Consider the following 273,272-nt stretch of genomic DNA (forward strand, 5'->3'; position numbering starts at 1 on the left):
CCCTGGATCCCTGCTTGCCCCCGGGGCTCCCCCAGCTCTGAGCTCAGACGGGGCCGGCGCACAGGGCAGCACTTGGAGGTGAAGGCACCTCGTGGAAGGGCTGGGCTGGACTGTGGTGAAATTTGGGATTCCCTGGGATTGCACCCCAGAGGGAACTGAGAGACCATGTCCTCAATCACCAAACCAAGGGGAGAAGGAAGGGTCAGGAACTGACCGGGATCAATCTCAGGGGTCTTTTCCAATCCAAATGGTTTTATTTTGGGATTGTAACCTGCCCAAAGGCAGTACCACTCACCTGGTGGCAGGGAGAGCCACCTCCTTGCCACTCAGCTCCTTGTTGGTCAGCTCTGGTGCCTCTGGAAGCTTTGGAGCAAGTACTGGGCAGAGTGGGCAGCTCCCTGGGTACCGGGTACGTAGATGAGCCCAGCGGTAGGACAGGTCTCACCTATTTGAAGAAGCAGGCAATGGGCATGGGCAAAATGCAGCAGCTGGACACCGAGGAGAGGAAGGTCCCGGTCGCTCACGGCCATCCAGCCCCGCTGGTTCCACAGGGGCACGCGCGACGGGCGAGAGCCCCACGGGGCTGCGGCCCCGGGGAAGGGAGGGAGAGCCGGGCGACGCTCTGCCCCGGCGGCGCGGTGCTCTCGGGGGTGGGGGGCGGCGGGCGGAGCGGGAAGCCACAGGGCTGCCCTATCGGGGGCTTACCGAGGGGACCGCACCGTGCACGGGCTGCTGCGGCGGGGCCGCCACGGCAGAGCACTGCTGGGGTCTGCCGGGGGGTCCCGGGCGATGCCGCCTCTCCCCCGTCGCCGGATCCAAGCGGCACCGGGCCAGGGATCGGTTTCGGGCCCGGGATGGCCGCGGGCACGGGGCGCTGCCGGGTGCGGGATCGCGGCCGTTCCCCGGTGCGGGCGCGGAGCCGCCGTGTGGTGCCGGGACCCCGCAGGGCGCCCTCTGGCGGACACGGAGCGCGGTGCGAGCGCGGCGCCCCCGCGTGGCCGCGGGACAGCGGTGCGGGAGGCGGGGCCGGCACAGGTGTGAGGGGAAGAGGGGGCGGGGCCGGGTGGTGCAGGGGACGGGGCCTGGCAATACCGGGGCGGGCCCAGCACAGGTGTGCAGGGCGGGCCCAGCTCAGGTGCGCGGGGCCCCAGGGCGGCTGCGCGGGGCGGGCCCAGGCGATTTACACCCCGGAAAGCACCTCAACCGGCATTTGCTCGCTCTGCGACAGCAAGGAACCGGTGCTGTGCCAGTGCCATGCCCGCCAGGAGGACGACGCTTCCCCGGAGCAGCCTCTGGATCGCGGCCGGAAGCGGGAAGGACACGGACACCGCCCGTGCCGGCCCCGGGACCCCATCGGTATCGCCGCCCGCCCCGCGGGGCGCCCCCTGGCGGACACGGCGCCGCCCCGCAGCGCCCCCGGCCCGATAACCCCGGGGGACACCGAGCCCCCCCCGGCCCGGTAACCCCACGAGCACCGCGCTCCCCTACGAGCCACAGCGCCCGCAGCCCCTTCTCCGTGCCCGCACCCCCGGGGCTGCTCCGGCCAGGAGCAGTCGCTCTGGGACGGCCGCTGGGGCCGGGGCGTTGCTGCTCCCGCTCCCATTGTGCCTGGTGTGGGACTGGAGCCACGGGGAAACGCTAGGAAAAAAACCCCAGTGTTAAAAAACCAGTGACAACTGTTTGTTCTTTATTTCCAGAGCCGTGAGGATCATCGAGTCAAATGCTGAGAAGTGACCGGCCCAGCTGCACATCGAACACAGAATTTTGGTCTTCTCAGTACCCTGCTCCAAACACCTGAGCCAATCCCAGGTTGTTCCAAAGTCCTGCGTGGGATGGGAATGACTGCTGCCAGTAAGAGACCTCCTCTACAAATGCAGCTCCTTCCCTTCTGTGAATGCTGCTTTACACACCAGCCCCTGCAATGGCTGTAGGGCAGAACTGGCTGGCACTCATGTCAGCACCAAACTCTTCCCCATAACCCTGATTGTTCTGCCCTTTCCAGGATTTACCCAGCAGCTGTAAATGTGCTCACACCATGTCCCTTTGTTTCCCCAGGAAGAAGTGAACCAGACAGCTCCTGAGGGTTCCTCTGGAGAGTGGCAGGGGGTGTTTCCTGCAGGTGAGCATTGCCAGCTCAAAGTGACGGTGGCTGCTGGGGCCGGGGCTGTTTCTGGGCCCAGAGGCCTCGGTGTCTCCTGCTCGCTGCCAGCCGTGCTCCTGGGTGTTCCCTCAGGGTGTCCCAGCTGGCTGGGAGCGCAGGCTAGGAGGAGCCAGAAGCTCCTGAAGGCGGCAGCCCCTCGTGTCCGTGGGATCTGCAGGAGGAGCTGTGCCTGCACCGTGGCTCCTGGGCCAGGGGCTGCTCTGAGCAGGCACGTGGAAATGCTCCAGCCCACACAGAGCACCAGGAGCCCAGAAGAAACCCAAGGAGCAGCTGGCATTACCTGGGAATGGAGGCACGGCCCGTTTGCACAGGGGCTCACGCAGCAATTCCCGGTTCAGAGCTCCCACACAGCTGCCAGCTATGTCCCAGCCACCCCAAATCCCTTCCCTCCTGCCCAGCCTGAGGCCATCATCCATCAGCAGCATTGAAGCCAAGGCAATCTTTCCCCACAGACATTAAATCCCAGACAGGAGCCCTCAGAGATAGCTGAAAATCAGTGGGATGGAGTTTGGAGTTTTTCAGGATCCAGCTGCAAGTGCACAAGTGATGGAAATCTTTCACAGGTAGGTCCCACTGGAGGTGTGCTGAAGACAGGGATGTGCATCCCTTTCCTGAGGGAAAAGAATCTGTAGAGGCCACTGCTGAGGCTCTGAGAGGAGCTAAGCTTCTGCAGGGAGAGATGTTCCCCCCTGGGCACAGGGGCTGCCCCAGCACAGGCTGGGAGCACATCTGGCCACTGCCTTCTCCTGCTTTAAACACCAACTGGATGTTCTCCATCCTGGAGCTCAGGGGGTGGAACCAGCTCAGTTCCAGGCAGCTCTGTCCAGTGCCCCCAGGGACATCACTGGGGGGAGGGTTATAAATGCCAGTTCTGTGCCACATAACCCTGTCCTTGTCCCTGTGCTGCTGCTGAGCTTCCTTGGAAGCTCTGCTGGCTCCTGGCACAGCTGCTGTCCAAGGCAGCAGCTCTGCATGGGAATGCCCACACTCCATGGGGCACTGGGAGGTTACTGCAGTGGGAATGGAGCAGGGAATTTGGGGCTCTGGGTATAATTCATCAGAACTAGCACAGCTGACAGGGAACCCCAAATCTGGGCACCACACAGAGAACAATCTTTGTCCTGCTCTGTCAGCTCAACCCCCTGGGCTGGGAAGTTTTGGGAATTAAATGTATGGAATTACACAAATCACAGCAAGTGGCATCACCCAGAGGGACAATCCAGATCTCAGACAATTCCTCCACCATCCACTATGGGGGAAAACACCCTGTGCCTGCCAGGAGCTCTGGCTCTGCTTTTCCTACCAGCTCCTGAGCAGTGTCAGGGCCACCATGAGAGCTTTAAAATCCAAATAAATCCCATATCCCACACAGTGATAATCCAAATAAAGAAATGCATTCTTGTCATCAAAGCTCAAAACTGTGTTAGGAGTTCTGACAACAAGTTAATGGGATTCCCAGCAATCTCATCAATGCTCTTGGTTTCATTTTTATGTAGTTTTAATCCCTCAGTGGGCAGCCTGTACAACTTATCCTGGGATTTAGAGGCTGAGCAGGGCTGGCTTTGGATTGACCTTCACCTCTGGCCCCAGGCTGTGCAAACACACCTTGTGCCAGGGTGGGTGAGCTCATCACCTCAGCTTTTCCCTCCTAAATATCCCCTACTTATTTCCCTGTAGATTAACTCACACTTTGCCCCAAACCATCCACTCCTCACCTCCACGTGGCCTCCAGGTGTCCATTCTGCTCCTCACAGGTGCCCTGGTGACACCATGTTGGTCCCTTTGCCCTTCTCCAGCCCGAGGCTGCTCCTCTGCTCGCTCTCTCCAGCCTCATCCCACAGGCCGAACAATAATCACTAAAAAGTCACTAACTCCAGCACTGAAAAACAGGGATTAAAGCTTTCTCAAGTGGCACAAGCCTTCTGCCTGCAAGTATTCAAATCCAGCCCCATGTCATGGACATGGTTTTGTGTGCAGCTGGGTGATTTAATTCCCTGCTCCCTGTTAGTCAAGCTACCTAACTCCAAGGCTGCAATCAAGAAGGACCACATTGTGTCTGAAACATGCTGAGCTACAAGAGAGCTGGGTTCATTTCCAAGCAGCAAACTTGACTTGGAGGCAGCATTCCAAACTCTTTTCCACATATATTTTGTCTCCCAGATGAGGATGCCTAAAGAAGCAGGGGGCAAAATGAATTGGTGGTAGCAGGAATGAAATTAAAGTGTGAGCACAGGTGCTTTCAAGATGCTCCAAATTTCTTAATAGAAATGGGATTTAAATTTAGGCACAAGTTATCTGAATCCTGATGAGCTTGTATGAAAGCTCAGCAAAGCCTCTGCAAGTGCTTTACTCTCAAGAATCAAGTGCAGTAAAAAAAAAGTATTTATTCTGCTGTGCCTCAGGTTTGGAACAAGCAGAGCAGTGAAAACCCATCATGTTCTGCTCTCTTATGCCTGTTCAGAAATCAGCAGCAGTGCAGTGTCTTAATGGGTCTGTATTTTACAAACTTATTAAATGCCTGCACAGCCAGGCAGGGAGACAAAAATCTGGAGTCCCTCACCAAAAACCAGCTGGTTGTTGGTTTGAACAAGGGTAGGGATAGTTGTACATTCTGTGGGGCTGTCCTTACAGACCAAGGCTTATTTATCTTGATTAGTTTTTACTCAACATGCTTTCAAAATCATTGGAGGTGATTTTATTGAGATGTCTGATGTGCCAAATGCTTTCCCCAGACAGAGCTCAGAGTCAGCCTTGTGAGAAGAGCTTTAATGCCCATTTTCCTGATCCCTCAAGGAAGCAGCTCTGGTGCTCTTGCACCCCAACCTGGGTTCAAGGTGGGGAACTCTGACAGAATGCCAACACAGATGTTTGACAACATGAGTTTACACTGCTCCTTTAATCCCAGACCTGGAGCTGGGCTTTATAAATCCCAGGAGATGGTCTCTCCATTAAAAAGCAGCATTCCTGTTGCTCCCTTTGCTGCTCTTCACCACATTACTATTATTATTACTATTACCCACTAATTTTCTGCCATAATCTTTTGCTTCCCAGAGGAGCTGCTTTAGGGAGACACTGTGGCCAGGAGAAGGTGGCTTTAGGCTCCCACCACATTCCCAGTCCCCATGCCCAGCTGTCCCTGGGCTGTCCCCAGAGGTGCCTTTCCTCCCTTACCTGCAGGAGTTTGGCTTTTCCAGGGGTCTCTGATGATCCGAGGCAGAAGTTCTTGGTCACGCCATGACAGGGCTGTCCCTTATCACACTAAAAGCAGGAGGAATAATGGTTATTTTGGATACATATTTTGTGTTTTCTCTCGGTTTCTGACACTGTGCTGTGAGGCAGCAGCTTCTAATCACTTCAGTAATGATCTCTGGAATAGTTTCTGTCCATAGCTGGTAAACAAGAAGTTGTAAACAGCCTCGAGGCAAAACTGGAGCTGAGTCTCATCCCAGTTGCACTAATGAAATTTTGGCTGTGCAGGCATAGGGAAGTGGCTGTGCAAACACTGCAGATGACAGGAAATGGAAAAGCTCCATGGATTTCTATTATCCTGAAGCTGAGGGGCAGAAGGATTGGCTGAAAGGAGAAATTAAGCCAGTGCCTTGTGTTTTCACAGGGGCCTTGCCTGCTAAAACAAGCAGTGATAAATAATTGAGAGAGGCACAGAGGACATTTCATCTAAGAAAAGAAAAAAAATTATGCAATACCTAATTGGTATAAGATGATGAATAACAGCAATCTGCTTCCACATGGTAACTTGATAAGAGCAAGGCCTCCCTCCTTCATTTAATACACCAGAGAAAATCTGCAAAGGAATAAAGTGGGAGGGAGGCTCCCAGAGTGAAAACTGCCCCAACCCACAGTGGGTTCCCAAGCACAGGAGGCTCATTCCCTGCTGGAATCTCAGACACAGCCTCCATGGACAAATACACAATGTAACATCTCACAGCCTGACCAGGACAATTGTGTACCTCTGGGTAGAGACATTCAGCTTTCCCTCGTTAGAGCAGCAGTTCCAAGCCATTATGAAGTGATGCCATTATTTTCATGTTGGGCACGTGGAAGAAATCCCCTGGAGCAGCCACCACTGCCTCATCCCTGTGCACAACCTGCTGGGTTTGTCATCCTGATGTCTTCATTTTTATGTGTGAAATACCCTCACAGGATCCTCTGAGGCTGAAACAAAAATAAGGAGACTTCAGAGATGGGAGGAACAGCAGGAGCATGTAGCTGTCCATGAAGAACATTCAGTGTGGTAAGTGCTAAAAAATTTGTTCTTCCCTTGTCCTGAGCTTAGTAATGGCACAAGAACAGAGGCTTCCCAGGGCTCCCAGTTCCCAAGGTTTCCCACTTTGGAAAATGATCCCTGGTCTGCTGAAAAGTGAGAAATTCCCAGGGGCAAAACACAGCCCCTGAAGGATGGCAAAAAGAACAGGACATTGGTCTGTGAGTGTCTGAGAAATTCATGGATCATCCTCTGCCATAGGGAACCAGGAAGGGAGCCACTGATTAAAAACCTGAAATACTGTTCCACAGGGACCCTGTGCACAGCCCATGGGATTCTGGGCTCCTCTTGGCTTCTCTTCCAGAGTAAGGGGGAGCTGCAGCCACCCCAAACCCCCCATTCCCAGTTCCACAGGGACTGGTGCAGGAGGTGTTGGGTCTGGGCCATGCAGGGCTTGAGCTGGGGACTCTGGGGATATTTGTGAATTAAGGTAATAGAACTTACTCTTTAAGTATTTAATGTTTTCATCCATCAATATTTCCATCCTATTTTATATGACATACCTCAGAGTGGTTCATCTCCAAATAAGCCCGAATATCCTAGTAAGTTTTCAGCTGGGAGAAAGGAGCTGTGGAAGAAAATACACCCTTAAAAATAGCCAGTTGCAATCAAATAATTCTTTCTTACTGACATTTATTTTCATAAAGAAAAACAAGTGCACCTTGAGAAGCAAATTTCTCATTTTGAAATGGACAATCCCAGGCAGATGTGCCAATCTCAGAGCTGCACACACATCTCCTCTCAATGAACTTCAACTGCTTATCCTTCCCTCGGAGTCATTTATCTGCATAGGCTGAGCTGGGGCCAAAGGAAATAGTTTGTAGGTATTGCTTTTTGAAATAGGTGTTTCTTTTTAAAAGATCTCAAACTTCAAATGATGGAGAACAAGGCTATCAGCAGTATGACTGGAATAAACAGCAGACTTAGCTGTGGATTACTCATCCACTCGAGCTGGGAATAGAAAACCTTTCACTCCAAAGCCAAATTGTAACTGTAAATCAGAAGATGCAAATGGCAGGTGAGGCATTCACAGCAAGTTGGCAATGGCTCTGTATTTTTATACATATATATATATATATGTGTATATATATATATTTATATATCATTTCCACCCTGCTTCATTAGAACCAAGGCTGCTTACCTATTTCTTGTCATTATAATCCTTTTTTCCCCCTTTACTTCATGCTTAGTCAACCTTTAAGCTTCTAAATATATTTTTTATTTGATGCATCACAGGCTGTTTTAAATCTTAACTAAAATCTCAGCCAACTGCTCCCTGAAATCAGGTTAAAGTAAGATTTCCACACCCAGGCACACTTATGCCACCACTTTATTGAGAAGCCTGGCAAGCAATAGGATTTTAGCTGCCTTACCTTGGAAGCAAGTCCCTGTTTTAAAAGCTTTCAGTAGGAAATTACTCAAGTTCTCCTGGGATGCAGTAGCAGTTTCCCATCCATCACTGGAAACCGGGCAGGGACCCCACAGAATATCTGGACTGGCCACAGCTTTTTCCCTGGAGAGATGCTCCAGCAGTTCAGCAGTGAGTGCTGGGGTTTGATCTATAGGAAGAGCTAAATCAATGATCCCTGCTGGGCTCCTGGCAGCACTAAATTCCCCACAAATGGGACATGAGCCTCCTAAATTGCACCTTTCAGCTCAGCCTGCGCTCACGAGTCACTCCCTGACAGCCCTGTCATTGGGCACTGAAGCTGAGGGGAGTAATTGGGGAGCAGGTAGATAGAGGTAAAAAACACCCCTGAAAAGTGGGACAATCATGAGAGAGTCTCAGTGGAGGACAGGATTGGCAAACAACAGAAGTGTTTGAGGGCCCCATCAGCCAGTGAGGGCTAATGCAGCAGGTACAGGAGACAGCTCTGCCAGTGGGCAGTTTGTGTCCCCCCAAAATGGGGGGCACAGAGGATCCTGTAATCATTGCCAAGTGAAAGACCAGAAAATCCAAACCTATCCCAAGGCACAGAGCACACCACGGGGGTTCTTTGCACCAGCCAGAGCCACAGAATTGTTTCATTTCCATCTCTTTTGGCACAGAAGTGCCATTGCCCTCTGTGAGACAGGCATGAGAGCAGACAGCCCACGACCTGGTCACACAGTGAGGGCGCCGTGACTTACAGCCTGTCACAATAAATACCCTCTCACCCCCCACCCAAGCTCCTGGGCTGCAGAACATTGGACTATGTCTCACTAGAAACTGGGCAGAGCAGCCTGCCTGGCCCAAGGGCAGGACAGGTGAGCTCCCTGCGCAGCACCCTGGGGTTGGACCCTGAACACTCCACCTCAGCCCATGCTGGATTTGCCCAGAGACAATGCCTTTAGTCTTAAATAAGTGCACAGGAGAAGAGCTGGCTGTGAGGGTGACAGCAGAGGTTTAAATGCACTGTCACCTCTGCAGAAAGATGATGGTTGTGGAAGGGCTGAACTCTCCCCGCACCTTCCTACCTTCTGACTGCTCCCTTTACATCACCATCCACATGCACACAGGCATTTTAGGTAATCATTGATTTTTTTTTTCCCATGACCTGCTCTGAGGATTTGAATCCTTTTAGTGCTCTTGAATTTCCATTTGCTGCTGCCTCGGTGACTCAATTTTAATTAACACCAAATTCTAAGCCTTACCTGGATAACACGGATAGGTACCTCTGATTGACGTCAGGAATTTGACACGCTGAGAGATTACCTGGGAAACCTCCTGGTTTGACTCCAGTTGAAGCCAATTCTGCTCAGCAAATGACAGCTGCAACCCACAGCAGTCCAAACAGCAAGGACTGCAAGGAAGTTTTCCTTGCTAGGATTTTCTTTTGGAAAAAAACCCAGCAGCACAGATCTGTTCTTTTGGGATGAGGTGCCATCTTACCTACCAGCCTCAGGAAATGCTCAGAGTTACACTTGTTTACACCCCTTTCCCCAGCAAAACACCCCAAACTGATCTCACTGCATTTCAGACTTTGCAGCCCCTGGAAAGGTTCAGATTTAAATGATAACATGAATTACTTCAAGCTCCAGACACTTTCCTCCTACTGGAGGTACCTGCTACTGATAGAAGAGCAAAATAAAATTATGTCTTCTCATAAAATGAGCAAAATAAAACTTGTCTTAATCACTGAGAAAAAAAAACAAAACAAAACAAACAGCCCCAGGATCTTCTTTCTCCAATTCTGGAATTCTGCAGAGCACTCCAGCTCCCAGCCCAGGCCCTCCTGCAACACGGGGGCTGGAACCCCAAAGGCACCTGCTCAAGGGCACCTGCTCAAGGGCACCTGCTCAAGGGCACCTGCTGCCATCTCCATCCCAAACCGCTCCTTATCCCAGCCCTGCCCACCCCGGGCAGCCCAAGGGGGGCTGTTCCCAGCCGGCAGGTCCCTGGCATCACCGGGATCCCAGGGCAGGCAGTGTTGTGCCCCCTGCCAACCAGGGCACCTCCAGGAGTGGCAGCAGCAGCATTCCAGCTCTCTCTCTCACACACAGACCTGTTGCTCGCCGAGCTCCCGCGGTTTTCCCCAGCTCCCAGCTGCAGCAGGGAGGCAGGAGCAGCCCTGCCCGTGGGAAGGCAGCCCCACCCTGATCCCCCCAGGTACCTACACCGCTTTCCGCTCCCCCGCCGGCTCCGCAGGCAGCAGCGAGGCGAGGCTGCAGCCCCCGCTCCCGCAGCCCTGCGGCTCCTGCCTCAGGCAGGGAGGAGGGACAGGAGGAAGGAGGGAGCCCAGCCCAAAGCCAGGTGCCAAGCCCCGGGGCTTTGGGGGTGCCCGGCTGGAAGAGTTTCTGGGCTATGTTCCATTGCAGAGCCTCCCTGCTCTGCTTGAGGCATCCCTCGGCCTTGGGAAGCTCATTCCAAGGGTCAGGAAGTCACAGCTACCTCTGCAGGTGCCACCCCTGCCACCCCCCATCCATCAGAACCCAGATTCCCCCAGAGCTCCGAGTGCTCCCAGCACAGTGGCATCTCCCAGACTCCGCTCCTACCTGCTGAGCTCCAGCATTCAGGCCCAGGCTCTCCAGAGATTCCAGCTTTTACATCAGGAACTCAGGGGGAAAAAAACCCAAAACAACAGTCTGTGTGGCCCAGGTGAAACCAGGTGGCCCCTGTAGTTGAAATGGTGAAATGACAGGTCCTGCCTTACCTGCCTCTGCATCAGGTTTTTCTGGAAAGAAAAGCAGCATCCCAAGGACAGATTCTAAGAGAACAGGCTTCCAACTAATGATTTCATAGACGTAGGAATAATTCCTTAATAAGAATAAATTCTCTATTTTTACACTCCCCTTTTGATTCCTGGCATAGTTTAAAAATTAATCCTTCAACAAATCATTTAAATTTGAGAGAACAAGCAAATATCCCAATATCAATTGAAACCAACAAATTCTTTTCCAGCATAACTCAGCTGGAATTATAACAACTCTGTGTGGCATCATCACATGCTGTAAATGGAGGCTGAGAAGCTCCAGCCACACACAGACACTGCAGTGAGGGCAGTTTTGCCCTGTGTGATGCAGCAGATGGAATCCCAGAATCCAGGATGTTGGACTGGGAGCCTGGAGCTGGATGCACTAAAAAGCCACAGAGAAACCTCAGACCAAGAGAGGATCCTGCATACAGGTAAGAAGATTTTGTCTAGAATTCCTACCCCAGCTCTCCCTGCACACACACACACTGCTGCAGTTCTGTCTCCCCATCACTTCCCTATATTCACATTCCCTCTGCCTGGAAGCCCAAAAGGCGGCGAGTTCCCTTTGTAATCCAACCAGCTTCAGATGAACAAGTGTTACTCATGGAAGCAACAAAATATCCACATCGCAGGGAAGTGAGACTTGCAGGGAACTGAGGCTTGCAGGGAATCGCTTTTTGCTTCCCCCATTCCCCGTGGAACATCAGCATGGAATCCTCATCACGGATTCATTGCAGAATATTGTCCTTTTAGTTTTAAAAACGGTTCCGTGAGCGGCAGGGCCGATCCGTGTCCCAGGACGCTTCCATCTGTTTGGAAGGCCGGCGGCTCCATCTGCTGGGAGCAGAAGGAAGGACAGGATGCGAAATAAACTCGAGGAGAGCTCATGGAACTGTCCATGGAACTCCAAAACGGTTTGGTTTGGACCTCAAGGATCATCCAGTCCCACCTCAGAGCCTGTTCAGGGCACGCTGCTGTCCATTGGCCCCTGATTGCAGATGGATATGGAAGTGATGGAGGTATTCAGGGAATGCTGGTTGTTTTCCCCTGTGCTGGCTAATCTGGTCATTAAAAAGACTAACTGATCTCTTCCAACAGGGAAACATGTAAGCAAGAGGTGCCAAAAAAATTTGAGTTCCTGTGAAATGAAACCTGCAAGTATCTGATTTAAAATCCCTCTGTGTGGTCACTGGTTTGACTTCCACAGACTGCTCACACTGCCCAGGTATATCCAGTTCTGCTGTCAATGCTTTTGTCCGTGGCATAATTTCTATTTTTTACTTGCAAACAGCATCTGGGTGATAGAGGGGCATGGAGAGAAAAGGAAGGGGAGCAACTCCCGGGGTGCAAATGCTCCCAGTTCCACTCTGCACACTTGAGCCCACTCCGCAGCCCGGGGCTGCCCCGCTCCACCCCGGCTCCTGCCATGTCTCACCAGTCTGGGGTGTGCCCTGAGCCCCCAAACGCAGGGTTTGGGCTCTCTGATTTTAAATACAGGATTTGGGCTCTCTGGTCAAAGCCTTAAAGTGCCTGGATGAGCCCCCACTCACACTCCCCAAATAGGGCTGGAGTCTGTTTCACAGCCCTGAGACTGCCCGCACGGCCTTGGCTCCAAGTGCCAGCAACGTGGGACTTGCCTCATTTCTGAGCCAAAGAAAATGCCTGATTTATTTATTACAGGACCATAAAACTGGCCAAATGAGCCTGTTGCCCCCCAAACCCAGGCCTCAGTCCCTGTTTCCAGGACATGAAGGTGCCTGGCCCAGGCTCACCACAGGGAGCCCCATTCTGATCCCCAAAACCCCACTCAGGCCTCTTCTTTCCCAGCTGGGTCTGGAGCTTCCAGCTGCTGGAAATGGGGCTGGAAACAGGGAATTTGGTCCCTGAACCCCCAGCCTGAACTCCCCCTGAGATGTCAGGACAGGCTGGAGAGCCAGTGGTGTTGGGACATGAGATAAAGAGGAGGATGGAGCCCATCCAGGATACCCCAGCACCCATGAACACCCCAAGGACCCCCGAGTCCTACTCTTCCTGCTGCTCCCTGCCCAGCCCCAGGGCCAGGGATTGCAGAAGAGGAATCTGACCACTGCCAGCCTTCTCCCAAACCACATCCATGGGCCATGCCAGCGCCCTGCACGGCTGGGCACGGCGGGAGACGGGCACCAGAGAGCAAAGGGCAGAGACCGGCCAGCATCAGCGTGTTTACTTCCCGCTGCACAGCAAGCCACACCCACCCTACAGACACACCCTCCAGGCACCCGCCCATCAGTAAGGCACTTTTGCAAACACGTGAAACATTTTTGCCACCATCCCCGGGGTGTCGGTGCCCGCAGGCTCAGCGCAGCGTCACCAGCTCCTCAGCAGAAGTGGGGTGAATGGCTACGGTGTTGTCCAGGTCGGCCTTGGTGGCCCCCATTTTGATGGCCACGGCAAAGCCCTGCAGCATTTCGTCACAGCCCAGCCCTTGCATGTGCAATCCCACCACCTTTGGAGGAGAAACGAGAGGCCAGGTGGGACCCAGGCTTGGGGAGCTGGATGCCAGCCCAAGAGCTGACCACAAGGGAACAAGAGGACAGCCAGCCATGGTTCCCAGCTGCCCCCACTCACCTTCTCCTCCTTGCCAGTGCACACCAGCTTCATGACACACTTCACCTTCCTCTGGGTGACAGCGTGGTACAAGGGAGTGAAGGATGTGTTGTAGATCTTCACCTTGTCCTTCCCATGTATGGCCATGGCCTCCTCTGCAGCAGAAGCCACGGAATAGGGGTCAGAGGGATGCACATGGGACATGCCAAAAGAACAGTCAAAGCCCTTTGGTCAAGGCTCACTTGCTAGAGATCAAAGCATCTCCAGTATGCAAGCAGCAGCTCTGAGGCAGTGTCCCCAGCCCCTGTGTCCCTGTGTCCCCACCTTCAGTGAGCCCCACAGTGCCGATGGGCGGGTGGCTGAAGACGACCGTGGGGATGTTCTCGTAGTCCAGCCGGGAATCCTGCCTGCCCTCGAAGAGCCTGTGGGCCAGCTTCCTACCAGCTGCAATGGCCACTGCAGGGACAGAGAGAGACAGGGACTCTGAGCCACGTGGCACCACGGGGCTGAGCAGGGGAGGGGGCAGGGCTGCAGTACCTGGGGTGAGGAGGGCTCTCCCACACACATCCCCGACGGCGTAGATCCCTCTCCTGGTGGTGTTCTGGTATTCATCCACCACCACGTGGCCCTTGGTGTCCATCCGCACGCCCTGCCATAGCAAACAGCAGACACATACGCTCCAGCAGGGATGGGAGGACTTGTGGGGCCCCTGTGACAGGCTCTGGAGACCAAAGGCAACCCCAAATCTCACCACTTGCTCCAGGCCCAGCCCGTCAGAGTTGGGCTCCCGCCCCACGGCCCACAGTAGGCAGTCCACGTCCCGGATCACTGCCTCTGTCGGCTTGTGGCCGGGTGCCACCGAGGCCACCGTCACATCCAGCAGCCCACACGGAGACTTGGTGACCCTCTTAACCTAAGGGCAGCAGGAGAAGGTGCAGATGGCTTTTGCCTTGCAACAACAGACAGCAGCCATGCTGCAGAAGCAGGGATGTTGCCAAAACCATGGCTCAGCAAGCAGCACCCAAAAGGGCAGCTTTCCCCCAGCACTGCCTCTGCAGGAGGGATGGGACAAGGCACGGGGCTGCTCTGTGCTCTCCCACCTGTGTGTGCTTCCAGACATCCACCCCGGTGTTCTCCAGCTCCTGGGTGCAGTTGGAGCTGATCAGAGAGTCAAAGGTTCGCAGCACCTGGGCAAGGACCCCCCCAACCCTGTCAGGTGAGGGTCTGCAGGCAAAGGCACCACCTGGCAGCCCCTCCACCGGCATTTCCCTGCCCCAGGAACCCAAGCGGTTTAGGATGCTTGTGGTTAACAAACTTCTGTTTGTTTCTCCATTATTTTCTTTTCGTTTCTTCCTCTTTTCAAGTTGTGACTTGAAATAAAGCTCAAGGGGATGGATGTGGTGACACGCATGGCTGCAGAAACACCGGGCTTGTGGGTGGGTGCTGCTAAAACACGTCCCCTCCATCCTCTGCATAGCTCCCACGCCACCATCCCCTGCATCACTACTCCCGTGCCAACTGAGACCCTCCTTCACCAGGAACTGACAGCCAGATATCACTCTGGCCACCAGGGCTGGGGTATGGCAGTGGGGCGGGAAGCACAGCTGGGGACAGGGGGTGGCACTACCTTGTCGTGGCGGATGAGCAGCGAGGACTTGGAGCCCAGCGTGGAGAGGATCCCCACCATCTCCACCGCGATGTAGCCGGCCCCGACGACAACGCTGCGCCTGCAGAGAAGTGACAACGCCGTCACGCCGTGTGCAGCCACCTGGAGATGGCGCCGGTGGCTGCGGGAGATGGATCCCGCTTTACCTGGGCAGCTCCTCCAGGTCGAAGAAGCCGTCACTGGTCATCCCCAGGCTGGCACCTGCAAAGCAGAGATGCTTTGGCACCCTTCAGCTGTCCCCCTTCCCTCCCAAAGCCTGCTTTGCTTGGGCAGACCTCTCCCCAGCCTGGGAGCCCGGGGGATTTCATCAGGCTCACCAGGAATTTCGCTGTCGGAAGGGACAGCCGGGCGCCCTCCCGTGGCTATAAGGATGTGAGGAGCCGTGTACTTTTTCCCGTTCACTTCGATGGTTGGCTCGGGATCAGCGGTAAACTTGCCGTAGCCCCGGATGATGTCAATGTGAGCCTTAGGGGTTACAGTTACGGGGTTAACAGCGGCATAGAGGCAGGGCTTCCACAGTCGGAGGACACCCATTAGGACTGAAAAAGTGGCCAAAAATCCATCACTTCTGCCACTGGGATTGCAAGATAAACACATCCCATGCTCACCTTCTTCACATTGTTCTCATAGACGTCATTGAGGCGCCGCACGTAGGCATCTCGCTTCTCCTTTATGGTCCTGGAACAGAGCAGGGAATGCCATCACTGCCAGCAGGTGAAGCTCAGAGCTCAGGAAGAACCTTGCACTCCGTGCCATGCTCCAGTTCACAGGGTGGTGATCAGTCAAAGGTTAGACTCGATGACCTCAGAGGTCTTTTCCAACCGTGATTCTGTGAACGCGATCCCTCTGGCATGTGGACAGCCATGCCATAAAATAAAGAGGCTCCCTATGACCCTTTCCCCACCAAAGCAAGATTTCTGTGCCTGCCTTCCCTGTGTTTGTCCTTCCCAGAGCCAGGTTGGCTCCCTGTTCTCTGAAACACAGCTGGCCCTGTAAGCAGCTCTGCACAGCCCAGGGAGCCTGGAAGCAGGCAGGAACCCCTGGGCAGTAGACAGTGCGATGCTCCCTGCGGGACACTCACTGCAAGGTGCTGATTCCCAACTGGTTCCTGTTCTTACCTCCAGTTGAACTTGACACCCGCAGTTTCAAAGCCATAGTCAGCATGGTCGTGGACAAACTCTGCGTGCACTGCCGTGTTCCACATCACCTGCCCACACAAACCCCAGGCTGGCTCAGGAGCACTGCTGGCATTCTGGGAAAACCCCTGCCAGGCTGCCTGATTCCTCACCTCTGCCCGGAGTGCCCACAGCAGCCCGATGGCTCAACAGCCTCTGAGGCCCTGCTTCCTCCCCACACCCTGTGCCAGCACCTCCCTAAAATTTGGCAGGCACCTACAGCAGACCCAGCCCACGCCACTGGAGCCGGTGGCAGAACAGCCTCACCTTTTTGGGCACACATCCAACATTGACCTGGAGGGAATAAGAACAAGTCTCAGTGTCAAGGCCCAGTTTTCCCAAGGCTGTACTCCAGAGAGCATTCCACATCCCAGCTCTCTGCTCCGGAAAACAAAGGCAGGATTAGGGGTTCCTGGAAAAAGAGGGGTGTAACCGCCCTGGGAGGCTCAAGGTCTTGCGGTTTGCTCGTTTTCTTTCACTTCCTTGAAAGATGATATGGAAGGTGGGGCCTTCAAACACAAGGGGATTTTTTCCATTCAGACTGTAAAAATTATTTACTAGCAGAAAGGTGTTTGCCATCCTTTTCCTGCACTTCTAATATGCTAATTTTCCCAGCAGAATGCATTTAGGGCATAAAATTAGAGCCTGTCCCTCACTTGCTTGAGGAACCAGTTTGTTTTTTGGCTCGTTACCAGCTCACCATGCTCTGGAGTTCTGCTTTACCGCCTTGCAGTTGCGCTACACAGGATCCAGGAGCCATCGGCATCCTGCAAACGGCTTGGAAACTGCCGGGAAGAAGCTGGTGGAGATGGGGGATTGGGATCCGTCCTGCTTCAGCCTGACAAGGCAGGTCCTTGCACAACGCCCGGACACCGGGAGGGCGATTCCTCCTCTCCCACTTCCCGCACCGCGACCCCCCGGGGGTTCCGCCACCATCCCTGAGTCACCGGGGTCAGCGAGAGGGCACCGGCCCCGCGTCGCTCGTCCCCTTCCACGTCCCTCCCCGCCCCGGGTGCGGGTGCACCGCGAGACTCACGCAGGTGCCGCCGAGGCGCTGCGGCTCCACCAGCGCGACCCGGGCGCCGAGCTCGGCCGCCCGGCGGGCCCCCGCCAGCCCCCCGGAGCCGCCGCCCAGCACCAGCAGCTCGTAGGCGGCCGCCGCCATCGCTCCAGGCTCGGCCTGGCCCCGCCGCCCCGCCCCGGAACCGCCCCCGGTGCCGCCCCGGTCCCGCCCGGCCCTGCACGACACCACATGTTGGGGCTGACAACGGCGAGTTTATTGGTTCAGGTACAGCGAGGAGGATTGCAAGCACTTCCAGGACAAATATACAGAGGGGAAGGGTGGGGGTGGGAAATAACAAAAGAGAAAACAAAATAAAGAAAATACCCCAAAACAATTAAAAAAAAAAAGGGGGCAGGATCAGCACAGAACGGGAATAGAGCTAAAAAGGGAACGCTTTTATCTGGGTTATGACAACGTACTCCCAAGCAGGAATCACTTCCTTTCTCCAGTTAAGTTGAGCGGTCTTTCCAATAAAACAAAGAGTGGTGGGGGATGAAGTTAGTGTGCACTTCCCTGGAAAACAAACTCTAATTCATGCCAGTTAAACACTAGAACTAAAAATGTACAAAGAAGCGTCAGAGGAGATGAGTGTTGTTAGAGTGTTACCTTTTCCTCTCTGAACAGTCCAGAAGGAAAACAATGACTACAAATACAGCAGGCAAACTGACTTTCAGGCTGATGGGCATGGGACAGAGAGAGTGTCGTAAGGAATTCAGTCTCAAGTTGTGCTAAATGCTCTTCGTCCTCTGTATGGCACATTTTGGTCCATGATGGGGATTTGAGTTGAGACGAACCCTGATTTCTTACAGAAACATGTAAATATTGTTGCTTTTTTAAAATGCCAGGTGTACTTCCTTCTACAAAGGTTGGGAGAGGTTTATAGGAAGTAGTCTGGGGTACGACGGGTAACATGAGGCTCTCCACGACGAGGTGCTGGGTCAAACTGGAGGCTGCAGGAAACAAAAAGGGATCACTTACCCTCCTCCACAAGTCACTTTCCACTGCCATGATAAACACCAGGCTTGTTCTCCTGCTGCACGTAACATTCCAAGCCCCAAACAAGAGTTAAAACTCATCAGCAACCCAGCAGCCTGTCACCACTTTCTCAGGTGAGCAGCTGAAAGCACAATTCAGACCCTCTCCTTCATCTTACCAAAGATGAAAACAAATAGATAAAGCCATGTGTTTTTACTCTCTCCATCAAGCTTAGGCAATAAAGAGATTGAAGGGCAAAAGCTCCAATTCTCCAGACCGCCAGGAAGAGAAGCTTTTAGGAGCTTAACTCACTGCTTACTTTAAGGCAGAGCACACATTAATTCCAGAGTGGTCTGAGCTGGCTTTTCATGGAAGAACCCCTTTGGGAATGAACAGCCATTCCTCACAGAGTGGCTAGAAGGAGAGCCCAGCCCAAGGCAGCATACTCACAAGGAATATTTTAAAGTGTCATCTAGTTCCATGATAGCAGCCTGGTTCCCACAGCGGTAGCAGTAATTGGGGGCACTGAAGATGGTCACCACATTCCGGTCGTGGCACCAGTTATAACCCTGCCAGGGAAATATACAAAAGGTCTCTGTTAAACCTCAGCCCCTCCAAAGTTCCTCTTCAGGCCTGAAACTCTCTGAGGCACTTGCGAAAATACAGATTTCTTGAAGTATTTCCAACTGACTTAGTTTCATTTCAAAATAGATGCTTTACCACAAGAAGCAGCAGCAGGAACCTCACAAAACCAGCTTCAAGCAGCCTACAGGAGATCATCCCCTCCTCACTTGTAAATTATGGACTGCACCACTGAAAAGCCTTGGGATTTTTAGGGATGCCTTCAGCTTTCCTCCATCACAAGTGACAATTTGCCTGCTGAATGCCACTGACTTCTGACACACAGTTCTGCTTAAGGGATCTACCTGCACTAGATTTTAAAAAGGCATCTGCTCCATTGACCCACCTGGAATTCTTCCAGCAAGACATCCAAGAATAGCCTGTAGAGAGCCAAAAATGGCATAATCCCTGTCACATCTGACTGCTGAGCACTATGGGACAGGCTGTTGGATGTAGCAGCAGTCTGAGCAAGAACAAACCAGCATGGAAAAAGATTATTCCTGCCACAAACAGGGTGTGACACAGCCCCTCTGGCAATTTACTTGGAGGGGGCAATTTGCTTGGAAAGGCCAGAACATCCCCTTATTTAGGCTGCAGGTCAAAGCACGTCACTTTATTTTGTTGTTTCCATGTGACTAAAGCCTCTCTTTGGTATTGACCTATGTAAAAGGTGCCAACAAACCTGTGAGCGGAAGGTGTCCCAGAGCAGACCCCATGGGCCCCGGTGTTGGAAGCCCTGGCTAGCAGTGCTTGCCCTACCTCCATGACCAGCTGGTGAGCGCGGGAGACCAGTGTGAGACCATTGGCGTGGTTGAAGGTTTCTGAAATGTCCTGCCCGAAGGTGTAGCCAGCACCACGTGGGGAAATGCCCCAGCCGCCGCGGTCATCCGGGTCCGACCACAACAGATCACACATCGGACCCTGGGAACATTAGGAGCTCTCTGTCAGACCACTGGAAAGGTGCTTAAACACTTTTTATTTACAGCAGCAAGACTGCCAGCACGTCCTGCTCAGTGCAAGGCACGTGAAGAGTTTACTGAGCACACATCTGTGAGCCCCAGCCACTCCCAACAAAACTTCCAGCTGCCCCCGGAGCTCCAAGGTGGATTTCAGTTCAGATTTCATGCCCCAGGAAGCTGCAACACGGTGCAAGACCACAGGAGGGAGGCTGGGCTAGCTGGGGAGGAAGGATGGTGATACAATGTGGCTTCACATGGTGGCTGTCAGTTCACAACCACCTCTGCGAGGAGGCTGAAGATAGTAAACACCCTCCCCTGCCAAATCCTGCTCTTTGAGTCAGATTGAAAGCCCAAAAATCCCACGATTCAAGGGAAAACAGCTGTGAAACCCCCACAGCTCTCCTTATGCAGGCTGCTGTAATCAAAGCACACTGACTTATGTGTGTTTTGCCCAAATGTTCATCTGCTCTAGCTCCTGGAAAGGCCATAATCCATGTGTAATCACATGTCTAAATGGACTGCAACGTGAGAAAACATTTGCATTTTCCACCAGCAGATATTTAAGTTTCTGAATTCTGTTACCTCGTGTGGAACTTCCTGCAGGCGGTCCAGAGCCCTGATATGATCCAGTGTATCTATGGATGGAGAGAGGCCACCATGGAGGCAGAATATCTGTTCCAGAAAGAAAAGAGCAATCCATTAAGTGGGAGCAAGGACCTCCAAACCAGCTGGGTCTAACTCTGTTAACACTCATTCCCAACCCCAGCCATCTTATCCTGGGATCACAAGTTACAGGAGCTTGTCTGGGACTGCTCCTCTGGATGTCACACAACACAGCCTGCTGAAAGGGAGGGAAGGGAGGCTTTTCCTCACACCACACTCACCTGGCCATCTACTAGAGCTGTGAGAGGCAGGTAATCAAACAGGTCTGTGAAGTACTTCCAGACGTTGGCATTGCCGTACTTGCGCAGGCACTCGTCGTAGAAGCCGTACACCTGGGTGATTTGCCTGCTCTCGTGGTTGCCCCTCAGGATCGTGATGCGCTCTGGGTACCGCACCTGGGGGCGGACAGAACCTCCCTTAGCAGAGGCATGGAAACAAGGAGTGATGGAATATCACCCACAGCAGCCCAGCACTCTGCTCCCAGCACGGATCCATTTACACCTGTCATGCCCGAGCAAACGGCAGCGTCACCGGGAGGAGAAAATGGCTCCCAGGTCCTATCCCCAGTCTCCCAAGCCGTACCTTCAGCGCCACCAGCAGAGTCACTGTCTCCACTGAGTAATAGCCTCTGTCCACGTAGTCTCCCATGAACAAGTAGTTTGTGTCTGGAGACTTGCCACCGATCCTGAAGAGCTCCATGAGGTCGTGGAACTGCCCGTGGACATCCCCGCAGACGGTGACGGGGCAGCGTACCTCTTGCACATTGGATTCCTTGGTAAGAATTTCCTTAGCCTGGCAAGGAAAGCACATTTAGGACACAAAAGGAGGAAGCTCCTCCAGAGGCAGGTGATGTTATTCTGCTGCATTCCCACAGGAAACTGGTGACATCCCCACAGCCCAAGATGACCACTGGAAAAGAGTCTGGTGGGTGAGCACAGACAAGGGATGCTTCCCAAATCCCAGTGCAGGGGGATGAGCAGGTTTACTACAGCAAGGCTAGATTTCCTTGCCCAGGGCACATTTTGCCCACCAAAATTCCAATCCTCTTCCAAGCACAACAGTTCAGCAACTTCTACAGGCGAGTCACATACAACTGGAAAGCAAAGACAGAGGCAATTGGAACATATGGAGCCACAACCAGCTTCCCTGGCTGTACCCAGCTGGCAACAAAACCACCACAGATGGAGGGATGGCATCCCTGGATTTAGTCATCTCTTCTTCCACACCCAGCAGTTCCTCTGCTAATTACAACCATGCCATGTAGCCTATCTGCACCACCTCATTATCCTTATCAAATACCAAGTTTGTTGTGCTGCCTGCAGCTCACTGACTGATGCTGATCAGCGCTCCTGGCACATCTGAGGCACAGGGAACACCCACAGGATGGCTCCATCTGATCCAAACAAAAGGGCTGGAAGATCACCAGCACTGAGCAGTCACAGGCAGGTGATGATCTGGGTATTCCTTGCCATATCCCTTAGCTCAGGATGAGCAAAGGCTCACCCTGTGCTGCCAGAAGGGAGCTGCTTCCCAAGGATACCCTCTGAGGACATCTGCATTCCCATTCCAATGTTTTCTGCCTTGCCTCTCTTCAGAAAAACATGTATCTGGAAGGAATAACTACACCCCAAGCAGTTTGGACAGTCTGGACTGCATCCAGCATGCTCTCTGCACAGAACCTAACCTGACGGGTCCTTAAAGTGACCTCCTGCCCATGGACTTGCTGAGATGGGCTGTGCCTGGGAACTGCTGAACATGTTGTACGTGAGTGCAGTAGTAGCACTCAGATTCTGCTCACATGTCTTTAAAAGCATTTACAGCACCTTCGGAGAGCTTCCACCCTCTGGGAGAGACAAATATAAACCCACAAAACAGCTGCTCCCTGTGCTCTGGCTGCTGCACAAAGCAACAGGCAGGGGTTCGTTCCAAGCTGGAGCTCAGCAGGGCTCCTTTTCCACAGGAACAGGGCAAACAGGCTCCCTTCAAACCTATCCCAGGAAGGGGGGCCAGCCCACAAACTGAAATGTCAGTGCCAGGAGAACCCAGAAGTTTCCCCTGATGAGGAAGGAGGAGCTAGCAGGTGACAGGAGCGACTCCTTGTGCTGCCAAGCAGCTGTTCCCCTGCACCCATTTTAGCTCACCCTGTGGGCAGGACACTCATAGGTACACGTGGACACATCCAGGCTGTCATCAGAACTCTGCAGAGCTCGTTTACATCAGGCTGGGGAGCCCCAGTTTGCCCTTACGTGATCATTTTCTAATGCAGAACAAGACTCTCAAAATGCTCAGCATCAATAAAAACACCCCAGAAAAGCAGTGACTAACTGCCTGCAGTGTGAACACTGCCATCAAATGACTTAAAATAAAGAGCACTATTACAAAGTAAAAATGAAAACCTCTGATGCAAGCAGGCTGCCTGGCATCATCAGCACTCACTTAATCCAGGAGGCTAATAAATAACTATGACTTAGAAGTCAAAATTTAGCTACCTTTGTTGCAGAAAACAGTGACTAATGGTATCAGCTTCCTGTGCATCTGTCCCACTTGCGCTGGATGAAAACCATATCCAGGTCAGGATAAAAAGCAGCAGCTTTTAGGTGTTTTTATTAAATAAACCTCCCTTGTATTAAATAAACCAAACCAATGGCTGCCTGTCTGTGCTCAGAGAGCCTCTGAGGAGCAGCCCATTTGCTGGCTGTGAGCTTGCCCATCACCTCAACTTCTTGGGTGCTTCTCAAGAGCCTTGGAGAAAAGAAAAACTCCTTTCCTTCTGGAGGATTCATTCCCTCAGCTTGGTCTGACCGATAGAGGCTTGTTCTCTGGGAATCCAAAGCCAGGCATGGAGTTTGGGATCAAAATTCACCTGAACCTCAAACCCACCAATGTCCACAGTCCAAACTACTGTACCACCAAGTGGGCTGAGGATATTGAACCTCAGGGAGCTTGGCTGGAAGGAGAACCAGCCAAGTGGGATGGGAGCCAGAGGGATGGGAGGGATGGACCTGTGTCACCCTTCAGGAATGAGGCAGTAGGGGACACCCAGAGCCTCTGCCAAGGCGCCCAGGTGCTCCCAGAGGCTCCTGAACCAGCAGCACCAACAGAGAGACAAAACACTGCCAGCCACAACACAGCACAAGGAATTGCCTGCAACGGGACCGTGTCCCCTCTTACACATCCCAAGAACCAGGAGAGGAGAGAAAAGCTGCAAGGAGAGGGATGGCCATGGATGGCTGTTTGTTTAACTCAGGAGACAGCCTTTTCCCTGCCTTCCTCCATAGCCCATTTCACCATCTTGGTGAAAAACCTGGATTAAGCAGGGTGGCTCTCAACTCCCCCACCTGTGTGCTCCAGCAGTGACTGGAATTAATCTTTCTATCAGCCTCTGAATTTCTGTGGGGTTTGAGCTAATTTCCATAGTGAACACCAACAGAATAGGAACAACATTATCACAGTGAGGAACAGCACCTCCCTCGCCTCACCCCTGTATGAGCCACAGGGGCAGATCAGCTCCCTAACGAGGTTACCACTGGGCAGGTGAGGACAGAACGCCACTTCCACAGCTGCAAATTTCAACAACTTTTAAGCGTACACAGTCACTAGGCACACCTCCACTGCATCCAATTCCTCCCTCATCACTGCCCACTATGCCAGTACGTAAACCAAGAACGACCCACACAAATAACTCTCGGATTTTTCTAGATTTTTTCCCCCCACTTCATTTTGATTTTTTGTTTTAGTACTCAGTTCACCCACACACTGAAACCTGAGGCAAAAGGCACTACTGCACTGGGCCCCTCTGAAATCAGTTCCAAACACAAGAGTGCTACAAAGTGTTCGGGAGAAGAGGATTTCTCCGAATATAATTTCAAGGAAACCAACTAAACCAGCTTTGTGGCAGGGCTGCACACCCAGAGGTTTTTGTAAGCTCCTCTCCTGGGTGACACAACCACTCCCCAAAACTTAAGCCAAATCAGTGCAGGGCACAGTGTTTCCTTCATGCCCCAGTCGTTTCCATCAGTTTCCAGCAGCCTGGAAGAACGAGGTGCTGTGACAGATGACACACTTCCCTGTCATCTGCCTCCTGAAGGACAAACACCCTCCCCACCTCCAGCTGAGCTCTCCCACCCAGCTTCTCCCTATTTCCTGTGTGTCCAGCCATAATCTGCTTCCCAAAACACAGCAGCCACTACTCCAGCTTCCCGAACAGCCACAGCTCCCTCACAACTGAGGGAGCTCTGGAGAAAGAGTCACAAAACAAACAGACAGCCCTAGCATGGGACTGAAAAAATGAAAAAGAAGGGAAGGAAACAGAAGCTGTCTGGGCGTTAAGGAGTGCTAGGATCACTGCTGGAAGAATATGGCAAGGAAAATATTCCCTTGGTCACAGACTGCAGCGTTGAGAGACTACTCAGACAACACCCAGCACAGGTCTGAGGACCTTTCTCCTGATGGGAAAAAAAGGCTTTTCCCATTCCCCACTAAACAAACCCGAGCACGGTTTGCCAAGGCCTGTCCAGAACAGCCAACAGTGTCCTTTACCCAACCATTCCTCTTTCTATTTTGGTCCTCTCAGCGGGCGGGGAGCCTCTCTGGGTCTCATCTCTGCTTCCCGAGGTCCCACCTCGAAGCCAGTGGGTTTCGTCACTGAGTGGGGGTCGATTTTTCAGCGCGGGGCTCCTCCATGTTGTGCGGTACGCCGGGTACCCCTCTGGCACCACGCCGGTGTCCCAGCGCTGGATACTCCAGAGACACCGACCTGGCCACGCCAATCTCACAGAAACCGCTCCAGGCATCCAGTGGCGGATACTTCACAGGCACCATCCCGCTCACCCCAAAACCACCGGCACCAGCCGCTTTCCCAGTGCCGATATCCCGCCAGGCGCATCCCCGCCTCCCAAAGCCCGATATCCCGCGGGCACCACCCGCCCTCGCCAGGCCCGGTGCTCCACAGGCAGCACGCCGCCCCCCAGAGCCCGATACGCCCCGGCCGCAAGCCCGTCTGCCAACGCCGGACACACCGCGGGCCCCGTCCCGCCCTGCCAACGTCCGGGCCCCGCACTCACCTTCTCGCACAGGCTGCGGACCTGGCTCTCGCTCAGCTGCCGGCACTCGTTCAGCTGCTCGATCCACTGGTCCAGCTCCTTGGCGAAGCCCTTCTCCTCCATGGCGAGGGGGGCCGGGCGGGCCCCCCGAGGCCCGGGCCCGCCTGTGGGTGCCGGCGGCGGCCGGGGACGCGCGGCCCGCTCGGGTCTGCTCCGCTCCGCGTAATGGCGGCGCCCCCCGCCTGCCGCGGCTGCTGCGCAATTCCGGCCACGCCCACGGCCGCGCGCGCCGCGCGCCGACGCTTCCGGCGCGCTGAGTCGGCCTCAGAGCCACGCCCCTCCCGCTGGTCACGCCCCTCCGCTCGGCCCCGCCCCCCTTCACGGCTGCGTGAGGCTATGGCGGCTGCGCTCGGCGGAGGAAAAAGGAATTAACTGCTCCCTTCTCTCTAAGGAAAAAGGATAACCTCACACGCGTTTGCGCTCGCTGTGCGTGTCGAGTCGCAAGCATTGACAGCAGGGCTTGGGAATGTAACAGTCCCTGTCTGCCCCTCAGTGAATGTGCGGTGTTCATTCCTTTCGCCATATTCCCGTGAAATACTGTGGGACAATAATCACAACTGGAGGGGTTTTTTTGTTTCATCACGTGTACGATGATGTGCCAAATATGATACACGATCAGTGAATATAAACAGTAAAATTAATATATTTACTTACAATCTGGCACTCTAGTCACCTTGCCCTCAGCTTTAAAGTGTGACAGACCTGCACGAATTCCTACCTAGTACTGTTTATTTCTCTCCTTTGAACTCGTTCTGCTGTCTCCCCTGTAGCCAAATGGAGCAGCAATATCATGACAGAGATGCAACAACTGAGGGTGTGACACTGCCACAATCTGGAGTGTCCACAGAGCAAGAACTGGGATTTTGGGAGACCTCTGAGGGGAAATTTCCCTGGGATTTTTAGCAGGACAAGGTAGATCAAGTCCATGAGGTGTGTTTGTTCATGCCAGATGGGAAGGCTGAGCTTTGCTGAGGAGCTGCTCAGGCTGTCCAACCAGAAGCACTCATGCTAGTCACAGTTCCCTTCATCTCCGCTGGGTAAAGCAGACAGATTTAAGGAATTCACCCTGAACTGAGGGGAAAAAAATGAAAGTATTCACAACATCACATCCCTGAAGTAAATTTTCTAACTAAAACCACCTAGCAAAATAAAAGAGAGCAGTTTACATAAAACACAACCTTGTGGCTACTGTTATAGATGACAATTGCTCGCCAGTCCAGTTCCCAGTAAAGATAGCTGCCAGGAAGGGTTCACACTCCTCTGGATGTTTGATTTGTTTTCCAGAAGATCATTTCTGACCATATTGCCCATGTTTGTGACACTGCAGCACAGAACAGCCATGGAATAAGGCAAACCCAGCCTTGTGGCAGGGAACAATAAATCTTCCCAGTCCGAAGCATACAGGAGAGCAGCACCCTCAATAAAAGTCACCCCTGACTTGTCCAAAATGACCCAAAAAAGGGCATCCAGCACCCCCAATAAAAAACACCCCTGCCTTGTCCAAAATGACCCAAAAAAGGGCATCCAGCACCCCCAATAAAAAACACCCCTGCCTTGTCCAAAATGACCCAAAAAAGGGCATCCTGAGCCTCAGGAGGTCAGCCTTTAACCAAAAGCAACTTTTATCCCATCTTTCAGTTTCTGGGGGTTTCCTCGTGATTTAACTTGAGCAAACAAAGCCCACATGGACATGCATGCTGTGGTGCTAAGTTTCTATTTACTGATTCCTTGCCACCATTAAAATGTTTAATAGGGGAAGCTTAAATGGAAAGGTATTTTCTGAGATATTTCTCTTGGCTCCCTGTCAGGAATAAAGAGGTTTTGAGGTATCGATCCAATGGCAGATCCTTAGCAAAGCTCTGGCAAAACCCCACAGCCTGAGCCAGGAGCATCCCCAGAGCAACAGGACGTGGTTTGCTGGAAAGAGGCAGCTCGTGGCATCAGCTGGGGATTTTCCTGCAAAGGAGTGGCAGGGATGGAGCCTGCAGAGTCTCCCAGCAGCAGTGGGGACATTCATCAGGCTCCCTGGCAGGGAAAACTGACAAGCCTCACCCAGAGGGAATTAATGAAGGCAGGATTTTCCACCACCTTCTCTAAAAATCTCTTCATTTCTCTGCTAGAACCTTCTAAAAAGGCAATGCTGGTAAAGTGGCATAAAAGGCCATTTTATTAAAAAATACATTACTGTTGGCTGTGTAACATTAAACTCCCCCATGGGATAACTTGCTTTCTTATTCTTGTGATTTTTCCACTGAAACTTGTTTTTTTAGAGTGCGATACAGAACACAGGAGAAACAGCAATGCCTATGGAAGGCATTGCCTGGGCTTATCCACTGCTTCCCAAAGGGTGCTGGACTCCTGTGTTTTAGAGAGGATAAAAAACCCACCCCACAGTGAATAAATGAAATAAATCAGTAAAGTTCTTCCTTCTGCCAGCAGATGAGGGTGCACAAACCCAGTGGGAGCTGCACCAAGGGCCCCTGACCCTCCTGTGAGGGTGCAGGGGAGCACTGGACCTCCCAGTGGCACGAGGATACAGATCCCTAAAACACATTTTGGGGTGCAGACACAGCATTTTTGTAGTGCATGGGAGGCAAACCTACCTGGCAGCAGCCTCTGTGGAAGCCTGGATTCTTTCTCCCAGGGTTTCCCCACAGAATTTGTCTCCCTCCTTCCCGTGATGGCATCTATCCCCGTGGGCAGCACTGTGAGGAGCAGCAGGGAACATTACAACATCTTGGTAAACTGGGAACAAAAGCCAGGAAGAAGTCAGAGGGGAGGAAAGAGGCAAAGAGAGGGAGAATGCTGCCAGGAGAAGGGGGATGAATCTCTGAAAATGGACTCTGTTGCTGTGATGTATGCACAGGGATGGATTCCGAAAGAAAGGAGAGTATCCAAACCCTCACAAGGATCCTCCCAAAATGTTCCTCTCGGACACAGCTGCATCTTTCAGGGAATAAAAAAATGTCCTCCTGCAGCAGCCTGGAACAATTTTAATCCCCAAACAGCTATTTTGGGGAGGGGGAGGAACCTCAAAACCTGCAAGCCTTGCAACAGGTTCTGTTTGCAAACGCAGGCGAATCTGGAACATTAGCCTATTCCCTGTATCGAGCCTGCCGGCTGATTTGATTACTTCCCTGGAAACGCATGTGCAAATCGGGTTTGCAGCCTTCGGAGGGCACTGCCTTCCGCCGCGCCGGCTCCGGTGACTGATGCCAGCGTCTCGCTAATGCGATGTGCAGGAAGAGCCGGCGGTGCCCGCAGCTCGCGGCCGTAAATCCCTCCGTTCCCAAATGCAAAACACTGCCGTCGGAAATGCCTCACCCTGAAAAAATGTGTTAGCAACAATTCTATCGCTCAGATGAAGCGGGCTGAGGCACAGCCGCTCCTCTGCCGCGCACTTACCCGGATAGAAGGAACCGATGATGGAAGATTGCGGGGGGAAAGGGCATCAAATTGAAAAGCCCCGGGGAGATGAATGGGAGATAAGGGAGAGAAAAACATTTACAGCCTGAAATGATTCCCCCTCCCGGAAAAACTTCCTTCTCTTCTCCCTGGGAAGCGCTCAAAGGAGAGCTGTGGTGCAGGCACCTTGGAGCAGGGGTAAATCTGATGGCAAGAATCCGAGCAGACAGTTAAGACTACACAAGTAAGCAAATTTATTTGAGGACAGAACAAATATCGTGGCAAACAACAATATGCAAATTCAGTTGAGAACAGGGGTAAATATCAGACTTTGTTTTCAAATCGATATAAAATATAGTCAGATTTCATTTTGTCCAAAAAGCAGCTCGCATGAGGGTGGGGGGTTGGAGGGGGTGGCCCTGTTCACGCCATCCGAGGTGGGTGTCACCTGGAAAACCTCAGGCCCGGGAATGATGCTGGGAGGAGACGGAGGCACCTTTGGGACTCAATTTCCACCTCCATTCTCCTTAAAAGCCAATTTTTGCTACAAAGCAAGGGGCAGGCTCATCCCCTCCAAGACCCTCAGTGCCCGCCCACCTATGTTTGGACCGAGCAGCCACAAGAATCCCAGCTGCTTTTTAGGGTTGGGCAGCTTTGAAGGCACCTGCACCTCCTCTTCCTCACTGGCTCCAGTGGCTGAGCCTGAAAAGCCAGCGAGGGAGCAGCTCACTGCAGATGCCAGAGGAGTGAACAGGGCAAAATCCCCTCCTAGGGTGAAGGTGCTGGCGAGCTGCTTTCTAGAAAAACCATCCCAAAAGAAAAGCAGACATAGAAAACATTAGATTGTCAATGAGGCTTTGAAACAAATTCAAGTTTATCCTTAATTTTTCTCATATGTGTGTGTGTGTGTGTGTGTGATACAAACAGACGAGAAAGACGTGGTGGACTTCAAGCTGGGGACGGGCATGTGGTCAGTTGGTGCCCGCAGGAGCACCATCAGATAGGGAGGAGTTAGCACCAGAGAGTTTGGAGGAGCCAACTGAGCACATGCAAAGTCCTTTGGGAACAACGGGGCAGTGGGGACACATGGAACAGTCCATTAGAAACAATACAAGGCAATTCATGAGTTTTCATACAGTACAATACAGTCACTGATCAATTAACCCTTTCAGTACAGTACATGACAAGTAACACTTTGCACCCTGTTAGCACTAGGAAAGGAGGGTTTGGGCTGCAGAGGGGTGGCTGCTGAGCTGGCCCTTCTGCCCTTGGATTTCAGGGACTGTGGATTGCTTTGGCCGCTTTCCCACCCCAGCTCAGACAGCCCGAGCCCAGCCTGGCTCCCGGGGGATGCACTGGTGGAGCACAGTGCCACCAGCCCATCCTCCCAAATCAGGGAATCCCAGAATCCCACAGTGGAAGGGACCTTACAAATCATCTAACTCCACCCTCCTTTTCACCAGACCAAGCTGCACAATGGCCCTGGTTTGGCCACGGGGATGGAAGAGCCACCCCACTCTGGCCTGTGGCAGCCACCAAAGTGATGAGAAACCTCAAATTGACACTCCACCTGGCCACTTCTGGTGCCAAAACACGCAGAAAAGGGTTCAGGAGCTGCCCTCAGTCGGCCTCGAGCCAAAGCTGCTTCTTCCCTCAGGCATAGTGAGAACAGGGTCCATTGGAAAAGTGCTAAATTACAGTACATTGGCATTTCCATATGTCAACTATTGAACAGCAAAACAGATTGTTTGAAAACAGAATCGGTATCGTACAGTAAGTTCACACTTAATTCTTCACCGTTTCTACACTTGTAACACATGCATTTTATTTCCATTAGTTTAATGCCAGTAGGACCAACATCCTCCAGAACAATGATCTAACATTAAACAAAACCTCCTAAGGAAAATATTAAGCATCACATAAAGTTTCAGGAGAAAACCTGTTAATTAGCATCACAAGGTACTCAGATTTACATTTAGGAGTTTTCATGCCATGACTTTAAAACACCTTTTGGTTAATATCCTGGGGGTGGGGAAAAACAAACCCAAAAAAACCAAACCAACCCAAAAAAAAAAATTAAAAAAGAATGTTTTGGGAAGTAATCTATTTCTCTGAGTGTATACACACCCAGGAAGACAAGCACGAACACATGGGCCAGTGCATGGGTGTGTGCACAATTTTGTTTTGATAAACTTGACTCATTTCAAGGGCATTTTCATGGGTCCAAAAAGACTTTCAAGGAAACAAACTCTAAACAACTGAAGCAAATTAAAAAGTCTCTCTTGGAGGAACAGAAAAGGTTGGTAAAGCATTGCCTGTGTGCTGTTACAATGCACTTCCCACAAGCTATCTGAAAACCCAAACAACTAAAAATCCTTTTTTTCCACCTAAAAGGCCCTTCCAGAGCAAAAGGTGCTGTGCTAGGATTTGCATTCAGGCCTCAAATGTGACAGGCAGGAGAAAACACTTAATTCCACCTTCCCAAAGGATGAGATGCCATCTCCAAAGGACAAAAAACTACACCCAAGGGGGAAAAAAAGACAAAAAAATACCTGTTCCACATCCCCCTTTCTCCCAAGCTTATTTCCAAGGACTCAGTGAGAATGGTGGGCTTGCTGCGGGGGGGGGGGGGGGGGATTTTCCAAATGGTTTGCCTTTATCCTGGTGACAGTGAGCAGGATGTGGGCTCTGAGTCACCAGGGTACTTTCTGAAAGGGCTGTTCCCTCAGCCACAATAATTCTGGGGGCTCAGACAGAGCAGCAGCATGGCCTGGTGCTATTTCTTTAAAGCTAAATTTGCAGGGATAATTTGGCTGGGGATGGGGGGGGGGGTGAAGAAGAAAAAGAACCAACCCCACCCAAAATGCTGATTTTATTTCTGTTTCTACATCCATGACAGAGGATGCAAGAGCATAATACTTGGGGTTGCTCAAGATTTGGGGTTTTTAACCGCCTCGGGTTCCCAATGAATATCCAAGCCCCTGAAGAAGGAAGCCAACAAAACCAGCCACTAAAACTGGAGCTGTTTAGGAAAACTCCTCCATCTGCTGCAACAGGGAAACCCAACACACCCATTTCTTTTTGCTGCTGAAGGTTATTTCCATGCTGGCCCCTTGCTAGCAGCAGTGAAGGAGAAGCCCTAATTCCCTTCTCTGCATTCTCACTGATCACGCTGCACTGGCAGGGTTTATCCATCAAGTGTCACCGGGGAGAAACTCCCATCACGGAGGATTGCCAGAGAAGGGTTTGGATTGACTGTGGGCTCATCAAGGATGATAAGCAGCAGTCCCAATTGTGGGTACCCTGGCATGAAGGGAACATGGGGCTCTCATACCCACCATGATTCATTTGCTGCTGTGGAAAACCCACAGGGGCTTTTATAGGAGCAAAACCTCACCAGGTGGTTGGGAGTGGGTGGTTTGGGGCAGCAAAACCCAGATTATTCAGCATCCCAGGGATCACCATTCCAAATCCTAGAGATTTCTGACTATGTTTCCTACTAACTCTACCCTGCTGCTTTCTTGCTGGCAAGGGAGCTCTGATCCCTGGCCTTCCATATGGAAATACCACAGGAATTTAACAGGAATAGCACATCTGAACTGCCTCTGAACATGAGAGCTGATCAACTCCTAACAACACTTTTCAAATCCAACAGCAAACCCCAGGGTTATTGTGCTCCATCTTTCAAATGGTCTGTAAATCTTTTTTACTTCAAAATGCCTTTTGCAGTTGAAGCCCACGACCAATCCCAACAGCACTTTCAGTGCAGGCACAATGATGGCTTTTATTGCAGTGGCTTGAGCACAGCCTTTATTGGCACCAGGCTCTCAGACTGGTTTGGCCTGCGCTGTCCCATGGACTCACCGGGGTCCCATACCAGACACAAGAGCTCCCGCTCCACTCAGTTCCAGGTGCCAAGAAGATGATCTTGCACCATCCCAATCCCTTTTGAGACTTCTCCTGCATCTTTGGTGTTTTTAAAAGCCATGCCCTTGGGTCTGCATGTGACCTCGAAGTTTACAACAACCACCACGTCTGCCTGTAGGTGTTGGTGCTGTCGTGTAAAACAAACTTGGATGGGTAAATTCCCTACTCTCAGGTGGCTAATGGATATGTAATGAAAATCAGGCACTGGACAGTGGTCCAACACACCTCAAAATTTTCTTCTGATGGCCCCTACATAATTAACACTGCGCCTAGGAGGGGAAATAGCTGGGGAAAAGAAGAGAGTTGAAAACTCAGTGCTAACAGTAGGTACAAAAGTGCAGTGCTCAGTTTAGTCTGAAGCAAAGTGACTGCTAGTACTTAAAGTGCTAGTCCCAGCATCGGTTTGGTTCAGTGTCCGAAACACGGGGGAAGGCGGGGACGCTACCCTGGGGGAAATTAAAAACAGACAGCACTGCAACTGCACATGCCACACCAAAAGTGCTTCAAATCACACCACGGCTCAGCTTGTGAACACACACGAGCAAACGACTGACACCTTTTAGGCTACTATAAAGAACAGCTCCATGAACTCCATCACTACGAACCCGCTCAGGAAGCAAGCGGTCACGGCGCACAGAAAACAAAGGACGAGCCCACTCCAAAACCAAGAGCCTTTAGGAACACTGATGAGCCTTTGCAACTAGGATACTCAAAGTCTAGCGAAAGCAGCCTTGCCCAGTGTCTGCAACAAGCTTGGCCGATGCTTATCATGCACTTTGCAGAGGCAGACTGCCTCCTCTTACACGCTATCTTACAGCTTAGCCTATTTACCTATTTACTTGTGGTCTGCTTCATTAATTGCAGCTTCCTGACCATGCATTAAGCTGGCTTGTTTCTCTTAACCACCCTACCTGCCAAAGGACAACGAACACAAGGACGAGACGATGAAGGCGGTCTGGTAAACACTGGTTTTCATGAGGAACAAAGCTCCAGAGAAGGACTTTGAATCAGCACGCTCCTGGGGAGAGGCTGGGAAAGGAGGATTCATCCCAACAGATGACAGGCATTCCCTTTTCCCTCGGTAAACACACACTTCCCACCAACTGCCCCATCACCCAGCCTGATCCCTCTTCACACAAAGCAGAACCTTTAGTTCTCACTGTGTTTCAGCAAGCACCCCAAAAAACTCACCACAGGACCACCAACTCTCCCAAGTGTTGTAGAAGGCAACATCTGGCTGTGTAACATCTGGTGCGTCCAAGGTGGATGTGGATCTTTTCTATGGAGAAAGCTCTTTTTAAGTCAAAAGTACTGAGTTGCTGGAGCTGGCAGGATCTGTGGGGGATGCTGCAGGTACAGCTGCAGACATGTTTCTCCTCAGAGACCTAGCACTAGGGAGATGCTTTTCCAGCAGCAGGGAACACTAATATCCCAGGAGTGAAAACAGAGCTACCAACTCACGTCACTTGTTTCCCTTACTGCCAGAAAGAGCTGGATTTAACAAAGAGCAAGGTTGTGCATACAGGGGATATCGATGCATACAACTGGAAAGAAAGGAAAAGATGTGGGAGCTGGAGAAGTGCAGTGTGATATGAGCAGTGCCCCGCAGTGAGGAGAGCAACAAGGTGCATGGTGGGGAAACACCACCACCATCTCAGTCCACCATCCAGACAAGAAACTTCTGGAATGATATATCCAGGGGAATGTACACAAGCATGTGGATGTGGCCATGACCCTGCCACCCAGCAAGGAACAAGTCCATCATGGGGGAAAAAGGGAAAAGCATGCCAGCCTTCCCTAAGTGATGCTGGAGCCTTGTGGAATTAAAAGCAATCACTGAGCAATAGACTGGGCAAAGAAGCACCTTCCAGGACTGTATTCCAGGAGTGATCCTGCAAGACTGGCACATCTCAGCATGTGCCATATGTAGGCACTGGGATCACATTTGGTTTAAGTAGCATTGACCTCAATGTTGAGACCAAACCCAAACACTGAAGGCATGGACAATTACCAGCCTGAAAACTCCCGTGCCAAAAGGACTCCTTTTCCAGGTCTTTTTATAACATGTTCTTTCCTGTCTTCCGATGGAAAGGATTTTTGGCAGATGATTTGGAAGTGGATAATAAATCTAATGCTAGGACACCGTGTCCAATTGCTCAGTAATTTCCTGCACGGCTCTCACCAGGAAGTTTACGCGTGGTGCTGCATTTCTGCGGCTTTAGTTTCTCCTACAGATACATTGTCATTGTGTGTGACACTCCTTATAATTCTGCCTCCACCTGGAGTGGCAACCCTGTTAAATTTTTAAAAAGAAAAGCTATTACAGGTTTTTAGGAGAAAAAGCTGTCTGCTTGCCCATGACCTCACCTTTAACCCAAGCTCCAGATTTTAAAGGCATTTATAAATGCCTTTAAAACTGCTCCAGCCGCTGATCTAGATTTTCACCTAAACATCCTCAGCAACTTTCCCAGTCTCCAAAAAACAACTGATTTGAAAGTTTATTAGGAGCAGTAATTTCTTTTTGGAGGCGGAGGCTTTTGCTGCATTGAAGGCTGCAGATATCTGTGCACTGGTTTTCAGTGGTGAATCAAGCGATTCCCAGACACAGCCTATTTCCAAGGAAAACACGAGCCCAGGCTGCTGGGTACCAGAGACACTACAGTGCAAACTGAAGATGTGGGGCCATTTTTAATTCTATGCTAATTATCGCAATAAAAACCAGATCCTGCAGCGGAAGACCCATTCTGGGAAGAAATAATCATCCATCTTTCCTAGCTGTAGCTGTGCTGCTGGAGAAGAAGCTTATTTACAAAATGGCAATCTCCAGGAAAAAAGCTGTTATCGTTGCCTGACAAAGCCATATATTCTGATACCTTCTGGGGGGCCCTGTCTGGAAAATTCCTCTTTGAAACCCAATGCCACAAACCTCAAATATGGAAGAACCCCGTCCTGTTCAACAAAAGGCAGCTGTAGGGCTAATGCAACCCACCATGACACAGAAATGATGCTTGGAGATCCCTGCTTTGAAATCCCTGCTTTCGTTTTAGAGCAGGAAAATCATATGACCTCTAAATTATTTATATGTGAAAAGATGCTTTTAATAAAAGCATCAATGGTGTGTAAACAAAACCCAAATTCCTAAAGCAGACTTTCCACTTTTTGTATGGTTACTTAAATGTGGATGAGAAACATCCTTTTTCCCCCCTGGACAAAAACATCCATCGTGCAGGATGGCATGAAAATGCCCTTTTTTAGTATGCAGGAAACACAAGAAGCCAAATAAAGCCATGAACCTGCAGAGTGGTTGTGAAAGGGATGAAGAAAACCCAACCAAGCAGCAGGACTGCAATCTGTTCCTCTGCTCCCTGAAGAGCCTCTCACAGCAGATTGCAGTGCCAGACAATCTTAGGGAGATGGGAACCTGCACTTGGGTCCCAGCCAAGACACAATCTTCCTCCAAAAGCTGCTTGGTGCCACTACCTATGGAAAAGACTCTGCTCCACCTTCTCCATCCCTCCTAGCTGGGTATCCATGAGGCCTACATCCAGTATTCCCAGGCACGTTCCCAGGGAGCAGCAGAACAGCTCCGGTACGCCGCCCCGCCGCAATGATGGAGCCTGAAGACGGGAACATTGGACCACAGGGACAGCATGTTGAAAGCAAAACATTTTATTACCATCGGTTAAGCTTCATAATGCACGCTTATGAGTAACAGAGAGGTTATATGGAGATCACTTTGCTCCCTACCAACTGCAGCTTCTGGGATTAAATGTAGCAGCTGTTGAGCGGAGCGGAACGGGACCAGTGCAAAGAAAAGGAGAATAAAATACATTTGAAACGGTGGGGGGTAGCTTGGCAGAAAACAGGCCCCTGACTTGAAATTCAAAGAGAAAGGTGTGGTTTTTTGCTGCTGTACCAAAAGGCACAGTGACCTGGACAACAGCTGGTGACCAAGCACTGCTCTGGAAAGGTACCCCTGTAACTCAATACCCACCTCAGCAACCACCACCTGATATGGGCACTGCAGCTCCCACACAACGCAGGAATGTCAGAGTGGAACGCTTCTCCTTGGGGCCACAACTCCTCTGCAGTCCAGGATGCTGCAAAACCAGGAGCTCCTGACTAATCACACCCTCACAGGAAATTCTGGTGGCCATGGACCACCAGGAGGATGGATGACAACAGGACCTATCCTGAATACTGGATGGTTGATCTCATTCTGATATAGCTCAGCCACAGCATCCTGCAAGGCTCTCCTGGGGTTGACTCAGATGTGTGATTTTTCGCTTGTTTTCTGTCCACTCCCATGAAATGTTTTTGACAGTAAATGCCAGCCTGGGATGGTTTCTAAAGAACACAAGTTTCTTCCAGCAGAAATTGCCCCTTCAATCTAAGATCAAAAATCCGGTTATCTTTCCTAGAGGTCAGAGACCATAAAAAAGCTATTTTGGACCATTTGCTGAAGAGTCACTAACACACTTTACCAGCACCATCTTTTTTAAGCCCAAATTAGTTTACCTTCCAGCCAATCTTCCACAAGCAGCTTCAAATTGTATCAAACCCTATCCAGAGAAGCACTCTGCTTTCCCCTTTCCTGATATTACTGCTCTCATTTCACAATAGTTTCTGCATTCAGACAAAATTCAAAGGAGAAAATGCCTGCACTAGTGAAAGAGGACTCCGGTTATTGCTAGCACAAAGCTACCAATTTTTCTTCTTGCAAACAAACCACTTGGCTAGAAAGGTGGGAAGCTCTTGGAAGACTGAGAGCCTGGAGGAGGCTGGTTTTTAGGCTGAGGCAAGTGAAAAATCGCCATATTGTGCCCTCTTGCTTGTTTTGCACAACATCTTCAGCCTCGCTGAGAGGAAGAGGCTGGCGTGGGTTTTGAACAAGGAGAGAGAGCACCTCAAGGGCTATTGCAACAGCTCGAGGGCTGCAGAAGGGAGCAGGAGAGTGAACTTCCCTCTGTGAAGAGCCTGAGGAGCGAGGTTTAGGGAGGTTATCCCAGCTTTAGAAGGTGTCTCCTAAGAGCAGGAAAGAGGTGTGAAAAGCAACAGGTTAAAGTGCAGCTTGATGCTGCAGGCAGGAGTTAAGTGGGCACCACCTCTGCTTCCTGGTCTGGATTGGGGGTTTTCTCGGGGTTTCACATCTATCAGCATAAAACACACACTGCCAAGCAGACAGTTTTAAGCTCTCTTTAAAAGAAAAGTCTCTGTAATATGCCTTCACCAAGGTAACCTACAGTAAAAAGCTGGCAGCATCCATGAAAATGTTCATCAGGCGACTGCAGCACCTTCCTCCTCTTTTTTAATTTCTTTTTTTAAAATAAGACAGCTAGAAGGAACTTATCAGTGGTTAGCTCAAAGGGTTACCCCTGGCAGCACTGAGGGATGACTGTGCTGACATCAGCAGTAAATGCTGCTCTGGAGAGGGGGCCGGGATGCAGCAGGATTACGTGCACACTGCATGCTGGCACACACTGATCCCAGGACAGACATGCCTCTGGGCTCTCCAGAGAGGATGCACCAGAGGCAGAAGAGGAAGGATGAAAGAGCTGGGCTCCTGTGGTATCCAGGAAAAAGCTGTTGGCAGCTTCCCTCTGAGCTGTAATAGGACACACAGTACCTGTGGGTGGTGGTCCCTTGCCTAGCTCAGGTGTCTGCTGCCACTTTGACCCAGGTGCTATGGGCAGGCTCTGGTGGTCCCTGGTCCTGGTGGCTCCCACTGCAGCAAGCGGAGTCAGTACAGGACTGTAAGAGAGAGACAGGAGCTTGGCAGAGGCACAGCTCTTATCTCCACATCTTCATGCTTTGCTGTGGGCACTCTCCTCCCACGTGCCTGAATTTACAAACCCACATCAAACCCCTGGGTCGATTCCCAAACTGATTTGGAAGCATTTGCTATTACACATGCAGAGAAAAGCGACTCTAATTACTCTGCACCCCATTTAAATGTCCCGGGGAGAATGAAATCCTGGCACTGCTCAAAGAAACCAAATTGAGGTTACACATAACAAAGGATCCAGGCATGCCATTGAGCCGTGGTGGGAAGGAAGAGCCTGAGCTCAGAGCAGCACTTGCAGCAGATGCAGCAAAGCTCATCCCTGGGGAAGCTGTCAGACATTGCCTACAAGCGAGATGGTGTGCGCCGGCTGCTCGGAGTCTGCCACCAGCACAGCTCCAGATCTGCCCCAGGGAACTGCTCCATGGAGCCCTCTCCACATGGGAGCCATCCCTGAGGGAATGGCTGGCTGCAGGGTTAAATAACTCCTGCTTTGCTGCAGCTTCACCCCAGGAATCTGCCCCAGTCCAGAGGTAACGTCTGCCAGAGCCCCACCAGCCATGCAGCAGCTGCAGAAGCACGTGAGAGCTGTGGAACAGGATCCCTGGAATAGCTGAGGCCAAAACACACCAAAACAGACAGGGAGCAAAACGACTGTCTGGGAAAAATATAGCCAGCTCCACATCTTTTTGTCCTACATTGGCTGCAGCAGCCAGCAAACGCACAGTGAAGGAGGGAACCAAGGCACATTCGGGCTTTGCACAACATTTCCAGAGGGATTCATAATGAAAGCTTAAGGAAAAGATGCTGAACTTGTAAGAAAAAAAGAGGTTTAGGGCCCTCAAGCCAGGTCATGAACAAGACACGAACTCTGTGATCGAGCAGGAAAAAGGGACAACACTAGCAGGATCAGGCACTGCCAGCAAAGTGAGAGGAGAATGTCCCTATGCACTCAGCCATATAAACACCTACAGGGGTTTCTGCCTGTGCTGCTTTAGTGACCTTGATGTTTGGCAACCAGATGGAGCAAGGAATGTAATGCCAGCTTAAAGGATATGCTCTGAGGTAAGAGGCACAGAAGTTTGGCTCACCTTGTGAAACAGTGCCTATTCTCAGCTTACTGGTAAACATTTCAGCCAGAAAATTCTTTCCCTAATTTTACCACGATGGGGGAGATTATTAAAAAGGCTTAAATTAAAAAACTTCATCACTTACTACAGGGATGTGCTCATAAACTGAGTTGTTGAATCTAGGATAAATGCTACTGCCAAGAACTAGATGATACCCTTGCCCTCTGTTCTTGGCTGTCAGTAGCCTCTGCTCACCCCTGATAGGATATCTACCTGGGAAAAACTCTTTTCAAAGTGCCACCAGCACAATGCTCCACTTTTCAAACACTCTGCCATGCTTATTGGAGGCTCGGGAGAAAGACTGTCCTTGGAGGCCACTCAGTTCCCTCACAGATTCCTGTTCTAGGCAGCCCTATAGAGATCTCAGAAGTGTTCCAACATCTAGGAGGAAAGAACAAGCAGCGTGGTGAAGACAACCCAAACAGAAAACCCATCTACCTGCTGACTGCACACTGAGCTGCACTTACTCCAGAGCAGTGCTCCATCACCTCCCTCTCAGAGCCTAAGGTCTCTGGCCTTAGATTCCCCCTGCCAGCTTCCTTTTCCATCAGGTACCTCCCAACCAGGCAGCAGCACAGCAGCCTCCTCCGTGCCCAAAGCAAAAGTGACAATTTGCAAAACAGCCACAGGTCCAGGGGGAACGTGCAGAGACAGAGCAGCTCCTGCTCAGCACCAGTTGCCAAGGGAAGCAGTGGGAGCACTGCCAAGGCCAGGCTGGGCTCACTCCCTGGGAGCCCTGAGCTTTGCTCTTGTGCTCAAAGCCGGCGGGGTCACTGCTGCCAGCACACAATGTGCTCCAGATCCCCCCTGGACATGGAACAGCAGGGATAATTGATTTATGTTCAAAATACCAGGGCTGCATCGGCACACCCAGCCTTTTCCCTAGGAAGAGGAGGGAAGAAATAGCTGCCTGACACATGTGCCCCTCTGGAAGCTGCTAGGATGAATATACATCATACATTCATGTGCAGTGGTGGCACTGTGGGACAGCAGGAGCTTGTCTCTCCTTGGACCTACACAGAACTCCCAGATCTCCTCACACTAAAAATGTTACTGAGGGAAAGTTCATGCCAGTATTTCTGTGATTCTTGACACACTATCCTAGGAGATTTAGGAATCTAAGGGAAAACCTGTATTTCCAAACATGCTGGCACAGGGAGCTTATATTGTCATTTATTGTGCTTTCCCTACATTTGTGTTTGAACAGACTCATCAGAAAGCAACAAGAACATGACCAGGGCTAAAAATTACCCCATGTGGAAGGTTCTGTATTTCCTTTGGAAAGGATGCAGAAGAGACCTGACAACAGCCTTTAATTATATGTAAGAGCTACAGCAGAGAAGAAACCAAACTGTTTTTATAACTCCTCTGGAGAGCATGACCTGTAAGGCAGAGAGCAATAGAATAAGTTGAAAGCAAGGGACATGGACTGGACAGCAGGAAAAGTATCTGACAGGAAATAGGGTGAAATAGCTTAGGGAGGGAGTGTCGAGCTGGGAGTATCCAGCATGAGAGATTTAAAAGAACAGATTTTTTCCAGGTTGTTCAACTTGGGAAAAATATGAATGCTGTTTGCTCTGTACCCGGCCCTGAAATGCACATTAGAGGCATCCTTGCACTTGGCAAATTCAAGTTTAGAGTCAGGTAGGTTCCAAACCTTCCAAACACTACATTTCACCCCAAATTTCTCCCTGTCTTGCTTCCGGATACCATCAGTATTGATCAGCATCAGACCATCACAAGAACTCTTGCACTGCTTTGAGGTAGGAAGGTGTCATCCACCCCCTTTTAGTGGTGGAGAACAGGCACAGGCAGGATAAAGCCAAAACAATCCCATCTCCATTATCAGGAGGCCCAGCTCCACACACTGACAGCTTTCCCATAGTCCAGACAATTACTCCAGCACTTCACTGGTTCAAAGCACAGCTTTCAACAGCTGTTGACACCGACCCCTGATGCACCTCAGCCCTCAGAGTGGCAGGCCCAGGAAAGCAAAGGCGGTACAAGTGGTGATCATCCTCAGAGTCTTGTTAGAAACCACACAAAACCCTTTGCAAAGGCATGAGATTGTTCTTGAAAGCCACTTTTGTTCTACTCTGATCCACTCCAGCCTTCACCAACTCCTTTCCTTGGAAATGGAAAAGAGCAGCTGCCCCACGGATACACACAACACTCCATCACTCATTTCTGGAGCGGGAGGCAGCCGATGTGGAGCAAGGCTCTGGTGAAAAGCACACACAAGCATCCAGGCACCAGCAAACCTTACAGGCCACCAACAACTGAGTTCTCCTCTGAGCTTCTGTCTGTATTCCTGGGCAAGCCCAGCAAGAGCCCAGCCACGTGAGCCTCCGAGAGCGAGCTGTAAAAGCAGTAACTCCACCCATTGGACACACTTGGCCCCGGTGGGATGGTTGGCAAGGTTAGACACTTGCAGAGCGTGTTACTGATCCCAAAGAGGAAGGAGAACCAGCCCAAGAGAACCACCCTGGTCCCCAGGGAGTACAGCATTAGGATCCAGGCTCTGTGTCTCCTTCCCCAGCTCTGTGGGACTCCAGTGCTGAAGGTGCTGCCTATTCCTCCTACTAGGGATACAACCATCACCATGCTCTATGATTCCCTGGAGCACGCATCCTGTCCTCGCTTCCCTCCGCCCCCTCCTGCCTTTTTGTTCCTCTGCCTTGGTGAGAAGCACTTATCTCTGCTCTTACTCCCCCTCTCCCTCTGCATTGTGCCAACAACATGTGCTCCCAACAAGCCAACAAGAACCAGATGGGAATACTTGTAAGAGCCTGGGGTTAACCCGTGTCTTTTATCCCACATACTCTCTGCTGTTTTGAAATGCAGATTCTATTGCAGTGTAAAGATTTAAGGTTAGTAGTAGAGTATGTTGATATTGCTTGTGAAACCCATCTCGTTCCTATGGCACGCTGATCATCTCCAATACGGGAAACAGAACAGACAGATAGTCTGTTTAATGTCTCCAAGGGAAGGACCTATTGGAAACAGGGGGGAAATGAGTATTTGCAATATGCCCGTGCATATCTATCTCTAATACTCTTCTCTCCCTCGCCCCTGCGTTCATTTGTGCCCACATATGAATTGACAGATGTTGTGCCAGTGGGGCTGGGCACGAAGCCTCGGCTCTCTCCGGCTGCCAGCAGCCGCCACCGAGGGCCATCTCTGCCTCCAATTAATCTCTGCATGGCAAACGATCAGGACCAAGAGCAAATGCAAACTCCTGCCTGCCGGATGGATTTCCTCCACTGTGGTAAGAAATCCATCCGATTGTCTGTGTGTCCAACCAACACCTCCAGGGCAGGAGCAGTTACCCCTCACAGTTTAATACTGGTGTGTTGGATGGCTCTAAAACCCCCAAAAAGACAGAATATGCCTCTTCAAGTTTCGGCTCTGTGCAGAGCTAGCAATTTCCATGTGGCACTCCAAGCGTTTCTGTGCAGCCTAGCAATTAAGAAGATGAATTAGCAAGTCGTTAATGACGGTTTTACTGGGGGGGGCAGCCAGGCCCCTGGAGGCCAGGCTAGTAGGAACACCACCACATTCCCCACACATGAGAAAGCCAGCAGGCACCTGCACCTTTCCAGAAGTTGGTGCACACGAGAGAGCCCCGAGGCTGCGGGTCCGGGTTCCGCGTGATGCCTCCCTCCGCACGGGGAGGGAGCGATCCAATTACATCCATCACAGAAATGCCAAAACGACATCCGCCTTATAAAACCTCAATTTACGCTCTGACATTTCTGGAAAACCAATTTTTAATCCATGTCATCTATCAGGAGTCCTTGATATTTTACTTCACCTCAATGCTTTATATATACTGTTGCCTTTATTGAGGTGCAGGTGGGGAACTGAACACAGGCTGACAAAATATTAGGAAGAAAAATTGATGTCAGCCCATGAAGGCTTCCGCAGGTTTTGGAGGAACAGAACAGCAAAAGATCTGGCTTTAGCTTTTTCCAAATCCCCCAAATCCAGAAGCACCTTCTCCCCTAGCTGGGGCTCTTTTCCTGTGGCCATGACAGCCTCGCTTGGGTGTAGCTTATGGTGCAGCCTTTATATGCACTCCTTCTTGAATAAACTCTTAATTTCAAACACAACCTTTACATGAAAGCAAAGGAAGGGAAAGGTGAATTTTAGACATCACATCATGTTAAATCATTAAAAATAAAGGGCAACTTAATTTTGGAGTAAGCAGCATAGAAAATTAAACAGAAGGTCTAATTTTCTTCAGGAATTCTTTAATAAATTGCATATATCTAGTGTATGTACAGCAAAAGTGGGAATGCCATGAAACTGAAAAAGCTTATTAGATAATTTTTGACCTGGTGCAAAATCTGCCCAGTGAAAATACACAATAATAAACTCCTTTCTACTATAAAAATTACTAGAATTGGAAAACAAGACTGCAAGTCACGCAAGCAGAAGGCTTCCTAACCACCAGCAGCTCACTTCCCTGGGAGTTTAGGTCACTTCAATAGGCCATAGGGGAAAAAAAATGATGCAATTATCAGACTAGGACATTTGTAGCTGAAAAAAAAAAGTGCTGACATTGATTTTGATAATTGCTCGGGGGTTCTTTTTTGTACAAAGGACGTGATTATAATACTTCTGCTTGGGATTTTATGAACATGGCAGTACAGATTTGCAGAGCCAGGGGTTGTAAAATGGCACACAGACATGACGTGGCTGGCAGCTGCCTCTTTACAGCTCTCACCTCTCCTCAATGACGCCTCCAAGGAAGAGCTTTGCCTTCTTTTAACTACGCTTCCCCTTGCTGCCCTGCTGAAAACCTACAGGATTCTTCCGAGGGCTGCGGCCAGGAGCTCACACTCAGCCCGATTGGAATAACGTGTTTATCCAGACCGGTGGTGGGAGCAGACGTCCCCCCCTCAGACTGCACTTCAGATAAATAAGGTTATTTCGCTACGAGCTACTACAGGCTACAATATACTCACATAAATATAGTAATGCCTATACGTGGATATGAATCGGTATATATCGGATACAGATAAGAAACACTAACGACGACGAGTAGATACCAATAACCACTGCAGCTTCTCGCTGGGTAAAGTCCACCGTCCATCCAGGCTGCACGCAGGGAGCCCACGAGGAAGGGTTCTGCCCTCTCCACACCAGTGCAAAATGCTTCCCAACCCTTCCATAGCTCTGTACTTTACCAGGAAAGCCGGCTCCGTGGGCCGCACCCAACACAACGTTCCCCCATCTGCAAGGCAGGGGAAGCCCCCCAGCCCCTTCCATCTGGGATAAGCTTTGCAGGGACCACCCCGCCTTTGGCGCCAGCAGCAGGGAAAGCCAGGTACGGGGCAGCTGCTGGACTTGGTTTTGTCAAGACTACAAGAGCAAAGCTCGGCTTTAAGCCTTGATAGCAACATGGGGGGCCCAGTTTGCGGAAGGGGTGAGGTGCCGCTGCGACGGCGGAGCTGAAGGCGCTCAGCAGCTCTGCAACATTGCAATGTAAAAAACCAAATCATCATCCCACTCTTGGTGGTTTGAGAGGATCCTCAATACAGTGCCTGTCCTCCTCTAACACACGAGCAGAGCTGGACTGAGCAGGATCAACAGGTCTCTAACAGATAGGTGTGCATGCAGGAGACGGCTTCTCTCGGCATTAGACTACGTTACCAAAGCATCCCCTTACCGGAGCGGGAGCAGAAATGTGCTCCTAGCATTATTTACACAATATAAAGTGCATTAGGATTTAATAATTCAACTGACAGACTTTCTGCCGGGACCATAGAATTTTGAAACAGAGGTGAGGGCTTGAATAGGAAATTCTCTCATGAGAAAAAGAGGTTCAGACCGGTGCTCTTCACCCTGTCCTCCTAAGGATTGTTTTTGGCCGTTCTTTCTAGTGCAAATAAGCTTGTGTTTTCTCAAGTTTAAGGGACATGGCAGTTTCAGGGCGTCAGGAACAAACACTTAAAACACATCAGGGATTCACCGTTCCAGAGCTTTCTCGCTGGGCCCTCCTGGGCACCAGCAGCCCGAGCGGTCACTGCTCTGGGAAGCTGAGGACGCACTGCCAAAAATACAAAGGAACCCGTTTCCGAATCTCACCATTCAAGTCTTGCATTGCTACACTCCGAGTGCATCCCTACTGCTCTCCAGCCCAACATCCGCTTCCCATCGCCTGGAGAGCCGTCCTCCCCCAACCCAACACCGGTGCTTCCCGTGGCAATGGAAACCCAGAGCTGCTGCTCTACCCATGAGAGATCGGCAATGAACGTGAAGATCCCGAGCCAGGTTTGGATACTAAGGTGCAGCCTGTGCCAGGGGAGTAAATACATGAGCGGATCCTATGGGATACCTGCATGCCAGAACCAAGGCTGGCCGTCGCTGGATTCCTGGGTGACATTTACAAGAAACTAACGGCATTGGAAGGCCAATTCACTAACAAAAGAAAAAGAGTTTTTTTTAAAAACGGGCAGCAAGAAGGAAAGCAATTTTGCATCCTTTTTTGCATCTTATAAAATGGTGAAGAAAACATCTCTTTCCAATCATGAGTAATTTCCTCACCAATGCTACAGGAACACAGGGAAGGCAGTAGCACTTACAACACACTCAGCCACTTAGGCTAATTCCAACCCAGGAGCTTTTACGATCCCTTGAGGCAGAGGTGGGCAGGGATGGGAGATGCCGAGCACACACAGGGAAGGAGAGCATAAAAAGTTCGTACATTCATAGCTCCGGTTTGTTGGACTAGAAGTGAATTTTTTTACCTCAGGCACTGTGACGGGCAGCAGCAGTCAGCGATGCGCTAATGTACGCATCAACGACTCATTCACTAAATTCTGGTTTCACACCATAACAGGATGTGGAGTTCTTTTAACGTGGGGTTTGGTGGGGTTTTTTTTTTAATTGACCTGTTAAAACCATTGGGACGAAAGCCGCGAGAGCGCTGATGAACCAGGACCCCGCACAACGCCCGCTGATTCATCATGGTCCACTGGCTGTTCGAGTGATGGAGTGAGGAACCTCTTCCAGGTTTGAAAAGGGACCTGAAAGAGCAACCTATGGAGAAAGGGATGGGAGTTTTTGACACTAAGCCAAAGGCTTGGTTGCTGTAACTGCTATATATGGTTTTAAAGGGGGAATCACCTAAAACAGTGAAATTAACTTTCTTACTTCTTGTCACAACTGTAACATTTTCCTAAAGGTTCTTTGGTGACTTTGGTGCAAGCTGTTATTTTTTTTCTTTTTTTTTTCTTTTTTTAAAATTAAAACAGATTAACTAGTTTTAGTTCCCAAACTAAAATCCAGATTATCCTCTTGGTTCCCAACCCTGTCTCCCCAACCTTTCTCATTATGACATTAACAGGCAACAGCATTTGGATTGAGCGTGGCCATGCAGTGTGCAGGTGGCTCCAGACTCAGAGTGGTGAACAGTCTTGGTTGGAGATAAAGATGTTTCTCAAAAGGTTAAAAAGTAAAAAAGGTCATGGCTGCATGGAAAAACAGCTGGTCCACATGCACACTAGGCCACTCTGTAATGAAACAATTTGAGTGATTACAAATATCTGATCAGACATGGTAAAGCCTGCTTAAAACAATCTTAAAGGTGAGCAACGCACTACTAGAAGTACCTGGAGCTCAGTCAAACTCCCGCTGGTTCAGGGGGAAGAAGCTGGTTGCCCAAAGGCTGGGCAAGCCTCTTATCCTATAAATATTCATGTTTTAAGAAACACAGAACCTTTCATCAACCTCCCAACCAGGTAATTGCACACATTCTCCCTCCAGGCAGAGAGTTAATATCACAAGATTTAAAATTACATCACAAAGACTCCAGGATGACAGCAAAACCTTGGGGCAGGCAGGCGAGATCGGGACTGGAGCAGCTCAAGGACAGCTCCAGCTCCGAGCTGGGGGGGAAGGTGGTGATGGGAGGGCACGGATGTTGTCTCCCCAGCACCACCCACAACCAGCACAACAGAAAAACCAACGGGGCATCCACCACAGCTTCCAAAATGCGCCACGAGCGAGTGTGACAGAGATGCCTTTCTACACGAATCCAGTGGCGCACCCAACACCCCAAAGGTCTTCCCATGGCAGGAGGAGGAAAACACCCAAAGGCTTTCCTCGCCCAGGTCACATCCCGAACCACGTCAATCTGGGAGAGGAGCCGGGAGCCTCGGCCACGGCATTCCTTCCACCTCCCAACACCCGCTCCACACCTAATACAAAAATACCTTCTGAAATTTTGGACAAAATGCGTTAAAAATAAAATAAAAAAAAAAGATCACCAGCCTCTAAGGGGCAGAACATGGAGATGAGGAGTGGTTATCATTCACTGCCAATAATTCAGGAGGCTGAGCACTCTGCTGTCCTGGGGTACTCAGGTGATCTGGTCAGCACAAAACTACGGGATGAACGACAGCTCTTCTGCCCTTCACTGGCATGTGACTGAGGTCTGATGGGTTATCAGGACTTTACCCATAAACAGACTATCATTTCCAACTCAACAACCAGGAGATGTCAACTTTTAAACCTCTCTCCCTCCTCACACACAGACCAGAGATTCACGTGGAGCCGATTTTTGCCATAAATGCTCTACAACAGTGCTGCTTGGCCTTCAGACCGGGCACGGGCAGAAGCCAGTCCTGAAAAACTGGTGATAAGCAGAAACTGATACATTTCATGGTAAGGTTCAGGGCAGGGGTACTTTTGTATCGTGTTTAAGTGCAACACAAGCCTTTTCTAGACTATTTAAAGGTCAGGGTGCCGGATTTTGTTTGTGCTGATACTCATACTTCCACAGTCTCCAACACTCGAAGCAGCTGACTCATATGGACTTGGGAGGTTGGTCCTTTTCTAAGACACACGGAGATGTTTTGGGCATAGTTTAACGTGATAACCAGACTCCTATAACATTATATACTGGAGTTACCAAGAACTACCAGAAAAGGACTTTACAAAAAACTGGGGCAACTTGGAATTACTATAGGTCAGTCCCTCTCACCAATTTCTGCTTGCTTTGTTTGGTTAATCGTCCAATGCACTCTATTCCAGACCCTCTTGCTCTTCACCACTGTCCCCTCTGGCATCCATTCTTTTCTCTTTATGGCTGTTGTAAATTCTCCTCATCTCTTCTTCGTACTTGATAAAATTTTCCCCGAACCGTGTCCACGCTTTGTAGGGAACTGTGATGGTGTTACGGTAGGGCGGCCTCACCTCACTTACCTTCAGGAAGATGCCGTACCTGTTGGATCCCACGTCAAAGTAGAAGCGCTTGTTGTCCACTCGGAAGGAGGTGCCCTCGGGCAGCTCCGGGGGCTCCTCACCTCCCCCCCGGCGATCTTCTATGTCCCCCTCACCATACTCTTCAATCAGCTGCACCAAAGCATCCCTGAACTCGATCATGCCTTGCGCCGGCAGGACGATCGTCTGCTCCTGTCCCAAGCCATGGCCGAAGTAGCCCATCATGCCAGGTCCCCTGCTCATGGTCTGCCTAATCCGCAGGAAGCGCCCGCGCTGGTTCTCCTTCAGGTCCAGGTAGTACTTCCTGTTGTCCCTCTCGATGTACTCCGTTTTGAGGACGCTGTGAGGGGGCTCTTCGGAGCCCACGGAGGCCGGGGGTGAGGGCGGTGGGTGCTGCGGCCGCCTCCGGGGATGCTGATCCTTGTCATTGCTGTGCTCGTGCCGGTGCCCATGGCCGCCCTTCAGGCCCAGGTGGGCGTAGTGCTCGATGAAGTCCCCCAGGCAGTCCTTCAGCTCGGCAGCCACCGACAGGGAGAGGGTCAGCTTGCTCTTCCTGATGTTGTCCTGCCTGCCCCTTCCTATCCAGACCTCGGCGATCTTCAGGAAGCGGCCACGGGAGCTCTGCTTCACATCCAGATAAAACCGCTTCTTTTGGATGTCCACCCTCTTGGAGGCCAGCTCCTGGATCTCCATGCAGCTCCCCTGGGAGGAGGCCGGGTAGTGGTACTGCTGCTGGGACTGGGAATAAATGTTCCTGTGCAGGCCAGAGCCTCCCAGGTTCCTTCCTCCTCCTCCTCCTCTCCCTCTTTCCATCTTTACCGATCAGCTGGAAACAATACACAACAGAGACACAGATAACAACATCAGCACCAGGGGCCTGCTCAGCTCCTCGGCGGCGGCTCCGCTCGGCGCCGCTCTCCCTACAAAGGCTCCTGCATCCCTCTCCGCTGCCACTGGCACGCAGCATCGCAGCCCGAGGATCCCGGGCGCTCTTCCCCTCCCGTGCTCCGGCTGCCGGACAAGGGAGCCCCGATTCCAGTGGCACTCCCCGGCAACACTCCCTGCCCTGCAGCCCACCTGTCCTGCCTTGTGGTGCCACAGACCCTCCAGCTACCCCACGGGGGTGGGTTATGGTGCCCTGTTTCGGGGAGCACTCACCCCTCTCCCCGGGCTGCGGCTCCCCTCTGCAGGGTCTATCCCCGAGCCGCTGCCTTCCCCCTCCATCACCCCCTCTGCTCTTCCTCCCAGGGCACGGGGGCTGCACTGGGGTTTCCTCCAGCACTGCCCTCCTGTCCCCCGCTACCCACGGAGCCCCCCCGCCACTGCATATCCTGCCCCAGTGCCCTCCAGCCTCCAGTTCCTTCCCCCGGTAGTGCCCCAGTGCCCCTCTGGCCCCTCACGGCCCCAGTACCGGCCCTTGGTGCCCTAAGAGCCCTCTAGCACTGCCCCCGGTAGTGCTCCCCTAGCCCCCAGCGCCCCACTACTGCGCCCCAGTGCTCCCCATCACTGCACCTCCAGCCCCAGCGCTCCCATAACTTCACCCCTTGCCCCCCAGCGCCCCAAAAGTGCCGCCCGGCGCTCCCAGTACTGCCCCCAACGCCCCAAAAGTGCCCCCAGCGCTGCCAGCGCCGCCCCCGAGCGCCCCCAGTGTCCCCCGGCACAGCATCTCCGGCCCCATCACTGCCCCCCGCAGCCCCGCGGCCCCTCCGTGGCCCCCGGAGCCGCGCTCCCCACGCCCGGTCACTCACCCCGCAGCGCCCATCGCCGCCGCTGCCCTTCAGCCGCCGCCGCCGCCACCGCCCGCAGCCGGCGGCCCCGCCGCCCCCCCCCCTGCCGCGCAGAGCCACGGGCTGGCGCTCCCCCGCCGCCCGCTCCGCCCCGGCCCTCCCCGGCCCGCCCCGGCCCCGCCCGGCCGAGATCGGCGGCGGCGGCGGCAGCGCGGGGGGCGCCGGGGGGTGCGCGGCCCTTACGACGGCGAGACTACAACACCCACAGTGCTCCGCGGCCGCCGCGGTACCGTGCGTGCGCGTCACCTCGGGTAACCCGAACCGAGGCGGGGCGCCATCAGTGGCGTATTTAGGGCGCGACGCGGGGTGACGCGTAATGTGCGCTCGGGCTCCGTGAGGGCGGGCGCCGCTCCCAAGGACCGGAGCGCGGGGAGGCCGCGGCGGCCGAACGGGCTCGGGGCCCCCGCGCCGCGCTCGGAGCTGCTGCCGGCCTGCGGCGGGCTGCGAGGGGACACCGGCTGAAGCGGTGAGTGCGCTGCTGGGGGGCCCGGGAGCACTGGGGCACAGCAGGGCAGCCGCTCCCTGGGGGCCCTGGCGGCCTGCCCAGCGCTGAGGGCGTTCAGTGTTCGTGTAGCAAGTCAGGCGTGTTAGCCGTGGCTATTGTCGTGCTTTAGTGTAAAAATGCTTGTTTGGTGTTGAAATGCAGGGGGGTGTTGGTTGTGCTGCTGTACACCAAGGGAAAAGTCTGCTTAGCCTTGAAAATAAATTAAAAATGAAGATATTTTCATAACCTTGATTAGACCTGATGATAGTGACAGCTGACTTCCCCATGAGCTGCTGATTGTTCTAATTTTTTCTTGTCTTTATTAGTCCCAGAAATGGATGTAGTAGCTGACTGTTCTGTTTTCTTTTTGTTCTCTTTATCAATTCTAGAAATGTGCCAGAAATGGATGGGATAGCTGCTGGCCTGCGGGATAAGTATCCCCAGTGGATGCTCACAGAGAGCCAGGACGAAGCTTCCTTGGGGCACACAAAGGTGGGTCCTGGCTCACTGCAGAGCAACCCAGCTCTGGAGAATGTGTGAATGTTCAGTGTAAAAATGCCCATGAGGAGGGACCATCCCTGAAACAGCTTCAATAGTTAGGTAATCAATTAATTAATGAGAGAGGGGGAGAACAGAGGGTGCAGTTCAGCAGCTTTTATTACACCAAGTGGTATAAAATATATAATTATTTAGTTAGATAATTAGTTCGTAAATATATAATATTTATATATGATATAAATATTAAAATAGATATCATTTGTGCATATAAAATATATAAAATTTTATATTATATTTATATATAATATAAAATGTAAGTATAAAATAGAATAGATAATATTTGTATTGTATTAGTAAATATGTAATATTAGTAAATATATAATTATTTAGTTAGATAATTATCTAACTGTTGATAATTAATATATAATTATCAGTGGTTAGATAATTAATTCATTAATGAGGGAGGGGGAGAGCAGAAGGTGCAGTTCAGCAGTTTTTATTCCACCAAGTGGGAGTAAATGATTAGCTGATTAGTAGGTGTTTATTAAAAGTTATCAGGTGAAACAACAGTAATTTTGACTTTTTGTTCACTAGGGAAGATGGGATAGGAACCCAAATGTTTTGATGATGGGGCTGTGTGAGCCTGGCTGGGATGGGTGTCCCTGGTGAGGAGGGGAGTGGCAGATAACCAGTCTCCCAAATTTGCTTTCTCAGAAGCCTGGTGCCCAGAGGAGTGTTCTGGAGGATGGGCTGCCTTTCTTGGAGTTCTCTGGCTCTGTTGTTTATAGCTATGAAGCCAGTGACTGTTCCCTCCTCTCAGAAGATATCAGGTAACAGCTCACGCTCAGTTTTTTCCATCTTTCCCTTGAGTGCTCCTGTGTTTTTGGAAGGGGCTCAGCTGTTGGGAATAGTTTCCCATTTGGCCTTGTTGGTGGGAGATGCCATTGCTGAGCCTTTCTGTTCCTCAGAGCAGAGGCTGTGAGGGCTCCAGTGCAGACTGAGTGCCTTTCACAGGATGGGTCATTCCATGTGCTTCCTTGGCTTCATGGATGAGTGTTAGTTCCTAATTAATCCATTAATTGGGAGTGTATGTGTAAAGAAATTACAGTAAATTTGTAGTGCAAGTACATTATTATTTCCCCCTTTTTTTTTTTGTGTAGCACAGCTCATGATGCTGGGGGAAAAAAGTTGTGTGCAACACTTCCAGTGCTGTGGGATAAATAAAGGACTGTCTTTCAAGGGATCCTAGGGTGAACCCTTTACAGGAATAAAAATTACTCCTTTTTTCCTCTGCCTGTCCTTGAGGCCTGTGTGGCAAAGTTGTAGTAGTGGGGATTAAAGGTTCTGTCCCTGTTGTGGTGCTGAGGGAGAAGAGGTGGGAAATTTGGGAGTCCAGGGAAGAAGGGAGTGGTGTGGGAAAGGTGTTTTGAGCTTGTTTCATTTCCCATTGCCCTGCGCTGATTTGACTGGAAAGGAAATCAGGTAGGAAATCAGTTTAATTTTGATGTGCTGGTAATTGCTGAGTGTCCTTCTCTGCACCCACCACCTGCAGCTGTTTTTAACAATGTGTATTTGTGTTTGCAGGCAGGTCTGCAGGGTTTTGCAGCATTTCAGGGGCTCTGTGGGTCAGCACCAAGTGCTCAGAGCTGTGGGATGCTTTCTGTGCCCTGCAGGTGTGACATAGGGGTGTCACACAACCTCTGCTGTCAGTGGCAGGTGTTGGAGCAGCAGGTAAATGTGGGAATTTCTGCTCCTTTCCAGGCAGAGCCTGTCAGAGGGGGCTGCTGTGGGCTTTGACATCGAGTGGCCCCCATCCTACACCAAGGGCAAGATGGCCAGAACAGCTGTAATCCAGATGTGTGTGGCTGAGGACAGGTGCTACTTGTTCCATGTCTCCTCCATGGCAGGTACTGTGCTTCCTCTCTTATTTGGGGCATGAACTGCTCTCTGTTTCTCCTGGTTATCTCTGAACTGAAGCCTTGAGCAATGGCTGACATATCCTACCACATGGGACAGTAAAACCCCACCCTTTTCCTCCCCTTTCCCACCTAAAATAAAGGGATTTATTCATTGAGTGATGACTGTATATTAAGACAATCTTAGATGTGCTTGAAAACAGGGTGTGGGTTCTGATTATTTTTCTACGTGGGAATGTTTTATTCCAGTTTTAAAAATTTAATTCTCTGCTCCTTTAATGAGTTTCCTGTTTAGTGCCAAAATAAACAGTGAACCTAAATAGAGCAGGCTGTGGGTTTTATTGTGTTTTGGTATTTTTGGTTTTTTTTTTTTTTTTTTTTGTTACATTTGGCCTCAACAAGGAGCCTCAAAAATGATGGCTGTTGTGCTTTGTTCCCAATTCCTGCGTTGTGTGACATCAGCTTTGGGAAAGAGGCCTGGGTACCTGGTGTGATGCAGCTGTGGGGAGAGAAGGGGGTGTGCTTAGCAGAGGCTGAATTCATTATGGATGTGAATAAAAGCTTCCAAATAGGGAAAATAGGGATAAGGGAGGGAGATGGCAATTTTATAACCTTTGGTTTAAAATGTTAGATTAAAAATATGCCTGGGAGAGGTTTCTGATTTCCCTGGGGGACTCATGCTGAGGTATAATAGTGATAATTTTAATGTTTGTGTTCAATCCTTTGTCATTTAGAGCAAATGGGGTGGAAAATTTAATTGCTGGAGGCTCTTCCATCGGGGAGGCTGGAGAGCACAAAGGAAAATGATGTGAGGAGAGGAAGCTGAGGGAACAATAGCCATAAAGAACTGCAATGCTTCCGCTTCTGGCAGGGGAGATGTTTGTGCGGCTGCTGTGGTACAGCAAAAGGGGAGGTTTCCCTCTGGATGGCTTTCCAAAGTGCTTCCTTTTGCCAGTGGAGGATGCACTTTGAACTGAGTGACTTGGGCAGGGACCAGAGCCAATTTCTGCTTCTTATGGCAGTATATGTGATCTGCGGAAATCTGGCCAAACCAGAAGAAAAAAACAGCAAGTCCTAGCAGAAAAGCTTTCTCCTGCAGGAGGAATTGGGCCTTATTGGACTGTGCATAAATGGCAAAACCATGTTTATTTATTTATTAGGAAGACTGTTCACCATTTTCCATTTTTTAGTGTTTTTTAAAAAATTTCCTTACAGATTTCTCAAACTGTGGTCTGTTTTCTCAGATTGTGGCCTTTGCACAGTCTTCAACTTTGACTAACAAAAAACCAGAAAATTCTCTTTTCTAGGAAATGGGGCAGGACTCATTGACTGGGGAGTGCCCATCCTGGAAGGTTGTAGTGATGATTCCCTTAGGTGAAAACCCCTTGCACATATGCAGGCTTGTATTTGGTTGAATTATCTTTATTTGTGGAGGGTTTTCCATATTTTCCCATGGCTCACATGCTTTGGGAATGCTGTAATTCGTCTGCCTCTCACAGCACCAGCTTGCTGCTGTCTGGGGGGGGTTTACCAGTTATTTTTTTAAAGCTTTGGGGTGGATCTGCAGTTTTTGCAGTGCACAGGAAATTGGCTGTGACTGCAAATGTAGAATGGCAGCCAGCAAAGGGCAGAGACAATTGTGCACAAATAAAATCAGTGGTGCCAAGTGTTTGTTGAAGTACATAAATGCATATTGCAGGGCTGGGAAAAGGTGGTGTTTGCAATGAGAGCCAAGGCAGGTGAGCAGTGTGCCTGTGCAGCTCTGTGTTTGCAGGTACTAGATTTGCACTTTTGAGACTAATTCAGGGTATCCAGCTGTGGGGTCCTGAAGGTATGGATTTAAATAAGATGTTCTGAATTTTAAATGGGAGCAAATACACAGGGGAGTAAAAGGCTGTTATTGTTCAAGGATGAAGTGTCTGGGGCTGTTCTTTCTGCAGAAAGAGATGAGAAAGCTGCCTGCTTTAATTCAGCTCTGTAAGCTTGAAAATACCCTTTGATCCAGGTTTGCTGTGCCATCAGTTTGGGAGAAATCAAAATATAAAACTGAGTATCTGTGTGCATCTTTGAACACTGTGGGTTTTTGCTTGCTGACAGGTCTGGCATGTTTGGGCTTGGCACAGCAGCTGGTTGGTGGGTTCTGTTTTCCAAATGCTGTTGTTGGAGCAGCCCAGCCTTAGCTGTGAGTTTGTATTCAGAAAATCTGTGCTGCTGGGGATTTCCCATGCTTATGGTTTCAACTCTTGCCCAGAAATGTGAAATAGCAAAAACTGTGAGGACATCATGGGGAAAATAGTAAAATAATGTTTGATTTTATGTAATGAACACTGAGTTTTGAGAGATAAAGTGTCTTTTCCAGTGCGGGGTTGGTTTTTGTTGCGCGATTTAACAATCAGAAAGACCAATTTTGTTTTGTGTTTTTTTACTTGGTTTGTTTCCACATAGGTGCAGGATGATTTGTGTATTTCAGGTATTTCCTTCTTGCTTGTCTGCAGATGACCCATCACAACCAGCTGAAGTTTAAGTCATTCCAGGGAGAAATCAAATAAACAGAGAAACTTTGGTGGCTTTTCCTTTAGAAGCGCAGGGTTTTGCAGATGGTGTTTTTGCTTGGATTTTGTAATTTCCATTAGACTTTCTAGCATCTTCCACTATTTAGTTTCTCATGTTTGGGCTTAATCTATTTTAGGTTTTCCCAAGGGACTCAAAAGACTGCTCGAAGATGAAACAATTAAAAAGGTTGGCGTAGGAATTGAGGGAGATCAATGGAAGCTGATGAGTGACTTTGAGATCAAACTGAAGAGCTTTGTGGAGCTGGCTGACATTGCTAATGACAAAGTAAAACTCTAAAACCTTTTTGTTGTGGGAGGGAATCTTCTTATGGTGTTGCTATGCAAAGGAAGGCTTCCTTGTCTTGGTTGGAGTTCAATTCCAACAGCAAACCTGTTCTGTGGAGTAAAGCAGAGATCTATTGTAACTTATTTAGAAACTGCTTAAAAACACCTCTCAAAGCTTGCAGAACTAACTACTGTCTTCCAGTGAGCCAGTTTTTAATCCACATCTGTGTCCTCTCAGGTTTGTTCAAGTGTTTACAAGAGGTACTTTTTAAATTCAGCTGCAGGTGCTTTTCCTTTAATTTTTGGTGATGGAAATGGCCAGCTTGTCCTGCTGGCAGTGGTGGCATTGTCCCAGCAGTGGCTGAGCCTCATCAACAGGCTACAAGGAGGCAGCCCTGCTTCTTGGAGGGAGGCTCAAGGTCTTCCTTGAAGCCCTCCCTGCAGAGGCGTTTCTGCAACACAGTCTGGAAATGGATTTCCTATAGGAATATCTGCATTCCTGTGATTCTCAGGCTGGTGTCCCCTCAGCTCTGGCGTGGGTGCTGCTTCCAGTACCTGCTGAGCTGCTGCTTACAAGTTGCCTTTGGCATGCCCTGAATTTCAGTTCTGTGTCAGAGATGGTTTGATGCAGGGCCACCTGTGCTGTCTTTTAAAGAAGGGAGCCCAAGCTTCATTGCTTTCCAAATCTTTCTGATTTCTAGCACATCCCTTAAAGCTTTTCTTTCTGTGTGCACCTTACCTGTGCTTGGTCTCTCCACATATTTCTCATTCCTTCTGTGGTGCAGCTCAGTGCTTTCCCTAGGAGCCCCTGTGGAGTTGGGATTGGAAATGATACAAATTAACTGTTTTGCTCAAGCAACAAGAGGAGCTGTTACTTCTCCAACTTGAAGTTTCCTCAGTCACCCGGTTTGGTTTTGGTTTTTTTTTTAATTCTGTCTTTTGACTCGGGATAATTTGTTATGAGGATGAGCAATGTGATCTCTGATAGTAGCTTCTGCTGAAGAGAAAACAAACCAAAAATAAACTTGAAAGAGAACAGGAGAACAGGATTATATATAATGGCACAATGGGAGGGGAAGGGGTGGGGGAGCCTAAAAAGAACAGTTGGGAGGGTTTTTTTAATACCAGACTCAAGGCAGTGAGCTGCTAATGCTGCACTGCTGCTGTTCAGCTCCACAGTTGCGCACATTTTCCAGGCTGGAATAGCAGCAGACTGTGCCCATGAGGCCTGGATCCTTGGGCACCACAGCAAAATTTCCCAGGCTGGCTCTGGGGACAGCAGGGTGCAGCCACTGTGGCTGACAAAGGATTGCAAAGGCAATTGGAGGCAGCACATGCTGGGATGGCTTTTGGAGGCCTGGGAGTCCTGGGCTAGAGCTTTTCTCCTTTGTGCTTGGCTTCAGCCTGACACAAGATGTCCACCACACACAGGCAGGCTTTAATATTCCTGTGGTTTTATTAGGTAAATCCCTGTTGCTGGATGCTGGGTTTTTCTAATTAGAAAGGCAAATAGCAGAAAAATCCTGGAGGAGAGAGAGAGTGCTGTTTAAGTCCCGGGCTTTTATTTTATCAACCCAGAGGTTGTTTTGTACGGATGCCTCATATTTTTGTTGTGACAGCACTGCTTTGAAAAACTAAGTATGCTTTGACTAACCCAGGGCTCTTTGCTGCTAACAAGAGATTGAGTATGCTTTGCTCTTCTTGGGGAGGTGCAGATGCTTTCCTTTATAAACATATCCTCTGCTTTTGTTGTTTTGTTTGGGTTCTTTTCCCCAGCTGAAGTGTAAGGAGACATGGAGCCTGAATGGCCTGGTGAAGCACCTTTTTGGCAGGCAGCTGCTGAAGGATCCGTCTGTCCGCTGCAGCAACTGGGAGGAGTTTCCACTCAAGGAGGAGCAGAAGCTCTATGCAGCCACAGATGCCTATGTATGTACCACAGCATTCCAGCCTCCTCAGAAGGGAGTGAATCCCTTCTCCACTGTGCTCCTAGCTGCTGGCTATTTCTTTAGTCCCTTGTTAGCACTTTTGGATGTGTTTCCTTCTGGTTTTGTTGTCTTTGTTAGCTGCTACTTAACCTAAACCTTGTTAAATACAGTATGGGAGGTGAAATTCAAAATTTGCAAGAAACGCAGCCTTCACTGGTGGGTAATAAAGGAGAACCACAATATGGATTGTCAGGGAGAGTTGCAGCAACTGGGAGAAGTTTGCACTCAACAAGGAGCAGAAGCTCCATGCAGCCACAGATGCCTATGTATGTACCACAGGGGATCAGCATTCCAGCCTCTGGAACTGAATTCCTTCTCCTGTGTGCTCCTAGCTGCTGGGTATTTTTTAGTCCCTTGTTACCACTTCTGGATCCATTTCCTTCTGGTTTTGTCATATTTCTTAGCTGCTAATTAACCCAAACCTTGTGAAATATAGTATGGGAGGTGAAATTCAAAACTTGGAAAAAGCACAGCCTTCACTGGTGGCTAATACAAGAGAACCACAATCTGGATTGTCAGGGAGAGTTTAGTTGCATATGAGTTTTGTGCTTCTCCAGAAGTCCCTGTTTTTTCAGTCATTTGGATGAATTTTGGTTTATCTGCAGTTCTGTGAAGGGTTTTGCCAATATGCTACCAGGTGCCACCTGCTTCCTGTGAGAAAATCAAGGGAAAAAATCCTTTTAGTCTCATATTTCTAGGCTTGGAGGAAGGGAAGTGGGACAGTGGTTTCTTTTCTGATTTCTAGTTCAGTTAAAAGTTCTGCCATGTGGGGTTTAGCCTCTGTCAAGATCCTTAACAGTCTGGAAAAGATTTCAAATTTTTTTTGTGCCTGGTTCATCGTTTGTAGCCATTTTTTTCCAGGCAGTGTATCTTTCCCACTTTGCTTTGTTAACCTGGCCTGCCTTTTGGAGCCTCCCATGAAAACATTAGGGAGTAACTTGTTTCTTTTTCAACACATGTAGCCTAATTAGCACATTGCTGGCTCTAGGCTGTGTTTTTCTGTTAGAACTCATTATTCATACCTGGGGAAATACTAAACACACTGAATCCATCTTGGTGTGTTTGTAGCTCTTCTCCTGGAGCAGGGCATGAAATCTGAATGAGGTGAGCAGATGGTGGCCCTGGGAGCTGAGCACTAGGAGCTTTCTATGTGCAGCCAGCAGCTGAGATGACCCACTCTGGGATCTGTGTAAGAGGATCCATTTCAGAGGGAGTCCCAAGTCAGCACTTGGCCCTTAGTGCAGCATTCTGTAGCATGTAACCTGGTCCTGATGGACAGTGGAGTCAGGGTGGTAATTAGTATGATGAGAGCCATATTCCAGTTTGGATTTCTGCTGGTCACACTGCATTGCTGCCATGATTTGCCTGATTAACTCTTGATGAATTTTTTTTATTATTTTTTCTCTCAGGAGTACAGAGTACCAATAGTTTCTTTTCCCTCCTAGGCTGGCTACATTGTTTATGAAAAACTGAAAAACATGAATAAGAGTGACCTGAAATTGTGTAGCATGAACAAAGGTAAGTTGTCCATCCAGGCATAAGGAATTTATCCCATTTACAATTGCATATTGCATTTCCCAGCAGGGAAATCAATATATATATTAAAATAGTGCCAGGTTTGTTTGGCTTCTTGGTGATTCCACATGACTTGCAGAGGGAGCAAGAGGCCTTGGATGCCCGGGGTACCCATACTCAGTGCCTGTTTTCCATAGGATGTGGGAAGGTGCTCTCGGGGTGATTGTGTTTGTCTCTGCTGTACACAGGGATGGGAAGAATTCCCGCTGTCATTCCAGTTTGTTTATGGAAACACTTGAGTGAGTTAATTTCAGTGCTGCTGATGCAGGGACAAATACCTAATTTAAGATGAAATAGGGCCACAAAACAAACCATGTTGGGAAGTAATGTTTTTATTGAGGCACATCAATAGGACTTAAATGTTTCAGGGCAGCTTATCATTATTTACTTGGCCAGAGACGATTTTAAAATCTTAGTGTTTTGTTCAGTTCTGTGTTTCATAAAAAATTACAGTTAGCTTAAGGCTGAAAAAGAGGTGGTGAGGGGATAGTTTCCTTTTTGTTTTGGCTCAGTTTTAATTTCTTGCCAAAAGGAGCAGTGGCAGTGCTGTCCCCTTGATCTGAGGTGCAGGATTTGGCCTTGTTTTACCTCTGTGTTAGCAGCTCTTTTCCAGGAGCTGGAGGGATTGCTTTGTTCCCGTTGTGTACCTGTTTTCCCTGAGCTTGTGTGATGGAAGAGATGCAATGCTGGAATACTTAGAAGCTTGGCCTGATTCTCTGTGCTTGATTTTTTTAAGCCTGGGGAAATGCTGTTTTAGCGGCTGTAAATGCTGTAGGGATGCAGTCGCTGGAGTTCTTAAAATAGGGATGTTATTATTACAAATTAATTGTTATAAAATAACCACTTGTTGTGCTTGTTACAGATGCCACATCTGAGGGTGTGAAGAAGCACTTGGCTTCCCTGGCTGCAGAGATAACAGACCTGGCTTCTCACATCCCTGACTCTTCTGGACAACTGGAGAACTTGCAGAGGTCAGTTTTGTGCTGACTTGTCTCTACCTCCACAATCAGTGTTTTGTTTTTGATCCCCCAGGTCCCATACAACAAAGTTACATGTCTTTGAACAGGTATCTGTTACCCTTTTGTTGTTTTCCAGGAAAATGCATTTTTTTTATATGTAGGAATACGTGTTTTCACTGGTCTGACTGCAAGGGATTTGACCCTGAATTTGGCTGAATTTTGTTCTGAAGTGTAATAGCTGCTGGTGTAATTTTGCTTTACTTTTTTGATTTTACCTCCTAGGGCTACAGAAATACTAGCAGAGATATCAGGGAACATCAGTGCCTTGAAAGCCACCCTGCTTTGCTCAGGTTCCCCTTCTGGGCTGGAGAGGAGCTGTGGTGCAAACAGAACACATTGGGAAGCCAAGTCAGCAAGTGTCAAAGCACAGAAAGCAGAATGTGCTGAGCAGCCTGAAAGTGACCTCAACATCTGCTCTGATGCTACCCTGGCTGTCCTCTGGGAGGAAGAAATGAGTGGGGAGGAGGCACAGAGAGGTAACACTGCTCTGGAAAGTGGGGCTCCAGCAGCCAGGGTCACAGACAGAGAGGACAGGGATGACTTCATGTCCCTGGACATTACTGAGCAAGAGCTGCAGGTCTTGGAGTGTCAGGCTGCCAAGGAATTGGGAAGTGAAGCTGCACCCGAGGTAATGAACACTCCTTAACTCCAAATATTTCTATCAGATGTTTTGTTTTTAATGGACAGTCCTCAGAGCTGAATGTTGAGCTTAATTATCTTGAATTTTCAGAAATTACTCTGCTCCTAAGAGAACTGTTGATTTTGTAGGAGGTGTGTTCCACAGACAATGAACAAAATGTGTCCTGTGTCATTGAGAGTGATGAAGAACTGGAAATGGAGATGCTCAAGGTGAGTGCCAGAGGGTTTATTTTAAAATTTTATTTATAATTATGCTGCTCTGGGAGCACAGTTAATGGGAGGGAATATGAAGCAGAAAGGTGCTGCTTGCAGAAGAGGGACAGAATAAACACAGGAATACCTAAAGAATTCAATTTGCTGGGGTTAGACTGGAATACCATTGGCCTCCTTTGTCATCTTTACTCCACCAGCTTGGACTTGATCTGCCTGCTAGATTAAAGTTGTTATAACTGGATTAAAAATTGGTTCCCATATCTTATTACTTGAGAGAGGTGTTTTATCTACCCTTCCCTGCTCCAAAATAACTTTTCTTCTTAAATGCTCAGTCTCTAAAAGATGTAGATGATTGTGAAGGAGTTCTACCTGAAGGAGAGTCCAGTAAAGCCAGGAAAAGTCCTGAAGTGGCTGTAGCACCAGATGGTGATGAAGATGAAGGTGTTGAGGAAGAGGAGGAGGAATATTTGGGTATGGTTTTTTGAAAGTATTAGTGCATGGTGAAATCATTGTTTTAAAAACCACTGTCTGTAGAAGCAGCCTTGTAAGCACAGTGACTTTTAGGGATGGGTTTCTCAAAATGGGAAGGTCAAGCTTGCCTGGATTTCTAAGGGGAGCTTGGACTGTATGAAGATTCAAATACAAAGGTGTGCTTGGCAGAAGAGAGTGAAGTTCTGCCTTGGTCAGCTGATGTCTGCTTCATGGAGTAAAACTGACCTGGGGGTGTGGAGGACCTGCTCAGAACACAGCACAGGGGAGGTGCCACCTCCCATCTGCCTGTGCTCTTCTGTTGCTGCTGAATGACAGAATTGTGAAGAAATTCTGCCTTGGGGGTGGTTTTGACTTGCTTTGGGGTTGTCCCTGTGGAGACAAATGAAATGGGGAAAAGCAGCTGAAATGTGAGGAGGAGCTGTCTTGTAAGGGTGATGCTGTTCCAGATGATGCAGTTATGCATTGCAGTCCTATTGCTTTATCTCATTAATCAAGCCATATGTTCTCCTCATGCAGGGTCTCTGAGGAGCCTCCTTGCTTTTTTTAATCCTTCATTCCAGCCTGAAAATATCTGGAGTTTGAGATCTCTCTTTTCACTGGAATTGCCCAAATTCTAACCCCTGGGCATGACAAAGCATGAGCAGACTGTTGCTTGTGGAGACAGTGCTTTATCTTTTTAAAATTCAATCCTAAAAGAGTGTTTTCTCCTCTCTCCCACTAAAGATCCACTGCTGCCAGAGCCTGCAGAGAGCCACATCATGTGTCTCAAGACTTATTTTGGGCATTCTTCTTTTAAACCGTGAGTGTGTTTTCTGTTGAAATGGACACTCTGGGGTAGGTGTTCCGGCCCTTCCTCCAACCTGGATGATGTTTTTATTACCATTCACTTGAAAAAAAGTGGCAACAAACAAATCCAGGTCTTTTTCACACTCTCTTGAATTGGAGATAAGTGATCCACAAATGCTGTGAAAACTGCAGGTGTTATTTGAGATCAGTGATCTCCTGCTTCAAGTGCTGCCTGCCTGAGTCCTGTTAGAGATCCCCACTTGAGCCCTGCCTGCAGTACTTGGGGTGTCTGAGTGGCTGCAGCGTGCAAGGACACCACTCTGAGGGAGCCCCAAGGGTCCCTTTAACCCACAATCCAGCAAAATATGCAGTTCCATACAATTCACTTGTTATCTGTGGTGGCCAAAATCAAGTATTCCCCTTTGTTTAATTTCAAGGGTCCAGTGGAAAGTGATCAATTCTCTTTTGGAAGACAGAAGAGATAATCTTGTTGTCATGGCAACTGGTGAGTTACCATTACCACTGCATCCTAAGAAACAATAGAAAGTCATTCCCTTTTTGGGGGACAGCAGTACAACAAACATGGCTGGGTTTTTTGGAGTGTCAGAATTGTCTGTTGTAGGTGCATAGAAAGCATGGTGTCTCACTTCTGCTCCTTTTTTTTTTCCCTCTCAGGCTATGGAAAAAGCTTGTGCTTCCAGTTTCCTCCTGTTTACACTGGACAAACAGGAATTGTCATCTGCCCTCTTATCTCCCTGATGGAGGACCAGGTGCTGCAGCTGACGTGAGTGACATGGTGGCAGGGCCAGGCTGCTGCTGGCTGCCCCCTGGGCACACAGGGATGCTGCCTGTGCCCCTGCTGGGTGTTTCATTTGCAGCAGGCTCTTGGGGTGTCAGCTGCAGGGCTTGTGTGTCTCAGGGAGCACACACAGCCCTTGTGTGACTGTCAGCAGTCTCACGTCCCTGGGTTTGCCACATGGGTGAACCAGAGGCTGAGCTTGCAAAGGATAGATGCTGCTGAGAGGTTTCTGAAGGCACTTATTTCTGGATTCACAGGCTTTTTATGTCAGACCAGAGTGGTGGGGGAGCTGTTTGAGGCTGTCAGACTCGTTTCAGGGTTTGCTTTGGGTCAGAGGGGTGACATCTGAACCCAGTATAGCTGGGAGCTGTTGGCGCTCCAGATCAAAGCTGCAGCACAGGCTTTCAAGAGGGACAGTGTAGTAGGTCTCCCAACACCTGACCTCTTCACTTCTTCAGAGATCTGAGGGGGGAACTTGTGGGTGACACCAAATCACTTTGACATGAGTGGTTCTAGGTGTGTTGTCAAGATAAATCTCTTTGATTTTTAATACCTGATAATGCTTTCTCCACATGTATTCACTTCCTATTGTAAGAGCCATTCACTTCTGACACTTTTGCACCGAGCTGTGGGACTCATGCTGAGTTGTGTGGTTCATTCCTGCTTTTTCCACCTTGGGAAAAGGAGTTTTTTGTGTTAGAGGGGATATGAAGGTGCTTTGAAGTGAAGAACACCAGTGACATGTGGCATTTTCTGCTGCATGTTGTGGCTGTGTGCAGATGAATGGCTGGACAGCCTAAGCTCTTTGACTATTGCTTAGCAGGGTGTCTCTGTGACTTTTCCACTGTTTTCCTCTGTGGAAAGGGTTTATTCACTGCCTTAATTCATTTTGAAGGCTGAGGAGACTGAATTTGTACAAACTGCAGCAGTTTGTCTGTCAGTCTGGCTGCAGTTTGGACTGAGCAGCTGTGGAAACCAAGGGCTATGAGACAATGCAGCAAATCACCAAGCTAAGAGGTAAAATATCAATAAGTTGGGCTGGTATTTATTATGTCATTAAAAAGCAGCCACTTGATTTAAAACAAGCAGATGCAGCATCAGTAGCTCACAAAAGATGGAACATGGTAAAAAACTGTGGGCTAGCTAGGCTTATATCCAAATGTGAGGAGCTGCTGCAGTGAAGAGTTGAAGAAAATAGATTTAGCATATTCTTTTGCGTGTTTTAATTGTGAACTTGTGCAAGGAAAATGGCTTTCCTTTCTCTGATTCCTATTAATCCAGTGTGTGTCTTGTGGAGGGGAAGTGCAAGAGCATTTGGGTGGCAGGAAGAGCCATGCACCACTCCTGCTTTTTCAAAAGGTGTTTCACACAAAGATCCTTGAAGAAAGCAGTGTCTGACCTCACAGCTTGAACTTCCTTTAGAAATGCTGGCACAGGCTGGAAGCTAAAGCTTGGAGAGGGAGTCTGTTCATGACTGTGCTTTTTTATTTCTGCAGAATGACAGGGATTCCAGCTTGTTTCCTTGGTTCAGCTCAGTCAAAACAGGTCAAGGATTCTATCAGAGGGTGAGTTTGAGCCAAGCTTTCTGGTACTCTGGGCTGTGACAAAGGGCTGCTGGGGGGGTGGGATGTCACCCTGCTCCATCACCACTGAAACTCCTGCTTCTGGCCCAGCCCTGGGACCTGGCACTCAGGATATTCTTTGCATTCACCCAGGCTGAGAGTGTGGGAGGCTACAGCCACCCTCCAGTGCCTTTTGGCTGGGGAAATGGAATTTAATGACTCTGCTGTATTCTGATTTATACCTGATTTTAGTCAGGTTTTAGGCCTGTATCTGTCAGCACCACAACAGTCCCTTGTTATTCCAATGGCTGGCAAATTACTTCTCCTGCAATGCCTTGCTTTCCTGTGGTTCTGGAATGTTTTCTGTGGACTTCACGCAATTCCTCTTGTTTGCCATCAGAAATCTGTTGTTCTCATTGTTTTTCAGTGCCATCATGATTTTATTGAGTTGAATTGTCTGGATTCTTCTGTGTCAGTGTATTTTTTCTGATCTTTCAGGGGTCAGTACAGAGTCATATACATGACTCCAGAGTTTTGCTCAGGGAACTTAGAGTTACTTCAGGACCTTGACCGAACTGTTGGTAAGTTGAAGGTAAGATTGTGGGTGAGTTGCCAGGCAGCTTAAATTGATCATTATGTTTAAGCCTTTCTGGTAATTGGAGACTTTTTACCCATTTCTTGGTGAGAGTAGTGACACCATTCATTCCCATTCATCACACAAGATGAAAAAAAAATCATATGAGTTTGTCTGAGACCATCAGGCTTTGTGTTACAATCCAGGAAATACAACAAATGACATCTGGAATTCTTACTGGTGACTGATTGAGAAGCAGTGAGTGAGTGGGAAAAGCTCCTGTTGGAGCTAACTTGAGATTTTGAGCCGTATGAGGGATGTTGGATGAATGGAGCTTAGATTGTGGTGGGGGGGAGACTGTAAAAGCTCCTGGGCCTTTTTTATGAGAAAGACCCTAAAGATGGTGCAACAGAAAGCATTCTAGGAATAAAACCCAGGCCCTGCTGGTGGTTTCAGGAAAGCTGGAGCTTGCTGTGGTTTTGTGTCCTCCAGGTATCACCCTCATAGCTGTGGATGAAGCTCACTGCATCTCTGAGTGGGGCCACGACTTCAGGAGCTCCTTCAGAAGTTTAAGCTTGTTAAAGAAGACTCTGCCCTGGGTGAGGTTTGGCTGAGTTGGGTTTCTGATGCAAGAAGAGAGTTTTGGGTAGTAGTTTGGAAATACCACCCTTTTCATGTTGTGCTCTGGGTGTACTGACCATGCTGGTTGAGAATTGGAGCATCCCTTTCAGTGACTGGGCTTTGTAGGTTCTCCCAGTGTTTAAACAAAGGGTGTTCTAAACTTGGACTACCAAAACTTAAGAAATTAAAATTGCTTTGAATTCCTATGCTGAGGAAGATGATGTCCCTAAGCCCCTGGTTTCATATTGGAGGATTTTATTTTACCTGACCAAGTGGCTGGTAGGAGCATGCCACTGATTTCTGGACACTCCTCAAGCACTTACTGCATAAGCTCAGAAATTTAGACCTGAATTTAACATGCTTTTATTGTCAGTGTCATCCTATATTCCCTAAATTTAGCTAATCACAGCAGTGAAATACTGGGGTCTTGTGGAAGATGCATTCAGAATAAAACTTGGCATTTCAACTGTTGTGTTCCTGTCTGCTCTCTCAAAAGCTTCAGTCGAAAATGTTCAAGAAGCTCAGTATTAACTATATTTTTTCAAATGACTGAATCTATCCAATGATAAACACATTAAAGTGCCTGTTTAGGTTCTGAATTAGTAGACTCTTGAGGTTTTTGTTGTAGAAAATGCTCAGTGAGAGGTCATGAATGTTATTGTACATCTCTTTGCAGATCCCCATTATTGCATTGACTGCAACTGCGAGTCCCTCGATCAGAGAGGACATAGTGAAATGCCTGGACCTGAGGAATCCCCAGGTCACCTGCACCAGCTTTGACAGACCTAACCTGTACCTGGAGGTTGGAGAGCAAAGTGGAGACATCTGTAGGGATTTGAAGCAGTTTCTGACTAGGAAAGGAAGGTAAGAATTTAAGCCTGGTTTTGATCCCTCAGGTACGGTTTTTTTTTTACAGGCAGGTGGCATTTTTTTGTTGTGTCTTTACATGATGTTGTTGTTTATACTTTCAGCAGTTCTGTGTATGAGTTTGAAGGCCCCACTATTATCTACTGCCCTACAAGAAAGGCCACTGAGCAGGTGGTGTGTGCACTGAAAAAACTCAATGTGACCTGTGGTACCTACCATGCTGGGATGGGGAACAAGCAGAGAAGGGACACTCACCACCAGTTCATGAGGGATGAAATTCAGGTATGGAGGAAATAAGTCTCTTGAGTCCTGTTTAGAACTGCAGAGTTTTTGGTGGAAGAAAATTTTGGAATATCAACCTGTGTTAGCCATGTCCTCTCTCTTCAGTTCTGGGTGAAGAAATTGCTGGTCTGTGCTGTCAGGAACAAGATTCCAGGCTTATCTTTTGGATTTCTGTAGTAATTCCCTTAAAGATATGTGGTATTGAGGGAAAATGGTGATAGCTGGAACAGGAGCACAGCTTCTATGAGCTGCTTTTTTCCTGGGCAGCAGAGATATCCTGGGACTCCTTGTGTTCCTTTTCATGACCTGTTTTGTGCCTGTTGAGAACAGCTTCTTGAAAACACTCCTGCATTTGCCAAAGGACATCATCCCTCTCATGGTTACAATCCTATGTCTGTGCCCTGGCCAGAGGGTGTGGGCATGAAGCTGGTGTAGTTCAGGCTGGATTTTGATTAAGATTCCCAAGCGTGTGTGAAGTAAGCCAGGCCTGTTTTTTTGGCACGTGGCTGCTGTTTTGCAGTGCGTTGTGGCTACGGTGGCCTTTGGGATGGGCATCAACAAGGCCGACATCCGGCTGGTGATCCACTACGGCGCCCCCAAGGAGATGGAGTCCTACTACCAGGAGATGGGCAGGGCAGGGCGTGACGGCCTCCCTGCTGCCTGCCACGTCCTCTGGGCTGCCACTGACCTGGCCTCCAACAGGTACAGCCCTGCCCTCCCTCCTCAGGCCCTTTGGCCACGGCTCACTACACTTCAGTAGCCTGTTGTGTTTGTGGGGTGCCCCGACAAAGAAAGGAATGATGGATCTGACTGTGTTCTCAGAAGGCTAATTCATTATTTTATGGTACTCATATTGAAGAATGCTATGCTAAAGTATACTAAAGAATACAGAGAAGATACAGACAGAAGGCAGCTTGACCCTGATTGGCCAATAAGTCAAATCATATGAAACCAGTGAAATAATCTCCAGACACATTCCACATGTGAGTACAACACAGGAGAAGCAAATGAGATAAGAACTTGTTTTCCTTTTTCTCTGAGACTTCTCAGCTTCCCAGGAGAAAATCCTGGGCAAAGGCATTTTTCAGAAAATATGGCTGTGACAGTAGCCCATGGGCTTGGAAGAATCTCTGTGTCTCTCTGCTGTTCTGTCCTCTTTGGGATTATGTTGGGAAGAATATGAATGAAGTGCTCTCCTGAGTATCCCCCATGGTGCAGAAGCAGGCAGGCAGCTTGGGTCTGGTTTTAGCAGGATACTTTTTCTAGGCCATCCTGGTGAATTGGAGGGTTTTGTCCGGCATGTTTCATTTTTGATGTGTTAATAGTGGTCAGCATTTAGGGCTGTACATTTTTTGCTCCTGTCTCAGGCGCCTCCTGGGTGAGATCCGTGATGAGGGGTTCCGGCTGTACAAGCTGAAGATGTTGGCCAAGATGGAGAAGTATCTGGTGTCCAATGGCTGCAGGAGGAAGTGAGTGCTGGCAGCTATTTAGTGCTGTGTCACTGCAGGCAGCTTTGCTAAGAGCTGCTGGGGCTCAGGCACAGCTGGGGGCTGTAGCCAGAAGGCAGCTCAGGCTCACAATGTGTTCCACAAGCACAGAACATTCTATTCTGTATTAATAAGCAGTATCAAAAGTACATCCTTCAGCACATTTATGCATTTCCTTGTTTGCTTTTTTTAAAAAAATACTTTCTTTAGAGGAATCAGGGCTAAATAATTGGTTCCCCAGTGAATTAATTAATGATGCTGATTTTGACTCCATTTTCTGCAATAAATTTTATGTGTAAATTCTTGGTCTTTTATTGAATTCTTTTTGTTCCCTTGGGTAGAATCATCCTGTCTCATTTTGAAGACAGAAGACTCCGGAAGGTTTCCTCTGGCATCATGGGCACAGAAGAATGCTGTGATAATTGCAGGTCCAGGTAAGCTTTCTTCCCTCAAGGCTGATCCTAGAGGTTATGTTCTCTCAGCCTGACTTAAAGGCAAATTATCTAAAAGAATTGACTCTCACACATCTGATCTGGCAGCTGCTCAGCCTCAGGTTTATTTTTGGGCATCTCCCTAACCTTTTCCAGTGAGTCAAGCAAACTATGATAAGCTCCAAGTGAGGCTGTGGGAAAGCCTGGAAGCAGACCAGGATCGCAGTTCCTAAAAGGGGATTAGACCACCACTCAGTGAAAAACACTTCTATTCATCAGTTTAAGGCCTGTTAGGTGATTAATCCCAAAGGACAACACTTGCAAATGGTGTGTGGTACCAGGTGTCTAAGGCTAAATTGCCCCAGTGTCCGGGGAGCTGTTCTCCTGTGCTGACATGTGCTCTTTTAACCTTGCTAATAATCTCATGGATGTGCTGAGGGGGACTCAGGAGGCTGATAGTCAGGGAGGCGTGAGCAGAAACACATTTGTCACCTCCTTCTGTAGTTACAATAAAGCTTTCCCTGAAGTTACAGTGAAGCATTCCTTGCTCTGGCTCTTAGCTTGATGCTTTCTGATCCCAGGTGAGGTGTTAGGCTGTGCTGCTTTCTGGAGAAGTGTTACCAGTTTAGCTACTGAATTTCTGTATGTCAAGGAGTAGGACAGCTTTGCCTGGCCTCTACTACAGCTAAGTTAAAGAATTTAAAAGATCATAATTGCCCTCTTTGCAGTCACCTTGCAGTGCTACTAAAGAGCCAGATTGTGAATTTGTATTGCAGAACTGAAATCACTTGTAGTAGGTAATGCTTGTTTTTTCTCCTTAGAAGTGGTTTGTGCCAATAATGTTTCAGTGTGTTCTTTCAGGCAGTAAGAAAGAGCAACCCCACTAAAGGGCTATGTCTTTCTTTACTCCTGGTTTTGTTTTTCCTATTTACAAACCTTACCTAGCTTTTAGTGGGGTTGCTCTTTACTCCTGGTTTTGTTTTTCCTTTATGTTCTTAAAGAAACAGGAAAAAGCTTTAAAGTGTAGTTAAAGAAATGTTGGCCATGCCTAAACCAATGCAAATATTTTGATATTGAATTCCAAAAATTCAATATCAACTTCCTGTTGGGTTGGGCAGGTGTCTGAGAAGTTACATGAATAGAAATAGAAATGTGTCTTGAAGTTACACTGATGCAAATCATTAAATGTGTTTAGATGTATAGAACATGGACTGACATTAGAGACTAGGTACAAGTAATCACTTGTTATTTCATTTAATTATTTCTTTAATCACTGGGTTGACAGCATTTGGAGCAAGGGAGAGGGGACTTGGTTTGTTTGTGTTAAGCCTGGCTTTTTTTGTGCCTTGCAGTGGCTCCTGCCTTGCAGTCCCCAGTGACTTTGAGGGTGGATTGCAGGACTTTGGGAAGCAAGCACACCAGCTGCTGTCTGCAGTGTGCGCCTTGGATGAGAAGTTTGGGACCAGAATGCCAATTCTGCTTCTTCGAGGGTCTGTAAGTGATGGGGCAACTCCTTGTGTGTGTTCTGAGGGGAGGGGCTGTGACAACCTCATTTAATTTATCCTCTTAATTGATCTGTTTATCAGTACATGGATATCCATGCATGTCCATGTGTGTGTACCATTTTTCTTGGAGAGATGGAGGTTTGTGTAGAGAGGTAGTCTTGACTTTGGGAAGCTGCTCAGTTCCACTCCCCATGCAGCAAGCAAGGGGATTGTCCTCTAATTTTTTGTGAAAATGCATAATTTTGATTATCTTGAAAGGAACAGCCTTTTCAGAATTCAGGATAAACATTTGGCTCAATTAGTTGGCTTATGTTTAAATAAAACAAAGAATGGCTACCATTGTATCTTAGTGTTGCTGTCTGACTTTGAGTACTGAAGTAGTGTACCAGAATAAGTATAAACTAACTTCCATACACCTTTAATTTTAATTGTTTTGAAATGCTAAGCAAGAAAGTCACTGGAAATAAATTAGAAAAAGAACAAAATATTTTTTATGCTTACAAACTGAGGAGGTTAGGGTGAGTTATGTTCCTTGTTTAACCTTTTATTGCAGTTAAGCTGCTGGTTGTCACACAAGTGCATCTAGGGAAAAATGAACTTGCCACAGCCTTGGCAGGAAGTAGACTAGGAGTGGAATAGCTCAGAGGAGGCTCCTCACATGCTGGGCTTTTGGTTTACTGGTTGTGTTTGAAGTTTCCCTGTGCAAGGAGTGCCCAAATGTGACAGGATCTTTCCAACCTTGCAGTGCTCGCAGCGCTTGCCGGAGCGGTACCGCAGGCACCCTCTCTTTGGCTGTGGGAAAGAGTGGCCAGAGAACTGGTGGAAACTGCTCTGCCAGCAGCTCATCATGGAAGGCTTCCTCAAAGAGGTTTCAGCCCAGAACAACAAGTTTGCAACCATTTGTGTGCTCACCCAGAAGGTACTTGTGGTAGTGAAAGGACCCACTGAGAGCTCCTCCTGAGTAACCCACAGCTAAGCAGTGTGGTTTGTTTCCTACAGGGTAGGAATTGGCTGTCCAAGGATGGATCTGCCCCAAATCCAAGTCTTTTGTTACAGTCCAGTGAAGACCTGAATCTGCAGAGACCTTCTGCCAGGTAATTGCAGCACATGTGTTCTCTTGAATCAGATCTGTCTCTGAACCCTGCTTTTGGAGAGGGCAGGGTTGAACAGGAGGAGGTTTTGAGATCCTCAGTGTTCTGGTTTTTTTGCACTGAATAACAATTCTAATAATTAATCAATAACTTGATTTGCCAAATGCATCCTTGTACTGACTGGAAATCAGTTTATTTAGCAGAATGTTGTTTTTTGTTCACTGTACAATGGAGTTAAGATGTAATTAATTGCATTACAGCAGCAGGCGTTCGCCTCTGCTCGCCAAGCAGCGCTCCCCTGGCACAAAAGGAACAGCACAGTCACCAGGCAAGCAGGTCTGTACCAGTACAACCCTCCTGCTGTGTCATCCATCCCTGCCCATGTTATAAAAAATCCAACCCAGCTTAGTCCACGTTAATTTTTATCAACAGCAAACTCAGTGAAAAGATGGTAAATCAGCATTTGTCTTGTTCTCATTTTTTTATAGGTATCTCTATATGAGATGTTCTCCTGTTACAGAAAAGGTCAAACTCCTCCAAGAAACGCTAACATGGTTAACAGGTACAGTATTTGGAATTAAACCAGCTTTACCTAGTTTTGACAGTGTGAGTGGGGATACTGCTTGTTGGGGGATCATTAAAATGAGCACTTTCCTGTGTGAGGGGCGTGGAAATGTTTAATGCATTAAAAAAAGACAAGTGCCTAAAACTTGCTGCACACTGCATTATTACATTTCAAAATATATTGTATTTACAAGATTTCACAGTTAACATCAGGGAGCATGGAGGGCTCTGCCTTTCCACACTGGTCTGGAGCACAGTTAACATCAGGGAGCATGGAGGGCTCTGCCTTTCCACACTGGTCTGGAGAAGACTGAGACCAACTTGAGGCTCCCTCAGGTCAAAAGAAATCAAATAACCTCTTGCAAATGCAGACCAAGTAATTTGTTTTCCTGGCTCATGTGCTGCTTCGGATTAAATGCACCTTGTGTTTCTAAGTGGATCCCCCCTTCAGGCTGTATGAGTTAGGTGAATAGTTGCCACTGCAGCCATGTGAAGACAGATTATTTTAGGGACAGTTAAAATCTGTAAAACCAAGCTATTTTGCACTGTGCTTAGGGAAGGAATCTCTTAGTCCAACTTGTGTGCTGGCAGATGTTGCGGTGTAGTCCTGGCAGTCCAGTCAAGGGTTCATGTCCCTGAGCTCATGGACTCAGTGGGAGTCTGGATACTGCTGGTTGTACCCCAGCCAGCCCTGAGTGCAGAGCTGGCAACATAAATTGGGCCTTGATTCAAGTGATCTAAAGCAAGGCTTGCTTCATGCTTGATTTATTTTTTTTTGGTAGTGTTTCAGGGTGCTCACCACTGAAATCTCCTTTGAAGCCCCAACAACCAAGTGCTTCATCCAGAGAAAAAGAGCTTGAGGTAAGCTCTGCTGGGACTGGGAGGATATCTCTGAATTGCAGTCAGCCTGCAAACCACAGTTGTTCTGTGTTTGGGCAGAACAAAATTACTTAAAATTAACTTAAAGCCACAAAATTACTTCAAATTACTGGGTTGTTTTAAACAGAACTACCAGAATAGGACTGAAATACACAAAGAGGGGTTAATGGATGGTGGGGTTTTTGTGTATTATTGAGAAGATCAGGGAGGGGATAACTTCTGTTCTTGTAACAATTGTACTTGCAAGTGATGTAGAGCTGCTTCCTGAGAATTTGGCTCCTTCCTTCCCAGACTGCTCTATATGGCAAGCTGCTGACTGCTAGACAGAAGGCAGCTAATGAGAAGGAAATTCCTCCAGCTGTCTTGGCAACCAATAAGATCCTGGTGGAGATGGCCCGGATAAGGTAAAACCAGCACGCAGACGTGTTGTACAAACTGGGGAGCTTGCAAGCCAAGCCACAAATCCCTTTGCTGCTTCTCTTGGGGGAATGGAGGCATCTGAAGTGCCTCCTCCAGCTACCAAAAGGCAGCAATATTTTGGGATTGCCTTATGTTGTTGCATTCTTCATCCTAAATCAGGCCTATGAGCATCGAGAACCTGAAGAAAATTGATGGTGTGTCTGAAGCCAAGTCCACCATGTTGATGCCTCTCCTGGCTGAGATTAAGGACTTCTGCCAAGCAAATGGTTTGCAGGTATGATGAAATCAAGTGTCTTCTCCTTGGCAGGAACCTTAAGGATGGAGTTTGCTCTGCAGCTATTGGACAACTCCATGGAGGTGTCTTTCTGTTTCACAAAAAAAAAAGCTTCATCTAGCAATAGGAATCAAAAGCATGTCTAGTTTTGTAGTTCTTTTCAGGAGGTCTGTTTTGAGAAAATTGAGCTCAAATTGAGAAGTGTCCCAGGCAGACTGAATGCCACAGTTTGTTCTGGTGAAATAGTTTCATATGGAATGAGGAATACCTATGATGTGTTGGCCTGGGCACTTTATTCTGGCTGGTTTTCTTTTCCAAGTTCCTTGGATGATGCTGTGCTGGTTTTAGTAAGATGGGAACATGCGGATGTCCATCTGGATTCCCTCCTTGCTTTAGTGTTCCCTCCCTTTACTTTTAAGAACATGGAGTTGGAGTCAAAATCAACCTCCAGAGAGATGAATGGTTCTGTTAGGTTTACTTTGTCAGATAACTTCAGATAATGGGAGGGTGATCAGTGGGTTGCCAGTGGGATAAAATTAATTTAATTCTGCTTTATCTCACTCAGACCGACACATTCCACGCCGCTGAATCCAAGGTTCAGAAAGAAGCATCTCCCTGGAAACGTGCTAGAGCCCTTTCTCCCTCAGAGGAGGTCACATATATCTTGTTCCAGGAGAAAAATTACTCTCTGGTAAGCTCTGGGCTGTGGAGGCTTTTGCTTTGCTGAAAACTGGTAGCAGAGAGGCTTTGTCTAGAAGAGGGGGATGTGCAACTTTTCTTAAATCCTCTGCATGGTGCTGGATAGGTTGCTTTAAACCTCTGAGGCAGTGTTTTTCCTGGGAAGTGGCAGATGCTCTTACTTATCTCTGAAGTGGTGGTATGGAAAACTGAGGTGCTATACAGTGAAGTTTTAATTCCAGAGGAAGCAACTTGAGTTGCTTTGGCTTTTACTTTGCCTGTCCCAAGAGTATGGGGCAGATGGTCCCAGAGTTAAAAATGTACCTAAAGATGAATTAACAAGAAATAGTTGTACAGTTATTAATGGGCAGCTTGATGTGCTGTATCCACCAATCCTGCTGAAATGCACAGTGTGTGTATTCTTTGTGGAGAAATGAGTAGAAAGTTGAAGTGTGCTTTTTTGAAGAGTACCAGATTCCAGTTGGAGACCTGTCCTTAAGAAAATAAAGTTTGGGTCAATCAAGTTCAAGATGCTTTGCTTCAAGGCAAATGCTTTAGGAGGAGAATTCATCCAATGTGTGAAAATGAGGGGGGAATTTGTTGTGGTGTTTGTGGGCCCCTGAGAAGTCAGGTGCACCACAGCTCCCTCATCTCAGCTAAGTTCAAGGTGAAGTGTTGCACTTAAGCTGTGAGGTTTTGAGGGAGAAATGCACTTGACAAGCTGGGTAAGAAATGAGATAGGTATTAGGAATAAAGCAGTGTTTTGGGGAGCTTTGTTGCGCTACCATGTGCTGGTGACTCTGGATTGTTTTTTGGGACTGACACCTGAGCCCTGTGCATGCCCTGTGCCTTTGTTTCACCAGAGGGCCATAAGTGAGAGCAGATCTCTGCCCCTGGCAGTGGTTGGCACCCACCTGTCCCAGGCGCTGGCTGCAGGCCGCACGGTGAGTGTAGAGCGTGCGGGTCTGACCCCCGACGTGCAGAGCCTCATCAGGGACATCATCTGCAGCCCTCCCATCCTCTCAGGTGAGCATCACTGACCTAACCTGCAGCTGCTGCTCCCAGCTACACCCCCCAGCAGTCCTGGAAGGCTGGGGCAGACTGCTTTCCTTTCAGGTTCAGTTGTAAAGTAACTTCATCATGATCCATAACAATGGGGCTGACTTTTACAAGTCATTTGACTCAGTTGTGTGTAGGTTCTTGAGACATCCCTCTTAAATCTGTGTTTACTGAAATGTTTTTGGGGAAAAAACTGACAAAGTATTGCTGTAAGTACTGGCATCCTCAGAAAACACAGTGGGAATTTATCACATGATCTCACAAGTCAAACCCATGCATTTTCACCTTCTTACGTTTTCTATGCCTTAATCCATTACGTGCTTTAATGAGGTGCAACAAACGTATTGTACAATATAAGAAAACTGAGCTTAAAGAATTAACGTTATATTTCTATTTTTTCCAAGACACTACCAAACTTCAAGAAATTAGAAAACGTACTCCTGCCAATATTGAGCTGTATCTGATCAAGATGATGATTGTACTACTGGAGAAAGAGAATAGAAATAAATCTCAGGATGGTGTGGGCTTCAAAAGAAGGTTGGTGTGGCCTGAAGGGCAGCAGGAAAAAACAGGAGCAGATCAAGCAAGAAGGCAAGGTGCATTGTGGAATAAAACACAGGTTAGTAAAAGAAGGTTGTAAAAGTGTTTTTCTGTAAAATCATGTTTTCTGTGTAGGAACAGACTAACAGAATGGTTTTGGTGTTTCCAGCATCTTCCCAATCCATCTCTCCATCAGTTTTGAACAGAACTGCCTCTTCCTCAGAGGAATGCTCAGAGCAGAAACTGAGGATTCTCTTGGGATAAGTGTTGACCTAGGAAGAAGTCAGAGCTGTGCAGCTTAGCTGTGATTTATTACACAAATTGCAAGTTCTTCCCAGTATGAAAATTGGGATGCGCATGTTCCTTCATAGCAGCCAAATCCAGCTTGTGCCCTGGCTTTTTTTCTGTGCACTGGGATGTGGGCAAAGAAGTTCTCCTACTAGGCAGGAAGGTTAAGAGGATGAAAAAGCCAGAGGCAATTCCAGCCAGGAATTGGGTCCTTAGATTACTTGAAACTGCTGGGCACAGCCTGATAACAAGTGTCACCTGGAGGACCAATGTTGGAAAACAAGGAGCTCTTTGTTGCTGTTTGAGAAAATCCAGAGTAGTCTCAGCCCTTTGACCCCATGTCCGAGTTCAGCACCTGGTACAAAGGACACCCTGCACTGTGTGGCATCTGGTGGCAATAGCAAAAAGAAACAGCATATTCCAAATCCTGCTACCTGTGCTGGGATTTTGTGTCTGCTCCTTACAGGGCTTGGGGCTGATTTCTTAAACACTGGCTCAAACAATTTTTCAAGCCACTGCCATTTTGCCAAATTGATTTTTCTTGCTTCCCTGAGTGTTGTTTTGTTTCTACAATATCTGTGTCACAGCCTTTTTTCCCTGCAGTTGACCTCCTGACAGTGCAACTGCCTGAGCTCTTGTCACACTTTTCTGTGCTCCTGGAGCTAATAGTGGAATGACATGCTATTAGTAATCAAATTAATGTAATCCAAAGGAACAGACTGCAAATCCAAAAGCTAATCCAGTCTTTATTTACTTCTCCTTCAGAAAATATGCTGAATATCTAATTCTTCTCTGTATTAAGCAATTCTAAATCTCTTTATGGGTGTTCTTGGGTTTGAATGGCCTGACACTGCTGCTGCTTTTACAGGGGAGTGGATCAATCCAGCAGCCAGGGAAGGAGCAGGGAAAACCCATCTGCATGTGGTGCCTTCAGCTTGGGTAAACAGCTGTTGTCACCCTAATAAAGCATGTGGTAAAACTGCCATTAGTGAGGGTTTTGGTAACACAGGGATGTGTGGCTGATGCAAAAATGTCAGTGTGACTGCTGCTTCCTATGGCCAGCAGGATGGTGTAAAAAACATGAGCTTATATCTCTGTGCCCACTGTGCTGTTTGTAACTGACACTTTAGCTGTGAAAACACATTTCAAAATACAACACTTGGGAGGCATAAGTAAATATTTCAAGTTTTCAGAGCCATAGGGATGGAGCAAGTGGTTTTTTCCACTTAAAAAAAAAAAGCCAAGTACAATTTTGCTGTGTTTGAAATGCACTAACTTCACTTGCTCAGATTTTGTTATGGTGAAATGAATAAGCAATAGGTGGTGCCCTCACTAAGCAGAGGTGCCGGCACGCTGTTGATGAGGGACTGTGACCCAGGTAACCCTGTGCTTCCTTTTGTTCCCTGGAAGGCTGCAGGGAGTGTGGATGGCAGCCAGGCAGTGAGCAGGGGAGCAGCAGACCCCTCAAAGCCCACCACCGTGGCATCCTCCCACCAGCCTGCCCTCCATCCTGAGCAAAAGGAGCAGCTCTTGGCAGACTCTCAGCCCAAGGTGAGAAGGCAGGAGCACAGCCCAGACCTGTTGATGGGGGTGGGAACCTTCAACAACCCAATTCTCAGCTTCTGTTTGGCTCCCAGACTGTCTAAAACCCTGGCCTGGCTTGCCAGCCCTTTCCTCTCATTGACACCCCTGAGGCAGTGGTGCCATGTTGTTTTTGTTGTCCTTGCTGTGTCCAGATATCCCCCATGGACAGCAATAGACTGCTACAAGAAACTTTTCCTCCAGTACATTTTGTCAGCTCTCTCGTGGCAGATGCTTCCAACATTTTAAGAGGACAATTGTTTCCTTTATTTCCCTTTGAAGTACAGGGTACTGTGAGGCTGTGCCCATCACATTAAGGGTTTTTCCCCTGGTGTCTATAGGAACACAAGCTGTATGAGCAGATATTAAGAGTTCTTATTTAAAAGGGAGCTCCTGTCCCTGACCAGCACCACTTGTTGAACCTTCGTTTCGGTTTGAAGCTGGATATTGCTGTGAGTGCATATCTTTGTCAGCCTTGATTCTCGGAGTTTAGCTCTTGAATAAGGTGTTGGGTTTAACTGCTGCATGTTCATGAACAGTTTGGTCAGTTTGTGGCTCCAGCTGAGCATGAATTAGAGCAGTAGAGCTGTGCCAGTGGGGCAGGCTGTGGCTGTGTGTGTCCTTCTACATTTGTGCCTTTGTTTCCTTCCAGAGCTTGCATCCCCCTGCTAAGAGGAGGGTGCCAGAATGGTTTGGAACCTCGGCAGCACCACCTGGAGCTGTAACCCAGACCAAGAAATGCAAAACGGAAACCAAGAAAGGGATTTTCAGTTGAATGTGGAAATCAAGATGATCTGTTTTTAACTTGTTTTTCCCATGACTGCAAGCATTATCTGCACAGACTGTTGCTTCACAGGGGCTTTAATTGCCCCTGCTCTGCATTATTCCTGCTGCTGCCTCCTCTCTAGCTCAAGCAGCACTTTTGAGACTTTTTTCACTGTGTGAAACGGGATGGTAATAAAAGGATTTGAATAAATAACCGAGTTTTTTCATGTGTATGTTACTGTGTGTGGGGGAGCTGAGGGCGGGCAGGCCGGGCCGCGTTGCCATGGCGACGGGCGGGCCGCTTCCGGGGCGTGGCGTGCGGGGCGCGCGAGGGCTGCCGGGAGCGGCATGGCTCGCTAGGCGGCGGCGGCGCGCGGGTGAGCGGGCGGGGGTCGCCCTGAGGGGACGGACCAGCCCCAGCGGGACCGGCACCGGGACGGGAGCGGAGAGGGGGACGGGGGAGCGGCCGCCCCGCTCTGTGCGCGGGGGCAGGGGCGGCGAGGCGCCGGCATCTCCCGGCCGGGGGTTTCCGCCCGCCGCGCTGCCACTTTGTTCCGTCCTGCCGTGAGGTGCCTCGTTAAGCCGGTGCGGGGCTCTCCTGTCCCTGTTCGGCATTGCTGTTCACATTCCTTAAGGTTCCGATAGTGCTCTGACACCTCGAATGTGTTGTTGACGTCCGTGTTGGGGAAAAGGAGGAGCACACAAGGAGTAAATTGCTCCCCAGGGCTGTGGTCACGGCCCCGATCCTGCCGCAGCTCACGGGGCCTTCGGACAGCCCCGCCAGGCCCGGGAGGGGCTCTTGGCCTGTCCTGTGTGGGGCTGGGAGTCGGACTCAGTGCTGGGACCCCATCGCGCTCAGCACATTCCGTGGTAAACAGCAGCTTCTGCTCCTAAACACCTCGGTGAGGCTGACACCCTTCTCTCGCCTTTTCCCCGTGGCAGAATCATGGACCCCAGCTTGCTGCGGGAGCGGGAGCTGTTCAAAAAGCGAGCCCTCTCCACGCCCGCCGTAGAGAAACGCCCAGCGCTCTCCTCCGACTCCTCTGCTTCCAAGAAGAAGAAGGCCAAGGTAGAGCAAGGGGGCTCCTCCAGCTCAAAACAAACCACAGGTGGGTGGAAGTCTCCTGTCCAGCAGCTGCTTGGTGTTTCCTGCTGTTTACCTTTAATCCGTGGTTTATTAATGTGAATAATGCTGTATCTGTGAGTTTTGCTGGTGGCTGTTGTCAATTTCTCTTCAATTACCACTTTTGCGAAGAAAATCACTTGCACAGTGTGAAAAACCCATTCCCTACTGTGCATGTGTGTTAAGCCTCATCCCGTGGCTCGTTTGCTGTTGCTCTGTTGGAGGAATCTGTGCTGCCAAAATGATTGATGTGAGACCGTGCTTTGGATGTGCTTTTGGAAACGGTGAGTTTCAGTGCTTTCTGGACAGGCAGTGCCATTCATTTTCTCTGTTTGCCATGTTGGGTAGGACCTGGATCAACCTGGTCTAAGGGAAAGTGTCCCCATGACAGGAGGCTGGAACAGGATGATCTCTAGGCTCCCTTCCTTCCCAACCTGTTCCGTGATTATTTCTGGCAAAAGAGTACCTAAAACATTTAGATAACTCTAAGCTGGAGGGTGTTCATACCCAAGATGCATTTTTCCAGGTGTATCTTGTTTGGGGATTTTGTTTTAGGGGATTTGCCAGGTGTTTCTTGTTTGGCTTGCATGTTGTAATTAGCAGTTGTCTCATTTCACCTGGGAGCTAAGCTTTGCTCGTGAGCACCAGGCATTCCAGGGTTTTCTGCCTGTTTTTCTGGGGAGTTGTGGCATTTCCCTGAGGTGGTGGCATTGATAATGAGTCTCCTAGTATCAAATAAACAGTTAATAAAGCAGCACCAAAAATAGTGGGAGTGTGTGGAAAGTGCAGCACCGGGGAGAGGATTTGCTCCCAAAGCCATGGCAGTACTCAAGTGCACTTTAAAGGTCAGATCAAATGCCAGGAGTTACTACATCACAAAACACTCTGTTGTGCAAACTCAGTCCATGCTCATATTTTGAATAATACCCACGTGGCTCTCTCCTAAACTCCAGGAGAAACAATAGAGCTAAAAACAGCAGAGAAAAATGTCAGGGAGTTTGGGAGGAGGGGAAGCATCTTCTCTCCCAGGGGAAGAGTTGGGAATTTGGGTATGTGTCTGCAGCTTCTCAGGCACCAAATAAAGTATCAGCCAGACATTCTAAAATAAATCAAGGGAGGCCAGGTTTCCATTCATTCCTTTTTCACACTCTCCAAATAAAACAAAATTCTGCGTGGAATATCCTAGGCTGCATCACTGGGGTGAGCAAGGTTTGCTGGGAAGAAGGGATGGGGAGTCAGGAAGAGGGCAGAGGGTACAAATGTGAGCCTGATCTGGAGGATTTGAGCAGATAAAGAAGGTTTCATTTTGTTTCTGTGGTTTCTGTGGGCTGAGGGTTTCTTTAAGTGCTGTTGTGGCTGTCAGACAATTCACTTACACAAACAGGGACCCGAGGTGGCTCTGAGGAGATAAAGTTCATCTTTTATGCTGCTGGCTGCGTTCCAGGCAGTAGCAGAGAGGTTCCAGGGTTTCTACAATATTTTTATGCTGCGGAGTCAAAATCCTCTGCCTCAAAACCCACTTTTTATTTCACTTGCCAGATTGGCAGATGCCTGTCAGGATATGTGGGTGTCAGAGACAGGAGGTGGAGTAACAACCTGGTGTTGGGAAATCCCTGTCCCACCTCCCTGAAGAGACAAAAATAGGGTGGTCAGTTCTAGTTTTGTAGTGCAGTGGCCACAGAGGTGATGAAGGGAGTCACCTTTATCACCTTATTATTTATGTGCTGGCGCTGATAGTCCCTGGGTGTGTAGTGCCTCCCTGGCTCTGTGGTTCTGTGGCTCAGAGAGCCTGCCCTGGATACTTTTTGGGGGAGAAGAGGTTTGGAGACCATGCTAATCTTCAAGAGACTGTCCAGCTAAGTCTGGCCTGTCTGTGAAGTCTGGCTCTAAGCTTCCTACTGCTCCTACAGTGATTGTTATGCAGACATTACTGTCATTGTTTCAACAAGTTGTTTGAAAAAATTCAAAGCTAGTTTGCTCAGTTTAGAACAGGAACTGGAAAATAAATGAAATGGATCAAATCTGTTTGTTTCATTTTATTAATCAATAGTAAATTGTGGCTGTGGTCTTTGTCTTAAGACCTTTGTCTCAGTGGTCTCTGCTGACAGTTGTCAAGAGCCAGAATCTTCAGGGGCTGTTTTGTGGAAAAGAATCATCCTGAGTCTTCTCTGGTACTGTGCAAGGGGCCACCTTTGCCTTCTGCTCCTGGTGCCCACCCCCATTCCCCTTTGCAGACCTGTGAAATAAAAAGCTGGGATGAGTCCCAACATATGTCACTCCATGTGCTTCTCAGGAAGGCATTGCCAGAGCAGCAGAGGCTGGCGTGCTGCACACACTGCCCTCTTGTGTGCAGCTTGATGGGCACTGTGGGAATGCTGCAAGTGTCCAGAGCCTTTCCTTTTAGGAGAGAGCCAGGATTTAATTCAGTGCATCCTGATGGCTACTCTGGCCTCTTGAGCAGGGCTTCCCAGTCTGACGCTGTCACACAGCAGAAGGTGGCATGTCATCCTTATCACCACTGGCATTATCTCCGTCATCCATCTCAGTGTGAGTCCTAAATGATCTTGTGCTCAGGGCAGTGGCTTCCATCAGTTGTGCTTTTGATTTTGGGCTTGAAGAAGTGTGTCTGTGGGGATTTGTGACTGCAGGAGGGAGTTTGCTTCTCCAGGTGAATCACTGGACTAGCTGTACTCTAGTTCATCCTGCCCTGGGTGTTTTGTGACTCCATCTCCCCAATGGAGAGTGTCAATTAGCAAGTCTTTCACTGTGTTCAGATCTTCTGGAGCTTAGTCATGCTCAGCCTGAGAGGGGGATTTGATATATATATTAAAAAAAAGATCATTATAGGTACTGGTCAAGGTTTTTCAGACGTGGATGGACTGTGAGGTCTCTTGTGGTTGTGGCCATTTAGGTGGCTTTTGTTTCCTCCCTGCCAGGAATGTTTTCTGGAGTTAAATAACTTGTCCCACATGTAGCTTTGCTCTGGGACATTTCTGTGGGGGTTCAGGAGGGTGGAGGACTTGCCAGGAGTTACTGTTGGCTACACTGTTGGACATTTTTATTACAGTTGTCATTTGTAACTGCAAAACTTGAATGGTTTTAAAAACCCCTGACACAGCACAGCTACAGGGGGCGGTGAGCCAGAGGTGTGAGAGTCCTGTGGCCAGGACATGAACAAGGGGTGAGTGTGAACTCTGGGATGTGTCAGCAGGCAGATGGAGTCAAGTGAGATTCTCTTGTGCAAGTGCTGAAAGCTGCACCTGGGCTGGGTGCCATCCCCCTCTTCAGTGTGGGAGGTCTGTGGCCCATCTCCCTCTGCTCTTGGCAAGAACTCCACCAGTTCCAGTTTGACTTTGAAAGTTTGGGATAGGGGTGATAGATCCGGTGTCTCCCGTTCCCTGTAGTGTTGTGGTTGCCACAGAAGCAGCAGCCTTGAGGCAGAGAATTGTCCCTATTCATTTCCAGCAGTATTTTTGGGTAGGGTCAGATATTCTGAAGGTAGTGGGTTATGCAGGTGTAAACACCCAGAAATTGTTGGCCAGACTGGGGAGAACAGCTCCCTGGAACTGGAGAAGAAACTACCTACCCTTAGGAGATCTAGAAGAGACCATTTTAGGGATACATTTCTTGTTGGCTTAGCCTTCCTCCCACCACCCTCTCTTCTAAAAGCAAAAAACCCTTAATAAAAAGCACTGCCAAAGGCTAGAATGCACCCAGTCCTTTCCTGCCTGAAGGGTCTCTTGCCCTCCAACCCTCCTCTCCCAACTTTTGTCCTACCCCTTGTCTGTCTGTCCTGTCCCTGTGTGGTTGACTCGGTGGGACAACACTGCTGTCTTTGCACAGGATGTGATCAGACTGTTGGACATTTTATAAATGTTTTCTTCAGTTAAGCAACAGTTTTATGCATGTTAGGCAGCATTTGTTCGGTCAGGTAGACAAAATTCTATGCTAGTCACTCAATATAAACAGCAACATTTCATCTAAAAACAACAATCTTTTTCCCTCCCATAACACTGCAGTAGATTGTCTTTCTGCTGAGCACTTGGAAAACCTTTGCCAATTATTCCAGCTCACATCCAGAGATAAAATTGCCACTGTGGATATTTAAATCCAAAAGAAAAAAGCACACAACTTGCTTGTTTGTAAGCTAAGGAGGCTTCATTCCAGGTGTCAAATGTCAAACCAAGTTCTCCAAGTGCAGTTGCTCAGTTCTTCCTACACCACCTCTGTGTCTCGCTTCCTGAAGCTGTTCAGCATTGCTCTGACAGGATTGGGCTCGTTCTCTAAGTCCTTCACAGTTTTGTTTTTCACACAGCAGCAGCAGTCCAGCAGTTCATACAGGAAAGCCAGCACCACCAGAGAAACTACAGTGAAGATGAATATGATCAGGATGACAAAGCAGGCAGTGTTCCAGTTGTCATGGAAAGGGTAAATTTTTTGCACTTGGAAGCCCAGATACTGGGAGATGGATGTAGTAGTTTCATTCCAATGGGTGCTGTTGAGGGTTGCCATCCTTGAGGACCTGCCTGGCTTGGGTATGCTCACTGGCACAGATTTGGGAGCTGAAACACAAAAACAAAGCTGTTGAGAACTGTCAATCAAGGAAACACTGTGATATTTATCACAAATTGGAGCTACTTAGACTAAGTGCTCAAAGTTTCTACTAACATGGATTGTTACATACTTGTATTTGCTCACCAAAATGTCAAACTCCACGTGTGTAAGTTTGTGATAGACCTGGAACATTTATTTTGGCAGTGTCTGGTTTGTGCAGGCATGATGTGGTGTAAGCGATTCAGGAATGAAAGAGCTTTGCTTCTTTATTTCAATTACATGCACAAACAGCTTACAAACTAGATTTTCAAGGTGTGCAGTGGTTTCAATCATCTGTGCATCGTCAGTCTTGTGGTGTGAAAGGCCTTATTATTTTGGAATTGCCTGTCAGCACAGACTTGTTCACCTGCAAAACTCTCTGGACTTCAGGAGGGCAGATTTCCTGACCTCTTCATTCCCCTGCTCTTCCCCTACCGAGTAGTTTGTGCTGGAGAAATTTGGCTGCCCAGATGGCACTGGGAAGCATTTGGAAATCTTGTTTGTGGTGCTGTAGTCACTGGGGTGGATAACAAGGAAAACCCAACCCTTCCTGAGGAGTTCTTCCTCCTTATTTTCAACTCTGCCTAAGCCTGGGTTGGCACCCAGCAGAGGAAGAGGCTGCTCTGTGGTGTGGGGGAGATGAAGCAAGAAGCTGACTCCAGCAAATCTGCCTTTGCTCAATAGTCTAATGCAATAAAAATTGTCCAAGGAGCTACAGTAACTTCTGGTTATCTGCTGTGGCTGTAGGATGTCATAATAACCTTTGAATCCCTCAGGCAGTTAAAAACTGGGTGTGGGAGGAGGAGATCAAGTCAGGTCTCCATATTTCTTTGAGGAAACAGCAAGGAGTTTTTAGGTGGAACATGGTGGTGATGGTGTCTACTAAAGCAGTCTGAGTACCTGTCCTTATTTCTGTGAAATTATTAAAGAAAAGGACATGGTGGAAACCAGGATCATGCTGCCAAACCAGCCTGTGATCTATGTCTTATTTATTTGTTCTAATATTCTACATTTTGTTCTTTATCCTTTTATCTTCAGTGGATTTAAATTGAAACAAAAGAGCTTTGTTGTTGGGAAGGTCCCTGGCATTAGTGTTTCACACAGACATTTACTGGAGCAGTTGCAGTAACTTAAATCTGTAGCTGGGTACACAAATTAGTAATTGAATATACAGTATATAACTGAGATGGATGGGATTAATTTAATTGTTAGTGGGTTTGTTTGTTTGTTTGTTTGTTTGTTTGTTTGTTTTTCTTAAACAAAAGTTTACAGAGCAAATCCTAGCTAAAAATAGTCCTGGCTTGAGTCATGTCCTGGCTTGGTTTGGTCACCGTGTGAGAAGGAAACTCAGCCAACCTGTTATGGGGCTAAAACTCATGAGGGTTTTTGAAGGGGTGGCTTGAAGACTTATTTCAAAATAATCCATGAGACAAAGAGAGATGGGGGAGCTGAATAAAAAGATTTGGAGTCCCCTTTGAGGAGTAATTAAAATAAGCAGGATTTAATTGTGTGTAATTAAAATAAGCAGGATTTAATTGTGTGTTTTAAATGGCAAAAGGATACCTTTGGGAAAGAAAAGTTTTGTTTTGAACTTTGTAAACAGATTCCTAGGATTGAGGGTTTTGTTGGAATCTGTTACACGTAAGTTTGCTTGCTCTGTAAACACCAAGCACAAAACCAGACTGTTTCTGTGAAGCAAAATTTAATAAGTTTTGGTGGGATTTTTTCATTTATATTGCTCTGAGTGATCAAGATCTGTGGCCCCTGGAGGGATTGGTCAGATTTGCACTGTTCAGCTAGGACAGCTCTCTGCCACGGGAGTAGCTCTGTTCCCACGAGGAGAGGAGCATCTTGAGCATGGCATGGCCAGAAAACAGTGCAGCAGCCATTCCCTCCCCACTCCACAGTCATTCCCTTCCCACTCCACAGCCAACCCCTTTCTGCTCCACAAGCTCCATCAGGGCAGCCATTCCCTCCCCACTCCACATCCACCATAGGGCAGCAGTTTGCACAGTGGAGACATGTTTGTCTTTATGCCAGGAGATGGAATTTAATGCTCCTTGAGGAGGATGATGATCTCTCCACGGGGCGAGGCAGATAAAGATCAGCTACTCTTTGCTGTAATTATTGAAATACTAGGCTGAAGTAGCTGTTGCTGACTGTTCAGAATTGAAACAGCACTAATGAGGTTAGTGTCCTTGAAAGCTGTCAAAAATGGGCTGGTTTCCTGCATTTGTACTTATTTTGTAATGGCAGAGGTCAGATTCGTATCATCAGCCAGTCTGATTTACAATCAAGTCAGCAGTTGTACATATCCAAAATGCAACGAGTTAAATATTTAATGCACTAGGTTTTCGTTTAAAAGCATTAGCATCTTTGGGCACTGCAGAGGACCAGCTTTATTTGAAATCATGGAGCAGAGGGAAATGACTGGCAGAAAATCCTTTTAATGCAGCTCTGAGGAAGCCCTGTTTAAGAAGGCACTGAGCATTTACAAATCTCAGGTGCATTCTAACCCGGCTCTTTGCCCTGTGTCCATGGCTGCTCCAGTGTTTCCAAAGGTAACAGCAGGCACAGGGATTTTCTCCCTGCCTGTTTCTAGAACAGGTTTCTCCTCCACACACACACAGATCTCTTTTAGGCAGCCTAATTTACGGAATACCCCCTGGGAGGTAACACTGCTCACATTTCAGCTGGAGCTGCCTTTGTTTTAAGGAAAACCCTTTCGCTGTCATTTCTGTGCAAACACATAGAATCAATCACCAGGAATATGAGGCTGCAGGAAACCACCCACCTCCCCTGCAAGCACGAAATCCATTTTGTTTACTGAATCTTGGCTGGTTGTGTTAGCTCTGCTGTAAGATGGAGTGGTCATCAATTTTCCATTAGTGCACAGATGGTGAAAGTGCTCGTCTGATTGTGCAAGACAAGCTCCTCCACATTCAGCAGGATAAACCATGCTCAGCCTAGAGAAAAATCATTCTGATTCCAAGAAGCTTTTACAGGTTCTCAGCTTACAGACATATTTTCTTTCAGTAATCAAGATAAACCTGAGAGAATGTTATAAAATGATACACACCTACCTCTTGTGTGAAAGGATGCTGAGAGAGCGCCGTTCTGGTCCCTTTTTTTAGTGCAGCCTATGGCACAGCTAAGATGGAGCTTTCCTTCCATTGGCCAGAGCACGATGCTGCTGACAACTTCCTTTGTGCTCATTTGCATCGAGCCCTCAACCCCAGGAGTAAATCATTCAGAAATGTGACTTTTACTGTCTGGAATGAGAAGCAAATTCCTCCCTGATCTTGCTTTTTGGGGTGGAATGAGCTCGTTAGCAGAGGTTGGCCACGACCCCGCTCTGCTTTGTGCTCGGATCAGCCATCAAACCGTGACGTTTGAAGTGTTAATATCTGCAGATTTCCAGCCGCACCGTGGGGTTAGATTCTCTTGTCATCGACTGCAAGCAGGCAGATTAAACAGGATTATCTTCCTGATTCAATTCAAATCTGACAGAACAAAAACATGATAAATTGTCTTAACTGTTTGTTGTACCTCTGAATTTATTTTGGTCACTTCAGACCTCTCATTGCATCTATGATTTTTCTATTTATTTCTAAAATGTCCTACATAACATTAATTTTTAATCTTTAAAGGGAACCTTGTAGGGAAAAATCTCTATGGGCTACATCTTCAGGGAGAGCTGGCTTTTGATTTTCCTTCTTTTAATTTAGTAACCAGAATAAAATATTCCTCTGTAGCTACAGTGATATTTCTATGTTAATTTTAGAATTGTTGTGCTGTATGAAGCCTTTAAGACTTTGATGTCATGTAACAGTTTGACGATTCTGTTCTTTTCTCTTGCTACACTGATTTTTCCACAGAAACAATAGGAGCTCCATATTTCTGAGATATCTGTTGTCTTGTCAGATGTGCTTAGAAATCACCAGAGGATTAAACAATCCCCGTGGTGACAAAGAGATGGTGTTCTTTTTCTGGAGTAGCTGAAATTCCAGAAAACTGTTGCCATTAGTTTTGAGCAATGTTGTGCTGGTAATGAGCCTGTGGCTTGTGATAGTGGTTTGTGGATATTTGTGTTTAATGTGCTGTGCTAAGAGCTGACGGTTATTAAATGGTCATTAACAACCTTGCAAGAACTTTTGAAACAAAGTGATAGCAAACCTCATGATAAAGACAGCCAGAGTTGACAACAGAGGGGGTTCTGAGTTGTGTTCCAGTGGTTGAATTGGTTTGCATTTGTATGGCTCTGTTTAATAAATTCTCCACTAGAACCACTTGAAACAGTTTTTTTTTTTTTAAGTCACAGCCTTCCTTCACCTGCTGTGTAACCACTGAGTACCTTTGGGGAAGAAGGGAAGCTTTGTGCCCCCATCTCAGCAGCAGGAAGGTATTGGTGGAGCAAAAGCAGTGCGTTATTTCAGCATGGATTCATGTAGTGTAAATGATTATGGGATGTTAAGCCACCAAATTAAACATGTTCTCTTGTGCCAGGAACTCTGCAGTCACTTGCTGCTTTCTTAACTTTTTATTTGTGGAGTTCTGCGCAGAAATGCTCCAGAGCTGTGTCCTCTGAGTCCCTGGGTCTGGATCAAGATGTGTGCAAGGACTCACCTGGGGGTGGCTGCTTCTGCCACTCCTGTTTGTGATGGACCTCAGAGCCAACAGGAAGCTATCAAAGCACCCTCTAATTGTTTGTTTTCTTTCTTTGTAGATCACAGCAATGGATCATTTAACTTGAAAGCCCTTTCGGGAGGCTCTGGCTACAAGTTTGGAGTCCTTGCTAAAATAGTGAATTATATGAAGGTATGGTGTTTTGGTGTAAAATAATACTGGTTTTAAATAATTTAATTGTTTCTTGTCCTGTGGCTAGAAAATGCTGAATGTTTCAACCCCTGAAATTCTTTTACTGCAAGAGTGAGAATTTCAAGAAACTGCTTGTTAAATTCAAAGTGCTGTCAGTAAATGAAATTGTTAGCATATTGTTCCATAACTGAAATCCTGATTATCCCAGGTCACTCTGCAACCAAAATAATGGGGTTTATTTGCTGGAATTTCAAGATGCTGTCAGGTTTTGGGATTCATAAGCTAGCGATCAAAATAAAGTGTAATTTGGTGCCAATCTCAGCTACTTTTTGGTGATTGAGTTGCTGAATAAAGTGAGTACAGAGCTGTAAGAGATGCTCTTTGCTTTTGCAGACCCGGCACCAGCGTGGTGACACACATCCATTAACCCTGGAGGAGATACTGGATGAAACACAGCATTTAGATATTGGACTCAAGCAGAAACAATGGTTAATGAGTGAGGTAAACAAAACACATGTTCTGATTTTCATTAAAGAATTCTGATAAAGCTGAATTACACACATTTGTTAAATTATTAATATGTAATCCCTTCTTCAAGAAACTACTAAGTCAGACTGTAACATTCCTTGCTGACAATACTGATATTCTGGGGAGCAGAAACCTCTGCTCTGGCAGCATTGGTTGTGAGGGAAGCTTGATTTTGCTGCAGTCTTCCAAAAAGTAGCTCCAGGCTTCTTCCATAATGAACCAGAATATCAGAATGGAATGGAAGAGCTCCTCCCAAGATGCGTATATAAAGTTATCCCTGAGCCATTGCCAGATGAAAAAAGGTAAACAAATACCCTGCAGCACACCAAAGTTGGGTCCCTTCTTTCTTAGAGGTGCTGTGTGTCTTGGTGAATTATAGGATTCAAGGATTTAAAATCTGTTTCAACTCAAAGCTCCAGCCTGGCAGCTGTAACGTGTGGTTCATGTGCTCAAAAGCACACCAGGAAAAAAGTAGTAAGTATCTGCACTGTTTCAAGGTTTGAGATTTCTGCCCCTGTTACAGGCTCTAGTCAACAATCCAAAAATAGAAGTTGTGGATGGGAAGTATGCCTTCAAACCCAAGTACAACTTGAAAGACAAAAAGGCCTTGCTCAGGCTCTTGGACAAGCACGACCAGCGAGGCCTGGGAGGAATCCTTCTGGAAGACATCGAGGAAGGGCTGCCCAATGCACAGAAAGCCATAAAGGTGAGCAACACGTGGCTGCAGTTCAGCTTTCACTTCTCTCAGGGAAGAGAGACACTAAGACAGAGCTTTCTCATGAGCTGTTGCTGTTCTTTTGATAACTCAAGTGGCATTTCAGCAGATCTGATATTGTGGCATTTTCTGTATTTCATCCTTTACGTTCAGATTTGCCCTGATGTCTCAGCACAGCTCTCAGAGCTCTTTCTCACAAAAGACTCCTGATCTCCCATGTTCCAACTGCAGGCATTTAGTTCTGCTTTCACACCTTGACCTCAGTCCTCTGAATCTCCTTTTTGATTTATTAGTGTGCTCATGTGTTTCATGGCCAGTTACTTTGCAGCTTCTCCAGTTTGTTGTTGCTTTTATTAGCCCAACTTTGTTGGCTTTGTTGGGGTTGGAGGCCTTCAGCTTGGAAAATAAATTATTTTTAGTTGTTGTTTTGTATTTGTTTTTGAGGCTTTAGGGGACCAGATCATCTTCGTTAATCGACCTGATAAGAAGAAAATTCTTTTCTACAACGACAAGAGCTGTCACTTTGCTGTGGATGAAGGTAGGTGTTGTTTTACATGGGTCTCCATGACAGTTGATCTGAATTCGCCTTAAGGACATCTGTGTATAAGCAGCCTTCAGATAGAGCAGTCTTTTAGGGTGATAATAAAATATTAGGTGTGTCCAGATGTGAGGGAAGTGTTGATATTAACATGAGGCTAATGAGACCAGCAAGTGAGTCCAGTGGTAATATCCTCTTCTTTATGATGGCTGCATTGGAACATGGCACCAGGAATCCACCATTTGTCTTCAAGAGTAGTAGTACAGAAGAGACTAAAAACTACCTCACTGTGACTGAAATGGCATCTAAGATTTTGCTGCTTAAGGGGAAGCCAAAAAAAAACCCAAAAGAATGATTTGGGGGTGCAAGACTTTTGTTGGGTTTTTTGCCTGGTTATGAACCATGTGCCTTTTACTGGTGAATGCAGCAAGAAGCCATAAATGGAACAGAAGGAGGAAGCATGGAGGGATGAGATGTGAGCAAAATTCTTGAGAAGAGGGTGGTTACAGCTGGGAGGAGAGCACAGACAACTAAAGATGTGTGGGGGCAGTGCTGCTGCCCAGGGCTGGAGTGGATTTGGGGCTTCACAAGTTCGGTGTGTTTGCTGTGTCACAAATGGTGGTAGAATCCTCTGGTGCCATTTTATGCACAGAAATCAATTACAGAAATCAGGATGTGTTCCAGTAAGGACATAAATGTCAGCATGAGGTGTCTGTAAATGCAGAAAAGGGAAGGCAGTCTGTGTCAGAAGATCTTATTTTGAATGACTCAGTGACACTGAACGCTTTCTTTTTTTCATGTATTGTTCTTGTAACATGACACATAAAGCCATTGCGTCACACAGCGTCACATTATGTATGGTAAAAAAATGAGTTTTGATACAATTTGAACTGCTCTATTTCCAGGACCACAGTAGGATGCATAAAGATCTTTCTTTCTTTGCCTACCTCAAGGGGAATCTTTATTTCCAATAGAATTTAGCAACTAAAGATGTGTATCATTAACTATTAGTTATGTACTGAGAGTACACACTTGTAATCTCAGTAACGATAGCTTTGTTTCACAAAGGTGATTAAGCAGAGGTGGCATCTACAGCATTTAATAATACTGAAAAATATCTCAAAAGGTTGAAGTGAATTTCTTTTTTAACGATGATTTCTGTCATTTCTTGGTAGGGGCAATGCAACTATATGCAAAATGCAGAATGGATTCTCTGGGAAATTTCTGATTTCCAAATGTTTAGGAGTTTACCATGAACCCTGTCCTTCTGTTGAGACAGTGCCTCTTCAGTCCATCAGCCCACAGTTTTTGGGGGCCTGAACATGGCCAAAGCATTTAGAAATCAGTGCTCTTGCAGTAACTTTTGAGACAGACCTTTTAAGTTTTAGCCACTGGTTGTATCACAGTCGTGTTGCTAAATGAATGTTTTTTCTTGTGCAATTTTTTCCAGATAGCAGGAACCCAATCATAATAAAAGAGTGATCAGAGGGAAGTCTCTACCCTGTTGCTATTAGCTTGTAATAACTCCAGGATTAGCTGTCAAGTTTCATAACAGGGCCCATTTTGGTAAGATGTAGACAGAGGCATCAGGCAGCCAGGATAAATCCCGGGCTCCTCTTACACAAAACAGAGGGAGCTGTTGCTCCCAGAGGGAGGAAGAGGTTAAAAAAACTCCTTAAAATGCCTGGCCTCCTGCTGAAGGAAGTCATTTAAGCTGCAGTGTGTGTCCTGAAGGGATCCTTAGAGCAGTGTTTGTAGTTCAAGGTGGCTCTGCTTCCTTTTATCCGCAGGTGGCAGCAGCTCCCCATCCCAGCCAGAAGTGATGTTTTGTTGTTGCTCTGTTCCTGCTGGTTTTGGTTTTCCTTTTGATGCTTTGTTCTGAGAGGGGGCAAGAATATTTTCTCTTTTGTGAATATTGTGATCCACCTGAGTATGCCACAGTGCTGGAAACATCCCTGAGTATGTTCGCTCACTCACTGCAGCTGGAGCAGGTCCCTTTTTGAGCCCTGTTATCCTGTGATGAAGGAAAGCCACCCTCCCTGAGCAGCTTTGCTTTAGGATTCTTTCCAGAGCAGCAGAAGGGTGTCTCTTAGGGAGTCTCTGGCAGAATTGTCTGTGCACAGGACGAGTTATGACATGTCTCTGCCTTAGCAATGCTACTGCAGCTCATTATCTCTGGCAACGTTCAAATGAAGTTTTTAAAAAGGCTGCAAAATAAGCCTTGAAGTGTTGGCAGACTCTTTGATCTAGCAGCCGGTGACAGTTCAAAATATGTTTCTAGTTTAATGTTTATCCTCAGAAATAAGGGCTCTGTGCTCCTCAGTGCTGCTGTATGACATCCCAGCTCAGAACATGTTGGCTGAGGGTGATAGCCTTGAAAAGTGGGGTCCTCTCCCACTGCTGCCTGAGCCAGGGCAATTTGTGGAGCTCTCTGCCTGGAGCAGTGGGAGGACCTCCTTTCTGGCAGTGCCTGCCTCTGCCCTTGATGGCTGAACAAGCTTTTCTTTCTCCCCCTGTGAAAATAAATCCCAATGTATCGCAGCAACGGAGCGCTGCCTATATATCGAGATCTCAAGGGTACTGGAGGGGGTTTGAGCAGCAAGGAAGGGCTTTTGTTCTTCCTTTTATGTGATTAGCCGAGGAAGGTTCAGGTTGCATGTGTTCCTTCTGGACTTCCTGGCTAATTAATCTGGTGTCAGTGGTGTGGAGCTGAAAGTGTTTATAAAAGCAGGGCCAGATTTCAGGTGCTTCAGCCAAGTCGAGGCTGCCTGTTCTTTGCATGTGAACAAGGCTTTCACCCCCGTGCTGAATGCTGAAAGGCCACTTGGATTGCCTGACTGCTAGAGATGGTATCTTCCCCAGCTGAATGCACTACAGGAAGTATTTTTTTGCTGAAAAATTCAGATACTTAATTATTTTTAAATTCTTCCTACACTTTTGAAGGGCTTTTTACGGAATGTCTAAAGCTTCTTAAATTGAACACTGTAAAATCTGCATGGGATCAGTGCTGATTTACAGCTGTGGTGGTCCAGGGACAGCACAGATTTAGCACCAAGCACCTTTTCCTTCTGTTATAAATCCAGTGCTGCATTCCCTGGGACTGCTAGGACTGTTGTTTCTTCCCTTCTACACTGTTATTGTCTAGTTTTGTCCTTTGCTCAGCTTTTGGCTTGGCTCACTGAGGATTTTTAAGCTGTTTTTAATCTCTGGCAGATTTTATTAGCTGTGTGATGTATCAGTTTATCTCCACAACCATCTCAACCTTTCTGCAAGAGCAGGTGAGGCAGTCAGAAGTGCTGGATAAGCCTCTCCAAAGTCACCAGGCAGTCATTTACCCATGACTTCATTCCCCAAATGTAAGCATTTACAGAAAGGAAGTGGGTTAGAGTATAATCACTCAGGGAATGTCAGTGCAAATTATTTTCATCTATGAGGCACCTCGTGATGCTGTAAAATCAAGGTAACTGTGCATCCTTACCCCTTGGGTGTTTCAGAGAGAGAAGGTGTCTGCAAAATCTTTGTTATGCTGCCCTCAACTTAGCTCTGTGTTGTTTCCTGCTGGTCAGAGCTCATTGTTTTGAGCTTTAACTTCATGTTGCTAGAGATGTCAGCAAACATCTAAACTGGCTTTTCACCAGCTTCTGGTCTCATTTCCTCCTCTCAGTACTCAGAAGACCAGAATTTAGCTCTCTGGAGGAGCAAGGAGGCAGCCTGTGAGTAGTGTTGATTCTGTCCAGTTTCTGAGTTAACATCTTTCCGTCATCAGATTGCCAGATATTGTGTATAGGATTTGTTCATGACACTTGCCTCAGTACTGGGATCACAGCTTTGTGCCTCTTCTCAGGAAGATCTGCACTGGAATCGGAACAGAAAGCTCTGTGAAAAATGCAAATCTCAGTGAGGGTTCAAAGCACCTGCATGGCTTTGACCAGAAACTCCTGGGAGATTTCTCCCCTGGGGATTTTTTCTGGGCTCTGCCTTGTCAAAGCAGCCTAAGCCCTGCAGAGATTGTCAGCATGCCTGAGTGTGGCCTGCCCTGCTGTCTTTTTATCCTCCTGCAGCCATTTTACCTTCATTCTGGCTGATGGATGAAAGATTTTAGTAGCTCTGAGAGAAAAGTCTCATCTTTTCTGTGCTGTGATGGTGTCAGGATCACCCAGCAGTGAGCAGGGCATGGAACAGGCGAATTGAATGTGCTGTGTCATCATAATGGCTGCAGGCACCACAGGAATGCATACATCCCAACCTGTTCTCCATGGCTGGCTGCAGCAGGCCAGCATGTGGGGAGCCTCCTGCTCCAGCCATCCCCTCACACCAGCGCTGAGCTCCTTGTGCCCTGAGAAAGAAAAACCTTGTGAAAAATGGATCTGGTATATTGAAGTCTGCCCTAGGAGCTGCCTTCTGCTGCTGTTGTCTGCTCTTCAGACACACAGCAAAGGCCAGGGTGACAGCACTAGGGATTCTTGTCAAGGAAACCAGGCTGAATCTTTCCCTGTGTCAGCTCAAGGGTGTATTTTCTGAGGTGCAGAAGTACCACAGCTACAAATGCAGATGGTTGTTTCTTGAGAGCTGCAGTTATTGCCAGCTTTTCCCACAGGTTCTCATATTTCAGAGAGGATGTCACAATAATTCAGAGAGTGTATTCCCAAGGTCTAAACTTTCCCTGGCTGACAGGGGCATGGTCCTTGGAGACTTAAAAGCCTGACAGGTAATGTGTAAATGGTTCAGTGCCAGCCATCCAGCTGCTCTCTTCCTTCAGACCTTGCACTTAGCCCAGTGTCTGGTGTTACACCAAGTCAGTTTTGTGATGAGGTGATGGATGGATGGATCTCCCTTTCCTTCTAGGTGACACACCAAGTGCAGACAACTTGTATGCACTGAAGGGTGGCAGCTCCCCGTGCTTCTCCACCTTTATCCCGTGCTTTTTGTTCCAGTAGGGAGTGTTTCCATGTTGTTGTGACTCCCTCTTTCCTGGGCAGTGGACTATTTTAAAGCCCTACATGGAGCTCCAGAATGAGTAGAAGTTTCTTTTGCAATTACTGCAATCAAAGCAGTAGTGCTGAAAGCAGCCTGATTTACGGAGGAGTTTTTAAATGGAGTTGCAGAATATGATATGGTGACTCTGGTGGGGCCAATTAGTGGATTAAATTGTCTGTATGTAAAGTCCATTCTGGCTCTGCACTTTTGGATCTTGATGCCTGTTCCATTTGTATTTCTTGGCCGAGTTTAGAAGGTGGATGTGAAGCTGGAGTGATGTTATAACCGTGGCACTACAAGAAATGCAGACCACTGTAGTTAGATATTAACTGTGATCTGCACTTCTGTGCATGCTGATCCCTGAAGAGCTGACCATTTATTTTCTAGTGTTTAATTTTTCACTTCTGTTCCCCAGAAGAATGTAGACCGGTTTGACCTTAAGCACCTATCCTCGGCTTTCTTTTTTTTTTTTGCACTAGGGTGTATTTATCCATATATCCTGAACTCTAATGAGGAGACACATTTGTTTGCAGCAGGATATTATGAATAACAGGACAAACCTCCACCTGCTGCAGCTGGATGGGGTGAGGGATGATCTCTGATAGCAGGCACAGGCAGCTGTGCTGAAAGCCTGGAAAGCCCCTCAGAATGGATGAGCAGATGGAGGATGTCTTCACTGCAGTGTCAGTCCTTGCATTAAGGGATGTGCACACTGATCCCAGGGTGCTGGATAGCCTCTGTGAGAAGCAGGCTGTGAGCTATGTCCCTTGTAACCAAACGTGGTGTTTTGACAGGTTTTGGTTCTCTTCAAAACCACTGCATTACCCAAAACAAACACTGTCATTCTTCAGTGGTGAAATTCCTTTCTTTTGTTTCCTGAAAAGCTGGGGCAGTCTCTTACTGTTGGCAGCAAACACCTGAGACTCAAGGCATGTATTTGCATAGAAAAACAAGGTGCTTTAGGCAGGGAATTGTTCCAAGGGCAGGAACCGGGTTGGTTTTGTACACTCCCATTTGGTTGCAGTGTGCCCAGAGCCAGGATACCTGTGGCAAGCGGGCCCTGGAGCGTCCCATCCCCTGCTGCACAGGACACATCCTTAAGCATGCAGAGGTTGTGGTTGTTTTGACAACTGTATACTAAATTTATCTGGAAATAAAAGGAAAAATTTAGTCTTGCTATGTGTGCCTCGTGTTTTATTTATAGTTTGTTAGCCAGACCTGCTGACAGGATGTATCTTAACTCCCTGCATGGGGAATGAAGGGAGGTAGGATCGTACCAGCCGCTGCCTGGAGAAGGCATTCCAGAGGCTCTGTGAAACTTTACGTGAGGCAGAAAGTGTGCAGGCAGATGGCAGCTGCTCTAATTAAGACTTACTGTCTCTGTCTGTTTTCCTGCTGCTGTGGTTTTTAAGGTGTCTCTCTTCTTTTTAACACCAGAGGAATTTTAGTACTCTGTTGTCTGTAGAGCACGGTGTGGATCGTATTGCAGTGATAAACGGGCTCAGAGCCGCTGAAGTCGATGTCTCGAACCCTCAATAAATTAGGGGATGGGATGAGGAGTCTCCCAAGTCAGTGGCAGGTGAGGATGTGTAAATGAAGTTGCCATTTCTGGTTAGTGATTGCCCTTCATCGGGATCTGTGAAACTCATTCACAGCCTACAGAGTTCTGGAGATCTCAGGCAAAAAGAGACTCCATAGCAAATGAACACGGAAAGCACAGGTTGCCTCCGGGTGCTCCTGATGCTCGAGTGCAGTTTAGCTTGAGGGTGTTTTGTTGTTGTTTTGTTGGTTGGAGTTTCATCTTTTCGGGTTTTGGGTGTTTTTGGCTGTGCATCAGCATTTGGAGAGGGTGAAGGCTGTGCTGAGTGAGTGCCTGCTGGTGGTGACAGACTGACGTGCCAGAATGTTGGAGTGTTTGAAATCAAGTCTCTCTCCTTCCCTTCCTGTGGGGTCTTTGCCCAGGGTTTACTCACTGGGATATAAAACCGAGTTTGTAATTTCAGAATTCCAGAAGCTGTGGAGGAGCATTCCTGTGGATTCTATGGATGAGGAGAAGATAGAAGAGTATCTGAAACGACAGGGTATTTCTTCCATGCAAGAAACCGGACCAAAGAGAATAGTAAGAGATACAAATTTTAGGTCTTCTAGGAGATCCCTCCCTTTCTGATCCCTCAGTGTTAATTCCAAAATGTGTTGGTGAGCCTATGTACAACTTTATGGAGCTTGGGGGAGCGTGGCCAGTGTTAAAAACTGGAAAAACCAAGTGCTGCAGCCAGCAGTCAGTGATTTTTATGACTTGTTAGAGCTGGTGTAATTAATCCGAGCAGCATCAAAGGAGAGCAAACTCCAGGAATCCCCGTGAGCTCCACAGTGGAAGATTCTGCTTGAAGCTCTACAATGCATCAAGAGTAGTAGTGTTTTGGGAGGAAGGTGGTGGGGGGTGTGTGTTGCCTTTTCTGCTGAAGAGATTTGAAGTCCTGATGGGATTGTGGACAGAACTGTGGGACATGTACCTGCTTCTGTAGCTGCACTTAAGAGTGCCAACTTAACTACTGTGCCTGGGATACCATGGCTCTGCTCTGTCCCCAGGCTCATCTCCCTGCCTGCATTGGAATTGGATGCTGTTGCTTCTCCAGGAGCCAGCACTTCCCTTCCCTGCCCACCCCTCCTTCTGGCAGAACTCATCTTTCTCAGCAATGGTGACCAGCACGGTGTCACACGTCAGGTCAGATGTCACAGATCTTCTGAGTGCTGTTTGTTTTTTCTTGCAGGCTCCCATCCAGAGGAGGAAGAAACCTGCTTCTCAGAAGAAACGCCGGTTTAAGACTCACAATGACCACTTGGTTGGAGTATTAAAAGATTACTCTGATGTGGTTCCTGGCAAGCAGTGAGCGCTTGAATTCTGGAGCAAATGCGCGTTTCTAGATGGGCTTTCTGCTGCTGGGGCTCGGTGTCTGCTCACACAAGGACTGACTGTGTATAATAATGTGATGTGTTTCCCCCACCCCAGCAAGTGCCAGAGGTGAAACAGGTCAGTTTAAGAGCAAGTATGAGCTACTAAATTTAGAGGTTAATTTAATTAGCTAATGAGAAACGTGTCTTTGAGTAAGAGGTTCTCACTAGTTGCCTGTTGGCATAAATGGTGCTCAGCATGTAATGCAGGAATTCCTGCTCAGTGCTTAACTCTGCTTTTACATTGCTTAGTGGGTATTTACCTGGAATTACTTACAAGGGGCTTTCTAGTGGGATTGAATACAGCATTTGTTTTACCTGTTTCAGGAAAACCTTTTCCTAAAATCACTGCAGGCAAAGTTTCTTTCGCAGTCAAATACACCCACGATTTGTATGCTTCTTCCTTTCCACGGGACTGAGCTTTACTGAAAGGCGGTGATATCTGAGACTCAAACTCAGAAAACCCCGCTCCCAAAATCCCAGCAGGCTGTGGGATGGGATGCAGCCAGAGCTTCCTAATGGTAATTAGGAATTGCCCTCGGCAATGTCTCCTCACTGTTGTGGGTACAAGTGTGTTGCACCTTCTGCTCTGTGCACAGGAGGGAAATAAAACGACGATGTAATACTGAAGTGTTTTTTTCTTTTAAGTAATAAATTTACAATGGAGGTTTCCATTGTTGCTTCCTTAAAGAATGAGAACATTGGCAACTTTTGTGCTTGTTGCGTTTTCCTTTTCATGGAGGTAAAGGAATCTTTGCTATATTTTTATCCTCTCAGTGACTTAACTGTACTAGGCTAACACTGTCATCTCTTTAATGATGGCTGGGGAGAGGGGAGGAACCACCTTAAATGCAAGCTGCCTGTCAATGCCTGGTGTTGTGTGCAGCACAGCCTTACATGGACTGTGGCCAAACCGTGTCCTCTCCATAACTTATTGTTGTGTTCTAAAGCAGAGCTGGTCAATGCTGATCCTGTTTGCACGGCCCTGCAGGAGAGGAGCTGTTCCTGCGTTCTTCCAGGGTTAGGATCAGAGATAAAAGAGGTGCCTGCAGCTCCCCACCGAGGGCACATCACTGCTGCCTGAGCTCAGGCTGTGGTCTTGCTCGGAGCAGAGGCCGTCGGATGCGGCCACGTGAGCAGATGAAGAATGAGGCTTTGTTGCTGTGGCACTGAACAAGTTCTGTCAGCTTGGGGAAACGTGCTTCTGTAAGTGCAGCGTTTATCCTCCTGGTTTGAAAGGCTGCTCTTCTGAGAAACAGGCAGTGCTCCGAGCCTTGCACATGTCAGCCCTGGTTAAGGAGCTGGCAAATGCTGTTAGGAGGCTTCTTCTATTATTTTTATATATATGTTTCATGCTTTTTAAATATATATATATATATATAAAAGTGTGCTGCTCCAGATGGCTTTGAACCTCTTTTCTTTCCTATATCTTCCAGGTCAGCACAAACAATTCCTTTTGGCGCTTTTTAGTTTTGCATTACAGCTCTGCTTTGAGTACCTGCAGCACACTTGCAAAACTGTTCACCTCTCTTCTGTCATCTTCACTCAAGGTAGAAAAGATTCCCTTCCATCTGCTGCATTTTTGAGCAGTGTTTTTTTTTGGTGATGGTGTTTGGACAACAGCAGAGCTCTGAGTTGCTTTTCCTGCCTTTGGGGAGTCTCATGGAGTAACTTCCCATTTATCTTACATAACACTGCCCTTTCTCTGTGAACCAAAGCTGGCTGCAAGGTAGGCTACCTGCTTTGTTTCTCTGCTCAAGTGATTAGGATAATAGAGTCTGAGTCTAAAGAAAATGCCTCCAGCTACTTTGAAAGATTAAAAATATGTTAGGTCAAAAAAACAGGAGAGCAGGAAAGGGAAAGTGACTGTGAGCTCTGTGTGCTGCACTGGCCTTGTCAGGCTCCAGTGTTCAAAGGAACAAAAGAGTCCAGGTGGTGTCCAGTTGGAAAGACCGAATTAGATGCTTTGCCTCACTGGTGGATGCCTTCTCCTCTGCAATAGTAGCAGAAAGGGCATAAATAAGTTTTATAGCTTGTTAGGGTAAAATCTGAAAAACAGCTGAAGGAGAGCTCATGTTGGCCTGTTAGTGGTGGCATGGACTATAGAAAGCAGTGGTGGAGAAAATAAGTTCAGACAGTTAGCACAGAATTGTAGAGTCCCAACCTGGTTTGGGTTGGAAGGGACCTTAAATCCCATCCCATTCATCCCATTCCAGCCCCTGCCATGGGCAGGGACACCTTCCACTAGACCAGGTTGCTTCAAACCCACTCCAAGCCAGCCTTAGACACTTCCAGGAGTGGGGCAACCACAGCTCTGGGTAATCTGTGCCAGGGCCACAGGACCCTCACAGGGAAGTCTTTCTTCCATATATCTAAGCTAAATTTCCCCTCTTTCAGTTTGTACCCATTCTCCCTTGTCCTGTCACTACAGTCCCTGATAAAGGGTCCCTCTCTGGCTTCCTTCCCTCTGTGGCCCTCCAGATACTGGAGGGGGCTGTGAAGTCTCCATCCAACCTCCTCTTCTCCAGGGTGACCAGACCCAATTTTCTGAGCCTGTCAAAAAGAACAGAAACGTGAGCTCCTCTCTTTTCTGTAGACTTCAGGAGCTGGATTTTGTTTCCAAAGATGCTCCCAGTGTTCCTTTTTTTTCCCAAGACCTCTTAAAAATCAGATGGTGGAACTAGAAAACATCTCAGACTGTATGAGCATGAGTCTGTTTGCTGAGACCATTTTAGTACCATTGTAGTCCACTTCACAGCATTATATCCTGATCAGGCTTTTTGCTGAAGCTGAGCTGTTAAAAACTTAAACCTCCTTCATATTCCTCCATCATGTTCTCTTGTGTTCTGTGTGTGGCAGAATGACTCTCCCAGTGGCCAAAACCACCATGCCCTCAGCTTGCTTACTTTGGCAAAACCCTTCTTCCCTTAGGCTGGCATTGCAGAGGCTGCTGAGAGGCATCATGTGCTGTCCTGTCCTGGCAGCCCTGGGCCATTATCCCACTTTTCTCCTCCTTCCCTGGAAGCATCTGCTGCAAACCAGGAAGATGAGGGCACTTGGGCTGAGAACATAGAACAGAGTATTTCAGATGGAAGTGGGTTGTGGCAGGCACCTTGGTCTTGTGCATTTCAGGAAGGTTCTTTGGCAAACCCATCTCAGTGCTGTCTATACCTTTCCCAGCCTCTTCCACTCTCCTGGGGCTCCTGTCCAGCAAGGACATTGTGTTCCCTCCGCTCCAGAATTTGATGGGTTGATCCCAACAAGGTTTTTCTTTTTTTAAGAGTCAAGTTGAGTAGCCCAGGTGTGTCACATAGATCTCTACTGACTAACTTCTCTCCTAAAAGTTGCTCTGACTGCAGAGTTATTCCACCTTCTCCTCCCTTAAGAAGATCATTCTGGAAGGGGATGGAAAGCAGCAGGGTGGCATATGGTTGAATGAGAAAACTGACATGAGGCGATGTGTACGAGAGCTCATCTATAATTCATCATGATCACTCCAGGCTTTTAGGGAGTGGAGGAGAGTGAGGCCAGGGAGCCCTGGGAAGGGAAGGGAGGCCCTGCACGTGCCTGCAGCCAGTCAGGGCTGTCACTTCTGATGAGCACAGGCGGGCGGTGCCAGGCCACCAGGGAGAGCCGCGCTCCCGCTACCTGCTGATGAGGAGGGGCTGCCTTTGCAGATTACCAAAAGCAGCCGTGGTGCTGACATCTTATTATTTCCAGCTTTGTTGCTCACTTTCAGGTTGTTGCTAATGTACCAGGCCCCTTTGTGTGTTACTGCCTCGGGGGCCTCTGGCAGCTCCTGCTTCTGGGGGAAGGATGGCCAGGAGAGCCAGTGCTCAGTGCTGGCTGGTTTAGAATGGCAAGGCTAACCACTGGCAGCCATCAGGGAGAGGAGAGCTTGGATCTCAGCCTGCTGGTGCTGGCTTCCGTCTGCTGGCAAAGTCAGGGATATAGCAAAGGAGGTGCTCTGGGATTTTATCTCTTCCCAGGGGAGGGAGGGTCTGCTCTGGCACTGTGCCTCAGGTCTATCCTTTGGCTCTGTGAGTGTGTTCTGACCGTGTCAGTGTTGTCAGCTCTGCTCAGGCTCTCTGGACACATCCCTGCCATGCAGATCAGGAAGATTGGCATGTCCCCAGAAGAGAGGGCTTGCCTGGACAGAGCAGGGCTCCCTGGCATTGCATAGCTGTAGCTGCTCCCTTCCCAAATGAGGTGACCGCAGCCTTCACCGCTCCAGCAAGGGCCAGCAGAGCAAGGGAAGCAGTTGGCTTTCTGCTCAGCACCAGGGAGCTCCCATCTGGGCACTGTGTCCAGTTTAGGCCTCCCCATCTATTCAGTCACCCCTCCATCCCCAGGGATGCTGTTTGGAGCTCCCAGGCTGGTCAGGGCTGGGGGCAGAGGGTCTGGGAGGAGGGTGGGGAGCTGGGACTGCTGAATGTGTTGAGCAGGTGGCTGAGGGTGTATCTGATCACAAGGTACAGCAGTGTGAAGGGCAGTAAGGAGGATGATGTGGTCAAATGCTTTTGGCAGCTATGGCAGATAACATAATAGGGGAATGTGGGAAGTTTGGCTTGGATATTAGGAGGAAAACAGCTGGTGGGGAGATGTCTCCATCCATGGAGGGTTCAAGCATTGCCCAGACAAGACCAGGCTGCCCAGGTCTCTTGGTAGCAGCAGTCCTGTTGTGAGAGGGAGGTTGGATCAGAGACCTCCTGCAGCCCCTTGTACCCACCTGTGGCTCTGAGCCCTGGTTCCTTTGGTGCCTCCTGGCATGCTGTAAGAGCAGTTATTGTTTCCCCCAGCTTGCTTTCTGCTGCTTTGGCTTGCAGTGGCCTCTGTGTTACTCAACAGCCCAGGAAAAGCAGCCATGACTCTGAAAGCCCATCAGTGCTTCTGTGGCTGGGATTCACGTGTCGAACAGCTCCAGCCTCGTGGGTTGGACATTGTGCAGAGTACAAGCACAGCAGGGGAAAAGGATGGTTAAGGCAGGAGCTTGTCCTGCCATTAAGTTAATTTTTTGACTATATACCTGCACTTCTGGGCTTGCATCCAAGGCCTGAAGTACTTGTGCGATTTCTTCCTGCCTCCATCAGTTTGGTTGTGTTCTCTATTCCCTCCTGAGCTGGTTATTAATTATGGAGACTGCAGAGATGAAGTCCAGACTCTGCTAACGGTTGACTTCCCAGTGTTTTAGAGACAGCATTTCAGGGACCTGCTAATGGTATTTCTCAGCTTTGCTTTTTTAAGCCCCGCTGTCATCTCGGTTTGTACCCTGAGTGAGGCAGGTAGCAGTGTTCAGGTGTCGGCTGGAGCCTGGCTCTCGGGGCAGATCACATCTGCAGCACCCAGCTCATGCCCCTGGGTTGGAATGTCCTCCTTTTTGTGCTGGCAGGGAGAACAGAGCCTTGCCTGGCAGCTCTCAGACAGTGCAGTGACCCTTGCAGAGTGACACCTCTCGGTTTTCCCTTCAGGAATCAGGGAACAAATCCGTGCTGAGTGCTGTGCCAGGCCCCAGCTATCCTCACAAAGCCACTCATCTCATTGCTCTCAGCCACTGGCTTCCCTCACAGCCTGTGTCTCAGCCTTTAAAGCTGCCTGGCCAAGCCCTGGTGCTCTCACATCTCTCTTCTCCCAGTCTTGTTATTCCTTCTCCCCCTCTCCCAGGAGCGGCCCTGGGCTTGCTCCTCCTCCCTGCCCCATCCGGGCTGCGGGTGCTGCCGGCCTCGGCGCCAGCTCTGTCTGCCCTTTGCCCTCCCTGGCCTGGCTGGTGCATCTCCATTCCTGTGGCAGGACCCCTGTCCCTTCTGCTGCTGCCTGACCATCCACCCAAATCCTCTGAGATGTGGCTCTCCCTCTCCTACCTTGTTCCCATTTCTCTGCTGTTCACTTGTGTCCATCTGACGTGGGGAATTAGCGCTGTGTTTTCTCTCTAGGCCCTGCCAAGCTGTTCCCTGCCTTTGCAGCTACTTCCAGCCTGCTGCTGGTCAGCCAGCCCCTGTGCAGGGATGCACAGGAAGGAGCTGCCTGCATCCCCCCTCCCTGAGCTTAGCCTTATGCTAGGGGGATGGGAACAAACAGACTTGGGAAAACAGAAACAATGAGAGTGCAAAATCTCGCTTTGGTTTTTCCAGCTCTGCCTGTTCATATCCCCCAGGACTTTTCCCTGGTATCGGATGGCAGCTCTGGCATGGGAGTCCCTGATCCTGTTTTGCAATTCTCCAGTGTCAGCCAGCAGCTTGGGCCTTCCTGTAAGTGCCCCAGTGGTCACAGGGAAGGAATGTTCCTCCGGCCGGCCGCAGGGGGAAAGGTCACCGCGGGCAAAGGGGACGCCAGGCGAGCAGCAGCCGTACTGCTCCCACCCCTCGCTGATTAGGGCAACGCTCATCAGCACAGAGACAAAAACAGGCTGGCTTTTGGGGGAAATTAGAAAAAAAAGAAATGGTCAAGAGGTTAAATATTTTGGGCAAGGCCCCACTTCCTGTTGCAGGGCAAATCTGGGAGCAGATGCAATGCCCAGGCAAAGTCCAGGATGTGTGCATGTTTCACAGCTCTCTTAGCTGCAGGATGTTTGCTGCTTAATCCGCTCCCAAAAACATCTGTGTGTCTCTCAAAGTGGTGCCTGGGACAGAGGTTTTGACCAGTTGCTGCTGCTCAGAGCAGCTCTTGGGCTGAGCAGCAGTGTTGTGGCTCCCTTCCCTTCCCTTCCTCCCCCATGCCTGCCAACAAACTCTCTGCTGGATGCAGCTCAGAAGGAAAGCTGTGAAAGCTGTGACTCTAGGTGGCCACAGCGGGATTAACATCCAACATTAAGGGTTTAACTCATCCCTGCCAGCCAGGGGTTTCAAATAACTGTCATGCCTCTTCCTTCCACCCTGGAGCTTGTAGCTTTTTTAATCCTGTCCTTTACACCCCGTTTGCCAGGCTGCCTTTGCTAAGCTGGAGCTTGCTCCTGGCACTTTGTTTTTGAAGCCTGGTGTGTTGGCTGAAGCTCCTGGGGATGCTGGTCACATTTGTCAGGGTGGGAGCAGAGCAAAGAAAGGAGGAGGAATTTCTCGGTTGGGCTTACAAACTGGAGTTTTTCAAAATTCCCAGCATGTTAAAAAAAATACAGAGCTAATCTGGCCCTTGGTCTCTAGGTTACGTTTGCCTCAGCCGAGGCTGAGCTCATGGAAAATTGCTTCCCAGCTCCCGTGCTCTGTGCCAAGATTAGTAGGTTTAAAACTAACCGATAACATCTTTGTAAACTTGGAGTCATTTCTTTAAAGCCTGCTGGTCCTTCCAGCCTGGATTTTGGAGCTTTCCTAGAGATCCAAGAGAGCCAAACAGGACGATGGCATCTACCCTGAAAAATCACCCAGGAGCCTGACAGTGCTTTCAGCTGCTCCCGAGGGAGGAAACAGGCTGATGTTTGCCAAGGCCCTGCGGGGTGTGCTGGGATCCTTCTCCCTGTTCCCAGCCGGATACACAGCACACAGCGACGCTCTGCGCGTAACTTATAATAATCACCGGTTTTATTTTTAAAAAATTACAATAGAAAAGTACCTTTAAACATATTTCCAAAAGCAGAGTAGACAATGTGGAAGCTTCTCTCCTCTCCACGAGACAAAGTACAGGAAATAGTTTGCTAAAAGAGTTAGTCCGTCGCTTGGGAACACTGGTATCGTTCCTTTTGGAGCCGCTCTGAGGTTTGTCTTGGATTTGATTTCTTCTCACATCACTTTTATCAGGCCCATTTTTTACAGAAGACCCCAACGGGACAGTTTCTGATGGTGAAAAACCCCATTTTTTCCTCCCCCTGTCCCACCCCGATGGCCAGAATCTCAGCCATCTTATTGTGGCCCACCCACAGGACAAGAGGAAGGAGAAAGGAAAAGGTGATGATGTTTAACGAGGCCACGAACAGCTGGGAAAAACCAGCTACAGTGAGGCCTGGGTAGCAGCTGAGCTCAGTGTTCCCTGCAGCTGGAATGGAGATGGGGGAAACGCAATGGAAGGAGAAGTTCTGCACCTCCCTTTGCAAGAAACGGAAACTGATAGAGCTTTTGAGTCAGTTTGCTCTCTTCTTTTTCCAAATTCCTCCTGGAGCTAGGAGAAGGAGAACTAGTATATCAAGCAGTCTCTCTGCTGGTACTCTATCTCTGTAAAGGATGTTGGCAGCCTCCCTTCTCATCTTTGCACATGGAAACATGGGAATGCCACACAGAGAGCAGCTGGGCCAGCATAACATCGGCACTCAAACACTGGCCAGGCCAGGCCAGTGCTTCAGGATAATGGGGAGCCCCTCAGGACTCATGTCCAACCTGGAGGGAGCTGACAAACCAAGGATTTGTTGGTATGTTTTTTTATACAGCAGTTTATGTTGCCTGTAACAGCTTGGAGCAGTCATGGCAGCAGCAGGAGGAGGAGGAGGAGGCAAATTGTCACCTTGCTACGTGTGTGGGCTGCCTGCCCATCCCTGATCTGAGCTGTTGTACCCCACTGAAGCTTTGCACAGCAGCTATGAACACAGCCCCAAGGTAAAAAAACCATGGGAAGGAAGTTCCTGGTCGTCCTGCCTGCTGGTCATTTGGTGCAACTGGGAAGAGAGCAGTAATACTGTAGTGTCTGCAGACACCTTGCCAACACAGCCAGAGTGTTGGCACAGTTCCTGTGCCAGGGGAGCACACTTCCTGCAAACCTGCATCATGTGTGTCGACATCCTCACGCTTGTGAACATCGTGCCTTCCACATGCAGCTGCCAGGGCCAGGGGATAATAGGACTCTTCTTTACACACGTTGAAAGTCAAGCACAAAGCCTGTGGTCCGACCCGGTGGAAGATTGTCCTCTTGAGGAACTTTGGTACAAAAATACTTGTTCTTGTTTTGGTTTTTTTCCTTTTACTTTCTTTTTTATTTTTTCTTTCTTTTTTCTTTTTTTTTCTTTTTTTGTAGTCTGCTTTCCTATGGTTCCATTTGAAAAGGCTTTTCAAACACTACAGCAATGCCTGTCAAACCATGCTTTCAGGAGTAACACACTCTTCCTTACAAATATACAGTGTAAAAGAGGAAAATATTATTACTAGGTATGTTTTTCTTTTTTCTTCTAGGAGAGCAGATGTGTGATAGAGGCTGTGGGAAAGTCTTGGAGGAATCCAAACTTGTGTGAGGTTTTTTTTCAAGCCTGAAACAACAAAGAGAGGTGTTAAAAAAAAAAGAGCAGCTGTGATGGAGGAAAAAGGGCTGTGGTTAATCTCTCTTCCTTCGTGGAAGGAAGGAAGCAAGGTAGGGGGGAGAGGGAGGCTTGTTTTGGAAATTTTGTGTCAGGACCCTGCTCTAAGGACAGTTGTTTAGCGGGGAAAGGGCAAGGTGGGACCTGCCTGCAGGGAGAGACCATAGCATCCCTGTCACAAAGAACCCCACTGATCCCACTTTGTTCCTCCTGCTGGCTGCAGTCCCTGGGGCTGGAAGTGGGAAGCCGGGAGTTAAGTGTGAGTTTTGCAGTTAAGAGGAATTCAGTCTCTGTTGATCCAAGGCAGGAAGCAAGGAGGGAGATGAGATTAGCAGGGTAATGAGAGGCATTCCTTGGCTGTGGAAACTCTCACCCCAGATAACAGCCATCCAGGGGAATGACAGGGCCATGGCTCTGCAGGGCAGTAGCTGGAGCAACCCCAGGGCCCTGCCAACCTCAGGGCCTGTTCCTCAGGGACATCATTGTGTTGACTTCCTCACTCCTCTGCCCCTTCCCGAAGCAGCTGAGCCCGCAGGGTGGCATCCTTACCAGCACACTGAGGTCCTGTGGAGAGCACACCAACCCAGTAGCCACTTTGGAAGACTCCATTAATACCCACAAGACTGACTGTAGGCCACCATCACACACCTGAGACCTGTGGGAGGACACGGCAGAGAGTGAGGGACGCTGGCACTGGGGACTGAGGTCAGTTTGCTGAGGGCAGGGTTGATTTCACAGGGACCACAGCTGGCACTTCCCAAGGGGACAGCTTGCAGCTTATTGGGCCAAAGATAGCACTTGGTGGTCTCAGATGTCTTTTCCAACCTAACTGATTGTGGGATTAGCCCTGCCATGATGGGCTCCAGGCAGCAAATCCAGACAGATGCAGGCAGGAGAGCCGGGCCCTCAGCCAAGCCCTCTGTGCCCTTCCCAGCTGGAGGAGCCTGGAAGGAAAACAGGAGGTCCCTGACCCTCCATCCTCACCACCCACTGTGGCTCTTGGGCTGGTGGACCTGTTTCAAGGGGTTTGCTCATCTCCCCTTCCCAAAAGCATCTCTGCTCACATTTTATCTGGAAACATTGGCACGTTGCATATTTTGGAAGAACCATTGGTTCCCAAAGCCTCGCTACTCCCTATTTTTATCTGCTGGGCCTAAAATAGCCAGTGAATTCTTTATGGATCCAAGTCTGGGGCCAGCTGCAGCTGGGGCTGGGCCTCATGCCCTCCCAGCTGAGTGACCTCCAGGGCTGCAGATGCCAGGCAGATGGGCAGAGCAGTCACATGTGAGCATGGGCAGCTGATGCCAGAGCTTTGGATCCATTGGCATTTCTCTACAAGCAGATGTGGAAGCAGGAGTCTTCCCAGCAGGGATTGTTTCTGGCTAGGGTGGTCCAGGCAGGCTGGGATTGCAGGGCAAGCAGTGCTCAGTGTCCACCAAGGCTCTTTTCCCTCTTCTGTGTGAGTCCCCTTTGTTTATTTATCCACAAAGGCCGAAGTTATTTGCAGAGCGTATCTTGCAAGGCTTTTTCCATCCGAAGGGGTCCCAGATGGAATGGGATCATCCCTCCTTCCTGCCGGGCAGCTGGGTGCTTGGTAAGGCTGTGCTTCTTGTTTTGGCACCCCCACCACCCCGGGCTGCCTGGATAGCTTTCCTTAAGGTTTAATGAGGTGATGGTGTCAAGGCTGCCTTTTCCATCACAACACCCCCCTCTGGCATGCTGCCATTCCCTCCTGCCCCAGGACATGTGGGAAAGTGAATGATGGCACAGACATCCCTTTCTGGGGACAAGGAGGGCAACTGGACTTGGGGTGTCTGCTGGAAAGTGGCCGCCCACCCTGAGCTGCTGGAGAGCCTGGGAGTCCCAGTGGGGAAGCTCAGGGCAGAGGTGGAGGTGGTCCCCAGGTGGCCCAGGAGGATGGGACAGCGGCACTCACCCGGCATTCAGCAGAACTGACGGGATTTCCAGCCCTGAGAACCAGCCTCGGAGGGAGGGAGCCAGCGCATCTGCCAAGGCAAGGGGGACACAAGGTGAGAGAGGGGGGCTGGCTGCCCAGCCTGGCAACATCAGGCTGTGGCTGGGCTCCCTTTTGCTGGCTTTTCCCAGCTTTTCCCAGGAACAGGGTGGAGGGAGGTTGGAACAGCAGTACAGCCATCCCAGCTCCAATTCCAACAGTAACACTGAGGCACAGCCCCTGGCATGGCTGCTTCCAGCAGGATGGAGCTGGGACAGCAGCACCATGGTCCCACTGAGCAGGAGTGAGCTCATCCTTCTCAGCTCCTGCAAAGCCCGCTTGAAACAGGGTGGAAAACATCAGATGCCAAAATTTGGCATGCAGGCACTCAGTGCTCTGCCAGATCACTCCAAGCCAGCCCCACTGTCCATCCTGCAGTTCCTGGTCCCGCTGCTGTCTGCAGGATCCAGCAAAGCAGCTCCAGTTTGGATGGTGGCACCAGTCTCCAGCCCCCACCCAGCAAAGCCACAACCCCAGCAGCTGCACAGGAGGATGGGAAGGTACCACCAGCACCCTCCCCAGCAGGCTGATATTTCACATCAGGTAATATTGCTTCTGTCTAACATCAGGTCTCAGCCTGGGTTTTCCCAAGGGACCCTCAGAGCTTCTGTATGCCTGTTTCCTTGGCTGTGCGCTTCCCTGAGCAGGGCAGGTGCTGCCTGTTAGCAGTTATTTGACAAGGCAAGTACGTAGCTGCAATAATATTTACTAACACTCTTCCTATGAACAGCAGGGCCCAGAAAGCTGGAGTTTCATCCAAAGCCTGCACATGATTTGCACACTGAGCACTTTTCATCACCCTTCTGCTCAAACCAGCCTCTGGCTGCTCCAGCTCTCAGTGATGGTGGCTCTGGATAATCTGGCTCAATCCTGGTGGGCCAAGGCCAAAAGCCTTTTGGATGCAGTTTATCTGGCAAATCTGTTTCCATGTGCTTGTTGCCTCCTGTTCATCGCTGAGCTGGAGCTCACGGCAAGGAGCAAAAGCCAGGGTGCTGCCCAGCATGGATGCTGAGGAGGTGCCCTTTCCCCCTTGTGGCAGGGGTCCTTTGCCAGCATCCCCATGATGCTGCAAGGCTGGCACTGCAAAGAAATCCTCTTCCTCCGCCATTTCCACCTCTCCTCCTCTTTCCCCTGCTCCTCTCCCAGGCGGATGGTTAATTTTTAACAGCCCATGCTGCCACCGGGGGCCAGCAGCAGCCGGCAGAAAGCGCTTGTGACGAGGCAGCTCCTCGTCAATAAAAGATGGACCCTCCATTTGTGCTTCACTTCCCTCTCCTCCCCGTGAGAGCTGCTTGCCTTCACACCCCATGAGCAGCACATCCATGAGCAGCATCCCAGCCGTGCTGCAGGGGCAGCCAGGGGTTCTGGAGGCCCCCTCTCACACTGGCAGCCGGATGGTTCAGTGCCATGGGCTTGGGAGCATCCCCAGCTCTCCCTCCTCCCTCACCACCTGCCCCACCACAGGTACCAGCAAAAGTAGGAAGGCAGAGAGAGGAGTCTGGGGAAAGACAGGAACCCCTGCCAGCGTTCTGCTCCATTTGGGAGCTGTCCCTAACTCTCAGGGAGCGGGGAGTGAGTGCCTGTGAGCCGGGCAGAGTTAGTGGTGCAGTGAGCACCGAGGGGAAGGGGGGGGCCAGGGCAGGAGGGAGGGTGAGCAGTGGAGGTGGATGGTTGGAATTACCTGGGCGTGCAGCGAAGCGGGGTAGGTGAAAGCAGGAGGAGGTAGAGCAGGTGCTAATTCCGCTGGGTACAGAGGGTACGGCCCCCACACTTCAGGGCTACTGGGGTAAAGTGCAGGTACTGTGAGCTCATCTGCAAGAGAAGAAGAGGGAGAGTTAATGGTGACCAGAGGGCTGTGACCCTCACTGCATCCTTCCTTCTCCCCTTGATGCAGGAGCAGAGCTGCCCCTGGAAAACTGTGAGGTGCCACCACTGAGAGCTGGCTCACAAAACTAAAACAGCATTCTCCCACTGGGATAACATGAGGTGAGCAATGCTATGGGGCTGGGGATGTCACTCAGAGAGCTGGGGCTGGGTTCCTTGTCTCCACGAGGTTTAGTAAAACCAGGGATTCAGCAGAGGAGAGTGTGTAGCTCATGCCTGTGTGCAGCAGCAGGGTGAGGAGCCAGAGTCTGCACGAGAGAAGCTCTTCCAGAAGTGACAACAGGCATGGAGCACTCACAGCAGGGCATTTCCAAGGTCTCTCCTGAGACCTCACCCTGCTGGCTGTCACCTGTGCCAGGTCCTCTCCTTTGGGAGCCCCCAGCACGTGCCACCGCACAGCAAGCAGGTACCAATGCTTCCAATGGCACCTGGTATTCCCCTTGGCCAACCCCCTCATGATGTCCTCCCTCCTTCCAGTTCCAATATCCCTGGTGCCTGCCAGCCCGAGCCCTGCTGGCAGTGCAGGGGGTACTCACAGGGCTCCCGGGCGATGAACTGAGGTACAGCAGTGGGGAGAGGGGTGCTGGGATTTGGGGTGCCCACCAGCTTGTTCTTGGCCATCTTGGTGTTGGCCTTGGCAAATTCCAGCCGCAGCGTCTGGGGGATCTCGGGGTCGAAGCGGATGCCCTGCGGAAGGGAGGGAAGGAGGGAAGGAGGCGCAGCGGGTGGGCGAGCACCGCCGCGTGCCGGCCCCGCAGCAAAAATAACTCCCCGTTATTTATGGGTTTTTTTCAACTTGCAGCCCTGAAATGAGCTAATTTGCCGGGCCCCGAGGCGGCTCACATTCCTCCGGCATCTTTAGCATCGGCACCATATTTGGCAGTCGGCATCCCGCAAGGCCGAGCTCTTATCCAGAGGGATTAGTGGAGCCAAAAAAAAAAAAGTTTTACGTTGAAAATGAAAGAGAAGGAAAAAAACAACCCCGAACCAAAATGCAGGGAGAGCTGGGAAGGAATTGGAGAACCAGCTCCACACAGTTCTGCCTGTGATTATTTTCAGGTAACTTCACAAGTTGCTAAAAGAAAGTGAAATTTGTTTTTTTCTTTTGCAGACTTAGCTGGGATTTTTCCTGCTGAATAAACAGGGAATACTCTTTCTCATTTGCATCTAAGGCTCAAGTCCTGAATGTTCAAGCCCTCCTGGATGGCCCTGAGAAAGGTGAGAGTGACACAGCCCCCCAGGAGGGAGGATGCAGCTGAGAAACAAGATTGTCTGGAAAGATTGGGATGCCATGGGGCTGGCTGGCATGGGAGGTGCACATCCTAGTGATGGAGGAATTCAGAGAGCCTCTGGGGACAGGGAAACAAGGGGAAAATGGAGCAATGGAATGGCTGAGCCAGGCACACTCACGTTCAGCGCGTTCTTGGCTGCCTCCGCCTCGGAGCGGCTGTCGAAGCTGACGAAGCCCACGGGCTGTGGAGGAAGGACAAGAGCCATCAGTCAGGTTCCTGGGTAGCCCAGAGGAGAGCCCCTCACCCCAGGGAATGGTGGGATGGTTACACCATGTGGGGCAGCTCCTACCTGCTTGGAGGTGAGTTTGATGAGCGACCCTTCGTACCCCTGTAAGGAAAGGATTAAAAAAGGTTTTTGGTGGAGATCCCCACAATTAAATACTAATAACTGAATAAACTGACTGAATTAGACTTCAGTGGGTTGCCAGATGGTGGGATGATGGGTTCCCAAGTGGTCTGGGGCCATGGGGCTGGGCCAGAGGCCAAACCCATGCTTTCAGCCTCCCTTTCCCTCCCCAGAGTGATACCTTAAAGGGTCTGAAGAGCAGGTAAAGTTCCCGGGGCTTGATATCCAGAGGCAACCCGCTGACAAAGAGTGTCCTCACCTGGAAAAGAATAAAGGTTCCTGGGGACCCTCTCTTGTCCCTAACTTGGGGATACACCACGCTCCCTCTAGCCGGAGGGACGATGCCAGCCCAAGGGGAGCAGACAAAAGCCTTAAGCCAATGTGCTGGTGTTGCATCACACTTGAGTGATGCTGAGGTTTTGGGAGGGGTGGCCCTATCCTTCATGTGGCCATGGAGGAAGCTGCTAAGGCACCATGGAAAGGTAGCAGGGACCTGTCCTCACCCCAGCAGTTCTCTCCAGGTTAAAAAGCTCACAGAATCCCAGCACCTTCCTACCCTGTCTGGCCAACAGGATTTCTCCCATCATCCCAAGCAGATCCTGGAAAATGCCTGTTGTCTCAGTTTAATTGCAGCAGCTCATTAAGGACTGGGAGAAGCAAACACGAGCTCTTCCTCCTGGAGGAAAAGCCCTGGTTTAGAGAGGGCTGGATTTAAACAACTTGTGCCTGGTTTGTAAAAGTCACCTTTTTAGGGGTTTTAACCCTTTTTAGGTGGATCTAATTTTATCGTGGTGCAGCGTCCTCAAAGCTGGGATGTTTGGCAGAAATTCTGCTCCCACCACCCTGAGGGGGGATGTGGGGCTCCTCCAGGATGGGCAAACCCTGTGCTGGGATGGTTTTGCTTTACAACCAGCTTGTAACCGGGAGAGCAGTGTGGGGAACTGAATCTGTTGTTCCTCTCCTCATCCCCAAAATCTCGTCCTAACACTTTGGGCTGCTGAAGGGGAAAACCTCCATGTATTTTATTTCATTTTTTTGTCCAGGCACCCTGCCTGCCCCATTCCCTGGGAAAGAGACATGGGAAACAGCCAGAAACAGCCACCCCAGGCCTATTCTTTGCTGACATTTCTTCTTTCTCCTGCAGATAAGCTATCTCCCCCATCTCCCAGCCTGGGAGCAGCAAACATTCCTGCTTTGTGGAACAAAACCTCTGGCTGACCTATATCTATTAAATAACAAAAGGTACTCAGCTGTTTGCACACAGCCCTTGTGTCAACAGCCCCGGTGATACCCATCCTGGGTGCCAGCATTATCATCACCATCATCACCATCATCATCATCATCCCTGCGGGTACCAGCATCCAGGCTGGATGAGATCAGCAGAGAAGGGGTGTCCTCACCTCTTCCTGAGCCAGGGCTACTAGCCTGTCCCCTCTATTGGGACCATCCCCCAGAGCTCCTCAGGGGACCCCTGCCAGCTTTCTGCTTGTCTGCTGGGACCAGGGAGTGATGGAGCATCCCACAGTGTTCAGTGCTGCCCCGTCCCCCAGTGGAGACATTGCCCCAGTTTCTCCTGGCAGGGGCTAGGGAGGGATTCACCTGGAGGATCTCCCCTTGTGTCCATGAAATTCAACCTAAAGAAAACAACCTTTTCCTTTCCTAGGGTGAAAAATACTGGCTTTCACACAGGTCCTTCTGAGCACGGCTGCTGTTCAGGGAATCGGCTCTCCAGACACATGCACCCTCCCAGGTGGGTTTACATCCTGAGCATCCCTGCAGGGTGTCCTCTGTCTCCCTCATCCCTGGAGCCATCCCTGGAGCCATCCCTGGCTTCCTGCCTCTCCTCTCCCTGGGGAGCTTCAGGAAACACCAGGGACCAGTGGGAGGGAGTGGGGAACCCGCTGCCAGTTCGCATCCCTGAAATCCAAACCGTGCATGCCCAAGCCTGCCAGACCATTTGTCCCCAAAGCCACATGGGAGAGAGACAGAGATGAAAGATCCCAAGGAGCCCTCCGAAATTCAGCCCCACAGAGGAAGGGCTTCTCCTCTGTAATGACTTTGTTTTCTTTGCAAGTTCAAATGCTGGTCGGCCAAGTTTGAATCTGCAAAATTATACAGTGGCAAGAGGGAGAAGGGCTCTAAAGGATCCCCCAGCTGGATTCCAGCCCCAAAAGGGTTTTTGGGGCCCAGGACAGGGGATGGGTACGAGCTCCTGGGTGCTCCTCATCTGCGCCCCACAAATGCACCCAGCCCCAGGGATGTTGGAGTAGGTCCTACATGAACAGCATCCTTTTGCTGGGTAACAAGCAGGTGGGATGGCAGAGCAAGGGAGCATCCTTGGGGATAATCCCAGCAGGCTGCACAGATGCCCTTTTGCCAAGGGAAAGATTCTAGACAGAAATATTACTCCTGCCCTTAAATGGAAGGGGAGCTTTGGCCCACAGGGAGGTAGTCCAGGTTTTTTTGTGCTGAAATCCCAGGGATTCAGTCCCCATCCTCTAACAGAAACACTCCTAGGGCAAAATCCTTCCCTGAGAAAAAAAAAAAAAAACCTTATCAGAGAAATGGCCAGGCAGCAGGCACATATCTGTTCTTCCACAGGGAAGAATTACTCCTTCAGAGAGGTGGATCAGGCATGGCATCTGCTCCCAAGGATGTCATGGGACAGGGCCAGACTGACAGCTCTCCAGCAAGGATTAAAGGGCGCTGGAGCATGGGATTCCCCCAGCCTAAACCCCACTGTATTTTTGGACAGCCTGAGCTGTTTCAGTTCTACTGTATGAACATCTTTCAGTTTCTGTTTGGTGGAGTATTTCTCCATCTCTCCTTCTTCCTGGGGTGAAACCAAAGATTTTTTAAAAGTCAGCATGCCAATGTTTGCTCCAGGAGGAGCTCAAAATTGACCACCTTGACTTCCTTCCATGGGCATGGCAGCTATGGGACTGCTCCAAGTCCCTTTCCACACTACTCCTATTCTCCTGCTGCTGCACCCCACAGCTCCCAAATTTCTCAGGGCTGCTGGATCCTACCTATGTTTACATTGAAAATGAAAGAGAAGGAAAAAAACAACCCCGAACCAAAATGCAGGGAGACCTGGGAAGGAATTGGAGAACCAGCTCCACACAGTTCTGCCTGTGATATGTCCCCTCCTGGCTTTTTGTTTTTCCTGCAGGAAGTCTGCCCTTCGTCTGTGCTACTCTCCTCTTCCTTGGAAATCATCTCCATCCCATGCCTGGCCTGTCCCCTCTCACCTTTGCATCCCATATCCCAGTCTGTTGTCCCTGAAATCCTGTATCTCATCTTGGGTCAGTTTAAGGGACGCTGGAAAGGATCTGTGGAGGTTAGGGCCGAGGACATGCAAGGAGAGACAAAGATCTGGGCCAGGAGGTGACTGGGGTCTCCAGAGCATGGATCAAGGATGACCCCAGCATGGAGAGGTCCATGATGGAGCACCAGCAGCCCTCCTCCTCCTCCTCTTCCTCACATGAAGCCACAAGCTAGGTTTGTCTCCTGCAGGTAAGGAGGCACTAGGGGGGCATTTGCTTGGCTTGGACACCCATCACACAGCAGTGCCCAGAGGGATCCCAGAGGAATCCCAGCACCATCCTGGTCCCCTGTCCTGCCCTGCCCTGCCCTGCCCAGACCAGCCCCGGTAAACGTTAACAGGCCGTGGGGAGGCGGGAGGCGTCCGGGTGATTCATCCACGAGGCATTTAATCGCCTCCTTCAGCCCAACTCCCATCCCTCGTCCTTCCGTCCGTGCGTGCGCCCCTTCCAGCGGGGCTCGCTTTAATGCTCCACCAGCCGATGATCCGCCTGACTGCCCGCCGCCTCGCCGGGGAGGCACCGGATCCGGCGGCAGCGGGAGGGCGATGCCACGGGGCTGCGATCGAGCCGTGCAGCCGGGCCGGCAGGGCTTCCCTCCCATTCCCGGCAAAGCGGGGTGCCGCCTCCCCCGCGGCTGCGGGGTGCCCTCCCGCCCCGCCGGGATTAGTCCTGGCATAAATAGTCTCTTGGCTAATGGAGCGTCTTCCTCGGCTGGGTTTAGATTGCCGGGCTGTGTGTACGCATGCCTTGAGCCCGCAAAACTACCCGACATAAACAAGGCTGAGGCCGAGGGATGCCGGTTCCTCCGCCCGGGGGATGCGGGAGGAGCGGCACACGTCTCCGGCCTCTCCACCCGGAGCCGCTTTGCTGGAAAATCGCGGTTCTCTCACGTCCGGTGAAGGACGGGAGCAGAGAAACAGCCCTTGGGGAAAAGCGAGTCCAGAGCTGCCGGGGCTGGAACGAGGAAGCGGCAGAGGAAAAGGCAGTGAGCAGCCAAGGGAGCAGATGGGGGATTGCAACAGAGCGGAGGAGCGGCGGGATCAGGCGCGGGTCACACTCGTCCCTGTCCCGCCTGGAGCTGGCTTCCAAACCCTCCGGACCCCGCGCTTTAAGGAGGAAAGGAAGCAGGAGCACGGGGAGATGCAACACAGGGGCCACGGGGGCAGGTTTTATCCACTCGCTGGGCACATTCCCGCTGGGAAGCATCCCTGGGGTCCCCTCCCCATGGCACGGCTCCCCCGGGATGAGGGATCTGGCATGGGATGGGGACGAGAGCCTCGAGCCGGGCTCTCCGCAGCCATTCCGCTACCAAATAAGGCCTCCGCCGAGCCTTTCACATGCCGTTCTCGCCCGGCCAGAGTGACGTGACCGCCTTCCCAAATTGTTCTGGCTCCTCCGTGGGGAAGCCCCTGGCCCACAGCTCCCCTGCACGGGGGGAGGGGGGGGCACGAGAGTGACGGGGAAGCCCCCGGCGTGCCAGTGGGGAGCGGGCATGAAGTGGGGGCTTCTCCCACCTGGCAGCACCCTGAGTGACCTCTCCCTCTCCTCTTCTGAGGGAACAGGAGGCTGGAAGGCAAGCACTGGGAGGGGGGAGGTGAGGCACAGTAGCTGGACAACCCTTTCCCTGCGCTTGAGCAAATAGGACAGCACCGGCTCCTCCAGCCTGGGCTGGAACAAGTCCTGCAGGGAAAATACCTGCTTGGCACTGGAGCAGCGCGGCTGGCAGGGAGGAGCGGGCATCGCCCACCTCGTGTGTCCCCGGCACCTCCCAGCCGTCCCCTCCGGGTGCTCTCCTTGTCCGGCATCACCGGGTCAGGGGGCCCCCAAGGATGCACCAGCCAGCCCTGGGCCCTCCGGATCCGGCGGGAGCGGAGCGAGGGCTGCCCTGGTTTTGCCCGGTGCACGGTTCCATGCTTTTGAAAAGGCAACAGGCCTCCATGGGTGTCACCCTCTGCCATGCCCAACAGAGCCGCAGCATCATCTCCCACACACCCCGCAAGGCCTCCAGGGGAAAGAACTCCCCGTTTTTGAGGAATCTTTGGGAAGTTTGAAGCCAGAGCCCCCTCTGGAATTAAGCAAATGAAGGCAGGCGGCAGCGGGCGGTGGAGCTGAGGTGATCGATCCCAGCGTTGGCCACCAAGCAGGGAGCTCAGCAGGGAGCTGCTGGAGCAGCCCAGCCGGGTGGAGGCTAAGGAAGAGGAGGAGGCGATCTCAGATCGGAATCTTCCCGCTCTCACTCTCACAAAGTCCAAATTCCCATCTCAAGGTCACGGGCAAAACCAGGAACTTTGCGGCTGGAATGAAGAAACCAGCTCTCACCGTGGTGGGGTGTGGGGTTGGTCTCCCGTGGGGATTGGAGCGTTTCGGACATTTTTGGGGTGAGACCCGTGGGAAAGAGATGCGCGGCCGCTGGATGCACGGTACCCACGGGCACCGGCAGCACCAGGCACCGGCAGCGGGACCGGGGGGAGCCTGGTTTATCCCCCACGCCCAGCGGGGCGATCCGTATCTCGCGTGGGGCTCCCCGCGCCCGCAGGTTCCCTCCGGCGAGGCGGAGGAGCGCTTGCGGCGAGCCCCAGGGGGATGCGGGCGGAGAATAGATGCGTCCCGGGGAGCGGGGATGCGGTCCCGCCACTCGTCCATGTCCCCCCTGCGGCAGCCCCAGGTACCGGGAGCCGGCGGGAGCCCCACGGCGCGGACCCCCCATCCCGCGGGGGTGCGTGGGCACCCGAGGACGGCAGCTCCCGGGAACCGCGGGTGGGGAAGGGGAAGCCGGACCCCCTCCGCCCCAAATCCCCGTGCGTGTGTCCCCCCGGTACCTCCTCCTCGGGCAGGCTGGTGTCGGCGGGGCCGCCCTCCCTGTCGGCGGGGACGCTGCTCATGGTGCGACCGGCCAGGCTCCTCGTCCCGCCGGCGGCAGCCGCGTCCGGGCGGGCGGCGCTGGGGGCTGGTCCCGGCGGCGGCGGGGGGGCCGGGGCGGGGCGGGGCGGCCGGGGAGGGACGGGGCGGGGGCGCGGCGGAGCGGCGGGGACGGACCGGGCCGGGCCGCGGGGGGATGGAGGAGTACAGGGATACGGGAGGAGGGCCATGGGAACGCGGGACGCAGGGCCGAGGACATGGGACACAGTGCCGGGAACACAAAGCTGGGGCCACAAGACACGGAGTTGGGAATACAGGACAATGCTGGAGAGATGGAAGGCAGTCTGGGACATGGGGATACAAGGCTGGGGACACGGGGAGCAAGAATGGGGAGAGGGACACAGCCTCAGGGACATGGGACACGGGCTGGGGTATAGGAGAGGGCTGGGCAGAGGGGACACAGTCCTGGGGACACTGGCACAAGGTTGAGGATACAGAACACCAGGCTGGGGATATGGGCACAGTCCCAGGGACATGAATGCATCACGGCTGTGGGGCAAGGAGGGGACAGTGCTGGGGACACCCAATGTAGGGCTGGGGGCGGTAGAAGGACTAGCAGGGGCTCATCACCTCAACCAGCCCCATCAGGGGGCTCAACCCCTCCCTGCCCAGCCCGGGGACTGCATTTAGGCTTCATGCCTAGGCTGGGCTTTTGCTGAGCCTGGCATTCGTTCTGGAGCTCGGTTTTGGGTCGTTCCAGCCCTGCTCAGTCCCCGGGCTCCCGCAGGGCTGTGTTCCCCCCGCAGCAGCAGCGTGACGGAGACCCTGGGGTGGGGACCAGCAGCTGTGTCCAGCCCAGGCGCCGCCTAGTCACAGTGCCCGGGGCTGCAGGTGCAGGTGACACCGAGGACATCCTGCCCGGGACACAGGGCTCCTTCCCAACGAGCGCTTAAGGTCACCGCGTGCCTTTCTGCGCCTCAGCAGCCGAAACAGCCCTGGGGCACCTGCCCGCCTGTCCTGCCGGCTGCCCAGGGGACACAGCCCGGCCACCCACAGGTTCGCAGCCTGCCTGCAGCAGCGATTCACAGGGCAGAAGCTCTTGAGCCGGGAGGTAGGTGGAAATGAGCTGCACCAGATGGATTTGGGGGAGTGGGAAGTGTCTGGCTACAAGGGCAGCTGACCCCAGAGGGAATCTAGAGCACAGGGATTGATGTAGTCACCCAGATCTGCTAGAGCCTCTGGCTTTTGGAGTAGGTTTTCAGCGAGGGGAGAAATAGAATAAGAATTTAGAGATGTGTTTAACTCCCTTTGTTTTCCCCCTCCACAGGCATCTGCACAAAAAGCTCTGGCTGGACAGCGGGTGGGACAATCCTCACAACCCTTATTTGGACTCAGCTTTGGGGAAGAGCTGCAGCTCCCCAGCAGCGCTGGAACCCAGGTTGGAATCACAAACCAGAAAAAGGGGAGGTTTGGATTTTTTTGTACCCATGAAAGTAGACTTGGGGAGAAAATCCAATTTGCTCCAGGAGATATTGCACTGCTTCCTTGCCTTGAAACCCCCGATCCCAAAACCCCATATCCACCAAAATTGGGGCTCCTCTGTGGTAGTTGCTCATCCTGTACCCTCTTTCTCTCTTTCCTACAGGAATTTCTGCTGCATCAATGTCCATCTGAGCTGGGACACAACGCTGGACTGTGTCACACAGGGACAGAAGGGGAAGTTGTGAACAGTTGGGGACTCTGGTGGGACAGTTGGGAATCACAGTGAGTCCCCAGACTCCAGTGGAACGAGTGGACAAGGTTCAGCTCTGCCCTGGGTCCTCCGGGAGGGAACCCGAGCAGGAGCAGCCTCCGGGGAAATGCGCGGAGGGTGGCACCGAGTGCGTAGAGCCTTTCCCACCCCAGGGCCCCCGTGGATCCGGGATGCGGGGCCGGGACCCCCGTGGAGCGCGGGGTCACACCGCCCTCTGCCGGCGCGACGGGACAGGTGGCACCGGGGCTGTCCCCGCCCCGCCAGCGCCTGTGTGACCCAGGCACAGCACCCCGCACAGTCCAAGGGCTGCGGTTCCCTCGGACACAGGAACAGGAGGTATTTTATTCCCGAAACAGAGCACGAACAGTAGAGTTAATGCATGAGAGACAACAGACTCAATGCAGGTCGGAGATTGCCGGTGGAAGATAAATAAATGACACAAAGAAGGAAGAAATGTTTTGATGGAATGAGGGATGTAGAGACCATACACTTCCCGGAGTGTGTAGTGATTCCCAGGCACTGGAACGTGAGGCGGGTGCTCAGCTCTTGACAGGGGTGGACGCGGTCTTCATGGTCTTCTTCAGGTGGTGATAGTTGGGCAGGATCTTCATGAGGAAATCCAGCTGCAGCGTCTGGGGCTGGAAAGGGAGGGCAGGGGAGGTGAGGGCACAGCCGAGGGGGACAGGAGGTGGCAGCCAGCGTGTCCCCATGGCCCCCACACCCACACACCTGAGGCCGCTCGGTCTGCACACGGCGCAGGCAGTCGGCGCCGTAGATGACGGTGTTCTCCGGGATCACCTCGTAGGTGTTCACGTTGCAGCAGGCCCCGATGATGCAGCCGCTCGTCAGGATCACGTTCCTGCCTACAAACGCTGCCAGGGAGAGCAGAGGGAGGAGTCTCTGTGAGAGCTGTCCCCACAGCATTTACAGCAGGGCCAAAGGCACCGAGCCCAGAGTTACCTTTGGATTCTATGACGTTGTTGTCTCCCACCTTCATCGCTTGGGAATCTACAGGTCTGTGTTAAGTAAAATTGTAACAGACTTTGCTTTTTTTCAACAGGTGAAAAACCCTGATGCCATTTTCAAAGCACCACCCAGCCATGGGCTATCTAAACCCTGACAGAGCCCCAGAGATGTCTCCCCCCCGTGGTGAGATCCAGAAGCACAATGTGCCAGATGGCTTGTCACTGCACAGCCAGGATACAGCACCCAACCTCAAAAACATTGTTGGTGCCAATGACCATGGGCTTGGGCTCCACATCTTCGCTCTCTGGGGTTATATTTTCTGGGTACCTGCGGGAAGGAAGAACAGATTTCCACATCTGAGATAAACAATGACAGTGCTCTGTGTGGCAGCTCAACTTTGTGACAGATTGAAGCCACAGATATCCCACCCAACTGAGCTGAACTGTCAGAATTTTGAGACTGCTTTGGATTAGGATTCTTCTACTCTGTCAGCCTGAGAAGGATTTAGAAAGGGACGTAGAAACCATCCAGTATCTGAAGGGGGCCTTCAAGGAAGCTGGAGAGGGACTCTGTCAGGAACTGGAGCGACAGAACAAGGAGTAATGGGCACGGACTTAAAGAGGAGATAAATTAGGCTACATAAAGGAAAGAAAACCTTTACTGTGATGGGAGTAACACATTGGAATAGGTTCCCCGAGGCAACAGTGGCTGCCCCAACCCTCGAAGTGTCCAAGGCCAGGCTGGACAGGCCTTGTGACTCTGTGGCTTCCCCCCATGCCATAGTGCCACACATGTACACAAAAGCACGACGTCTGGTGATTTCTTTTTTAACAAACTCTACCTCCCCAGGTTTTTTAAGCCCCCCCAGGGCGTCGCACGGACCCGTTGATGATGAGCGCCTGCTCCTCGATCAGGTTCCCCTCTCCGATGACGATAGGCCCCGCCTCGGCGATGATGCGGGCCTTGGGGTGGATCACGGTCCGGGGCCCTGCGGGAACAGCCCGGTGTCACCCCGCGCCCGCCCCGGCGGAACGGACGGGGCCGGGGCCGGAGCCGGGGCCGGGCCGGGGGACAGACCCTTACCGATGGTCACGTCCCCGCGGATCTCGCTCTCCACGCACACCACGGCGCCTGGCGCGATCTTCACGCTGCGGGGAGCGACGGGGCGGTCACCGGGGGATTCGCCCACGAACCGGGAGGGGACGCCGCGTGCCGGGGTGGCCGTGGCAGGGGGATCGGGGAGGGACCGGGAGGGATCGCGGCGGGAGCGGCACTCACTCACCTCTTCTGCGCCTTCTCCGCCATGGCCGCGGCCAGCGGCGCCTGCGCGGGGCGGGGCCCCGGGGCTGCGCGGGCCGGCCCGGCCCAGGCCGCTCCCCCGGGAACCCCGGGACCGCCCCAGGCGAGGAAAGCGGCTCGGAAAGGGGCTCGGCTGAGGCGGGCACCGGGACAGAGAGAGCGAGTCCCGTGTTCAGGGGCTCAGAGAGCGTCCTGCGTGTTCATGCTTGAGAAGCAGACACCGAGTCCCCCAAAAGAGCACCGGGCTCTTTAGGGTACTGAAATAAATAAATAAATAAATAAATAAGGCTTTTTTTTTTCGCCCCTCAGAAGTGGAGACAAAGTTGTATGTTTTTCGGGGGAGTTCCCAGTCCCGCGATGTTGGCACTTAAGTGGAGCCAGCCCCACGCGGGCAGTGTCAGGGCAGTGAAACAAACAAATCAGCAAACTGCAACCCCTGCAAGCAGCCTGTTCTTCATCGTATGCCTCTGCCTTGTTCCTTTCCTGCTCCTGCCCCCCAAAAATAACAAATAGTAAACAGTAAATGAAGCCCTTCACTGAGAGCCTCCCTCCTCTGGGGTGCTGGCAGCTGCACAGGACGCGTGGTTCTCTTCTGTCCAGGTTATCCATGCTATGAAAGTCACACTCTCAGGTCCAGGAGGGAGCAGGAGCTCGACTGTGCCACCCTGCCCCGCACCAACAGCGATGCCACGGCCGTGCGCAGGAGGACCAAGCTCCCCACCATCGCCAGGACAGAAGTAGAAACTCACAGGTTCTCTATCAATGGCCACTTCTACAACCACGAGGTAGGAAATTTTAGGCTTGGCTTTGTCACCCGCCCCCCTCCCTCCTCCCAGGCCTCGCCCCCTCCCCAGACCCCCTTCTCCGGAGGGGGATCCCCTCCTAGTGAGGGGGCCCCTGTTACTCGGACCTCCCACCCCAGGACCCCCCCAGCGTGATGTAGGGACAGCCGGAGCCCCGGCGCTGTGGGGCGCTGTGTTGAACTGCAATAGGGGGACCCGCAGAGCGGCTCCGACCCCGTGTGGGGACCCCAGCGAGGGCGGGGGCGCCGGGCTCCGGCCCTCAGGGCTTTATTATTGCCCGGCACCCCGAGCCCCGCGGCTGCGAGGGAAGAATGAGAGGGGAGGACGGGGAGACAGGAGAGATGGGGATGGTGAGTGAGGACGGGGAGGGAGAGGGGTCGGAGTGAGGAGGGGAAAGGCCGAGGGGGCAGAAGAGGGACGGTGGAGACAGGAGGAATAGAAGGGAGTAGCGGGGAAGGGATAGGACGGCAAGGACTGGGGGGGGGTCGGGTTTGGGAGGAGAGGAAAGGAGCGTTTCAGGGGGAGAGGGAAGGGGGAGAAAGAAAGGGAATACGCGGGGAAGGAAGCAGGGGTAGAGAGAGGGACAGAAGGGGAGGCCGAAGCCTCCGCGCCTTACCTGCGGAGCCCGCACAGGAAGCTCCCGTCCCCACCGTGCTCTGAGTGAGCAAATGCCGGTTGAGGTGCTTTCCCGGGTCTAAATCGCCTGGGCCCGCCCCGCGCAGCCGCCCTGGGGCCCCGCCCTGCACACCTGTGCTGGTACTGCCCCTTGTACCGCCCCTGTTACCGGCCGGCCCCGCCCCCTTCACCTCCTGGCTCCGCCCCTGGCACCGCCCCATGTTCTGTCAGGTCCCGCCCCTGGTCTCGCCCCCTGTGCCCTCAGGCTCCGCCCCCTGCGTCGTCCGGCCCCGCCCCCCGCACCGCTGTCCCGCGGCCACGCGGGGGCGCCGCGCTCGCACCGCGCTCCGTGTCCGCCAGAGGGCGCCCTGCGGGGTCCCGGCACCACACGGCGGCTCCGCGCCCGCACCGGGGAACGGCCGCGATCCCGCACCCGGCAGCGCCCCGTGCCCGCGGCCATCCCGGGCCCGAAACCGATCCCTGGCCCGGTGCCGCTTGGATCCGGCGACGGGGGAGAGGCGGCATCGCCCGGCACACCCCAGCGGCGCTCTGCTCTCCACCACTAACGCGGTGGCAGCGCCCCGTGGCCCCGCCCCTCGCACCCGTGTCGGCCCCGCCCCCCTGTCCTCCCCGGTCCCGGGGCCGTTGCTCGGCGCCGTGCGAGCCCCGCCCGACGGCTGCTCCCCCCGGGGACCGCTCGGAGCCCGGGGCGCTGAGACGGGGCCGTGACCGTGGCCCGGAGTGCGGGGGCCGAGCGCTGCCTGGGTCTGCCGGGGGTCCCGGGCGGTGCCGCCTCTCCCCCGTCGGCATCGGACCAGGATCGGTATGGGGCGGGAGGAGCCGCTCCGGGCCGGGCGTTGGGACCGAATCTGACACCGCCGCTCCCGCCCCGGAGGAGCGGCGGGGAACCGGGGCGGACAGCGGCAGCCGTTCCCCGGTACAGACGAGGAACCGCGGCCAGGATCGGGCCCGGGGCGGGGGCTCCGACCAGCACCGTGTGCTCGGGGGTCCGCCCGGCCCGTGGGCGCCGCCCCCCAGCTGCCCCGGCCGTGACATGAAAGTTTGATAAGGAAGAGTTAATCCAGGAGAGGAGGCCATTCCATGAGTCGCTAATCATTTATTTTCAGCTTTCACACATAAACCATCAAGAACAGGACGTGGTTATCTCCTGCATCGGCACGATTTGGTCCCGAGCTGCAGCTCACTGTCAGTGCAGATCCCTGGGAGAAAAACCCGGGATCTCCGTAAAAACCAGCTATGTCTTCATCCCAAGGGATGCGGTCTGAGAGGGAACATCCTACCTCAGGGGGAGTGCAGAGTATGTGTGGAGGCTGGGTGGATTTGGGGGTCAGGGGTCTGTCCTGGTTTAGGGCAAATCTGGGAGGGAATCTCCAAAAGGGGGCCTCTCCAGAAAGCAAACCCACACTGCCCCTCCCCCCGGCTGGTTTGGGAAGAATTCCTTGGAGAGAAGTGGAAAGAACCTGTTTATTTAACTGGCACAGCACCCCCCAGCACACAAAATGAACAATACTGGGTGACACCACTCTTTCACCGCTCTGACAGAGATGACAAATTCAGAAAGTCTCTCTCTGGATGGTCGCTCTGTTCTCAGTCCCTCCGGCACTGGGGCAGCTGCTGCAGCCACAGGGTGCAAACTCTCGGTGTTCCCAGGTCCCAGTCCAGAGCAGGTTCGAGTGGTTCCAAAGAAGGGAAAATCTGGACTGTTTAGCTAAACTAGCTAATGAGCAGAAGCAAGAGCAAGCAGAAGCAAGAGCGAGAGCAAAGCAAAAGGCAAAAGCAGCACCATGTACTGCCCCATCGTGGTGTCTCGCCAGCCGTGGGGGAGCAGCTGATAAGAAACCCAAACAAAACTTGCACCTTTCAGAGCCATTCTTGAAGGCACAGAACATGATATCCAGCATAAACAGAACACAGGGACGGGGATATGAGCATCATAGCGTCACCCTAGGACAGGGTCTCACTGCAGCAGTTGGATCTCCATCCTTCCCTCTTTGCTTCCCTCTCATCAATTGCCCAGGCAGGACTAGTGAGGATCACTTCAGCTGGATCTTCTCCTCTTCCTCGGCTTCTCTTAGGACCCTAGAGGATGATAAGATGCTGAATTGTCATTTTTCTAGGGACAAAGGGAAAGCTGCACTGTTGGGAGCCCCCACAGAGCTCTACAACACTCCCAGCAAAAGTGTGGGATGGGGCTGCAAAGCAGAGACCCCAACACAGCAGTGGCAGGAATGAAAACTGAGGTGCACCCTGGAGCTGAGCTTCCAAGGATAACAACCTTGGCATTGCCCAGCAGCACCAGCAGGTTTGGGGTGCTGACATCCCAAAAAAAGTGTATCTCCTTCCTGAGGATCAGATAGTATCCTAAGCACACAGGGCTTTCCACTCACGGGGTGCACGGAGTGCTTTTCCTCCTCTTGTCGCCCGTGTTCATCCCAGAATCCCTCACAGATCCCGAGGTTTCAGGGCCACCCATCCCTCTTTGTCCAAGTTAATGATTCAAACTGTCTGGATCTCTGAGGCCCGGGCAGCCAGGCCCCAGGGGGCAGGCCAAGGATGCTGCTTGCCCTCTGGGGTTAATCATTCTCCCAGCTGCTGACCCTGTGTCCATAAAAACCCTGGCATGGGACTCCCGGTGCCGCTTCCCGGCAGGAGGAGGAGAGCCAGCTCCAGCATGAGGGCAGCCCTGGCCCTACTGCCACTCTTGGCTGCTGCACAGGCCTTACACCGAGGTAAGGGAGGTGATCCCGGGGCTCTGCTGGCCCTGGGATGAGGGGCACGGGGATGGGGCCTCAATTCCAGAGGTTTGCAGTGGCCTCCCCTCTCCCAGCCTGCAGCCAAAGCACTGGGCAGGAGCAGAGAGGGAAGTGAAAGGCTGGGAGGATGGGTTGGGATCCAGGATGCCACTGTGGGGTGGTGCTGGAGGAGGTGGGATGGGGAGAGGACAGAGCCACCGGGACTGGCGTTTTCCTTTCTAAAGGAAAAGAGGATTTCCTGACCCCCCCTTGGGGAGCACCATTCCTGTGCAAAATTCACCTCTTGGTAGGATTGATGTTCTGCCATCCTTTGCTGCCTTCTCAGCTCCACAGGGAATCCCCCAGCTGCCAAAACCCACCTAGACTTTACCTCTCCCACATGGCTTTGTACAAGCGAACACAAATGCCACAAGCTGGGACTGGGAGCCGATGTTCCTGGTGGCAAAGAGACACAACTTTTCCATGGCTTCTCCTATTCTGGAAGCCCCTGCCTTCACCCTGTTCTTCCCTTGCCACCAGAGGGATGTGACCCTTAGAGTGATGGCCCAAAGTCCGGGTTTTGGGGAGGTGACCCTGCCCCAGGCTGCAATCCCAGGGAACACTGGGATCAGTGTTTACCCTGCTGCTGCCAAGGTCTGGCCCCACAGAGTCTGGAGGGAATCGATCCTGTTTTTCCAGGGAGGGCAGCACTGCTGGGAATGTTTTCACTCCTGGCTGCCCCGTGGACCTGGCCCCAGATGGTTTCCCAGCCCTTATGGTTTCCAGGCCCTGCCAGAAAATCCAACCCCACGTATTCCATACTCCAAACCTGCCATATAATTTACCTGCAGCTCTCCCAGCTCCAGAGAGGGTTTTCTCCCTGCCCCTTTCCCTGGCTGCAGAGCTGGAGCAGCAGCCTGGACACCAGGGGTGCTTCTCCCAGCCTGGCTGTGACAACATCTCCCCAGGGACCACCTGGAAAAAGTGGTGGAAAAATTGGAAAAAGAAGTAATGGAGTGAAAAAAATGAACAAACCCCAAGTGAATAAAGCAGCGTGTTCCGTGGTGACAGAGCATTCCTTGCTCCTTACTCACAATTCCTCCTTCTCCTGCACTTTCAGGGAAAGCTTATGTCCGGGAGAAGGTCTGCCAGGAGTACAAGATCCTGGGCAAGGAGAACTTCAGAACCCTGTAGGTACCTCCTGCTGCTGGTGCCCTCCAAGGAGCCCTGACACCTGAGCCAGGAACAGAAAACAGTAAATAAAAATCATGGAAATGGACAGATGGATTCAATCCATCAAAAAGGGGAGATGCAATTCAACCCCTGGGCTCTGATTGCTTTTAGCAGGAGAAAATTTGATTCCTTGTTGAATTCCTCACAAAAATCAATTATGCACCTAAGTGATTAAGAATTCTCACAGAGCTGACACACAGTCCCCTGTAAGTGGCAGCCCCCAGCCTGGAAGCTGTTCCAGTTCTTTCCTGGCTGTTTTCCAAGGAATATGCTGTGATTTCTCTCTGCACCACGGCCAGCACTGTTAAACCCATTTGGGCAGAACAGTCCTGGGAGGTGATTTCTGATTGAAGATAAAGGCTCACCTGGCTCTCCCTGTCCTTGCTGCCAGAACCATCATTGACACCAGCCGGAAATATTCCAACGGCACCTTCCAGGAGATCGGCCACCTCGTGCGGGAAATCGTCTCCCTGGCCGAGACCTGCTGCGCCGACGGGGCCGACCCCTCCTGCTACGACGCCGGGGTGAGCCTGACCCAAACCATCCAACAGACCCCAAAAATGGGCGGTGGGCGATGGCGTGGCCATAACCTGCTGTCCCCCTCCCGCAGTCCACGGCGCTGTCGGAGAAGTCCTGCGCGGCCGACTCGCCCTTCCCGGCGCACCCCGGCGCGGCGCGCTGCTGCGGCCAGCAGGGGCTGGAGCGCAAGCTGTGCCTGGCGGCGCTGCGCCACCCGCCCCAGCCCCTGCCCCGCTTCCTGCAGCCCTCCGACAGCGAGCTCTGCCACGCCTTCCGCCTGGAGCCCCGGGAATTCGCCGACAGGTGAGCCAGGCTGCGCCCGGCCGGGTGCTGGCACCGGCCTGTGGCATGGGCTGACAGCCTGAGGGGGTGCCTGGAGGGGGTTCCCATCCCTGGAGCATCTCAACGCCCCCAAACCCCTCTTACACTCCCGATTCCCTGATCCGGAGGTGCTGGATCTCCTTACCCCGTCTCTGCCGCAGGTTTCTCTATGAGTATGCCAGCAGCTACAGCCAGGCTCCCCTGCCTGTGCTCCTGGCCTCCACCACCACCTTCCTCTCCATGGTCTCCACCTGCTGCATCTCCCCCACACCCACTGCCTGCTTCCTGAAGGAGGTGAGACCCCCATCCTCACTGCCCAGGGAGCCAGGCAAGCACTGTGCCAATTCCCACTCCCATCCTCTATTTGTGGCAGAAACGGGAGAGGAAAACCCTCTCCCTACTCACCCTGACGTCAAACCGGATCTGTTCCCGCTTCTCGGCCTATGGCAAGGACAAAGCCACCCTCAGGTACGGGGGGAAATGGGCTCTCTATCCTGGGACAGGGTTCCTCTCTCCTGCTGCAGATCCTGTTGGCAGGCAGCATTTAGGAAAACAAGCTTGAATTCTGCTGTGGATCCCTGCACAGCACAGGCACAGAGCAATCCCTGCGCTCCCCATCCCCTCCCTCCCTTACCCTGCTCCGAGCTGATTCCTGGGAGGGGGATCCAAGCCCCCAGCCCCACTCACCCTGTGCTCCCCAGCTCCCTGACCTCTCTGGCCCAGAAGATTCCCACTGCCTCCTTCGAGGAGCTGCTGCCCCTGGCTGAGGACGCTGCCGAGGTGGCTTGCCAGTGCTGTGACTCCATGGCCGAGGACTGCATGCAGAAGAAGGTAGGGGGGGCTGGAGCCCAGCCCGAAGCAGCTCCAGCAGGAGCTCAGGGGGCTGAGGGCTCCTGCACAGGCCCTGCTCCCTCTCTGCAGCTCTTGGAGCACACGGCCAGAGTCTGCTCGGCGCTGTCGGTGCGGGACGAGCGCTTCGCCGCCTGCTGCCAGGGGAAAAACCTGATGGAAAACCACTTCTGCATCCTGGCCATGCCCCCAGCCCCAGCTACAAGGCTGCCAGAGCTACCAGAGCCCACCAACAAGGAGCTGTGTGCCAAGGAAGGGGCTCTCCACGCCACCAGGTGAGCGGGACCCACGGCAGACAGGGGGCAGTCACGGAATAAAACCATTTATGCTGGAAAAGATCCCTAAAATCACCGAGTCCCACCAGTTCCTGACCCTGTTCCGTGCTTAGGTTATTATGGGGATAACCAGGGGAACATCCTCAATTCCCTCAGGGGAATTGAGTGCCACCAGAGGCAGCACAGAGATGCCAAAAGCGAGCCCCATCCCAGTCCGAGCAGCAGCCACAATGAGAACTCACCTGAGCTCTCCCGTTTCCCGCTCCAGGTTCCTGTTCGAGGTGGCCCGGAGGCATCCCAGCCTCCCCGAGGCCGTCCTCGCCAAGCTCTACGACACCTCCGGGAAACTCCGCGGGGAATGCTGCTCCTCCAAGGACCCCTCTGCCTGCTGGGACAGCAAGGTGAGGGCTGTGGGGGCTCATCCTGTTCCCCCTCATCCCAGTGCCCCCAAATCCCATCCTGGTAACTCCCCACCTCTGCCCCCAGCGCCAGCGGATTGCAGCGGAGCTGTTCCCTTTCCTGACAAAGGCCGACCAGCTCTGCGGGCAGTTCCACAAGCTGCCTTTCCTTGAGTTCAAGAAGAGGTGAGCCTTTCCCTTCCCTCCACAAAAAACCCGCCTGGGTAGCTGGATGCAATCAGAATCCATCCATAATGCTGAGGATGCCAAACCGGGATGCAGCAGGAGCCGCGTGGCTCCGCTTCCCGCTGTAACCGCGCTCCCCATCGCAGGCTGAGGGACAGCCTGGCCCAGTCCGAGCCCAGCTCGGCGCCGCTGGAGCAGCTCCTGGAGCAGCGAGCATCCTTCGCCTCCTCCTGCTGCCTGCCGGACGCTCCGCTGCTCCTCTGCGCTTCCAAGGTAGGCCCGGGCCCCTCCTGCCCCCGCGGGGCCGCAGCCGCTCCGGGGCTGCCCCTCGGCTCTTCCCTCCCTCCCCAGGTCACCTCGGAGCTGGGGGAGCTGTGCCAGGGGGATTCCTGCCTGCTGGGATAGGCTGCCGGCCGCAGGGATCGCTTCTCCAGGGATCGTGCACCGATGGAGCGGCGACGCGAGGCGGAGCTCGGGAACACCGGGAACACCAAAGGGAGCATCGGGGTGCTGGGCTGGAGGACGTCCAGCAGATGGGAGGTGTCACCGAGCCCACAGCTTGTGCTCCTGCAGCCAAAATAAAATCAAAAGTGCCCTGCAGTGCGGCTGGAAAGGCTTTGTGCACCCTCGGGGCCGTGGAGAGGGTGGGAGAGGGGTCCAGATTCGCCTCCGCAGGCAGGAACAGGTCCCAGCCCTGATCCTGGGCAGTAAAGCTCTAAAACACTAAGGAAAACCCGGGAAAAGTCTCATCAAATGCCCCTAAAGACAGCAATCTCTGGGTATTGGAGTATCCAGCTACGTGGAAGCATCGGCACCCAGAGAGGGGCACCCTGGGCACCCCCACCCCCACCTGCCCAGCTGAGCCCTCCCCAGCACAGGGGGGCGGATTTTGGGGGTGCTGCAGGCAAAGAAGCCCCGGGTTGGGATGCAGGAGGATGGCAAAGCCAGCCCAGGAAAGCAGGAAAATCCCCCGAGGGCAGATGTGGCAGGTTTGTGTGCAGCAAAGGGAAGGACAAGGGGACACCTGGTGTGCAGAGATGAGCCAGAGCGATAAACCAGAGCCAAACCCAGGAAGAACTCCCTGTTCAAGGCAGCTTGTCCCTTTTCTGGGGAGCACTGGCAGTCCCTGGATCACTGCTCGGTTGCCCTGGAATGTGAGAAACAAGATGGATTTGGCAGGCACCATCCCTGTCCATCTCCTGCCAGGGCCCCTCTTATCGTGGGATACAGACCTGGGCAGAAAGGAGAAACTGGTTTTAGTTTGGTTTTGGCTTTTACTTTTTTCCCCAAGGATCCCTCTGGCCTGGGACAGTGCCTGCTGATGCCAAGGCACTGGATCCACCCACCACCCTCATGTCACAGCCCTTGGCATCTGTTTTCCAAAATATTAATTGCTAATTATTTCTAATTCTTTCCAATTAATAAGTTGGGTTTCACCTTGTTCTGAAAGTGGGTGACCCAGACCTCACTCCTGTGCTCAGGTTTGCATCCTTCACATTCCAGATGTGCAGGGTAAGGGCTGGCAATTCCAGTGACCCTGTGGGATTCCAAGGAAAACTGGGGGAATGCCATGAAGCCAGCCAAGGATATCTCTGCCAGGTGACACCATCACTGCTTATGGGGGGAAAAGCCACCCAAAAATACTCAGCTGCTGTTCAAAACAACACAAATAATAATCCTCCTACCAAAACCACCAGATTCCTTGGAAAGTTCAGGCTGCTCCTGCCTGATGCCAGCCAGCAATCCCTGGAATCCCCAGGGATTCCATCCAGTCCTTGCCAGCCTGGGCATAAACCAGTTGGCTTTCCCACTCTGTGTTCTAGCTGGGATTTATATTTGGGGTTTTTATAGCAATTTTCTTTCCCAGCTCTCATTCCTCCTGCCCTTAGCCCGGTGACACAAGGTGGATTCACCTCCTGCCTTTTCATCCCACCACCTCCCTAACCCATTCCCAAAAATGTAAAGGAAGTAGCAAAGTTCCTGACTTCTTAGTGCTCAGCACAACACTTCCTGTCCAGTCTGTCTGTTCTCCAGGAACTCATCAGGTTAAGGCAGGAATTCGGTGGCAATGCAGGAATTCCAGGGTGGCATCCAGGGAAGCATCACTTCACTACAACCAGGGAATGTGGGGCTGCCATGGGAAAAGCCCAGTGAGGATTACCTAAAGCACTGAATAAAACAGCTCCAACATTCACCTGACCAGTGCTCCATGAAGCCTTATAAACAAACCTGAAAGTGTTTTATCCACCTCTGAGACCTGCAGGGCTGCTGACTTCCCAGAGCCTGCTTTTCCCAGCCCTTTTGGGCCTGCAGCAGCCCAGCCATCAGCTCCAACCCCCCAAAAAACAGACAGGAAAAAGTCTCATACCTCCTTTTCATTTTATTGGTCTCTCAGACTGTACAGCACATTCCCAAAGCAGAAGCAAGCAGTTTTCCTCTTGGCTTGGCTCCCCCCAGGCAGGCCCAGCAAAGCCCGGGGATAAAGAGCCTTTTACAGGAGGGGGAGAGATGAGCTCACACCAGCGCCTCCGGCAGCTGCGGGGAATTGAGGATCCACCTCCCCACCCTGGACCCTGCTGAAGCAGGTGCCCAAAACGATGTCCCCTGGCGCCTCAGGGCCGTGCTCCTTGCCTGGGCACGGGGATGAGCCCTCCACAGCCCCGTGGCATCGCCTGGGCACCAACACCTCCCAGGGACTGGCGCCGCCGGGGTGGTCACCGGGCCCCGCTTGGAGCGGGAGCCGCTCCCGTGCCGGGAATTGGGAGCTGCCGGGGCCCCGCTGCTCCACTGCGTCCCCACCTCCGGCGGTACCGCCTGGGTGGCGCCAGGGACACCCGGCCCCATCCCGGGATGCCGATGGGGTCCCCCCGCAGAGGGTCGGTGCCCAAACCCACAGCCGGGGACACGGGCACCCCAGCGGGCACGCCGCGGTTGTGGCGCCCTCGCGTGGCCATTGCGGGCACTGCAGGCGGGCCACCCCCGCCCCAGCTCAGTGTCGCCGTCTGGCGGCCGCGGTGCGGCAGCGCAGTCCCCGGTGCCTGCTCGGGCGGGGTCCGGACCGCGGCTCCGGGCCCCGCAGCCCGCAGCGCGGGGCTACGGGAGCCAACGGCCCCGACTCACCCAGTTCTGCCCCGGTTCTCACCTGTTTTCCACCGGTTTTGCCCGGTTTCCCTCACCCGCTCCTTCCCCTCTCCCGCCGGCTGTCGGGAACCGGGAGGGCGCCCGGGGACGCTGAGCAATGGGAGCAGCTCCAGCACAGCCTCCAGGCCGCCCAGAACGGGACCCGAACCCGGCAGAGCCCCTTGGACCGGGAGCAGGACCGGGACCGGGATCGGGGCGGAGGCGCCGCGGTTGTGTCGCCCTCGCGTGGCCACTGTGGGCACTGCAGGCGGGCCGCCCCCGCCTCAGCTCAGTGTCGCCGTCTGGAGGCCGCGGTGCGGCAGCGCAGCCCCCGCGCCCCAAGGACTTCGGCGACACCACTGGGGACAACTTTCCGTCACCCCTTTATTCAAGCCGCCGCACGCTTTAGCCCTCGCCCATGCAGCCAGCCGCTGCTGCCGTCCGGGACCCGCCCGCAGGTACCGGGAGCTCCTGCGGAGAGAGCGGAGCCCGTCGGTCTCGGCATCCACCCCAATGAGCGGCTCCGGTCGCACCGGCTCGGTCGCCCCCCCCGCTCCCCTGCACCTTCACGCTATGCCCGTTTCCCGCACATCTTCACTTCTGGAAGGTCCATCCTTGTTTAGCGTTTCCATCTCTTCTGCCTTCCTCTTCCTACGCTGCCTCCGACAGTGGCTTGACAGGAGGAGGAAAATCATAAAAACCAACCAAACAAACAAAAAAGAGGCAGAAGGGGACATGGCAGTGATGCTCCTCCCTCTCCCTCGGCTTTTACCCTGCAGAAGATCCCCAGGGCATCACACCTGCTTTCCAGCCCCAAAGGAATGTCTCAGGCACCTCCCAGCACCTGCAGGACCATGTCCCACCAGGCTGGGACAGCTCCAGTTCAGCCTGCCCGAAGCCAGGCGAGCCGGGCAGGATTTACTCCTCCTTCCCTTTCCCTTTCCCTTCCCGCCCCGTTCCCCCACATACTGGCTGCAGAGGCAGATGCCAACAACGAGGATGATGAGGGCGGCGATGGCGACGATCAGGGAGATGATGACGATCTGGCCCTGGTCCCCTCGCAGGTAGAACAGATCCACCCTCTCGCAACGAGCCCCGGTGTAGCCTCGTTCGCACCTGCCCGTGCACAGGGGAGGCACAGGGCGGTCCCAAGAGCTGCCGCGCTGCCCATGCCCCCCTCACGCCGCTTTCCCGGGGGAACGGGCGCATCATCCCGCTCCGTGTCGCCGTGTCCCCACCGCGGGTGACTTACACACAAGCGGGGGCCTGCTCGGCCACGAGGAAGCGGCACCTGCCCTTGACACAGTAGTGCTGGTACTCCTCCGGGCACCGCGAGAAGTGGCCCTGCCGCCGCGGCTGCGTGCCGTTCCCTGCGGTGACAAGGACGGAGAGCGGCCCCAGAGGGGTGACAGCTCTGCCCAGAGGCAGCAGCGCCCCTGAGCCGCCGCATCCCCGCAGCAGCTCCGAGCCCGCCCGGCCGCAGCCAGCGGGGGTGGCACGGGTGTCCTTGGCACGGCGATGCCACACGGCCACGCTAGACACAACATCTGCTCATCCGCCATCCTGGTCCTCCCTCCCGCTCCCTTCCACGGCCTCGGGCTGCCCCCGGCACGCCCTTACCTGTGCATGCCTTGGCTGTGCCGCAGCTGAGCCCCTCCGTGCCGTGACCGGCCGTGACGTTGGTATCGGCCCCCACGCAGCTGAAGAGCGCCAAGCCTGGAGGGCAGCGGAGGCAGCTCAGAGGGGGACCCGCAGCACCCCCAGAGGCACAGGGGGGGCGCTGGCAGCGGGCTCTGCAGCTGGGCCCGCGGCCCCCCTGCGCTGGCGGCATCAGCTTTTCCCCAGGGCCGGGAGAAGGGAGGGCCGCTCCCGCCCGCTGCCTCCACCCAGCAACGCCCGGCACGGAGCTCTGCGAGCCAGCCCGGTGGGTCCTGGACCACACAGCCCGGCCAGCTGCTGCTCTGCCCGGGGAGGATGCAGGGAGGGATCCCCAGGGAGATCAGGGCTCATGGAATCACTGATGGATTTGGGCCGGAAGGGGCTGTAAAGTTCATCCAACCCTGCTGCCACGGGCAGAGACACCTTCCACTAGCCCAGGCTGCTCCAAGCCCTGTCCAACCTGCCCTTGGACACTTCCAGGGATGGAGCAGCCACAGCTTCCCTGGGCAACCTGTGCCAGGGCTCCGCACCCTCCCAGGGAAGAATTCCTTCCCAGTATCTAATCTAACCCTGCCCTTTGTCAGTGTGGAGCCCTTCCCCTTTGTCCTGTCGCTCCGTGCCCTTGTCACGAGTCCCTCTGCAGCTCCCTTGGCTCCCCTTTAGGCGCCGCGAGGTGCCCCGAGGTCTGCCCGGAGCCCCGCACAGCCTGGGAAAGCGGAACGGGGGGGAACGGGGGGGAACGGGGGCACCGCGCTCTCTCCGTGGCCCCGCGGGTGAAACCGAGCCGGGCGCGTCGGAGCGGCGGTAACCGGATCGCTGGCATACCAGCCTGACTCAGCACGGCCCCGCTCCCGCCCGGCCCTCCCCGGGGATTCACCGGCCGAGGCGGCGCCCAGGGAGCGGGGACAGGTCCTGCCTGACGGGCAGGGCCCGGGTGGCTCCCGCGGAGGTGGCTCCGAGGCGGGGCTGCGCCATCCCGCGTGGGGGCACTTGGAGGCTTCCCAGGGAGCGGAGAGTTCGCGCAGCCCGATCCTGGCAGCCTGGTGTCCCGCTCCCTGTGTCCTCATCCGGCACCTTGGCAACAGCGGCGGGAGCTGCCCCGAGGCTCCAGGTCCCCCCCGTCCCGCAGCGGGGACATTCCCGGCGCACACGTCCCTCCCGGCTATATATAGCCAGCACCGCCTGCCCCGAGAGAGCCCGGCGGGGAAAGGGAGCCCACCGCCCCACCCAGAGGGTGGGAGCTGCCTGCCCAGAGCCAGGGATGAGCCATGGGGCGGCTGCAGCCCGGGATGCAGCTGTGGGCGGCGTGGGCACAGCCGGGACAGGCAGGGAGGGAGGCTGACTTCACTCGCGGTGACCGAGTTCACAGCTCGGCATGGAAAGATCCCCACCAAGCCGAGCTCCCCACCCTTATTGCATCCAGATGCGGAGTGCCAGAACTGGCTGGCAGCCCCTCGGCAGTGCCAGCCCCGGGGAGGGGCTGTGCCCACCCACGGCCGCACACGGCACCCTCAGCTCCCCGATGCTCCGGCTGCGCTATCTCGGGCTGCAGCCTCTCCCGAGCAGGCAGAGATAACCCAGGGAAGCATCCCAAGCGCTGGATTGTTTTGCTGTTACCACCCCTACGCTCTCCCGGGAAAGCCCAGAGCGCAGGGGAGAAGCCAGCCAGGACGGGCCGTGCTCCGAGGGGACACAGCGGCCCCAAACCAGGTCGGCCACCCTCGGCTTCCTCCTGCCAGCACAGGTTCGGCAGGTTTGGCCAAGCGCTGTCACCAGCCTTGCCAAAGGGCCAAACCCAAGCTGCTCCCTGCAGAGAGAAAGGCTCCCCGAAATCCCAGTGCCAGGCAGGATTCCCTGCCAGGGAGGGTCTCAGCTCCCCAGCCTGGCTGTGGTTATTTCCTGGCAGCCATCAGCATACACCTGTCTGCAGCTGCCTGCTTCCCCAAAACTTAGGAACTAACCCGGGAATTAATGCTCACACACTTGTGGAAGAGGTACTGCCCCCCTGCCCCGCATCCCACATTCCCAGCGCTGCCAAGGACGGCCGAGGGCACTCGGGCACCCGTCAGCAGCGTCCCTTCAACAACAGGTAGCAAAAGCATCCCGCTCCTGCTCCAGGATCCAGCCAGGACATCCTGGCCCCCACGCTGGCCCCGAGGGATTCAGGGATTCAGAGGCATTAAGGGAGCACTGGATTGGAACGGTGGGGAGATCCAGGATGGGACCTGGGGGCACAGGGGTAGGCCAGGGACAGGACTGGGCATAGAGGAATGGCTGGCATGGATGGGATTGTCCAGGGGGGCACAGGGAGCCACTGGAATGGGACGGGGCCAGCGCCAGGATGGGGTGTGAGAGGCGGGAACACAAGGGTGCAGCAGCAAGGAACCCGGGGAGCAGCAGGATGGGATGGGATGGGATGGGATAGGGGAGCACCGGGACAGGCGGGGGAGCACCGGGATGGCACCGGGAGGCAGGTGCAGGATCGTCAGTGCGGGAGCGGGAAGCGGCGGCACCACAGAGAGGGACAGTGCCGGGACAGGGGGTGACACCGGGCTGGGACAGCGGAGGTGACACCGGGCAGGGACGCGGAGCGCCGTGCAGGGGCGGGAAGCACGGGGCCGGGACGGGCAGGAGCAGCCTGCCAGCCGCTGGGTATCCCGGGGCGGGCAGGTGGCGGGGCAGGGGGACGCCGGTGCTTACCAGAGGCGAGGGCCAGGCAGAGCAGCAGGGTACCGGGGCCGCCGCCCGGGGCCGGGGCCGCCGCCGCCTCCATGCGCGCCGCCGCCGCCCGCCCGGTGCCCGGTGCCCGGCAGCTGCGGCGGGGCGGGACGGGGGCGGCCGCTCGGGCACCGCCCTCCTCCTCCTCCTCCTCCTCCTCCTCCTCCAGCTGCGCGGCTCCCAGCTCCCTCTGCCGGAGCCATCCCTCGGCCGTGCCGGTGTCCCCTCCCCGGTGTCCCCTCCCGGGTGTCGCACCCACGCGTGTCCCACCTCGTCCTGCCAGGAGACGCCTCGCCGCGGGTCCCTGGGGATTTGGGCAGCCGGACGGATCCCCCATCCTGCCCGGCTTCCGGGCGGGGCTCTGGGCATCCCCTCTCCAGGCGGGCAGAGCGTCCCAGTCCAGCCCCGCCTCCCCAGAGCATTTGTCCGTGGCCAGCTTGCTGTGGCAAGGCGGATCAATTCACCCTCCCAGGGGCCCTGGGAGGCAAGGAAGGCAGCCCCAATTACTCTGCAAGGGGCTGTGCCTTCGCAAAATACACTTCGCGGGGTGATTTTTCCCTCGGGGTGTGCTGGGAGGGCATTCCCGCTCCCCGAGTGACATCCTGGGAACAGAGGAGACCCACAGGGGTGAAGGCAGGGATGCTCCGGCGCTGTCCCGGCTCCCAGCGGGGCTCGGGGGCTCTCCCGGCAGAGAGGGGCGGGGAGCGGCCGCGGAGCCCCCGGGCGCCGATGGAGGTGGAAATGAAAGGCTGGAAAGAACGGGTGACCTCAAACCGCAAGCTGGCAGCTATTAATGTGAGCGCTGGCAGCCGCCCAGCCATGCCATTTGGCCGCTGACCAGCGGGTGAGCAAGCTCCCCTAGCCCTGGCCAGCCAAAAATTCCTGCTGCAGGCTCCGGCACACCGAGAGCGCCGGGCCCTCGGCTCCCGGCCACGCCGGCTCCCTGCCAGCGCCCCCCAAAAACAGGCAAAGCGTCGGAAACCACCAGGATGGCGCAAAAGCTCTGCTGGGGGCTTGGGCAAGACCAGCAAAACTGGCAGCTGGCACAGGATGTGGCACAGGGCACCCAAGAGGAGCTGGCTTCATCCCGGTGGGGTGGGCAAAGGCAGGGAGCAGGCAAAAAAAAAAAAAAAAAAAATCCTCATGCCCACTAAAAGAAAAATTTGCCTTCGTATCTGGATAAAACCGATGGGGGAAAGGCATTTTAAAGAGATTTTAAAGGGCTGCAGCCTCGGGGAAGATGGTACCAGCAGCAATGGGAAAGAGATGGCCAAAGTTATCCCCAAAAAAGGATCTCTCCCTGCTCCCGGGAGGCCGTGCCGGAGGAGCAGCCGAGGTGACCGGCAGGTGGCAGCTGGAGCCCGGGGCTGGCGGCCCTCGGGGCGCTCCGGGCTCGCCGCAGCCCGGCCCGGGCACCGCGAACGCCGCTCGCACCCGGGGCCGCGGCGAGGGGCGGCGGCTGCGCCCGGCCCCGTCCCCCAAAACACTCCTGCCATGGAAGCACCCAAAAACAACAGGGATGTGAGAAGGGAAGCAGGGAGAGGATCACGCTGTTCCCACGGCAGCGGCAGCAGCAGCAGCATTATTTTCCTTCCTCCCCAGCTCAAGGAGAGCGGAGATGCTGATAGCGCCCGTCCAGAATGGAATGCCAGCTGACTTGGATTTTGTGCCCGGCTGGTTCAGGCCCAGAGCCAGGATCCATCCTGAGAAAAGGCCACACAATATAGCAGAGCAGAGGGCTGAGCAACCCCGGGTAAAGATAGCTCGGCCACAGCCCGGGCTCTGAAAATCCTTTTCCATTGTGAGCATGCAAAAGCCTGGGGAGGATGAGTTCAGCCTGAAAATATTTCACCCGCAGCAGCACAGCTCTTCCCAGAAGGAAAGAGCTGAAAAAATGGTCCTTGTACCTCCTGCTGTGCCACAGGTATCTGTCTCCTGGCTGGGTCCTTGGAGCACCGGGAGCTGGACTCTGGGAGCTGTTTGTACCATGGAAAGGCAGGATCCTGAGCGCCTGGCTCCCCTGGATTCATACCTGGCTTGGGGATCCCAAGGGAGGTCCAGAATCACGGGATCACACAACAGCTTGGATTGGAAGGGACCTTAAAGCTCTTTGTGTTCCAACCCTGCTGCCATGGGCAGGGACACCTTCCACTAGCCCAGGCTGCTCTGACACTTGCTCAGCCTGTCCTTGAACCCTTCCAGGGACGGGACAACCACAGCTCCTCTGCACAGCTCGTGCCAGGCCATCCCCACCACACAGCCAGGAGCTGGCACAGCAGGCACCACCTCTGGGTTTGGATCATGGCGCAGGGAAGAACTTGGACACGCAGGCAAGGAACTTGGATCCCAGGCAAGGAAGAGGGACAAGTATCAGTGACACAGAGCGCCTCAAGTGGGTGCCACCGGCTGGCACCGCATGGTCCCCAGCGTGTGACACCCACGGGAGCGTGTGGCACTGGGCATCCAGCCCCGCCGCCTCATCCCGGGACAGGCGCACCAGTGCAGCGCGGTCGGTCCCTGGCAGCCGGCGGTGCCGGTGCCCGCATTCCCGGCGGTGCCGGTGCCGGTGCCGGCAGGTGCCGCTGTGGGCCGGGCCGGGCCGGGGGCGGGCCGGGGGCGGTGGCGGGGGCCGGGCCGGGCCGGGCGCTGCGTCCCTCCCGCCGCGGCTGCCAGCGCCGCCGGCACCATGGGCTGCTGCTGCCGCCCGCTCTTCCTCGTCCTCCTCCTCCTCCCGGCAGGTAAGCGCAGCGGGATGGGCGGCGGGGACCCGCGGGGACGGAGGAGCCTCGGGACTGCCGGGGACAGCGCGGCTCCTTCCCGGACCCCGCCGCGGGTCCCGCTCACACCCCCGTGTGAGGGGTCACCCCCAATGACAGCCGTGCGGGAGGTGTCGCACCCCGCTTTTCCTCGCCCCTCGGAGGGTCCCCAGCGGAGTCCCCGGCTGCGCCAAGGAGGGCGCCTGGATGGGGCCACCCGAGCGTCCCCACGGCCACCCCTGGCCGGGCTGGAGTCACCCCCGCCCCGCGCGTCCCTTCCCCCCGCGGCCGCTGCTTCCAGGGAATTCTGTGGCTCTCCCTGGCCTTGGGCCGAGCTCGCACTCCCCCAGCCCCTGGCGTCTCCCCCCGGGGCACCAGCGTCCCCATGCCACAGAAATTGCCCGATCTGGCACCTTCCCCCCGCGAGGCGCTCGGCGGGGACACTTCTGTCCCCGGCTGATGCGACAGCGAGCGCGGGTCACCCCTCCGCCCGCCCGCCCAGGCTGGGCTTTTAATAAACACGAGGAGCCGCCTGCCCGGGAACATGGAAAACACACTTGCATAACCGGGCACGCTGCGCGGGAGGAGAGCGAGATCCATCGGCGGGGATGTCGCTGTCACATCGCTGCCGGCACAGCCGCCCCAGGGAGCTCCCGGCACAGCCCGCAGGCAGCGGCAGCCGCGGGACCCCCAACCATCACCCCGGACCTCGCGAGATCCTCCCCGGATCAGGGAGAGCGGGATGGATAATTGTCCCTGAAAAAGGGGGGTTTGCCAGCGAGCTCCCGATCTGTGCTTGCCGAGAAAATGCGTTCGGGAGGGATGGGGACGAGCATTGAGATGCTGGGGATGCTCTTTCTTCTCCCTCACGGGCCCACAAGTGCTCCTAGAGCAGGCGGTCCCTGCCGGGAGGCAGCCTTGGGGTCGGGGCGGGCTTTTCCCAGCGCCCCGGCCAAACCCGAAGCTGTTCCCACGACCATCCCTCTCCAAAGCTCCAACGCCAGCCAGGCTTGGCACAAGAAACAGGAAAGATTTCCCTGGACTCTGGTCCCACGTCCCTCAGGCTGCTCCCAAACAGCCCTCGAGCATCTTTCAGATGCTTTCTGCAAAAGTTTTCCCCTCACTGAAATAATTTTTTAAAAAAAGAAAAAAAAATGTGTATGTATATATATATATAATCTCACTTGGGAGGAAACACCAAGCACGATTTAAATTTGCTCCAGGCTCATTCTTCAGGACCAGATGACAGCCAGGACGTCACTGGCCAGGAGTGAAATAATTCTGGGCTTTGCCTGGCCACGTAATGAAAGAGCAGTGTCTCGCACAAGGAAGTTTTTATCCTGTTATTACTCCTTCCTCTGGATGGAAATCGAAACCTGTTTTGCTTTCCTGACCTGGTGCCCAGCCCCAGGCCCACTCTCCCCTCCTGCAGCTCCCCCTGTGCCCCAGCTGGGATGTTTTCAAGCACCTTTTAGAAGCAGATCTTGGTTCTGAGTGCTTCTTCGTGGAGGCTCTGGGCTGGAAGAGCTGCTTTTTGGGCTCTCAGAGCCTCATGGGCTGTTTAATTCTGCCACTGAGGAGGCAAATGTTCAGGCACTCTGCTCCCCCATGAGCTGAAGGACAGGGGAGCTGGGGAATTAGCCCCTCTCCCAGCCCAAATGAGCCATCAGGCTCTAATACCAGGGGATGCTCCAAAATTCCTCTGCCAAGCCCAGTTGCTTCTCCTCCTGGGAGGGGCTGGAATGGGACTGATGCACGTTGGAAGCTGCACCTGGAATCACTAATTAGCAGCCAGCCAGGAAAATTATGGAGCTGGGGAGTAGTCACCTGGGCAGAGCTGCTTCTTGCAAAAGTCCTGGCTGGCTCCAGAGGTATATCCAAGATATGGGAAAAAATATTTTGAGGTGTGCCCAGCAGGCAGGTCCATCTGCCAGCTCCCAGCCCCAGGAGACAGCAAAGAGCATCCCATGGGATCTCTTATTCCCCTTCCCCAGGGGAAATCAGCACAGCATAACACCTGTTGGCATGTTTCAAGAATATAACTTGAAATACCTAATGTATTTTTTACTTAAACAAGCAAGACATCATTTCAGAAGGGGCTGGAGCTGTCAGCTACTGCTTTCCACCCCAGGTCCTCATCAGATACCTCTGGCTGTACAGGCTGACAGGTGTTTCGCCACTCTCAGGAGGAAAAAAATCACCTAAAAATTCCTCTTGACCTCCTTTTCTGCTATAATTTCATTGCAGCATCAGCATCAAGGGCTTAAGAGCTGAATAACTGAGCAACACTTAGTTTTGTGGGGGAATCACTATGTTTTCCTTGGCTGGGTTTGTTGTGCCCCCAGCAGTCCTCGCCTCTGGGTTGGGATCATGGGGCAGGGAAGAACCTGGACACCCACCCCAGGCGAGGAAGGAGGGAGTGTGCAGCATGCAGGGAGCCACGTGAATTTAACAACAAAAAAAATCTGTTTGCAGCTGGTAAGGGTGCTGGAGCTTCCCTCCTGCCTCCTCAAGGGGACTCTGCCCACAGCAGCATTCCTCAGGCTCCGGAGGGTGTGCAGGCCTCAGGGCTAGGACAGATGGACACACGGACACAGGGATTTCTGCTGTGCAGCTGTTTCTCTGAGCTACAGAAAGCCTCAGAGCAATTAGAGCTCAGGCACTTAACGAGCATGCAGCAGAATAAAACTAATCATGCAGGAAGCCAGCTCGGCCTGCCAGTAAATCACAGCAACTGCACATTTATTGGATCTGATGGCCCTGGCTGCCTCTCGCGGGCAGGGAAGAGCTCTGCCTTTTACCTGGTGCTGCTTCTGGCCTCTGCTTTTCTCCCTTGGTGTCCTCCTGCTCTCAGAACTGCTCTCACACCATCTCCAGCAGACCCTGGCACTGAAAACAGAGGGGACAGAGCAGCAAGGAGCGGAGCAGCACGTCAGGCAGGGGTGCTGCTGCTGGCACTGGGGGTCACCAGCACTCACAGGCAGTGCTGGAGCTCTGCTGCACACCTCCAGCTGGAGATACCCCCAGGAGTCACCATTTCCCATCACTGATCCAGCTGGGTGGATCAAAATCCCAGAGAGTGTGAGACACAGCTCAGAGCCCGCAGAACTGCTCCCAGACCTCCCCATCACCCATGTTTCTTTGGGATAAGAGGCAAGAGTCCACAGCAGTGCCCCAGAAGGAGAAAGACACAAGTTAAAGGCCCAGAGCAGCCATCACATCCTCTGTGCTCCCGTCCCCACGTCAGCACAGGGCTCAGTCACAGCCCCGTGCACTGCAGGTGGGGCCCCCAGCCAGGGAGATTTGAACATCCCCAGATCCCAGCATGGGGACAGGGAAGGGGAGGCAGTGCAGGGCTGAACAGCTGGAAAAACTCGTTGAACCCAAAGCAAAAACCAGTTTGGCTTAGTCCTAGCTGCTGTAAGGAGAGCTTCTGCCATCCACAGCCAGATGCTGCTGGTTTTACAGCAAAGAAATACAATGACAATCATACCTGAGCATTAACAAGGGGGAGGGGAACTTCCAAAAACCAGCACCAAGTTATGGGAATCCCCATCCACAGAAACCAAAGCTGAGCCAATGAGGTCACGGGCAGGAAATCCTTACTTATATTTACATCTAGATTGTTTTACTGCTCTGCATCACTTAACCTGGTGACAACCCAAGGCACGCTCAGGGGAATCAGGGCTGTTCTGTCATCAGCATTTGGTGAGGAGCAGCATGATACAGGACTGGCAAAAGGTATTTCTTTTCTCACTCTCGTGATTAAAGCCAGGTTTCTACAGAGCTTTGCTTTAAAGAGCAGTGATGCTTACCTATGGCCTTGGTTACTTGTGTTTTCTGGGTGTTTGCCAGCTGCTAAACTGGCACAGAAAGTGGCACCCAGGCTGGTGCAGCAGTGTGTGTCCAGCAGCCTTCCTTGTTTTCCTGCTGCTGCTGTAATTCTTGTTCAGAGCAGCTGGGGAGATTCCTTGTGTAAGGGCAGGCAGAGCAAACAACACCCGTGTTGTGGAAACTTGCATTATCCCTTTGGCCTTGGCTGCTGGGGGAGCTCCCCTGGCTGCAGCTGGGGCTTGGGGGCTGTAGGTAACTGGGGCTGCTCCTGGCATCTCCTGCCAGAGGCCGTGAGCTCTGCAGTGAGCCTGGCTGAAAGCTCCATCTCTGCCTTTATCAGTGGATGTTTGTTTGCAGCTCCGGCCTGATGTCATTCACTCGGGCTGGAGATGTTCTCTGGTGGCTTTTAGGCTGCCTTTCAGCTGGCAGAGCACTTCAGGATCTGCTGCAATGGCTTTTGGAGTGCCTGGGAAGTGCATCCTGGAGAGGCTGCCAGCCCAGGTCAAGCAGCTCTTTCCCAAGAGGAGCATGAGCATCAATCAGCTCTGCAAGGGCAAGACCTGCCCTTCTCTGTGCCTTCCAGGAGCCAGGAGAGCATCGTGGCAGTGGGAGAGGGCGATAATTCACCAGGAGAGAGGGATAATTCCTCAGGTTGGCATGTGATTAGGGCTAATATTCCCCTAAGAATGTCCCCTTCCCCTAAGAGCAGGATATTAGATTGACACAGCTTTGGGGTCTTCTTTCCCTGACTGTTTTCTGTATTCCTAGTAAGAAAATCCTAGGAAAAGGACTTGGCAAAGCTGCTCTGGGGCCCTGGAGTGTGACACTGCTGCTTTCCTGGGCAGTCACCTCATCCTGGCAGGCCCCTGCCTTGCTCCCTGATGGGTTCCAGCAGGGTGGTCAACTGCCCTAAGTGAATTAGATGAGCAAATTCCTCAGGGCTGAGCTATGCTGGGCATCCTCTGGGAGCTGACATCCCTCAGTCCCTCTGACAGCTCTTGCTGGAGGTGCTTCAGCCTCCCAAGCCACACGGTCCTGTGGGAAGTGCTGTGCCTGTCTGGTTTGTCCCTTGTCCCCCAGCAGCAGCTCCTGCAAACCAGGTGTTGGGGAAACCAAGAAAAACTCTGCTTGGCTTTTGTTTTCCTTTCAGTTTTCCCTTTCAGATGCACTGGGGAGAGGACAGGATGTGCACACAAGGCTCCCCACCAGCTGGGTGCAGGGACATGGATGGGGACATGTGGAGCACCAGCCAAGGGAGCCCTCAAGCCTTTTGTCCCTCGATCCTAACCCCATTCAGAAGCAGCCTGTGTTGCCTCTGGGATCAGGGCAGGGCTTTTCTGGGGTTGTCTCCTCTGGGTGGATCCCAGTTCCCCAAGGAGGAGGCGGGGGACAGCACAGCACAGGCACGGGCTGCTCGTAGGGAGAGGCAGGGGAGACCAGGGCAGAGCTGAGCTTCCTTGCTCTCCTGGGAAGAGTCCCTGTGACTTGTGACCTCCTTGGCTGGGAGCTCTCAGCCAGCAGCCAGAGATTGTTCCTGCCTCCAGTTCTGGCTCAGCCTCCGAATTTATGCCCCTCAGATGTTATCGGAAAGTTCCTGACTCATCCCGGCCGGCAGCACTGCCAGCTCCGGTCTGCCTCCAAAGTGCAGCAGATCATGGGAGCTCTGCTGACCCCAAGCACTTAGGGACATCAGGGTGGCTTTGCAGGGAGGTGGAAAGCTGCCTGTGTCCCTGAGGGACCGGGAGCATCTGCACTTTCAGAGGTAACAAACTCCTGAGGTCCTGGCAGGATCCTGCTTGCTGGGCTGCAGAGGCTGGCTGGGGCCTGCTGGAGAAATCTGAAAGCTCCAGGGGTGAAAATATTGACCTACAGATGGATTCTGAACCGTGTGGTGTGAAGGGTCCCTGGTCCAGGCCTCCCTGCAGTGACCAGATTCCAGCTTATCATCCCTCTCCTCCTCCCTCTGCCATGGTTTGTATCCTCGGCCTGAGCAGGGCGACAGCCCAGAGCCATCTCCCAGTGCTTGTCCTCAGGAGAGCAGAGCAGCCACAGCCTCAGTCCCTCCTCCAAGACCCCTTTCCTTGGGAAAATGAGGTCCTTCCACATGGGTATCCACAGGACCAAAAAAAGCAATTTTGGCTGCATTAACGAGTCCCTGCTCACCAGTGCCAGATCCCATTGTTCCTGCAGACAGGCACTGCATGTTTCTGTCCTCCCCACTCCTGATCAGTTCATTGCAGCTGGAGTGAGCTCCTGCTCTGCCCAGTGCTGGGCTTGGGATGCTCTCTCTGGGGGATGTAAATAAATGAATACATGGAATTAAAATGCCTCCCCATGTCACACGATGCTGGCACACTCTTCCCTCATCCCAGCCACACTGAGGGGGCCAGTGCTAGACCAGTGCTGTTTCCCCCCCTGGAAAGGGGGAAAAAAGCCCCAGCAGTCAGCTGGTGGGGACACAGGGAGAAATGACTCATTCTCGTGCTAAGAAATGGAGACAAATGAATGAATGCACAAGGAAATGGGGGGAGAGGAGAAAGAGATGTCTTGTGTTATCACTCCCAGCTGCACAGGGGCTGCTCTGAGGAGGAGCTGCTTCCCCTGCTGCTGGCAGCAGATGGAGGGGGTGATTGGGGTGATAGGAGTATCTCAAACTGGGGGGAAAACGGGGCTGATTGATGCCAGGACAGCTGGTCTGGTTTGAGCCTCACCTCTAGGCACCCAGCTGTATTTCCCCTCTCTTCATTTTAGATGGCTCTCTCCATTTTAAATGTTATTTCCAGCTGAATTCCCAAGCCCTTTAGCACTCACCCAAGCACCAGCTTGCCCCAAGGATTGCTCTGTCACTAACTTTTCTTTGTCTCACTCCTAGGACTGGGCCATGACTCCCCAGAGCCACCCCTCATCCCCATCCGCCCTCCCTTGCTCTGGGGGGGTGTCCCAGTGAAACCAGACTCCAGGGATGGCCCCACACTGGCTCCAGGCCAGCCCCAGCTGCCCTTGGCCACGGGACCCTCCGGAGATGGGACATCCTCGAGGCCCCTGGAGGGGGATGGCCACAATGCCAGCACCCCGGTGGCAGCACTGTCCCCTGCTCCTGTCCCTGTGAGCTCCACGGCCACAGCAGGAGGTCCCTCCGTGGCCTCCAGCCCCAGCTCGGTGCCAGCTGCCCCGAAGGCTCCCCGGACAGCAAACCCTGCCAGCGTGGCAAGAAGCACCCTGGATCTGGGGGCAGCTGCCAGCCCCACGGAGCTGGCTGTGCCATCCCCTGCCCCCTCCCTTCCCAGCAGCCAGCCCACCTCAGCCCCCAGCATGGGCCCTTCCCCGACACCCGTCCTGGAGAGCCCGGCCGTGACCCAGCCACCACTGCTGGCCAAGGATGTCCCTTCCCTGGGGACACTGGCCATGGCACCGAGCCTGGCCACGGAGCCAACATCCCCCCCAGTGACTGTGATGAGCCCCACGGAAGCCCAGGCCACGGCCTCGGAGAAAACCACCGGGGTCACCATGGAGGAGGTACCACGTGCCCTGAGTGCAGGTGAGCTCCCCGTGTGCACACAGAACGTCAGGGTGCTCAGGTAGGAGAGGCAAACCCCCAAACTGGAAGGGAAGAGGTGCTCAGCTTCCTGAGAGCATCACTCTGCAAAATTCCTGGAGCAGCCCGTGTCATCTGATGCACTGGCAGAGCCCGGGAGCGGTGGATAACAAATCTCGGTTGCCTGGAGATGTGGATAAAAAGCTCAGTTCTAAACTTGACTTGAAACACTTCAGGATGAGAGGAAACAAGCGGCTGGATGGTGGGTGCAGCCTGAGCTAGGATGGTGTAGGTTTTAACTTTCCCTCCTGGAGCCCTCAGGAAGCTGACACGAGCTTCTCCCTGACCCCTTGTGCAAGAACAGACAGCTTAAAAGTGCTCCACGTGTCTGGAAAAGGGGAGACCTGGAGCATTTCCTAGCCTTGGCTCAGCACTGGATGCTGCCTAGTGCTGGGAGCAGTAGCAAAGAGTGAGACCACAGTGCCCAAGCTGTGTTTCACCCCACACATGCCTGCTCTGCACTTATGGCAAGGGGATCACTGCCAAGATAAAGGGGGGCCCGGCATCCCCTTTGGGAAGCAGTGAGGGAATATTCCCCCCATCAGAGATGGCTGGGAGCAGCTGGGGTGTGGGATGTGTGCCATGGAGCTGGGACTTGTGAGGAGGCTGAACCCTGAACGCTTTCCTTTCCGGTGTTCCTGCACAGGCAGCATTGTGGCCGTAACCGTGACGGTCATCGTGGTGGTGGTGCTGGTGTTCGGGGCAGCTGCCTACCTCAAGATCAGGTAAGGCTGGTTTTGGGGTGGCCCCCCTCCCTGAGGCTCCCTCTTACCATCACCAGGATGATGCCAAGTGGCAGGAAGATGCTGTCCCCAGGTGTGGCAGGGCAATGTGCGGGCTCTGGTGCCAGCAGGGCTCCATTTCTCACCACTCCTGTACTGGAAAGCAGAGTTTGCATCCCTCATTTTGCAACAGCCCTGCTCAAATGCCAGGGATGCTGCTCAGCATAGTCATATCCAGTAATTATCCCTTGGGAAAGCTGGGACAATAAACAGCAGCAGAGCCCAGTGCTGAGCATCCCTAATGAGCCTTTGCTGACAGCTGAGATGAGCAAAGGTCTGGTTTTAATTCCCTGGCCAGGCTCATTCAACGGGGGCAAAATTCAATCTGAGCTTCACTTCTCCCAGTCCTTCCTCTCAAAACACCCCAAAGCTTGACCTAGGGAGCCTTTGCATTAATATTTCTTCATCCTATTGTAAAATAAGTAACAAATCCTCAAAGTAACCTCGGGTTTGCTCTCCCTGGCAGGCACTCCTCCTATGGAAGGCTTCTGGATGACCACGACTATGGCTCCTGGGGCAACTACAACAACCCCCTGTACGATGATTCCTAGCAGGGATGAAGCCAAAAACCCCAAAAACCCTTAATTTATAAGTAAGCACTTCTGCAGCAGAGCATCCGCTGTCGAGGAGATGCCGGGCACGGAGCCCCTGCCTCAGGCAGGATCGCCACGGGGCTGCTGGATGGCAGGAACTGGAGGGCAGTGCTGACAATAAACCTCAATTTTGGCCTTTGAGCAGGAAACCAGGTCCTGGGGCAGGCCAGCCACTTGTTGGAGACAAGGGAAGCCAAATTGCCCAGGGGGGAGGGCTGGGGAGGTCAAGGGAGGGGATGGAGGTTGAGCCAGTGCTGTGGCATCCTTTGAAATGCTGCTGCTCTGTGATCTAGGGGGGAGTGGGGGGCTGCTGAGCCAGAGCCAGCAGTGTGCCAGGGTCTCCTGTGCTTTCACATGTCCCTTTCCCTAAAATCACTTCCCTGTGTTGCCCTGCTACGAAATCCTTTGCCTTGTCTCCCCAGGAACCATGAACAGCTATGGGGCTGCTCAGTCACTGCTCCCTTTCTTTTCCTGCAGGTGCTTCCATGCACAAGTTCCTAATTTAATTTTTTCCATTTAATTGTGGGGGGTTTGGTCCCAAAAGCAGCCCAGGAGCCCACGGGAAGATGCACTGACCATCCATTTCACACACGTGGCTGCTCACTCCACAGCTTTGTTTCCATTCCTCAAAAAAACTTGGCTGCTAAAATACAGCAGAGTGTTCTTTTCATCCCCAACTTGTGTTCAGCTTTTAGTGTGGGAAGGCTGGGGGTGGCTGATGGCAGAGCTGGTTTGGGAAGGGGATGCTCAGCAGCTTCTCCCTCTGGCTAAATTCCCTGGCAATGGAAAGCAAAGCCCTCAGACCTCGGTGAAAACAAGAAAGTAAACCTGTGACTGGTTGTTGCACCTCTCAGCCACAGCCAGCCTGGAAAACTGTTGGGGCTGGGAGCATGCACAGGGAAGCACAGGCCCTGAACATACTTAGGATGAATAAAATTCTTTTTCATCTTTTCGGCAACCAAGAAGCAGCAAATTAGGCTACCTTGGCTAAGAAAAACCACAAACTGAGTTAAAAAACCACCACCCTTCTTCTCTGGAAATAAACTGGGTGTTGTGCTGCTGCTGCCAAACTGAGGGAATAAAGGGAGAGGAAAAGCCATCCCCTTCAATTAAAAGTATATAACTCCAAGGGAATAAATTCCTTTTTCATAAAGGAGAACAGAAATGGGGTGTCAGCTTTCCTGCTCAACCCTGTGTCTGGATCCTCAAAATGAACTACTCTCTCTTACCCTACAATGTAAGGAAGAAGCTGTACATATTTTTGGGGATATCCCAGGGTGAAAACAGATTCCTCACCTCTCTGGGACCAGACACCATCCCCAGTGACATGGATGATGTGGACATGGACGATGTGTTTCCATCTGCAGGACTGTTTGCCAGCACAAGCCAAGGCACAGGGCAGCCTAGATGCGTGTGGCAAGTGGAAAAAGCACTTTATTCTGGGGGGTAATGCCCTCAGAGGGAGGATACCTGTGTTCCAGGCAATGCCTTCAAACACCCCTTTCAAATTCCCACCTCAGACTCTCTGGCTTATTGAGGGGTTTCTATCCCACACCAGTATAGCAGGGGGAAATGGGGAAAAGCAGCTAGGACATGCCCTAAAAAAGGCCCTTTTCCTTCTCTTTTAAAAACTAACAGGGTTAACCCTGCTACCAATTTGTTTCATTTGCAAAACCAGCCAATTCCCATTTTTCCCAAAGGCTCGCACAAGCCTGGCTCAATTCCACCTTCTCCCATCTCCCTCGCCTCCCTCCCTCCCCCTGCCCCCCTTTGGCTCCATTTCATCTCAGAGCTATTTTATTTATACAGAAAGAGAAATAGCTGGCATAGCTCCGTGGTGTGGAACATCCCATCCCCTGAGCCTGCCCTGGCTCTCCCTCACTGGCTGGGAGCTTCATCCCAGCTTCCAGACTCCCTCTGGCCTCCCTAACGATGCTCTTGTTTGGTGAATATTCCCATGCATCAGCCACCTTTCCAAGCCTGAGTTACCAGAGTGAGTAGCTCCTGGTTGCAGGTGTCAGAAGCCAACTCCAGCTGGGACCACAAAGGAGAAAATCCAAGGAAACCGCCCCATTTCCAGCATGGAGGTCCCAGCACACCCCTGGGCTGAGCCCTGCAGAGACAGATGCTGCCCCTCTGAGGAATAAATAGCACAACATGAGGAGCCTTTCCCTCACTTCCAGCTGGAAATTTAAAAACAGATGGATTCCCAGCAGCCGGGCAGGGGCAAGACTGCCCCAGGAGGGGGTGGCTGAACAGAGGTTTAACACAGAACACCCCCACTTCCATCCCAAATAATACTATTGGAGCAAGCCAAAACCACACCAGAGGCACCAAACCAGCCCAAAATTGGGGACCCCTATCAGCTGAGCCCCTCAGCCCTGCACTGTTCCACTTGCTGCCTCTCCATGTTCCGCAGAGCTTGGCAGGCCCTGCCTTTATTAATAGCTCTGTGACCTTGTGTGCGGCCCCTGAGCCTGCTGGAACTCCACTTTTTTCCCACAAAGCAGCAATAATCCCTTCTGCTCCTGATTCTGGCCTGGAGGGGTGAGCAAGGCAGGATTCCGGGTGCCAGGAAGTGAGGGAGCTTGAGCTGCTGGTTCCATCCCTGGATCATCCCAGTGCCCCGATCCCAGCATCCTTCCCGCTCCCATCAGCTGCACCTCCATGGACAGGGCAGCAAAGCTCCCTAGAGCACCTCCCATCCCATAAAGCAGCTCTTTGCCTGTCTCTATCCCCCCTAACCCAACACCCTTTATCCCCTGAAAATGTCATTCCTTTTCCTACCCTGCCATTTATTCCCTGGGAAAGGGAGTTAAGGGCTCGGTGCCAAGATAAACAGACCAAACAGTGGTTCAGCATTCCCTCAGCATTCCCATTCCCTCGTGCTTTTTCCAGAGGCAAACACCAAACACAGGGGAACAAAAGGTCAAAATCACCTGGATCCCGTACCATGAATAATTTCCCTTCCGAACACCTAAGCTCAGCTCAACTTAGAATTTTGTTTCAGCCTCCTCTTGTGGTTGGAACCCAAACAAGAATATTTCCAATCAATAACTGGAATAAAATTAGCTTCCCATTTAACAGCAAGCCTGTTTGGTTGTGGACCCCACCAGCACGGTTTTACCATTAGCCACACACTCCAAGGCTACTTGGCCAGATTTTTCTGGAATAACTCCTGCAGGCTGGCAGGAGCCCCACTGGCACTTCAGGCTTACCTGGGAGCAGGTCTCCATCCAGGGAAGGAGCTGGAGTCACCAGGTGCCAACCAAAGCAGCAGGGAGTCTTGCTTGTACCACAGAACAAAAATATGAAAACACAGGAGCTTGTAAAAAATAAAGCACTGATTTTCCTGACAGTGGCTCGGGCCTCACACCTCCCCACATCCAACCATTTTTCAGCACTGAATCATGGTTTAAACTCAGCTGGGAATTTCCAGGGAGTACGTGTGTGAAAGAAGAGCACATCACGCTCAGTGTAGTTTGTTTATTTTAATAGAGACCTTTTTTACATTTATTTATAGCAGTGAGAAAAGTGCTCCAGAAAAAGATACCCCAGTCAAGGCAAGCTACAATAGCTACCATCCAAATCCTAAATATTCCCTACAGAAAACGGGCACTGCTGGATTAAGAAAAGTTCATTTTACAACAGAACAAGTTAAAAATGAGTAATTATAACCTGAAGAGGAACCAACCCTTTTTTACATCTTATTACTGTGAAGTATCTGCATGTGAAATTCACAGAGGACTTCCTGCAATATTTAGGACTGCAAAACACCTCAGGCAGATTGTTACATGAAAGAGGGTGGAATTGGGGTTTTTATTTCTTTCAAAAGGCAGTGGTTCTCCCCCCAGTGAAGTTTGACCATGAACAAACACCAAAAAACCACAGAAAACTGGACCCTGGGCTGCTTTATTTCAGTGAACATCCCAGGCTCAGCCTGATGTGGAGGATGTGTTTCACTTTAGGTACCTAACCAGCAAAATCCAGCTATGTATGAGTCTTAAACCCCACACCACCTCAGCCTTTGCCAGTGAACAGAGCAAAACAAGGAAGAAACAGGGAAAAAGTGACTGCAGCTGGCAAAGGAATCTGAGCAGAGAGACAGCAGCGAGTCAGGATGGGTGTCCAGGGGGAAACGGGGGGCTTTGCACCTGGATCTTCCAGCTGCTCATCCCAGCAGGCAGGGCAATTCCCTTGTTTCAAGGGAATTCTGTACACACAGGTGACAGTGCTCGAAGGGAGCTGAGGATGCCACTGCTGCCCGCTGTCCATCATTCCCAGGAGGCACACACGTCATCCCCAGGGAACACAACATCCCCACACACTGCCCTGTGGATGCTGGCACTAGCTTCAAAGGCCTCTCAAAGCGACCCATTTTCCCCCAGAGCTGCCTCTCCACCTCCCTTCCCCTTCAGCTGCCTCCAAACTCCTCCTGCCACTGCGCCGGCCGCTCGCCACATCTCCTCGTGCTGTTCCTCTCACCTGCCTGCTCCCCAACGCAGCACAGGACTCCTTGAACTGGGAAAACTGGAATTTTTACTGACACAAGAGTTGCTTTGTTCCCAAACCAGTCTCTGCCGGGGCCCGGCCGAGCCTGCCCTGGTCACTGCTCCTCCAAGGACAGCCGGCACCGCCCGTCCTGGGCCGTGTTGTAGGACTCACAGCTCTGGCACTTCATGCCCAGCAGGTGGAACTGCACTGTGGAGCGGGCGTTGCAGTCGTTGCAAAGGATCTGCAGGCACACACGGGAGGGAAGGAGAGGCTGCAGCACCAGCGGTGGGTGTATATAAACAGCAATGACAACATCCTACGCCTACACGTGACTGCTCCTCAGCATTCCCCACCCCTTGGGCTGAAGCCCGATGCAGCACGCGTCCCTAGTGCCCTCTGCTGCCAGGAAGTCCGAGGCACAGCTCTAGGGAAGCCAGGCAAGGGCGCCCTCTTACCTCCACCATCATGTTCTGGTACTCGGTGGGCATGGGAGTCTGTGCCACCTCGTTGTCCAGCTGGCGCCAGTACCTGGTCATGTCCAAGGCCGAGTGCATGCACAAGGGACACCTGTAGCCTCTGGCAGAAAGAGGGGGACACGTCTCAATTAGAAGGTGAAATGAGGCCATGAAACAAGGCCATTGGTAGGGACAAGTTACACATTGTATCAGGCAAACAAACAGCACGAAGCAGCAAGTTCTGGCAAACAGAATTGGAAATTATATGCACTTTATCCCTTTAAGTTAGCCCTTCATCCCTTTAGGAGCTGTCTTTAAGTCAGATGGTGCAGAATTGGCACCAACTTAGGATTTTTACCTCTTGAAGAAATATGTTTGGACTAGGGTAATATTGAGAGGAAAGATGTTTGGAAATACTTACTCCTTCAGCATTTCATCGTAACATGTTCTGAAAATGAAACACAGGTCAGTCAGAAAAACTGAGTTACTGACAGGGAACACACCTGTGCTGCACAAAGGGAATCAACCACACAGGTATCCCCATGGCAGAAATTAAAAACATCCCTAGGCCAAGTAACAGGAGAGCTTCACACTGTTAAACCTGACTGAGAAGGAAGACAACCCCCCTAAAGAAAATACCTCCTGGAGAAACAGACTGTCCCCACAATGCAGGTGCCTCAGAAAGCAGCTGTAAGCAGCTGGTACAGACTGAACGCTGCTGAATAAACACTCAACACAATGCAGCAGGTGTTTCCCTTGCTCAGGTGTCTGCTTTACCTGTGAAGAAGGTGACCACATGGCAGAACATGGGCTCCAACACGAGATGTGTGAATATCCTGTTTGGAGGCAAATATAAGACAAAAGAGAAGAAAATCAATTCACACACAGTCAGAAACAGGGGCCACACACAGTTATCCAGGAGATGAAAAGAGGCTGCTCACCTCCAAACATATTGGACAGTCCTGCCTGGAGACATTTTCAATACACTTTGCAAATGGAAAAAAAGAAGAAAACATTATTCTGCTGTGTAGTTTTCTGTGTTTTTCTATACTGTAAAACTCCAATAGGTAAAATTTCTTATGTCTTCAATTAGTGGCACCTGTGTTGCTGTTAGGTGAATTTAGAGAAGGAGAACCCACTGCTCTCCCTGCTCCTGTGGCCTCAGATGGGGCTCAGGCACATTCAGCTTCATGTTCAAGGCACTCCTTTTTAAGATATGGAGGTCAGTGTTGCATCCTCACCTTGTGCTTTCCTTGGAGACTCAGGCTCAGGCACAAATTACACTTGGAGCAGTGGAAGAAATCCTCCTTGGGGCCAATCCTGTGGAGAGAGGAGTCAGGGCAGGGCCGGTGCCCGCGGAGCCGGGCCCACTGCCCACACGCACCTGCAGATGCCACACTCCTGGCAGTGGTACTGCTTCTTGTCACGGTCAAACAGGTGGCAGATGTCACAGTAGTACTCCCCAAAGAGGCTGCCACAGCCCTCACAGCGCTGCTGGGCCTGAGGGGACACAAATGTCCTGAGTGCTGTGCCTGCTTCCAGGCTCCAAAGGGGTGTGGAGCTCTTGGAGCAAGGCTGGGAGCTAAGAAGTGATCAACAGAGTGGAGAGGACAGGCTGAGGGAGCTGGGCCCTGATAAGGGATGGCTGAGAAGATCGAAGCCATGTCTGCAGGGATGTGGAAGGTGCCAAGAGGATGTAATCAGCCTCTGTTCCGTGCTGCCCAGAAACAGGCCGAGAGGCAATGGGCAGAAGGTGATGCACAGGCAGCTCCACCTGCACAGGAGGAAGAGCTTCCTTCCTGTGGCCTGGAACAGAGAGACTGTGGAGTCTCCCTCACTGGAGATATTCCAGAACCGCCTGGACACAGTCCTGTGCCATATGCTCTGTAATCACAGGACATCCTGAGCTGGAAAGGGATCCACAAGGTTCACAATGTCCAACACTCAGCCCCGCACAGGAGTGCTCCGAGCATCCCACCAGGCGCCTGACTGCAATGCCCACATGCCTCCTGACCTGTGCCAGTATTGGGGCCGTGACCCCTTCCCCCGGGAGCCTGTTCCAGTGCCTCTGGGTCAAGAATTTTCCTTGCCATCCATCCTAAACCTCCCTTGACACAACAGAAGGCCATAACCTCCCGAACGCACCTTCTGCAGGAGCCGGCAGCTGCTGCACTGCACCTCGGACACCTGGAACCGATCCAGCTGGTGCTCCTCGGCTGCGTCGTGGCACAGCCGGCACGGGTACAGCTTCCCGCAGCACGGGGCCTGCCAACGAAGGAGACGGCATGGAGCGGCCACCACCCTGGAACGGCACGGCACGGCACGGCACGGCACGGCACGGCACGGCACGGCACGGCACGGCACGGCACGGCCCCCGCTCACCCACCCGCAGCCGGCAGCCCCGCCGGTAGTGCTCGCATCCCTGCTCGCGTCCCTGCTCGCCTCCCTCCGATCCCCCCGCCGTGGCCATGGCCGCCAAGGCTGCCCGGTCCCGCTCCACCTCTTCCGCTTCCTCACAGCCGGTTCCGGAGGATTTGGAGGTTTCAGAATGGCTCCCCCCGCTCCCTGGCTGGAAGCCTCGTGTTCCCCTTCTCGCTGAACCCTGGTTCGAGTGGGAGGGGAACTCTGGAGATGTCCCGTCCGAGCTCCCTGCCGAGGCGGGCTCACGCAGAGTAGGTGATACAGGACCGCGTCCAGGCGGGCTGGGAATGTCACTAGAGAGAACTCCACGACCAATCACAGAATCATAGAATATTCCAACTAGGAAGGGACCCGTCAGGATCATCGAGTCCCACTCCTGACCCTGAACCCCGCCAATCCCACCAAGCTGCCCGAGAGCTTTGTCCGAACACTCCTTGAGCTCAGTGATCCCTGCGGGTTCCATCCAACTGAGTAGATTCTGTGAGCTCTTCATGTTGAGGTAGAGCTCCTTGTGTTTCAGTTTCTGGCCACTGCTCCTTGTCCTGTTGCTGGGCACACCAGAAATCTGGCACCATCCTCTTGACACCCATCTTGGAGATACTTGTATGGATTGATGAGATTCCTGCTGTCTTCTCTTCTCTGGACTGAGCAGACCCAGCTCCCAGAGTCTCCCCTCCTGAGAGACATGATCCAGACTCCTCCATCATCTTTGGTCTCTGCTGGACCCTCTCTGGTAGCTCCTTGTCCTTCCTGACCTGTAGAGCCCAGAACTGATCACAGCACTCCAGATGTGGCCTCACTGGGACCAAGCAGAGGATCACCTCCCTGGACCTGCTGGCCACACTCTTCCCCATGTAAAACCTTCCCCTTAAACCTTTCTCTCCTCCAAAAACCCAGCTTTCCCCCAAAAACCTCCACTCTTTCCTCCCCAAACCTTCTCCCCATGGCTACCTGACTGACTACTGTGGCCAAGTGGAGCATCCACTGTGGGGACAGTCAAGCCCAGAATTGGAAGATCTTTTTATTTACAAATGAAATGTACATGTCAAGAGACAGCACAGAGACAAATCCCTAAATACAATGAACTCAGACCATATTCTCTCATGATCCATGGATGGGAAAGGCTGTATTTTGTGGAAAAATAAGTTCCAAAGTTAATGACACCATGTGGGTTGTGACAGCTGATGGAAAAAAGTTTTGAGCAAGACAGGGACAGCCCAAAACTGACCACAGACAAACTAAGGCCAAGTAAGCAAAAACTGTTTCCAAACAGTCAAGTTTTACTGTCCCATTCTCCTAGAGGATCTAAAGGAACAATGAGTTACTGAGACATTCCACGTGCCGCCTGCATCACAGCTCAGTATTCCACAGGGATATTCCTTCCTTCACTATCAACACTAGCCAGACAACATAGCCAGGGCAAACACCCCAAAGACAACTGCCCAGATGTGGGGTCAAAAATGTGAAGAGAAAACCTAAACCAAAGTGACAAGTGCATTAGCGAGGGTTTCAGAGGAACAGCTGCAGATTTGCACATTTAGATATTGTATTTCTTGCAAAGATGTTTTCTTCACTGTCAAGGCAAAGGTGCTTTTCGATCCAGATCAGGCAGCCCACTGATACATGAGAATTTTGACAGCTGCTTTCGTCAGGATTCACTGAAAAACAAACCTCTCAGGCAGGCAGCAGCTGGACAAGTGAAAGCCCAGCTTCCTTCAGAGTCCTCCAAAGCAGCTCCTGCCCTTGTCACACACCAATGACCACTGCTCTTCTCAGACAAGACTTGGCCCTAAGCCAGAAAGTCAACATTCCAGGGGCTGTTTGCATGCAAGAAATCCAGCAGCAAAGGCAATGCAAGCTCCATCCTTGGCCTGGACCCAAGCCACTTCCGTGCAGTCTGCTGCACCAACAGGAGTAAGGGATCCTCCTCTCCCCTGCAGACACCTGGCAGCTTTAGCCCCTGCAAACTCAGATGGATTGTTCCCACTGTTCAGTCACCTGCATCAAGAGGAGAAAAGGAGAATAACTCTGGACAGACTAACAAAACACAAAGGTGCTCCCTGGTGAAAGGCTTCCTTTATTTTGCTTTGTTACACATCCTTACCTTGCTGAAGCTATGCATTTACACCTCTGTGCTTCACAGATCAGAAAACTCGAGTTGTTTTTTCCCCTCCCCACATGCAGGCAGCCAGCTTCCCCTTTTTTTGCTGTTCTACCAGCTTGCTCAGCCCCCCAATTCCGTGAGCTGCTTCTTTTCCAGCCCCAATGCTCAGCACCTCAGGAAAATTATTTACTGTGCACAGTGAGCTGTGTACTGTAAGAAGTCTGTCATAGCTGCATGTCCTGATCAAGAATGTGAAGTGTAAAATAATTTTCCTATTGCAGTTCCCATCCCTAGGTGACTGTTCATGAAACCATGCATTTGGAAGCCCCCAGCAGGCTACACGGCAGAAATGCAAGCCCACCTTTTAAAGGCAGGTGTGACCATCTCCCCAGGGCTAGTGCTCGACCCTGGGGAAGGTGGCTTCTGATGCATCCGGCATCAAGGTCCCTGACAGCTGTAAATTGGGAAAGAAAGAGACAGGATCAATTTCCAAGTGTAGCATCAACAGAGAAGACAATCAGAAACAGCCTTCTAAAGACACATGCAATGCCAACACCTAATTCAAAACAAATCTGTTCTTTGGTCAAATCAGGCTTCAAAAATGCTCCCACAGTGGATGACTTAACAACCCCGAGGCAAATTCTGCTCCTTTAGGAGTCAAACTGGAATTCTGTGGGCCATGCTGTTGAGAAAGTCCCCAAAAACCAAAGCAAACCAAACAAATACAGAGCAGCACAAACCACTTTATTGCCTTGCTACCTGCTGTGAAGGCAGACTTGAGTTATGAAGGTCGATAGCAGCGAGGGAGGGGACTCGGGACTCTGCAAACATTCTGTTTTCCTTCTTCAGAAATCTGGGATGCTGAGCTGCAAAACACAACTAAGGTGCTTAGAGCCATGTTTAGGGAGTGAAGGCTGACACACAGCTTCGTGACACTTGTTGGGTACCCAGGTTCTATTTAGAGGAGCTCAAAGTTCCTACCTTCCGCTCCCCTCAGCTCAGGGAGATGATTTAGTTCTGGCAAACGCACATTTGTCTTGAGGAATTCCCATTTCTTCTTACTTGCCTGAAGGATAGGTTTTTTGTTAGTAACCTATAGTCAAGGGCATATGGAGCAGCTCATGAAAATATAGACAAAAATAAAGCTATTTTCAAGCTTAAAAAAAGCAGTGGCACAGCAATGCTCTGATGCAGTTGGAATTTGTCCAAGAGTGAGACAAAAGAATCTGATGTGTGTGAAGGAATTCAACCTGCTCAAGTGCTTTTTATACACAAGCAATGGAAAAGCTACAGCAAAATAAAAACAATCATCTAAGTGAGGCTGCTTTTGGAGAGATAAAATACAGCCCTTGGAGAATGGCTGGGATTAGTTATCTGGAAAAACGCAAGTGTTCTTGGCTGGCACAGTAATCATCATGCCTAGGTAGTGAGAGAAGAGGAAAACTTTCCATTTCACTTGTTTTCCTTATCAATTTTTAATGCAGTTATGACATGACTAAGTAAAGCCCTGGCCACATTAAATCCAAACCCTCGGTTCTGCTTCCGCAGCACAGCACACATGGTCTATCACTCCTGGCCAGGCAGGAGGCCATAGATATATTCCAAATCTCACAGATATCCTGGACTGCTCCCCTCATTAAAAATTTCTTTCTGACATAAAATATATTTTATCTAAGAACTGTTAGCGAGGGATACTGAATGCAAAATCTGCAGGGAAAAAGGGGTAACAAAACAAGTAGTATTTCTAGTATTCTAGTATTTCTAGTATTTTTAGTGGGAGTTATGGTGAAAGATGGACCAGATGGAGTTCTTGAGAATACAACACACGATTGAATTAATTTTTGCTTGGCCAAGGAAGACAGACAGACAGACGACTCACCGGTGTCAGGCTGACATTGCAACGCCCCACTGGAGAAGGCTTCCGTGCCTTTAGCAAGGGGTTCAAGTATTTTTTACTCTTTTCATCAAGTCTGTAATCAGAAATGCCCCACAGCTGGTATGAGCTGGGCTGACACAGCCAATATAAATCACCAAATGCAAGGTGTCCCAAACCCCACATCTGGTGCTCCCACACTGTCACCCTGCCCCTCCCAGGGCATCCCAGGAATGATGGATAGGAGCTCCCCTAGCTCTGCTCCCTTACCTGTAATTAAGGCTCCCAGGCCCAGACCCCATCCCAAATGTAGGAGAAAAGTTCTGGTTGATGGGAGGGATAAATGTGCCCAGGTTCTTAGCATAGTCCAAGTTGCTGCTGGAATCTTTCAGGTTGGTCTGAGGGCTCAATTTCAATGGGTGGATTGTGTTGTCATAGAGGAAGCTCAGCTTTGAGGATCGATCTGCTTTCTCTGCATCAGCTTTAGAGGGCTTGGTCTTTATCAGCTTCCCATCTTTGCTCCTTGGGCCTATGCTGAAATCCTGTTTGGGAAGATAAACATCATCTTTCCTTACAGTCATGGTTAAAAAAGCAGTTTACAGCAGTGCATGCAGCAAAAAAAACATGTCAGAAGCCTACATGTGCATGATTCTGCAAGAATCTAATGGAGATGGAATTGGTTTTGGTAGAATATCTCTGCTTTCCATCAAACAGGAGAAAATTTGTCAGGGTTCCAGCACTCTCTGTAAATAAGTCACTTGAGACTGGAATCAGAAATGATAGAGGAAAACCAGCTGTATCCTGTGTCTCTTCTGAAGAAATTAAATAAAAACTCATCTCAATGTCACCTCAAAGTCACTCTGAAGCACCCTTGGTATCCAGTTGAAAGGAAAATTTTTATTTTTGATGACAGGGCTTTAAATCAGGTTAACAGCAGCATAAAGCATGACTTATGCTTCCCAAGTGATTCCCCTCCAGCTCTGTATCGCCAGGAACTGCACCACAGGTCTGTATGGTTCACCTGAAAGGGACTGGCCCAAGAGCCCCCTGCACACTCCCAAGCTATTTCCTAGGAATTCAAACTGCTGCACCTATTTTAAAAATAATGATACAAAACATGAGAAAAACCCCAAAACAATACAGGTTTGGAAAACACAGATGGACCAACCTGGACACTGATGATTTTTCTTTCTTCTGAAACATCATCTTTGTCCCTTTTATTGACTTTAGATTTTTTTTGAAATTGATGGTCTCTGGTATCTTTCTGGATTATTTGTTTAAGCTCCTGAGTAAATCTACATTCCATATAATGAGAAAAGAAAGAAACAAATAATAAAAGGGCTTCTGTTTATCTTAATAGCATCATCAGTTGTTAAGCCCAGGCTCCTATAGACTTTTAAACAGTCAAACAAACTGTGCCTTTTAACTAATGAGAAGACAAATTTAATGTATACATTAAATAAAATCTTCTGCACACATTTTTTCACAATACAGCAATAAAGCAATAAAATACAGCAATACAGCAATAAAAAATAAATCTGCACCAGTTTGGTGCAGATGCAGTGAGTGAACACAGTGTAAGACTGTACTACCCAATGTGGGGTGACACTGATGAATTAATGTCACAACAAGGTAAATGTGCCACTGCAATGTGTTCCCTTCCAACTCTATTTTCAGAAAGGTCAAGCCAAAACAAACGGAGGCATTCAGCAGCTGTGAGCTCTGCAAACCCAGCAGTGTGCAGTCTCCAAGCACAACTGCTTCACTTCTTTCTAACCTGAGCCTGCAGTGAGCAGGAAAGGAGCTCTTACCTCTCAGCAAAGCCGTCCTTGTTGAAGAAATCGCCCTGCAGGAGCTGGGCGCAGGACGGTCTCTTGTCTGGGTCAATCTGCAAGCACTCCTGTCAAACCAGCAGGAGGACAAAAACACAGCAGGAATTAAACAAAGGCTTTGGCATGAGGAAAAGACCCCTGCAGTGACCCCTTTGGCCCTGCAGAGCTGGGTGTCCCCATCACCCTGGACTGGAGCTCTGGGATCCCCCACCAAGCTGCCAACCCAAGCTGCTCACTACCTGGAGAGCTGAGAGAAGGGCACTTCAACATCCCTGTGCTCAGTTGTGAGGTGGAGGGCAGGGAAACAGAGGAACACTCACAGGAAACAGTTAATTACCTGGGCTAATTCCAGCGCTTCAGCAGGGAGCTTGGGATAGCGTTTCTCCAGGGATTCGAGCTCCTTCACCTCAGGCAACTTCAGGCCGGCAAAGAGGGGGTTTTTATAGAATAACTCCTGTTGTCTTGGAATTAAGTTACCTAGAATCAGGCAAACAAAGGTGGAAAATACAGGACAGTGAAACATGTGAGAGGCTGAAATGCTAGTAAGGGCTACAGTCCGGCTTGTTATCTTTCCACCCATCAAAACAAATCTGAGCCCTTCACTCCTGAGCAAGCCCCAGGGGCTCTTCTTACCCAGGCACCTGGTGATATGGTAGAGCTGGTCAATGTCTGAGTCTCCAGGGAAAAGGGGCTCTCCTGTAAGCATTTCTGTTATCAGGGCGCCAACAGCCCACACGTCCACAGGCCTGGGGAGAAAAACCACCAGCAGCCCAGCTCAGCACAGCTCCATGGCTCCAAAGGCTGAGGCAGGGATGGAGCAGCCCCTGCACGCTCCCCAGAGCCCTTGCCAAGCTGGCAGGCCAGGCTCACCTGCCGTATTTGCTGTCCCCCACCAGCAGCTCCGGGGCTCTGTACCAGCGGGTGGCCACGTAGTCCGTGTAAGCTTCCCCAGAAGTGGCCAAGGGCCGGGCAAACCCGAAGTCGCAGAGTTTCACTACTCCTGACTGGGAAACCAGGATGTTCTCTGGCTTAATATCCCGATGGATTATCTGCACAGAGAGAATGAAGTCAGGCAAACTCTCTGTGTGTACATAGCAAACTGATTGGCTCAGCAAGAAGCACAGCTTTCTCATATGCAAGTAGAAAATTACAGGCAAACACAGAACCACTAATTTCAGACACATTTATTTTATGTATCTCTTTTTCCTTTCTATTTCTCTAAGTTCAAAGACGTACAAATACAAAAATACACACTTCTATTCTAATATGTATCTATTGGTTGTAGCTGCAGAGCTGATTTCTTGCAGATACTTACATTATGGCTGTGACAAAAGGCAATTGCTCTCATAATCTGAAACAAGTATTTCCGAACCCTCTCGAAGTCCAGTCCATTGGGAGAGTCCTCAAGGTCATTGAGCATCGTGTGATCCACAAACTCAAACACCAGGTACCACCTCTTCTTCCTCTTACACACATCCAACAGGTTCACCAGGTTCTCGTGCCTCAGTTGCTGTCAAGAAACAGGGAATGTTTAGTGAGGGAAAACACTTACTAAAAGTTATAAAGGGAAATGTTTAAAAAAAAATTTTGCTGTTAACTTTTTTAACTGCAGCCCTGCTGGGACAGTACCAAAAAATGCACCTTGAATAAAAAGAGGAAGAAAAAGCAGCTGTGTTTTCCAATTATTTTGTCATGTATACTTTTGTTTATTTTGTGTCCCCAGCAGACAAGGCTCCACCTCCCATTTGTTACACATTTATTTATCACGCACCAACACAAAAGGCCATGCTACAGAGCACAGTTATTTATTAGCTGGAACCTGGCAGGGAAACATCCCCAGAGGCTGCCTGGAGGCAGCAGCAGAGCCCAGGAGTGGGACCCAGGAAGATGCAAAAGGACTGCAGAGCACAGGGAATTGCAGGGGAAACTCTGCTGGGGCAGAGGCAGTGCCAGCCAGCCTGCACCTGTGCCTGCCCAGATTTCTTAGAAGGTCTGACAAGAGAAGAATTTTTAAAGGGTATTCAATATGAGAAAAAGCTCTTTTTCCAAGAATGATTTGTTCCCCACACAAGAGACCTGAAGAGGTTTTTGCTGTTTTCAGACACAATTAAATTTCTGCCCAAACTCGAGGGGGAGAAAAAATTAAAACCAAAGATAGACAGGGAAGAAGGAAAGGAACTACAAAGAGAATAAACCTCCAGGTATTTATTTCCCCTGTGAGAGGCCACCCTTCCTGAGCTGCATATGCAAACATTCTCCTTGCAAAGGTTTTCACATAGGAAAAGCAGTTAATTCCCAGAACACCTGGGTGCTGCTCAGAGCAGGGACAATCCAGGCTCACAGAGATCCACTTCAGAAGGGTTTGAAGGGATAATGCTTGGAGCTGCATGCATTTCTATGAACTCCAATTCTGTAACTCTTGTAGTAAAGGCAAACACCACTTTTTTCCCCTCTTCAGTGCACAGGAACCATAAGCTGGCAGATTTAAGAAGAGATACTTGTGGCAGACAAAAGGACAGGACCCAGGTTTGCCAGTATTCCCACCTCTGGAGCAGCCTGGAAATAAGGTTTTCCTTCTTTTTTTTTCACCAAACAGATCATCTGGGTCCCAGTGTTCCAAACTCCCAATGTGCCCATGCAGAGGGACAAGCACTGTACACGGGACAAACATTCCTATGGGACAAGGGATGCTCCTCAGGACAGCCCACGGCAGTGCCTCACCACTCTGACAAGGAATCATTTTTTTCTGATATCCAGTCAAAAGCTGCTCTCTTTCAGTCTGAATCCACTCCCCCTCGTCCTTTCCCACAATAGTAACACCAGGCAAATCCCACACTCCAACAACAAAGGACACAGTGCACACATGGTTCAGGGAATCCCACAGGAGTCCTTCCTGCCAGGAAGGTGCCATGGATAGAAAAAAAATAAAGGAAAACTTTCCTAGAAGTGTTTTACTGTCTCAGGTGACCCCCCGGCAGCCCCCAGCCCGTTTAGGGTCACACTCCCGCGCTTTAAAAGGTCAGCGTTCCTTCTATTTCCAGCAAATCCCCAGCAGGAAAGGCCAGGCATTTGGGACAGGGGGACAGCCACCACCAGGAGGCAACAGAGACCGCACCATCCCCTGGCAACGCCAGAACATCCCAAGATCCGCCAGGTGCATCCAGCCCGGCGCTCAGGCCAAGGGAGCCGCGGCTCCGCCAGGCCACAGCACGGAGGGTTCCGTTAAATCCAGCGCCTGGAGATCCCGGCAGGGCCCAGGCGAGTCTCGCTCGGCCTGGGATGTGTCGGTGACACCTGGTGAATGCTGTGAGGGGAAGCCGAAGGAGACTGAACACACAAATTGCTTTGCAATTTAAGCACGAAATCGTTAGAAAAAAGGCGGTGCCGCCGGCCTCACCTTGAGCAGTTTGATTTCCCTCAGGGCGATTTTCCGCACCGCCGCGTCGTCGTCGCTCTCCAGGAACTTCTTGACGGCCACGATCTGCCCGCTCTCCCTGTTCCTGCACTTGGTCACCATCCCGTAGCTGCCTTCCCCCACCAGCCCCAGCACCTGGTACTTGTCCATGGCGGTGGCGGCAGGGCGGGAGGGCCCGGGCCCTGCGGCAGGGCCGGGCCGGGACGCGGGGACAGCACCGGGATGGCGGCACCGCGGCCGCCGCCGGCTCCCACCCAAAGCGGCCGCGTTACCGCGGCAACGGCCCGCCGTAAAGCGCGGCCGCGCCCCGCCTGTCGCGAAAGGCGGCCGGAAGCTCGCTCGGCTCTTGAAAAGGCCTCATAAAATGTTTTAAGGGTAAAATGTTATAAAGGTTGCTTTTAAAGCCCGGTAGGGCTTCAACAAGCGTACTAAGCAACCTCATCTCTTGTGCGGTGGGCTGAGTGTTAAAAAGCCAGCCTGAATCCATGCAATGAGGGCTCCATGTGCAGATGGGAGGCTGTGGATGTTGCTAAAGATCAGTGGTGAATAATTTGGTTTTACTTCATTTTACAAACTTGTCTCCACGTGCTATTTGCAATGTAACACCGTGCATGAACCTGCTCCCTTTGAGGGGAAGGAAAGCTGAAGCATCCCTGTGGCTTTACTAATATTTTCAGCCAACACATTCTTAATCCATCGTCCCCTTGTTCCTTCTTCCATCCTGTGATGGATGTAGCAACCCACGGTCTGGCCTTCTGCTGACACTGACTTCTCATGTTCTGGGCAGCAGCGGCACGGCAGGACACGGGCAGGAAAACAGCTCCAGGAACAAACTGCAGAAACGAAGGTATTCCATGAGAATATTCCCAAGATTCCCGCCTCAGTTTGGTGGCCTCTAGGTCACAACTAAGGGCACTGCGGAAAGAAAGGTGTTCCATGATGCATAAATTCCATTCAAATACAGGATTCTGTCTGGTCATCGTCAACTTCCTCCTCTGAATCCTAACAGCACCTTCGAAGTGGGAAGAAGTTTGTTTCTTCTGATAAGAGGGCAATAAATTCTTTTTCTCTGAAAGATTTAGGTGTCCTGTGTCCTGTGGCTGCTATCTCGCTGTAAGTACTTTCTTTTTAAAAAGTATCCTACATAGCATAATTTCTATTTTAACATTTTTTATAACCTAAAACTATATTTACCACACTACTTAAGAAAATTAATACAGCATTACATTTCTACCACAACACATATAATATTCATTTTAATATTTGCAAAAGCCAATCACAAAATAGGCATTTTTCACATGTCAGAACACGGGCGATGACCCCACGGGGCCGTGCCACGGGGGAAGCCGCTCTAGGGGCGGGATGGTTCTGGCGGGCAGGGCCGATGTCACCGATGATGCCGAGCCGGGGGCGGTGCCGGCGCTCGGGGCAGCCCCGCCCGGCCCTGCGCAGCCACGCGGCGGTGCCGGCCCTTTGTTCCCGGGGGTCCGCGGCCGCCGGGAGGCGGCGGGAGCTGCGGCCAGCAGGATGCCATGGGGAACTGCTGGGCGCAGTGGTGCTGCGGGCTGTTCCTGCGGAGGGATGCCGGCCGCATCCAGCGCGGCGGAGGGTGAGCAGCATCCAGCGCCGCTGCCCCTTTCCCCTCCCCGGGGCGGGGAGGTGCCGGGTCCGCCGGCTCCGCCTTCCCCGTGGGGCACCGGGGGTGGCGGAGTGGGCAGGGATGCGGGGTCTGGGCTCCTTGGCGTGCCGGGGGCATGGATGGAGGCGCCGGGAGCCCGCCGGGCTCGGTGCGGTTTTTGTGCGGTCGGGGCTCATGCGCTTCCAGGGTCAGCGGCTCCTGAGCCCCGGTGTTTTTCCGGCAGGAGGTGCCCAGAGAGGGTTTTCAGGTCAGTTGTCAAAAGCCTTGCAGGCGGCCGTGCTGGTGGGAGCGATGGAAAAACACTCGGTTTTCTGCAATGTGATCTCGTCCTCGCCGTGAGTCAGAGGCTGAGCCGCTGCTGGGATAAATCAGGAGCAGAATGGTTCGGATGAACTCATGTCTGTTGCAGAATGGTTCCGAGGAATCCTTATCTCTTGGAAACGTGCGACAGCCTGTTTCATTCTGCCACAAGCAGTTCACGGAAAAGCACAGTGCAAACAGGGCTTTTCCCATATCCTGGCCGGCACTGGATACCTACCTATCACTTATTTTCGATGTGTTGGGGTAGAAATCGCTCTCAGCAGATATGCTGGGCATTTTACATGATGCAATCTCGTGGCCTCTTGCTTCACACCAGCTCTGGCAGGCGAGTCTCACCTTCCAGACGAGCTGCTTCTCAGAGGCAGGGGTGAAAAACCAGGGCAGTGCATGTAGAGGATACCTGCTTGTATTTTTAGTGCTCCGCCAGAGGGGATGGGAACACCTCCGATGCCTTGACAGCTGGCACTGAAGTAGCACTTTGTTGTGCTTTGAGAACAACAGGCAGTACTTGAAAGCTTCTTCCTGCACAACTTGAAAGCTTCTCCTTCCTGTGTGTTTTGCTGAGTCTCCTTCCACAGGCCAATACCCCTTTTTTCAGCAAATCTAGTGACAATTCTAGTGACAAAAAATTTAGTGCGAATCCCTGCATCTGTTAGTCCAATACCAGGCTGTCCTGGCCAGTGAAACAAATCTTCCTGCCTGCTGCTGTATTGTCTAGTTGTTCAGGTGTTGCACAATCTGCAGTGAAAGTCTGAGGCATATAAAATGTACAGAGGACTGCTGGCCTCTGTGCTTCAGATCAGATTTGTTTTCTGGGTGTGGTGGTGGTGGTAGTTTACAGAGTGGTGTCACAGTGCTGAGGTTATTTTCCTTCCACTGAGCAGGGAATTCTATTAAAACCAAAACTGTAAAATGTGGTGCATTATAAAGTTTGCAAGTTAGATTGATATCACCTTGTCCATGTTTGGCTGTTTCTGGAACACCATAATGTAAAAATGTAGCTTATCAACTTAATGATTACTTTAATCACTCATATCCTCCCCCAACCCCAGCTTCTTTATTTTAAGATGCTCCAAGATTTGCCTGTAAGAGACAAACTCCTAATTAAACTACTAAGTATAGAGTTTTTAGTAAGTTTCAATATCCTGGAAGATCGTAAGTTGCGTAAACGTGTTCATAGGTTGCTGATTCTTCACTTGAAGTTTTGTGCAGGGGTGAAGCTGATGGGTCTTCTGTTAGTGTCCCTAATGACCTCAGGCTTCCATGGTTGCCTTGAAAGTGGCCTTTCCTCTCTGGTTTCCCAGCAGTGAATCCTCTGGTAAAGGTTCTTTAGTGGCAGGAAAGGTTGTGTGATAAGGAACCAGTGGGTAGAGCAACAAGTTGCCAGGGGAGACGCTCCCTGAAGTGGCTTCCAAAGAAAAATGAGATGGAGATGAAATCTGATACGGTTAAAATAATTCAGGCTTTGGCTGCTTGTTGCTTTTATTATTGTCACAGTGTTGGTGTTGGTTGCAAGTGCTGAAGGATCTTTTCATGCAAGTCGAGAAATCCCTGAGGCCCTGCTTAATTCCTTGTACCAGTCAGCACTTGCAACTGGAAACCCTGGTTTTGGAAACAGTTCGATGAAATGGATGTTGCACTGAAGAGTGTTTATGTTAGAATGTTCTTCTGGACCGTGGCCAAACCTCCTTGGCTAGGTAGAAATGTATTCAGGGAACTTAACACTGTGTCAGGGTTTGTAGAGGACAGGGCTAACTGTCCCCTGTAAAATAATTCAAATAAAATAGGAAGAATTCTGAATAAAAATCAGGGAAGAAACCAATTCCCTGTATAAAATTAGAGTGTGAATTTAATTTTTTATTTTAGTTTAAAAGTATTGCCTTGACCTCTTACTGGATATTTTTCCCTGAGGCTCAGCCTTCTGAATGTGCCAAGCTGTCAAAATAAAATGCATTGTTTAGCACTGATGAGGTGCAAGATACAGGAAAGAGTTAAGTGCCATGGTGAGCAACAGCATTTTCAGAAATTGCCTGGAACAATGTTTTTTTTCCAGGAAAAACATATTAAAGGGATTGCAGAACGTGCTAATAGTCTGTAAATGTCAAGTCCAGCATCCTGACAAGTGATTTCATCTCACAAGGGTTGTAGTTTTCCCCCCAGTTCTACAGAAGGCACTTCCATGCTTTTGCCTCTCCCTGCTGTAGTTAATAAGTCAGTGTGCTAAATACATGAAGACTTTGTTGTTATTTTATAGTTAACATATTTTAAAATCTATTTTACATTCTCAGTTTCATTTACCTTCTGCTGTGCATGGAAAAGTCTTTTGCAGTCTAACTGTAAACTTATTTTTCCAGATCCAAGTATTTTAGAACCTGTTCAACAGGAGAACACTTCACTATAGAGGTAAGCATTTACATTTTTAGCTATTTAAGAAAAAGTGGGAAAAGCTGAATCCTGGTAATGCCTTTAACACTTTCTGCAGTTTATGAACACTGAAATATTCTGGGATATTCCAGCCCAGATTTGGGTTACCTTATAGTTTGTGGTATTTGTAGTCCACAGAGGTCCTTTCCCAACCTCCAGATTTAAATCCTTTTTGCCAAGGGTAGTGTAAGGTTAACCAGGAATAACCTGGTTTACTTTCCCTGAGCGTTCTGGAAGTCCTAGGCCAGCCAGATTGCCCCCTTTACTGAGGATAACATTAATTATTGTAGGTAATGCTTGGGCTGTCCAGAAAGTTGTGTACAGAGGGGGAAATCTGTTGTGCTACAGAAGAGTGAGTTTGTGCAGCTTAGAATGCTTCTTTTTTAATTAGGACTCTTCTCCTGTTAGGAAGAGAAACATTGCTAAGAAGGTCCACCTCTAAAAATAAAATTCCTCTGAAAGTAGAGTTACAGTCCCACTGTTAGAACTGGAGTGGTGTTTTTACAAGACACATAAAATATACAATCATACTTGCTGTATGAGTCTTTAGTGATTTGTTATATTGAGTTGTGAAAATGATTTATTTATTTTCCTCTGCAGTTTGAGAACCTGGTGGAAAGTGATGAGGTGAGTACCTGGGGCATTATGTGAAACCTGCTTGTACAAGCCTTAAAAATGGTTCCGACATCTGCATCTTCCTCCTGCTTTAAGCTGAGCAGTAGACTTAAATCACAGGGTTATTTTGTTTTTTTTTAACTTTCTGTTTTCCTTGCGCTAGGGGTATGAATTTAAGACTTTTGATAAAGATCTAAGAGATTGGTTTTGGGGAATATGGGAAATAACCCATTAAGGAAGGGGGCACTATGGACTTTGGGAAGAAAGAAAAGAAAAGAAGAGGTGTGAGGAAAAAGAGTGTTTGGGGAGACTCAAAGGAGAATTTGCTGCTGGTATAACTCTTCTATAAAATTCAGCAAGTGCCCTCAGTCTGAGAACAAAAATGGACCTGAGTTGCTTTGCTAAGGGAAGTTCTGGAAGTGCTCTGTCTTTACAAAAAAACAGACTTTTTTATTTATTTTAACAGGGGGAGAGCCCAGGAAGCAGTCACAGGTAAGACTTTGAGACTGAGGACCTCTCCTTCCCTTTGCTGTCCCACTGGTAACACTAAACAAAAACGAGTAAGGAAGAAACAAGGGACAAAAACAAGTAAGGAAAAAAATAAGTGAGGTTAGGACTGCAGTGACAGTAATGGTTCTGTTCCAGTAGTTCTGTTAGCAGGGATGGTTCTGAAAATATGCTTTCTGTAAAGATATAAATTATAAATAATATAAATTGTGAGAGCAAGGAGAGACAGCAGTGTCCTGAACAAGCTGGAGCTTTCAGGAGGAGCAGGCCACAAGCAGAGCCTGTTGGATGTGCATTAAAGGACTGGTCAGGACAGACCACACAGATATGTCAAAGTGCAAACAAAGGGTTGTCATGCATGAATAATGGATGGAGCTTTTTTGTGTTTCCCCAGGCCTCTGACTGAGGAAGAAATTGCAGACCTGAAAGAGAGACACTACGACTCCATTGCTGAGAAGCAGAGGGTTGTTGACCTGAAGCTTCAGTCAGAGGTAAGTGGTCACAGTGAGAGTACAAATTTTTTTCCTCCAAAAATGTTAGGATCAGCCATGGACACCAGGAGATTGCACTCACATGGAGCAATTGGGTTTTGTTCAGCAGTTTGTATTTTTTAGCCTACAAGGTGCACAAATTCCTTCTTTTTAACAGTCTCTTAGCTGAAAAAATGGAATTAATAGGCTGGGTTTCTGACCAGGATCTCTTAAATTGAATCCTTTTTCAGTGCAAGACCAAATGGGGAATATTCTTAATTCAACTTTTCCTGTGTTGAATTTTCTCCACAACTTTCTTAAGGGAAAAAAACCCACATGATTTGTTATTCTGTTTTAGTGCTGCAGCAGTTAATGGAATATGAAGTGGAATACAATGTAGAGCTTGGATGAACTTTGATCTAAAGTGCCAGTGAACTGTGGAACTGAAAATCTTTAAATCTTTCGCTGTGCAGTCCATAGTAAAGTAGAAAAAAGCATTGCAGCATATTATTAGTTCACAAATAATAAATGTTTTCTCAGTAGTTACCTAAATTTCTTGGGCTGTTTGCTTGCGGGGAGGGAAGCTGTTAAACCCAGTTAATGCTTTAGCTGCAGTCAATTTTGTTTTGTTTTGCTTTTCTAGCTGCTTTTCTTTTGTTTTCTTGCACTTATGGCTTTAATAATAGGAAGATAGATAGGTTCTGCTTTTGTTAACCATTACTGTTTTGTTCATACACAGTTAGCCTTACAAGAGGAGAAGTTAAGACTAGAAGAGGAGGCTTTATATGCTGCACAACGTCAAGCAGCCAGGGCAGCAAAGCAGAAAAAGCTCTTGGAGGTGAGGGGAAAAAGACCCCAATATTTATGAGAGCCTCTGTCCTGTCCCTATGTATGCAGACTTCCCTGATACCCTTTCCATCTCAGGAGACCTGACAATGAGGTGGCTTTGGCTTGCAAAGTAGAGAAAGAAGTACAAGATTTGGAAGTGCAGCTGGTTGGAGCAGCTGAAAATCACCATAATTGTTTGAAACAGTCACCGAGTAGAGATTTCGAATGAGCTATAATTTTAATCTATAATTAGCTTCACACTCTTCTTATATAATATGTAGAAGTTACTGATTTTAAATGTAAAAATGATCTGTGGTGTCTTTTGGGTAAAAAAAAACCTTGAAATTGAGCACATGTTTAATTTAGGCATCATTTAGATTTGTAAAATGTACTTTTTATATTTGTGCACTGTATTGCTCCTTATCTTTGTGTTCTGTATTGACCCTGCTCTGGAGTACTCATCTAATTTCTGTGTCACTAAGTATAGCTCTCCTTTCACATTTCATTCTCTCCCCTTGCCATTTGGTGTGGGAGGGTTAATTCTTTCTGACCTTTTTGCCTGCTTTTTTTTCCTTACCACTTATGATCTACAGAAAGCCAACAAAAGTAGATTTTTTTAAAATGGTGTTAACTGGTTTTTATAGAAGTTCTGTGCAAGAAATGCTGTATTTCTTGTCTCTCAGTATTTTTAATATGCATTTCTTGTAGTCAGGACCTAAGACAGAATGGGTTGTAGAGATTTTAATTTCCTCTTGGTGTAAAATTAGTACCACTTATCTCCTACTCAAACAGCCTCCTCAAAACCCATAAGGATTATAAGGATTTTAAGGAAGAGTTTTTGTCCAGATATGCATCGAGCACTTAGCCCTTCTGGATAAACTGGAAGCTATTTTGGAATGCATCACTCATCTCCCTGCTGGTTGTGGGCACAAATGGGAAAATGGCTTTTTCCTTGGAAGTGTGGCCTCTCTCAAAGCTCATTTGGCTTGCTGATGTTGCCCTGCTAAATGTCAGGGTCTGTAACAGCAGGGAATTTTAATGTGTGTGTGTCCAGGAAAAGGCAGTGCTGGATAGTGGGATGTGACCTGGCAAAACAGGGAGATAATCTAAATTGGGCATAATGTGGGTATAGGAATCCTGAAAGAAAACGGTTGTGTGTGTCAATAATTGATTTTGACAGATTTGTTGACTGTGTTGTGCCAAATTTCTGTCTGTTTCTTTCTCCGTTCTTGAATCTTTTCTCCTCTAACCACCACAAAGTGATATTTCTGCTTCCACTTTTTTTCTCTACACTCCCCATTTGCACATTTCCACTGGCAATTATTATAATTTAAACATCCAGGATGCAAAGTGTGCCAGAAAACAACCCCGCCATCATCCTCCTGGGACTGAAAAACACAAGATCCAGTGCAGTTACCTCCCCACACCCAAAGCAAAGAGCAGCTCTCAGATGAAGTTGACATTAGCAGAGTTATTAATACTTTTGGCCCTGCAAGGCAGCAAAGCTGTTATTAATATAGATGAAGCACTTAGTGCTGATGGAGACAGCCAGAGGAGATGGCAGCACTGCTTTGCACAGGGATGAAAGGATTTGTAGGAAATATTTATCTTTTAAATGGCAGGGTGGCTCTTCCTGGGCATGGAGCAAAAGAAATCCAGCATCACCCAGGTGTTAGTTGTGCACAGAAAACACTTTAAGAAGACAGCAGACAAGACAGGTGCAGTCCTGACTGAGGTTTCTAAAAACTGATGGGTTTTTTGGGGGGTGCATAAAATAGGGTAAAGTGTTGAGAGCTCTGTTTTGAATGTTCAGCTTTTTCAATTATTTGCTTCTCTTAATAGCAACGTAGGCAGCACAGGATAACACAGCAGAGAGCACATGCCGTTAACAATGGAGAGTTCCAGAGGTAAGAGAACAAACTTTATTCCTGATAACTCACAGTCCTCACTGTCTGTAGCCCTGTTCCTCATCTGGAAAGCTAGAGGGTATTTTGGGTTAATTCTGGTTGTTGCTGGAGTAATTAGACTGCTGCGTACAGTGCTACTCCCAGCTGCTAACAGATATTTACACACAAAATCAATTTTGTGGTTTATTTTAGAAAGGTGTTTATATGTAAAATTTCAGCTAACATAAAGTATTTTTATTGTTCAGGACCCTGTTTTTTTTTTTAAACACAATAGAAACACACTATTTAAATGGTTTATAGAGTCTGCCTGTTCCTTCATTAATATTCTTAATTTTATTTATTTATTTATTAAATATTTTATGTATTTATTTATTTTAAGTCTCTTTATTCCCACCTCCCATGTTTGATGGTGGTGGTGGGAAAAACAAGCTTTAAAAAAAGTGGAGAAATTTACACTGGAATGGTGTTTGATTGTAGAAAAAGTTCATGCACAGAAAGCAAGGGGGGCAGGAAGAATTTTGCTATGGAAGCACAGTTAGAATAGGAGCTGAGAAAACTGAGTAGGAACTGGCCAGATTTCAAAAACAAAGGACTGCAGGAGCAGGGTTTGAATTCATCACTTAAAAAAATGAACTGAAAATTAAGGAGATTTTATCTAAAGTGATGAAGGGGGAGGAGTTGTTTTGAGTTAATTAATTAATTTTTAACTGAAAATACTAATAAAAATTGAGCAGAAGCACAGGCTGGAGAGGATGCGATGAACAGGAACAGAAAGACATTTTGCAGATGATTTTATAAATCATTTAGTTCAGTGTTTATATCCTTTGTAGCAGAGCTGGGGGCATGTGGATTAACATATTTTTGATGGCAGCCCTGGAGGTTTCTAAAGCTGTAAAAATTGTGTTCTTGCAGCTGTGTGGCAGAGGAGGACCTCGATCCTTTCCTGAGGAATACAAAATTCCAGTATGAAGCTTTCCGAAGCAGCAGTAAGTCTGCCTTTCCTTAGGCACATCTCTACATGTTGAGGGGCCCTGAGGGGCACAGAGTGCTGCTTCTTTTTCTAGATAAACACAGATTATTTCTAGTTTTATGTTTACACACACAAATACAAAATGTGCATAAATGTATCTGTAATTGAAACATCTGATAATTTTTTATCTGATAAATAAGAGATAGAGGTGAACATTTCTTGTAAAACCAGTTGAAGATGCAGATGTGTGTTTATAGCTTTTTTTTTAAATCATCCCTTGGCAATGTAATTAGAATTATATTAATGTTTAATTTTTTTCCTAATGACATGCAAGAGGTGAATTTGGCTGCCTGTACTAAAAAATTCCATCATACCAGTTTAGAGGACAACAATATGATAAGCTTGTATCTGTTAGTTTTGGTGACAGTACATGACACCCACTAAGGTGGAGGACTGATGGCTGTGTGAGTAGTTTAGTTTTTTGGGGAGGAGAGGCTTGATTTGTTTTTTTTTTTACAGGTCTTCATAAAGCTCAGCTTACAACTTATTAAATTTCTTTCTAGTTGTAATTAGGTAATATCCTAGTGATACTGACTATTAATAAGCTACTGATTACTCTTTGAACTGATGAAGTACCTTTTTCAGCATGCCTGAGGTTTAAATGGCCACAAAGCATGATGAAAGCTTAATTTAAAATTTTACTTTTGCATGTTTAACCTGAAATTCAAGTACATTTACAAATTAAAAATACATTATGGGTTGGTTTTTTTTTAAATAGGGCTTTCATCTGATGCCACAGTGCTGACACCCAACACAGAGAGCAGTTGTGACTTGATGACCAAAACCAAATCAGTGAGTGGGAATGATGACAGCACCTCCTTGGATTTAGAGTGGGAAGATGAAGAAGGTATTTATCCTGAATTTCAGCTTCATCCTGAACCCAAAAGTTAAAGATCTTGTCACTTTAAGCTGTGCTCATTGTAAATTTGTCATTTTCAAAAGGGAAGGTGATTTTAAACTTGTTTCTTATGGAGTTTCTGACAAGTTTGTAATGGTTAAACTGTAAATTATTTTTACTAAGACAAGTTCTTTATTTTTGATAAATGTGGAGATAACCCTACTAAATGAATTCATTTATTAGGATACTACAATAGATAAATGAATTAATTTTCCTGCATTTTGTGGAACTGACTTGTAAACTCCTGACAAAAGTAATGGTGAAGAAATGCTGCCCTCTTGTGAGCCAGGAGCAGAAGGAAGAGCTTGTTCTTCCTTTCAAAATGTGGTGGTTGGTCAGGAGTCTGACTTCAGTATTTTGGGAAAAACCCAAAATTATTATTATAATTATTATTATTACTGGCACTGTAACATTCACTGGGAACTTGGATCTGCATTCCAAGGAGTATAGCAATGATACAGCAGGAACATTGCTGCTGTTACAGGTGTTTTCTGCACACAATATTCTTCTTTTGTTTACTAAATCTGCAAAAACTCTTGGTTGAAAGTTTATCCAAAATGCTGAGACCTTGGCTATCAAAAGGCTCACCAAAAATAAGCAAGGGTTTGTTTTTTAGCCAATCTGATAGGTGATTAATGTCTGTAATAACTGACAAACCCAGTGAAATCTTAGATGTCTCTGAGCAGTGCCCAGAACCTTATTTTGTGTGGAATTAAACAAACTGAAGACCTTTTCTAGACCACTGAGTCTGTGTTTTCCTAGACTACCAGTATCTGTCCATATTCTACCTTCGTTTCTCCTGGCAGAAACATAAAAGTTAGGTGAAACTCAAGTGTTTCCTCTGTGTGTGTGTGTGTGTGTGTGTGTGTGTTGGGAAGGATGAAAGTTTGACAAGAAAGTCTCACAGATATGTATGCTTAGCAGAAAGACTTTTAAATGTTGAGTCTGATCAAGGAATAGAGATGGAAGCAAGTTTTGATATAGAAGAAAAGAATTGCTGAGCCAGTCTTGCTGGCTAACCAAGGAGGCAAAGGGGATGTTAGTTGGAAGGGGTTTTTATGGCTTAGAGCAAAGGATAAACCCACCTCAAACAAAAAGATGTTTTTACCAAGCAGAAAGATAACACAGGCAAACAAGTCAGAAAAGTTGCAAGTAGAAAAAAGGTCTTAGAATTTTCCACTGCAAGAAAACAGAAAAACAACTTGTAGCTTAAACTGTAATGTACTAACTTGTAGCGATTGCAGAATAGTAACATGAATATGGGAATTACAGGAGTTATGATAGGCTATAGATAGAAGTTAAGGTATAGATTGGTTCTACTTGTGAAAAACGCCAATCACTTGTTTTTAAAATTTTAGAAGTTTAATAGTAGTAAAATGGTTATAAAAATAGTAACACAATTAGAGTAATAACAATTTGAACAAATTGAATTAAGACAATATGAGACAATAAGAACAAAGAGTTACGGATGTCTGGGTGCCTTTTTTCTGGGCATCACGAGCTGAAAAAGGACACCCCTGAACAGAGGATTAACCCTTAAGAACAACAGGCCATTGCATATTCGTACACTTCATACATGATGCATAAATTCCATTCAAACACAGGATTCTGTCTGGTCATTGTCAACTTCTTCCTTCTAATCCTAACAGCGCCTCCAAGGCGGGAAGAAGTTCGTTTCTGCTGATAAGAAGGCAATAAATTCCCTTTCTCTGCAAGATTTAGGTGTCCTGTGGCTGCTATCTCGCTGCAAGTCCTTTCTGTTAAACAAAGCATCCTACATAGCATCGTTTCTATTTTAACAATTTTTATAACCTAAAACTATATTTAACACAGTACTTAAAAATTAATACAGCATTATTTTCTAACACAACACGTACAATATTCATTTTAATATTTGCGAAAAGGCAATCATAAAATACATGGGTTTTTCACATACTGCATTTAGATGCTCAGCAAAGAAAAGTATATAATGCATTGTAACCAAAACCAAAGGGTCTCCAGGGGCCTGCCTGCAGCTGGAGCTGACAGCTGTAGGCACAGCTCTGTCACCCACGACCCTGGACTGCTGTAAGCTCTTAGACAGAATAAACTGCATTTTAGAGAGCCCCTGGAGTCCCGCATCTCTCATTGAAGCTCTTCCAAAACGGCAGGCATGAACAGGATGATCCCGGTGCGGGAGCGCTCCCGGACGGAGGAGGACATCCTGCGGGCGGCGCTCAAGTTCAACAGCAGGAAGCCCGGGAGCCACCCGGCCTCGGCCTCCGACGACTCCAACGGGCTGGAGTGGGAGAACGACTTCGTCAGCGCCGCCGCCGCCCTGGACGACAACGGCAACTCCGAGTACGCCGGCTTCGTGAACCCCGTGCTGGAAGTGTCGGAGTGCGAGCGCCAGGACAGATAGTGCATCCCTGCGTGTCCCCAGTGCTGCTGCAAAGGGAACGGAACCCACGAGGCCACTCAGCTCTTTGTCACCTGCTCCCCTTTTCCTGACAGTCTGAATTCAGAACTAAGTGCAATTTTATCGTCTACCTTCTCCACTTTTGTGAAAACTGTTGTGGATATTTCTGGGTATCTGGATTTAATAGAAAATTATCTGCACTAAATTGGAGCTTCGTAGCTTTGACTTGTCTATATTTTAACTTGCCTTTTATTTTTTTTCTGGATGATGTTTCTATTGATTTTGTTTTAAAATTCATCGTTGGCCTAATATTTATCTCAGAAACAGTCCTCTATAATTTAATACAGTCCTCTTTAATACTTGAAGATAGAGAAATAATTTTTAAATATTTCTATTTCTGTGCTTTTTGACTTGCTCTTCAGCTATTTAGAGCTGCAAAACAAATTTGACACATGGCAAATTTGCAGATTTTCCCCTGTCTAGCTTGAAGCCTTCCTAGTCTTCTGTTGTCCTTTTTCCATTTATTTTATTTATTTAATTGCTTTATGCCAAGCACGGTTAACCTCAATGAACACAGTAAAACTCATCAGGTTAGGTAAGGTACTGCCTTGTATAATAATATGCCAGACTTAGTAAGCGTGTGCTAGATAGAAAAGAAAAACTAAAATATAAATTCTCTGTATGTGTCAATAAAATGGGAATTTATGTGTCAATAAAATGGGAATTTTAACCAGTGAAGAACTGGGAGGACCAAAGTCTTGTTTTCCCAGCCCCCCTGAACAGACCAACCTCTGTTACTACATGGTCCTTAAAATTCTTCAGTTGTGGAAAATTTATAATTGCACTGGACCAGAACAATTATGGAAAAGCAACATCCAGTGAGCAAACAGGGAGGGATGATGGCTCTGCTGCTGGCAGGGTGGGAAGAACAAGAACCTAAAAACTGAATTTTTACAACTGCATTTTGAAAAGAAAGAAGAAAAATTCATGTTTTAACAGTGTGTTAAAGTGCTGTGCCTTTCCTGTGCCTCTCAAGTGGATGGTTAATCCTGCCAGTACGGGCTGAAATCCAAGGAGGTGTTCAGTGACTGCACCGCTGCTGTCCTGTGCTGTGTGGTCTCCCCCAGTATTCCATGTCAATCTTACTTTTTAACAAAAGAGAACCTGCAAAGTTCTTGCAGGTCTCAAGCTTTCCCCAAAGTTTCAAAGTAAAGCCATTCTACTCTGCCATTATTTTGTGCAGCTGTCTCATTTTTCCAGGGGGAAAAGGGTGACAGGGTTTAACTTTGTTTTGGAGTAAAAATAACACATTGTGGTAAGTAAGAAACCTGCTCTGTCAATCATCAGAACTGAATTTGTTGGTGAAAGCTGTGTGAAAAATGTGGTTTAGCTCATCTGAAGCTATCTGGAATATTTGGGTGGTTACAGTGTGGATAAGGAACAGAAATCCTGCACACTGGGGTTAAATGTGTACAAGTAACACGAGAGAACAGATAAATCCTGTTGGTAACATTTCATCTCTTCAGTTGTAGCCACGTCACTGGAAATATTTTACTACTATTATTTACATTTGCAATACTTGTAATGAGCTTTAAAGACCTGTACACATCAAATGTATATTTGGGTTTGGCCTAGGCTGCTGCTGTGTGACTTCTCTTGGATATTTCTTTGTATAGTATATTCCTGTGGGAAGGAAGGCAACTTCCTCCACATGTAAATAACATGTTTTTTACCTGCTGAAACTGTCTCCTCCCCTTCCCTGGTCACTGCTCCTCCTGTCCAGGGAACATGAGGTGACCTCATCCTGACCATGCCTTGAGGAATTAGCTGACAGACCTGCCCTTGGGATGAACAAGAACTGAGGAAAAAGGAGGCTGACTCCAGCTTTTTCTGTGATGGGCATGTTCTGTAGCCATGGTTGATGATAACATTTGTAGAGCTCAGTGCACCACGCTGGGTGACTTTTGAAGTGATGCTCCATCTCTGTGGGTACTTGAGAAATGGAGGGATTCTACAAACAGCTCATGTGAAGCAGTTCCAGGGTACTGTAAAATGCCTATCTGTACAAATTCAAGAGTCATTAAAATTTTCAGCAAGTCTTACATTTGGCAGTGTGGTATCTGTTGCTGGGTTTGTGGCAGCCATGTCAGAGCTCTGCTGAATCCCACAGTGTCCCTTCTGGGGACCTGTTGCAGAAGACCTGGGGAATTTGGAGCATGGAGCCCTTCTCCTGTTGGATGTGAGCAGCTGTACCCACACCCTTTAAAGGCAAAATAACCTTCCTTGTGTAAATCACCTTCTTCTGGTCAGATCAATGTAATGATAGGAGACAATCCATTTTTTAATATGCATTTTACACGATTGATTTTTTCCTCAGGTAAACACAGCTGAGCAAGTGATTGTTGTTTGGAAACCACAGCCGGCTTCCAAGAGTGGAAAACATGGCAACAAAGTAATTTTGTCACAGAGGAGATGAACAGGCAAATCCTGCATAAGCCTGTGTTTGAGTTTCATTGCCTCTCCCATGTGACTTTCTCTCACTCGTGGTTGGTTGCCTTAATCCCAGCTGTTCCTCCCCTCAGTTATAATTATGGTTTTCTTGGAATGATTAATGCTGAAATGCATCCTAATATTCAGGGGTGATGAAGTGGGTAACTCCTATTGTTCCCCAGTGTGTCTTTCAAGCAAGCTAAAATCCTTGCCAAAATAAAAAAGCCAAACGCCAATGAAAAGCTGAGCCCCTGACAAAGAAAAACTTGACTGAAACAATCTGAGAAATACTTAAAAGACCAGAAAATTATCAGAGAGGTTTGGGTAGAGGAGTAGAGGTAGAAAACTTCCTGGAAGTATTTAAGTAAATTCTTACCTTGGAGCCATGGCATCTTTGGAAAGCCCAGTGACAATCTCTTATCTTGATGGTCCTGGAAATAATTTTATTCTCCAAAAATTCTTTTAGAGTGCAGCTATACAACAGAGCAAACCCTTACTAGGGAACAAAATGTATTTATTGCAAAATAATTGTGGACTTTTATAGACCATGATCATTGGTGCAACATGTTTGTCTATGTCACAAGTAAAAGTAGTTAACTTGCAAAAAAAAAAAAAAGTTAATTAAATAAGTGAAAATAAAAAAGAAACCTTGCTTTGAAGCTAATAAAAACATAAAAGGACAAAGTGTTTCTAAGTTGCAAAATCTGTGAAGTCACAACGTAGGCTTGCAAAAAATACTGTTTGGGATTTGGTGTGCAAAGCAGAGCACAAAGTAAAATATGCAACAAGACACTGTGTCACCCCCTGGTTGGGACCAAAACCCTGCTGTGCACGCTCTGTATTAGTGCCTGTTAAATATCCCTCCAAGGCACGTGGCCACAGTTCTGGGATTCTGTGGATTTGAGTGACTCCTTGTCTCCCACACCTTTCTGGGCATCAGAGAGCCCTCCAAGAAGGCAGTGTCAGGAATCCATTCCTGTGGAGGGAGCAGTGCTCTGGAATGCCTGTGCTCATAACAGCAAGTAAAGAAGACTGATGTGCAGCAGTCAGTGAGCACCACCAAGAACACTGGGCTGAGGTGAGAGCTGTGTGTGCTGGAGGCTAGAAAACATGATCCAGCCTCCTTCTCCCCGCTAGCACATCTCGTTCTCATCAATCTCTGTGGGGCTTTTGCCTTGGCCAGGAGGAAAGGAAGGAGAAATGCCATTATCAGGAACAGGCTGCAGGGATGGCAGGCACCTTTCTTGTAAGATGGGTGCTTCAGCCAAGTGCAAGTGAGTCTCAAAATAATCCACGGCCTCCCCTTCTTGAATCTCCGCCAGGACCTGGTATTCCCCGAAGCAGATGATGCTCTTCCAGGGCAGGTCGGTTTTGTTCAAGTAACCCAGCTCTGTTTGGTTGACGGTCAGCTTCGTTTTCTTGCTCAGGTTCTTGATCTCGAAGGTGTACTCGGAGCTGTGGAGCTTCCTGTAGAACTGCAGGGAGAACTGGATGCGGGAGACGCGCGTGTCCACCAGGCTGTAGCGGCACAGGCTGGAGTCGCGGCCGAACTTGGCCGTGTCGTCCGCCCGCAGCTGCTGCCGCCGGCAGAAATCCAGGCAGCGGAACATCATCTTCTCAGCCTGCCCGGGGTGGTAGAAGGTCAGGTGGAGGCACGTCACTGTCTCCTCTGTTTCGGCCTCCTCGAAGGCGCTCATGGCGAGAGGAGCCCTTGGAGCCAGGAGACGGCAAAACCACGGCACAGAGCGGCTGCAGAACCCAACAGATCGGTGTCAGCACTGAGATATTCCCTGTGCTCCTCTCCACTCACTGCACAGAACCTCCAGGCACCTGGAAGGTTCCAGATACCTGGAAGCACAGCAGCCACAACTCAGCGCTGCTTGCCAGCAAGCTCCTCTCCAGGCAGATTTATCTTTGCAGGAAATATGTCATTTAGCAGTTAGATTTGCTTGATAGGCTTAAAATGGGGTTAGGCAGAACTGGCTGGGCCTGTGTGCTCTGCTCTTTATCAAGAGATCTTTACCAACACTCTGTCTGTAGGCAGTGGTAATTCAAATATTTATAAAGCATTCCTTGGGCTCTCCAAACTGATCTCTTGCACGGACAAAGTGTTTAGTGAGTGATGGCTGGGATAGCATAAAAAGTGAATTTAAGAAGTTGGACTGTCCATATGACCTAAAAGAGGAATTGTCACCACCTCTAGGTATTTCCCCATTGTCTGCTGGAAAATCCCAGCTCTCTGCTGCTCCAGAAGCACTAAAAACATTTACTTTTCTTGGGTTTGGTAGTTTTGTGTTGTTTTTTAAAGTTCTTTACGTTCAGCACAGAGACCACATACTTATGAAACAAATTCTGTTCCAAAGCCTGAGCAACTGCAGTGCATCCTAATAAAACCTGAGACAGCTCAGAAAAGGCTGCCGTCTGCTTCTCTAAATGCAAGGCCAGTGTCTTTCCACACTAAAACTGAGCCTTGAAAAGAAAAGCCTTGCTATTTGAAAGCAGAAACCAGCAAATGAGTTCCCAGTTACTCACCAGGGAAACATGTGAACAGCCATTTAACTGGTATCACACAGTGCAGATGTTTCCACATCCAGACTGCAGTGAGTTCCCAGTGTGTCTCACACAGCTCTGGAGCTCACCAGCTCCATCCAGAGCTTTATGAGCACCTGAATCATCACTGCCATGAAGTGATGATTGTGGTTTGTGATGATGGACTTGACTTGTGGTTTTTACACACTGCACCCAAACACCAAGCATAGTGCATGGTGGTGTATCAGTGCATCGTTTTTTCTGTGTGAAACCTCAAAACTGCTCCCTTTGCACCTTTAACACAAAACCAGCCACAGTTCTGACACAGCAGCTCAGCAGCCCCAGCTTGGTTAGTGAAGCACGCTACAACAGCACAGATGATGAGTGAAACACAGAATTTCCAGCAGATCTCCCTTTAAAACAACTAGGAAATATCATCTGTGCTTTTGGCAGGAATGCAGACAGACACCCTGATAGCAGGTTACTCCTTGGCCATCTGTGAGCCAAGCTGTGGTGGCACCATTGCCAGTCCCTCCTCCTTGTGGATTCCCCAGCTCTCTCTGGGACGCTGGAAGCAGCTCTGTGGGCCAGGAGGGACTGTCCCCATGTCCAGCTCTGCCCTTCCTTGTTGTGCACCAGAAGGGGATATTACATGAGGTCATCTTTGGTGAAGGGAAAAACCACCAGGCACTTTCATTATGTTTGCAGTTCAGAGACACTTCTGTGCCTCACAACTTCAGTGCAAATTACTGAGTTTTACAGATGGCTACATTAATTAAACACAAGAACAGCCTCCCACTGCTTCGGCAGCTCCCCCTGATCAACCTGGATCCCGGCAGCTCCCACAGACCCTGCTCCGGATCCACGATCACCTCAGGCATCCCCTCACAGCCGCCCGGTCCTGCCTCAAAGCTCACCGAGGTCGAGCACACCGAATATTCCTTAACGTAAATTGACGAGTTTCTACTTAAAAGGAGCTTCTACTTACTAGAGTGCATTGGCCAGGAGGAAGAAACCTTCTGTAGATTTCTCTGCAGCTCTAAGGCAGCCACTGCTCCGCTGTTGTCCGTCTCGGCACCGTGCTCTCACCTCATCATCCTCTCCTAGGGGACAGCGAGTGTCATCACCCCCACTTCCAGAGGCAGCAGAAGAGCGAGAAGCCCTAAGAATATGGGCTCCGGCTCCGGAGCAGGCTCGGTGCCACCTACCCACACCACAGCACGGCCAGCCCGGGATCTCCCGGACGGAACCCATGGGCACTGCCTGGCACATCCCGCCCCCTTCCTTCCCCTCACGGCCCGGCCGCCTCCTCACCTGCCGGGAGCGGGGCTCCGGCGGCCGCCGAGGGCTGCGGCGGCTCCTGACTCCCGGTAAGTCCTGAGGGAGCCGGCGGGAAGTGCTGGGGCGGGAGGAGCGGGAGCAGGAGGAGCCGGGACGGGCGGTGCAGAGGGCACCGCGGGGCGGGGAGCTCTGGGGGCGCCGTGGGGCCGGAAGTGGGACGTCTTTAAAAATAAAGGAAAAAAAAAATTTAAATTATTTATTACAGTGGATAACTCTAAAGGAATAGCCACAGGTCTGTCCGGGGTCTCTGAGGGTGTGTTCAGAGCCGTGTCAGGGATCACAAGTCCACGGGCTCAGCTGTCAGACAAAATAATTCTGGTTTAACCCCCAGATGAACGCTTTGAGGAATAAAATGCTTTGGGAAGCAGCGCACTGTGGGCATATAGCAGTTGACCTGATGATGTTCTTAAATTGATTCTTTTAAAATGTTTGGTTGTTTGCTCTAAGCAACCAGAGTTCAGGTTAATTGCACCAGCTTTGGGAAATAATGTTGCCCTGGCCGATGGTCTAAACTGATCTGAAAACTTTTCCTCACTTCTCTTTTTTTTTCTTTTCCCTTTACAAATCCTGAGACAGCCGTGGATTTTTCTTTATCCAGCGGCTTGGTTTTCCGTGTTCACCTGTGTTACCCTCTCAGCCCAGTACAAGTGGCAAAGTGAACCCGTTCCTTTTCCATCCTGATCCCAAACATTCCCTGTCCTCCCTTCTCTGTGCCTGCACTGCAAGTACTGAGGGCTTCCTTGCTTTGGCATGGGCCATCAAATTCTGCCTTGCTTCATACAAACTGTTTTTCACTTGTGGGTTCTTTTCACATCTTCAACAAACAGGTCAATGACTTGTGGGTTGATAAATTCCCTTGTAGTTCATATGAAATAACTTTCATCTGTATCCAGTCTAATAGGGCTGTTCCATGGGCTCTTCTCCCTGACAAAAAAAAAAAAAAAAAAAAAAAAAAAAGGGGGAAAAAAAATGATTAAACTGTATTTTGCAAGAAGTTGTGCTGAAAAGCAGAGAAGAAAAACAGATTGTTCCAACTTTCTCCCAGAGTGAGATTTTTTACATTTTTTACAGCCGGCAGGGCTGGGCCTGTGTGCTCACACACAAGAAAAATGAAATACTTTGTTGCCTTCTGGAAAAGCCAGAATTGTGCAATCCTGCTCTTTATTGCATCTGTCGATGGTTATAATTCCTGTCAGCCCTTTGTTTCCGGAAACAGCTGAGTCCCAGGCCATCAGACAACTTTTCTGATGGGATTATTTTGATACTTGTATCTATTGAGGTATGTAAAGACCTTTCCCGTTTTCCCCTAGGATTGTGTAACGTCAAATTAGCTGCATATTCTTTATTGTTTTATGGTTTAAGTATAGCTCTGTGTGATTTTGTACAGGGGAGGGCAGGAACTGGATTTACAGCTTCTCTCTTCAATAAGTTTCTAGCCAGTTGAAACGCTGCCAGCTCAGGAAAACAGCTCCAGGTTTGTCCTTTATGAGGGAAAAAATATATGGAGGCACCCTGTGCCTGTGGGGGTTTTGGGTGATCTTCCTGCTGAAATTCTTCTGTTCTGTAGTAGAGGTCATTCCAGTATTACAATAACTTCTTTTTGTTGAATTTTCTTTGGTCAAAAGCGAAACTGCAGATAAATGTGGTGTTTGGGCTAAGTTAGTGTTTTCCAGGCTGGAAGACTGAGGTGGTTTTGCCGTGGCTGTGACAGTGTGTTGTTCTTCTGGCAACTGACTCCTCTAAATTCAGAGCAAAATCCATAGATTAATCTGGGAAATGGAAAAATACCAGGAACTTTTATGTTGCTGCCAGTCCTAATTGGCTTAGGAAACAGGAGTCAGTGAGGGGAAATGTGCTTCTTGCTCTTTCTGGCATTTTCATGGGTAGGTCAGAAGAGTTATAGGAAGTATAGTCACTTAATCATCTGAGGAAGTGCTTATGAGTTGGCAATGCTGTGGTGACATTTCTTGGACACTTGGGAAAAAAGTCCTTTATAGTTTTAGCCTTTTATGGCATAAAAGCCTTTCCAGACCAGTCTGAAACTTTCTCCTTGTCTCTGTATTGAAATTTACACCACGAAAGTTTCCTGACCCTGCTGAATCAGCAGGAAGTCTGGCCTGATTTCTGCTTGCTGAGATTTCCACAGTTCTGCCCTTCTCTCCTAAGGTCAGATTTTACACCTGGTTATCAAAACTGTCGATGTGGTGCTCGGATTTGCATGTGGGTTCAGGTGTAAATGTTGTGTGTGAGTATAATTCCCGTGGTTTTTTGGGCTCAGAAAGCCCAAGAAGGGTGCAGTAGGTGGGTGTCTGTCCCCTCCAGCCCTGCTTGCTGGCTTTCCCTGGTGTTAAATGCCTCACTGTGTCTTGTCAGCTGCCACACAAGCCTGGGCACAGTGCTGCTGTACCTGCCCTGTCCCGGGATGGCACAGGGGTGACCTGAATTTGTCCTGCCAAGTAACTGAGGAGCAGCTGGGTGACAGCTGAGTGATTTGGACCATAAAGCCCAGGCTGCTGACAGCCCTTTTCTTATTCCGAGCCACCCAGGCACTCCGAGCACAGGAGTGGGAGCCAGTAGGTGGCAGTTTGTGACCACACATGGGAACACAAGGTTCGTTTGGGGGGATTTTTTGTTTTGTGCTAATTAGTTGTTCGTTTGTTGCTGGGTTTCTTTCCTTTTTCTTTATTTTTAGTTTTTAGTCGGACATTTAATTTTGATAGTGCAAGAGTTGTCGAGGTGCTTGTAAGTTATTGGTAATAATGGTAGTGAGAACTTCCAGGAGTTGGGAAAGGCCTGATGGAGTGTGCAACAACCTGTAGTGAGGTTCTGCAGTGAGTTATTACTGCACAGCAACCGCGTGCCTCATGCTCAAACAGAAAAGAGACAGGCCCTTCTCCAAGGCAGGTGTGCTCCAGAGATATCCCACTGTATTCCACTGGATGTCAGTGTCACACGGAGGAGAGGATGTGTGTTCCCTGAAGTTTTAGCTCCCAGTGCCAAGGGCAGCTCCACTCCATCAGCAGAGAGATCTTCCAAAGGAGGAGGAGAGGGCACAATTCCCTCTGTTTATTTCCCTCTTTGATCCTTGTTTACTCAGGAGAAAGAGCTCTTCCTCTTTTCTTCTCATGTGACCTGAATAAACTGGTGAGGAATATTCATCTTGGCTGGTAAGAAGTACTCCTGACAAGATGAACTTTTGTTTTGTCCCTTCCCAAGTTCTCATTTTCATTCTGCATCATGGTCTGCCCCTGGTCCTCTTTCAGAGCCTGTCTGGCTTCTCCCTCTCTCTTCCTTCTCAGTTTCTCTTCCATTTTCCTTTCCCTCCTGTTGCCTGTTGTTCTTCCCTCTCACCATCCTCCTGATTACTTTTCCTATTCCCTTTGCTACTCCCTCCACCTTGTGTTTGTTTTTTTCTCTGGACCCTTTCTCCCTCTGCTGCAATGGAAAAAATAATTTTTGTGGCTATTTTGATAGCAAGGAGTTGAACATTGCCTTCACCAGGCCCCCCATTTTACTGTGGAGGCTGAATCCACTCTCCTTGTCTGGTTTGACGCCATTCAGACAGAGAAAATTTCATGTGCACACTGCAGGCTGAGCAGAGTCAGCCTTTCCAGTTCCCTTCATTGAATGAAGAAAGTAAGTTTGAACAATTAAAGATAATATAAGCTGCATTTTGCTGATATGTAGCAGGACCAAAGAACATAGTGACCTTCTTGTTATTTTGTAATTTTTTTCCCCTTTAAATTTCTGTAGTTGTGAAGGTGTTGGAGATTCCACAGCGTGTGGCAATAAAAACACACTTCCATTATCTCAGTTTACAGCTTTCAGGGGCACCCAGCTGTGAGAGATGCAGCCTTACAGGTACATCCATGACAATTTCTCTCTTTTCACTTCCAAGATAGATATGTCTGTGTGTCCCAAACTACTCAAGCAGCTTCCTTCCTACTCAGGGAAGCAGCTGTCTGGTTCTCTTCACCTTTGATTGTTCTGGAAGCCCTCCCTCAGGGCAGTTGCTGCTGAGGTTTAGGAAAAAAAGGGATTTTTATTACTGTAGGCACTGAGGGTGGTGAGGGCAGCTGGGTGTCTCTGCTCTGTCCCTGAGAGGAGCTCCTGGAGGTGGGAAGAGCAGGATTTCAGAGCACAGGGAGCATCCCTTTCTGTCTCTGTGTATGGCCTCACAAGGGAGCACTGTTCAACAGCTTCAAAGTGCTGCAGGCCTGGCACAGCCGTGGCTGTGGCCACATGTAATATAGCCTGTAGCTCTTTAAAGAGGATTAGCCTCAGATCAGGGCCAGCATTCATTGCTGGGTTTCCTGTAAAGCAGAATATGCTAATGAAATGGAAATGTCTACAGCAAACATTGCATAATATGGGCAACCTCAGAAGTGAGCCCAGTGTCTTGATATCTCTGCTGGGAGCCAAACTTTCATGTTCTGGTCGTTGTTTCGAGAAAAACTGAAGTTTATGGTATCACCACAAGCTCTCTGTAATAAATCAAGATCTGGTGTGCAGTTTTACAAGCAAAGTTAAAAAGATGGCAGCAAGCACTTGAAGGTAACTTTTCAGACATTATTGTGCTTTGATTGATGCTGTAGTTCTCCAACAGAGACAAAACCCAGCACAGCTTAAAATGTCTTCATTTGGGTTTTCTGCAGCAGAGATGGGCTTTGTTTGATCCTGTGTTCTCTTCCCATCTGCCCATCATTGCTTTAAACACCATTTTTGGGTTTACAGGAGTTTCAACAGTTTCAGTTTCAGATGTTGTGAAGGGTTTCATTTACAGATGTCATGGACATCTCTCAGAAAAATCATTTCAGTGGGATGATATTTGAGGCTTCACAGGAAATTTCTGCCCCTGATCCAAAGCTGCCTCTGTGCCTGCCCTTGGAAGTGTTCAGACCTGTTGGGGTGATTCCCTGCTGGCACAAGGAATTCCTGTGAGCTCCGTGTGTGTCTGTGGGGTTTGGTGCCACCAGCATCAAATCTAAACCACACAGTGATGGACATTAAATACCCCGATGGGCCCTTCTGCCTTTGTGCACTTGAAGTGTCTCATCCCAGCCTGCTGGGGCATAAAAGTGCAAAGAAAGCCTTTGGGAAGAGGCTCCTCCTGGCTGCACTTCCCAAACGTGCACTTTCATTCCTCAGATGCTTTTTCCATCCGTGTGCCTCCATATCTCAGGATTTTCTTGTTCTGGTATTTGTTGGGCTTTGTCATTTTATTTTATTTTGCTGTTTGGAAGGTTTGGGGTTTTTTTCTGCAGACGTGGAGGGTGGTGATACATATTCATGAAAGAGAAGTCTTTCCAGCCCCTGCCTGCTCTGACAAAGACTTAGCTGTTTCACACAGCAAGCTGACTGGAATTGTGTGGGGCCTGCCTGACCAGATTAGAGCAAACAGGCAGCTTATTCCTCCAGTCATCAGGCCTCCCCTTCCTAACAATTTCCCCAATTGTCATTTTGACAAGGCTGTCATTAGGTGATGGCTTCTTTTGGCCATTTTCAGATAAAGATAATTTCCTTAACTTCCATTTTATTTGACAACAAGTAGTTTGGGAGAGAAAGGAAGTGCTTTGGTAGTTTATGGATTAAGGGTTTGTCACTTCAAAGGCATCTTTGATCTAAAAATATGTGCTGTACCAAATTCATTATGCCTTTTTTTCTCTTTCTTTTTTTTAGAACTTTTTAATTTATTGATCTGCCCCTCAATTATTCCTTTTTTTTTTTTCTACATCCTCCAGTATTACTTGGGACAGCAGTGATGAGGGGGAAAAGCACCCAAGTGGCCTCTCTGAAAAGTCATGACCAGGGCGAAACAACAGGTGCTTTTGTTCCATGTTCTGCTTTTAGCCAGAGGTCCTGCCTGCTCCTACCATGGCAGCTCCATTCAAATCTGGGAGACAGAGAGTGAGCCTCACATTTTGGGTCACTCCTGTGCTACGACTGGCCTGAAACCATGGCTCTGCTGCAGGCTGGAGATGGAGTTTTGACTCCCTGGTGCCCCTCTGGCCACTTCCCTGTGTGCTGAGCAGTTGCTGTGTGGCTTTGGCTCTGTTCTGTGGCTGTGCTGCACCAAGGAATCCCAAACCTTGTTCTGACAAACAAAACTGGAAAGGTTTTTCTCCCCAGGATGCAAAGCTCTGAGCTCTGGAACAGGCAGGTGCATTGGCCATCAAGTGTGCGGCTCCCCAGAGCCCATCCGCCCAAGGAGGGGATGGGAATCCCCTTTGGAGAGGATTTGGGAACCTTTCTGGGTCCCTTCCAGCTCTCTGCAGGGAAAGGGAGCCGTGGTGGGGGTGTGAATATGGATCAGGAGAGGGGCTTTTCCTGCCTTAGCTCTGTCAGGCACTGGGCTTCACTTTCACCCCTCCACTGCTTTTTAGGACCCACAAATCTCCATCCTTGGCTGCAGCAGTGGAAATCCATGATGGTAGCCCATTGTCCCAGCCCCACACAACCTCAGGTGGGGCTGGGATTTGCCCTGTGTTAATATTAATATATTAATATCTCTTCTACCTAATTACCTCAGCTTTTCCTGCAATGTTACCTCTGCACTGGAGCAGCCAGCAAAGCACCTCCTTGTTGCTGGAGGCTGCTCCTGATCCCATTTCCAAACAGAAGCACTTCTGCTTCAGCTCTGCCTGGGCAAACTGTGCAGGGGCAGGCTTCTTTTTTTTTTTTTTTTTTTTTTTTTTTTTCTTCTTTTTTTTTTTCTTCTCTCCCCTTTTGCCTGCTAATTGGCTGAGACCACCAGAATTTGGAGGACACAGATGTCACTGATAGTTTGCCTAGGGAGCACATTCATGCCCATCTGTTGCAGTCTAGAAGGCTGTTCATATATCCACAAGGCCTTCATTTAATTCTTGTCAGAAAGTAATGTAAATCCAGTTTACCTCAGAGGTCACAGCCAAGATTTATGCCAATGAGCCCCCTGCAATTTACACACACTGTAGTTGTATAGGATGAAAAGAAACCCTTTCATGTTGGTGCATATTAACAAGAAAGCTTGCCTTAGGAGAGGCTTTTTGATTAAGATTCTTCCTTATTTTAATACAGCCAGTTGGGATAGCCAGCTTTACCAAAAGAAAACATCTAATCTTTAAGCCAGAGAAGTAAACTAGCTAACTAAATGAATAAAGCCCCCAGCAAATCTATTTATTTTTTTAAAACCATCTTTCTGCAAAGAAAGGTAAATGCTCTAGGAAAACACAAGCATGTGGGCACTGAAATGTTTGGGGAAACTGAATTTGCCTTCTGTGGAGATGATATCAATTCAATTATTGAGACTTTTGCTAAGTTATTAAGAGAATGAGTTTTTTTATTTTTATTTTCCTGTTTTAGTTTTTAATCCCTCAAGCAGCCAAATCCAAACATGAAGCTGAGCCTGTTATTTTGGTCAGGAGTGGCAGGAAGGGCTCCAGAAGGCTCGTGCACAAATCCACGGGAGGGAGAGCAGCCAAGGGTGCTGTGTGGTGTGCATGCTCCCCCTTACCTGCTGCAGGTGAAAACACCAGCCCAAATGTTCCACTGCTCTCCCAAGGACAACCTCCTGCAGTTTTTTCAGTCTCCCTACAGAAAGCAGAGGGAGATGAAATGCCAGAATACAGAGTGAAGGTGAGACTGTAACTCCAACAGATCTGTGTCGTGATTTCACCCCTTGCCTTTACTTAGCAAAGGACTCTAAAGAGCTTCCCTGAAAATGAGTGTGGCTTCATAATCTCAGAGTGGAAAGGCCACAGCACACCAAATTAGGCTGGAGGGAAAAGCTGGCAGTGCAAGTGGTGCAGGTACTGAATTGAAAATGAGCTGTTGGAAAAGAAACGCTCCGAAACACTTTGGTTATTAAAATTGCTCGTAGGGGCAGGCAGGGGAGAGCAGGGCACAAAGATGGATCAGGATGTGCCAACCTGATTGCAAAAGGGTTTCAGAGCTGGGCACCTCATTTTCTTCGGGCTCAGTGTATCTTGAGAGTGTTTCTTTCATTTATCCTCCTCCCTTTTCTTCCTCCCTCTTCTCTAGTTTGCCAGGCCCACATGTTTTACCTTTGCAATGTTTTAGGCATGAAGACCGGTGTGGTTTGCACGGTGTCATAATGACCAGAGTGGTTTGGGATTAGGAGGCAGGAGAGCAAGGCAGTGCCATGAAAGCAGGGCTCCCATTCCAAGTTCCAGCGTAACACTTAAAATAATTAAAATGTTTATTTGAAAGTCAAAACAGCCTCAGCCATAAATAACTATCCATTCCTCGATTGATTGTGTGGAGTCCCGACCGAGAGCTCTGGGAATAAGGTTTATTTGCTCCCTGTTGGGATTAATCCATAAATGTAGTCTCCACATGGAACTCATCAGGTCTTTGCTTCCTCTTCATTAGTCTCCCTGGAGCTAGAAGGTACCCTGAATAAGATGAAAATTAGGATAATATATTTTCAGAGAGAAAAGGCCTGGTGATCTCTAATTTGTGTTTCAGGACCATAATGCTGCGGAAAATTTCCCAAACGGTGTTGTCTGAGAAACCAGCGCTTGTTACCCTTGCTGCATTTGAAGTTTGAGCGCAGCAATTACATCTTCTTTTTCTTAAAGCCTCCAGAGCTAATTGCAGTCTTAAACCGGCTAGATTGACTCCCAGGCTTCCTTCCACCCATGGCAGAACTTAAAATTCCTTTCTCTTGACAGATCTTTTGGTCTTCTAGCCCAAGGGCTCTGAAATGTCACAGTATGGCCCATTTCTTATTAAAGAGATCATTTCTCTGTGTCTCACCCAATCTTTCCTTCCATCCCTCTTGTTCTGAACCCCAGCCCCAATTAGAGGGAACCAAAGAAATGTATTTTCTTGTCCCCTGAGACCTTTGTAATATTTTTTTCATCATATTTGATGCAAGGAATTATTTTAATCCAGACTCCAGTCAGAAATGGCACTGATTTTTTTTTTCTCATCCTTTCTGTTTTAGTGTCCTAACAATTATATCAAGCATTTAAAAGCTGGTTTTGCCTGAAACAGGAGTAAAGCAGCTCTCTTGTCACCAAGGAGTGCTTAAATCCTCAATCTGATGCAAAATTGTTTTTTATTATGTGTTTTCAAAGAGCATTTTTAAGTACGTGCTTAGAAAACATTTTTGCCCGGGCAGTTTTGCAGCACGTCAGGCTGCAATTTTCACCACTTCAAAACCATCTCCTTAAAGTGCCACTTGTTAGGATTTAAGGGAACTCTGAGAAAGCTGATTAGCAACCATTGAGAGGCTTCTAAAGGCCTCCAGAAGTTTTTGCTGTTCTGCTCTTGGGCTTTAGGCTCAGGTCCTGTGTTTCCCCAGGAAAGCTGCCTGCCTGGTTATTCCCCCCTCCCAGCTGTCACTCAACGCCACAGCTGTCACAAAGCACAACTTGCAAAGTGGCATCTGTGTGAAGGGTGCTGATGTGCTTTAGGGTTCCGTGGTGCATCTTAAGCTGATTTTATGATGCGAGTCATTGTCCCCAGTGATGGGTCTCAAAAGGCTCTCCACCTCCTGAGCACTAATGTACAGTTTATTGCACTTCTCTCTGTGCTCCCAGCACTTCAGTGCTGCTGCTGTAAATCATTATTTTATTACTCTGTGTCCTTGCTGTTTATTCAATTCCTTGGAAAAATGTACTTGAAGAGAAATCCCTGGCTTGCTGACATGTGTGGATCAGTGTTAGGGACCCGGCAGTTTCCTGGTGAGTTAAATCCTCCAAATTCAAGGAAGCCAAGTGCTGTACTTCCACACTAATTTGAGCTTCCCTGCTAAGCCCTGGCAGCTCTTTGTGAGAATGGCAGCCTGTGTGGCTCACAAAGCCACGGGGCCCTCCTGCCTGCAGTAAAGACCCGAGGAAGGCTGGGCTTTAAGGCCTGGGCTGTAGCACAGAGAAGTGGAGCACATACACAAGCTCCCTTGGATGTTCCTGGAGCCATGGTATTTTTTGTAAAGGGAAATAACCCGGTGTTTGCTTGCTTTAGTGCACCTTCACAGCAAATGGTGCTTATGAGCATTTATTTACAGGCTGTGAGGTGGCAGCTGAGCACAGGCTTTCTCCAGTGTGCTTCTGCACACTCCTGAAGCAGTTACCAGGCTCCCGGGACTGCTGTCCATAGCAGATCCAAAGCAGGTGTGTGTGTGCTTGGGAGTCACTGGAGTAGGCTCCCTGGAAAATGAGATTTTTGAGAAATCAATTACACAAAGGAATGGAGTCTGGGCCAGATGGCAGGGAGGCTTCATCCCAACCTGGGAGGTACTCCTGGGACAGCTGCACACTCCTTCCCACATGGCTGGGTAATCAGATAAATCAATTAGCAGATGTCAGTGCAGCAGAGCAAGCCACGCTGGCATAGGTGTGTTAGTGTGACCACACTTTTCCCTTATGGATACCCAGCAACAGGATCAGACCTGGCAGGTTGGAGCAGAGGACTCTGCTTTCTGGCTGTTGTTCCTGGGCTCACAGATGTGTCCCTGACAGATCCTTAGGGAGAGAGCACCTTTGTGAACTGGGATGTGGACTTGCGCCATTGTTGTGCCCTTTTTTAAGATTCATCTTTGCCAGGGACAGGTAATTCAGCCCCATCTCCTGGGTGGGCTGTGGACCATGCTGGGTTCCATTCCTGGTGCATCCACAGGGATGTGCTCCCAGCATCCAGCCGTGCTCAGCTGGCTCCAACCCTGCAGAGAGTGGCTCTTACTTGGGGCTAAAAAGATGTCCAAGGCTTTTAGGTTTTCCTTCTGCTTCTATCCATGGCTCTGTCTCTGGCTGATCTTTTACTTGCTCCCCAGCTTCTCTTAGGTGCTCGTGCTCCTTCCCTTGGTCTCCCTTTCACAGCTACTTTTTAAAATCCTCCTTTCTGTGACATTTGCATCTGCAGAGGCAGTCAGAGCCCCAGTGAGGAGCTCCTGCCTCCAGGCTCTTTGCTCTGAATCCCATGGTTTGCCCTGCTCCACCTGCCCTCCACGGCAGGCTCTCTGATCCTCTCTGCTTTCGCATGAGTGCCTCTCTTTTGCCCTCTGCTTTTCAGTCTGGCAGCTTGCTCCTGCTCAGTGCCCTTGAGAGCACGGCCTATCTGCCACCAGCTCCAGCATCCAGCCATCCCAGAGCCACAGCAGAAAGGGGAAAAAAACTGCCTGGAAACATTTTAGCTGCTGAAATGTGAGTGGTTTCCAGCCAGCAGAGCAAATTGTGCCTGTGTGTGTGTTGTCCTTTGCACTCCCCCCTTCACTGCCATAATGTTTTCCCAGTTTTAGATGTATTTTCACTGGGGCTGCTCCTGACTATTGCTTCAAGCTGCAGGAACAGTTTTCTAAGTCGATGGGGGAAAAAACCCCAAACCCTAAGTCTTTATCTTGTGCTTAATTTTTGAAAGCTGCCTGAGCATTCTGGCAGGTACTGAGGCAGATACCTGTCATGGGAATGGTGGGGATTTCCTGCATCATCGCTGGCAACGTCCTAAGCACCTGGAGGAGAACATTCACCCACGAGATGGCATCCCGCGGTGAAAGAGAAGGTCTCTGTGGTCTGGGGAGTGCACACAGCACGCTCCTTTCGGCCACTCCATCCCGGTTAGCCCGAGCCTCCCTGTGCAGAGGGCTTTGGCACAGCCCCGCCAGTCACTTCCCTGCTCGGGATGTCATTGTTTCACTGACGAGCCCGTCATGGCTCCACTGACGAGCCCGTCGTCTCTCCCTGGCCCTCAGAGATGCTCCCCTCACACTGTCCCCGGGAGCCTGCGGTGATCTCACACACTCCTCTAATAAAGTCCTCTGAGCCTGCCACGTATTTTCCTCGATTTCCCCCTATTATCTCCCCCTGCTTGAGCCTTTCGGATATTTGATATTGCTTTAGTTAATCATTTTCCCCCTCCTTTGTCTGCCAGGTACCTCGGCCTCGAAGGGATCCTTTCCACGGGGATCTCCTGGGTAATTGATCACCGCGGGGCCGGGGCGCTCATGAGCGGGCAGAGCGCCGTGGCCGCGCTGCTGCAGCAGTGCCAGCGGGCCCTGGACACCGAGCTGCTGCCCCGGGCACCGGGAGAGGCGGAGCAGCGGGAATACCGGCGGTGCCAAGGTGAGCTCTCCCCGGGGGAGGCGGCAGCGCACCGCCGGCGCTCAGCCCTGCCCTATTTTTCGTCTCCGTGAGTGTCAAGAGATGCCTGGATTTCGGGGCCGTGAATGGGATGCAGGCAGGGAAAGAAGTGCACTTTGTTGCAGTGAATTGCTGTCAGTTCTAATTTTAGGCTTCAGTAAACATGAGGCTGTAAGGAACAGTTTAGTTTGGGAAGAACAATGACCAAAAGTTTGCTGATGCACATAAATTTCAGTTATTAAAAAAAAAAAAAAAAAAAAGAGAGAGACAGAAAGGAAAAAAAAAAAGGATGCAACTTCTGAATAAGGGCACATATTTCCTCTCCTTTCATAGGAACTGGGGGAGGGCCCTCTGTGTTTGTCAGTTTCTCCTCATATATTAAAGAGCTCATTGCCCGAGTCTTTATCTTGTAAAATGTGTGTGACCTCTCTAAGTGGTGTCCAAGGGAAAAAAAAAAAAAAAAACAAAAAAAAAAACAAAAAAAAAAACAACCTTTGCAATATGCCTCTGGAAAGGAAAATCCATGCTGGCTAGCTGGCTAAAGGCTGGAATAAATAACCAGGAATGGAAGCAGCGTTTAGCGAGGGCTAAATAAATAATAGAAGGACTCCTCATTTGTTTCAATGCTGGCGTTACCTGCTGAAAACCAGCAGCAATTTTGGTACGGCCGCGAAGGGAGGATTTATCCTTTCTGCACTCCAGCGGCATTAAGGTTTCCCTTTGCGTGCCGCATCTGCGGCGCTGCCCGTTCCCCAGTTCGGTGTTAATAATGTTTCGTTTTCGCCGTGCTTGAGTGGCTCGGCCCAAACGTTAATGTGATCCTTAAAGCCCTTTGTTTGTCCCGGGGCGCGGAGCCGTTGAGAAGATGTTTTTCCGACCATCCTTGTTCTTGCTGGGAGGTCAGCTGCCTTTTCCTGAAGCACCTAAGTCTGTTTGCGCTGGAGGGTGGCGTGGAGGTTTCTGTTATGGATACTGGAAGATTTTTCTCTCCTCTTCTTTTGTTCCCAACAAAGGGCACTTTGTTTCCTCGTCGCAAATTCTTTTAAGTTTTATTGTGGCTCCGTAGAATAGGCTCTTGAACCCCTAATCAGGTAGCGCTTTTTTTTCCCCCCTCCTCCTCCTCCCTCCTTTTCTCCTATTAAATACCACAAAGTATGAGAAATAATCAGTTTAGTTCCAGATAAGGTGAATCAGTGCCCTTATAATCACTCGATTGGACACGGTCCTTCAGGTAAACTGCTTCAGGAAATGGGCCATCAGAGCCTCGAGTGCTGCTCGGGCTTTTCCAGGGCCGTGTTCCCATCAGCTGGAAGGAAAATACCCAGCAGCGGGGTGGTGACAGCGACATTAATAACTGCTGGGGCTCGGCGGCTCTCGGCTTCGGGGGACCCTCCCTGCGCTGGGGCCGAGGGGCTTTCCTGGCCCCCCTCTCCTCCTGGGGCTGCCTTTGTTCCCGTCCCCCCCGGCTTTCCCAGACCTGCAGCAGGAAGGACTGAAGGCCAAATCCGTAAAAATGGTGGGGAGAGGAGGAGCACATCTTGGTCTCACTTTAGAGGGCAGAACGGGTGTTGGGTGGGCCTGGATCTTTTCTTTATTTCTTCTTTAGGCTAGAAATCATTGCAGTCCACTTCTGTGACCATTCAGCCTTGGTTAATGAATGAGTTTAAATTGCCAGCAGTGAGAGCAGCTCTCTGTTATGAGGGCAAACTCTTGTCCTTGGAGCTGGATCTTCCTTGGGAAAAGACTCAGGCAATTCTACATGGGAGAGAAGTCCTTCTGTCCAACAATTTGTTCCTTGTGATGAGGTGAATATCCCCGTGCTGAGATGGATATTTCTGCTCCTGCAGTGATTTTCCAGTGTGAGGGTGGGAGCACGGCCTCTTCTCCCCATCAGCCCTGGCACTTGGCCACCTTGCCTCAGCGTTCAGCGCTGAGCCCCTTAGGCACCACTTCAGGAGGATAAGGAAATTGGGCTTTACTTTAAGCCAGGATGTGTAACAGGAAGATTTCCAAACCCCACATTTCCTTGGCATGGCAACAAGTGAGAAAACATGGGCTGGAAAAAGCAGGAAGATAGTAAACTTGACTTTTTGGGGGTGGGCCATAAATGTCCAACTTGCTGTTTCTTCCCAGGAAAGCCATACCTGTGAATGTGCTGCAGCCCAAGCCTGTAATATCCTTTTGATGAAGTTCATTTTCTACAGTCCCTGCATAAAGGATTGATTAAAAAATCTGTAGCAATGCATTTATTGTGTTGCCTTGCTAAAGCAGCAATGCTCTCTGAGCAGGGTTTTTTGGGGGGATTAATGGCCAGAAGGGGCCAGATCTGCAGCTGATGATCACCATTAACCCCATCTGGTCAATAATCTTTGTTAATCCACTTTTATTGGCCAGAGAGGCTGCCCAGCCGAGTGGTTAGCACAGCACAGCACATCCACATCACTCCTGCTGCAAGGAAAATGAAATGGGAAAGGAAAATGGGCTGTGGCTGAAAGGGAAGGACAGATCCAAGCCCAAATCTCTGGCTCTGTGCTCCTAGCAGTTGCTTCCTTAGTTGGATCAGGTTGGAGATCCACCCAAAGTTGATGGAGTGGCTTAGGACCGGTATGGAGAGGGAGCAGGGAGGGACAAACTGCCCAAGAGCTTGTGCTTAATATTCATTATAACCCTTTAGATTTCTGTCTGGTTGCCATCTACGGTCCAGGTTTATCTCCCAGTTTGGAAGTGGCTTTCCAGGATGGCTCTGCCACTGTCACCTGAGCAAGGGGGACAGATCTTCTGTGCCATTGACCCCATTGTTCTCTCACACGGGAACAGGTTCCCTCCTGCCTCCTTCGGAGCAGCTCTTCACGCCCAGGCAGCCACCAGCCGGCGGGACTTCCTGCTAAAAGCCTTTTTAATGGCTGGAGTCTCCCATTTCCCTGGAGGGCAGTGCAGCCAAGGGGAACTGAGAGCAGGCCAACTCCCATGCCCTCCCCACCAGGCTGAGAGCCCTTGGGAGCAACTGGGAGAAGCCTTTTGGAGGGGCTGCCATGGCTGAACCTGCTGCAATAGCCTCACCTGCTCTTTGACCCTTTCAGCTCTGCTTCCTGAGGAGCTGAGGAGACTGCTGGAGGAGGCAAAGGAAATGAAGTGGCCCTTTGTGCCGGAGAGATGGCAGTACAAACAAGAGCTGGGCCCAGAAGACAAAACAAACCTGCAAGATATGATCAGCGCCAGGCTGCCTGACTTGCTGGTATGAAGTTCAACACAGCTGTGGTGCTCGGGGGCTTTCACAGGGCACTTCTGGGTCTGTCTCCACTAAGGTGATGCTTCCCTCTTCCCTGAAGACCTGGCATTATAATAACACTAAAATGTTCACACAGTGTTTTTTTAAAAAACCCACTAATTTGACAAGAATGCTGTGCTTTGTTTAATTCTGCTCTGCAAGTTGGTCGTGAGGATCACCCACTTTAGCAGGGCTTGCACAACTCCTCACCCGCTCTTCTTCCAATAAAATTACCTTGCAGAATCCCTTTGAGGACCAAAGCTGGCCAAAACCTAGGCAGGATAGGCAAGGATTCAATGTTATTTCTCCTGCGAGAAATTCCTCCTGTGTAAGGAGCAGCAGAATTCCAAGGGTCCTTGGGGATCCTATCCCTTAAGGTGATGAGTTTGAGCTCAAAGATTAGAAAGTAGCAAGAAATTGCTTTTCTGATTTTCCTGGAGGCACGTCAGGCATGTGGCAAATAGTGGACACCTTTTTCCCATGGTAAGTGCAATATCTGGGCTAAGGGCCTTCCTTTTGCTGGAACAGGAATAAAGGGGAGGTTTGTGAATTTTGTAGGGGGTGTTTTTTGTTCCTGAAGCCAGCACCATCCCATTCCTGCCTGTTGTTAAACTCCAAGGTGGCCAGGAGGTCTCACCTGCCCCGGAGAGTCCTGCCTCAGTGAGGCCAGCAGCTTTTCTTTGGGAACAGCTTTGATTCCTTGTGGAGCAGTGAGAAGCTCAGCAAAGGCACTGCGGGGCTGGGAAGTGGCAGCCCCAGCATCCCCAGGTCCTGGCGGGGCTCCTGGATTTCTCCCGGGAGGGAGGGCGGGGAGTGGCTGCTCGCTCTCGGGTATTTGTTTTCTCCCTCCTTTGGTGTGTGTGGCCTCAGACAGAAATTTATGGCGGAGGTTGACCTCCTTTACAATCCCAGCTCAGCTCCCTGTAACTTGGGAGCGTTTGTGAGCTCCCTCCCGGGATAAACACCTGCAGCCAGCTCCCCGAGAGACCTGGCTAGATGGGAGATTAATGTGGCTCTAATAGTGGGGCAGTGTTTGCTGCATTATGCCCTCTCCCCAGGTAGATGGGTCTTTTCTGGGATGATACCAATTATTTATTGCTGAAACATCTGTTGATAACTGCAGCTGCCCTTGTTAAACAAAGCCTATCGTGGGGTCAGGGACTATAGGGACCTCAAATCCTCCTCCGTGCTAGTTTTGGGCTATTCACCCACACCCCCTGAAGTCCATTGGCTGCCGTTGTCTCCAGTGTTTCATCCTGTGGTGGAAAATACTTTGTAAACGTTGTGCTGCCTTTGCCCATGTGCTTTGAAGTATTATTTCATCTTCATCGGTAATTTATATTCCAGCGCCATTGTACCATGGGAAAAAGGGAAAACCTTTTTTGTTTTCCATTTAATTGTAGATAGACTGACATTTTGACCTGTATTATTAGTATTAGTCAGGAAAAGGGATTTTTTTTCCCCTTCATCCATTCCTTCTCCCCCCTCTTTTTTATTTTAAATAAAATTTCAAGGCAGAGCAAAGGCTGCCTCAGTTCTTTGAATAAAAAGCTGGGGGGGAAATGAGGCTGAAGAGAAGTGATTACAGTGTGATGAGGAAAGATAAAAGTCTGAGCAAGTTTTTTTTCTTTTTTTTTTTTTTTTTTTTGGCATGAGGGACAGAAGGATAATTTAATTCCCCAGGGGACACAAAAAAAATTTAGCCTTTATCGATTTATTGTTCGGAAAAAGAAAAGAAAAAAAACCCTTAAAAAATTTTCCCTCTCTGTTTATTTTAATTTGCCATGCTTAGAATAAGTTCATAAACCGTGATTCATTACATTTAAGAAGTGCTTTGAGATGGGTGAATGGAAGGCGCTTCATTACCATAACACACTGGCGGCGCTGGAGCGGGCAGCGCTGCCCGCGCCGCTCTCCCGAGGACGGCTCGCTCTGGGAGCGGGCTCAAAAGCTCCATGAGACCCGCACAGGGAGTAAGAGGATTAGGCTGCGGCTTCAAGGCTTTGCCTCGGCCTTCTCCAGCTTTTAAAACAAGTTGGACCCGCCTTGCCGGCTCGTCAGGAAGGCAGAGCCACCTTCTTCTCCTTCCTCTTTGCTGGGGGGTGCTCAGCGCCCCTCTGCATCCCAGAGAAGGTGCACTGTTTGGTTGGAATTTTGGGGTGTTTTTTTTTTTTCCTTTTTCCTGCCAGGATTCACCACCCAAAGGCCACAGCAGTTAGACAAGTTCAACATGCTGAGGTTTTCCATGTTTTCTTATCAGGTTCCAGCCAGCAAACCAAGCCCTTCCCTCAGCCCCCGTGGTGGGAATCTAAGGCCCAAAAGGTGATAGCCAGCATCTCTATCCAAAGCCAAAACTGGGAAACACTGGGATTTTATATTTTTAACAAGGCAAAGCAAAGTCAGAATTGTCACAGCGTCCTTGCTGGCAGGGATCAAGAAGGAGGGATTGTTTTTCCTCCCTGAATACCAGGTGGGCTGTGGGGTTCGAAATGGCTCTGCAGATCCCTAAGGGAGGCTGCCAGGGCTGCCCTTCCTGCAGGTCTTGGCTTTTCCAAGAGATGGAATTAGCCTAATGCTCGGTGAGCAGCCAATAGAGGGCAACATGTCCATGTCCACGGAAGCCTTGATCCCAAAAAACCTCCTGTGCCTTCAGCTGAAGAGTTCTCTTGTGGGATGATTCATGCTACATTAATATTTTAAGGGGTTTTTTCTTCCTTTTTGGTTCTTTTTGCCCGTTTGCAAACCCATGGTGGTAATGTGGGGTTTGCTTCATTTTTATCACACCTATCAGTAATTCCTGCCTCCAGTCATGGAGCAGGATCTGCTGGGATGGGCACGATGGGAATGCAAAAGGAAAAGCCTTCAGGAGTGGGGCTGCTCTGGTCCTTCTGCAGGGAGCTGTGCAGGCTGACTCCATGCTCCCTGCTATGGGTGGGGGAGCTCGGATCCTGGCCCTGCTGGCACTAGGATCTCCTGGGATTTAATGGGAATATTGAAAAGAGTGGAAAATAAGGCCCTGCAGCCCTTGGCTAATTAGGTGCTGATGGATTGCCATTAGGGAGCCCATTCCAAGGTACTGTGCCCTAACTGTGGGTGTGTGTGTGGCACTGAGGAGCTGAGAGCCTTTGGAAAAATAACTAAAGCTGGGGGCTGAGGATTTCGTTTTCTCCTCCTCCTAACAGTAGGTGTGGTAACAGAAGAATTAAAGCCCTAAATCGTAGCCCTGGGATCTCGGTGGTTGAGGCTGACCTTTTGCTACCTGCCTCCTTTAGAGCCCTTCTTGGGTGATCCCAGTGAAACGGAGAGAGATGTGAGGGATGAATTCCAGCCGGGAATCGGGAATCGCGGCACCCCAGCCTCTCAGGGGCTTTGTAAGTGAGAAGTGTCAGAGATGAGATGCAGGCAGGAGAGCTTCAGCTCCCGGGGGTGATTGCCATGGTGCTGCAGAGCACTCTGCCTTCTGCTGACTGTGTGGCAAAACTTGTGTACAAAAACTTGTGTGGCAAAACTACAGCAGAATTTGTGTAGACCATACATTAAAAAAAAAAAAAAAGAGAAGCTGGATCCTGGGTTTGTGTAGGGATATCACTTCTCTTTGCTCATGGGTAGGATTTACTCCTGCCAGAGGCAGCTTTTTGGAATATTTACAACTTTAAATGTGTTTCCTCAAGTGGATCGATGTTTTGAGGGAAGAGGGATGTTTTTGATTCAGGGAAGTTTCTCATATTTTAAGATGTTAATAATTGTCTTGCAGTTGCTCCCTCAGAGGTGTTCTGTCTCTTATGTTGCTGTATTTAAGTATTAATGTATCTCCTTTTAATGTGCCACAATAGTTTATAAGTGATCCAGAACAAACCAGGGCCACAAAATGATTGTGGCACCTCTGTATCTTTGGTACTAATCAAGAGCAGGAACCCTGCATGTGACCGTGGTCCCCCAAATCCCTGCTGCCCTGTTGGATCTGAGGCCCAAAGGAACACCCCTTCAAGCAGCTCCCTGGGCACTTTAAGAGTTCTCCTTCTGTCCTCATCACAAGATGCTGCTGTTCTTTTTCCTTGAGGGAATCAGGAGTTATTCCCAGTCTTGAAGCGAGGTAAAGTTGGTTGTAAAAGCTGCCCCAGTCTGTGGTGTTTTGAACTGCCCCAATGGACCTAATGCTGCTGCCTTTGAATTCCCAGCTCTCCTCTGCCTGCAGGATGAATAACTTGAGATAATTACCAGGTTCAGGGCAGGGCAGAATTCTCCTCTGCTCTGAGCCAAGAGGGAAGTGTCCAGGAGCTGCCTGGACTCTTCAGTCTGCAGCAATCCAGTGTGTGGCCGTCCCGTGTGTCAGCCTGCACCTCCAGCCACGCTTTCTCCTGCCATCCTCGGCCTGGTGGGAGGCTTAATTCCCTGCTGCTTATGGAGAGGGCCCTGATTGCCAGCTGAAAGGCAGGGGTTGATAGAGCAGTCCCACTCGGTGACAGCAGCTTTGGTCTCTGGCAAGGACGGGGTAAGAGGGGGAACGGCTCCAGCCCCATCCATCGGCACTGTGGCTCTGTGTTTAATCTGACAGGGGAAAGAAAACAGGGCAATTTGTTAGGGTTCAGTGGAGTGCTAACTAGGAGCAGCTCCTGGGAGAGGACTGAAGCACCTGGAAGTACGTGTGTGCCTCTGACTCTCCTGTCTTGTGCACGGAATTAGAAATTCTTTGCTGGCCGCTCTCAGTTTTGTGGCTTTTTAAAAAGGTTTTAAAGCTTGGCTGCCGTCACAAGTGGAACTAGGATTGAACTGGTCTGAGACGAGTGGGTATCAGCCAACACAGGAGTCCAGAGCTCCCACAAAAATGTGAGGATGCTGAAAATTAAATCTTTCTTTCCCCTGCTTTTAATCACGCTGTTTGTAGAGGCGTTTTTCCAAAGGGGATCCTCCTGAGCCCGCAGGCTATGGAGGAGGGCTTGCCTCTGGGATCTTGGCTTTATAAAGAGGGCCGAGAGAGTGGATTAAATCAATATTTAATTTATTTGGGCTTGTAATTCCTCTTACATCAGCTGCCACATAAAGATTTCCCCCTATTTCCTTCCCCTCCTCCTCATCCTCATTTACTATGCACCAATAATTTCCCTTTGACGCTTTCCTGCCCGTCCTAGTGCCAGATGGCCCCGGTTCTGAGCTTCTCCCCTCTCTTGGGAGCGGCCCCCATTGTCAATGCGGAGGAGGCGTCGTGGCTTTGAACCCAAAGCCGGGACCCGAACTTCAGGAGGAGCCGTGCAAGCCGCACACCCTCCCGCTCAGCGCCATCAAGGCGAAAGCCCCTCGCTAAAGGCTGCTTTGCATTTCCCCCAATGGTCCCTGTATAGAAATCTGGAGCAAATTTAATTCCCCCGCCACCTGATTCCACTTCCCAGCCGCGGCCAGCTTCCCTTTGTGTCATAAACTCAATTAGGCAGATCCATTTCACGTCGCGGGCACAGATGTGAAAACAAAGTGCGAGCGTACCTCGCTCTTTCCTCCCCCCCCCCCCCCCTTTATCTAAAGCGACAGAGAAAGTGAGTAAATCTGCCCGCTTCTGCTTGGGATGGAGCAGGCTGAGGCACCCCGGGAGCCAGAGGCGTTTCCCAGGCTCTGGGAGCCGCTGTCCCGGCCGGAGGTGCGCTGGAGGTGCTGAGGAATTCCGCAGCCACACGAGCTGGCAGGCAATGAAAGGAGCGGGGCTTCGCTCCTCGCTGTCCCGCTCGGCGCGGGGAGGGGACATCGCTGACACGGAGCCGTGGCGCTGTGTGCCACACAGCATGCCTCCCCAAAAAAAAAAATAGGGAAAAAAATTAGCCTCGTTTCTCCCCCTGGCTTGACTTTTCTACATTTTGCGTCCATTTGGGTTTGGAGAGGGACACAAGAGGTTTCGGCATTGAGCGGGGAGTTAAATTATGCAGCTGCAAGACTGCCAAGCCCTTCAGAATAGGATGCTTCGTTTAGATTTTCCACAATGCTATTGAAGTGCTTATTTTCCTCCTGAAGAGACACAAACAGATGCAAACTTCTGTAAACACTTTAGAAATGAATTCAGTGAGTTTGGCCTCTCAGCAGTGCTCAATAGCTGACAGAAAAATGTCTAATTAGTGCAAGTGGAAATAATAGGGCCACTTGGATTCCTTCCATCCTCCTCCAAGTCTACTTTTCCTAGGAACTCAAAGGCCCTTTTGTTTGGTAGGTCACCCTCTCTCAGGCTTTTGTGCTCCGATCTATTAAAGGAAGAAGGGGAGGAAAAAAAATAGATTAGGCGATGCTCTGTGCTTAAATATATGGCCTGTTGATGAGCATTTGGAATGGTTGGTTCGCAGTGTCAGTTTACAGGTGCTTGGAGAGGGGGATTCCTCCATTGTTGGCCGAAGTTGTGCCTGCCCGAGCTTCAGGAATCCTTTTCAAGTGCCATCCTCTTAGAAAATCCAACTCGGGCTGAGGAAAGGGAAAAAAAAAAAAAAAAAAAAAAAAAAAAAAAAAAAAAAAAGAGAAAAAGGAAAAAAAGTAAATTTGTACAAATTTGCCTTGTTGAAGTGCCATGCCCATAGCAGGCCGTGCCCAGTATGGGAAGATGGGAAGGGACAGGCTTTTGGCAAAAAAGTCCCCAATTCTGCACCTGTGATGAGGCTGTGCGTGTCCCGTGGCTGTCTTTGCTGGCCTCCTGTCCTGCTAACGGCAAGGATCTCAGGAATTCTGACAATTCCCCGTGTAAGTGCTGCTGTGGGCAGGATTTACAATCCAGGAGAGTCCGTAGGCACTTAGGAGTCATTAAGGATGGCCTGCAGGGGAAAAGCTTTGGATTCCCGGCCTGTTTGCCTGTTTGTGGTGTACAGAGGAGTGGGTGGCCTGAGCTCCAAGTGGGACAATGCATAGTGACCATTTCCAGCCTTCCCAGTCTTACCTCCCCCCTTTGCTGCTGGGCATGACTTAAATCCATCAGCAGACCACCAAATTCTGCAGTTCCAAATATCAGGCAATTAAAAAAGATAATAAATCCGCAATTACATCTACAACTCAAACAGAATAAACAGGTGGCTTCTCCCTATCCTAAACATGAAAATGGGGTGGGGAACAGGGTTGGTGAAGCTGAAGATTTTCCAGCGCTCCTGAGGCTGCCTGTGGATTTTTCTTCCCCCCCCCCCCCCCCCCCCCCCCAGGCTTTTCTGAAGGCCTCCATCGTGGTCCGGGACAGCAGCACGGCCACGGCCGTGGTGTTCCTGCTGGACCGCTTCCTGTACTGGCTGGACGCCTCCAGCCGGCTGCTGCGGCTGGCCAAGGGGCTGCACCGCCTGCATCCCGGCGCTCCCATCAGCCCGCAGCTGCTCATCCGCCAGGCTCGCCTCGCCGTCAACGCAGGTACCGCTCTCCTCAGCCCTGCGGGCCCCACCTGACTCGGGAGGCGACACTCGGTCCCCTCCGTGCCGTGACACGCTGGCGGTGCCGCCTCTGCGAGCGCGCTTCCCGCTGCCGGCCCCCTGGAGCCCGGGCCGGCTCCTCTCGGCAGCACAAAGGGGCCGGTGTGGAGGGCTTCGGAGCCAAAAGAGGGAGAGAAAGTTGTGAAAGGGTGTGGGAAATGCTAATTGGGGCTTTTGTCCCTTAACAAATCTTCCCCGCTGGTTTCAAACGGGGATATCTGAATTGCTGTACTCCCGAGCAAGGGCCTTGAGAAAAGGAAATTAGAATCCTAGCATTTTCTCTACACTGTCCCGGCTGCTTTTTTATTTTTCAGTGGGGCGACTTGACTATGCCAACAATGCAGGTTACAATTCCTCCAGGATAAAAAATTAAAATTCCATTATTCCTGTAACATGGACAGCACCTGAAGGATTTTTAACGCATCTTCCTGTGGCTCTGCTTTCCATGGAGAGACCTAAATGGGTTTCCAAAGCCCACGTTTCCTTGGGGCAGAATCCAGCAGCATTCCTGCTGAAGGAAGCAGGCTAGACTACTTTCTTCTGAGGAGTGGGAATAAGAGCTGGGAATCCCAACACTCTTCCAGGAATGTATGATGTGTAAAATAAAAAAGATACATTCACAATTTCATGTTATTGTACAACCACATGTAACATTCATGTATATGTGGGGCACCTGCATTTTTGGCTATGGACAGCAGCAGTTCTATGTGCAGGTGATACCTGATGAGCAGTTTTATTCACCTCATGCCACAATACATGTTTATGTTCATTTTCTATTTTTTTTTTCTTTGATTTTCAATCAGGGAAACTTTTAAAAGCTGAATATATCCTGAGCAGCCTGATTAATGACAACGGAGCAACGGGTATGTGTAAATTTATTTTCCAATTTCATACTTGCAATTTTGGTGTGATTCTTGATCCCAATTTTAACAGTTACGCCAGCCAAAACCAACCCCAGTAATGATTCCTTACATCACACTTCACTTTCCTTCACCATTCCCTTCTAAAATGTGGGAACATTACTTTATTTTTGAAATTTCTTTCAGTCATCCTTACATACCTTCAATTGGGTGGGAAAATATCCTGGATGAAGTTTAACCTGTAGAGCAATTTCAAGGAACTGAGTGATGTAGGAAACTCAGTCAACTCTATCTCCTCAAAAATCCAGATTGTTGGAGTAGTGTTCAGCCTGATCTTACAGACTAAACTCCCACTGATCTCACAGACTAAATAAATACTTTATTCTTTATGTTTTATTTTCCTTTGTTCAGTGTTTCTTTAGTGGGTATGTTCAGGTTGCTGTACGACTCTGAAAATTGAGGCAGTTCAGGGTTCTGTTGGTCTGTTTTCCCTGGGAAGCTGAGATTCTCCTATGGAAAGGGCCTCCATGCAGGGAGGAGAATCCTGGCAGTTTGCTAGGATTCAGGTAACCCTTGGAGGCTGAGAGTGACAGGAATATTTTTCATTCTATGCCGAGTTTTCCCACCCCTCCTGCAGGAACGTGGCGATACGCCGAGGAGAGCGATCGGGTTCTTGTTCAGGCAGTCTGCCTGCAAATCAGGGGACAGATCCTGCAAAAGCTTGGTAAGGCTGTCTTCTGGGAGCTTCTACTCAAGGTTCCCCGATTTTTTCCCCTTTAAAATGTTACACTGGGCACCTGTCAGAATTTTGGCTGGTGGTGAACGCCCTGTACCCATAAAACAGGCACAGAGGATGAGTTGCACACCCATCTTTTTGCAGCAAGGGCCTGGAACAATGTGCCAAGCAAACATTTTGCAGGAGTTAACATTTTATTACTAATCTCACCTGAAGCCAAGAAACAATCTGAAATGTTCCCTTTTTCCCTGTGCCACTCCATGTTTTTCCCAAATTCACTATTCCCAAAGGCAGGTGGTACTTTTATCACAGGGACATCCCAGAAATGTCCTCTCTCAAGACAGGAAAATCTCTGATTTTCAGCAGTATGGGCTTTTGTATTCAGGGTTTGGCACTTGAGGCAACAGCCTTCATTTTGTGCTTTTGGTTTGAGATCCCAAATCTTCCATGATTGTGGAGCTGAAGCCTCTTGTGAGGATAAAATGGGTGTTCATGCACAGCCAAAAGCTGAAGGAAACTCATAAATGATCAGAGTCACTGAAGCAGAACATGCTTTTATGTTTTGCTTGGTTTTATGGTTTTATCATGGTTTTATCCTGTCCTGAGGACCCAAGGTGTGAAATAAGCTGTGGAAATGCATCCCTGGCATCCCCTGCTCAGTGCCTGTTTTCTGCTTTATTTCAGGGATGTGGTATGAGGCAGCAGAGCTGGTCTGGGCTTCCATCGTGGGATATTTCCAACTTCCTCAGCCAGATAAAAAGGTAGCATCTCCTTTCCACTCTGCATCTCCCTGCCAGCCCAGGAAGCACTCCTGCTTAGCTTTTGTTTCCCTCTCTGACACACCTGAGGCAGGGTTAACAGGCAGCACAAAGTCTGTATTCCGCGTTGTTTCCGCGTGCATGCACCGCCTCACCCATGCTTCCTTTCCTGCAGGGGGATGAAAGCAATACTCCCTTAAGCAGAGCCATCTGAAGTGAAACCATCCCTGAGGATGCCTCTGGTGCCTCCTACAAGGACAGCTTAATTCCAGAGAGCAGCCACAGATTTTAGCTATTTCTTAGGATTAGAGGGAATTTTTTTTCCCCTGAGCACGTTTGTGGCGGGTGATGGATTCCCCTGGCCCTGCAGGACCTGAGCACCTCACAGAACCCCCCTGCCTGTCCTTGGCACGTTTATGAGGCAAGCAGCCCTCATCCTCCCACTGGAGATGGAGCAGCAGTCACACCATGTGTCCGTAGCTAAACAGGAATGTGAGCCTGAGCCTGGTGAGTCCCGGGGTGATGCTCACAGAGGATTTGTAATTGGACCTCAGCACAAGATATCCCAAAAACCCAGACCTTGTCACCTCTTGTCTGCTGTGTCTTAAAGCTTGACCTCAAGCTCAGAACATTTCTGTGTTCTCCATTTCAGTGGCAGCAGGGGATTCTGCGGTGAATTTTGTGAAAGCATACCTGGGTTTCTTAATTGTTTGGCCAGGCAGGCCCTTAGGTGGCATCCGGTCTTCCAGATTACTGCACTTCCTGCAAGTGAAATTAATAAAACCATACCAAGATAGCATCTCTGGATTTCTTAGCCGTGCTTCTCTGCGGATCTTGTTTGTGTGTTTGTTTGCTTGTTTTTCTGGCATGTTCTACGCAGCAGAGCAGTAAAATTCAAAATACAGGGGGGGAAAAACCCCCGTATGAAAATTTTTAGTTTCTCTTTCAGGGAATTGCCACATCCTTGGGTATTATGGCAGACATCTTTGCTTCCATGGATGAGCAGGATTATGCACGCTTCAAAACCAATGCTGACATTGACCTGGTGAGACTTGGTTTGGGCTTTGTGTGTGTGGGTGCTTGAGGTGGTCTCAAATTCACCCACGCATTTCTTCTCCCATGCTGAGAGGGCTGCAGAAACTTCCATTGCTCCCAGTGAAAGAACTCAGTAGCACCTAGATGGCAGAATGCCTGGCTTCAGGAAAAAGAACATATTAAGAATATGTTATAGAGTGTATATATTTAGAATATTTATGGAGTCAAAATTGCTGCATCCATGGTGAACCTTAGCAAAAAGGGTCCTGCAGAAACAAACCAGACTCTTGTTTAAGATATGATTGTCCCTGCCTATCAGGCACCATATATTTGGAGATAAAGTCCTTGAGTTGAGGTTTTTACCTCATTTTTGGTTTTTTTTGTCTTTCATCAGAGCCTCCTGCAGGAGTTCAACCACCGCTTGTTATCGGCGGCCGAGGCCTGCAAGCTGGCAGCTGCCTACAGCCAGTACACCCCCCTGTTTGTCCTCACGGCCGTGGTGAGTGTTACTCCTCCCTCTGGAAGGGGGATTTGTGCAGGGGAAGAGCCCGGGCTGCTCAGTTTGGCTCTGACATGGCTTTCAAGCAGTGCATCACACAGAGTGTCTGTGTTGAGGGTTGGGTTGGTTATATGGGGTATACATTGAGGGAAAGCTATCCCCAGAGTGAGGATGGGCTTTAAAGCCCTGGCAGTGCTGCCTCTCCTAGAACTACAGCTGTATTTTAAAGGAAAAAAAATAGAGAAAGTTTATTTCCTCCAGGAAACACAGCAGCAGGGGGTTAGATCCGAGCTTTGCTTCAAATTGTGTCAGGGAAAGAAATGTGTTTTTAATTCCCTCATTCCTCTTTGATCCCCTCCCAGAACATCCGTGGGATGTGTCTGCTGTCCTACAGCCACTCCAAGGACTGTCCCCCGGAAAAGAGAGAGTTCTACTTGTCTGCAGCCAAAGAATCCTTCGAGGTGGGGCTGCTCACCAAGGAGGAGCAGAGTGCCATCACCAGCAGGCAGGAGCTGCACAGTTTCATCAAAGCCTCCTTCTGCCTGGCCACCGTGCACCGCTGGCTCCACGGGGACAGCCAGGAGCTCCATGGGGTCACCCAGCTGTGCAGGGAAGCCCTGGGCAAGCTGCACTCCTACAGCACCTCCTTCCCAGAGGAGGAAGAGAAGGAGATGCTTGCCAGAGAGATCATGTCTCTGGTTGCAGCTGTGAAGAGGCGCCTGCGGGTGGGAGGCTTCCCCAATTCCGACACCAGGTCGTACGTCCCAGACAGTTATAAAGGCGCGGTACGAAAACCTGTCCTGCAAGGGGAAGCCAGCTTTGAGAAAATCCTTGCCAAGCATTCCCAGCACCACCTGTCAGTGTGCCAAGTGTTTGAAAAAACTTGCAGGATTCATAAAACCGCACGGGGAGAGATCCAGGTGGGAGCTTGTATCACAACCCTGAGAACAGAGACCAAAACCATGGACACCCTGTGTACTGCTGAAGACACAGCTCAGCAGAGGAGTGGTGCTGTGAAAATTCTGGGCTCACCAACAGCAGGAAACAGCTCAGAGGGACTCAGTGGCCAAAGAAATCAAGACATTGGCTCTGGTGTGATGAAAATTTCCTTTGAAGAAGAGATGGAGCCATTAGAAATGAAAATAAACAGTGAAAAAGATGTTTTCAGCAGAGGGCAAGACAGGAGCCAAAGCACTACTTCTGAGAACTCTTGGTGCAAGCTGTCCAAATGCAGTTACTCTTCCAGCTGGGAGGAGCTGAGTTGTAATAGCAGCAGAGAGTCTCTCAGGGACGGGCAGCAAGGGGAGAAGAGCTCAGTGGAGGAGCAGTGCTGCACCACAGAGCCCAGTGGAAGCAGCCAGGACATGCCCCTGTGCTCCTTACCTCCCAGAGCCTGGCATCCTGCTCCTCAGGAGCCCCTCCGTGGCTCTGGGGGGTCTCCTCAGCATTCCTCAGAGGGGTGTGCCCCTCGAGCAGGGAGGATGGTGGAGAAGGAGCTTCTCTGCAGAGAAGAGCTGCAGGAGGGAAGGCACCGTGGCAGGAGCTCCTCAAAAGAGAAATCAAAGGGCTCAAACAATGAGTTTCCTTCCCTCTCCATCCTCTACTCTGTTCCTACAAGGCAGGAGGAGAAGTCCTTTTCCTGTGCCGAGCTGAGCTGCAGGACCAAGGACAGCAGCAGGGAGGGAAGCATCGGTCGCTTTGAGTGGCTCCACTCGGGAGAACCTGCAGACAGCGCCGAGGGTCCCTCGTTTGAGGCACAGCCCCCCCAGGACAGGAGCCCTTCTGCACCATCAACAAACATCAGGCTGAAATCAGGCAGTGACTCCTCTGTGCCTGGCTGGCTGAGCACATCTGCCATGCTGGGGAACAGATCTCTGCAGGTGCCTCAGGTTGACACCCAGGCAGAAACAATGGATGACACTGAATTCGAGCTCATCAGCCTGGGAGACTTGGTAAAGGATTATCCTGCAGCACTGGCTCCAAAGCATGGAGCAACTCCCAGTGTGCCAACAGCTTTGCCCTCCCTGGGAAAGATACCCACAACCAAGCACTTTGACTGTGCCACTACAGAGGAGGATGAAGAGAAGTCTCAGGATGTGCTGGGCAGCAGGGGACAGTCCAGTTCCTCTCTGAGTTCAGGGATCACATCAGCACTGATGGCCACGAGCTGCCCTGCAGGTTCAGTCCCAAGGGGTAGTGGCATTGCCTTCATGCCTGGCAGAGTGAAGGAAGAGCTCCTGGATGCTCGCTTTCTGAGGGATGATGATTACAGGCAGCTCCTGGCAGGGGTGGAGCATCACTGGCTTGTCCAGAGACTGATGCCTACTGGGATCTTTAGGAGCAAAGAGCTTCGCAAAGCATACTGTGAGTTCCCACACAGCAACCTGTGCCTCCATAGAGAGCAAGCTTGACTCAATATTTTAGTCAGGATTTAATTTTTTATTGCATTTTACCCCATTACTTGAGTTTAGATTCCACATGCCATCCCTGAAATCTGACTAAGATAATGATCATTATGTTAATCATAAATAACAGCCAGTCCTCAGCACAGGCTCAGAGCAGTCCTGTGGATTTCTCCCTTTTATCTGTGGTGTTCTCCTTTTTGTAGCTGCCCTTCTTCTGAAATACTCCAAGAAATCAGGGCTGTGGACAGGCCAGGAGACAGCTGTGTTCATTGGGGACTACCTGAACGTGGCCAAGGAGGGCAAGCAGAGAAATGCCTTTTGGATACACTTCCTGCACCAAGAAGAAAGCCTGGGAAGGTATGGATTTCTGAAACAAAATGTACATCAATGCTGCTTGTTTGTAAATATGGATGAAAACTGTCTGGTAAGATTTGCTGTAGCAGGAATATTTGATGGCTTTGTCCAAATGTGTTGGACATTTTGGCAGTCTTTCCCACCACTCCATGTAACTCTAGCTTTTAATTTCCCGGAGGAAAAGCTGCTTTACTCTTGTCTTCTAAGAGCTAATGGTAGAGTTCAGATCATTGCTAGGAGTAGCTTATTCATTATTATGGATGGAGAGCAATATTTTAATATCTCTGAGTCAAACTCCCATCCCAGGATTTGATGGATAATTTTTCACGTCTGTGAGATAGAAAAGAATTCCACCCAGTTTTGATGGCAGCCATTTTAAAAGCACCACCCAGAGGTGGATTTGCTTCTGACACATTCTGCTTTGCAGTGATGTTTCTGTATCACAGTGCCCAGAAAAAACACCTCTCCAGATCCTTCTCCTTTTGTTCAGGTATGTTGGGAAGGAATACAAAGAGGAAAAAGGACTCCTCCATCATTTCAGTGACGTGGAGCGACAGATGACAGCCCAGTACTACGTGACAGAGTTCAACAAGAGGCTGTATGAGCAGAAGGTCCCTACCCAAATCTTTTACATCCCCTCTGCAGTCCTCCTGGTAAGAACTGTCTGCTGAGCAATCCCAAGGACCTGATGAGGAAAGGTGTCTTGCGTCAATTACAGCAACAGCGGGGCTATCTCCTTTCAGATTCTGGAAGACAGAATTATAAAAGGATGTGTGAGTGTGGAGCCCTACATCCTGGGGGAGTTTGTGAAGCTCTCCAACAACACCAAGGTGGTGAAGAATGAGTACAAGGCCACGGAGTATGGTCTGGCTTACGGCCACTTCTGCTACGAGTTCTCCAAGGGAACTGACGTGGTCGTTGACCTTCAAGGTGTGTGTGACAGTGATGTTTATGCCTCTCACACTCAGCTGCTGGCCCACAGGTGTCTTTGGGGTATTCATTTGGTTAAAATTCATTGTGTGTCTCATAGGGTTCTGCTGTTGCTGCCATAGGTGGAAACTGGGAGTCACTGAGGTGACAGGAAGAGAGGAAGGGCCATGCCAGGCAAAGAGTCCTGAGTGTGTTAAAACAAAGGCTGTGGTGTTTATCAAGATAAACAAGATATCAAGATGTACCATTTCTTCCACAGGTTGGGTGACAGGTAACGGGAAAGGCCTCATCTACCTCACAGACCCCCAGATTCACTCCCTCAATAGCAAAGACTCACGCTCCAACTTTGGGAAGAAAGGAATTTACTACTTTTTTAATGATCAACACATGGAGTGCAACGAGATCTGTAGCTGCCTATCCTTGACAAGGCCCTCCGTGGAGCTGCTGGCCTAGACTGGCACAGGTCAGTCCACAGAACAACCCATGAGCTGGACACTGTTTTATTCTAGACATCTTTGGGAGCAACTCATCCAACAAGACAGTGAAAAGCTGCCTTCATTTCCTATTCTCCTCTTCCCCTCCAAAGCCCCCATGTCCCACTGCCCCCAGGCACTGGCATCCTTTCTTTTGGGAGATTTCCTTGATGAGAAAGGGGGCACAGCATCAAAGTTCCACAAAAAGATGGGTCCCCAACAGACTTTGCTTTTACAAAACCATCCCCTTTTGTTTCTGCAGCCAGCAGAGGTTTTTAGGCTTTTGTCCCAGCGTTTTAGCAATGCTATTGTTTTCTAGGTGATGTTTGTGCTGAGTTGTTTGGAAAGATGCCCTATCCCTGGGCCAACTGATTAGAACTAGGTGTAAAGAGGGAGAAGGAAGAGGGGGAAAAAAATATTAAATCTCTTTATTATGGTGCATAAACCTTCAGTCTTGGGGAGCTGCGCAGCTGCGCTGGGAGAAAAATGCATTCAAAAATATAATGCCAGTGTGAATAATCCTTTCCCGAGCTCTGCTCACAGACTGCTCCAGCTTTGTCAGGTGAACTTGAACCGGGCCATCAGATTTGCGGCCGTTCCCATTGCACACTGTCTGTCACCCCGGGGCATTCACCATCTTGCCTGTTGTTAAGAGCCAGCAAACAATCCATCATTGAGCTGGGCAGTCGCCGGCTGACACGGCGGTGAAATCGGCATGTGACGGGACACTCGGCCCCAGTGTCTCGCAGATTAAAGTGATACATGGAAGCTCACGTGTTACTGGGAAGATTAAGCCCGTTATCTTGTTGTGCAGCCAATAAAGGCCGGCCTTGTTCTCGCTCGGCAGTGGGGAAATGCTGGCCTGAGCTGAGTGACGAGCCTGCATAGCTCCGTGCTCCGGCCAGCGAGCGCAGCCGGGCTCCGGGGGGCGAACAAAGCTAGTTAGCAGGATCCCGGGAATTCATGGGCGGCCGAGGTGCTGTGTTAAAGCCTCTCTGCAGAAGCTTTCCTGCTCTGTAGGGACAATTAAAACCAAAACAAAACCCCTCGGACACTCCCTGCACAACAAAGTGTCCTAATGCGCTGTCAGCAGGCAGCACAAGCAGTTTTGGGAGCCCTGACCAGTCCTGCGTTTTCCACTCCTTCCTGCTCGAAGGGAGGAGAAGAAAATTTATTTAGACGTGCTTCTGAATAAATCCATCCCTATGGAATTTTAATATTTTGCTTTCTTCCTAGTATTTCCACCTAGCAGCTTGTTTATTTTGTTGGTTTAGGTGACATTTTGCCACCTCAGCCAAAGTTATGGCTACTCACAAGTAAAAGCTAGGGTCGAGGATCAGCTTGTTCAGTTCCCTGTTAAAACAGACATGGAATCATATTCTACTGGTCTTATTCTTCACAGGATTCTTACTCTTCACAATTTCAGGTGTATCAGGCACTCTCTCTTCATCCGGGGCTTGGATACTGGAAATCGTGGATTTATAACCTCACTGCCTGAAGAGCTGGGGCTCTTCATGAACATGGCTCCAAACACACAGAGTTTGAGTTATTGGCTGCAATTTGTGGTATAAATAGGGGATTATTGAGGAAATAAATAGTTGACTCTGAGGACGGAGAATTTAATATTTTGGCTATAAATTTCATCACAGAGATACTGACAAAAAATGCTGCTATTTCCTCTGGTATCAGAATAAAGTAATTTGAACTAGCTGAGACATCGGGAATACTTTGTCTTTTTTAAATTAGAAATTGGAAGTTTTTATTGGAGATCCAGTGGTTTGTGTTAAGTAACTTGCTACTGAGATGATTTTTGGGCTTGATTAATTGTAGTACTCTCCAAATTCCAACCTAAGTACTCGGTATAACCAGTGAGAGCCAGGCTCTACAAAAGGAGCGGAGCTGTGTCGTGCTGGCACAGTGAAATATGAGATGTAGGGACATCACACTTGAGGAAGCATGAAACATTTTTTCCTGTCACCTAAACTCCAGGACTTGAGTGTAAGGACTTGTGTAAGTGCTGCTGCAAGTCAGGCACGAAACCGGCCTGATTGTGGCAGCGGTGACACACTTTCCTGTCCTTCAGGGAGGGTATTTGCTTAAAGAGCTTTTTACTCCTTCCCTTTCTGCAGGTATCCAGGTGAAAGGCCAGAGTTTTGTTGGCTGTGTGTCGTGCCTGTGCATCCAAGTTAGTAAATCTGATATCCAGGGAACAAGCTGATGCAACCAAAGCCTGCTAACAGGTAGAATGATTTTCTCACTCATAAATAACGTCGGTAACTGGAGCACTTCGGGGAATTTCTCTTAGAAAAGATGCAGTGGGAAGGGATCCCAACAATACAGGACTGAGCCAAGCCTGCCTCCCTCCCTCCCTCTCCCTCGGAGCCGCAGCATCCCGGGCCGTTCCGGCTGGCAGAGAGCGGGCACGGGCTGACCCCTCCAGCTGTGAGGCAGCCCCTGCACACGAGGCAGCATAAACCCAAACCCGACATCAGCTGCTCCCGGAGCCCAGCTGCTGGATTTCGGCACGGCTCCTTCCCCAGACACGGCTGTTCATGGGGAACGAGGGGAAAGCCTCACACCGGCAGGGGCAGAACCGCAGCCCGGGCTGCCCAATCTCTTCTGCTTGGAAGAACACAGCAGCAGCAGCTTCCTCGGCGTCTCCTTCCCCCTAAGCAGAGCGGGGTGTTGGCAGCGAGGTGCTGGTTGGTGCGTGCTGCTGTCACCTGCTGCCCCAGGGGAGCCCCGGCACACGGTGCCTCCCCCAGCTCTGCGGGGGAGCTGGCGGCAGCGTGCCGCTCTCGCCCCTCTCTCTCGGGAGTGACACACGCCACCCTCCTTTCTTCCGCTTGGATGAAATCGTGTCCCCTGTCCCCTGGCGGAGCGGAGCAGATGGGGCTGCTGGCCTCCGCAGCCGCCCGCCCGCTGCCCCAGCTCGTGTGAGCCCGCTGTGCCCGCCCGCTGCCCCCTCCCTACGGAACCTAATCCCATCCCCTAATCCAGAACTTCTCTGCCAAACTGTTCTTGAAGCACAGAGCGTATCTTCCAGAAGATACCGAGTTACGAGCGGTTTGTTTAACGCAGGGGCCGAGCATCCCGCGCTCAGCTCGTCAGGGGCAGCTCCGGCATCCCGGGGGCAGAGCCAGGCCCGGGGCAGCGGGATGAGGGCGGGATCCCCCGGCAGGCAGCAGGTGCCTTTCCTGCCTCGCTCACAGCCCAAACTGTCGTGCCGGCTACCGGGGCCGCCGTTGTCCCCTCCGAGCAGGACATCACGTTAATAGAGGTTGATTTGCAAACGGCGTCACCCCCCCGCCCCAGTGCCCCCCTTTGCCTGACTCCCGCTTTTCTGTTCAATGGCACAGATGCTGCTTTGTGCTGCCCACGACCAGGCAGCTATTAGCAGCAAATCCAGCGAGGGAAAATAATGAAGGCGACTACTAATAAAAGACAGCTCAGGACAGCCCGACCAACTTGCTCCGAGCGGTAATTAACTTTTTTTTAAAACTCATGAAGGTAAATATGCCATCAGCTTTGGGCCGGTCTCTCTGCTTTTTAATAAAAGGAGGAGGAGGAGGAGGAGGAGGGGAGGCAGAAGGGATGTGTCACAGCCGCCCCACACCATCCCCGTTCCCTCCTGGCTGCCGCAAAGTGACCCTCAAAGGATTTTTTTTTCTCTCCAATCAGTTTTTAGAGGCTTGATTTTAAATCTGGCAGGAGTTCTGCCTCTCCTTAATCTCAGTTCAGTACGAGAGGTCACGGGGATGAGCAGACTGCCAGAATTTTGCTGGACAGCTGCTGCAGAATCGTAGGTAGAAGGCAGGATATCCTTATATTTTTAAATCTTTACATCTTTATATCCTTACATTTTCTGCTTGTCAGAGCAAAAGAGTTTGTCTCAGACTTTAAACCACAAGATTTTGCCTTGCACTTAGACAACAATCTACGTCAGGTCACAAAAAAGATCCCGCTGGGATTTCTGCTTGTGCCAGGGGATTGGCTGTATGATAGATAATTGAGATCTTTTTTGCCCGTGGTGAACGGCAACCGGGGCTGCCTGGGCCAAACCCATGCATAATACAGGGACAGGGGGAAGCCCAACCTGAGGCACTGGAGTAAGGCTTTAGGAAGAGCGGGTTTGAAATGCGCCGGCCAGCTGAGAGCCGTGTCGGGAGGGCTCTTTAACCGCGGCACTGCTGGACAGATTTATGCCTGCCATGAAAGGCGGCGTGCGGCAGCCCTTGGGCTGCTGGTTTGGCTCCTCGTGGCCATTCTTATGCCAAGGAGGGCTGTAAAGCACCCCCCACCCTCGGGGGCCTTCAGGCTGCCCCTCCAGCCCTGCTGGCGCAGAGGAGCTTTTATGCCAAAATACAATACACAGAAGGATCATAAACACATGTTCTGGGGCAAGGGGCTGCCATGGAAACCACCCCCAGGTTCCTCACATCACCCAAGGAGGTGTTTGCCCATCTCCCATCTCCTGGTCTGCTTCCAGGCTGGCTGTAGTTGGCTCTGGGGTCATCTCCTTTTGGCGTCACCTCCAAAACTCAGTCTTCTGAGAGAGAAGAGGGAAGCATATGAAAGAAGGAAACGAAGGAGAGGAATTAACTCAAATTAAGGGGCAAGAACAGGAAATAAACACTTCATGCCACGTCCAAACCAAAAATCAGGATGAGGGTGACTGGGTTAGGTGACAAATCCAGCCTCTCCAACTCAGCTTTTGCCAGCGTGGTCCTGCCACCCCCTGCCAACCTTGCCCCTCTCGGGCCCGTTTCCTCCGAGGGCATCTCCATCGCAGGCCAGCCTCCCCCAGGGAACAGGGGAGGTTTGGCTGGCGTGGCTCCCACCCCAAACCCCTGCCCAACCCCCCCTCCACCCTCGGATCCGCCGTGTGCCTTTTCCCACGGTGGTTCCCGCTGGCACAGCCCCATCCCAGCTGTACCTGGGATGGAGGGAAATCCCTGCAGGATGACACACCTGGCAAGGAGCAGGGTCCCTCCCCGATGAGAGCTGCGGGGAGCATCCCGGTGCTGAGCCACTCGGGATGTCCCTCCTGGTCCTGCGTGGCTCCAGCACTGAGAGACAGAGGAGCGCATCCAGTCCATCCCGGCCTTTTGAAGAGCCGAAGGCACCTACTCCAGTGCCTCTTCAGAGAGGGAGAGAAGCCAGGAAGGACAATGAGGCCCGACCAGAAAAGACGGAGAGAGCGCTTGGCTCCTTTTTGACGTTCCTGGAGTTTGGCCATTAAAAGGGGTCGCTAAAAGCGGGTGAGAGTGAAAAACCCCGCTCCCGACGGGCTGCCCCACGCACCGCCAGCGCCCTGAAAGGCTCCCCCTTGTTTTGCCCCTCCTGGCCCGTGGCGGATTTGGGGGAACACAGCTTCATCTTGCTGGCCACATCAAAGCAGTGATTATGCAAATGCTCCCACTTTTTCTTTTCTTTTTTTTTTTAGGGAATTATTTATCACACAATAACCCCCCTGCCAGGGGGGGAAACAATAGATCAGGCTAGATAGCACTGCTCGCCCGAGGCTGCGGGGCCGGGGGGGGACCCCCGCGCGGTTTATTGGCCTAACCTAATTTCACTAATTCTCTTTTCACACATTTTGGGTTTCTTCCCTCCCCCCCTCTCTTTTCCTCCCTCTTCCTTTCGCTTCGAGGGCCGGGCTTCACGCTCCCAGGATCCGGAGGGCACCGGGCTGGATTCGTGTGCTAAGCGTTTTATTTAATTAATACACCCAGGCGCCTCTGCTGCTTTTTAATGATTTCCAAGCGTTTGTACCCAGAAGTCACAAAGTGCTCCCGGGAGCCCGGGGACGATGATTGAAGGGCCTGGGCGGCCTCCAGCACCCCCCTGCACGGTGACATGCCTGGCAGTGTGCTGTGCACGCCGAACCGAACCCCCTGGAACTGCCTGCGACCTAGAATTCATCTGACCCACACAGAGAGCAAATTCTACCTCTTGAAACCCAGGATTGGTTTGTTAGCTCAACAACATTTAATTCCTACGGCCTTGTTGGTGAAATCCATCGGCCTGAAATGTGACAAGTCTTTATCCATCCATCCATCCATCCATCCATCCATCCATCCATCCATCCATCCATCCATCCCACATTTGCTGTCAGCATCTTCTGTACTGAGAGCTAAAGGCGAACTTTCACTGAATTTCCCCCTCTCTCTCTCTGTCTAATGCTGTTTCCCAAAGAAACAGTTGCCCGTGGACCCAGTGACATCAGGCCCCACCGGACCTTGGTTTCACCAGAGACAAGGATCGCCTAATTCCCAGCCGCTGGCACATAAAGCAGAAAAGGCAGCAACCCCAAAGTTACGAAAATTAGAGCTTTTATTTATATTTATCGCAAGGACAATCCCTTTGCTCTTCAGCTGTAAATACATACTAGAATAAACTCTGTAAATTATACAAAAAATACATATTTTCCATGAAATCTGTCTTTATAATAAATAAATGTGAACACGTGTGTGGCTGATCGCTGTAATGTTCCGTGTCTGTTGAGGTTTTCAGTCTGTTGATTTATTTTTAATCTCCTGAAAGAAGGGGGGAGTTCCTTGTCCCCTAAAGGTCGAAATAAATAATGTATGAGGAGATCCTTCCCCACTTCCCCCTCCCGATTTTTTTCCCTTTTGATAGAGAGTTCAGCCTAAATTTCCACGCTTGCATTCAGCCCTCACAAAGCCTACAAATTATACAATGACTTCTAACCTGGACCCCTAACAAAACAATTTACTTTTTTTTTTTTCCCCTCGCTTTGCACCCCCCTCCCGCCTATAAATCATAAGGGACAGATGGCAAAGAGGGGAGCGGGGAAAGGGGGGGACACACACACAAAAGCCCCGCGGTGACAGATCTGGGAAAACTGGACAAAGTGCACATCGGCGAGAGAGAAAGAGAGACGGAAAGTTTGGTTTGGCAGGTGCCGTTCCCACAGCCCGCCCTGCCCTGGGAAGCGGGCAGATGCCGCTGTCGCCGCCGCCGCCCCGGGGGGAGCCCCGGCAGCGCCGCGCCGGGCTAGAGACAGCGGCGGGGCAGCGGCGGCGGCGGCCCCGGGGCGAAGCGGCCGGGCCAGTGCTCGGGATCCGAGGCGGAGCCCGCGGGGCTGGCGGGCGATAAAGTGCAGGCGTACGGGGAGGCGGAGGGCGCGGGGCTGGCGGCGCCGCCGCTCCAGGAGGAGGCGGGCGAGGGGCTGCCCTCGGCCGGCGCCGCCGCCGCCCCGTCGGGGCCGAGCCGCGCCGCCCCGGCCAGCCGCAGGGTCTCGGTGAGCGCCCAGATGTAGTTGTGGGCGAAGCGGAGCGTCTCGATCTTGGTGAGCTTGGCGTCTTCGGGGAAGGTGGGCAGCACGTCGCGGAGGGCGTCCAGGGCCGCGTTCAGGTTGTGCATCCGGTTGCGCTCGCGGTTGTTGGCTTTGAGCCGCCGGCTCCGCTTGATGCGCTGCGCCGTCTCCGCCGTGCGCGCCGCCCGCGGGGCGCCGCGGGACCTCCCCGGCCGCCGCTTCCCCTCCGCCCGCCGCAGCCCGCGGCCGCCCGGAGCCTCGACGGGCCGAGCCGGCGGAGCGGCGCGCAGCTCCTCCTCCTCCTCCTCCTCTTCCTCCTCCTCCTCGGCGCTGGACGGCAGTGAGGGCGAGGGGGCGGGCGAGCCCAGCCCCAGCAGCAGCAGCTCGTCCTCGGCGGGCGGCGCCAGGACCTCCGCCTTCACCAGCATCCTTGCGCGGCGGCCGGACAGGGCCGCACCGGGCAGCAGCTCCGGGAAGCAGCGGGCGCGCTCTCCTCGCCTCTCCGGCGGTGTGACGGTTCGCCGGTCTGACGGAGCGGGGCGGGGGTCTTGAGGCTGAAGGGAGGGGGGGGGGTCGGCAAAGCGCGGGGGACCGTGGGGGGGGAGCGGCGGGGGCGCGGCGATGGCACGCGCCCCGGGGGCGGCGGGCGGGCGGGCGGCGGCGGGAGCGGTGCCCGGGGCCCGGTCAGGCTGCGTGTCTGGCACACGACCCTGCTTAACACCCCTTATATACCCCGCGGGGAACAATCAAACCTACCCCCGGGGTCCCCCTCGCCCTGCCCGCCCCGCCCGCGACTCTTGTCGGGGGGCGCCGCCGCCGCTCCCCCCCGCGCCCGCCCCATCGGCGGGGCCCCATTGGCGCCTCGCGCTCGGCTGGAGCGTGCCGCTAATTTATTAATGAATGGGCACGGGGCGGGGGGCGGGGGGGGGCGCGAGGCGTCGGGCCGGCCAATCCCCGCGTCCCGCGCGCCACGCGCGCGCCCAGGGCCGGCCGGCTCCCCTTCCAGCCGCTCCTCGTTGGCGGGCCCGGCAAGGGAAAGGGAGGGATTGATGGAGAGGGGCTCCTCTTCACCCTCGCCTCGTTCCCCGGGAGCGTTTCGCCTTCTGGGGACGCTTGGTGCTGTGGTAAAGGTGCGTAGTTCCGTGCGTGGCTTGCTGGGGAGATGCTCCGGGCAAGCGGCTGCTCCGTTCGCATCAGGCCGAGCCCGAAATGGGGGAACGCCGGGCAGCTCCGTGCTGTCAAATATAATTCACAGGCTGGAGGAGACCTGAGAAAACCCCCAAACACCAATTTGTCAGTGCACCAGGAAAACCTTAATTCCTTTCACCCCTCTTCCCCCTTCCAGCCCTCTCTCCATGGCAGAGCCTGGTGACATGCCCGTGGAGTTGGCAGGATGGCTTTGCTCCACAAACCATCTTCCATTATCCCAGGTTGCTCCAAGCCCTGTCCATCCTGGCCTTGGACACTTCCAGGGATGGGGCATCCACAGCTTCTCTGGGTAATCTGTGCCAGGGCCTCCTCACCCTCACAGGGAAGGACTTATCCCAAGATCTCATCTAACCCTGCCCTCTATCAGTGTGAAGCTCTCCCTTCTTGCCTGTCACTCCAAGTCCTTGGCAAAGAAATGACAGTGAGAACATACAAAACTAAAACCCCAGAACACTCTCCTCTCCATATGGAAACACGGTCAGCAAGGCACTTGGGATGAGTTGGGATTTGAAACAGAATTTTGTTTGCAACTGCTAGAAAAGTTCAAAATTTAAGAAAGTGCTGAAACCTGTGCAGAAGCCGTGCTCAGCACAGCACAAACTCACACCCAAAGCAGTCCCTCAGTCTGAGTGTATGGTTTTTGGAAGCGATTGAGGCCGGGCGGGTGCCTCAGTCAGTATCTCTGTGACTCCTTGTGCAAGAGGCTCACAGCTCCCCTCGGCATCCCAGGAGAGTGACGCTTTTAAAAGGACTTTATTTCTTTTTCTGTACTCTAAGGGCACAAAGCAGAGTACACTTGTGACAGGGCAGGCCCATCCCTCTGTCCCCACCCTGCTTGCCGAGATTTCCGTGCTTCCATTGCTGGTGCAAAGCACCGGAGAGGTGAGGCACCCTTTGCGGTGCCTTTCTGGGGTTCGGTCCCATTCCTGCTGCCAGGCCCTGCCGTGCAGCGGCTTTTTCTGTAGGGCTGAGCACGAGGTGACCAGGGACAGGTCGGCTCCATATCCCCACAGCTCTGGACAGGCGCTTGTGTGGTCTGTGGGCAGTGAGGGCAGAGCTGCTCGGCCGAGAGTGGTGGGGAGAGGAGGTGGTGGGGGGAGAGGGAGTGGGATCAGGAGCAGGAATGCTGCCTGAACTGTCCTCCAAGGGTCAAACTGTTCAACTTCAGCCCCTTTGCCAGACTCAATCCTACTTTAGGGGAACAAAAGCCCAAAGTAGGCAACGATCAAGAAATGGGAGCACAATGATTTAAGCTTATCACACAGCCCAGAAATAAAGGACGCTGAGCTCGTGTGGGGAAGAGGGGGAGACCTTCAGAAGGGCTTTGTTTGCTGTAAGAAGATTGAACTCTGAGGCGACCCGATAGCCCTAAAAGTTTAGGGTCTGTGTTGCTGAGAGACCTTTGGGCACAGCCCATCCACACGTCGACCTCACAAGTTGAGAGCCAGCCTTAATGGCCAGCCTGCCTCAGGTGAACAGGGGCACGACATCCCGGGAAATGCGGGGACAAAGCTGTGGGGACAGGGTGGCCCGACCCCTCCCAGCTCTACCTCCCCCATACCCTGCGGTGTCCTGAGGGTTCAGGGTCCTAGAGCTGCCCACACACACCAGGGTGTCCTGATCCCTGCGGGGTCAAGCACCCACAAACCCTGAGAGTGGGGTGGTTCTGCTCTTAAATGGGGTGTGAGAACATGTCCCCACACAGCAGAGTACTGGGGTGCTCTGCGGAGGGAAGCAATCAAAATTGCTGGGGTGCGTATCCCCCACATCCTGATCCAGGTCCTTCCCATGCACGCTGCAGCAAGTAGCGCCACATGGAGGGACACGATGAGGAGCAGTCCCCCAACTCCCAAGCTGTATTAGCACTTTTGGGTTTGTTCTGGGATCCAGGCGAAGAGGGGTCCCCCCACAAGCTCTGTCCCGGCATCTTTCCCTGCTCCCCCCAGCCCGGCCCTTGTCGGGGGCCGATTGTTCCCGGCAGATTTGCATGGCAGGTGCAGGACTGCAGAGCGATTTTGCAGTGCTGGCCCCCCGCCCCACCAAGAGGGTTTGCCTCCTCCCCCTTGTGAAAAAAGGCTGCTGGTGCCTTCCTTTCCCATGAAGAAGAGAAGAAGCTTGAGGATCGCGTGAACACGCTTCAGTTTTCTTATTCTTTTCTATAGATGTGGGGAAAAGAACAGCCGATTGTGTGAAAAACCCAGTGCCTGCAAAAAGGGACATTGGCCATCCAGGCGAAGGTGCGCGAGGGAGAGCACTAATCGCTGAACCAGGAGACAAATACGATTACCAGCTCCGAGCCTTGAGTCAGAAAGTCTCATAGACTTTAAGATGTTAATCCCCAACATAATCCTTCCTTTGGCGTGTAGGAATAGTGCAGCCACAAGAGTTGTTTTGTTATTTATATTGGCGTTTAATAAAACTCAGCCAGTGGTGAATGGGCTGCCCACTCTCCAATGGTAATTAATTCCCTATTTCAGTGACCCAATTGTGCTGGGATAGAGCAGTGGGACAGTCCCACTGCCCCAACCCGCCTTTGTGCAGCTACACGGCTCTCGTGCTTCAACAGCTATGGAAACTCATTCTTTTGATGTCATTCAATGAGTTTTCCTTGGGCATCTTCTAAACTTCAAGGACCCTTTTCTTTCTTGAACGCCTGAAAAGCAGGACTAGCTTGACCACCTCTGTAGAATTTAATGGTTTGGTGAAAGGGCCTTTTGGGGGGCAGGGGGGGTGGGGGTGTAAGGAAAGAAAGAAAATTTGGCAGCCTGGCTATCAAACAGGGGGATAGCCAAACCCAGGTGTGCCAAACTCACTCAGCTCCTAATTTATCCAGGTCTAAAAAGCCACTTTTCCTTACTCAAAATACTCAGGGCTTCTCTTAGTCAAGGCATTTCTAGATGGGATATTCCAGTGAGCAATAACTGTGTTATGGAGCTGAGTAAAGACATGAATGGTGTTTCAAGAAGGAAGCTCCATCCAGAAAAGGGAAAAGCACCTGGCTATTTTTACCCAGAAGGGGAAAAACACCAGATACCTGTAACAGGTTATTGGTGTAAGTGTGTCTGCAGGTTTATACTTTTTGTCTATGTGGTGAGGTGGCTGAAAGCAAACACGTGAAGAACATGGAGTTATTCTGCAGAGCTGCCCCGATCCGGGCAGCCTCCTCTATGTCTTTATACACACTTGCAAAAAAAAAAAAAAAAAAACCAAAAAAACAAAAAAAAAACCTTTCGCAAGTCACAAACAATTCAGGATTCAACTAAGAAAACACAGAGTGAACCATATGGCCAGGGTGGCTCGAGTTGGCTGCATTTTCCCCCAGACAAAGAAGGGATTGAGAGTTGAAGGAAAGGAGAAAAAAACCCAACTTTCCGGCTGATGAAGCTGTTGTCTGGAGGCAATGATCCCAAATCTCAAGGCTTTATTCCAGGCTCCGACTGAGACGTGATATGTCATATGATTAGCATCTTTCATATTTACAAGAGTAGTGCAGGCTGCCAGTCTTTAGAGAAAGGCGAGAGAAAGAAGAGGCATATGCTGAAATGGATTTAGCATTTGAAAGAGAGAAAGGAGAGCAGATAAATACACTTAAACGAGGATTTAGTTTTACTCCCGTTGAGTTCTAATGGCTTGTTGATTGAGATTTTAGGGAGCCGGGACAGAGGTGTCAGCAGTAATTTAAAAGCGCCTTTCAGCCCTCCCCCGGCGGAAGAAGCCAGGGCTGCCCTCTCAGGGCGGAGCGGTGCTGCGAACGCAGTGGCGCGCTGGCGGGAGGGGCGCATCACCGCCCGGGCGGCTCCCTCCGCCGGGCGCGCGGCGCCATCTGGCGGCGGCGGAAGCCGCGGGAGCCCTGAGGGGAACGGGAAAACCGGGAAGCAGAGCGGGAATTCCCGGTGAGTCGGGCACCACTGCAGCACCGCTCACAAACGCCGTCCAGCCCAGCCTCGAACACGTACAGGCACGGCACAGCTCCTCTGGGCAACCTGTGCCCGTGCCTCACTGGTACTCCCATGGAAGAATTCATCCCCAATACCCCAACCCATTCCCCCTCGTCCTGTCACTCCCCGCCCTTGTGACAAGTCTCTCTCCAGCTCCCTTGGAGCCCTCAGAGGCGCTGGATGGTGCTTAAGATGTTTGCAAAAGCTGCAGAAGGGGCCTTTTAATTGTTATAGCCAAGCTCTTCCTGGATGTCACCTACCTGTAAACATGAGAGGTGACAGAATTGTTCTAAAATACCATGGTGTTTTAATCTGAAGAACAGTGAAATACCATAAATATCATTAACTACACTGTAAGCATAAAAGGATTTCATTTCTCAAGCAGAAAAAGTCACTCTATTTATCAACCAAATAAAGGCACTTTAATAATTTTTAGTCTTAGGACCACAAGGTCAAACAGATGTATCAATGCACTGAGAGCTAAACAAAAATACCCCAACATTAAATAAATATTAGATTACAAATTACCAGAGCTATTGCTATAGACAAGCAATTAAGGTTTTGTTCATAAAATCAACACATTTTATTTTTCCTTTTTCTTGCACTGTTCTTCTTCCTCCTGGTTCTCCAAGTAAGACTTGAGAATGTCATTTAGCTGCTGCTCACACTGGCTTGCATGTTGTAAGCCATTTTCCCATCCTAGAAGCAGCAATAGACAGAGTAATTACATCTCTCTCTCTACAGCATCCATCATGGAACCAGCCCCTGGCAGTGCCAACATCTATTTCCCCAAGAGTATTGCCTGGCTGTGATATTTCTGCTTGGAAAATGGCTCTGTGGAGTTCAGTCACCAAGATGCTTTATCTGATGTCGGCCAAGCAGGCAAAGTTGTAAACTGTACCTGTGCAACTTGCACATGCTTGCAATATATTAGATTTTGAGAGTAATATTAAACATTGGAGTTTATACATAAACTGATATGAATATAGTGGTTGCTCTAGTGTACACACCATATATTTTATATATTATTATAAACATTGTAAGGTGTATTGTACATAGTGTAATTAAAGATAACAAGGTGCAGGTTTCAAATAGCCCAGCAAAGAAGCTCTTACCTCTGCAGTGGTGAATTACTCTCCCCCACAGCCTGTTCCTGCTCAGACAGGGCAGACTCCCCACAATCAGCAGGTGCCTCTTGGCCCTCGTTAGTGCCACGTTCATCCTCCTCTCCGAGTCTATGAACCCAAAGTGCCTGGTCCTGACACAGGACAGCACAATGATCTCCCTCTCGGCACCTTGGAATGCATCCACCGTGGACACCTGCACAGGCTTGACCTCAAAAGCCTCGGAGTGAACCCCACTGAGCAAATTCTGGATCTGGGGGCAAAGAAACAGGGAAGGGGGTGAGTTTGGCTACTCAGAGTACATTTAAGAGAAGGGCTTTATTGATTTTTGTTACTGATTTATGACACAAACCTTATACATTTGTGATTTATAAAGGGTAATCACGCCAATATCAGCTCCTTCTATTCCACTTGCAATCAGAGACTGGATGAGCTTGACTGTAAAATGAGCTTCTGCCATGTTGTAAAAGCTGTTGTCTCTTTCAATCTGGGAAGAGGGAAAAAGATTCCCAAATTAGCTCTCACCAAAAATGTAAAAAGGAATGGAATGGAGGGAAAATGACAATACTGACTGGTTGCACAAGCGGTGCTGAGGAGCTCACCTGCTCCATGCCATGGACGCTGTAAAAGCAGAGCGTTGGCAGCCACTCCAGGAGAGGAGCCCTGTCCCCCTGGGAGATGCCATCGATGAGGTGCCCGCTGTAGAAGAGCTCGTTGGCGATGGCACTGAGGGCAGGGTGGCAGCGGTACTGCGTCCGGAGAACAATGGGCTCGTGGCCCTGAAGGATGAGGACACAGACATTAGGGCTGGCATGGAGCTGGGAGCAAGCTGGGCTAGGGGAACCTGTCCCTGTCTGTGGTGGGGGTGACCTTGAGGTCCCTTCTAACCCAAACCATTCTGTGATTTTAAGGTATTTTGCAGTGCTGAAACCCTGATCCTCTGACACCTGGAATTGCCCATGTAACCTCAGGGGAGTTACAGTTCCGCTCTCCACATTTCCAAAGGTGTGTTCAGCAGCACCTACCATTAAGCAGAGTCTGTCAAAGAGGGTCTGCTCCAATCCCTGCTCATGAACACTCTCAGACCCTTGGATAGTTGGTGGCAGTTGCTTGGGGTCTCCAACTAGGACGAGCTTTTCACACTGAAACCTAAATAAGAATGTGAAAAAACCAGTGTTCTAAAAAGGATGTTAAAGTGTTCGTAACCAAAGTGTGTGCTTGTTTCTGTATCACACTGCTTCCCATCAGCCTCCCTCCTCCACTCCAGTTTAATAACACCTAAGGACAGGCCTCTATTTGAAATCGCTCTTCCTGCTGCTGGGGTGTTCCTGGGCTCACAGAGGTGTGGAGTGCGGCCCTGCTGGGAGCTGGTGCCCCTGCTGAGGCCCCTCAGGTACAGGAGGGCTGTACCTGGCGATGGGGAGCAGGGAGGCAGGCTCAGTCATCTGGCTGCACTCATCCAGCACCACCACAGGAAACCTGAGCGCCTTCAGGCAGGGGAAGGGGCAGGCAGCACACGTCACTCCAACCACCTTCACCTGCCAGCAGCAAGGAGAAAACAGGCAGGCAAAAAGTTGAAATCATTTCATAGTTCATCTCTGTGCAGCACCTAACTAGAGCAGGAGAATACAGCTAAATTTTTTTCTATCAACAGGACACTAAGCTATACCTGTGCAATCAAACCTAAAGTTCACTTTGTATTTCAAAACCAGGAGTTTTGAATTATAAATTCCCGGTTTCCATGTGCTCAGCCCTGTGGATAAGACACAGCAAATCTCTGCTTTCCCATCCCATCTCTTTGACTGTACCTGTTGCAGAATAGTTTTATTGGTCCCCAGTTTATGCTGCTCAATGCTCTTCCTGACATACATTTTCTCAGCTGGAGTCAAATCTTCTTTCAACAGAGCAAGCAGCTCTTTCAGCTGCTCGTTTTCATTTCCTGAACCTGCATGTAAACTTCAAAGACGATTTTGTAACATACATTGCAGTAACCGAAAACAGCAGCGCTTGGAAAAATAACCACACTTGATAACAATGTATTAACCTACCCCAAATTGCTTCAGATCCCTAAAAGAGGTTTCTTACCTATGGGGAAGAATTGCTTTTGTGATTTTCCTTACACTTCCCACTCTTATAAAATCCTCAAATCCAAGCTCGAGCAGACTTGAAAGAAAAAGAGATGATAAACATTACAGAAAGATGAAATCTTTAGAAAACTTTAAAAGTGGTTTCAAAAGACACATCAGAACACTCAGGAGCACAAACTTCAGTGATCACTGAGATGAAGTACCTCAGTAATTCAACAAAATCAAAATAAACTACCTCATCATGATTTGATGCCTTGATGATTCCCCTCTCATAGTCTTCCATATGTATCTTCCCTTCCTTTTTCCTTCCAAACCATGCATTTATTTAATGCTAAATTTTCACAAATCTGATCCCCTCTGCTCCTCCTTCCCCTACTGGTACATCCATCCCAAAGATCCCTGAGCAGTACTACTTGGTCCTGATGGATTTTAATAGCATATTTGATGAGAGCAGAGCCTAAAGTAGTCTTCTGTAGATGTTTTATGTACCTTTCACCCTTTTAACTGTGCAAAAGAGCTGAGGTACAATTAAAGTCTGTGTGTGCCACTTTTTAGGGAAACAAATCAATCTTTTTGATGTGTTTTACAGGAAATACCAGCACGATTACCACTACAGTGTAAGTGCATTATTGGTTTTGGAAAAAGAACCATAAAAGCCTCAGCAACCCACCCCAGCAGGATCCTGTCCACAGCAACGTTGGTGGAAGAAGCAATGAGGAGTTTCCATGGAGTTGCCCTCGGACCCTCTGTAGCTTCACTGCTTTCAAAGAGCTGCACAAGGAACAAGATGACCACAGACAGCAAGTAGCTCTTGCCAGCTCCAAAAACACCTGGGGTTTTGGAAGAAAAAGCCCAAGTTACAAGTGAGAATTTCCTAGAAATCAATTGCTTTAACTTCAGTTATGCTGTGATTCCTCGAAAATAATTGCATGGGCTTGCTTACACTTACAAAAACAATATATAGTTGTATTAATAAGCAGCTAATACATGATAAAAAGTGGTTTGCATATGAAAAGAAAAAAACTGAAGACAATAAATAATTCTGATTTTATGTATAGGTATTTCTAGGCAAAACCTCCTATGCTTCAGTGAAATCCTGGAAAAGGCAGAGCGAAAATTTAATTTAATTTAGATTTAATTTCAAGGGGCAAAAGCTCTGTGCTGACAGAATGGATGTATTAATGACACAGTATCAGAGGGGCTGATTCTGGCATTCTAGATTGGTGGCATTTACCAATAATCAACATCTGTGCAAAGCTACAACAGCAGGAAATATCACAACTCTTGGCTGTGTACCACGTATGATTGTGATGGGGAAGCTCTGATGTTCCTCCCCTCCTTTGGGCTTTTCACAGGTCATCATCTGAGCCACGTGAATCAGAGATGCTGCTTGGTCTGGGTTCAGGGAGAACCTCTGGATCATCTCTTCAGCCACTCCCATTGCCACTTGAGAGCTCACAGGGCCAGACATGGAGCACTTCACACTCATGGCAGGTGGAGTGAATTTCCTTTTGTTGACTCTTTTTGTAGCATTTTCAGAATCAAAATTCCTAGGAAAACAAAAAATACCCAGAAGTCGTGATATGATACAAATTGTATCTCCTGGTTCTGATATTCCTGCACTGGACTGCTCACAGTATCCCAGGACAATAACTCACATTTTCAGGAGATATGGGATCAGTGGTAATGTGGATGGATTGAAGTGCTCCTCCATGTTCCTTAGGGAGGCCAGCTCACCACTGGCATTACACACCAGCAAGGCATGAACACACACTGCAAGGGCCACAGAGAAACAAAAGGAGAAAGGAGTTAATAGAGCAGAAATTGCAAATCAGCTGAAGAAATTAATTATAAAATGCCAAAAGAGTTATTAACTGATTTTATCTTCTCCATTTACAAAACAAAACAACCCCAAAGCTTTAACTTAATTCAACAGCAAAACCAACAAAACCAAGAAACTTTTGCAGTCACAGACTTAATACATGGCTTTTTATAAAAAAATTAATTTTCCAGTGAGTTGTTTGAGGTTTCTGCATTTTGTTTTTTAAGGACAGTAAAAACATATTCCTTTTACTTACACTTTGACAGTCAACTTGCATTGTACATCATATTACATAATTTACTACTTTCCTCATATTATTCTCATTTCTTCCCCACCCATTTGCAATTTGCCAGCTACTTTGCAGGTTTAACTGCATTAATTAATGTATTCAAATTATATATTCAAACACACAAGGAAAAAAAATACTGTGAATTAAATCGTGTGCAAGGTTTGAGAAATTCTCAAATTCTCAGCAGCTTATCCTTCATTGCTGGCTGGATTTTTCCTTAGTTGTTTCCCACAGTTTTCAATGTGGCTGTGGAACTCACTGTTGGATCTCCAGTTGGAGGGACTGTAGCCTTTCAGTGGTAGCAATTCTATCTCATTGTTGGAGGATGGTCCAAAGAAAGCACTGCTTGCAATGAAAGTATTAATGGGATCAAAGTTCAGAGTCTTGGAAACAACCCAGATGTCATCTGCCAAAAACAATACAGAGTCCTCATCAGCCTCTCCCACTGCCACCTTTGAAATCTGATGTTTAAGGTGTGCTCACCTTTGCTGTAGAGAGAAGAATGCTCCTTTCTGCTTAGCTTTAGGTATAATTTGGGTTTGGAGTCACCATCAAAGCTGGCAGGTGTATTCATAAATTTCTTGAACTTACTGTACCTCTGTGTTGGAATTTCAAAGGCTTTCCTGGGAAATTGTAATTAAAAAAAAAAAAAAAAAAAAGGAAAAAGGTATGTAAAACCATCAGCACATTTTGGATTCAGCACCAAAAGTAAGAAACCTCCATTTATCTTGACTGCAAAATCCTCTCATATCCAGCCACAATTAAATTGTTTCCTCTACAGTTAAACAGCACAGAATAGCCTTTGAGATGACTTCTGGCATTAAAATTAGAATCTTGAAGAGAAGAAATCAAATTCTCCTACTGAGGATTAAATGAACAAAGTCCAAATGCAACAGTTCTGACACTAAGCAATTGATCACGTTGCTGGTCAGCAGTTTTGATTCCTGCTAAAAACAAATACCATTGCTATAAATATTTTTCCTTCAGTAATTTAGCTCTTGCACTTCTTTACAGAAAGAAATCTTGACTCTTTAAATGTAGAGAAAATGTGTTAAATCCTGCTGAAGTCCTGGGCTACTGGAATATTCATAAACCTTGAAGTGGCACAGCATTTGAGGATACCTCACCAAAAGCTGGCATTCCTCATAAACAGCAATCTTTTGACTCCTGAGGTATGTCCCAATACTTTTTGTGTCATGGAGCACTGCACCAGGTCTGGATTTTGTCTGTGTGGGGTTCACATCTTCAATCCACTTGAAAAAGGAGCACTGCTCAGCTTTTGGGGCATCACAGGCATAGAACAAACGACCCTGCAAGGGAAGGAAGGGGAAAAAAGTCCATGAGCACCAAAACAAGGAAGAAAAAAAAGAGAAAGCAATGGATACTTTCACCCCCAAAGTGTAAAAACCACAAGGAATAAACAGCACCTTGTTTTGACCTTCTTTTTTAACCATCACCAGCTTAGCAGGGTGCATGTGGTTGCAGAGTGGGGCACAGCTTCCTTGGCCCTGGCTTTGCCCATCTTTCCCCGCAGTGTAAAATGATATGTCCACCTTGGAGAGGGCATGGTGCAGCCTCTGGGCCAACTCAAACAGCATTATGTTCAATTGCTCTTGGTGGGGAAAGGACAACAACAGAATCATTAGCACACACTTAAAATGCTTACACAGCTACACAAAATCCAAACAAATGTATTTCCATTGGAAAATTTCCATCCCAAATCAAAATATTTCATCTGAGTCCTAAAAGAAACCACGTGACCCGAAAAATCCACTTATTCCAGAGGAAAAAAAAAAAAGGCTTAGGTATCTTAAGACTGGAAAACAGCCCTGAGGTTACAGAGTTGAACAGTGTGTACTTTTTGGCTTGCCTCTGCAATTTTGAATATAGACTAAATATATTTCAGTAGAAATATAAAAAAAAAAAATGAAATGCACCCTGCTGTTTTAATAGGCAATGTTTAAAATGACAGCATTTCACAGAGCAGAGACTGACCTGTCAGAGCAGCTTTAAAAACCTGCTTGTAGTGAGTGTGAGACTGAAACACAGCTGGGATGGAAATCTTTCTTTTAGGAAGATTGGTGTGTTTCACTTTATCCACAGGAGGAAAAGACAACTCAGAAATTGTTATGTCCTAAAAAGACCCAGGAAAATAAACCATTAAAAACTGTAAGACCTTGAATGAGGAAATTGCAGATTTGTAAAAAATACTAAAAGTTTCCCTAGAGCTTGGGCTGCCATTTAGGATGCACCATGAGGTTAAAATTTCCTCCTTGCCAAACAGCTTGCATTTATAATAACACACATAATACTTCCAAAGGCATTAGAATAAATATTATGTAGTTCAAAATCATGTTTTTCAGCACTAGGCATGGGGAAGGAGCACACAAACCCTATTTTCAACACCATTTTTGCACAGAAATAAATGAATTATAAGTGTCTTCATAAGCTTTTTAAGTCTGGTATAGGGATTTTACACATGTATATATTTGTATAAAAACACACACAATGTGTATACCCATGTATATGTTAAATATCTTAGTTATTTCCTTTCTCTGCTTCACAGAAATACAGTGGACAGTTTTATAGAACCAAAAAAACTTGAAAAAAAGAGTCAACATTTTCTTCAACTCTCAAAACCATTTGACAACTTAAAAAACTTAACTTGTGGTTGGTTTGGTGCTTCAATTTGCCCAATTTACTCTATCTGCCTACTGATCACAAACACATGTGCTAAGTTTTTAGGTGCTTATTCAATGCCATAACTTGACTTTTACACGACTAAAACTGAAGGAATTTATAATAATTTGAAGTCAGAGACTATGACTTAAAGCAAAAATTGGTGTTGATTAAAATGATGCTGATACCACAATTAAGAAAAACCCACAATTTCTTATCAATCAGAGATGTCAAAACAGCCCAGCATCTTTTCTTTCATCTTCCTGCCATTGACAATCAGATTAAAAATCTAAATCTGGCACTGAACTACCTTTACAAAGGATTAGTCGTGGCATGTGACTAATGTATTAAAAATACATTCAAAATTAAAAAATACATTAAAAATTAAAGACATTTTTGGTGTCACTATGCAATCCTACAGACTAAATCTGCAGGCAATGAGATAAATGCAGCTCCTGTGGCTAGAGCACCGTGCAGGTGTCAGTGTCAGTGACAGCCTGGTACACACCTGGCCCTCTCCAGTTCCGCCGTGGCAGCTCAGGTGACTCAACACCTTCTGTGCGGCCGCAGCCAGCGGTGCCTGCGGAAAGTGCAGGGCGGGCGCGTTCCCCGGCGGCACCGGACCTGCTCCCGCAGCCCCGGAGCGCTCCCCGGGCCGGCCCCCGGCCGCCAGCGGCGCTGCAGGGCTGGCAGCGCTCGGATCCGCGGCTCTGCTCTCTCCTGGCTCAGCCGCCGGCATTCCCAGCACGCTCCGGGCACAGATATCATCCTCCTCCTCCCCTTCAGCACTGTTTTCAGGGATCAAATCGCTCTGAGCACTGCTTTGATACTTCAGCCACTTGCTTTGTCTGCCTTGGGCAGTCACATCGGGGAGCACTGGTGGCACAGATCCCCTTCGTCCACCTTCCGTGTACTCCCCGAACACAGAGGTGTCAGAATTCCTGTCCTGGGGGCTGGGAGCACTCCTGGGAAATGCCACTGACTGGCTGCACAGATTGCCTCCTGAAGAGTCCAAAGATTGCTGGAAATGCTCACTCTCAGAGGGGTAAAACATGGCAGCAATCTCGTGGGTGGCAGGAACAGTGACAAAGGGGGCTCGTGTTTTCATTGTGGGCTTCAGTGCTGGCAGGCTGCATTCCTGTGCGTGGCTGGATTTCTCCTGGGCTGTGGGGAAAATACAGCTTACAAGCAACCTGGGGCACCCAGGGATGGTGTGGGAATACACAAAATTAGAGGGTTTTGGGGAAAGCTGCAAAAGGCAGGCCTCTGATACAGCAGAACTGTAAGTAGAGCTGAAGCAGCAGCCATGAGATAAGTCAGCAGAAAATTATTTCAACTGTAGAAAAAGCAAGGGCAAATAGAACAATGGCCTGTGTATTAATGCTTGTCTGAATAGCTCTCTAAGCTGCAGCAAGTTTATCTAGCAAGCTATTAGGAAGGTTAAAGCTTAATAATGGAGCTCTGTGCATTGTGTTTTAAGGCTTACAAACAGGTCTTTTATTTGAAATAAGCAAACATTGTTTAACCAAAGGTACATGTGCTCATGGTGATTAGATAGAACTACTGTCAATGTGTTTTTGCTTTGTGTGATTGGTCAAGAAGCTTATAAAGTAAGTTGTAACATTAAGTTTTTTGGCCTGCTGCCTGGAATGTGAGCTGCTAGCATCTTCCCATTGTCATAACCATGTAATGAGACTGATGCTGAAAAATAAACAGCTCGAGGCACTTTGCACAGCAGCCCCGTCTGTAAAGAGCCCCCCTTGCCAGTCAGATGGCACTTCTGATGTACCAAAAGTAAGGAATTCTAAATTCTTCCTTCTACACCCCCCCTTGCAGCTGGGAAGCTCTCTGGATTGCTCCTGTGCAGTATTACACTAAATGATGGACTTTGTGTGATTTTTTTAATTAGTTTGTTTGATTCTTTAAAATTTCTTTGAAAATAATTTTTTAAAAAATTTCTTTGAAATCTCCATATTCAGAACACATTATGTAGCCATTCTGCTTGTATAAAAGACCTACTATTAAATTAAACATGGTTGTATTTTGGAGGTCATTAATCTGATGTCACTGACATCTGCCAACTAGAAAAAACATTTAACATTTTAACATTTGCTTTTTTTCCAAAAGATAACCCACAAACCTACAAATTAACATTGAACAACACAGATAAATAAGCTCTCACTACCAAAAGGCATCCTTTTGACTACATTAATTATCATTAGTGACAGTTATAGAGAGGTGTCAAATGGGAGAGGGTCAGAGGACAGCTGAATATGGAAGAAAACTCAAAGCAGGTAAATAAAAACATAGGGATCATGTAGAAACTTAGCTTACAGCCTTCCTGCCCCCAAACTAGAAGCTGATTTTTCTTTATAAAACTAAATCCCTCTACTCAAGTCTCCTTCAGGAGACTATAATTGGCAGAGTAACTGTCTGTGATGGCCCAACTCATTGTGCTTCAAGAACTCTCAGAGATTTTCAGCTAAAACAATGTGAGGTGCCAGTATAACCCTGTAAATTCTTACTGAAGAAGAAAGCTGTGAGTTGTGGTTCACTGGGTAAGAGCCCATGTGTCAGGGGCTCCTGGATGTCTCCAACAGGCTCCTCATTTCCCCAAGGTGGAGAAATTGCACAGTCTGGATCAAGTGGGGAAGTCACTTCTGGTGAAATCTACAGGTGAAGAATTAACATGGCAGGTTAATTAACATGACTGAAAAAATCCCTGGTTACAGCTCTTTCATCACCATTCTCTCTCTCATCATTCTAAACAATGAGATATCTCTCAGAGATGAGATAAAACAGCTCCAAAAGTAAGAAATTTCCACGAACACACAGGAAATAAAGCCAAAAATGTTTGCAAGAGCCAGTCAATCCCCACCTTGCCAGGCTCCCAGGCAGTCCACTGTGCTTGTCTCAGGTCAGGGGGTGGGTGTGACACTGTCCATGGTGGCACTTCAGGGTGCACATCCAGTGCCAGTGCTAGGAAAAACAGAAGAGCTGAAGTCATGCAGAAATTCTGAGGCCATTCACTGCCCTTGTCCTTTTACTTTCACTTACAGGACTGATTTATTCCTGGCTCTTCAATAACATCAGGCTTCACTTCAAAATTCCCTTCTCTTACAAGGTCAACATCATCCTTACGAAGGCTCCTGGAACCTGGAGACTTCATTAAAAAAAAAAAAGCCTAAGCAAAAACTTAGTAGAAATTAAACTGCTTATCTTCTTTTTTTCAAAGTGCAACTGATCAAAGGAGCAGAAAAAACAAAGTGACACATTGTGAAGTTCTATGACAAAGGTAAGTAAAAATAATTGGCTTTTATATGATTGTAGCAGTTTAAAAATGAACTATTTTCTATCCTAAATTGACAAGATACTTTCTTGCACTAAGGTTAGTATGGATAACTGAACAAAAAAAAAGTTTTACCTGTCTCAAGTCAAAAAGGTCATAATGCCTTGAAAAGAGGGGTGAGAAAAATGTCTCAGCTGCCAAGTCCACATTGTCTGGGTGCTGCTGCCATCCGTGCTGGGAGCATGGAGCTCTCAGCATCACCTCACTAGCTGCTGATCCTTTCACTTGGTACCCTTGGAAGGCAACAGGCTGCACAATGCATGGAATTATCACTGACAGCAAGGAAAAACTGCTCTGCAACTAGCTACAGTCAGAACAGGTATTTGTTACACATACAACAAAAATAACCTGTTGACTCTGCAGAAGAGAAACAAAAAAAAGATCTGGGTTTTTTTTTCCCTTGTAATTTGAGTTTTAAACTCTCCCTGAAAACATTAGTACAGTGAACTGTACTAAAAATAACAAATTTTATTACTAAAATTTTATTAGGACTTAGTGCAATATATTGCAATTAGCAAAGCATTGAACTGAAATTTAGGAAACACTGTTAATTATACTTGAGTTCCACAGCAATGGTACCTTTAGTTGCCAGTCAGATGGCCCAGGGTCCCTTTGGGCTGCTGCTATTGGTACAATATATGCATCTGTCTTCTGTAATAAACTGTCCACACAGTTGGGCTGCACAGGAAGGTACCAAAAACTAGTTAGTCTAACAATTTAATAACCATTTAAAGTGAAAATTTAGGCTAAGAAATGTTTTGTATTTATACAAAGGAAGCCTTTTCAGTTACAGCTTTTTTATTTGGAAGTCATCCATGACAGGATAAGAAACCATGTTTTTCAAACAGAACAGGAAAAAGAAGATTTCTAAAATGTTTCTGTAAACTTTAGATTGATTGAAAAGGAAAAAAGGCTGTTAAAAGCATTTTTTACATAACAGGATTAAAAACAATGTGAATTAACAAACACAAACAGTTTTCCCAGTGTATTTCAACCTAAATGCTAAAATTCCAAGGAGACCCATGCATTTAAAAAGCTAGTGGGGGAAAAAAAGGTGGTAAAAGATGGGGTAGGGAAGGAGAATTACCAGACATATTGATCGGATATTAAAAATTACTAAATACCACACTTTTCATGAAGTATCTTGTCATACATGAGGCCTCCTGAATATTGTCAAGATGATATCTTCTATTTATTACCAGCTTCATAAACAATGCCTCTAAGCAATTTATAGCTCAACTTTTATGGTTTCTAACCCAAGCATTTTATTCCAGGAGCCAGGTGGAAAATGAATTTATCTTGTACAGATAAATATATGTAGTCAAAAATTGGTTACCATCAGGGCAGGAGAATCAAAGTATGAACAGGAAGATGCCTGTAAACTTTCTGAGTAAGGCATTTCCGTAAACTCTTTTATAGCTACAAGAGATGGAAAAGCACAATGAGTTACAGTCAATAGTCTGGGGTTTTTTACATGAAAACATCTGAATATTGACAGGTTTGCAAACCTTACCCATGCAACCCATGCACAGTTAGGATTTAACTGAATGAGAGCAAACAGACTTGGAGCTCACAATGTTGCTTTAAACAGCACAACTTGCACGAGGGAACCTACCTAACACAGCACTCTAATAAAAGTATTGCTAAATGAGGAGAAATGAGAGAAATCAAACAGGTATAGACATACAGAATCCAGTTTGAAATAGAAGCTGACCTAACCTTGATCCTTCTCAAGGGGTTCAAGTGTCTCCTTAGGAGGGTCTGTTTCACAGCACATGCTGGTGTTTTCCTCCATCCTTTGCAAGCTCTCTAATGCTGTGCTATGCTGTGTCAAAGCTCTCAGAAGAGCAATGTCATTCACCAAATCAGGGAATCCTGAGCAATTCTCAGCCACTGCTGTGCATTTCAGGCAATCCACCCCTATTGTCTCTCCTTGGCAGGCTTCAGGAGAAGCAGTTCTGCACTCTGCATTTTCCAGCACAGTTCCTCCTACTGCTGTTTCCTCTGGAGATGAACAACCTCCTCCTAAAGGATCTGATTTCTGTGACAAGGCCAGCAGAGGGCTGCCTGGTTTCATGTCACCACTCCTAGCAGCCCAGAAGTGCTCTGAGCCAACATCTGGGGATTCCTCACATCCAAGCTGTGTAACTCCTCCCTCAGTCTTTTGGTCCAAGGGAGAAATTATTCTGCTGGGAGAAATACCTGTGAGACTTCCAGTGGCTTCAGACAGCCTGGTTTCAGGGTGACATTCATTAACACTGGTGTCCCCAGGCAGGAGATCAGAGAGCTGCTTTTTCACCCAGGATGTGCCACTGATGGTGAGTGCTGCACAGCCATCCAGATCCTCCTCTTGCTTTGAGCCTTCAAAACTTGACTGACTCTCACTGATCTCTTTTATGTTGTGTCCATCCCCTAGAAGTTCCACTTGGGTTTTGGTCTGGTTTGCAGCATCTTCTGCAGCTCTCCTGGCATCACTGTCACAAAGCTGGGGTGGTGGACCCCCCTCTCCATCAGATTTGGAACATCTGATTTCATTTTTGCTTTGTGTCTCTACGTCACAGCAAGAATGAGGCTTCCAATGAGGGCTCAAGGCAGCACCCTGTGCTACATCTCCTCCCTGGGAGCTGCCTGGGCTCCATGAAGGTGTGTCTTCCTCAGGGAATCCCTTCCCTTCTCTCTCACACACATCTTCATTGTCCATGTCATTAAAATCAAAAGCCTCAATTAGGTTAAAGCTAACCTCCATCAGTTCCCCATCAGGACTACAGTCTGTGCCCTGCAAACTCAACTGCTCCTTCCCAACTCCAGCTTCAGCCAATGCCACATCCCCAGAGAGCTCTGGGTCATTAGACAGTCCCCCTGAATTTTGCCTTGGTTGAAGCTCACTCTGCATCTTCACAGAGCAATTCTCCCTAAGCCTGTCAGTCCCTGAATGCTCCCTGTATCCAAAGGGATGGCTTTCAAAGGTGGTTGGACTTGCTGAAGGTGAAATGTCACCTGAGGATGGGACAAACTGACTGTCACTCATTCTACTTACAGTGGACTCAGGTAGGAAGTAACTACTTGTGTTGCAGTCACCTTGTAAATCTTGACTTAAATAATTTACCTTTTTGTATTGTCTGTGTCCCGTGACTTCTTCACCACAAGGCTGTTCAGCTGAATTTGGAAGTGCTAGAACATTCCAGTCCTTTGTATCATTTACATTTCCCTGCACAAAAGGCAGGTGCTGGCTATCTGGAACGAGTCCTTGGGCAGGGTCACCTGAAAGAGCAGGCAGGACAGGGCTTTTTCTGTCACATAAACCTGCATTTTGTGCTGCCTGAACCCTGGAAAGGCAGCCTGTGGCTCCAGATGTTTGCTCTCTGTGGTGTCCTTGTGCTGGTTTGGACTTGAGCAGAGCAATGATCTGTGCTGTGCTCCTGATGTGGTGGGACACTGCCCCAGCACCAGTGTGCCCAGTGAGGAGAGGAGATTCCTGCTTCCCAGCCAGCTGATGGGAGTTCTGCCTCTCTGTCCCCTCCCAGCTGTCACTGAAGGGAGCAGAAAGCAGGGAGGACACAGACATTTGTTCTCTGCCATTGTCCCTGCACCCCTCTTCCTGACTGCCTGCAGAGGGATATGTTCCTGCATCCTTCCTGCAAACCGTGGAAAACAACGGAGAGCTGATGTAAAACTGGGATGGAAAACTCCCTTGACACCCCTTAGATGAGGGCAACACTGCTGCTTTTCCTTCATCTTCCACAGCTGGTGTTTTCTTCTCAACTTGGCGTGGCCCTCGGAACCCCTGGGAGAGAAATTGGCAATTAATCCATGTTTTGTAATCAGATGCTGAAAATGGAGCACACTGCATTCTGATCAAGTGGCCTAGGAATGTATTCTGATCAAATCCATGAGGATTCCACAGGTGCACAGAAACAACCTTAAGCCCTTGTGATTTTTACTGTAGGCAACATCCATCCTGCTAAAGCAAATCTCCTAAATGTGGAAAAAATACATTCTGGATTATAGCTCAAAAAAAAGGGGAAAAAAAGAAAAAAAAGGAAAAAGTGGAAAAGGAAGGAGGGAAGAGAAGGAAGGAGGGAATAGGGAAAAAAAAGAAAAATATAAAGAAAAGAAAAGGCAGGAAGAAATTCCGTATATATTTCCCATTCATGCAAATATGTGTCCCTTGTGTTTTACACTGCATATAAACATGAGACATAAAATTTGGAACAAAAACTCACTGTAAACTTCCTTTTCAAGCCAACAGGGAGATGTCTTGGGGGTAGAAGAGCAGGTTTGACACCATTTCTGTCCACTGCTGGAGTTTCTGCTTGCTTTGGCTGCTCTTCAGAGGGCTTTTCACTCACTTTGGCTGCTTCAACTGTGATCAAATATCGCTCACTTTCCAAATCATCTCCAGGAGTCACCTGGAAAAGGGAGAGCAGCAGTGTATACCTAATAGTACTGTACAAGAAACAATATTATATAGCTTTATTTTTAAAAACATACAGTCTTTTGAGTACTTGTATGTAAAAAATTCAGCTGCTTACACCTAGTATATCACAAATGCCAGATAATACTTTTATTTATACATATATTGTAAAAAGCAGTAGCACTTAGCTTCAATGATTATTTCATTTATCACTGTAATATACTGCTTTTACCACAGAGGAAGAAAAATTCCATGAAAGCTTCTGGACAAACAGTAAGATCTGGTAATTAGTAAAAGCTGTTTTCCCTTTCTGTTATTTGCACTGTAGCAGAGTTCCATATCAGCCACTAGAAAAATTACTCTTTTGGCTACCAAACAAGTGTTTGGAATGCTGCCTGAAAGACCAACTACAAGCAGATATAAAAACAACTCTGAACAAAAGATACCTGAGATTTTATAAAAATACTCTCCAGACATTGTCCTTTATCATCAAACAAGGTAGCCTGCAAAATACAAAATAACATTTTAAAAAGCCACACATTTATTTCACAAATCAACTAGACTGCCACTGGCAGCAGCAGATATTAAATCCAATAGTGTTAAATCTGAATTTTCACCTGATTTCTGCCAGTTCTAACCCTCAGAATTCCATCTTGCCATGTTTTTGATTTTTTCATCTTTTGGTGAGTGTATAACACCTGTTTTAAATATGTAAAACATTGAAAAAAACAAGAAGTAAGAAAATGTTCAAGTATTTCAGCAGCTACAGTTTTTAAACTTAATTCCACAGTGTTAAAAATCACTCACAGTAAATTCTTGAGAGGCCATTGCTTTGGCAACACAGACACCCAACAGGTTACTTCACAAATATCCACACCTTCCCACAGCCAGAGAGACAGGGAAATGGCCAGGATGCAGCAGAGCTGTGAAGGAAAAGTGTGGACAAAAAAAAAAAATCTTACTTTTTCTCCTCAAAAAGAAAAGATAATTAGATGCAAGACAATAACAAACCAGTGGAGTAGAGCTGCTGTGAGCATTTTAAAGAGAAGCCTCAAAAACAATCTAACAGACTGCTGTTAAAAAAGAAAAAAAATCTTTTTAATACATGTCAAGATATTTTCCAGCTTTTAGACAAGCTCATTCATTTAAATGAATGGCTGGCATCACTGAATAATTCAGAATTACTTGAAATAAAATTCCAGAAGTTTATTTGCAGAAAAAAACCCAAAAAACCAAATCCAAAATAGCAGAGAAGCTGTTACCAGAATGATTTTGTCCCAGGTGTGGAGTTGCTCATGCAAAAATAACTGACTTCCCGTGGAGCCAAACCTCTTTGCATATTTGAAATTAGACCATGAGATATTTTAAAGTAAATTTCTATATTGATTTTTAATGTATAAATATTTAGAATTAATATTTAAGTATATTATATATTTATGTAAATATTAAATAAATGTTATATATAAGCATAAATATTTATAATTAATACTTAAGTAGATTATATATAATACATACATAAATATTACATAAAATATTTAGAATTAATGTTTAAGTACATTATATATAATATTTAGATGCAATTCTGATTTAATATTTTAATATAAATATATTATGTTTTATATTGATATATCAATATATAACGTGATATATATACTTTGGATGGGTGAGGAGCAGTTTATATGACGGACAGGGGAAAGATTCGCGCTGTTTCTTATGGTTGCCAGCTCCTTGGGCGCTTCACAAGGTGGCGATCCTTGGACCCGGTTTGAGGACAGAGTTTTATTCCCCGAGTTCTCAGAGCAGCCGGACGGACGCGAGCCCTTGGGGAGCTCCCGGGGAACGAACGCCGCGGGCAGCGGGACCGGCCGCTGTCACCGGCGCTGCCTCCACACAGCCAAAGGGACGCACTCCACACCATCCTCCTAGCGGGATGCCCCGAGGGCCCGCAGCCCGCCACCCCTCCCGGTGTGCCGGGCGGACGCCCCGCTCCTACCCAGCGGCTCCAGCAGGGGCTCGGGCTCGGGCACTGGGAGCGGGACGGGGATGGCGGCGCCGGCACCGCCGCCTTTACGAACTTCCCGCCGCCGCGCCCGCGTGACGTCACCACGCCCGCGCCGCCCCGCCGGGAGGAAGTCACGTGCGCCCAGAGCCTTGCGCGCCCCCGACGCCGCTGCGCACGCGCGGGCGCCGCCGCGGGGCTTTTTTTTTATTTATTTTTTTTTTTTCCCCTTGGAAAGCCGGGGAGCGCGCAGCGCGTCTCGCGACGGGAGCGGCGGGGACGGAGGCAGAGCCGGAGCCGCGGACGGGCCGGGCGGAGCCGAGCCGGTGTGGCGGCAGCAGCAGCAGCAGCAGGTCAGCGGCCGGGGAGGGGCTGTGGTTGGCCGGGTGCAGCGGTGGCGGCGCAGGCAGGGGGCGCTGTGGGCCCCCCAGCGCCGTTCCCGCCGCCCGCCCGCCCGCGCGCGGAGCTCCCCCCCACCCCCTGACGCCCCCGCGCGCTCCCCTCAGGGCCGGGGCGGGGCGGGGCGGGCCCGTGGGACCCCTCAGGTCACCGCAATGGAGCCCTGAGCCGCGCTGTGCCCGCCCCCCGCATCCTCCTCTCCCGGTGCCCGCCGATCCCGACCTGTGAGGCGCCTTCCTGAGGGCTGGCCACTGCCCCCGGGCGCTGAGGTGGTTCTGCCCGCAAGTGATGCGCAGGTGACTCTTGTGCGTGGTGTCGTGTCTTGGCGCCTGGTGAAATGAAGAACTCGTGCTGAGGGGGCTTTGGGCCCCTCAGAGTTAGTCTGTGCTTGTTTTTTTAAGTGTTGTGTCGGTATAATCTGTAACTCCCTTCAGCAGTTACACCTGCAGTGGTCAGTACCTGGTCGTTGGTAAGTGTGTGGTGCTCAGGCTTCTCAGCATAAGTCAGAGCTAGAAAAATCTATTTCACATTGTGGTCTGCCCCTTACTTGAGGAGTAAATAAGGTGAAGTTTTCCCATAGATTTTCAGTGGTTTTGGTCTAATGCAGCAGCTACCTGGGCCGCAGAACGCTTGGTTTTTGTAACCACCTCCACTCTGCTTCCATGTACTTATTCCTTCTGTTTACCTCCAGCAGCTCTGCTGCCTGTTCAGTTCCCTAATCACCTGGTTGTCACCACAGGGAAGAACCAGAAATAAGTTCTTAAAATTCACTTGTGTTTCTTGAGGGTGAGATATTGTGAAGAAATTGGGCTGTCCTTTTGGTGTCGTACAGGTGAATCCACCCAATCAGAGTCTGGTGCTGGGCAAATATTTTAATTATAACTACAGAAACGACCTCTGAGATTAAGTGCAACCTTTGGCCGATCCCCACCTTGTCACCCAGACCACGGCACTAAGTCCCACGTCCAGTCTTGAACAGGAATAAATCCTCTTTGCCCCTCCTGAGGTGCCAGAGGGAAGGGCACAACCAGCACCCAGGGATCTCTCTAGGTGTGGGAACAGCTTTAACACTCATCACTGTCAAGTGGAAGCTAAGCCTTTTCTGCCTGTGGGCACACCAGTTTCATGAAATCCATGGAATGCCTTAAAACTGCAGATTAAAATAATGCATTGATTTCATTCTGTAAAATGGGAGGGGAAAAGTAGAAGTTTTTCTGGTTTTAGGTTAAGAAATTTTTGCTGGCCCCCATGTATTAACTCCTGTCCTTTGTAACCTTACTTTGCATAGAGAGACGTTTCAGGGCAGGGCAGGAACTTCAGCCTGCAGCTCTGCCTGTGTCTGTATTGGTGTCAAATGTTTCAGGATGTGTCTTTCTAAGTAGATTCAGGTTTGCTGAATACTTGCATTTATTCTGCAGTACATCCCTAGGGTTGCCCGTGATTCCACAAAAACATTTTCATAGTACACAAAGTATTTTGAATTCCTCTTTTTTTTTCCCTCATCCCCTTTTACCCCATTTTAATTTTTAAAATACCTGAGGCAAAGAAACATTTGCATCCGTGCTTAAAAGAATAAATTATATTTTATATCTGCACCGTGTTTCCTCCAGGCCTTGTATTACAGTTGAATTTTATTCTGTTTTCCAGATGTTGATAATAATAGAAACTGGGGTGGTGTGTAGGTTAGCACTGAAATCTTTGGTTTTTATCGAGTCTATAGATGAGTGTGCAGCTGTGTTGTTTATTTGTTTATTTATTACGTCCTGTCTTCGCTTTCCTGAAGTTCCTTCCTCCTGTTTAATTGTCCCCTCTTTTCTGGTTTCACTCTGGCACACACAGGCACTGCGATTTTATTTCTTTTGGGGAGAATGTTCTTTGCTTTATCAGTGTGAGGTTTTGCCCCTGCTTTTGCTTTGCTCTGATTTTAATTTGTTTATCACAGTAGTGCTGGTAGTGTGAGAGTTGGCATGTGAGGAACACGGGCTGCCTTACACCCGGGCACGTGGGCATTGCTGGATTAATTACTGGGGTTTTATGTACCTATTAATCATTGATATTTGCTCTGACTCGGGAGCAGCTTGAAGTGCTTTCCTCAAAGCTTCGTTTGGAAAGCACAAAGTGAGAGGAAAGCATGGAGTGCAGCTTGCAGCTGCTTTTCCCTGTTCTGGGAAGGAAGTCCCCGAGCTGAGTGACTCAGAATGCTTTTTAAAACAAAGCTGTGCTGTCCTGGGTCGCACTGAGGTGTTGCTGTGGTCCCTGCACGCTGTTCAGCCAGGACAGACAGCCCGTAGTGACATTTTACACTTGTGAGGCGCCTCAGTGCAGCCCTCAGCCGGTTACTAAAGGTGTTGCCCGCTGGTTATTAATCTGAAAACGCTGCTGTAGGCTGGAGTGGAGCTTGAACTTGCTGAGCGTTTTACCTGGCTTATCTTTCCAAGGGGACTGCTGACCTTTCGCTATCTGGAGTCGGCAGCTCCCAGAGGGGGAGAAGCTGATCTCCGGCCGAGGAAGCCTCATTTGCACAAGAATTTGGGGGCCATTTCCATTTTGCCATCCTGTTGTCGAGGTGGGCTTCCTCTCTGATGGCTGTGCTCTGTTTCCCTCTCTGCTGCTGAAGTCTTTCATATGGTGATTGCGACATTAATGGCTTTAATTTTTGTGGTCATTTAATTTTCCAAAAGCTGTCTGCTTCTGGCAGCGCTGCATTGTTTTGCCGGTGTGAAATGAGGTACTGAAGTGGTGACTGGCAGGTCTCAGCTACAGCGAATTGAAACACGAACAAAGGGATGAATCGGTGCAATAAAACGGTTTTATGTTTTTCAAGATGGATCTGTATAGCAAGTCACTTGGTTCTAGGTAGGGTTTATTCTCCAGGGGCCTGTTCTGGAGTTGTGACAGACCCGAGGTTGCCATTGGGGACACTTTATTGACCTACTGCTCTGGGGCAGGGCTTTGGTAGCTGCTGGAGTGTGTGGTTTGCATTTTGACATAATAAAGACAGTTTTGTAAAACCAGCCTTACTGTTAGCAGATCTGCCACGATCCAGGCTAATACAAGGTTAGCTCTGAAGTGTGAAGTGCTCCTGGGTTTTGTGTGTGATCTTTCTAGTGGTTTGTAGTGTGAGTTAAGGGGAGTGGAGAAAGAATTGTGTATCTTTTTTCAATTCTTAGAAAAGCAAGTTTATGAGGAGGGAAATTAGCTGCTTTTCAGCTTCTGTTATTGTAGACTCTTTTTGGCAAGTAACTTGCTTTTCTGATGACAGGGCAGAAGATTAAACCAGAACATTTACTCCTTGAAAAAAACCCTTTTGTGTTTTTAAAATTATATTGATGTCTCATTTGGCAGAATGACAGGAATGGAGACTGAAACAGAGAGAGACAAAGCCATGGAAGAAGAAAGCACCGAGCAGAAGAAGGAAAGAGAGAAGAAGAAGAGGTCAAGAGTTAAGCAGGTGCTGGCAGATATAGCCAAGCAAGTGGATTTCTGGTTTGGTGATGTCAATCTCCACAAAGACAGATTTCTTCGAGAACAAATAGAGAAGTCCAGAGATGGGTGTAAGTTTATTTTCAGTATATTTCAGTAAACACTTGAGTTTCACTTTGTCCTTCCCTGTATTGCTGGCACCAGTGACAGGTTATTTTGAGGTGTGTGAATTCTCCTGGGAAAGGCAGGAGTTCCATGCTGGGAATCAGCATCAGCAGCCCAGGAGGTAGAACCTGTACTAGATTTAAAAAAATTCATTTGTTTTTGCTCTCCTCCTGTCCTGTCAACCCTAAGTCAAAGACATCTGCCAGGGCAGAAATGACTGTTTGGGAGACCTGATTTTCAGTGTCTATTCTTACATAATTTTAAGAACAAGGCATGAAACAAGAGTAATTTTGCCCTCAGAGGTACTGAACTTGTCTTGCAGGGTAGATAGATGCAGAAATTAAAATGTCACTCGAATATGTTGTTAAGCATAGGAATTTTGTTAATTTTCTCTCTACGGGTTTGGTGAGAACTTGTGTATTTGTTTCTAGGGTTACTGTGAGTCTCTTCAGACAATTTTTTGTGGTTGGTTGAGCTCTTCTAAGGGCCCCCTTAAATAATTACTGAAGTAATAAAGAGATAAAAATCACTCTGCATTTTCTAGAGATACTAGGCATGTGTAAATTTTTATTAAGACTAGTGCTACATTATTTTCTGTCCAGGTTTTAGCATCACGACTGGTTAAAACTGAGGTGCAAGCAGGGGCTCTGTGTTGGCAGCACCAGGTTAAATACTCGATGAGTACTCGAAGGACAGGCATATTTTCAATGCAAATTGGTTTTTGTGCTGTAAAACTACGTCAGAAAAGGACATTTTCTTCCTTTCTTTTCAAAACCAGCAGTTATCAGTGGGGAGGTAAAAGAAAAAAATTCCTTTGATAGTGAGTGATTAGCACAGAAGAAAACTAAATTTCACATGAAAACAAGTGCAGGAGAGCACGTCACCTGATTTCATAATTACACTTTTTTTTCCCTAGATGTTGACATATCACTTCTTGTTTCTTTCAACAAGATGAAAAAGTTGACTACTGACGGCAAGCTGATCGCTCGGGCAGTTAAAAGTTCATCTGTTGTAGAGGTATTGAACATCTCACCCTTTAGATTTGCTGGTGCTGGAAGAGTTCTGCTGGGGTGCTGAAGTCAGCAATAATCTCATGGAAAATCCTTCTTCCTCTCTGCTTTCAGTTGGATTTGGAAGGAACCAGGATCAGGAGACGGCAGCCCCTGGGCGAGTGCCCCACGGACGTGGACAGTCGGACAGTCTATGTGGTGAGGCTGGCCTTGGGTGTGTCCCTGTCCCTTTGTTCCTAACTATGGAAACTGTGCATCAGGATTTTCCTTGGCTGCTGCTCATTGTGCATGTGAAAAACGCCAATCACTTGTTTGTCAAATTTTAAAAGTTTAATAATAATAAAATGGTTATAAAAATAGTAGTGCAAATAGAGTAATAATAATTTGGACAATTTGAATTAGGACAATATGAGACAATAGAGACAAAGAGTTACTGACCTCCGGGTGCCTTTTTCTGGGCATCACGAGCCCTTAAAAGCAACAGCCCGTTGCATATTCGTACACTTCATACATGATGCATAAATTCCATTCAAACACAGGATTCTGTCTGATCATGTCAACTTCTTCCTTCTAATCCTTACAGCGCCTCCAAGGCGGGAAGAAGTTCGTTTCTGCTGATAAGAGGGCAATCAATGAAAGATTTAGGTGTGCTGTGGGTGCTATCTCGCTGCAAGTCCTTTCTTTAAAAAGTGTCCTGCATAGCATCGTTTCTATTTTAACATTTTTTTATAACCTAAAACTATATTTAACACACTACTTAAGAGAATAAATACAGCATTGCTTTCTAACACAACACATATAATATTCATTTTAATATTTGCAAAAAGCCAATCATAAAATATGCATTTTTCACAGTGCAGCACAGGTAAAACAAATTAATTCAGCATAGGCAGGTGAGCAAGAGTGAGAGTGGCAGTGGCAAAAAAGGGCTTTGTTTGGTGCAGGGATTTCTCGTGCCAACTTAAATGGTTTTGAATGCCAAGCTAGGTGCTGCTTCCCAGGCTGGAAAGGTGCAGTTTCCTTGCACTGAGCTATTGCTCTGTTCACTGGGCTTTTAAAATGCAGTTAGAGGTGCACCGGTGGTATTAAGAAATACTTGCTAATTGCATTAATGTAGTTGAAGCTTTCTAATAACAACTAAATTAGCTTCGTCAAACAGGATCTAGCTGCATTCCCAAGTTTATCAGGGTACTTTAAACAGCATTATCTCTTTATAAGGTCTGATACTGTAAGTGCCTCTGCTTTTATACACACACAAACACCATTCTTTTCAAGGCAGACTATACCTGAAAATTTTTAACTATCCTCCTAATAGCGCACCTTGATACTGGTAGGACTGCCTAATTTAAATGAAAATGGCTTGTGCTGATGGGATAAGTCTGCATCTCACCTTGGTATTTCAGCCCAGTCTGAGTGAAATGCTCTTACATTGTGGAGCCAACTGAGTGGTGGATTGGAAAGAAATCTGGTGGTTGAGCTTTTGCTTATTTAAACCCTGGGCAATTTTATTTACCAGATTTGAGTTCACTGTGGGATTTGATTTGTCTCTATTTGCTTTGTCTCTATTTGCTTTTTATGACAGGTACAATTTTTGCTGTGTACCTGTAGCTGTTAGCAGCTGAGTTAGTATTTTCCAGACAGCGCTGAGTTTTCTGTGATAAACATACACAATAATCATGGCCAGAATGCCAGCCCATCCAGATAAGGAGGAGCTGATCTGCTCCGATGATTCCTTCCTTAACAAAAGCCCGGGAAAGGTGGTTGGCTTTTGTTTTTTTTAAATACAATGTGCCAGACATAATATTTTCCTGGCATGATTACAGGGACTGCTTAGAACTCTGAAATACATTGTCTATATCATTTTTAGATAAGATATTTGAAGTTTTGAGTGACATTGTCCATAAAAAGCTTAAGAGTGTGACCAAATGTTTTGTAAATAACTGGTATGTGGAAATGGGGAGAGTAGAAGTAGCTCAGGTACTGCATTTTATATGCTTTACCACAGACTATTATACTATTAAAACTTGAAAAAAACTTGAAGTAACTGGCTTTTCAATTTAAAGCCAAACTGTAATAAAATGTTTTTCTGAGGATGGCAAAGTTTATGAAAAAAGAAAATCTGAATGTGATAAGTGTTTCCCTACAAGGAGAACCTTTTAGTGCAGTAACTTGTGAAAAAGAAGTGAAATAGTGCCAACTCTGTTGTAGTTTAGGAATGAATTTGAGAGTGGGAATTTAAAGAGTTCTGTTGGGTCTAGTGAGATGTTGGTGTGACACGATTTCTGTGTGGCTGGGGAGGGGAAATGCTGGACTCAGACACCGTGTCTGCAAGCTGCTAAAACGTGTTGCTATATTAAGGACTTTATAGAAGTAAAAATCAGACAATTTTGTCATCCAAGAAGCTGCTGAAAAAGGTTCTGCTCATCTGACGGATTAAACTTGAAAATATTGGCTCCTGGTAAAAATTTTATCAGTAGTGATTTTTTACTGGCCTGCAGGAATTCTTTCTGTGATACCTTCCTGCTTTACCACCAATTAAAAAAATTAACTTGTGCTTTGCAGAGGGTAGTTCGAGACAAGCCAGTCTGGTATTTCCTCCAAGGTTTGAAATTTACCAAGAGATTTTGTGGTGCAAAGTCCAGCTGCGGGTGAGCTCTTGCTATCTGTCATGTGAAGAGGAGAAACATGTAAATGAAATATATAATGTATTTGTTATAGAATATGAATGCTCAGAAATCTGTTCTCAGGTCACTTTTTGCTGCCTGGACACTTTGCCTCTCAACGTTTTGATATCAAACTTCAATATTTTTTTTCTCCTTTAGGAGCTGCTTCCCAAGAACGTCAATCACAGCTGGATTGAGCGGGTGTTTGGGAAGTGTGGCAATGTCGTTTACGTCAGTATCCCCCGGTACAGGAGCACTGGGGATCCAAAGGGCTTTGCTTTTGTCGAATTTGAAACTAAAGAACAAGCAGAGAAAGCCATTGAGGTGAGTGCTGCTGCCTCTGCTGCTGCCATTGTTCCTGGAGACACACTGAGATATGAACGCTGTGCTCTTTACTAGGTCACCCACTGAATCTTAGAGAAATTCCCAAAATATCACCTTTTAAAAGCTTCACTTAACAGGAGTTAGCTCTTCTTTCATGCTCCCAGACCTACAAGTCTTTAAAGATTTAATTATATTAATAACCTGACAACTTTCAAATATGGTGGTTTTTTTTGGTAAGTAATTTGGTTGGCTGCTCTTGGCATCTTTTACAGAAAGAGATCTCTGTGAACAAAAAAAAAAAAAAAGAAAGATGTTTAAATTTCATCAAGCAAGCACAATCATACCAAATTTTCTGTATTGAAATGTGATTTGAAAGTATTTATATATTGAAGTGTGATAAAGATTGTTGGTCTTAACTTTAACTTGCATGCAGACTTTTCAAAGAAAGTATGATTTTGTGGTTCTCAATTTCCTTGTGTTAGTTTTTGAATAATCCACCAGAAGAAGCACCACGGAAACCTGGGATTTTCCCCAAAACAGTAAAGAATAAACCAGTTCCTACACTGAATTCAAGTGACACCACTGTAGTAGGTAAGTGGTGCTAAGTTATTGGTATCAGGGAAGTGTTATTCAGTTTCTTGGGTCAGTTTTGTGCCTCAGCTTCTGAAGAGAAAATTCTCACCTGCTCTGTTACTGCAGTTCAATTTCACGTGTTTTAAAAGCTTTTCATAAAAACAATTCATCTTGCTATGTTTGGCCAGCATGGGCTGAAGTATGAAAAATCTGTTGTCATTTACAAACCAGTATCCCAGATTTATGTTGCAACTTCATCACTAAAACCTCATTTTCCCTCATTTCTGGTGTTGTAATGCAATTTCCCATACCTCAGACACCCTCCTTCTTTTTTCTAAGACTGATGATAAATCACATTAATATTCCTCACGATTATCACCAAATCTTTATTATACCAGCAACTGTTAGGTGAAAACCAAAAAAAAAATAAATCAAACTAATCTAATCTAATCTAGTGTTGTATCATGGGCAGTTTTAAACGTTTTGTTTTTATTCCAGAAGAGAAGAAAAAGAAGAAAAAGAAGAAATCTAAAATCAAGAAAGAGAGTAATGCACAGGCAGCTGCAGAGCCAAAGGAATCCAACACTAACAACACAACAGAGGCAGCACCCAAGTCTAAAAGGCACAGAACCCCCTCAGAGTGTTCTGAGATGGAGGGAACTGAGCCCCCCAAGCAGCCCTCCAAAAAGGAAAAGAGGAAATGGGACAGAACAGAGAGCTCCGAGGTAACCTGGGAAAGCAGGCCAGGAAAGAGAAAAAGAACTACCTCAGGAGATGGTGAGACATCAGCTCCAAAAGTCAAGAAAACTGCTGAAAAAGATGAAGTTGAAACAATAAAAGAAGAAACAACAGAAGTTCCAAAAGATTCCAATGGTAAAAATTCTTGCTGCTTTTAATTATCATAATTTCTATGCAAGAATGAAATGAAATTGTAGAAATCCCTTATGAATGATAGAGTGGAAGCATTAGATCAGCTTGGGCATATCAGTGTTCCCTGCAGTTCAAATTAAACCTTGTTAGGAGCCACTCCAAGGAGAGGAGCTACACAGGGAATGAGGAAGAACTGGGAACACTAAAGTAGGGAAATCTAATCAGAAATCAAAATACTTCAAAGAAGTTCATATCAATAGAACTGTAAAGTATTGGTTAAACAGACAGCCTGGGCAAATGACACAGCCCGGGAATCTAGATAAATAAATTAGAATACAAAAGGGAAAGCATTTGTTGCATGAGATAAGAAAAGCTGCAGTGAAATGAGATTTGGTGTGAGGAAGTAAAGTAAACTTGGGTATTCAATTAAATGGACCAGAAGCAGTTAATACAAAGAAGCAGTAGATATTGAATGTGATGTTATTGTAATACAATGTTTAACTATCCGTGTTAACATATTTTTTTTCATTTGACCTTTTTTGATATAGAAGTTTCTACAGAAGAAGACAAAGACAAAAAAGACACATCCCTTTCCAAATCTAAAAGGAAACACAAGAAAAAACACAAAGAGAGACACAAAATGGAGGAAGAAGTAATTCCCCTCCGGGTACTCTCCAAGTAGGTGAAATAAATAACCCCTTTTCTGTGTTACCACTGATTAATTTTTCCCTAATGGTGGTACCAGGGAAATGCGTGGCTGGCTTGATTAAGAGACCTCCTAAATGAGAACAAAATCCCCCAATTTTTGATTCTTGTCACACCTACTGTAACTATGAGATAAACCCACAGGTTTTGAATCTCGTTTTATGTTTGGCCTCTTCAGTGTTTAAACAGTTAATGCTGTTTATATATATACCTCGGGGATGTTGTTAATATTGACTTGTGGTACCACATTTTTAATGTTTCTGAAATGTTTGAATGGATATGTTTTTCTGTAGTATGCACTGTTTAGTCTCTTGTAGGAAATTTAAACCACGTTTTGTAAAATTTATTAAGTTTTTATTGCTTAAAAATTTAATTCACCATATTTCAAACATTTAATGTTATTTTTTCCTGAAGTCTTGGTATGTCTGACAGTCCATCACCATTGCTAAAGTGCAATTCCAATTTTTATACAACAGAGTTGCATATTAGCAACAGTATTAGCCTGTAGTAAGAAGAGTAAAACACCAGGTTGAATTTTCATAGATTGACGTGTAGAATTCTGCCAACCTTATAATCTAAAAGTGTTGGGCTTTTAGGAGTCACCACAACTAAAACATGGAAGCACTTACTTTTTAGGCATCCAGCAAGTACCTCCATGTTAAAGTAGAGGGGGTCCTCGGCGCCTCCTGCTGCAATATCTTGATTTATTTAGAAACACTTTTATTATTTGATACATTTTCAGAGAGTGTGGAGATTAAAAGGATTCACCACCACTAAAACATGGAAGCACTTACTGTTGAGAACCAAAGCAAGCACATCCACATTTAAGTTGTGGGGGTCCTTCAAGAGAAAAACTACAAAAAATTAAAGCTAAACCGCAGTAACAAAAAACACTTATGCACATTTCCTGTAAACGCCTTTGAGCATTAGGATCCACCGCCACTGAAACATGGAAGCACTTACTTTTTTAGGCAGCAGGTACCTCCATGTTAAAGCAAAGGGAGACCTTCAAAATTAAAAAATCGCTTCAAATGAACTTTAGGCACTTAGAAAAAGATCTGCTCACAGCTTTATTTTTTCCCAGATCTAAAAATCTTCAGGATCTAATAATCTTCAACCGAAGTGCAAGTCAAAAAAAAAAAAAAAAACCAAAAAATCCCATGTAATCCAGGATGAAGTTTCAGGATTGCGATCAGGATTCACCTCTACTAAAACATGGAAGCACTTACTTTTTCTATATCACAGAAAGCACCTCCATGTTAAAGTAAAAGGGGTCCACAAAAAAAAAAAAAAAAAAAAAAAAAAAAAAAGGTTGTCCTCTGCCGTCGGCATTCTGAGCAAACTGCAACAAACACAAAGAGTTTTGGTTAAAGGTTATTCAATTGTAGCAAAAGGGTAAAATGTAAAATGTTTAAAGAGTATAAGCATTGCAAATACTTGCCTGGCTCAGGCTCCATCATCTCCTCTGCTTTGGCTGGGCGACTCACGAAGTTCCTCCTTGAGCTTGTATTTATACCAAACCTTGCTATGAGATGGTGTTGCCTTTTTATCTCCAAGAATCATTACGTGGCTCTTTTGTTATTTTAATGCCTTTGCTCCGTTGAGAATGTATGATCCTGGGCGAGTCTGGATGCTTTTTTGAAGTATACAGTTGTCAGTGTTAACAGCTAAAACCATTACCAGAAGATATCCTCCTCTTTAAAAATCCTCTATCAGCTTGTTTGATAGCACAGATTAGGGTAACAATGAGTCGTTCTCACAGTGCCACTGCGGGCATTGTGTTGCTGTGGAGCAAAGCTCTGGCTGTTTGCAGAAACATCTCCATGTTAAATGTATGTAAATATAGAAATTGCTTCCATGGGGAGGATTTTTGAACCAAAATGCATTTGAATAAGGAGGAATGTCCTTATCTCGGTAGGTTTTTGGTGAGTTTAACCAGTTGTTGATTTTCCAGCAATGATTTTTTTCTCGAAAATGAATGACTGATTCTTAATGTAGTGACACAGGAGTGGGTTCACTGAACTAATTCACTGAATTGAGAGTTCACTGTCTCTGAATTAACTCTGAATTTGGTGCCTGTGCTCTGTGTAGGTCCAGTGGAAACCACAGTTCACCAAACTCTTCTCAATGCTGTCTGAATTTAAAGCAAATTTGAAAGCCACTCTGTTGAAATGATAGGTTGATGTTGCTGGAACTCTCTAAAGCAAAGCCATGGGAGATTGAGTTAGGGAAAAAATTGAATTTGACCAAAGTGCAGGGACATCTCTGGTGGCAGAATGGTCTGCACTGTTCAGCAAGTCCACCTGAAGCTGTTTGTAACCTATTCAATTACCTGTAAGTTTCTAAACATCAGTTTTTGTTTGCAACTCACATCCTGTGCCTGTGTTGCTGCTTTTAGGACCGAATGGATGGATTTGAAGCAGGAATATTTGGCTCTGCAGAAAGCCAGTATGGCCTCCTTAAAGAAAACCATGTCTCAAATCAAACCTGAGCCCGTGGGAGAAATGGAGACGGAGTCTGGTGTGCAGAAATCTGAAAATGACAAAAGTAATCCTGGGTTTTGTCTTTTTTCCTTAGTGTTTCCTGTATGCAAACAGAAGTGGTGCAAGACCCTGGTCTTGCAGAAACACTTGCAGAAGGTTTTGTTTTGTAAAATGCTGCTGTTTTCTCAAAATGTCACATAGTAAAAGTTACCCCCTGACTATATTTTGGTGGATTTGGTACTAAGGAGTTATGTAAGAAAATACTGAAGTGATTTCAGCATATTGCAGCATATAGCACTTCCCAGGCTTATAGATATATTTAGGGAGTTGTCATCATTAGGCCTCAGAGTGAATGCATAATCAGCTGTCTTGGTGCAGCATCTTGGGCCAGACCAGCTTGGGTTTAACTGTCCCAGAGGTATTAAAAGACCAGCTTGGAAGTGGACTTTATTAGCTCTAGGGGTAAGAGCTTCGAAATTATATCTTTGTAGATAAATTTCTACTTTTTTTTCTGGTTTAGAATTCTTCTTTATTTTATTTCCTCTGAATACTCTTTGTGTCTCTTCACTAACGTCCACACTGATGTTCCAATGGCCCTCTGCATGTTTTTAATCATCACTCTATAACTGCAGGGTTACTATTGGTACAATATAAAATGTCTTTGTAGGAAGAACCCTGTGGACTTTAAAAATGTCTCAAAGACTTTTTCTTGAAGCTGATTTTTTTACTAAAATTGGCTTGAACCTTTGGACAATCTTGACCTTCTTTAAATAAACCTCAAACTGCAGTAACAATATTTGATGCTTATTTACTCTGTTACTTCTGTGCTTTCATAATGTTAAATTTTTTCAACCTAATAAATATAAAAACTTTTTTCTATTTCCCCCCACCCTGTTTTTAACTTTTTCTGGTTTTTCTCCAGCCACCAGTGAAGATTGTGCCCCTCCCGCCAAGGCCAACACAATGGGGCCTCAGTTTGTCAGCGGAGTAATTGTGAAGATCATTAGCAGCGAGCCCCTGCCGGGCAGGAAGCAGATCAAGGTAATGCCTTTGTAACCTCAGGGTAGCTGTTAGCCTTTCCTCCTACCCTGCCCCCCAAATCTTTGAATATGGAATACCATTTCAGCCAGACTCACTGATTTTTTTTTTTTTTGTCTTTTTTTTTTGCCTATTTGGCCGGTAGCTGAGTAAAAATTTCTTGGTGTCTGTAAATGGTGGATTTTTCAGTGGCAAAATAGGTTAAAGAAGGATGTCTCACAGTAAAACCAAGCCTGTAGTGTGCTTGGAGCAATGTCAAGTTTATCATGAAAATATTGAGGAGACTAAGCAATGCTCTGGTGCTTTCCAGTTAAAAAAAGGAGCCGGGGACTTCTTCAGTGTTCTGCGTTTGTCACTGTGCCAGTCACCCTGACAGGAGGCTTTGAAAAGTTTATGGTGTTTTTATCATTAGCAGGAATTTGGGGGCAGGAAAATGCTCTCTGCATGAGACACCAGTTTTCTTGATTTCAGAAAGAATTTTTCAATGACAAAAACTCCATTTCAGGGAGAATGACAGGAGTGGAACTTGTTGATCCAGTCACTTTTCCTAATGCAAGTTTTGTGTGATGACACAAACCAAAAGTTACACATCATTTCTTTTTAAGGAAAATACCAGTTTTTAAGCTTCATCCTTTTGAAATGGAAATATTAAGAGTTTTCCAAAGGAAATAACAGGTTTTTTCCAGATCCTGAATTTTCCATTAATGTTACCCAGGGCATTTTCTTTCCCAAATTGCACTTTAGGATGAGTAACAACTGCAAAGACTTTGAACAACTTGAACTCAGGTTGGTGCACACACATACCCAGCCCACTCAGAACAGTGAGGGAATGGTTTACAATTCCATCTCTGATACTGTTTATCAAACATTTGTAACTAGGGAAGCCATTTTGAGTCAGCAGCTGCTTGCAAGTGTGTGAGGCTTGGTGTGTGCATGAACCTAAGCAACATGGGAGACTCTCTCACTGAAACCCTCATCACTGGTGCTGGGGTTTCATTTTTCTCTGTGTGTTTGAAGGCAGCTGAGTGCTGGAGACACAGAGAGAATGGCACAAGTTGTTCCTGTAACCTCTGAGGGCCTCTTGGACTGCAGGATATTCCTCACTGGGTTTTAAGTTTGTGTCACATCCTGATAGGCTGTGGGCAGTGGGAAAGCTTAGTATTCAAAAAGCAGAAAACTTAAATTCTTGTGATATTTCTTTCCTTTTTTTTTTTTTTTTTTTTTTTTTTTTTTGCTTTTGTTTTTGTTTTGTTTTGTTTTGTTTTTTGGCCAAACTTTGTGGAAGGCAGAAGTGCAATCAGATGTGACTTTGCTGTGTTTCTGGGCTGTCAGCTGCAGCAAACTGCCACCAAGCCCTGCTTCAGGCCCTTTCCCCCCTCAGACTTCCAGAACCGAGCTGCATTTCTCTATGCATGGAAGCAGTGATGCATGTCACACTACTTGGGAAAGTCTTTGCAGTGTAGTTAAAATATTATTTTGATGTTCTTATTTTACACTTCTCTGCTTCCCTGTTTTGCCCTCAAGGTGCTCCTCAGAGCTACTCACTTTTGCCAGCTCCAAGGAACTCTTTGGTTTGTTTTAGTTTTCCATGAAAGGATGACTTTGGGATAACAGAATAAAGCTGAAAATAGCTTTTGTTGGCTCTCAAATGATCTTAACAGCTTTGTCACTTAATTTTTGTTGTGTTTTAAGGCTGCCCTTGGTAGTGGAGGGTTAAAAGCAGTGTGTGATTCCTGAATAGAAGCATCTTACTTGAGCTGCCTGCTGTGAACAAAATTGACTAGGAATGTGTGGTCCTACCTAATTTCCCTAACAGCAGGAATTACAAGTGAAGTGCTTCATCTGCAAAAGCATTTGTGACTCTTTTCCCTTCTGCTGTCACTGAAAATTTTCAGGCAGAGGTCACTTCATAAAGATAGAGTTGTTTTACTACTGCTCCTTTCTCAAATCCTCTGCCATGCATGAGCTTGCTTTTGTGCATTTAATGTGTAGAATCAAGTCTGATATTTTTCTGGTAGACTGAGATCAATCGATGTTCTAGTGCACAGTTTTTACTTTTGAAAAAAATCCAATACAGCGTTGGAATAAATGGGTGATGCTCCATTAGTAAAATGATACCATAAGGTTTCCAGGAATTACTGCTTTAAATTGGTAATGGGAGGGCAGGATGAGAGATAGATGGGAAGATGTTGCAGGCTCATAAATCAGAATTCAGTTATAACCTTCTTAGGAAAAAATGTTAATTCAAAACTCTTTTGACAAGGGATTGATCGATTAAATGACAAAGTTCAGTTACTGCCTCCTACTTCATGACCTTCTTGAAAATGTTAACGACCTCCAAATGGAATGGTCAAAAGTCTCTCTTTTTAAGTTCTCTTTTTGAAGGCTGATTTATGGTGTGTGTTGTGTCATGCTCTGACAGGATGCTCTGGCAGTGCTGGCTGAGGTGGCTTATGTTGACATGCTGGAGGGGGACACCGAATGCCACGTCCGTTTCAAGACTCCTGAGGATGCACAGACTGTCATGAAATCACACAAAGAAATACAGATCAAAAACAACTGGAAATTCGAAGTTCTCACTGGTAAGACTTCTTTTTTTTTTCATGAAAGTATGGAAGAAGCCTTAATTACTGTGAAAGGGATCATTCCTGATGAATTTATGGATATATTTAGATGTCTCAAGAGAAAAAGATTGCATGTTTAGTAGTTTTATTTTCTGGGAGTCTTCTTGTTTTGCAATTACTCTGAAATTGATAAAACAAGAAGGGATTTTATGCCACCATTCGGAGCAAAATGATGATTTTTGCTTGCTGTTGCAGACTTAATTTTGTTCTTTTTAGATGGATTTGCTTCACTTTCAGTGGCAAAGGGCTATAGAGCCTAATTCACATTGCAGCTTTATGAATAGAACATTCTGATAATGCAAAAGAATTTTAAAGGAAGACTTGGTTGAAAATACTGAGCATATGTGTGAAATGACATGGCAAGGATCTAACAGCACAGATATGCTTAAAGTGGGTTTTAGCACTTACCCACTAATTGATCTTTATTTTTCAGGAAGTTGAATAATTTAGGCCAGAATAGGAAGGGCTCTACTTTTCAACTTCATTTTAATGTATGTTGTTTCTTTCTGAAATGACTGCTGTTCTAAATTTGTATTTTGTATTAGACTGGATTAGTTTGCCAAGTGTGGAGAACCCTCTTTGTGGGATTGAGGGATAGAAATAAAGAGGAAGCCTGTCAAACTTGCTGTATTCATTAAACTTTTGTCTTTGAAAGATGCACCAAAAACTGTAATATGGAAAAAAGAAAACCAAACAGGTTAAACAGTCAATATGAGACTGCCTCATCTGTATTTAAATATTTCACCCCACACTTGCCCAAATCATGGTTTAGAACTCAGTCTGCTGGGTGCAGGGATGTAGATGCCAGTAAAGGATTGCAGGAGGAGAAGCTTTGATGGAAGCATTAACCTTCATGATGATATCAAAGTTAATTGAAGCTTGAGACTCAGTGAGTGCTGCTAATGTCATTTGGAGATAGATTTGTCTCCTGTGTGCTCTCTGTTTCAGACATCCAGAAATAACCTCAAATTTTGTGTTCTACAGCTGTGTGCTCTTTGTCTGTTTGTCTCTGGTTTCGTGTCCTTACATCAGAGTGTAGTAGGAGATTAGGAGTAAGTACTACATTGTAGGAGCATTCCATTCATGGTCTTAAGATTTTTTTTTTCTAACTGGCTTATTGAAATGAGAATGGAAAAGCTTTCCAGGAATGCACAAAGGACTCACAGTTAGGAATTTTGTTTTACTTGGTGGCAGAAGGTGAGAGATGTAAAGGAAAGAATCCTTAATGCTCTCTACAGCAGGGACTAAAGATTTCCCAGTAGTATTTTACTCTTCAGGATTTGACTTTAAGTATCTTCAGCTTGGCATCTGGCAAGGTGGCAAGCATCTGTGATCACGTTGAGATGTCAACTTCTGCTGGAATCTCTTCTGAGATCATTCTGAAACTTCCCTGTGGCTGAAGATGAACCCTGAGACCATGCAAAATGATATCACAAAATTCCCATTGTGATAATTACATCACAAACCAGAAAGAACAGTGGCAAACTGCTGCTTCCTTGCAAAGTAGCTGCTGAGAAGAGCTGCAGAATTTTTTCTTTTGTGTTGCTGCCCATGTTCAAATATTCCTGACAGCTCATGAAGTCCCCAGGCAATGGTTTTGATGAAACAAAATAGTCTCAATTGTTCTTACAGTAATTACTTTTTTTTTAGTCTCCTGTTTGGTAGCTGTTTAAAATGTGTCAGAGGTTGAGTACATCAGTAAATCAAAGGGGTCTGTGTGTGCTGTGGTGAAACTTCAGCTAAAACTGATGACAGCAATTCTATATGGCTTCTGTGGATAGGAAATTTAAGACTACTGTTGGGTTTCTGAAATACTTGTTGGGTTTCCCTAACAGATGTTTTAATGAGTGGGAGAAGTGGATGCACTTCTGGTGGCTGTGTTTATTGACATTGCTCCATGTCCATTTCCCCCAAGGTGACCACGAGCAGCGTTACTGGCAGAAGATTCTGGTGGACAGACAAGCTAAGCTGAACCAGCCTCGAGAAAAGAAGCGGGGTACAGAGAAGGTAACCTGCAAATCTCAGCTCTTCCCTCTGCAGCCAGGGCTGAAAACACGACCCTGCTTCTGCATTGCTCCACGTGGTTTGACACTCTGTGAATTTAATTCTGAGAAATCACTTCCTACTGACCTGGCAGCAGGGTTTTACAGCCACAAAATACAGAGTGTGGCTGTCCTGCTGCAGCTGACAAGTGCAAGGCTTGTCATTGCAGGGACAACTGGAGAAAGTTAATGACTAAAGGCCTGAACTTCATTTGTAAGCTGGATTTCTTTTGAAACCCTGTCTGGATGAGCTCATTAATAAGTTAAGTAGTCTTGATGTGCTCTAGTGAAATCAAGTCTAGTGCTGCACTCTTAAATCTCTACTGTGATCCAGAAAATAATTTTCTTGAGAATGAATCTCATTTCCCTCACCATTAATACAGTTTTATTTTGCTGTGGTGAATCCTGTGTGTTCCCAGAGCCCCTGCTCTGCCCCAGTCAAAGCTGGCTGCTGCTGCCAGCATCCATGGCTGTGCAGCTTCCAGTTCCAAACTGGGACACTGCAGCCTTCTCCTGGCTGTGCCTGTGGGCTGCAGGCTTGAGGGAGTGTTGCAATGAACTTGTATCCTCTGCTGCAGCCCCAGCAGCTCCTTCCAGCATGAAGGGTTCCTTGACTAAGCCAGGCAGATCCCTGACTTGACAGAGAGGAGCCAGAGAGTATGTCACAGACGTTTTATTGCCAGGTTTGCTTCACACACAATCCAGATAAGGTTTCTGAGTTGGCTTTAGCCTGAATTTTTTTTTGCTGTGGCTTGCAAAACTTCAGAATCATCTGACCTTAATTATTTGTTGTTGACTTTGGAGACTCTTTGTTTCCTGGACGTTAGGGAAAGAATCCTGTCCCACATAAAATGGAAAATAAATATTTAATTGACCTAAAGGAGCAGCAGCCATACAGGCCAAAACCTTATCTTGTACAAGGCATATTTTGCATGTCTTATCCTGTTTGTGTGAATGTTCTTTCAGAGATCCTGTGGACAAATGAGTTGAGTTTTTTTAAACAAAGATGTGCATAAAGAATTTGCCCGAATGTCTAATTTAATTTTCATGAAAGCCTGAAAATGGCATTGATTCGAGCCATTTTTCTTTAATGTAAGCAGAAAGGGAATTTGGAATTTAAAAACCACAACTTTAGAACATTTTTCTGATTGCTGCCAGGATTTTTTTTTAATGTACTTTTACTTTTTTAAACCAAAGGTGCCAGTGAGACCTTTGACTTTAATTTTGACTGTAGAAGCCCTTGCTATCAAGTTTCTCTTCTTCATCTTTTGAAGATTGGTATTTGTTGACCAAGCTGGTGTAAATTGGGCAGTAATGTACCTCATCTAGGCTTGCAAATACAAACTGTCTCGGTTCTGCCTAACAATTGGCAGGACAAGGATGCAAAGTCCTGCTCCTTCCCCCTGCCCATCACCTTGCCACACAGGGAGGTGTGAACTTCAAAGCCAGGGAATTCTATTTAAATGCTAAAACTGTTTAGCAAAACATCAAGACAGGAATGCCTCGCTGCAGTCAGTAAGTTTTAACCCCTTCGTCTCTTTTACACAGGCTGTATTCCTGAAATACCGACTGATAATATAAATATATTTTTCTGTTCATTAATATTTTCCCATTTGAAAATTTTTCCTTAGTACTTCCAAGATGATTTCTTCTGAAGGTCTCAAAGGTAGAAAGAAGCAGTATAATAATTCATAATTTAACATACTCAATAAAATGTGCCATTAGTGTGCCTTTCTGTTCTATTGATGACGTTTGAAATCCCTTACACCATTTTGAAGTGGAACTTTTTGCCTGTTAGCTGCATTATGATTGGAATTAAGGCATCTTATATTTTCTTTGAATCAGTGTTGAAGTGCATGGACAGTTGAGGCAGTCTGAGATTCCATTTTTTCTAAAACATCCAGGCCCATTTTGCTTTCCTCAGGATAAGGGTTGAGGATCACTGCAGCACACAGCTGGTGCAGTGCCCAAAACCAAACCAAGTGGTAGAGATTTCACTTCCTGAATCAATCAAAAATATTGGTGACAATCTGCCAGGCCTGGAGGGAAGACAGAGACACCTTTTCATTCCAAAGGATGGCCAGGCCTTTTCTGAGGGGCCTTGGGATATCCTATCTCTTTTGGACATACGGTTTATTATGGGAACTGTGCCAGTGGAAGTGAAACCTTTCCCTGGTGTCTGTGGAATAGCTGGATCCCTCTTTGCATTCTGGAGTAGCCCTGTGCTTACACGGAGGTGCTGCTACTGGATTGTTGAGCTAGAAATGGAAATCCTCTTGCAAATTTTCTGATAGAAACACTCAGCAATATGAACTGGGCAGCTCATGTCTTTGAGCTTCCCTTCCCACGTTTGGCACTCTCCATCCTGTATGCTGAAGGATTACACCACTGTACTCTGCTTAATCTTAGTGCTGAACTGTTTTAAACTGGATTTTTTTAGGCACCAGAGAATAAAAGTTAGCCATCTTGAGGTCAGTTTCATTGCTGGAAACTGCTTGGGAAAGCCTCAAATCTTGCCTGCCCCAGGGAGTGCAGCAGCACAGAGTGCCATCTCCATGCTGTGTGTGGGACTCAGCCATATGCAGAAGTAATAAATAATTTGATTTGTATGTGAACAAATCTGGCACCCTGGATTGCCTCATAACTCCAGCTGGTATGGTTGAGTAGTCCCCAGCAGAGAAGTTGCTCTGGGCTTTAGTTTGGTTTTGTTGTTGTTTTGATTTGGTTTGTTTTTTTTGAGGGGATGGTGACTTTTTGTTTGTTTTTTTTGTGGGGGTTTTAAAAAAAAAATGGTGGTATTTCGGCATTTTTGTGTGATTTCTTGTGTTGGTTTGTGGTTCCTGTGTGTGTGGTTTTGTGTATATTGTGGTGGGTTTTGTGGGTTCTGTACATGCCTCTGCCTGCTGTTTTTGTGGGATTTGGTGATTTTATATGTACTTAGAGTTCTCTTCATGTACTGGGGCTTTGGAGTTGTTTTGAGAGGTTTGGAAGAGTTTTGGTAATTTTTTGCCTTTTGGGTATCTTTTTTTGGCAGATTATATATTTTCAGGGGTTGGTTTTGGTGTTTCTTAGTGGGTTTGGGTTGTTTTCTGTTATTTTTAGGGAGCCTGGTGGGTTTTTTTTAAGGGGGGAGTTGTGTGTTCTGAATGTGCCTTTGAGTGTTCCTGTGTTGGATTCTGTGGGGGTTTTATGTGCCCTCAGATTGTGGTGTTGTGTTGGTTTGTGGTGTTTCTCCGCGAGTTTTTTTGTGTACTTTCTTGTGTTGATTTGTGGGTTTTGTGGTTTGTGTGTGTGTTTTTGTGGTGTTAGGGGAGTTTGTGGTTTCATGTTCTTGTGTGGGTTTTAGGGGTTTTGTGGTGGCTGTGCATGTTCTTATAGGAGTTTGTGGTTTCAGTGTCAATGTTTTTGCCTGGGTTTAGGATTTTTTATGACATGTGAGTTTTGTGTGTGTTTTCAATGTGTTTGTGTATTTGTTCATGTATGGGGTTTATGAGGATTTTTATTTTGTGTGTGTTTCTTGTGGTTTCTGTGCTTCAGTGGTTTTTCTTCACTGCGTTTGTGTGGAGTTTCTTTGGTGTGCTGGGGATATATGTGGGGGTTTTTCCTGTTTAAAATTCCACAATATTCATAAAGCACTCTTTTTGGCTTTTTTGTGATTTGACCTTGTTTTTTCTACATCAGTAGCCAAATGAATCTAATAAAAGGATAGAATTTTTAACTTGCTGTATGAGGCTGTATTTTAGGATTTTGGAATTGCCATTTCGATGTCTTCAACCATGCTGGGAGGAAGGAGGAATAGAATATATTATGATTATAAGGTCAAATCCTAACAGTATGGTTTTCCTCTGATCTTCCCATCATTTTTGCTGCTTGCAGTTGATTGCCAAAGCTGAAAGGATGCGGCTGGAGAAGACCCAACAGACAAGCAAACACATTCGCTTCACTGATGACAACTAACAGGGCTGATGTGGCTTGGAAGTGAACTGCAGCTGTTCCAGACAAAACATCCAGCACCAGCCCCCACAGCCACTGCTGCTTCCAGCAACCCAGCCCGGGCCCTTGGAGCCAGAGCTGTGCAGACTGCAAGTGTGATGATTGGTTCGGAACCCCATTTTTACTAGGCTGAATGTTTACTGCTTCTGAGCCCTTAAGGTAAAGCTTTTTGGAACATGTGTATTATGAGATCTTCCTTTAGTTCACTTCCACTTTGTTGGGATTTTCTCTTTTTTTTTTTTTTTTTTTTTTTTTTTTTTGTTTGTTTGTTTGTTTTGGTTTTGTTTTGGTTTTTTTGTATGTTTTATACACTAGGTTATAAAATAAAATGCTTGAGAATTTCAATTGTGTATCTCTAATTCTTCCATTTGCTTTTTATGAGACTATAAATAATAAAAGTGGTAAATGCTACATAAACCTCTCTAGGCCTCCTTTTAGTCCATCTAGCTGGTTTGAAAATTGAGGAAAATAATTTTCTGTTATTTTCAAGTGGTAGGGGTGGCAGGAAATCTGCCATTGAGGAGTTTGGAAGGAAATTTACTTGTATAAATACACACTAAACTGAATTTAGACTTTTTTATTTTTTAGAGGAATCTTCAGAAGAAGAAATAAGAGTGTGTTTGGTACATCTCCATCTTGTTACTCACTTGTAGATAAGTGTTCAAGTTGTATAATTCACAAGTTAGGATGATGATTTTAATGGCTTTAAGGTATTTCATGGAGGACCAGCAATCTGAAAAAGAGGAAAATCAAACCTGAAACTGGAATTCTCCACAAGGTTTCACTTCTGCTTGGCTGAGTCTGAATGGAGAGGGAATAGCAGTGATCAGACTGAAGATAGCAAGAGTCCAGAGGGGAAAAGTGCAAGATAAGGGATCAGCTTTGGGCCTGGAGGGGAAGAGCTTGCTGGTGGTTCTTGGAAATGGTGTGTGAGGATTCCTCCCAGAGGGCTGCAGGGGAAGAGCAGGAGCTCACCTGTATTCCAGGCACTCCTGCAGTATTCCTGTTTAGTCCAATTGCAGCATTTTGAATTTATTATTATCAGATCTTTAACTCCTCTCTTCCTGGGTAGGTGCGAAGTTGTGTAACATGGCAGAGAGGAGTTTTCATACCCAACTCTGAAAACACTTGATCAATTAATGTCTTCTAAGCATCCAGCCTGAAAGACAGGAGGGGTTTTTTTCCCTTTTTCCCTTTGTAATGCGAAGGGAAAAAATTTACCCCACAGCCTACCCTGGGTAAAATGCTTGGGATTTTGCTGCTGAAATTAATTTAAGTCAAAAATATATCTGTGTTATAAATAATTTAGGTCATAAATGATTCAGACGTTTTATGTTTGGTGGAGAGTGGAACAGAACTGCAAAAGTGTGAGTTTGGGAGTTTTGCTCATTTATTAATAATTCCTAACTTGAGCACATAAAAGTCACCCTTCTGTTTCTTTCCATATTTATGCAGGTTAATTCCTTACACTTAAACATCAATTTTCTTTTTCTCCTTTTCCAAACTAGTGCAGCAATCTGCTCCAGCAGGGAAGGCCAGTTGGTGTTTAATGCTTCTTCAAGGAGTTAATAACAGAATTTTTGCCACTTAATTCAGAAGTCAGGAATGGAGAGGATGACCTAGATGTTTTTACAAAAGAAGCTTGGATTCTCAGGTGTGCCCGAATGGTTTGTGTATTTTTCTTTTAAGTACAAATGGCAATTAATTGCTGCTGCTGTCTTTCCCCATCTGGCTGAGTTTTACCAGCCCAAGAATTGCATCCCTAAAGCAACTTCTGTTTGACCTCTAGGAGATTCCTACACTGACATTTTCCTTTCTTTTCCCCCAATAAGTACATTTAATTTAGAAATTCAGGGTGACACTGTAAAACGGTAGGAGTTGTTAACCTTGGAGTGCTCCTTTGTTGTTGCTGATTTTTCTGTCTCCCTGGACTGAGTGTTTTGAATAGCATCATTCCATTGCCATCCATCTGCCTGGAGCAGAACCCAGCATTGATTCTGCTCTTTGCGACCCAGCACGGGGCTGAAGCTGAAATTATTTTTAGCACTCATATTTTTACCTCTCTTCCATGAGTTGCAGGCTGTGCATGGCAGCAGCAGGACTGGTTCTAGTGGAACACATGCCTGATACTCCAGGATGACTGGACCTCCTGTTTTTCAGTATTCAGTGCCCCCACTCAGCATAGTATCCCACTCCACTGTCCCTGCAATGTGCAAAAGCCTTTTTACACTTGATTTTGAACTTTTGGTTAATATTTTTTTGACTGTCCTCATCCTACCTGGAGCAAACCTGTTCTGCCTGCTTTATTTTACACAGCTAACACTTATGTTTTGGGAGATTTTTCCCCCTAAGATATTCACTGTACC

At 49.1% G+C, this 273,272-nt stretch overlaps 19 protein-coding genes and 2 long non-coding RNA genes across 34 annotated transcripts; 7 read left to right on the forward strand and 14 right to left on the reverse strand.

Moving 5' to 3' along the window:
* Positions 1-3,344: 3,344 nt before the first annotated feature.
* LOC132072482 (uncharacterized) lies at positions 3,345-8,004 on the reverse strand. 3 transcript variants are annotated; one of them, XR_009418330.1, is made up of 5 exons: positions 7,817-8,004; positions 6,947-7,241; positions 5,866-6,334; positions 5,333-5,419; positions 3,345-4,040 (listed from the first exon to the last, which is right to left on the reverse strand). It is a non-coding gene; the product is annotated as an uncharacterized LOC132072482 (long non-coding RNA). The 3 variants fall into 3 exon arrangements; XR_009418329.1 differs by lacking the exon at positions 7,817-8,004 and having other exon boundaries at positions 6,130-6,334; positions 6,947-7,655; XR_009418328.1 differs by lacking the exon at positions 7,817-8,004 and having other exon boundaries at positions 6,947-7,655.
* Positions 8,005-12,806: 4,802 nt separating this feature from the next.
* On the reverse strand, positions 12,807-17,239 carry GSR (glutathione-disulfide reductase). 2 transcript variants are annotated; one of them, XM_059470288.1, is made up of 13 exons: positions 17,082-17,239; positions 16,313-16,339; positions 15,989-16,077; positions 15,479-15,548; positions 15,188-15,335; positions 15,017-15,071; positions 14,832-14,931; positions 14,305-14,391; positions 13,956-14,117; positions 13,742-13,853; positions 13,529-13,660; positions 13,226-13,359; positions 12,807-13,103 (listed from the first exon to the last, which is right to left on the reverse strand). In XM_059470288.1, the coding sequence occupies exons 1-13, from the start codon at positions 17,208-17,210 to the stop codon at positions 12,954-12,956; spliced, it is 1,395 nt and encodes a 464-aa protein (XP_059326271.1). In that variant the 5' UTR covers positions 17,211-17,239; the 3' UTR covers positions 12,807-12,953. The 2 variants fall into 2 exon arrangements, with proteins under 2 accessions (XP_059326271.1, XP_059326272.1); XM_059470289.1 differs by lacking the exons at positions 13,956-14,117; positions 14,305-14,391.
* A 61-nt stretch (positions 17,240-17,300) lies between these two features.
* PPP2CB (protein phosphatase 2 catalytic subunit beta) lies at positions 17,301-25,629 on the reverse strand. Its single transcript, XM_059470334.1, has 7 exons — positions 25,390-25,629; positions 20,909-21,118; positions 20,548-20,721; positions 20,246-20,335; positions 19,464-19,625; positions 18,534-18,652; positions 17,301-18,058 (listed from the first exon to the last, which is right to left on the reverse strand). Exons 1-7 carry the CDS (start codon positions 25,489-25,491, stop codon positions 17,986-17,988), a joined length of 930 nt encoding a protein of 309 aa, XP_059326317.1. The 5' UTR covers positions 25,492-25,629; the 3' UTR covers positions 17,301-17,985.
* A 21,925-nt stretch (positions 25,630-47,554) lies between these two features.
* Positions 47,555-50,708, reverse strand: PURG (purine rich element binding protein G). Its single transcript, XM_059470456.1, has 2 exons — positions 50,652-50,708; positions 47,555-49,729 (listed from the first exon to the last, which is right to left on the reverse strand). Exon 2 carries the CDS (start codon positions 49,714-49,716, stop codon positions 48,706-48,708), a length of 1,011 nt encoding a protein of 336 aa, XP_059326439.1. The 5' UTR covers positions 49,717-49,729; positions 50,652-50,708; the 3' UTR covers positions 47,555-48,705.
* Positions 50,709-51,038: 330 nt separating this feature from the next.
* Positions 51,039-79,615, forward strand: WRN (WRN RecQ like helicase). 2 transcript variants are annotated; one of them, XM_059471019.1, is made up of 35 exons: positions 51,039-51,156; positions 51,564-51,666; positions 52,387-52,502; positions 53,434-53,579; positions 56,278-56,426; positions 58,202-58,351; positions 59,856-59,928; positions 60,848-60,956; positions 61,227-61,632; positions 61,773-61,853; positions 62,189-62,327; positions 63,072-63,147; positions 63,572-63,639; positions 63,810-63,918; positions 65,430-65,498; positions 65,994-66,076; positions 66,562-66,668; positions 67,367-67,554; positions 67,662-67,839; positions 68,360-68,541; positions 69,207-69,308; positions 69,668-69,760; positions 71,110-71,251; positions 72,008-72,181; positions 72,262-72,356; positions 72,614-72,689; positions 72,842-72,915; positions 73,700-73,778; positions 74,088-74,200; positions 74,376-74,490; positions 75,056-75,181; positions 76,032-76,194; positions 76,632-76,846; positions 78,466-78,606; positions 79,289-79,615. In XM_059471019.1, exons 2-35 carry the CDS (start codon positions 51,577-51,579, stop codon positions 79,409-79,411), a joined length of 4,350 nt encoding a protein of 1,449 aa, XP_059327002.1. In that variant the 5' UTR covers positions 51,039-51,156; positions 51,564-51,576; the 3' UTR covers positions 79,412-79,615. The 2 variants fall into 2 exon arrangements, with proteins under 2 accessions (XP_059327002.1, XP_059327003.1); XM_059471020.1 differs by lacking the exon at positions 78,466-78,606.
* Positions 79,616-79,724: 109 nt separating this feature from the next.
* On the forward strand, positions 79,725-100,344 carry GTF2E2 (general transcription factor IIE subunit 2). Of its 2 annotated transcripts, none has more exons than XM_059470274.1 (8): positions 79,725-79,778; positions 80,344-80,510; positions 89,844-89,935; positions 90,329-90,436; positions 90,987-91,169; positions 91,623-91,716; positions 98,697-98,812; positions 99,465-100,344. In XM_059470274.1, exons 2-8 carry the CDS (start codon positions 80,348-80,350, stop codon positions 99,582-99,584), a joined length of 876 nt encoding a protein of 291 aa, XP_059326257.1. In that variant the 5' UTR covers positions 79,725-79,778; positions 80,344-80,347; the 3' UTR covers positions 99,585-100,344. The 2 variants fall into 2 exon arrangements, with proteins under 2 accessions (XP_059326257.1, XP_059326258.1); XM_059470275.1 differs by lacking the exon at positions 79,725-79,778 and adding an exon at positions 79,963-79,986.
* Positions 82,570-88,316, reverse strand: SMIM18 (small integral membrane protein 18). 2 transcript variants are annotated; one of them, XR_009418336.1, is made up of 3 exons: positions 88,201-88,316; positions 84,302-85,086; positions 82,570-83,325 (listed from the first exon to the last, which is right to left on the reverse strand). XR_009418336.1 is itself a non-coding variant. In XM_059470856.1 (2 exons), the coding sequence occupies exons 1-2, from the start codon at positions 88,289-88,291 to the stop codon at positions 84,740-84,742; spliced, it is 438 nt and encodes a 145-aa protein (XP_059326839.1). In that variant the 5' UTR covers positions 88,292-88,316; the 3' UTR covers positions 84,284-84,739. The 2 variants fall into 2 exon arrangements, 1 of the variants encoding a protein (XP_059326839.1); XM_059470856.1 differs by lacking the exon at positions 82,570-83,325 and having other exon boundaries at positions 84,284-85,086.
* A 6,787-nt stretch (positions 100,345-107,131) lies between the features above and the next one.
* On the reverse strand, positions 107,132-120,628 carry RBPMS (RNA binding protein, mRNA processing factor). Its single transcript, XM_059471139.1, has 9 exons — positions 120,532-120,628; positions 114,568-114,645; positions 114,330-114,368; positions 114,159-114,221; positions 113,285-113,435; positions 112,546-112,676; positions 110,787-110,856; positions 109,400-109,505; positions 107,132-108,802 (listed from the first exon to the last, which is right to left on the reverse strand). Exons 1-7 carry the CDS (start codon positions 120,592-120,594, stop codon positions 110,794-110,796), a joined length of 588 nt encoding a protein of 195 aa, XP_059327122.1. The 5' UTR covers positions 120,595-120,628; the 3' UTR covers positions 107,132-108,802; positions 109,400-109,505; positions 110,787-110,793.
* A 2,018-nt stretch (positions 120,629-122,646) lies between these two features.
* DCTN6 (dynactin subunit 6) lies at positions 122,647-124,821 on the reverse strand. Its single transcript, XM_059470406.1, has 7 exons — positions 124,573-124,821; positions 124,374-124,438; positions 124,173-124,278; positions 123,529-123,617; positions 123,285-123,332; positions 123,054-123,196; positions 122,647-122,962 (listed from the first exon to the last, which is right to left on the reverse strand). The coding sequence occupies exons 1-7, from the start codon at positions 124,593-124,595 to the stop codon at positions 122,864-122,866; spliced, it is 573 nt and encodes a 190-aa protein (XP_059326389.1). The 5' UTR covers positions 124,596-124,821; the 3' UTR covers positions 122,647-122,863.
* A 2,451-nt stretch (positions 124,822-127,272) lies between these two features.
* On the reverse strand, positions 127,273-130,524 carry LOC132072855 (uncharacterized). The gene is made up of 4 exons (XR_009418415.1): positions 130,359-130,524; positions 129,855-129,994; positions 129,606-129,735; positions 127,273-128,107 (listed from the first exon to the last, which is right to left on the reverse strand). It is a non-coding gene; the product is annotated as an uncharacterized LOC132072855 (long non-coding RNA).
* GC (GC vitamin D binding protein) lies at positions 128,649-133,141 on the forward strand. Its single transcript, XM_059471379.1, has 12 exons — positions 128,649-128,757; positions 129,881-129,950; positions 130,385-130,517; positions 130,604-130,815; positions 130,995-131,127; positions 131,207-131,301; positions 131,535-131,664; positions 131,755-131,957; positions 132,226-132,358; positions 132,444-132,541; positions 132,688-132,814; positions 132,893-133,141. The coding sequence occupies exons 1-12, from the start codon at positions 128,649-128,651 to the stop codon at positions 132,944-132,946; spliced, it is 1,497 nt and encodes a 498-aa protein (XP_059327362.1). The 3' UTR covers positions 132,947-133,141.
* A 1,765-nt stretch (positions 133,142-134,906) lies between these two features.
* BTC (betacellulin) lies at positions 134,907-140,121 on the reverse strand. The gene is made up of 6 exons (XM_059471380.1): positions 140,021-140,121; positions 137,282-137,377; positions 136,914-137,031; positions 136,631-136,777; positions 136,226-136,333; positions 134,907-136,132 (listed from the first exon to the last, which is right to left on the reverse strand). The coding sequence occupies exons 1-5, from the start codon at positions 140,091-140,093 to the stop codon at positions 136,228-136,230; spliced, it is 540 nt and encodes a 179-aa protein (XP_059327363.1). The 5' UTR covers positions 140,094-140,121; the 3' UTR covers positions 134,907-136,132; positions 136,226-136,227.
* A 646-nt stretch (positions 140,122-140,767) lies between these two features.
* Positions 140,768-151,739, forward strand: PARM1 (prostate androgen-regulated mucin-like protein 1). The gene is made up of 6 exons (XM_059471203.1): positions 140,768-140,833; positions 142,485-142,614; positions 142,666-142,776; positions 149,501-150,166; positions 150,870-150,948; positions 151,472-151,739. Exons 1-6 carry the CDS (start codon positions 140,768-140,770, stop codon positions 151,554-151,556), a joined length of 1,137 nt encoding a protein of 378 aa, XP_059327186.1. The 3' UTR covers positions 151,557-151,739.
* A 3,330-nt stretch (positions 151,740-155,069) lies between these two features.
* Positions 155,070-159,028, reverse strand: RCHY1 (ring finger and CHY zinc finger domain containing 1). Its single transcript, XM_059471369.1, has 9 exons — positions 158,934-159,028; positions 158,693-158,812; positions 157,932-158,047; positions 157,789-157,867; positions 157,489-157,533; positions 157,325-157,383; positions 156,969-156,995; positions 156,548-156,668; positions 155,070-156,333 (listed from the first exon to the last, which is right to left on the reverse strand). The coding sequence occupies exons 1-9, from the start codon at positions 159,015-159,017 to the stop codon at positions 156,205-156,207; spliced, it is 780 nt and encodes a 259-aa protein (XP_059327352.1). The 5' UTR covers positions 159,018-159,028; the 3' UTR covers positions 155,070-156,204.
* Positions 159,029-159,976: 948 nt separating this feature from the next.
* On the reverse strand, positions 159,977-168,445 carry CDKL2 (cyclin dependent kinase like 2). The gene is made up of 13 exons (XM_059471143.1): positions 168,175-168,445; positions 166,093-166,287; positions 165,648-165,826; positions 165,411-165,523; positions 165,115-165,254; positions 164,757-164,845; positions 164,114-164,240; positions 163,216-163,487; positions 162,952-163,042; positions 162,054-162,138; positions 161,832-161,938; positions 161,434-161,526; positions 159,977-160,966 (listed from the first exon to the last, which is right to left on the reverse strand). The coding sequence occupies exons 1-12, from the start codon at positions 168,340-168,342 to the stop codon at positions 161,467-161,469; spliced, it is 1,626 nt and encodes a 541-aa protein (XP_059327126.1). The 5' UTR covers positions 168,343-168,445; the 3' UTR covers positions 159,977-160,966; positions 161,434-161,466.
* A 1,183-nt stretch (positions 168,446-169,628) lies between these two features.
* AP1AR (adaptor related protein complex 1 associated regulatory protein) lies at positions 169,629-183,793 on the forward strand. 3 transcript variants are annotated; one of them, XM_059470548.1, is made up of 10 exons: positions 169,629-169,801; positions 172,507-172,555; positions 173,177-173,203; positions 173,658-173,683; positions 174,093-174,189; positions 174,908-175,006; positions 176,839-176,903; positions 177,816-177,889; positions 178,652-178,780; positions 180,982-183,363. In XM_059470548.1, exons 1-10 carry the CDS (start codon positions 169,725-169,727, stop codon positions 181,230-181,232), a joined length of 894 nt encoding a protein of 297 aa, XP_059326531.1. In that variant the 5' UTR covers positions 169,629-169,724; the 3' UTR covers positions 181,233-183,363. The 3 variants fall into 3 exon arrangements, with proteins under 3 accessions (XP_059326531.1, XP_059326532.1, XP_059326530.1); XM_059470547.1 differs by lacking the exon at positions 169,629-169,801 and adding an exon at positions 169,917-170,078 and having other exon boundaries at positions 180,982-183,793; XM_059470549.1 differs by lacking the exon at positions 174,908-175,006 and having other exon boundaries at positions 180,982-183,793.
* TIFA (TRAF interacting protein with forkhead associated domain) lies at positions 182,875-187,612 on the reverse strand. 3 transcript variants are annotated; one of them, XM_059470551.1, is made up of 3 exons: positions 187,563-187,612; positions 187,237-187,351; positions 182,875-185,468 (listed from the first exon to the last, which is right to left on the reverse strand). In XM_059470551.1, the coding sequence occupies exon 3, from the start codon at positions 185,414-185,416 to the stop codon at positions 184,853-184,855; it is 564 nt and encodes a 187-aa protein (XP_059326534.1). In that variant the 5' UTR covers positions 185,417-185,468; positions 187,237-187,351; positions 187,563-187,612; the 3' UTR covers positions 182,875-184,852. The 3 variants fall into 3 exon arrangements, with proteins under 3 accessions (XP_059326534.1, XP_059326533.1, XP_059326535.1); XM_059470550.1 differs by lacking the exon at positions 187,563-187,612 and having other exon boundaries at positions 187,237-187,516; XM_059470552.1 differs by lacking the exon at positions 187,563-187,612 and having other exon boundaries at positions 182,875-185,341; positions 187,237-187,389.
* Positions 187,613-188,825: 1,213 nt separating this feature from the next.
* On the forward strand, positions 188,826-220,042 carry ALPK1 (alpha kinase 1). Its single transcript, XM_059470709.1, has 15 exons — positions 188,826-188,868; positions 199,461-199,651; positions 202,750-202,904; positions 210,095-210,293; positions 211,156-211,215; positions 211,850-211,936; positions 212,633-212,709; positions 213,656-213,751; positions 214,136-214,240; positions 214,603-216,604; positions 216,849-217,002; positions 217,490-217,652; positions 217,743-217,929; positions 218,189-218,392; positions 219,829-220,042. The coding sequence occupies exons 2-14, from the start codon at positions 199,534-199,536 to the stop codon at positions 218,380-218,382; spliced, it is 3,597 nt and encodes a 1,198-aa protein (XP_059326692.1). The 5' UTR covers positions 188,826-188,868; positions 199,461-199,533; the 3' UTR covers positions 218,383-218,392; positions 219,829-220,042.
* Positions 220,043-225,422: 5,380 nt separating this feature from the next.
* On the reverse strand, positions 225,423-226,112 carry NEUROG2 (neurogenin 2). The gene has a single exon (XM_059470710.1). The coding sequence runs from the start codon at positions 226,110-226,112 to the stop codon at positions 225,423-225,425; it is 690 nt and encodes a 229-aa protein (XP_059326693.1).
* Positions 226,113-231,230: 5,118 nt separating this feature from the next.
* ZGRF1 (zinc finger GRF-type containing 1) lies at positions 231,231-248,576 on the reverse strand. The gene is made up of 27 exons (XM_059470457.1): positions 248,250-248,576; positions 247,403-247,518; positions 247,213-247,293; positions 247,042-247,098; positions 246,405-246,590; positions 245,288-245,965; positions 242,761-242,859; positions 241,890-241,995; positions 241,711-241,811; positions 241,358-241,502; positions 239,341-239,996; positions 238,149-238,287; positions 237,581-237,765; positions 237,276-237,463; positions 236,637-236,776; positions 236,413-236,559; positions 235,701-235,815; positions 235,339-235,592; positions 234,713-234,872; positions 234,041-234,118; positions 233,764-233,911; positions 233,366-233,493; positions 232,981-233,104; positions 232,558-232,734; positions 232,308-232,442; positions 231,947-232,208; positions 231,231-231,530 (listed from the first exon to the last, which is right to left on the reverse strand). The coding sequence occupies exons 2-27, from the start codon at positions 247,421-247,423 to the stop codon at positions 231,415-231,417; spliced, it is 4,626 nt and encodes a 1,541-aa protein (XP_059326440.1). The 5' UTR covers positions 247,424-247,518; positions 248,250-248,576; the 3' UTR covers positions 231,231-231,414.
* Positions 248,577-248,804: 228 nt separating this feature from the next.
* Positions 248,805-271,123, forward strand: LARP7 (La ribonucleoprotein 7, transcriptional regulator). Of its 4 annotated transcripts, none has more exons than XM_059470368.1 (13): positions 248,805-248,947; positions 252,339-252,547; positions 253,498-253,598; positions 253,706-253,789; positions 256,414-256,578; positions 257,061-257,169; positions 257,650-258,024; positions 258,570-258,699; positions 261,125-261,273; positions 262,132-262,250; positions 264,670-264,829; positions 266,787-266,878; positions 270,790-271,123. In XM_059470368.1, exons 2-13 carry the CDS (start codon positions 252,340-252,342, stop codon positions 270,868-270,870), a joined length of 1,773 nt encoding a protein of 590 aa, XP_059326351.1. In that variant the 5' UTR covers positions 248,805-248,947; position 252,339; the 3' UTR covers positions 270,871-271,123. The 4 variants fall into 4 exon arrangements, with proteins under 4 accessions (XP_059326351.1, XP_059326347.1, XP_059326348.1 ...); XM_059470364.1 differs by lacking the exon at positions 248,805-248,947 and adding an exon at positions 249,171-249,289; XM_059470365.1 differs by lacking the exon at positions 248,805-248,947 and adding an exon at positions 249,171-249,289 and having other exon boundaries at positions 258,573-258,699.
* The last annotated feature ends 2,149 nt before the right edge of the window (positions 271,124-273,272 follow it).

Source organism: Ammospiza nelsoni, chromosome 4, assembly GCF_027579445.1.
Source record: "Ammospiza nelsoni isolate bAmmNel1 chromosome 4, bAmmNel1.pri, whole genome shotgun sequence".
Lineage (NCBI taxonomy): Eukaryota > Metazoa > Chordata > Aves > Passeriformes > Passerellidae > Ammospiza > Ammospiza nelsoni.

Bases quoted from the DNA above. Each gene is read 5' to 3' on its own strand.
- ALPK1 (XM_059470709.1), top strand. From the start codon at position 199,534: ATGAGCGGGCAGAGCGCCGTGGCCGCGCTGCTGCAGCAGTGCCAGCGG. The intron at 213,752-214,135 runs GTGAGACTTGGT...GTCTTTCATCAG, and splicing joins CCAATGCTGACATTGACCTG to AGCCTCCTGCAGGAGTTCAA. The intron at 214,241-214,602 runs GTGAGTGTTACT...ATCCCCTCCCAG, and splicing joins TGTTTGTCCTCACGGCCGTG to AACATCCGTGGGATGTGTCT.
- PURG (XM_059470456.1), bottom strand. From the start codon at position 49,716: ATGGAAAGAGGGAGAGGAGGAGGAGGAGGAAGGAACCTGGGAGGCTCT.
- GSR (XM_059470288.1), bottom strand. From the start codon at position 17,210: ATGGCGGCGGCCGCCTACGAGCTGCTGGTGCTGGGCGGCGGCTCCGGG. The intron at 13,661-13,741 runs GTACTGCAGCCC...CTGTCCCTGCAG, and splicing joins GAGAGCCCTCCTCACCCCAG to TGGCCATTGCAGCTGGTAGG. The intron at 13,360-13,528 runs GTGGGGACACAG...CTTCTGCTGCAG, and splicing joins CACTGTGGGGCTCACTGAAG to AGGAGGCCATGGCCATACAT.
- WRN (XM_059471019.1), top strand. From the start codon at position 51,577: ATGGATGGGATAGCTGCTGGCCTGCGGGATAAGTATCCCCAGTGGATG. The intron at 58,352-59,855 runs GTATGTACCACA...TTTCCCTCCTAG, and splicing joins ATGCAGCCACAGATGCCTAT to GCTGGCTACATTGTTTATGA. The intron at 63,640-63,809 runs GTGAGTTACCAT...TTTCCCTCTCAG, and splicing joins TCTTGTTGTCATGGCAACTG to GCTATGGAAAAAGCTTGTGC.
- ZGRF1 (XM_059470457.1), bottom strand. From the start codon at position 247,423: ATGGCCTCTCAAGAATTTACT. The intron at 237,766-238,148 runs GTCAGTCTCTGC...TTCCCCACCAAG, and splicing joins TTTTAAAGCTGCTCTGACAG to AGCAATTGAACATAATGCTG. The intron at 235,593-235,700 runs GTGAGTTATTGT...TTGTTTTCCTAG, and splicing joins ATCCCATATCTCCTGAAAAT to GAATTTTGATTCTGAAAATG.
- DCTN6 (XM_059470406.1), bottom strand. From the start codon at position 124,595: ATGGCGGAGAAGGCGCAGAAGAG. The intron at 124,439-124,572 runs GTGAGTGAGTGC...CGCTCCCCGCAG, and splicing joins GCGGAGAAGGCGCAGAAGAG to CGTGAAGATCGCGCCAGGCG. The intron at 123,618-124,172 runs GTCCGTGCGACG...TCCTTCCCGCAG, and splicing joins CAGGCGCTCATCATCAACGG to GTACCCAGAAAATATAACCC.
- NEUROG2 (XM_059470710.1), bottom strand. From the start codon at position 226,112: ATGCTGGTGAAGGCGGAGGTCCTGGCGCCGCCCGCCGAGGACGAGCTG.
- AP1AR (XM_059470547.1), top strand. From the start codon at position 169,951: ATGGAGGCGCCGGGAGCCCGCCGGGCTCGGTGCGGTTTTTGTGCGGTC. The intron at 170,079-172,506 runs GTCAGTTGTCAA...TTATTTTTCCAG, and splicing joins TGCCCAGAGAGGGTTTTCAG to ATCCAAGTATTTTAGAACCT. The intron at 173,204-173,657 runs GTGAGTACCTGG...TTATTTTAACAG, and splicing joins ACCTGGTGGAAAGTGATGAG to GGGGAGAGCCCAGGAAGCAG.
- RBPMS (XM_059471139.1), bottom strand. From the start codon at position 120,594: ATGAGCAGCGTCCCCGCCGACAGGGAGGGCGGCCCCGCCGACACCAGC. The intron at 112,677-113,284 runs GTGAGTACCCCC...CTTCTCTTGCAG, and splicing joins GTTCATCGCCCGGGAGCCCT to ATGAGCTCACAGTACCTGCA. The intron at 110,857-112,545 runs GTAATTCCAACC...TTGCCTTGGCAG, and splicing joins CCGCTTCGCTGCACGCCCAG to ATGCGCTGGCTCCCTCCCTC.
- SMIM18 (XM_059470856.1), bottom strand. From the start codon at position 88,291: ATGGAAGGAAAGCTCCATCTTAGCTGTGCCATAGGCTGCACTAAAAAA. The intron at 85,087-88,200 runs GTAGGTGTGTAT...TTTGTGTTTCAG, and splicing joins AGCATCCTTTCACACAAGAG to CTCCCAAATCTGTGCCAGTG.
- BTC (XM_059471380.1), bottom strand. From the start codon at position 140,093: ATGGAGGCGGCGGCGGCCCCGGCCCCGGGCGGCGGCCCCGGTACCCTG. The intron at 137,032-137,281 runs GTAAGGGCGTGC...TTGTCACCGCAG, and splicing joins CACAGCCAAGGCATGCACAG to GGAACGGCACGCAGCCGCGG. The intron at 136,334-136,630 runs GTATGTGGGGGA...CCTCCTGTCAAG, and splicing joins GGCATCTGCCTCTGCAGCCA to CCACTGTCGGAGGCAGCGTA.
- GC (XM_059471379.1), top strand. From the start codon at position 128,649: ATGGGACTCCCGGTGCCGCTTCCCGGCAGGAGGAGGAGAGCCAGCTCC. The intron at 131,958-132,225 runs GTGAGCGGGACC...TTCCCGCTCCAG, and splicing joins GGGGCTCTCCACGCCACCAG to GTTCCTGTTCGAGGTGGCCC. The intron at 132,542-132,687 runs GTGAGCCTTTCC...TCCCCATCGCAG, and splicing joins TTCCTTGAGTTCAAGAAGAG to GCTGAGGGACAGCCTGGCCC.
- GTF2E2 (XM_059470274.1), top strand. From the start codon at position 80,348: ATGGACCCCAGCTTGCTGCGGGAGCGGGAGCTGTTCAAAAAGCGAGCC. The intron at 89,936-90,328 runs GTATGGTGTTTT...TTGCTTTTGCAG, and splicing joins AAATAGTGAATTATATGAAG to ACCCGGCACCAGCGTGGTGA. The intron at 98,813-99,464 runs GTAAGAGATACA...TTTTTCTTGCAG, and splicing joins AAACCGGACCAAAGAGAATA to GCTCCCATCCAGAGGAGGAA.
- LARP7 (XM_059470364.1), top strand. The intron at 257,170-257,649 runs GTAAGTGGTGCT...TTTTTATTCCAG, and splicing joins AAGTGACACCACTGTAGTAG to AAGAGAAGAAAAAGAAGAAA. The intron at 266,879-270,789 runs GTAACCTGCAAA...TGCTGCTTGCAG, and splicing joins AGAAGCGGGGTACAGAGAAG to TTGATTGCCAAAGCTGAAAG.
- TIFA (XM_059470550.1), bottom strand. From the start codon at position 187,502: ATGGGTTCCGTCCGGGAGATCCCGGGCTGGCCGTGCTGTGGTGTGGGT. The intron at 185,469-187,236 runs GTAAGTAGAAGC...TGGGTTCTGCAG, and splicing joins CTCCTGGCCAATGCACTCTA to CCGCTCTGTGCCGTGGTTTT.
- RCHY1 (XM_059471369.1), bottom strand. From the start codon at position 159,017: ATGGCCACGGCGGGGGGATCGGAGGGAGGCGAGCAGGGACGCGAGCAG. The intron at 157,384-157,488 runs GTGAGCAGCCTC...GCCTCCAAACAG, and splicing joins ACTGTCCAATATGTTTGGAG to GATATTCACACATCTCGTGT. The intron at 156,334-156,547 runs GTAAGAGGGCGC...GTGTGCCTGCAG, and splicing joins ACCAGAACATGATGGTGGAG to ATCCTTTGCAACGACTGCAA.
- CDKL2 (XM_059471143.1), bottom strand. From the start codon at position 168,342: ATGGACAAGTACCAGGTGCTGGGGCTGGTGGGGGAAGGCAGCTACGGG. The intron at 166,288-168,174 runs GTGAGGCCGGCG...GTTTCTTGACAG, and splicing joins GGGAAATCAAACTGCTCAAG to CAACTGAGGCACGAGAACCT. The intron at 162,139-162,951 runs GTGAGTCGTCTG...CCTATCCTTCAG, and splicing joins GCAATGTCAGCCTGACACCG to GCAAGTAAGAAGAAATGGGA.
- PARM1 (XM_059471203.1), top strand. From the start codon at position 140,768: ATGGAGGTGGAAATGAAAGGCTGGAAAGAACGGGTGACCTCAAACCGC. The intron at 140,834-142,484 runs GTGAGCGCTGGC...CACCCACGGGAG, and splicing joins GCAAGCTGGCAGCTATTAAT to CGTGTGGCACTGGGCATCCA. The intron at 142,777-149,500 runs GTAAGCGCAGCG...TCTCACTCCTAG, and splicing joins CCTCCTCCTCCTCCCGGCAG to GACTGGGCCATGACTCCCCA.
- PPP2CB (XM_059470334.1), bottom strand. From the start codon at position 25,491: ATGGAGGAGAAGGGCTTCGCCAAGGAGCTGGACCAGTGGATCGAGCAG. The intron at 19,626-20,245 runs GTAACAGAATTC...TAATGTTCCCAG, and splicing joins TGCAGGAAGTTCCACACGAG to GGTCCGATGTGTGATCTGTT. The intron at 18,059-18,533 runs GTGAGTATGCTG...TGTTTCCTGCAG, and splicing joins GACACTTTAAAATATTCCTT to CCTCCAGTTTGACCCAGCAC.